Source organism: Lissotriton helveticus, chromosome 4_1 (assembly GCF_964261635.1).
Source record: "Lissotriton helveticus chromosome 4_1, aLisHel1.1, whole genome shotgun sequence".
NCBI lineage: Eukaryota > Metazoa > Chordata > Amphibia > Caudata > Salamandridae > Lissotriton > Lissotriton helveticus.
The window spans coordinates 969,226,907-969,485,897 of NC_136063.1; the positions used below are offsets into that span (position 1 = coordinate 969,226,907).

General features: G+C 38.5%; 90 non-coding genes across 90 annotated transcripts; all 90 read left to right on the top strand.

The window, feature by feature from the left end:
* The first annotated feature begins 11,005 nt into the window (after window positions 1–11,005).
* TRNAI-AAU (transfer RNA isoleucine (anticodon AAU)) lies at window positions 11,006–11,079 on the top strand. The gene has a single exon. It is a non-coding gene; the product is annotated as a tRNA-Ile (tRNA).
* A 24,834-nt stretch (window positions 11,080–35,913) lies between these two features.
* Window positions 35,914–35,987, top strand: TRNAI-AAU (transfer RNA isoleucine (anticodon AAU)). The gene has a single exon. It is a non-coding gene; the product is annotated as a tRNA-Ile (tRNA).
* Window positions 35,988–58,361: 22,374 nt separating this feature from the next.
* TRNAI-AAU (transfer RNA isoleucine (anticodon AAU)) lies at window positions 58,362–58,435 on the top strand. Its single transcript has one exon. It is a non-coding gene; the product is annotated as a tRNA-Ile (tRNA).
* Window positions 58,436–59,015: 580 nt separating this feature from the next.
* On the top strand, window positions 59,016–59,089 carry TRNAI-UAU (transfer RNA isoleucine (anticodon UAU)). The gene has a single exon. It is a non-coding gene; the product is annotated as a tRNA-Ile (tRNA).
* A 1,443-nt stretch (window positions 59,090–60,532) lies between these two features.
* On the top strand, window positions 60,533–60,606 carry TRNAI-AAU (transfer RNA isoleucine (anticodon AAU)). The gene has a single exon. It is a non-coding gene; the product is annotated as a tRNA-Ile (tRNA).
* Window positions 60,607–67,626: 7,020 nt separating this feature from the next.
* TRNAI-AAU (transfer RNA isoleucine (anticodon AAU)) lies at window positions 67,627–67,700 on the top strand. The gene has a single exon. It is a non-coding gene; the product is annotated as a tRNA-Ile (tRNA).
* Window positions 67,701–70,662: 2,962 nt separating this feature from the next.
* On the top strand, window positions 70,663–70,736 carry TRNAI-AAU (transfer RNA isoleucine (anticodon AAU)). The gene has a single exon. It is a non-coding gene; the product is annotated as a tRNA-Ile (tRNA).
* A 1,444-nt stretch (window positions 70,737–72,180) lies between these two features.
* TRNAT-AGU (transfer RNA threonine (anticodon AGU)) lies at window positions 72,181–72,254 on the top strand. The gene has a single exon. It is a non-coding gene; the product is annotated as a tRNA-Thr (tRNA).
* Window positions 72,255–77,787: 5,533 nt separating this feature from the next.
* On the top strand, window positions 77,788–77,861 carry TRNAI-AAU (transfer RNA isoleucine (anticodon AAU)). Its single transcript has one exon. It is a non-coding gene; the product is annotated as a tRNA-Ile (tRNA).
* Window positions 77,862–79,305: 1,444 nt separating this feature from the next.
* Window positions 79,306–79,379, top strand: TRNAI-AAU (transfer RNA isoleucine (anticodon AAU)). The gene has a single exon. It is a non-coding gene; the product is annotated as a tRNA-Ile (tRNA).
* Window positions 79,380–80,169: 790 nt separating this feature from the next.
* TRNAI-AAU (transfer RNA isoleucine (anticodon AAU)) lies at window positions 80,170–80,243 on the top strand. The gene has a single exon. It is a non-coding gene; the product is annotated as a tRNA-Ile (tRNA).
* A 2,097-nt stretch (window positions 80,244–82,340) lies between these two features.
* Window positions 82,341–82,414, top strand: TRNAV-UAC (transfer RNA valine (anticodon UAC)). The gene has a single exon. It is a non-coding gene; the product is annotated as a tRNA-Val (tRNA).
* A 4,989-nt stretch (window positions 82,415–87,403) lies between these two features.
* Window positions 87,404–87,477, top strand: TRNAI-AAU (transfer RNA isoleucine (anticodon AAU)). Its single transcript has one exon. It is a non-coding gene; the product is annotated as a tRNA-Ile (tRNA).
* Window positions 87,478–88,267: 790 nt separating this feature from the next.
* On the top strand, window positions 88,268–88,341 carry TRNAI-GAU (transfer RNA isoleucine (anticodon GAU)). The gene has a single exon. It is a non-coding gene; the product is annotated as a tRNA-Ile (tRNA).
* A 2,098-nt stretch (window positions 88,342–90,439) lies between these two features.
* TRNAV-UAC (transfer RNA valine (anticodon UAC)) lies at window positions 90,440–90,513 on the top strand. Its single transcript has one exon. It is a non-coding gene; the product is annotated as a tRNA-Val (tRNA).
* A 790-nt stretch (window positions 90,514–91,303) lies between these two features.
* Window positions 91,304–91,377, top strand: TRNAI-AAU (transfer RNA isoleucine (anticodon AAU)). The gene has a single exon. It is a non-coding gene; the product is annotated as a tRNA-Ile (tRNA).
* Window positions 91,378–91,957: 580 nt separating this feature from the next.
* Window positions 91,958–92,031, top strand: TRNAI-AAU (transfer RNA isoleucine (anticodon AAU)). The gene has a single exon. It is a non-coding gene; the product is annotated as a tRNA-Ile (tRNA).
* A 1,443-nt stretch (window positions 92,032–93,474) lies between these two features.
* Window positions 93,475–93,548, top strand: TRNAI-AAU (transfer RNA isoleucine (anticodon AAU)). The gene has a single exon. It is a non-coding gene; the product is annotated as a tRNA-Ile (tRNA).
* Window positions 93,549–94,338: 790 nt separating this feature from the next.
* TRNAI-AAU (transfer RNA isoleucine (anticodon AAU)) lies at window positions 94,339–94,412 on the top strand. Its single transcript has one exon. It is a non-coding gene; the product is annotated as a tRNA-Ile (tRNA).
* Window positions 94,413–98,028: 3,616 nt separating this feature from the next.
* On the top strand, window positions 98,029–98,102 carry TRNAV-UAC (transfer RNA valine (anticodon UAC)). The gene has a single exon. It is a non-coding gene; the product is annotated as a tRNA-Val (tRNA).
* Window positions 98,103–98,892: 790 nt separating this feature from the next.
* TRNAI-AAU (transfer RNA isoleucine (anticodon AAU)) lies at window positions 98,893–98,966 on the top strand. The gene has a single exon. It is a non-coding gene; the product is annotated as a tRNA-Ile (tRNA).
* Window positions 98,967–99,546: 580 nt separating this feature from the next.
* On the top strand, window positions 99,547–99,620 carry TRNAI-AAU (transfer RNA isoleucine (anticodon AAU)). The gene has a single exon. It is a non-coding gene; the product is annotated as a tRNA-Ile (tRNA).
* Window positions 99,621–101,064: 1,444 nt separating this feature from the next.
* Window positions 101,065–101,138, top strand: TRNAI-AAU (transfer RNA isoleucine (anticodon AAU)). The gene has a single exon. It is a non-coding gene; the product is annotated as a tRNA-Ile (tRNA).
* A 789-nt stretch (window positions 101,139–101,927) lies between these two features.
* Window positions 101,928–102,001, top strand: TRNAI-AAU (transfer RNA isoleucine (anticodon AAU)). Its single transcript has one exon. It is a non-coding gene; the product is annotated as a tRNA-Ile (tRNA).
* Window positions 102,002–102,581: 580 nt separating this feature from the next.
* On the top strand, window positions 102,582–102,655 carry TRNAI-AAU (transfer RNA isoleucine (anticodon AAU)). The gene has a single exon. It is a non-coding gene; the product is annotated as a tRNA-Ile (tRNA).
* A 1,444-nt stretch (window positions 102,656–104,099) lies between these two features.
* On the top strand, window positions 104,100–104,173 carry TRNAI-AAU (transfer RNA isoleucine (anticodon AAU)). The gene has a single exon. It is a non-coding gene; the product is annotated as a tRNA-Ile (tRNA).
* Window positions 104,174–106,481: 2,308 nt separating this feature from the next.
* TRNAI-AAU (transfer RNA isoleucine (anticodon AAU)) lies at window positions 106,482–106,555 on the top strand. The gene has a single exon. It is a non-coding gene; the product is annotated as a tRNA-Ile (tRNA).
* Window positions 106,556–107,135: 580 nt separating this feature from the next.
* On the top strand, window positions 107,136–107,209 carry TRNAI-AAU (transfer RNA isoleucine (anticodon AAU)). The gene has a single exon. It is a non-coding gene; the product is annotated as a tRNA-Ile (tRNA).
* Window positions 107,210–108,653: 1,444 nt separating this feature from the next.
* On the top strand, window positions 108,654–108,727 carry TRNAI-AAU (transfer RNA isoleucine (anticodon AAU)). The gene has a single exon. It is a non-coding gene; the product is annotated as a tRNA-Ile (tRNA).
* A 1,444-nt stretch (window positions 108,728–110,171) lies between these two features.
* On the top strand, window positions 110,172–110,245 carry TRNAI-AAU (transfer RNA isoleucine (anticodon AAU)). The gene has a single exon. It is a non-coding gene; the product is annotated as a tRNA-Ile (tRNA).
* A 2,962-nt stretch (window positions 110,246–113,207) lies between these two features.
* TRNAI-AAU (transfer RNA isoleucine (anticodon AAU)) lies at window positions 113,208–113,281 on the top strand. Its single transcript has one exon. It is a non-coding gene; the product is annotated as a tRNA-Ile (tRNA).
* Window positions 113,282–114,725: 1,444 nt separating this feature from the next.
* Window positions 114,726–114,799, top strand: TRNAI-AAU (transfer RNA isoleucine (anticodon AAU)). Its single transcript has one exon. It is a non-coding gene; the product is annotated as a tRNA-Ile (tRNA).
* A 1,444-nt stretch (window positions 114,800–116,243) lies between these two features.
* Window positions 116,244–116,317, top strand: TRNAI-AAU (transfer RNA isoleucine (anticodon AAU)). Its single transcript has one exon. It is a non-coding gene; the product is annotated as a tRNA-Ile (tRNA).
* Window positions 116,318–117,107: 790 nt separating this feature from the next.
* TRNAI-AAU (transfer RNA isoleucine (anticodon AAU)) lies at window positions 117,108–117,181 on the top strand. Its single transcript has one exon. It is a non-coding gene; the product is annotated as a tRNA-Ile (tRNA).
* A 2,097-nt stretch (window positions 117,182–119,278) lies between these two features.
* Window positions 119,279–119,352, top strand: TRNAI-AAU (transfer RNA isoleucine (anticodon AAU)). Its single transcript has one exon. It is a non-coding gene; the product is annotated as a tRNA-Ile (tRNA).
* A 2,961-nt stretch (window positions 119,353–122,313) lies between these two features.
* Window positions 122,314–122,387, top strand: TRNAI-AAU (transfer RNA isoleucine (anticodon AAU)). The gene has a single exon. It is a non-coding gene; the product is annotated as a tRNA-Ile (tRNA).
* A 2,308-nt stretch (window positions 122,388–124,695) lies between these two features.
* TRNAI-AAU (transfer RNA isoleucine (anticodon AAU)) lies at window positions 124,696–124,769 on the top strand. Its single transcript has one exon. It is a non-coding gene; the product is annotated as a tRNA-Ile (tRNA).
* Window positions 124,770–125,349: 580 nt separating this feature from the next.
* Window positions 125,350–125,423, top strand: TRNAI-AAU (transfer RNA isoleucine (anticodon AAU)). The gene has a single exon. It is a non-coding gene; the product is annotated as a tRNA-Ile (tRNA).
* Window positions 125,424–126,867: 1,444 nt separating this feature from the next.
* On the top strand, window positions 126,868–126,941 carry TRNAI-AAU (transfer RNA isoleucine (anticodon AAU)). The gene has a single exon. It is a non-coding gene; the product is annotated as a tRNA-Ile (tRNA).
* A 1,444-nt stretch (window positions 126,942–128,385) lies between these two features.
* Window positions 128,386–128,459, top strand: TRNAI-AAU (transfer RNA isoleucine (anticodon AAU)). Its single transcript has one exon. It is a non-coding gene; the product is annotated as a tRNA-Ile (tRNA).
* A 790-nt stretch (window positions 128,460–129,249) lies between these two features.
* Window positions 129,250–129,323, top strand: TRNAI-AAU (transfer RNA isoleucine (anticodon AAU)). The gene has a single exon. It is a non-coding gene; the product is annotated as a tRNA-Ile (tRNA).
* Window positions 129,324–131,420: 2,097 nt separating this feature from the next.
* Window positions 131,421–131,494, top strand: TRNAI-AAU (transfer RNA isoleucine (anticodon AAU)). The gene has a single exon. It is a non-coding gene; the product is annotated as a tRNA-Ile (tRNA).
* Window positions 131,495–132,284: 790 nt separating this feature from the next.
* TRNAI-AAU (transfer RNA isoleucine (anticodon AAU)) lies at window positions 132,285–132,358 on the top strand. The gene has a single exon. It is a non-coding gene; the product is annotated as a tRNA-Ile (tRNA).
* A 580-nt stretch (window positions 132,359–132,938) lies between these two features.
* On the top strand, window positions 132,939–133,012 carry TRNAI-AAU (transfer RNA isoleucine (anticodon AAU)). Its single transcript has one exon. It is a non-coding gene; the product is annotated as a tRNA-Ile (tRNA).
* Window positions 133,013–133,802: 790 nt separating this feature from the next.
* On the top strand, window positions 133,803–133,876 carry TRNAI-AAU (transfer RNA isoleucine (anticodon AAU)). Its single transcript has one exon. It is a non-coding gene; the product is annotated as a tRNA-Ile (tRNA).
* A 1,584-nt stretch (window positions 133,877–135,460) lies between these two features.
* On the top strand, window positions 135,461–135,534 carry TRNAI-AAU (transfer RNA isoleucine (anticodon AAU)). Its single transcript has one exon. It is a non-coding gene; the product is annotated as a tRNA-Ile (tRNA).
* A 580-nt stretch (window positions 135,535–136,114) lies between these two features.
* On the top strand, window positions 136,115–136,188 carry TRNAI-AAU (transfer RNA isoleucine (anticodon AAU)). The gene has a single exon. It is a non-coding gene; the product is annotated as a tRNA-Ile (tRNA).
* A 3,966-nt stretch (window positions 136,189–140,154) lies between these two features.
* TRNAI-AAU (transfer RNA isoleucine (anticodon AAU)) lies at window positions 140,155–140,228 on the top strand. Its single transcript has one exon. It is a non-coding gene; the product is annotated as a tRNA-Ile (tRNA).
* Window positions 140,229–140,808: 580 nt separating this feature from the next.
* On the top strand, window positions 140,809–140,882 carry TRNAI-AAU (transfer RNA isoleucine (anticodon AAU)). The gene has a single exon. It is a non-coding gene; the product is annotated as a tRNA-Ile (tRNA).
* A 1,443-nt stretch (window positions 140,883–142,325) lies between these two features.
* TRNAI-AAU (transfer RNA isoleucine (anticodon AAU)) lies at window positions 142,326–142,399 on the top strand. The gene has a single exon. It is a non-coding gene; the product is annotated as a tRNA-Ile (tRNA).
* Window positions 142,400–143,845: 1,446 nt separating this feature from the next.
* TRNAI-AAU (transfer RNA isoleucine (anticodon AAU)) lies at window positions 143,846–143,919 on the top strand. Its single transcript has one exon. It is a non-coding gene; the product is annotated as a tRNA-Ile (tRNA).
* Window positions 143,920–144,709: 790 nt separating this feature from the next.
* TRNAI-AAU (transfer RNA isoleucine (anticodon AAU)) lies at window positions 144,710–144,783 on the top strand. The gene has a single exon. It is a non-coding gene; the product is annotated as a tRNA-Ile (tRNA).
* Window positions 144,784–153,095: 8,312 nt separating this feature from the next.
* On the top strand, window positions 153,096–153,169 carry TRNAI-AAU (transfer RNA isoleucine (anticodon AAU)). Its single transcript has one exon. It is a non-coding gene; the product is annotated as a tRNA-Ile (tRNA).
* A 1,444-nt stretch (window positions 153,170–154,613) lies between these two features.
* TRNAI-AAU (transfer RNA isoleucine (anticodon AAU)) lies at window positions 154,614–154,687 on the top strand. The gene has a single exon. It is a non-coding gene; the product is annotated as a tRNA-Ile (tRNA).
* A 1,444-nt stretch (window positions 154,688–156,131) lies between these two features.
* TRNAI-AAU (transfer RNA isoleucine (anticodon AAU)) lies at window positions 156,132–156,205 on the top strand. The gene has a single exon. It is a non-coding gene; the product is annotated as a tRNA-Ile (tRNA).
* A 790-nt stretch (window positions 156,206–156,995) lies between these two features.
* On the top strand, window positions 156,996–157,069 carry TRNAI-AAU (transfer RNA isoleucine (anticodon AAU)). The gene has a single exon. It is a non-coding gene; the product is annotated as a tRNA-Ile (tRNA).
* A 578-nt stretch (window positions 157,070–157,647) lies between these two features.
* Window positions 157,648–157,721, top strand: TRNAI-AAU (transfer RNA isoleucine (anticodon AAU)). Its single transcript has one exon. It is a non-coding gene; the product is annotated as a tRNA-Ile (tRNA).
* A 1,445-nt stretch (window positions 157,722–159,166) lies between these two features.
* On the top strand, window positions 159,167–159,240 carry TRNAI-AAU (transfer RNA isoleucine (anticodon AAU)). The gene has a single exon. It is a non-coding gene; the product is annotated as a tRNA-Ile (tRNA).
* A 790-nt stretch (window positions 159,241–160,030) lies between these two features.
* TRNAF-AAA (transfer RNA phenylalanine (anticodon AAA)) lies at window positions 160,031–160,104 on the top strand. The gene has a single exon. It is a non-coding gene; the product is annotated as a tRNA-Phe (tRNA).
* Window positions 160,105–160,684: 580 nt separating this feature from the next.
* TRNAI-AAU (transfer RNA isoleucine (anticodon AAU)) lies at window positions 160,685–160,758 on the top strand. The gene has a single exon. It is a non-coding gene; the product is annotated as a tRNA-Ile (tRNA).
* Window positions 160,759–162,202: 1,444 nt separating this feature from the next.
* TRNAI-AAU (transfer RNA isoleucine (anticodon AAU)) lies at window positions 162,203–162,276 on the top strand. Its single transcript has one exon. It is a non-coding gene; the product is annotated as a tRNA-Ile (tRNA).
* Window positions 162,277–163,066: 790 nt separating this feature from the next.
* TRNAF-AAA (transfer RNA phenylalanine (anticodon AAA)) lies at window positions 163,067–163,140 on the top strand. The gene has a single exon. It is a non-coding gene; the product is annotated as a tRNA-Phe (tRNA).
* Window positions 163,141–163,720: 580 nt separating this feature from the next.
* On the top strand, window positions 163,721–163,794 carry TRNAI-AAU (transfer RNA isoleucine (anticodon AAU)). The gene has a single exon. It is a non-coding gene; the product is annotated as a tRNA-Ile (tRNA).
* Window positions 163,795–165,238: 1,444 nt separating this feature from the next.
* TRNAI-AAU (transfer RNA isoleucine (anticodon AAU)) lies at window positions 165,239–165,312 on the top strand. Its single transcript has one exon. It is a non-coding gene; the product is annotated as a tRNA-Ile (tRNA).
* Window positions 165,313–166,756: 1,444 nt separating this feature from the next.
* TRNAV-AAC (transfer RNA valine (anticodon AAC)) lies at window positions 166,757–166,830 on the top strand. Its single transcript has one exon. It is a non-coding gene; the product is annotated as a tRNA-Val (tRNA).
* A 790-nt stretch (window positions 166,831–167,620) lies between these two features.
* Window positions 167,621–167,694, top strand: TRNAI-AAU (transfer RNA isoleucine (anticodon AAU)). Its single transcript has one exon. It is a non-coding gene; the product is annotated as a tRNA-Ile (tRNA).
* Window positions 167,695–168,272: 578 nt separating this feature from the next.
* On the top strand, window positions 168,273–168,346 carry TRNAI-AAU (transfer RNA isoleucine (anticodon AAU)). Its single transcript has one exon. It is a non-coding gene; the product is annotated as a tRNA-Ile (tRNA).
* Window positions 168,347–169,790: 1,444 nt separating this feature from the next.
* TRNAI-AAU (transfer RNA isoleucine (anticodon AAU)) lies at window positions 169,791–169,864 on the top strand. Its single transcript has one exon. It is a non-coding gene; the product is annotated as a tRNA-Ile (tRNA).
* Window positions 169,865–170,442: 578 nt separating this feature from the next.
* On the top strand, window positions 170,443–170,516 carry TRNAI-AAU (transfer RNA isoleucine (anticodon AAU)). Its single transcript has one exon. It is a non-coding gene; the product is annotated as a tRNA-Ile (tRNA).
* Window positions 170,517–171,960: 1,444 nt separating this feature from the next.
* TRNAI-AAU (transfer RNA isoleucine (anticodon AAU)) lies at window positions 171,961–172,034 on the top strand. The gene has a single exon. It is a non-coding gene; the product is annotated as a tRNA-Ile (tRNA).
* Window positions 172,035–174,339: 2,305 nt separating this feature from the next.
* Window positions 174,340–174,413, top strand: TRNAI-AAU (transfer RNA isoleucine (anticodon AAU)). The gene has a single exon. It is a non-coding gene; the product is annotated as a tRNA-Ile (tRNA).
* Window positions 174,414–175,203: 790 nt separating this feature from the next.
* Window positions 175,204–175,277, top strand: TRNAI-AAU (transfer RNA isoleucine (anticodon AAU)). Its single transcript has one exon. It is a non-coding gene; the product is annotated as a tRNA-Ile (tRNA).
* A 1,891-nt stretch (window positions 175,278–177,168) lies between these two features.
* TRNAI-AAU (transfer RNA isoleucine (anticodon AAU)) lies at window positions 177,169–177,242 on the top strand. Its single transcript has one exon. It is a non-coding gene; the product is annotated as a tRNA-Ile (tRNA).
* Window positions 177,243–178,032: 790 nt separating this feature from the next.
* On the top strand, window positions 178,033–178,106 carry TRNAI-AAU (transfer RNA isoleucine (anticodon AAU)). The gene has a single exon. It is a non-coding gene; the product is annotated as a tRNA-Ile (tRNA).
* Window positions 178,107–178,686: 580 nt separating this feature from the next.
* TRNAI-AAU (transfer RNA isoleucine (anticodon AAU)) lies at window positions 178,687–178,760 on the top strand. The gene has a single exon. It is a non-coding gene; the product is annotated as a tRNA-Ile (tRNA).
* A 1,584-nt stretch (window positions 178,761–180,344) lies between these two features.
* Window positions 180,345–180,418, top strand: TRNAI-AAU (transfer RNA isoleucine (anticodon AAU)). The gene has a single exon. It is a non-coding gene; the product is annotated as a tRNA-Ile (tRNA).
* Window positions 180,419–197,419: 17,001 nt separating this feature from the next.
* On the top strand, window positions 197,420–197,493 carry TRNAI-AAU (transfer RNA isoleucine (anticodon AAU)). The gene has a single exon. It is a non-coding gene; the product is annotated as a tRNA-Ile (tRNA).
* A 1,444-nt stretch (window positions 197,494–198,937) lies between these two features.
* Window positions 198,938–199,011, top strand: TRNAI-AAU (transfer RNA isoleucine (anticodon AAU)). The gene has a single exon. It is a non-coding gene; the product is annotated as a tRNA-Ile (tRNA).
* A 1,444-nt stretch (window positions 199,012–200,455) lies between these two features.
* Window positions 200,456–200,529, top strand: TRNAI-AAU (transfer RNA isoleucine (anticodon AAU)). Its single transcript has one exon. It is a non-coding gene; the product is annotated as a tRNA-Ile (tRNA).
* Window positions 200,530–201,973: 1,444 nt separating this feature from the next.
* On the top strand, window positions 201,974–202,047 carry TRNAI-AAU (transfer RNA isoleucine (anticodon AAU)). The gene has a single exon. It is a non-coding gene; the product is annotated as a tRNA-Ile (tRNA).
* Window positions 202,048–203,491: 1,444 nt separating this feature from the next.
* TRNAI-AAU (transfer RNA isoleucine (anticodon AAU)) lies at window positions 203,492–203,565 on the top strand. The gene has a single exon. It is a non-coding gene; the product is annotated as a tRNA-Ile (tRNA).
* A 790-nt stretch (window positions 203,566–204,355) lies between these two features.
* Window positions 204,356–204,429, top strand: TRNAI-AAU (transfer RNA isoleucine (anticodon AAU)). The gene has a single exon. It is a non-coding gene; the product is annotated as a tRNA-Ile (tRNA).
* Window positions 204,430–205,874: 1,445 nt separating this feature from the next.
* TRNAI-AAU (transfer RNA isoleucine (anticodon AAU)) lies at window positions 205,875–205,948 on the top strand. The gene has a single exon. It is a non-coding gene; the product is annotated as a tRNA-Ile (tRNA).
* Window positions 205,949–221,538: 15,590 nt separating this feature from the next.
* TRNAI-AAU (transfer RNA isoleucine (anticodon AAU)) lies at window positions 221,539–221,612 on the top strand. Its single transcript has one exon. It is a non-coding gene; the product is annotated as a tRNA-Ile (tRNA).
* Window positions 221,613–224,573: 2,961 nt separating this feature from the next.
* On the top strand, window positions 224,574–224,647 carry TRNAI-AAU (transfer RNA isoleucine (anticodon AAU)). The gene has a single exon. It is a non-coding gene; the product is annotated as a tRNA-Ile (tRNA).
* Window positions 224,648–225,437: 790 nt separating this feature from the next.
* TRNAI-AAU (transfer RNA isoleucine (anticodon AAU)) lies at window positions 225,438–225,511 on the top strand. Its single transcript has one exon. It is a non-coding gene; the product is annotated as a tRNA-Ile (tRNA).
* A 7,950-nt stretch (window positions 225,512–233,461) lies between these two features.
* Window positions 233,462–233,535, top strand: TRNAI-AAU (transfer RNA isoleucine (anticodon AAU)). Its single transcript has one exon. It is a non-coding gene; the product is annotated as a tRNA-Ile (tRNA).
* Window positions 233,536–234,979: 1,444 nt separating this feature from the next.
* TRNAI-AAU (transfer RNA isoleucine (anticodon AAU)) lies at window positions 234,980–235,053 on the top strand. The gene has a single exon. It is a non-coding gene; the product is annotated as a tRNA-Ile (tRNA).
* A 1,444-nt stretch (window positions 235,054–236,497) lies between these two features.
* Window positions 236,498–236,571, top strand: TRNAI-AAU (transfer RNA isoleucine (anticodon AAU)). The gene has a single exon. It is a non-coding gene; the product is annotated as a tRNA-Ile (tRNA).
* Window positions 236,572–238,015: 1,444 nt separating this feature from the next.
* TRNAI-AAU (transfer RNA isoleucine (anticodon AAU)) lies at window positions 238,016–238,089 on the top strand. Its single transcript has one exon. It is a non-coding gene; the product is annotated as a tRNA-Ile (tRNA).
* Window positions 238,090–258,991: the final 20,902 nt, after the last annotated feature.

Genomic DNA, 258,991 nt, shown 5'->3' on the forward strand with positions numbered 1-258,991 from the left:
TGTTTTATTTTTGTTCCCATGTGACATCATCTTTCCATAAATTTTTTTAACTTTATTGTTTTTATAATTTTTTGTTTTGAACCTGTCAGTTATTTGATTGTAGGTATAAGTAAAGGTTGGAACATCAAAGTAAAATTTCAAATGAGGACTTTTCAATTTTTTACCTCCGACCCCCCCCACCCACCCCCTTGGAAACCCTCCCTTATTTATTCTGGCTTGGTGTTAAGCCAGATGTACGCCACTCCGCGGCCTCCTTTAACCTTCCATCGCTACCTTCCCCTAAGTAAGCGCAAGAGGTGGGGAAGATGAAAGGTTGTAGCTCTAACAATACAGGTAAGATATGGTATGTATGTATGTATGTATAGGCATTTATATAGCGCACTACTTACCCGTAGGGTCCCAAGGCGCTTCGACCGCTGCGAAACCCTTCCTGGCTTCCCTGAGAGATGGTCCCTTAATGGGTATCTCCAGGGTGAAACCAGGCATCCCCGGCGGTCTGGTGGGGCCGTTAGTGAAGATGAGGCAAGCTAATGCCCAGAGTTGCCGAGTGTGAACGCTGATCAGAGTGGGCACCGAGGCGAGAGAATTATCGAGTCCGCTGACCCTGGTCCAGAAACCTGCCGCGCCGGGAATCGAACCCTGGTCACGGGCCGTCCTCTGCTCTCGGGTCTGCCGCCTCTAACCAGTGAGCCACACTACTTCACCTGTTTGGTTTAGACCAAAATTTGGTCTGTAAATTATTTCAATATCACCTTCTAAAAAGAGATTATATATATATATATATTCACTGAAAAAACCATAGGTTATAGACCATATATAGTTAGGAATTAGCATTTAAAAAACCTTATTTTACTCACACAAAACCATTGAAATTCCATATATAGTTAGTTGCACTAACTATATATTGCGCACCCGCAATCCACTGCTGATGATGTCACATATTACATCATTCATGACATGGTCAGTGACATCACTGATGACATCACTGATGACATCTCAAATGACATCACTGATGACATCACTGATGACAACATCCAGTGACTATGTTTCTGTAAAGTTAAAATATGTCTTACATATTGAAGAATGAGTGGATGTATAAGTGTCTGGACGAAGGATTTAGTAGGTGCATGACTGAATGTATGAGTGAGTGATTAAATGTGTCTCACTGAGTGCATGGGTTAGTGACTAAACTGTCTTAATTTGTGCATCATTATGTCTGTTGTTCTGTAAACTGCTGCATGTGTTGATCAGTAGCTATATGAGTAACTATATGGGTTATTGATTGATTGCCCAAGTATTTGCATGGGAGACTGAGTGTGTGTGTGGCTGGATGGGAGGTGTGTGACTCTGTACAGATCAATGTGTACTTGTATCAATGATTGTATAAGAGAGTAAGTATGTGTTAGTATATGGTTGAAAACGTAAGGTGCTCTATGTTTAACTGTATAGAGTAGAAAATGGAAGTGTGATTGATTCTTTACAGGACTGACTAGGTCTGTGAGTAACTCCATGGATGAGTGGCAGAGTGTGAGTGTCTGTATAGGTGTATGAGTGCATATGATTGTGTTGTAAACATGAGTGATTGTATGTATGAATGATTGTATGGGTGAATGAGTGAATGTGTGTGTAGACGTAGGAATCAGTGAGTACGTATGTAGTAACTAGTATTGGTGTGTCAATGGTTTCAAAAATTATACTCTGTTTTTAACACTGGGTGAAACAGAGGTTATATTAAAATGTGAGGAGATGCATTGTATTGTCACATGAATGATATCATCAGTGATGTGGTCATTGATGTCAAATGAGATGTCATCAGTGATGTCATCAGTGATGTCATTTGAGATGTCATCAGTGATGTCATCAGTGATGTCACTGACCATGTCATGAATGATGTAATATGTGACATCATCAGCAGTGGATTGCGGGTGCGCAATATATAGTTAGTGCAACTAACTATATATGGAATTTCAATGGTTTTGTGTGAGTAAAATAAGGTTTTTTAAATGCTAATTCCTAACTATATATGGTCTATAACCTATGGTTTTTTCAGTGAATTTTCAAGGTTTTGTAAATGCTAATTCCTAACTATATATGGTCTATAACCTATGGTTTTTTCAGTGAATTTCAATGGTTTTTTAATAGCAAATATCATAAGCTGTCGAATGTCAAGTACGTGGTAAGAATTTTTTTTTTCGTGTTTATGCACACTGATCTGCTTTGATTGCTGCCCCCCACCCCTCATTTCTATTAGGAGTACTCTCTCTTTGCAGATAGTGAAGGGTAGTTAATGCAGCCCTTTCCCCCTTTGTAATCCGTCGTGCCTGCTTCTCTCTCCATTTGATTGATTGTTCTCTTTGGTTCATTCTCTATTTACAAACAAGCACAGAGTCGCAATACTCTGTTTAGTCTTTGCAGATAGCGAAAAATCGTGTAAAAAAACAAAAGGAATCGAGCAAAATCAGTAGGCCACTAATGGGATCTCTTTTGACCTCGCTAAAATAGAAACATTAGGAACAACCTGTTGAAAATAGCAATGCGTATGTATATAAGCGGCGTTCATTTGTGTTCACAGTACCCCTTGTTGATTGTTTCAATCGAGCATTGAATTGTTCGAAGTTAATTCTCTTAACGATCTTCTCTACCTGCAAACGAGGAAGAATAGGAATATTCTATCTCCCTTTGCAGATAGTGAAGGGTAGGTAACGCAAGCCTTTAACACGTCGTACCTATTTCATTCCTCATTGATTGATTGATTGTCCGAACATTGACTGTTTGGGAATTAGTTCTTTTTGGAGGTATTCCCTGTTTGCAAATAAACGTAGGAAAATCTTTGCAAGTAGTGAAAGGGTACGTAATGCGGACCGTTCTCCCCCGTTGTAATCTGTCATGCCTATCTACTCCCCACTGATTGATGCACCTTTTTCACCCGGACCATTTACTAGAGATACGTCATCTGGCCCGACCAGAGAGCACCCCTAGTGAAAAGGACATATGCAATAATAACGAAGTGATCACTGTATCCTGTTAACAGAAACTTTACCATGAAACAACCTGGAAAGAAAAAAATAGGAAAACGAAAATCAGTAGGCCACTGATGAACATGAACTTTTATTAAACAACGAACAAAGAAACGATAACATAACGTAATGATAAAACCTATTAATGTCCTAGAAACAAGAAAACGTTAAAATATGCCAGTGGTGAGAGACCAGAAAAACAGTAAGAGAAACCAAATCACCCCTCGCTGTCCCACCGCCTGCCACGCCAAAAAAATCGATAGACTAGGGAAAATGCAAGTCAGTAGAACATCCACCCCCACTCTGGAAACTTCCAAGGTGGGGCAGGGTTCCGGCTACGCCCAGCCGGGAGCAGCCCATATAAGGCAGGTTCTGCTGCCACGCCTCGGCCAGGAGATCCTAACGTAGGGTGTAGCCGGAGGAGAGGCCGAGACCAGCGGGACCCGGCCAGGGGATTGCCTTTACAACGCTGAACAGTTGCAGGGGGGGGGAATGTCTCCTCGACCCTCCCCTCTCTCTCCCAGTCCGGCCGCGGTGGCCCTTGAGAGTTTCAGGTAGTCCCGCCACATGCTCTTCCGGTCCGGCCACCAACGGTCAGGGGGCCGAGGCCGACGGGATCCGGCTGCAGCCGATAAACCAAGAAACCCGTTCATGGGGCCAGAGCCAGGGGCGTCCGGCCGACATCCACCGGAAGCCCGGCCCGAAGACGGACGGGACACTTCTTTCTTTTATAATGGCTGCGACAACACTGGAGGGGGATGTCTTGCACATGCCTCCGACCCCCCCTCGTCCTCATCGCCTGGTCCGGCCATAACAAATCTCAAGCGAGACGCCGTGGGGTGCACTGGGAGGGAGAGACGGTGCGAACAGGCCTCTCCCGCCTCCCCAGGTGGAGGCTTCCCAGCTGCACCCTCAGCGCTCCAGGCGGTGGCATCCTAACAACTCCAGTGCTGCACAGTTTCGGAACGACCTAGATAACGGTTCTTCCACTGTGGCCATGCTGCAACGTCTCGCCCGGCAGGGTGGAGCCCGTCCGCTCATGTGACCCCGCGATCGCCGGTAGCTGCCGAACTCTCAAAATGGCGGTCGACCTGGCAAGAGCGGGCCCAACATAAAGAAATGGCCCGGTCACTGGTTGACTCCACCACCGTAGTCCTCCACGACCTTGAAGATTCTAGAGGAGCCACGGGAGTCTCCGACCCCCGATGGGGAATGACTGCCATGATCGCCCGTGGAGTGACGAAACTGTATCCGCGGGACGTCGGCGCTCCCATGCTGGCGCCAGCCTCACTTTGAATTACTACAATCCTGCAGACCTCACTTCCGGTGAAAGCACAGTGTGACCCGGTAGGAAAAATTATTGCACCCCCTCCCCTTTTTGACTGATAGTTCAAACCACCGATCCTTTCCTTTGCCCTTTTAACGGAACTTTGGACTGCCTCCCCCTCTTTTACATTTTCTAGAGAAAACAAAACATTAACCACTACATTAGCATAGCAGTTGACACCAGAACTGTTTTCAAATTGAAAACCAACAACATCTTCAACAGAATCCTTTTTGTTTCTGCTGTGACCCTGCTACAGCACAGGCATTGTCCCCAGCAGTAATTCTGCAATGCCGGTAAGAATAGCTGTGGTGCCTACTGGACTCACTCACCCCCGCGGCGCCCCACGCCGTTATTTGCTGGGCGGCAACTTGCTAGACATCACTTTCGTGCCATCTAGATTTCAGCGCGTTCTGCTGCCTTGGAACTATTTGCACAACAGACCGCTACTGACAAGAATATTTCATTATTGGTGCTGTCAATTTCAATAAATCTATTGGATAATTAAAAAGAAATTGCCACGGTCTCTTCGTTGTTTAAATGTTTTTACTGTTTTTGTTTTGTTGTATATATTTATATGTTATTAAAGTTTTATATTCCTACTACTTTGTTGGAGTGCTATATATTTTTAATGTGACACATAATTGTAAAAACTTTGATGTACAAAGAGTCATTCCTGGAATCTTCCGCTTCAGGCTCGGTCCTCTCCCCAATCACAATACAGGATGGTTTTCAGATAGTAGGAACGCGTGTGCTGTGACGGATCACATCGGGTGTGGGCCTTGATCTACTATAACTCCTTTGAAGAGGGGTGATTCTTTACAGCTGGGGCCATAAACTACATCTGCAGGGCTAGCTGATAGCCTAGGACCGGCCTGGACATTCGGACACAGAGGAAGAGGAGTGTCAGAGGGTGCGGTAGTGAATAGGGCGAAAGGGAGGTGTCGGGCGGGCACAGAGTGTGATTCTCAGGGAAGAGCAGCGCAGATGGGGGAAGGTTTATTGCCCATGCATAAGACAGAGAGCGGTGGTGACCAGTGCCTGGGGGAGATGCTTACGAGGGTGAGGAGCCATGCTACGAATCGACAGCGTGCAGAGAGTGGGTCTGGTCAAGACATCTAAAATGGCTGCCGTGCACGACAAAAGTGTGGCATTTCAAAAAAGGCAAGATGGCGCAGACAATGTTTTTCAACACTTCCTCATTTCCTTCGAATCGAACGTTAACAGACGTTGGGGCATATTACCAAAGTTAAGCGATATTTATCGCTAACGATGCTTACCAACCAATTTTTTACCACTAAGCATCGTCAGAAATTATCGAAGATAAACCTTACTATTATCAAGGTTTATCGCAAATGCGATAATAAACGGCCGCAATGCATGAATATCGCTAAAAACTCAGCGATATTCATGCATTACCGAGCTAATACTCTTAGCCATGTTATCCACCTCCCATTGGATAACATGGCTAAGAACTGCTCAGGGCAGGTGTTACTTTTTGGAGATATTCGCGCTTAGCGCGAATATCTCCAAAAGTTGGTAATAGGAGATAGATATCTTGCATGTTGTAATGCAAGTTATTGTGGTATATGGAACTCATACCATAATCTCTCAGGAAAGCAGAAACTGATCCTTTTGGGACCGCCTAAAAAGGCCTAGGGGGTGAGGAGTACTCTACTTTGCCCCCTTTTCACGTTCCGAACTATTTTATTTTACTCTCTTCTGTAATTACACAAAATACCAGCGATAAGATGCATCGGAGACACACAGTGAGAGAAAGGAGGCCGGAGATGAAGAAGACATGTCAAATACACATTGGAGATAATATAGTGGCAGAAGGGAAGTAAATATGAGTAAACTTACCATGTAACATAAAAATGTTGCACTCTATACTATAAGTCTCATTTTATACTACAATCACTTCGCTACAACCTCATAAATTAAAAATAAAAATAAATAATGTCTCAAACAATTTTTGATTTCTAAATATAAATTTATTCTTCAGAATTTTCTAAATTTGAAACAACTACTAACATGTCCTCATCAGTAATTTCCTCTTCAATCATCTCATCTGGAATCTCCTCATTAAAAGTCTGCAATGATGATTCTTGTAACTCTATGGTCTCCAAACACTCGATAAATTCGCCATCAAGAGATTGATCAAAAAAATCATTCAAGTCATCTCCTCCTTCTGACAATATTTCATTATTGGTGCTGTCAATTTCAATCAATGTAGTGGAATCATTCAAGTCATCTCCTCGTGACAATATTTCATTATTGGTGCTCTCAATTTCAATCAATGTAGTGGAATCATTCAAGTCATCTCCTCCTTGTGACAATATTTCATTATTGGTGCTGTCCATTTCAATCAATCTAATGGAATCATACAAGCCATCTCCTCCTTGTGACAATATTTCATTATTGGTGCTCTCAATTTCAATCAATGTAGTGGAATCATTCAAGTCATCTCCTTGTGACAATATTTCATTCTTGGTGCTGTCCATTTCAATCAATCTAATGGAATCATACAAGTCATGTCCTCCTTGTGACAATATTTCATTATTGGTGCTCTCAATTTCAATCAATGTAGTGGACAATTCAAAAGAAATTGCCACGGTCTCTTCATTGTGAGCCATTTTATTTTGAAATTGCTTGCTGTAAATTGCAGAAAAAAATAATCACTTTCATTTATCGTTTTTAGTAATACATAATATAAAACTAACTTCATCAAGTATTTAGTATAACAGAAGGACAGCAAATAAATAACAGAAAACATTTTTCAAATTATCTTCAAGTGTACAACATAGTTCCCTTTACAAATTAACAACTCACCTTTTTAAAAGTAGCAGAAGTGTTAGTACTGTGTAAATCAAACACCAGAAATTCACCACCAAAAATTCCTCACAAATGTACCTCAGACAGTAGTATCACAAAATGGCTGTGGTTTCCTCTCATTTGACATATATACATAACCAATTAACTTTCATCACACACAAATACAAAACCAAAGTAACATTTTAATTGGTTCTAAATTTCAACACTTTCAAATGTGTTTTCCCCATGCAATTTTCCATAGGACATTTACATACGTCTACAGCCTGAATGGCTGAACGGAATTACACCAAACTTGGCAAAATGGTACATCAAACCTAAGAGGTCAGGAAGGATCTACTATGCCCCCTTATGGTCATTTCCCCCTTCGCTTTGGCCTCCTCTTGTCTCTCAATCCTACCGAGGGACAAGATGGCGGCCGCTACGGACTGTTTGGAATGTTGACAGACGCCGGAGAACCAATCAGCTTCGCAAAGCTCCGTAACGCGAAAAGTACGCGAAGCGGAGCGCTGTTACAGATATATATCTTTTTTTCAACGTTAATTTCTCAAAATCCACTGGAGCACATATATTGAGACCTAGCAAAGGCACATCGGGCTACCAGTCCCTAATATTTTGCCAAGTTTCGTGCAAATCCATTCAGCCGTTCGATTATTATTATTTTGGTTTTTTTTTGCCCCGCGGGGCCCTTTTAAAACCTCCACATCAAACCTAGGGGGTCAGCGAGGATCTACTATGCCCCCTTATAGTTATTTCCCCCTTTGTTTTGACCTCCTCTTGTCTCTCGATCCTACCGAGAGACAAGATGGCGGCCGCTACGGACTGTTTGGAATGTTGACAGACGCCGGAGAACCAATCAGCTTCGCTTCACAAAGCTCCGTTGCGCGAAAAGTCCGCGAACCAGAGCGCTAACCGGTCCGCTGTTACAGATATATATCTTTTTTTAAACGTTAATTTCTCAAAATCCACTGGAGCACATATATTGAGACCTACAAAAGGCACATCGGGCTACCAGTCCCTACAATTTTGCCAAGTTTCGTGCAAATCCATTCAGCCGTTCGGGCTAAAAGTGAGGCCAACCGCCCTATGGAAAACTCAATGTTAAAAACACGTTTTGGGACCCCCCTTTTTTCTCGGCCCCCACTGGACGAACCCCCCCCAAATTTTCAAGGGCTGCTCAGAAACAAAATGTGCCATTTTCCTGAAAATTTCAGCCGATTCCGTCCACAAACGCCAAAGTTATTAGACATAGAATTTTCAAAAAACCCATAGAGAAAAAATCCTAACTATATATACCTACTGGCGACCGCCAGTAGGTAATATTTTTTTTTTTCTTGAACTTCGGCTTCTAATACCCATTTAATAACCCTATTGTGGATTTGGATGGAAACACATCTAATTCTTTTTTTTTTTTTTTATTTATTTAGTGATTTGTTTGCTTTGGTTTATTTTACTTAAATTCTATTGACCCCGGGAAACATGGCGGCCGTAGGCTAACTCGACTTGCACGTCGGAAAGCAGTCTCCCGAGACCATTCACCGCTACCCTGACGAACGGCTGTAATTGAGCGCAGCTTCCCTTTCATTTACCGGCTGTGGCTTGGATGCCGCTTTCTCTGTTCTAATTTATCGAGAAGCGCTGAAGAACGGTGTTTCCATTAATGTGCCCGCCACACACGCTATCGCTCTCCGCCTTCCTCCCATCTTGGGGGCGGGCAGCCGTGGAGATCAGGCGCGGCCGAGCGGCCGCCGCCCGGAATACACACACAGCAGCAGCGGCAGGAATAGGCGGGTGGAAAAGAGAAGAATATCAGAGAGCAGTGCCACTGATCAGCGTCAGTATCGAGGAGAAGAACAACACAACGACAAAGACAACGATAGCTGCAGCAGAGAGGGGGAGTGACGTGCTGAGTGAGCATAACTTGGTGTCTCATGATTCAAGTAAGGTCTTTAACCTTTTTAAGGGTGTAGAGGCAGAGGAGGATAATGAGGTGTGTAAAACCCCAATATATTCGCAAACAAGAGTAACCAGGAGTAAAACAAAAGACAAGGGGAGTGTGTTAGGCTTGGAGGGGGGCAAACTACTGATCCCAGAAGGCACCTAGGGAGAATTCTAAATGAAGGCACGGGGAAGAAAGAAGCTAGATACAACAAAAGAAAAAAACACCACCCCAAAGCAACCCCAAAGTAAAAATAAGAATAAGAATAAAAAAGTAAAAGCCCCATGTGATATAGCTCCATCTTTGCGAACATATTTTAAGGCATTACCTCAAGTGCTAAGAATCACGCAGGACATGGCTGCTGCTCTGGAAAAAACTAAATCAATGCAGAGCGAGCATGAACAGTCGGAAAATCAACCAGCTGTGTCGGTCCTAGGTTCAAGCCCACCTTTGGTTACCTCATTAGAAGAGGCGGCACTGGAAGTGGTAGAAACACCTACTGTGCCCGATTTGCCTCTAATAGAAACAAATACAGCGACTCCTAGCAATAATCCTGTCCCTGTCCCTGTTCAATTAAAGGAAACCTCAGGAAATCAGGTTTTGAGAGCTGAAGCAGGGATTGCTCAAAACTCAGACTTGGTCTTTGGCAACGCACTTGAGGCAATAGTATCTTCTATTGCAGCAATGAGGGAAGAGATAAGGTAAGATTTTGCGATCTCCAAAATCAATCAAGCTGAGATAAGGGTAACTTGTGAGGAGCTGGGTCGAAAAGTTGATAGCCTTGGTGGAAGAACGGAAATATTGGAAAGCTCAGTAAGCGTTTTGACCACAAACCTGGAGTCAGTAAGATCTAAGGTACGCACTCTCCAAGGTGAGGGTGAAAACATGAGAGAAAGGATTGAAGTCTTGGAAAATTATTCTAGACGTAACAACATCCGATTACTAAAAATTCCAGAGGGGAAAGAAGGAAGTGACCTCAAATCTTTTATAGTCCAACTACTGAAAAGCTCTCTTACATTGGAAGAATCTACTGAAGAGCTTGATAGAGATATCCAGCGAATTCATAGAGATCCGTTGCGTCTGAATCCGGCAAGGACCAAACCAAGAAAAATCTTAACTAATTTTTTGACCTACACTCTCAAAGAAAAAATCTTAAACCTCGCTTTGAAAGCAGGCACAATGAAGAGTCTTGATTTCTCTTTCGAAATACGATCAGATTTATCAAAAACCACGCTGGACAGGCAGTGGGAGCTTGGAAGGCGTATGGACTCTTTTAGATCATTTGGACTAACAGTACAGATGAGATTCCCTGTGTTTCTCAAAGTCATGTATAATAATAAGATGCACATGTAAGGTCTATACAGGATGCTGATGACCTATTAAGCTCCATTAAAGATCACGCTCAAAATCACGTTCAGGCTCATAAATAAATAAGCTAATATAGCCAATACAGCCAACTTTCAGAACAAATAGACACTATTAAAACAGGGAGTGAGGAAAGAAAAATTAAGCTAAAAAGAAATGGTAAAAAATACAAAACTTGATGCTCCTTTAATGTTGAAAATAGATTTATTTTCTTCTGTATCATGTTTACCTCTATATTTCCTTTGCGCAGAAGCTGATAGAATGATTAGATAAATCAATTGAATATAGGTGATGAATATTTATTTATTGCTAAACCACATGGAAAAAACGTTACTGGTTCAAAATTATAACACTAAGTATGGAAATCTCTTTTGTATTGCATTTTTTTTGAAGTCATATTAGTTTCTTCATGTTGATAATATGAAACTTAATTCATATTATCCAGCTGAAATTAAGCTTTCCAAATCTCCCGGTTGAAATATCATTAGCACTGCTTCCTGTGCTGGTCCTCCAGAAAATGTGCAAATTGTCCTGTTAGCTCAGTTGGTTAGAGCGTGGTGCTAATAACGCCAAGGTCACAGGTTCGATCCCTGTACAGGCCACGTTAATTGTTTGAAAAAAGATGAATTTTTCTTGTGTCTCATTTTGGACTGTTTATCTCCTTGGATCAAACGCTGCTTGAAGGATTGGAGGAATACATTTGATATAATTGTAGAATTAATTACTATTCTTAAAGCGCCTGGAATATCTATTAATGGTTCTAAGTTCTAACGCCAAGTAACTAAATCTCCTATTTATTGCAATTTATTGAGATAATTTTTGTTTAGTCTTGTTGATAATATATAATGATACTATGAATGTAAACAGCTGAATATAAGCATTCCAACTATCCTGGATTAACAATCAGTAGGACGTCATCATCTGCTTCATCTTCAATAGTATGCTATATATTTAGTGAGACTATTAGTTTAGTCTGTTAGAGCATGAAGTTAAAAACGCCAAGGACATACTTGCAATCAGTCTCCAATCCAATACTTGATGCTCCTTTAATGTTGAAAATAGATGTATTTTCTACTGTATCATGTTTATCTCTATATTTCCTTTGAGGAGAAGCTGATAAAACGATTAGATGAATCAATTCAATATAGGTGATGACTTTATTTATTGCTTAACCACATGGAAAAAACGTTATTGGTTCTAAGTTATAACACTAAGTATGAAAATCTATTTTGTGTTGTAAGTTTTTTTTAAGGCATATTAGTTTCTTCATGTTGATAATATATAACAATAACTTCAAAGTAAACTGCTGAAATTAAGCTTTCCAAATCTCCTGGGTTAACTATGATTTGCCCTTCTTCATATGCTGGACCTCCAGCTAGGTGTGCAAAATGGCCTGTTAGCTCATATGCTTAGAGTGTGGTGCTAATAACGCCAAGGTCATAAGTTCGATCCCTGTACAGGCCAAGTTTAATTGTTTGAAAAAAGATGAATTTTTCTTGTGTCTCATTTTGGACTGTTTATCTCCTTGGATCAAACGCTGCTTGAAGGATTAGATGGAATCAGTAGCATTTCATCATCTGCTAATTCTTCAATAGTATGCTATATATTTAGTGAGCCTATTAGTTTAGTCTGTTAGAGCATGAAGTTAAAAACGCAAAGGACATACTTTCAATCAGTCTCCAAGCCAATACTAGATGCTCCTTTAATGTTGAAAATAGATGTATTTTCTACTGTATCATGTTTATCTCTATATTTCCTTTGAGGAGAAGCTGATAAAATGATTAGATGAATCAATTGAATATAGGTGATGACTATTTATTATTGCTAAACCACGTGGAAAAAACGTTACTGGTTCAAAATACTAACATTAAGTATGGAAATCTCTTTTGTATTGCAATTTTTTTGAAGTCATATTAGTTTCTTCATGTTGATAATATGAAACTTAATTCATATTAAACAGCTGAAATTAAGCTTTCCAAATCTCCCGGTTGAACTATCATTAGCACTGCTTCCTGTGCTGGTCCTCCAGAAGATGTGCAAATTGGCCTGTTAGCTCAGTTGGTTAGAGCGTGGTGCTAATAACACCATGGTCACAGGTTCAATCCCTATACAGGTCAAGTTTAATTGTTTGAAAAAAGATGAATTTTTCTTGTGTCTCATTTTGGACTGTTTATCTCCTTAGATCAAACGCTGCTTGAAGGATTTGATGAATACATGTGATATAATTATAGAATTAATTACTATTTTTAAAGCGCCTGGAATATCCATTAATGGTTCTAAGTTCTAACGCCAAGTAACTAAATCTCTTATTTATTGCAATTTATTGAGATCATTTTTGTTTAATCTCGTTGATAATATATAAAGATACTATGAATGTAAACAGCAGAATATAAGCTTTCCAACTATCCTGGATTAACAATCAGTAGGACTTCATCATCTGCTAATTCTTCAATAGTATGCTATATATTTATTGAGACTATTAGTTTAGTCTGTTAGAGCATGAAGTTAAAAACGCCAAGGACATACTTTCAATCAGTCTCCAAGCCAATACTTGATGCTCCTTTAATGTTGAAAATAGATGTATTTTCTACTGTATCATGTTTATCTCTATATTTCCTTTGAGGAGAAGCTGATAAAATGATTAGATGAATCAATTCAATATAGGTGATGAATATTTATTTATTGCTTAACCACATGGAAAAAACCGTTAATGGTTCTAAGTTCTAACACTAAGTATGAAGATCTCTTTTGTATTGTAATTTTTTTTAAGTCATATTAGTTTCTTCATGTTGATGATATATAACAATACCTTCATAGTAAACTGCTGAAATTAAGCTTTCCAAATCTCCTGGGTTAACTATCATTTGCCCTTCTTCATATGCTGGACCTCCAGGTAGTGGTGCAAAATGGTCTTTTAGCTCAGATGGTTAGAGCGTGGTGCTAATAACGCCAATGTCACAGGTTTAATCCCTGTACAAGCCAAGTTTAATTGTTTGAAAAAAGGTGAATTATTCTTGTGTCTCATTTTGGACTGTTTATCTCCTTGGATCAAACGCTGCTTGAAGGATTGGATGGAATCAGTAGCATTTCATCATCTGCTTCATCCTCAATAGTATGCTATATATTTAGAGAGCCTATTAGTTTAGTCTGTTAGAGCATGAAGTTAAAAACGCAAAGGACATACTTTCAATCAGTCTCCAAGCCAATACTTGATGCTCCTTTAATGTTGAAAATAGATGCATTTTCTACTGTATCATGTTTATCTCTATATCTCCTTTGAGGAGAAGCTGATAAAATGATTAGTTGAATCAATTCAATATAGGTGATGAATATTTATTTATTGCTTAACCACATGGAAAAAAAGGTTAATGGTTCTAAGTTCTAACACTAAGTATGAAAATCTCTTTTGTATTGTAAGTTTTTTTAAAGTCATATTGGTTTCTTCATGTTGATGATATATAACTATAACTTCATGGTAAACTGCTGAAATTAAGCTTTCCAAATCTCCTGGGTTAACTATCATTTGCCCTTCTTCATATGCTGGACCTCCAGAAAGTTGTGCAAAATGGCCTGTTAGCTCAGATGGTTAGAGTGTGATGCTAATAACGCCAAGGTCACAGGTTCGATCCCTGTACATGCCAAGTTTAATTGTTTGATAAAAGATGAATTTTTCTAGTTTCTCATTTTGGACTGTTTATCTCCTTGGATCACACGCTGCTTGAAGGATTGGATGGAATCAGTAGGATTTCATCATCTGCTAATTCTTCAATAGTATGCTATATATTTAGTGAGCCTATTAGTTTAGTCTGTTAGAGCATGAAGTTAAAAACGCAAAGGACATACTTTCAATCAGTCTCCAAGCCAATACTAGATGCTCCTTTAATGTTGAAAATAGATGTATTTTGTTCTGTATCATGTTTACCTTTATATGTCCTTTGCGCAGAAGCTGATAGAATGATTAGATGAATCAATTGAATATAGGTGATGAATATTTATTTATTGCTAAACCACGTGGAAAATACGTTACTGGCTCAAAATTCTAACACTAAGTATGGAAATCTCTTTTGTATTGCAATTTTTTTGAAGTCATATTAGTTTCTTCATGTTGATAATATGAAACTATAATTCATATTAAACAGCTGAAATTAAGCTTTCCAAATCTCCCGGTTTAATTATCATTAGCACCTCCAGAAGATGTGTAAATTAGCCTTTAAGCTCAGTTGGTTAGAGCGTGGTGCTAATAACGCCAAGGTCACAGGTTCAATCCCTGTACATGCCAAGTTTAATTGTATGAAAAAATATGAATTTTTCTTGTGTCTCATTTTGGACTGTTTATCTCCTTGGATCAAATGCTGCTTGAAGGATTGGATGAATACATTTGATATAATTGTAGAATTAATTACTATTCTTAAAGCGCCTGGAATATCTATTAATGGTTCTAAGTTCTAACGCCAAATAACTAAATGTCTTATTTATTGCAATTTATTGAAATCATTTTTGTTTAGTCTTGTTGATAATATATAAAGATACTATGAATGTAAACAGATGAATATAAGCTTTCCAACTATCCCGGATTAGCAATCAGTAGGACTTCATCATCTGCTTCATCTTCAATAGTATGCTATATATTTAGTGAGACTATTAGTTTAGTCTGTTAGAGCATGAAGTTAAAATGCCAAGGACATACTTTCAATCAGTCTTCAAGCCAATACTTGATGGTCCTTTAATGTTGAAAATAGATTTATTTCTACTGTATCATGTTTATCTCTATATTTCCTTTGAGGAGAAGCTGATAAAATGATTAGATGAATCAATTCAATATAGGTGATGAATATTTATTTATTGCTTAACTACATGGAAAAAACGTTAATGGTTCTACGTTCTAACACTAAGTATGAACATCTATTTTGTAGTGTAATTTTTTTAAGTCATATTAGTTTCTTCATGTTGATAATATATAACAATAACTTCATGGTAAACTGCTGAAATTAAGCTTTCCAAATCTCCTGGGTTAACTATCATTTGCCCTTCTTCATATGCTGGACCTCGAGGTAGTTTTGCAAACTGGCCTGTTAGCACAGATGGTTAGAGCATGGTGCTAATATCGCCAAAGTCACAGGTTCGATCCCTGTACAGGCCAAGTTTAATTGTTAGAAAAAAGATGGATTTTTCTCGTGTCTCATTTTGGACTGTTTATCTCCTTGGATCAAACGCTGCTTGAAGGATTGGATGGAATCAGTAGCATTTCATCATCTGCTAATTCTTCAATATTATGCTATATATTTAGTGAGCCTATTAGTTTAGTCTGTTAGAGCAAGTAGTTAAAAACGCAAAGGACATACTTTCAATCAGTCTCCAAACCAATACTTGATGCTCCTTTAATGTTGAAAATAGATGTATTTTCTTCTGTATCATGTTTACCTCTATATGTCCTTTGCGCAGAAGCTGATAGAATGATTAGATGAATCAATTGAATGTAGGTGATTAATATTTATTTATTGCTAAACCACGTGGAAAATACGTTACTGGTTCAAAATTCTAACACTAGGTATGGACATCTCTTTTGTATTGCAATTTTTTTGAAGTCATATTAGTTTCGTCATGTTCATAATATGAAACTATAATTCATATTAACAGCTGAAATTAAGCTTTCCAAATCTCCCGGTTTAACTATCATTAGCACTGCTTCCTGTGCTGGTCATCTGGAACATGTGCAAAATGGCCTGTTAGCTCAGTTGGTTAGAGCGAGGTGCTAATAAGGCCAAGGTCACATGTTCGATCCCTGTACACGCCAAGTTTAATAGTTTGAAAAAAGATGAATTTTTCTTGTGTCTCATTTTGGACTGTTTATCTCCTTGGATCAAACGCTGCTTGAAGGATTGGATGAATACATTTGATATAATCGTAGAATGAATTACTATTCTTAAAGCGCCTGGAATATCATTTTTGTTTAGTCTTGTTGATAATATATAAAGATACTATGAATGTAAACAGCTGAATATAAGCTTTCCAACTATCCCGGATTAACAATCAGTAGGACTACATCATCTGCTTCATCTTCAATAGTATGCTATATATTTAGTGAGACTATTAGTTTAGTCTGTTAGAGCATGAAGTTAAAAACGCCAAGGACATACTTTCAATCAGTCTCCAAGCCAATACTTGATGCTCCTTTAATGTTGAAAATAGACGTATTTTCTACTGTATCATGTTTATCTCTATATTTCCTTTGAGGAGAAGCTGATAAAATGATTAGATGAATCAATTCAATATAGGTGATGAATATTTATTTATTGCTTAACCACATGGAAAAAACGTTAATGGTTCTAAGTTCTAACACTAAGTATGAAAATCTCTTTTGTATTGCAATTTTTTTTAAGTCATATTAGTTTCTTCATGTTGATAATATATAACAATAACTTCATGGTAAACTGCTGAAATTAAGCTTTCCAAATCTCCTGGGTTAACTCTCACTTGCCCTTCTTCATATGCTGGACCTCCAGGTAGTTGAGCAAAATGGCCTGTTAGCTCAGATGGTTAGAGCGTGGTGCTAATACTGCCAAGGTCACATGTTCGATCCCTGTACAGGCCAAGTTTAATTGTTTGATTAAAGATGAATTTTTCTTGCGTCTCATTTTGGACTGTTTATCTCCTTGGATCAAACGCTGCTTGAAGGATTGGATGGAATCAGTAGCATTTCATCATCTGCTAATTCTTCAATAGTATGCTATATATTTAGTGAGCCTATTAGTTTAGTCTGTTAGAGCATGAAGTTAAAAACGCAAAGGACATACTTTCAATCAGTCTCCAAGCCAATACTAGATGCTCCTTTAATGTTGAAAATATATGTATTTTCTTCTGTATCATGTTTATCTCTATATTTCCTTTGCGCAGAAGCTGATAGAATGATTAGATGAATCAATTGAATATAGGTGATGAATATTTATTTATTGCTAAACCACGTGGAAAAAACGTTACTGGTTCAAAATTGTAACACTAAGTATGGAAATCTCTTTTGTATTGCAATTTTTTTGAAATCATATTAGTTTCTTCATGTTGATAATATGAAACCTAATTCATATTAAACAGCTGAAATTAAGCTTTCCAAATCTCCCGGTTGAACTATCATTAGCACTGCTTCCTGAGCTGGTCCTCCAGAAGGTGTACAAATTGGTCTGTTAACTCAGTTGGTTAGAGCGTGGTGCTAATAACGCCAAGGTCACAGGTTTGATCCCTTTACAGGCCAAATTTAATTGTTTGAAAAAAGAAGAATTTTTCTAGTGGCTCATTTTGGACAGTTTATCTCCTTGGATCACACGCTGCTTGAAGGATTGGATGGAATCAGTAGCATTTCATCATCTGCTAATTATTCAATAGTATGCTATATATTTAGTCAGCCTATTAGTTTAGTCTATTAGAGCATGTAGTTAAAAACGCAAGGACATACTTTCAATCAGTCTCCAAGCCAATACTTGATGCTCCTTTAATGTTGAAAATAGATGTATTTTCTTCCGTATCATGTTTACCTTTAAAAGTCCTTTGCGCAGAAGCTGATAGAATGATTAGATGAATCAATTGAATATAGGTGATGAATATTTATTTATTGCTAAACCACGTGGAAAATACGTTACTGGTTCAAAATTCTAACACTAAGTATGGAAATCTCTTTTGTATTGCAATTTTTTTGAAGTCATATTAGTTTCTTCATGTTGATAATATGAAACTATAATTCATATTAAACAGCTGAAATTAAGCTTTCCAAATCTCCCGGTTTAATTATCATTAGCACTGCTTCCTGTGCTGGTCCTCCAGAAGATGTGTAAATTTGCCTTTAAGCTCGGTTGGTTAGAGCGTGGTGCTAATAACGCCAAGATCACAGGTTCAATCCCTGCACAGGCCAAGTTTAATTGTATGAATAAAGATGAATTTTTCTTGTGTCTCATTTTGGACTGTTTATCTCCTTGGATCAAACGCTTCTTGAAGGATTGGATGAATACATTTGATATAATTGTAGAATTAATTACTATTCTTAAAGCGCCTGGAATGTCTGTTAATGGTTCTAAGTTCTAACGCCAAATAACTAAATCTCTTATTTATTGCAATTTATTGAAATCATTTTTGTTTAGTCTTGTTGATAATATATAAAGATACTATGAATGTAAACAGATGAATATAAGCTTTCCAACTATCCCGGATTAGCAATCAGTAGGACTTCATCATCTGCTTCATCTTCAATAGTATGCTATATATTTAGTGAGACTATTAGTTTAGTCTGTTAGAGCATGAAGTTAAAATGCCAAGGACATACTTTCAATCAGTCTTCAAGCCAATACTTGATGGTCCTTTAATGTTGAAAATAGATTTATTTCTACTGTATCATGTTTATCTCTATATTTCCTTTGAGGAGAAGCTGATAAAATGATTAGATGAATTAATTCAATATAGGTGATGAATATTTATTTATTGCTTAACTACATGGGAAAAACGTTAATGGTTCTACGTTCTAACACTAAGTATGAACATCTATTTTGTATTGTAATTTTTTTTAAGTCATATTAGTTTCTTCATGTTGATAATATATAACAATAACTTCATGGTAAACTGCTGAAATTAAGCTTTCCAAATCTCCTGGGTTAACTATCATTTGCCCTTCTTCATATGCTGGACCACCAGGTACTTGAGCCAAATGGCCTGTTATCTCAGATGGTTAGAGTGTGGTGCTAATAACGCCAAGGTCACAGGTTCGATCCCTGTACAGGCCAAGTTTAATTGTTTGATAAAAGATGAATTTTTCTTGCTTCTCATTTTGGACTGTTTATCTCCTTGGATCAAAGGCTGCTTGAAGGATTGGATGGAATCAGTAGCATTTCATCATCTGCTAATTCTTCAATAGTATGCTATATATTTAGTGAGCCTTTTAGTTTAGTCTGTTAGAGCATGAAGTTAAAAACGCAAAGGACATACTTTCAATCAGTCTCCAAGCCAATACGTGATGCTCCTTTAATGTTGAAAATAGATGTATTTTCTACTGTATCATGTTTACCTCTATATTTCCTTTGCGCAGAAGCTGATAGAATGATTAGATGAATCAATTGAATATAGGTGATGAATATTTATTTATTGCTAAACCACGTGGAAAAAACGTTACTGGTTCAAAATTCCAACACTAAGTATGGAAATCTCTTTTGTATTGCAATTTTTTTGAAGTCATATTAGTTTCTTCATGTTGATAATATGAAACTATAATTCATATTAAACAGCTGATATTAAGCTTTCCAAATCTCCCGGTTTAACTATCATTAGCACTGCTTCCTGTGCTGGTCCTCTGGAACATATGCAAAATGGCCTGTTGGCTCAGTAGGTTAGAGCGAGGTGCTAATAACACCAAGGTCACATGTTTGATCCCTGTACAGACCAAGTTTAATAGTTTGAAAAAAGATGAATTTTTCTTGTGTCTCATTTTGGACTGTTTATCTCCTTGGATCAAACGCTGCTTCAAGGATTGGATGAATACATTTGATATAATTGTAGAATTAATTACTATTCTTAAAGCGCCTGGAATATCTATTAATGGTTCTAAGTTCTAACGCCAAATAACTAAATCTCTTATTTATTGCAATTTATTGAAATCATTTTTGTTTAGTGTTGTTGATAATATATAAAGATACTATGAATGTAAACAGATGAATATAAGCTTTCCAACTATCCCAGATTAGCAATCAGTAGGACTTCATCATCTGCTTCATCTTCAATAGTATGCTATATATTTAGTGAGACTATTAGTTTAGTCTGGTAGAGCATGAAGTTAAAATACCAAGGACATACTTTCAATCAGTATTCAAGCCAATACTTGATGGTCCTTTAATGTTGAAAATAGATTTATTTCTACTGTATCATGTTTATCTCTATATTTCCTTTGAGGAGAAGCTGATAAAATGATTAGATGAATCAATTCAATATAGGTGATGAATATTTATTTATTGCTTAACTACATGGAAAAAACGTTAATGGTTCTACGTTCTAACACTAAGTATGAACATCTATTTTGTATTGTAATTTTTTTTAAGTCATATTAGTTTCTTCATGTTGATAATATATAACAATAACTTCATGGTAAACTGCTGAAATTAAGCTTTCCAAATCTCCTGGGTTAACTATCATTTGCCCTTTTTCATATGCTGGACCTCGAGGTACTTGTGCAAACTGGCCTGTTAGCACAGATGGTTAGTGCATGGTGCTAATATCGCCAAAGTCACAGGTTCGATCCCTGTACAAGCCAAGTTTAATTGTTAGAAAAAAGATGGATTTTTCTCGTGTCTCATTTTGGACTGTATATCTCCTTGGATCAAACGCTGCTTGAAGGATTAGATGGCATCAGTAGCATTTCATCATCTGCTAATTCTTCAATATTATGCTATATATTTAGTGAGCCTATTAGTTTAGTCTGTTAGAGCATGTAGTTAAAAACGCAAAGGACATACTTTCAATCAGTCTCCAAACCAATACTTGATGCTCCTTTAATGTTGAAAATAGATGTATTTTCTTCTGTATCATGTTTACCTCTATATGTCCTTTGCGCAGAAGCTGATAGAATGATTAGATGAATCAATTGAATGTAGGTGATTAATATTTATTTATTGCTAAACCACGTGGAAAATACGTTACTGGTTCAAAATTCTAACACTAGGTATGGACATCTCTTTTGTATTGCAATTTTTTTGAAGTCATATTAGTTTCGTCATGTTGATAATATGAAACTATAATTCATATTAAACAGCTGAAATTAAGCTTTCCAAATCTCCCGGTTTAATTATCATTAGCACTGCTTCCTGTGCTGGTCCTCCAAAAGATGTGCCAATTGGCCAGTTAGCTCAGTTGGTTAGAGCGTGGTGCTAATAACGCTAAGGTCACAGGTTCGATCCCTGTACATGCCAAGTTTAATTGTTTGAAAAAATATGAATTTTTCTTGCGTCTCATTTTGGACTGTTTATCTCCTTGGATCAAACGCTGCTTGAAGGATTGGATGGAATCAGTAGCATTTCATCATCTGCTAATTCTTCAATAGTATGCTATATATTTAGTGAGCCTTTTAGTTTAGTCTGTTAGAGCATGAAGTTAAAAACGCAAAGGACATACTTTCAATCAGTCTCCAAGCCAATACTTAATGCTCCTTTAATGTTGAAAATAGATGTATTTTCTACTGTATCATGTTTCCCTCTATATTTCCTTTGCGCAGAAGCTGATAGAATGATTAGATGAATCAATTGAATATAGGTGATGAATATTTATTTATTGCTAAACCACGTGGAAAAAACGTTACTTGTTCAAAATTCCAACACTAAGTATGGAAATCTCTTTTGTATTGCAATTTTTTTGAAGTCATATTAGTTTCTTCATGTTGATAATATGAAACTTAATTCATATTAATCAGCTGAAATTAAGCTTTCCAAATCTTCCTGTTGAACTATCATTAGCACTGCTTCCTGTGCTGGTCCTCCAAAAGGTGTGCAAATTTGCCTGTTAGCTCAGTTGGTTAGCACGTGGTGCTAATAATGCCAAGGTCACAGGTTCGATCCCTGTACAGGCCTAGTTTAATTGTTTGAAAAAAGATTAATTTTTCTTGCGTCTCATTTTGTACTGTTTATCTCCTTGGATCAAACGCTGCTTGAAGGATTGGATGAATACATTTGATATAATTATAGAATTTATTACTATTCTTAAAGTTCCTGGAATATCTATTAATGGTTCTAAGTTCTAACGCCAAGTAACTAAATCTCTTATTTATTGCAATTTATTGAGATCATTTTTGTTTAGTCTTGATGATAATATATAAAGATGCTATGAATGTAAACAGCTGAATATAAGCTTTCCAACTATCCCGGATTAACAATCAGGAGGACTTCATCATCTGCTTCATCTTCAATAGTATGCTATATATTTAGTGAGACTATTAGTTTAGTCTGTTAGAGCATGAAGTTAAAAACGCCAAGGACATACTTTCAATCAGTCTCCAAGCCAATACTTGATGCTCCTTTAATGTTGAAAATAGATGTATCTTCTACTCTATCATGTTTATCTCTATATTTCCTTTGAGGAGAAGCTGATAAAATGATTAGATGAATCAATTCAATATAGGTGATGAATATTTATTTATTGCTTAACCACATGGAAAAAACATTAATTGTTCTAAGTTCTAACACTAAGTATGAAAATCTCTTTTGTATTGTAATTTTTTTTAAGTCATATTAGTTTCTTCATGTTGATAATATATAACAATAACTTCATGGTAAACTGCTGAAATTAAGCTTTCCAAATCTCCTGGGTTAACTATCATTTGCCCTTCTTCATATGCTGGACCACCAGGTACTTGAGCAAAATGGCCTGTTAGCTCAGATGGTTAGAGCGTGGTGCTAATAACGCCAAGGTCACAGGTTTGATCCCTGTACAGGCCAAGTTTAATTGTTTGAAAAAAGATGAATTTTTCTAGTCTCTCATTTTGGACTGTTTATCTCCTTGGATCACACGCTGCTTGAAGGATTGGATGGAATCAGTAGCATTTCATCATCTGCTAATTCTTCAAAAGTATGCTATATATTTAGGGAACATGGCGGCGGCAGGCTAGCGGCTGCTGAAGAGCTCCCCCGCCACGACACCACAATTCGCCGGGAACTACCAACATAACGATGGATCTCACCGGCTGACTATCGCAGTTTTGAGCGGTGAGGACAGATAATGTCTCAGTCTTCTCTTTACCCCGCGGAAAACTGAGTTTGTTCTCCTTTGTGTCTCCCGGTAAAAAAAACAAAAAAACGCTCCAGGCACTAGGACCTTGGATCCGGATCCGGACCTGAGGGATGCGGCCTCGCGTCTCATGTGACGTTCGGTTGTGCGCTCGGCTGGAGGCAGGAGAGCTGAGCCGTGCTAGAAGCATCAGCAGCCGCTGCAGTCTCTCGAAGGTTGCTGTGTATCCACCGACCAACAGCCTCAAAAGCACACGGATACTCTACAGCCGAGATTATTGGCAGCGCTCAAGAGCAGCACTTATCCTCCGAGTGAAAGGTCCGGTTTGCTGGGGCTGCTACCCCTCTTCGAGCCTAAGGGAACGTGAGGCTGCCGGTAAGGGGGAGTGCCTGCATGGAGGCAGAAGTTGTGAGTGAAGTTGAAAACCGATCTGCCTACACAGACATTAGTGTGGTTAATCCTCTAGATAATACAGAGGGAGGTTTAAAACAGTTAAAGGGGGCAGTGTTTGGTGGAGGAGCAGTGGGCACCAGAAATCGATATCAGTTGAGGTCTAAACAGGACCTTAGGAGGCAGGGGCTTTGGGACTCAGGAGAAACCCTAGTGAGAGAGGGGCCTACACCGGTATCCCCACACAAACATAAGAAGAAGGGGGGGCCAAGAGAGGAGGGGCTGTTAAGTGCAACAAACAGCTTTTAGCTCAGAGACGCACCCCCTCACTCAAAAGCGTCTTTAAGATTATGGAGCAGGCAGTTAACTCAAAGGAAGACCCCTCCGAAAAATCAATTGTGGGAGTAGGAGGAGAAACGTCAGACATCAATATAGAGCCTGCTGTTTCAGATGAGGTGGTGGAGGTAGGCGAAGGGTCTAACGAACTTGATATCGAGCCTCCCCTCCCCATCCTGACAACTTAACCTTTGGAAAATAGGTATGCAGTACTGGAGCCGATTACACATATGGAAGGATTAAAACATACTTTATCCGCTCCCCTAGAGCATGATCCTGTGTCGAGCACTGATCTTTTAAGTAGGCAAGGGCCTCTCCTCCCAAGTACAAAATTAGACGCAGTAAATTTGGCCACTGCTTCATCTCCAGTATCCCCTATGGTTCATACTTTATCTGATAATGGGAGCCCTTGTACCTCTCAAACTCCCCATACAGTCCTACTTAAATCTCTTTCTAATCCTCTTTCCTTTTGTAGTGCAAATAGTATTGCACACGATTCTATCCTAAACACCAGGGGTAGATTTGAAGAAGCTGTCAGTGGAGAAGAGAGGGACCGACTTGGTTTTCTATTCCAATCTCTCAGGGACGACTTGATGGACAAGTTTGCAACTTCCGAGAGCAATCAGAAAGGACTATATGATAGATTTGATAATTTGGAGGCAAAAATGGAGGGACTAGCAGCTCAAACCTGTGTGCTAGAAAGTAAAGTTACCTCGCTCTTGGAAACATCAAAGGAGAATTCCAAAGATATTAATACTCTAAAGGAGCAGAACCGTAAACTCACAATGGACATGGAGAGGTTGGAAATGCAGAGTCGTCGAAATAACTTAAGAATACTTAAGATTCCAGAGGGGGCTGAAGTGGAAGACATTAAGGGATTCATGTGCAGGCTACTACGGGAAGATATATTAAAGGATTGACCAGATATAGATCTGGAAGCTGAAATTCAGCGTGTACACAGAGACCCCTTCAGGCTACATCCGGACCGCAAAGCCCCCCGAAAAATCTTGGTATATTTTCAGACATACACAGTAAAAGAACTAATCCTCAGCAGGTGTCTCGCAAGATCCTCTCTTCACTATCGGGCCAATCCCTATCAAATTAGATCGGACATAGGGGGGAAAACGGCTCAGAGGCAATGGGAGCTGGGTTCCAGGATGCCTGAACTCCGTTCTTTGGGAGCTCAAGTCCAAATGAAATTTCCTGCCCTATTAAAAATAATGTGGAACAATAAGATGCATAACTGTAACTACCCCGAGGAAGTAGATGAACTGCTAGACAAAATGAGAAAATAGCCAAGCAGCATCAACCTTGGCATATAGTTATAAGTTGTGCATAACTAATTGTATGTAATTAGTAAAACAGGGATGAGGGGATTGGTATACCTGGTACCAGGGGGAAATAGGAAAAAAAAAAAAGGGAAAGGGGAAAGGAAAAAACTTTTGAAAAAAAACAAACCTATAAAAATAAAAGGAAAAAAACTGCACACGGGTTGTTGGGGGACATAATAGTTAATGGTTAATACACAGAGCATGGGAAAGATAAAGCTTTAAGCTAGATGTGGTGTCTTAAAGGTGGGGGGGCTCTCTAGGGCGTGGATACGCCGAATAAGAGTGAGGAGGGAGGGTTCCTCGGAGGGAGGGGTGGGAGGGGTTACTGGGGGGAGGGGGTAAAACACTTAAAAATGTCCTCAGATGCAAGAAGTTCTTATTTTGATGGGTTGAAAAATCAATGCAGATCTCAACGAGCTATAATTACTGGTTTTCGCTATGGCAGTTAGTACTACGATATTATCTTGGAATTTAAATGGGATAGGGGATCGAAAGAAACAGCAAAGAGTTTGTGAATTTCTTAAAAAGACAAACGCGCACATTTTTTCCCTACAAGAAACCCATCTTGAAGCGGAAGCATGCGGTCAAGTTTTTTCTAGACTTAGGTGGGTTCAGGAGATCCTGTGCTCTAAAAAGAAAGGTTCCACGAGAGGAGTAGCCATTATTGTGCGGGCAAATAAGGGCATTAGGGTACAAAACTGGGGAACAGATCAATCGGGGCGATGGCTGGTGGCAGTCCTCTCTATTGGCAGTCTTACTTTTTTATGTACTGCATATTACGGTCCCAATGAAGATAATCCCAGGTTTCTTCAAAAAATAGAAGAATATATGATACAATACACAGCTCCAGTCATTTTGGGAGGCGACTTTAATCTTATTTTGGACCCTCTTTTGGACCGTACTTCTAAGGCAAAATATAATTCCCCTAACAAATCCTTGCTGGCTCTGAAAAATATTATAAAAAACTTCAACCTTCGGGAGGCTTGGAGAACTAAGCAAGGAAATCTCAGGGAATACTCTTTTTACAGTAAGAAATATAAACAATACTCTAGAATCGAATTTTTTTTCTTAGACCAAGTTTTCTTGTCAGATATCGTTTCAGTTTCTCATATTCCTGTAGGTTTGTCTGATCATTCGGTTGTGGAACTGAAAATTGATCTTAAGGTCACGCCCCCACTATATAGATGGACTCTGGATAGAACAATCCTTTTAGATGATGAAATTAAAATTAAAATCAAGGGAAATCTGCTGGAGTTTTTTTTATTCAATGCACATACAGCTCCGGAACCAATGGTTTGGGACTCACTTAAGGCCTACTTGAGGGGTGTCCTTGGGTCGTATATGGCTTTAAAGAGAAAGCTTATGAAAGAAAAAGATAGATCTGACCTTGAAATGATTAAAACAAAAGAACAACAACTACAGTTAGCGGTATTGGAAGATAGGGGTAAGATCCCACTACTCGAAAAAGAGCTGATTGAGCTACAGAGTGGCTTCAAGGCACGCGCTGACAAAAAAAATAAGGACAGGTGGGAAGTGAGTAAAATCCGAAACTTCGAGTATGGGGAGAAGTGTGGCTCTCTCCTCGCCTGGAAAGCCAGAACGGAGCGGTGTAGGAACAGTATAAGCACACTAATTCAGCGGGGTTCAGGTCTGCCCCTAACAGAAGACGCTGACATCAGGATAGAGGCCAAAGGGTTTATTGAAGAACTATACCGGGAGCAGAATAGCCTGGGGGAGGATGAGTTAGAACGTTGGTGGGCCATGAGAGAGTTACCCCAGTTGAGCGACTCGGATAAAGAATACTTAGTTACAGAGATTACCGAGGGAGAGGTACGGGCCCAACTAAAAAATATGGCTAGGAACAAGGCTCCGGGTCCAGATGGACTGCCGACCGAATTGTATAAGGATAATGTGGATGAAATCATAGCCCCATTACTGTTATTATTCAATAAAATCTTTATAGAAGGGGAGGACACCCCAGTTTAATGGTCAGAAGCCACCATCACCCTGATAGCAAAGCCTAATAAAAACCCCAATAACATAGAATCATATCAATCAATCAATCAAGGCATTTATAGAGCGCACTACTCACCCGGAGGGTCTCAAGGCGCTTGGGGGGGGGGGGTGCCGCTACTGCTCGAACAGCCAGGTCTTGAGCTTCTTCCTGAAGGAGAGGTGGTCTTGGGTCAGGCGAAGGTCGGTCGGGAGGGTGTTCCAGGTCTTGGCGGCCAGGTAGGAGAAGGACCTTCCTCCTGTTGTTGCTCTTCAGATGCGGGGGACGGCGGCGAGGGCGTGGTTGGTCGATCGGAGGTGGCGTTTGGGAGCGTAGAAGTTGAGGCGGTTGTTGAGGTAGCTCGGGCCATGGTCGTGTAGGGCTTTGTGTGCGTGGGTGAGGAGATGGAAGGTGATTCTCTTGTTGACAGGGAGCCAGTGCAGGTCTCTCAGATGTCCGGAGATGTGGCTGCGTCGGGGGATGTCGAGGATGAGTCTGGCTGAGGCGTTCTGGATCCGCTGGAGTCTCTTCTGGAACTTGGCGGTGGTTCCGGCGTAGAGGGCGTTGCCGTAGTCCAGTCGGCTGGTGACGAGGGCCTGGGTGACCGTCTTCCTGGTCTCGGTGGGGATCCACCGGAAGATCTTCCGTAGCATGCGCAGGATGTTGAAACAGGACGCGGAGACGGCGTTGACTTGTCTGGTCATGGAGAGGGAGGAGTCCAGGATGAAGCCCAGGTTGCGTGCGTGGTCTGTCGGTTTGGGTGCGGTGCCCAGGGCGGGGGCCACCAGGAGTCGTCCCAGGCGGAGGGCGAGGAGCCTAGGATGAGGACTTCCGTCTTGTCTGAGTTCAGTTTCAGGCGGCTGGTCGTCATCCACTCGGCTACGTCTTTCATCCCTTCGTGGAGGTTGGTTCTGGCGGCGGCGGGGTCGTTGGTCAGGGAGAGGATCAGCTGGGTGTCGTCGGCGTAGGAGATGATGTTGAGGTTGTGTTGGCGTGCGATGGCCGCAAGGGGGCTCATGTAGACGTTGAAGAGGGTGGGGCTGAGCGAGGAGCCCTGAGGAACGCCGCAGATGACTTCCGTGGCTGCAGATCTGAACGGTGGCAGGCGTACTCTCTGTGTCCTTCCAGCGAGGAAGGAGATGATCCACTCCAGAGCCTTTTCCTGTATTCCGATGTTGCTGAGGCACTGCACTAGGGTGCGGTGGCAAACAGTGTCGAACGCCGCGGAGAGGTCTAGGAGGATTAGGGCTGCTGTTTCGCCGTTGTCCAGCAGGGCTCGGATGTCATCGGTGGCAGCGATGAGGGCGGTCTCGGTGCTGTGGTTGGCTCGGAAGCCAGACTGTGAGGGGTCGAGGGATCCATTCGTCTCGAGGAAGGCGGCCAGCTGCTTGTTGACGGTCTTCTCGATGACTTTGGCTGGAAACGGGAGGAGCGAGATGGGGCGGTAATTCTTGAGTTCGGTGGGGTCCGCTGTTGGTTTCTTTAGTAGAGCGCTGATTTCGGCGTGCTTCCAGCTCTCAGGGAAGGTGTCGGTGTCGAAGGAGGTGTTGATGATGTCCCGCAGGTGGGGTGCGATGACAGCGTCGGCCTTGTTGAAGACGTGGTGAGGGCAGGGGTCTGTCGGAGATCCGGAGTGGATAGAGTTCATTGTGCAGATGGTGTCTTCTGTGTTGATCTGGGTCCAGGTGCTGAGGGTGGTGGTGGGGGGCGTTGGTGTGGTCGTGGGGAGCGTTGTTTGTGGGCTGAAGCTGTTGTGTATGTCAGCAATATTGTTGTGGAAGTAGGAGGCGAGGGAGTTGCAGAGGTCTTGCGACGGGGTGATGTCGTTGATTCCGGCGTTGGGGTTGGAGAGCTCTTTCACGATGTTGAAGAGTTCCTTGCAGTTGTGTGCGTTGTTGTCCAGCCGGTCCTTGAATGCTGATTTCTTGGTGGCGTGGATCAGTTGATGGTGCTTCCGGGTGGCGAGCTTGAGGGTGGTCATGTTGTCCAGTGTTGGCTCCCTTCTCCAGGCTTTCTCGAGGGCTCGGCAGTTCTTCTTGGAGCTCTTGAGTTAGTCGGTGAACCATGGGGCCTTCTTGCTGCCGGGTCTGCTAGGCGGGGTCCTCAGTGGGACGAGGTCGTCTGCGCAGTTGCTGATCCACTTCGTGAGGTTGTCGGCGGCCTGGCTGGGGTTTGCTGAGCTGGCGGGAGGGTGTTGGCTCAGGGAAGCGGCGAGCTGGTTTGCTGTGATCTTGTTCCAGTTTCTTCGAGCAACCTGTTGCTAGTGGTGGTGGATCGTGGATCTTCTGAAGGTGAAGTGGACGCAGCTGTGGTCCGTCCAGTGGAGTCCGGTGGCGTGGCTGAAGACGATGTCCCTGCTGGAAGAGAAGACAGCGTGGAGTGTGTGTCCGGCGAGATGGGTGGGGGTGGTCACCAGCTGCTTGAGTCCGAGGATGGCGAGGTTGTCAAGCAGGGTGGTGGTGTTGCGGTCGTTGTTGTTCTCCAGGTGGAAGTTGATGTCCCCCAGGAGGATGAAGTCAGCGGAGGGGAGGGCGTGCGGGCTGATGAAGTCGGCGATGTCTTCGCTGAATTGTGTGCGTGGTCCCGGGGGTCGGTAGATGAGGGTGCCTCTGAGGGTGGTTTTGGGGTCCGTGTGGATCTGGAAGTGCAGGTGTTCGGCAGTTGTCAGGGTGTCGTCGGTGTTGGTCGCGATGCGGATGGTGTCTCTGTAGATGATGGCGATGCCTCCTCCAGTCTGGTTGCCACGGTCTCTTCGGGTGATCTTGTAGCCCTCTGGGATGGCGATGGCGATGTCGGGCGCTGAGGAGTCGTTCATCCAGGTTTCCGTGAGGAAGGCGACGTCAGGAGCTGTGGTGTCGAGGAGGTTCCAGAGTTCGATGGCGTGTCTGTGGACGGAGCGGGTGTTGAGTAGGATGCACTTGAGGTGGTTGCTGCTGGTGTTCGGCTTGGCGGGCGCTGGTGCGGGGCAGGTCCGGATGCAGGTGAACTTGCAGGCGTGGCAGCTGAAGGGTCCGTGGGTTCGTCTCGGGGTGGCTCGGTAGCATCCCGGGATTCGGCCGGTGTTGAGTGCGTTGAGGGTGGCGGCGTCGTACGTCCGGCGGGGGCCAGGGGTCTTGGCCCTGGGCGCGGTCCAGGCGCGGACGGGCGCAGACGGGCTTACCTTTGGCGCACCTTCGGCGCTCAGTCGGTGCTCCCTCTGCGCGCGTCCGCTGCGCGGTCGCTCTGGGGCGTCATAAAAAGGGAGCCGGTCGGGAGGGTCTGCGGGAGGGCGGGAGCGGGAGCCAATCGGCTGGCGGGGGGGCGGGGCCGCGGGACGCGGGCGGTGGGAAAATCTGGCGCGGCCTCCGTGGGCCTCGGGTGGCTGGGGTGGCGGGAAAATCTGGCGCGGCCTCGGTGGGCCTCGGGTGGCGGGAGGCTCGTGGGCTCGGCGGCCCTCGGGTGGCTGGGGTGGCGGGAGGCTGGAGTGCTCGGCGGCCCTCGGTGGCTGGGGCTGAGCAGGCAGGCACAGGAGCGTGGGGGTGACCAGGCCAGGAGGCGCAGTGGTCACTCCCTGGCTCTGGTCGGGCTCCCCTTAAAAAGGGAGCCGGTCGGGAGGGTCTGCGGGGGGGTGGGGCCGCGGGCTAGGGCGGCGGGAGAATCTGGCGCGGCCTCGGCGGGCCTCGGGTGGCTGGGGTGGCGGGAAAATCTGGCGCGGCCTCGGCGGGCCTCGGGTGGCGGGAGGCTGGTGGGCTCGGCGGCCCTCGGGTGGCTGGGGTGGCGGGAGGCTGGAGTGCTCGGCGGCCCTCGGTGGCTGGGGCTGAGCAGGCAGGCACAGGAGCATGGGGGTGACCAGGCCAGGAGGCGCATATAGGCCCATCTCACTTCTAAATTCGGATTCAAAAATCTATTCAGGTATTCTTACGTCTAGATTGGCAAAAATAATTAAGTCCATCATCCACTCCGATCAACGGGGGTTTATACCTGGGCGCCCACTAAATGAACTTACTTTTCAAGTTGTAGGAGCAATAGATATGGCAGTGGAGCAAGGACTGCCGCTGACTATTGTGGCGATCGATGCTGCAAAAGCATTTGACCAAGTCAATTGGCTCTTTTCATGGAAAACCATGGTAAACTTTGGATTTCCAGACATATTCATTAGAGGGATTGAGACACTGCATAGGGGCCCTCGAGCCAAGGTATTAGTCAATGGTAGTCTGACTGAATGGTTGGATATCTCGAGGGGAACGAGGCAGGGATGTCCCCTGTCCCCTCTCCTTTTTGATATCTACATTGAGCCGTTTGTCTGCTCCCTGAGATCTGACCCAGTGATTCTGCCTTTTAAAATTGGAGACTTGATTCTTAAGACAGCACTTTATGCCGATGACCTGCTTCTATATACATCAAATCCTGAGCAGGCCATTCCCAGACTATTTGAATTGGCTGAGGATTTTGGCACGGTCTCGGGATACAGGATTAATAAAGAAAAGACTGATATAATGAGTTGAACAACCTGTCCCCGATACCAGAAGCCAAATTAAAAATTAGATACCTGGGTATTCAGCTTACTCATAATTTGGACGATATTACTAAAAGTAGTTGGCAGACGGCGGTCAAGGATATTAGGAAGCTCCTGACTAGATGGAATACCTTACCCCTTAACATCTATGGAAGAGTCAATCTAGTCAAGATGATAATACTGCCAAAAGTTACCTTCCTTTTTAATTCCATCCCCTTGCACTTTAACAAAAGGGATATTTCTAACCTTCAAGGAAGGATTGGCTCGTTTATCTGGGCGACTAAGTCCCCCAGAATTGCCTGGCGGAAATTAAGAAAGGGGCTAAAACTGGGTGGACTGGCTCTGCCCGATATACTTTTTTATTGCTATGCTTTTCAATTTAAGAATTTTAGACTTCTGGCAAACAAACTAAATTCCTCTTCACACGGAAGGCTTTTTCAGGCCATGCTATCAGACCTGCCACAAGGTCGGGAGTTTTTTCTGTACAAATTTGGGGACCAGAAGTTTTTTAAGAAGGTTCGCCTGAAGCTTCTTGGGACAGCACTCAACATCTGGAAGGCAATACGTAGAATTTTGAATTTACCCTACTATCACTCGCAAGCCCCCATTTGGGACTCTCCAGGTACACCAGATTGCCTATTAGATCGGCTGGCTCTTCCTCTGAGAGCTGCAGGATTAACCAAGTGGGGGGATCTGTCTAATGATTCCAAACTGTTAGGTTGGGAATCTCTTTTAAATCTTCCTGGTGGGGCAGTCAATGCTGGACGAAATTCCGATTCTGGGACTTATCAGTAGGGCGACAGGGAGGAAAGGGGAGGTGTCACTTTGGTATAATGCACTGGTGGGGCGAAAGACGAACTAGGAGCTGATACCACCAAGCTTTGGACTAGTATCGTCACCCAGGACTCCGAAGAGATGCTGAAGATCTGGATAGACTCGTTCACAATTTCCCAAAAAACCATAAAACCATCCAATCTCAGGAGGAATCATCTATTCACAGCTTATAGGGCTTACTGGACTCCTGCGAAATTGTCAAGGATCTCGGCAGAAGAATACGTCTGTTTAAGATGCAGGTCACCAGATGCGGATGATAGACATATGTTTGTAGACTGCCCTGAAATTACCAGCTACTGGGATCAGGTTTGTGGGTTCTTAGAAGAGGTTCTATCTATACCAATCACTTATTCCCCTAGATTAATATTCTTTGGTCTCCCTACGGACTATGATGTCAGTAACAGCACCTCACAGTTTATTTTTTATGTCATTGTTATTGCTAGAAGGGAGATATGTAGGGAGTGGAAATCTGTAAGTCCTCCCCGATTCGCAAACTGTCTTAAGAACATTATGGCTGTTAGTCGTTTAGACTTACTGTGTGGAGGAGAGAGTGCTGTAAAAATATGGTCCCAACTAATTGCATGGTCTGAGAGATAACGGACAAGGTACACAAAATGTCCAATGATTATGACAGAGGTTCTGTGGTCCTGTCCTCCCAAAGGTTCCGATACATCACGAAGGGGAGTGGGACAAGGTAACGACCTACCTCTGGGCGATCAATCAATCAATCAATCAGTGACATTTATAGAGCGCGCTACATACCCGTAGGGTCTCAAGGCGCTGGGGGGGGGGGGGGTGCCGCTACTGCTCGAACAGCCAGGTCTTCAGCTTCTTTCTGAAGGAGAGGTGGTCTTGGGTCAGGCGCAGGTCGGACGGGAGGGAGTTCCAGGTCTTGGCGGCCAGGTAGGAGAATGACCTTCCTCCTGTAGTCGCTCTTCGGATGCGGGGGACGGCGGCGAGGGCGTGGTTGGCTGATCGGAGGTGGCGTCTGGGAGCGTAGAAGTTGACTCGGCTGTTGAGGTAGCTCGGGCCTTGGTCGTGCAGGGCTTTGTGTGCGTGGGTGAGGAGGCGGAAGGTGATTCTCTTGTTGACGGGGAGCCAGTGAAGGTCTCTCAGATGTCCGGAGATGTGGCTGGATCGTGGGATGTCGAGGATGAGTCTGGCTGAGGCGTTTTGGATCCTCTGGAGTCTCTTCTGGAGCTTGGCGGTGGTACCGGCGTAGAGGGCGTTACCGTAGTCCAGTCGGCTGGTGACGAGGGCCTGGGTGATGGTCTTCCTGGTCTCTGTGGGGATCCACCAGAAGATCTTCCACCGTCGGCTATACACGGTAGCCAGGGCGGGAATAGTTAGCCCATGTTAAAGGCCAGGAGAAAAACCCATCTAGAGTTGACAATTTCTGGTGGCATTTATGAGGACAAAAAAAAATATATATATATATATGCTATATATTTAGTGAGCCTATTAGTTTAGTCTGTTAGAGCATGAAGTTAAAAACGCAAAGGACATACTTTCAATCAGTCTCCAAGCCAATACTTGATGCTCCTTTAATGTTGAAAATAGATGTATTTTCTTCTGTATCATATTTACCTCTATATTTCCTTTGCGCAGAAGCTGATAGAATGATTAGATGAATCAATTGAATATAGGTGATGAATATTTATTTATTGCTAAACCACGTGGAAAAAACGTTACTGGTTCAAAATTCTAACACTAAGTATGGAAATCTCTTTTGTATTCCAATTTTTTTGAAGTCATATTAGTTTCTTCATGTTGATAATATGAAACCTAATTCATATTAAACAGCTGAAATTAAGCTTTCCAAATCTCCCGGTTGAACTATCATTAGCACTGCTTCCTGAGCTGGTCCTCCAGAAGAAGTACAAATTGGTCTGTTAGATGAATTTTTCTTGTGTCTCATTTTGGACTGTTTATCTCCTTGGATCAAATGCTGCTTGAAGGATTGGATGAATACGTTTGATATGATTATAGAATTAATTACTATTCTTAAGGCGCATGGAATATCTATTAATGGTTCTAAGTTCTAACGCCAGGTAACTAAATCTCTTATTTTTTGCAATTTATTGAGATCATTTTTGTTTAGTCATGTTGATAATATATAAAGATACTATGAATGTAAACAGCTGAATATAAGCTTTCCAACTATCCCGGATTAACAATCAGTAGGACTTCATTATCTGCTTCATCTTCAATAGTATGCTATATATGTAGTGAGACTATTAGTTTAGTCTGTTAGAGCATGAAGTTAAAAACGCCAAAGACATACTTTCAAACTGTCTCCAAGCCAATACTTGATGCTCCTTTAATGTTGAAAATAGATGTATTTTCTACTGTATCATTTTTCCTCTATATTTCCTTTAAGGAGTAGCTGATAAAATGATTATATGAATCAATTCAATAGAGGTGATGAATATTTATTCGTTGCTTAACCACATGGAAAAAACGTTAATTGTTCTAAGTTCTAACACTAAGTATGAAAATCTCTTTTGTATTGTATTTTTTTAAGTCATATTAGTTTCTCCATGTTGATAATATATAACTATAACTTTATGGTAAACTGCTGAAATTAAGCTTTCCAAATCTCCTTGGTTAACTATCATTTGCCCTTCTTCATATGCTGGACCTCCAAGTAGTTGTGCTAAATGGCCTGTTATCTCAGATGGTTAGAGCGTGGTGCTAATAACGCCAAGGTCACAGGTTCGATCCCTGTACAGGCCAGGTTTCATTGTTTGAAAAAAGATGAATTTTTCTAGTGTCTCATTTTGGACTGTTTTTCTCCTTGGATCACATGCTGCTTGAAGGATTGGATGGAATCAGTAGCATTTTATCATCTGCTAATTCTTCAAAAGTATGCTATATATTTAGTGAGCCTATTAGTTTAGTCTGTTATTGCATGAAGTTAAAAACGCAAAGGACACACTTTCAATCAGTCTCCAGGCCAATACTTGATGCTCCTTTAATGTTGAAAATAGATGTATTTTCTTCTGTATCATGTTTACCTCTATATTTCCTTTGCGCAGAAGTTGATAGAATGATTAGATTAATCAATTGAATATAGGTGATGAATATTTATTTATTGCTAAACCACGTGGAAAAAACGTTACTGGTTCATAATTCTAACACTAAGTATGGAAATCTCTTTTGTATTGCAATTTTTTTGAAGTCATATTAGTTTCTTCATGTTCATAATATGAAACTTAATTCATATTAAACAGCTGAATTTAAGCTTTCCAAATCTCCCTGTTGAACTATCATTAGCACTGCTTCCTGAGCTGGTCCTCCAGAAGATGTACAAATTGGCCTGTTAGCTCAGTTGGTTAGAGCGTGGTGCTAATAACGCCAAGGTCACAGGTTCGATCCCTGTACAGGCCAAGTTTAATTGTTTGAATAAAGATGAATTTTTCTTGTGTCTCATTTTGGACTATTTATCTCCTTGGATCAAACGCTGCTTGAAGGATTGGATGAATACGTTTGATATAATTATAGAATTAATTACTATTCTTAAGGCGCATGGAATATCTATTAATGGTTCTAAGTTCTAACGCCAAGTAACTAAATCTCTTATTTATTGCAATTTATTGAGATCATTTTTGCTTAGTCACGTTGATAATATATAAAGATACTATGAATGTAAACAGCTGAACATAAGCTTTTCAACTATCCCGGATTAACAATCAGTAGGACTTCATCATCTGCTTCATCTTCAATAGTATGCTATATATGTAGTGAGACTATTAGTTTAGTCTGTTAGAGCATGAAGTTAAAAACGCCAAAAACATACTTTCAAACAGTCTCCAAGCCAATACTTGATGCTCCTTTAATGTTGAAAATAGATGTATTTTCTACTGTATCATGTTTTCCTCTATATTTCCTTTCAGGAGTAGCTGATAAAATGATTAGATGAATCAATTCAATATAGGTGATGAATATTTATTCATTGCTTAACCACATGGAAAAAACGTTAATGATTCTAAGTTCTAACACTAAGTATGAAAATCTCTTTTGTATTGTGATTTTTTTAAGTCATATTAGTTTCTTCATATTGATAATATATAACTATAACTTCATGGTAAACTGCTGAAATTAAGCTTTCCAAATCTCCTGTGTTAACTATCATTTGCCCTTCTTCATATGCTTTGTAGGAGAGTAGGGTCTGCTATCCTATGGTCACCCCAAATTTTTGCTTTTTGCTTCACTGGTTTATGACTTAATGTGGCTGTGGGCCTGCTAATCAGACCCACAGCCCGCTGTTCTCTCTCTAAATTGTAACCCGTGTACTTTAGGTGCATAACAAAATTGGAACTGGTTCACCTTATTGGCCCCTGTAACAGTGTACCCAGGTACCCAGGGCATAGGTGCTTCTAAGGCCTACCAGGGGCTGCAGCATGTATTGTGCCACCCCTGGCCTGGCCTCCATATTTGACACAACTGGCTGATCACTCAGCTGGGGTAAGTCGGTGTAACCACCCCTTACTTAGGAGTAGTATTCCTATACCTAACCTAAAATGGACACATATGTTCCTATCAGTCACTCCTATGGAAGGCCTCATCAATCCTGGAGGCAGAGTGCTTGGAAATATGTGAGATGGTGCTCTGGCATGAGCTGAGCCTGTCTGCAGCTTTCGGAACCATGTCCTTTAGCTGTTTCATGATATTGCCATACCATATACTCTTAAGTGCATTATGAACCTCGCGGTTAAATGCTATCTTGGGTGTGGCTTTATCAAAACATGTCGAGTAAGGTGTCATACGAATTGGAATACTACACCCTCGCCAGTTCTGGCGACGGGGGTAGCGTTCCACCCTCTAGAGCGACACGACATGTACCTAGCCTGAACCCCGGTTAAAGTTAAACAGAGCCTTAGCATCCCAAAATGGATGCTGCCTCCACAGACACAAGTCTGACCTCCTGCTGCTGGGAGTCCTTCCAGCGAGGGCAGCTTGGACAAAGGGTTTCCTGCCTGGGGAGGTGCTAGCACCACTCCAGACAGGATTTTGTGTATTGGGTAGGACAGGGCTGAATAGAATCAGACATGCCTGGGGCACACAAGGTGTCCCTGTGCATAGGCCAGTTCAAACCGGTGATGGGGCTTTCCAGCCCCAGTCCTGGTGCGAAACTGGACAAAGGAAAGGGGGTGTAACCACCCCCCTTCCTGGTTCCACCCAGAGGAGGGACCTAGTAGGTGATCCGGCCCCCCCAGATTCGAATAAGAGTGGGAGCTGTGTCCTGAGACTTCAGATCATCCTGAATCAACTTGAAATACAGAAGAAGACTGGACTTCGACATTCTGCTGCACAGAAGATGGAAGAGAATCTCCCTTATGGCCAAGGAGTGACCACCCTGTGAACACAGGCACCAACAAGCAACTCAATGTCTGCTTTGCCGCCGCCTCCCGCCGGAGCCCGAGCCCAGAGCCTGACAAGACCCAGACTCTTAGACTTCTCACAGCCCGATCCACAGTCCCTGCAAAGAAGGAACCCGTGGAGGCACCGAGAGACGTGGGACCGGACATCTTGGAAGACCCCCGAAACGCTGACTGCGCAGCATCAGAGGCACCCTCGATGCTGTGCTTTGGGGTTTGAGAAGCCCTAACCTCGAGCAGCCCTTGCACCAAAGATCAGCCCCCCAGCATCTCCACGATATGCGTGGGGCCCTTTTTGCACCGTGCCACTCGACGCGCCATCCCGGCCACTTGCCACGTGGCTAGCGGCCATCTTGGCAACGAAACCTACAACTTTCACTGCGGGTCTGGTTGCACCAGACTTGCCCTTGCTCCTGTAAAACGGAGTACCTGCTCTGACCTTGCTGGTCCGAGTAACCAGCCTTTTTTGATTCCTGCGTGGCTTGCATTAGCCAAGGCCTGTTTGCTTCAATCAAGTTGCCGACACCGCCAACAGCGGGAAGCCTGCGTAGGACAGCTCGTGACCGACTCCTGGACGTCTTCAACCCCTCGTGTCCACGTGGCTGCAGAGAGAAGCTACACCTCGACGCCAGGTTGCACCCGACATCGCCTGGTTCCACTCTGGTTCCACGGTAGTCACTGGCTAGTGACTTTGAACATTGTCCCCTCTGCTTTCAGGTCTTCACCTCTTCAGATCCACCCTTGGATCCACCGGAACTCTTCACATCGAGTCGCCTGCAGCATCTTCAGCTCCAAGCACCATCGACCTGCGTGACGAAACCCGACACTACTTCGACCCTATGCACCCGCTTCCTGTGGGTGAGGTAACTCAGCTCCGCCGGTGTTCCCACACTGGTACACACCTCTAGGGCCTGTGTCTAAAGTTTCAGCTTTCTAGGTCACTCGGAAGGTTCCTTTTTAACTAACTTTGTAACTTTTACGCACCATTGACATTCCATTGGTAAAGCGTACACTTTCCGCACTGCACCCGAGTCCCGCGGGCCTTTCCCGACTTCTTCACTGCTAGTCCCGAACAGCTCCAGCGATTCCCCAGGCCCTAGGCCTCTTCACTTTCCCCATAGTGGTTCTTATACCACTATTTTAGTATATGGTTTAGGTGGCCCCTAGGGCTCATCCATATTGTGCAACTTTTGTGTATTTAAACTGTGTTTTGTTTTAACGCATTTGCTTCTGTGCTCATAAAGAGTAGCAGGGATATTTGTAGTAATAAATCTATATATATTTTCAATATATATCTGTGTGGTGTCCTTTCATTTGGTATTCAAGGGATTGTGTATGGTAAAACAGCTTGCTTCACATGCCTTTACAGAGTTTAGCCTAAGACTGCTTAGTCCATGCTACCCCTAGGATAGCTTGTCTATAAGGTTGACTTTACAACCTGCACCATAAGGGTTGCTTGGCATGGTACAAGGTGATCACTAGAACTAGTGAGCATCATATACCAGGCCAACTTCTCACATTGGTGAGCAGCGGATTAGGATTTGAGCTTGCTGTTGTTTTACCATTACAATCTTTGAAAATATCATTTGAAAGATCATACAGGTACCTGATAGGTACACTAAAACAAGACTAGATATACTTAAGTTCTACTGAACTTAGTTGTTGTAGAGGATAGGGAGTAGCACACCCTCACTACAACTACTAGATAGGTTTTGTAGGAAAACACAAGTGTAGGTAGATTGCAACACATCCACCACACTAGAGCAATGTCTGGAGCAGAGGGATCCACTGGAACCACCTCTGTTGAGAGTGACCTTCCAAGGGCACCATCCAAATTTGCTATCTTTCCATTTAAGGAACTGAGGCAACTGTGTTCCATGAGAGGAATCAAAACAGGTCCTACTCCTACAGCAGGACACCTCAGAGAGCTATTAGACCAGTCTGAAGCTCTAAAGAACTCCAAGCCAGGCACCTCAGGGACTGGTGAGGAAGTTTCTCCTTCTGAAGATGATAACCCTGATGCCCCTGCCCCTGTCATCCAGATAGATGAGGAAGACCATACCCCTGGGAATTCTCAGCCTGAGGAAGAAGAGGGAGAGGTTGAAGAAAGTGAGTCTGATGATGATAGAGATAGCCAGGTGTTAGTCAGCAGGCTTAACCAGGCTAACTTAAGCTTATTTGGGACTGAAGGTGGGTCCAACCCATTCAGACCCCCAAATGGACTTAACCAGGAACATAGGAGGAGGAGGAATCACTCAGGTGAGTCCAATACTTCCCATGTTTCTAAAGGTTCTCATGGTAACTCCAGAAGGGAGTTCACTAGCCCTCAGAGAAGGGAACTTGAGGCCAAAATGAGAGAGGCTGAACTTAGGATCCAGAGACAAGAATTAGAAGTTGCCCTGGCCAAAGAGAAACTTGCTAGAGCAAGGCAGCCTAGAGAGGGTGGATTAGATTCCACTGGTGGCAGCACTATCCATAAGGATAAAGACGGGTCCTATGACAATAGAAACCTGAGTAAGATTGTGCCCCCCTACAAAGTTGGGGATGATATCCACAAGTGGATGACTGCACTTGAGAGAGCTTGCAAAGTACAGCAGGTCCCTCAGGAGCAGTGGGCAGCAATCTTGTGGCTCTCCTTTGAAGGTAGAGGCCGAGACAGACTCCTCACAGTTAGTGATGGGGATTCTAGAAACTACCTGGTCCTGAAGAGTGCTCTGATTGATGGATTAGGCTTAACCACTGAACAGTACAGGTTAATGTTCAGAGACACCCAGAAGACACAGACTCAGGACTGGTCTGAATTTGTTGAATGTGCCACTAAGGCTCTGGAGGGCTGGTTGCTGGGAAGTAAGGTTACAGACTATGAAGGATTGTACAATTTGCTTATGAGAGAACAGATTTTAAATAACTGTCAGAACCAGCAGTTGCATCAACATTTGGTTGACTCAGATCTAACCTCTCCCCAAGAATTGGGAAAGAGGGCAGACAAATGGGTTAGAACCAGAGTTAAGCAAAATAACCAGAACCAGGGTGGTGACCAAAAGAAAACAGACCAGAAGGGTGGGGAGCAGAAAGCTAAAGACCAGAAGTCTTCAACAGGGCCCCAAACTAATACTGAGGGTGGGTCCCAAACTTCCAAGAAGAAGAAGAAAGAAGGTCAAAGAAAACCCTGGTGTAGCTTTTGCAAAAACACCACTCACTGGACAAGTGATTGTAAAAAGGGTGGAGCCACCAACACTGCAGCCCCTAAGGCACCTGCACCCACTAGTACAGCTGGCAGTGTTGGACCACAGACTAAGGGGGTAGTGGGTATCACCTTGGGAACTGATGGAGATTCTGACCTAGTCAGAGTCCCCACACAGGCTGTTCTGATCTGTGATGGGGAGATTGATTTCTCCCCTACTGTCAGTCTCAATAATTTGGGCAAGTACAGACAGACACCTTTAATTAATGAAAAAGTGGCTCAAGCATACAGGGACACATGTGCCAGTGACACTATGGTGACACCTAGCTTGGTGGACCCTGGACATTACCTACCAGGTGATAATTACCTGGTGACCAATGCCAGCAATGTCACTACTACACATAGTGTGGCAATTGTTAACTTTTCCTGGGGAGGGGTAACTGGCCTAAAAAGAGTTGTGGTTAGTGCTGATCTCCCAGTAGAATGTTTGTTGGGCAATGACCTGGAGAGCTCCTTATGGTCAGAAGTTGAGTATAGGACTCATGCAGAGATGTTAGGGATATCATCACATGTCCTTGCTGTGACCAGGTCACAGGCCAAAAAGTGCCTCTCTGAACCTCAGGTCTTGGATCCTGGAACAATGGACCAAGTACCTTCCAAGACAAGGAACAGGAGGGCAAAGGCTGTGCCTTCCCAAATGCCTACAAGTGAGGATCAGCCTTCACAGGAAGATGATTCTGAGACCCCTGAAGGAACTGTCCCTATAGAGCTTGAACCTGATCAGGTTGAGTTTCTGGGGACAGGGGGACCTTCTAGGGCAGACTTGGGGCAGGCTCAGTTATCCTGTCCTTCTCTTGAACCCCTCAGACAGCAGGCTGCTGCTGAGGCTGCTGGGAATGCTCAAGGTACCCATAAGGTTTATTGGGATGATGGGCTCCTTTATTCTGAGGGTAGAGACCCCAAGCCTGGTACAACCAGGAGGTTGGTCATACCTCTGCAATTTAGGGGCTTCCTTCTTACCTTGGCACACGATATTCCCTTAGCAGGACACCTAGGCCAGAACAAAACATGGGACAGACTTGTCTGTCACTTTCACTGGCCTCACATGTCAGAAGATACCAAGGAGTTTTGTCGCTCCTGTGTAACCTGCCAAGCAAGTGGCAAAGCAGGTGGTACCACAAACGCCCCCCTAATACCACTACCTGTGGTGGGGGTGCCCTTTGAGAGAGTGGGGATTGACATTGTTGGACCAATGGATCCTCCTACAGCATCTGGGCACAGATTCATACTGGTGGTGGTGGACCATGCCACCAGGTACCCAGAGGCAATTCCACTTAGGACCACAACAGCTCCTGTTGTGGCCAGGGCCTTACTTGGAGTTTTCTCCAGAGTGGGGTTTCCTAAGGAGGTAGTAGCTGATAGAGGTGCAAACTTCATGTCAGGTTACTTGACAGCTATGTGGAAGGAATGTGGTGTTAACTATAAGTTCACCACTCCCTATCATCCACAATGCAATGGGCTTGTTGAGAGATTCAACAAGACCCTAAAGGGCATGATCAAAGGATTACCTGAGAAGCTCAGGCGAAGATGGGATATCCTTCTGCCCTGCCTTCTGTTTGCTTACAGAGAGGTCCCACAAAAAGGAGTTGGCTTCAGCCCCTTTGAATTGTTGTTTGGACATCCTGTAAGAGGACCCCTATGTCTGGTGAGGGAAGGATGGGAGTTACCTCTCAAAAAGCCCAAGCAAGACATAGTGGACTATGTACTTGGTCTCCGCTCCAGGATGGCTGAGTATATGGAGAAGGCATCCAAAAACCTTGAGGCTAGCCAGGCCTTACAGAAAGCCTGGCATGACCAAAAGGCTGTCCTGACTGAGTACCAGCCTGGACAGAAGGTATGGGTTTTGGAGCCAGTGGCCCCAGCAGCACTCCAAGACAGATGGTCTGGACCCCATACAATCATGGAGAAAAAGGGAGAGGTTACTTACTTGGTGGACCTTGGAACTCCCAGGAGCCCCCACAGGGTGCTCCATGTTAACAGGCTGAAAGCATATGTTGACAGGGCAGACATGGGCTTGCTCATGGCTACAGATGAGGGGCAGGAGGAAGAGAGTGACCCTCTCCCAGACCTGCTGACTCAGAACCCTGAGGATGGCTCAGTTGATGGTGTGGCCTTAGATGGCAGCCTCACTGAACATCAGCAACATGACTGTAGACAGGTTTTGCAGTCATATCGACATATGTTCTCCCTGACACCCAGTCAGACTAACTGGTGTACCCATGTGGTGGACACTGGTGATAGTCTTCCTGTAAAGAACAGAATTTACAGGCAGCCTGACCATGTCAGAGACTGTATCAAGGCTGAGGTACAAAAGATGCTGGAGTTAGGTGTCATTGAGCCTTCAGAGAGCCCCTGGGCTAGCCCAGTGGTTCTGGTCCCCAAACCTCACACCAAAGATGGGAAGAGAGAGATGAAGTTCTGTGTGGACTACAGAGGACTCAATGCTGTCACCAGGACAGATGCACACCCAATTCCAAGAGCAGAAGAGCTCATAGACAAATTGGCTTCTGCCAAGTATTTGAGCACATTTGACTTGACAGCTGGCTACTGGCAAATCAGGTTAGCTGAGGAGTCTAAGGCCAAGACAGCATTTTCTACCCCCAGTGGGCATTACCAGTTTGTGGTGATGCCCTTTGGTTTGAAAAATGCACCTGCCACCTTCCAAAGGTTGGTGAATCAAGTCCTTACTGGGTTGGATGACGTTTGTGCAGCATATCTGGATGATATTGCTGTCTTCAGCTCCACCTGGGAGGATCACCTGGTCCACCTGAAGGAAGTGCTAGAGGCTCTGCAAAAGGCAGGCCTCACTATCAAGGCAACCAAGTGCCAGATAGGGCAGAGTAAGGTTGTGTACTTGGGCCACCTTGTGGGTGGAGGCCAAGTTCAACCACTGGAGAGTAAGATTCAGGACTCCTCCAACTACCCAGACTCAGGTCAGAGCTTTCTTGGGCCTGACTGGGTACTACAGGAAGTTTGTTAAGAACTATGGGTCCATTGTGACTCCTCTTAATGATCTGACATCCAAGAAGATGCCCAAAAAGGTTCAGTGGACAGAATACTGTCAAAAGGCATTTGATGACCTGAAGAAGGCCATGTGCTCTGCACCTATCCTGAAGAGTCCTGACTACTCAAGAGAGTTTATTGTCCAAACAGATGCTTCTGAGTTGGGAGTGGGAGCTGTGCTTTCACAACTTAATGTAGATGGTCAAGACCAGCCCATTGCTTTCATTAGCAGAAGGCTGACCCCCAGAGAGAAAAGTTGGTCAGCCATTGAGAGGGAGGCCTTTGCTGTGGTGTGGGCCCTGAAGAAGTTGAGACCATACTTGTTTGGCACTCACTTCAAGATTCAGACCGACCATAAGCCCCTCTTATGGCTTATGGCTTAATCAGATGAAGGGTGAAAACCCCAAACTGCTCAGGTGGTCCATTTCCCTACAGGGGATGGACTTTACAGTGGAGCACCGCCCAGGGACTGACCATGGTAATGCAGATGGTCTCTCCAGGTACTTCCACTTAGAACATGAAGACACAACTGGTCAAGGTTAGTCTAATGTCCCTGCGTTTGGGGGGGGGGTTGTGTAGGAGAGTAGGGTCTGCTATCCTATGGTCACCCCAAATTTTTGCTTTTTGCTTCACTGGTTTATGACTTAATGTGGCTGTGGGCCTGCTAATCAGACCCACAGCCCGCTGTTCTCTCTCTAAATTGTAACCCATGTACTTTAGGTGCATAACGAAATTGGAACTGGTTCACCTTATTGGCCCCTGTAACAGTGTACCCAGGTACCTAGGGCATAGGTGCTTCCAAGGCCTACCAGGGGCTGCAGCATGTATTGTGCCACCCCTGGCCTGGCCTCCATATTTGACACAACTGGCTGATCACTCAGCTGGGGTAAGTTGGAGTAACCACCCCTTACTTAGGTGTAGTATTCCTAAACCTAACCTAAAATGGACACATATGTTCCTATCAGTCACTCCTATGGAAGGCCTCATCAATCCTGGAGGCAGAGTGCTTGGAAATATGTGAGATGGTGCTCTGGCATGAGCTGAGCCTGTCTGCAGCTTTCAGAACCATGTCCTTTAGCTGTTTCATGATATTGCCATACCATATACTCTTAAGTGCATTATGAACCTCGCGGTTAAATGCTATCTTGGGTGTGGCTTTATCAAAACATGTCGAGTAAGGTGTCATACGAATTGGAATACTACCCCCTCGCCAGTTCTGGCGACGGGGGTAGCATTCCACCCTTCTAGAGGGACACGACATGTACCTAGCCTGAACCCCGGTTAAAGTTAAACAGAGCCTTAGCATCGAAAAAATGGATGCTGCCTCCACAGACACAAGGGTGTAACCTCCCCCCTTCCTGGTTCCACCCAGAGGAGGGACCTAGTAGGTGATCCAGCCCCCCAGATTCGAATAAAAGTGGGAGCTGTGTCCTGAGACTTCAGATCATCCTGAATCAACTTGAAATACAGAAGAAGACTGGACTTCGACATTCTGCTGCACAGAAGACGGAAGAGAATCTCCCTTGTGGCCAAGGAGTGACCACCCTGTGAACACAGGCACCAACCAGCAACTCGACGTCTGCTTTGCCACCGCCTCCTGAGGTTCCGTGAGAATCATTACGACGTTTTGGGCATGCTCGGATATGGACGAGTTTGGTAGCTATGAACCGTAAATGACGAGATTAGTAGGTATGTGCGTTTACGCTACACTACTTAGAAGGGTTCGTCTCCTTTACGGGTTTTTTCATCTGAACCCTCGGGTTCCATTTTAGATACGGCATCCATTTTGTTTCTTGCCCTCACGTAGCCAGCGAAGGAACAATGTCCGTTTCGTGACCCTGGGATTCCCAAACTCTGGCGGAAGATGAATATTCTTTGGTGTCGTCTTTACGACCGGGGGAATGACACGGCAAAGGCAGATGGCTCAGCTTGAGGCTTATTCTGCCGTGTTGGTCTATTGTTTCAGCTTTACATGTGTTAGGTTTGAGTCCTTTGATCCTGCGATCACGCTTCCGATATTGCCCCCACACTCTTCTGTTACTGTTGTCTGTCTTCCTTGCACCTGTTCCTGTCTCTTTCTCTCGCCTGTTTACAACTGGAGTGGAATGCGCCTTATGGCGAGATGATGTGCTTTTACCGTCGGGAACCGGCAATGTTACTGTAAATCATGTTCCGGGCTTCTGAAAACATGAATGCAATCCTTTTGAAGTTTACTGTGGGAACTGAGTTATAACCTTTTGTTTGTTATGTCGTGCAATGACGAAAATGTGTATAAAAGGAGCGATTCCACATATGCAATTTGAAGCAGACTCTCAGAACCTACACTATGTTGTACTTCTTGCGATTTCTGTATCCCTGCAGTAATAAACGCTGATCTTTGACGCCGAAGGAAGTGTCCCGTGTCTCTGTCACTTGTACGCCAGAGCAGGTAACCCACGAAGGTTTTAGGTGTTGTTCCCTGGCACCGCTGGGCCTTAAAGAACCCAGTCCTTCAGTTGGCGCCCAACGTGGGGCGACATCAGCGGTACCGGTCCAAAACCTGACGATCGTGAGGAACTTCGTGTGAAATTTCCGAGGAAAGGTGCACCCTGCTTCATCGATCCTGTTGTCGAAATAAGTGGTCCGAAGACTTTTCCTGCAAAGATCCCCGCCTCCTGACGGTTGCGACGGACCGATGCTCTGACTGTCGACCTGTTTTGGCGCCTGGCGTAGTCCTTTGTACGGCGAGACGACAGACGGGCCTTCCTGGTGGCGCCATTGAGCTCTCAGTTAAGTATTTGTGGGTTGCTCCCAGTATCCTTGGTTGTTGTTGGTGCTTAGTCGTTTTGCATGGTTCCATTGCATTTGTGGTTCTTAGTTGTTATTTCTTAGTTGTTATTTGACAGTTGCAATTGCCAAAAACCGAGGGTTTTGTATTTCACAAAGATTTTGTACTTCGATAACCCTTGAAGTTTGATACTAGGTTAGCGTGCGAGATGCCTGGCCATAGTGGTTTCCTTGGTTTCTTTAAATGTCACAGTATGGACTCCCGGTTGGAGGACTCGTGCCCGATACCTCCAGTTGGAACTCCGATATATGAGCTCTATAGTCGACATGGTGTGGGCCCTATTATATATAATGAATATTGGATTCGTTATACGAAAAAGGACGGTGACCTTAGTTGGCCACCACATGGAAGTTTCGACACTACAATTTTAGATAATCTCGAAGCGAAACTGTTTAAAAAAAAATCTAGGCCGGCTATGTTCGATTCCTTTCGGTTATGGCGCAAAGAGGCCAAGCAGAAAGAAATCAAACAGCTTAAGAAAAATAAGAAAGAAAGTAGTATCATTACGATAATGCAAGATGCAGAACGTCACCACCAAGATAAAGCAGATAAAAAAACGGAAGTCTCAGTTAGACTGCATCACATGTGGGCGGATAAATTTTATCCGGTGTTATCGTCAAATCTTGATAAAAAAGAGGAAGACTCGAAAGAGGATCCTTTGTTAGCGTATTTAATGAAATCACCACCTCCTTATGCACAGGGTGCTACGGCTCCTGTAGTTCCTCCTGTTCCCCCTACCGTTGTTTTGGCGGCTGCTGGTCAGCCTGTTGTTGGTCCTGCTCTTGTTCTTCTACCTGCTCCTCTTCCTATTGCTTCTTTGCCTGTACCTTCTCAGTCTATTGTTCTTGCTACCCCCACTGATCCTACAACCACTTCTAATGTAGTTGCTCCTGTTCTTTTTTCCTCTTCTCCTTCCGCTCGTAATCGTATCCCTAACACTGTTGCTACCCTCTACTCCCCACTTTCCGGATTGTCGCTTCAATCCGATGTCTCTGAAACTCCCCAGAGACGAAGTCAAATCCCTGGTGGAAGAGAGAGAGCGACGCTAGAAACTATGGCGCGTAAATGGATTAGACACCCTGCTAAATACACCTCACGCATAGTTTTCGATACATTTTCTCAGTTTAATGAGCCGACACAGAGATTTGTGTTTGAAGAGATGTGCAACTCCTTAAGGGAAGAGTGGGATAATGATGACTTAGATGATGTACCGCCCAAGATGACGGAACTCCGGAGTCGTTTTTTGAATGGTATGATAGTAGGTGAAGATGTACGATGTGCATTAGAGCGATTATTAGCCTTTAGGTCTACAGTGCCTTCTCGGGTGTCGTTTGATGACGATTCCGATACTCCAAAAGCGAACTCTGGTCAGTATCCTATGAGAGAGGTTCCACCAGTTTGGATGCCAGGGGACGCGAACGCTAATCCTGTGGTTCTGCCGTATTTCCAAAGTGTTTGGATACACCTCCCATGGAAGCGATCAGAAGTCTTACAGGTGAAGCAATCCTTGCCTGATCCACGCAAAAATCCGGCAGGTTATTATAAGGAGTTATCCCAATTGGTGGATGCTTCTATTATGAACCTTGCTGACATTGACATGTTGTTTGGTAATATTGTACCGCAACCGATTTGGGCAAAAATCCGCCAAGAGAATCATTTAGCTGAGTTGGGTGGTGATTGGGCTACGCTATTAGCGGCTGATGGACGACAAATTGGTGGGGCTAAGCCCGAGCAGTTAATTATGGATTTGCCCCAAAGAATCATTACACTCATGAAAATGCTTATGCCAGCGATGAGGGTGAATTGGGACAAATTGTCGGCTTGTAAGCAAAAGAAAGCCGAGAGTGTCTCTGATTTCTTTACTAGATTTGAGGAAGCATTCATTGATCATAGTGGTCAGGACATGAGTACGGAGGGAGGACAGCGGTTATTTGTTGATAAGTTTGTGTTAAATTTGTTGCCTGAATTATGCAACAAATTGAAAAATTCAGAAAGTGCCTGGGCCGTTTCAACCACTGCTCAAATACTAGCGACGGCTCAATACTACGAAAATAGGGAAAAAGAAGAAAGTGATCGCTCAGATAAGAAAACGAAGGAACTTAAAACGAAGGTTTTGTTGCAACAAGCGTATCCTCCGCGTTCGAATCAAAATGATTCGCAACAGCAATATCGGCCACAGGCACAGTCTTCTAGGGCACAGCCACGTTCTGACTCCTCTGACTTTAGATCTATGCTTGGATATTATCAGTGTGCATATTGTAGGGGAGAGGGACATATTAAATTTAATTGTCCCGCTTTACGTGATCGCTATAATCATGTTTTGGCTCGAGGGGGACGTGGTGGTCCCCAACAGGTATCTCGAGGTAGAGGTCGCGGCATCTCTCAGAATCAGAATGAGCGCTCTCCTATTTCGTTGGATGCGAATAATTGTTTTGACCAACGAAACGTGCGGTCCGATAGATCGGCACAATACCATGTGGACGATTATTATATTGAACATGAGATTGAGGCAGGTGATCGTTACTAGGACAGCCATCGACAAAGAGAGGGAGTAGTGTCAGTTCCGGTTGATCAGAGGGGGCCTTATGTCGCAGTTGCTACATCTGGCGTAGTTGAGCCTTTTCTGTTGGACACTGGTGCAGCAAAAAGTTCCATCATGCACTCAAAACTCCCTGGCGCACCTTTGTCTGGCTTAACGAATGTTTCCATTGGATTCTCTGGCGCCCCTGTTAGCAATCCTGTCTCCAGCCCTTTGCCCCTTACGATTGGTCCTTGTGAGCTGGAGGCTCCATTGATTCTATCCACTGGTTGTGGCGAGAATCTTTTGGGTTTGGATTTGTTAAAACGGTTATATGCGACTTTGTACTGCTCTCCTGCGGGAGTGGAGCTTACATTAGGTCAGAAAATATTCTCTCCTATGTACTTGTCGATCGATAAGTTCCCACCGGAACTGAGTTCCTTTCCTGCATCACTATGGGCCACGGGCCCTAATGATGTGGGTCTGTTGGACATTCCACCTTATGTGGTCCAGTTGAAATCAAATGTGCGATTACCACGTATACCCCAGTATCGTATTTCTCTTGATGGTGAGCGACCGCTATTGGCGATCGTTCATGACCTGATCGAAAAAGATGTTATTGAAGAAACTTGGGGAAATGTGTGTAATAGTCCTGTGTTACCCATCCTGAAGCGAACTGATCCGTCTAAACCTCCTGTGTACCATTTTGTAATTGATTTAAGAGAGGTGAATAAGATCGTGGTCCCACAATTTCCTGTGGTGCCAGATATCACGGCCTTGTTGACCTTAATTCCAGCTTCTGCCTCCTGGTTCACGGTGATCGACCTAAAGAATGTTTTCTTTAGTATTCCGATCGCTGAGGAAAGCAGAGATCTATTTGGATTCTCACTAGGTGGTCGCAGTTTTAGATTTAAACGCGCACCACAGGGCTATTGTGAGAGTCCATCGATCTACAGCCAAGCACTTAAAAGTCAACTGGATGCATTTGTATTACCGACGGGTGCAGCTTTGATTCAGTACGTTGATGATTTATTAGTGGCTGCTGATACCGAAGTTATTTGCAGAACCACTACAGTGTCGTTGCAGCATTTATGTGACTTACATCACAAGGTGTCACCTTCTAAGCTGCAATATTGTTGTCAAGAAGTAACCTATTTGGGTCACTTATTGTCAAAAGAAGGGAGAAGGTTGACCCCAGAAAGAATTGCAGCGATTGCGCGAATGACTGTGCCAAAGACTCAGAGAGATGTGCGTGCCTTTCTAGGTATTACGTCATACTGCAGACAATGGATTCCAAATTTTTCATTATTAGCGAAGCCATTGTTAGCTCTCACGTGCAAGGATGTTCCGACTCCTTTGCCTTGGACTGAAGAGTGTCAGCAAAGTTTTTCGGAATTACGTGATGCATTGTGTTCGGCTCCCGTGTTAGGTACTCCCGATTACAGTAAGCCGTTCACACTATACGTTCACGAGAGGGATGGTTGTGCGTTGAGTGTCTTGACGCAACAATTTGGCGACAAACAACGCCCATGTGCGTATTTTTCCTCGACCTTAGATCCAGTAGCTAGAGCATTACCGAGTTGTCTGAAAGCAACAGCGGCAGCTGCGGTGTCCATTCGACAGTCCGCAGGTTTGGTCATGGATAATATGCTTACGGTGATGATTCCGCATGCAGTTGACACTCTTCTGAACCGAACAAAAACTCAACACCTGACAAGCGCAAGGTTGTCTGGCTATGAGCTGACACTTTTGGCAAGTCATATACGAATAAAGCGTTGTAATGTGTTGAACCCAGCAACCTTGTTGCCGATCAACATGGAATCAGATGATGTGGCACCACATGCTTGTTACTTGAGAACTGAAGAAGAAACGAAGGGTCGCATAGACCTCAAAAACACTCCATTGGTAGATCCCGATGGTACTTTGTATGTTGATGGTTCGTGTTTCAAGTTGCCGAATGGTGATACGACGACTGCGTATGCTGTAGTGACGTTGAGTACGGTTGTGGAAACTGCGAGATTGAGTCAGAATTCGGCCCAAGCAGCTGAATTGATCGCGTTGACGAGAGCGTGTGTGTTGTCTAGAGGAAAGCGGGTGAATGTGTTTACCGATAGTCAGTATGCATTTGGCGTAGCGCATAGTTTTGGTCGATTGTGGAGAGAACGAGGGTTCTTTACGTCGCAAGGCACGAAGATACAGCATGGACAGCTGGTGAATGACCTTTTGGATGCACTTACATTGCCTAAACAGGTGGCAATAATCAAATGCAGTGCGCATCGGAAAGTGACAGATGATGTTGGCCGCGGTAATGCGTTTGCGGATGAGATTGCTAAGGAGACAGCTAGAGATCTGACAAATGGAATGTACGTTACGAGTTCAGTAAGATGGCCAGCGGAGACTGGTATGTGTGAAGACACAGTTGAGAGTGTGAAAGAGATACAGAATGAGGCTACTGAGATGGAAAAGACTCAGTGGAAAGAAAGCATGGGGAAATTAGATGAGAATGGATGTTGGGTTGATTTGTCAGAAAGACAGAGATGGCTGTTGCCGGATGCATATGTGCTTGCCGTTGTTACCATGGCTCATGGCATGGCACATTTCAGTGCAAAAGGCATATGTAAGTTATTGTCCCCTGTATGGAAGAATGAGGGAATTACTAAGTGTGCGGAGAGAGTGGTTAAGAATTGCATGGTATGTTTGATGTACAATCCTGGCAAGGGCACCCCTACTCCATCTGGTCATTTTGCCCCTCCTACATGTCCCTTTGAAATTATTCAGTTGGATTTCATTCATATGGAGAGATGCAACAACCTGAAGTATGTCTTGGTTGTAGTTTGTGCGTTCTCTAGATGGATTGAGGCTTACCCCCTTAAGGATAATACTGCCCTATCTACAGCAAAAGTGTTGCTCAAAGAGTATTTCCCTAGGTATGGCATGCCACGGATTGTATGGTCGGATAACGGAAGTGAGTTTGTGGGAAGTGTGATGAAAAGTGTATGCAGTGGCCTTGGTATTCATCAAAAATACCATAGTGTTAATCATCCTCAGTCAGCGGGTTTAGTGGAAGGATACAATGGTACCCTGAAACTGAAACTTGCCAAAATCCAGGCCACGACTGGTTTATCATGGCCAGATGCTTTGCCTCTAGCCCTCTTATCGACCAGAGCTACTGTGCACTCTCGAGTAGGGCTTAGCCCATATGAGATTGTGTTCGGCCGTCCTGCGAACATTTGGGGAGTCCCAAGGCCTAAGGAATTTAACAGACTTGAATATCCAATGTTGATTGACTATCTTCATGATCTGACTGCTAAATTGAGTTTGATTCACCAACAGGTTTACGAGACTCTACAGGCAGAAACAGAGGGTCCTGGTCATCGGCTCCAACCTGGCGACTAGGTCGTTACCCGAAATTTTGGACGAAAACGCAATCTTGAGCCAAGATTCGTGGGGCCCCACCAGGTGTTACTGGCGACGAGGACTGCAGTTCGACTGGAAGGAAGAAAGCACTGGGTGCATGCCACCCACACCAAGAAGGTTCCGCTTCCTTTGCCAGTAGACACATGGATGAAAAAATTAATTGCCTCGACTAAAACAGAGACTCCTTTGCACTATGTACCATTTAGTGATGCCCAGCCTGTAGGGAACGATTTAGTTCAATCAGATATCCCTGTTGAATCATCGAAAACAATACCGTTGTCATCAGCGTTGAAGAGTTCAAGTTCTGAACTGTTACCTGAACAATCGAATACTGTTTTGCCATCGGAACCGTTGTTTGAAGAGCAAACTCAACCTGGACAATATCGGTATTTTCTTCGATCGCGCAATAAAGACTAATGTATTAGTTTATTTTTGAATTCACATTACCCCTTACAATTGCCATGAATGTTATGATTTTGCATATTGTGTGTATACCTTTTTCCTTGCAGCTAGGAGACTTATGTTAATTAAAAGATAAATTGATTAAACCTACCATCTGGGTTGGCCGTAGGGCCGTGCGGGTACCTCCTTCTGTTTAGCAGGTTTCTGACACTAGGTCGATTGCCTTTTGTCGATTTCTGGGAACTCCTGGGAATTGATAATCGCTACTCAGAACGAAGTGCGTCAAGAACGTCACGGACGGTTTTTAGAGGATGGAGTTTTCTAAGCTGTCAGAAAAAGAGAAAATGGTGGTGCAAAGATCCAAATTGCATAAGATATTTCGAACAAAATGTTTTTTGTTTCAGGTGTTTATGTTGTTCCTGACTGTTTCTATGCTATTAGTGGGTGGAGTGTACTTTGGGATTCAATTATTATTGCCTTCCATTTCACCCGTTTCCTTCTCACTTGACCTAAATTCTGCTTCCACTATTTCAACACATTCCTTTCATCTTCTGCCTCAACATGAACAAGTCAGACGTGCAGAATTTAGGAACAATTCCTTTGTTCAACTCCTGCATCAGCATCAGTTGGTGATGAATACTACCAATTGTTGGGTATGTGGGTTAATGCCACATACTATGGATAAGGGTATTCCGTATTTGGTTCTTCCTTACAGCTCCCAGGGGTCAGCTCGAGCATTCCAAACTATGTTCCGTAGTGCACTAGATTCCTACCCCCGTCGAGAGGCTCGCTCCACAGACCTTAGTCCCGGCCAGTACCACAAGCCTTTGGCGATGGCGATTGCCGATTTAGATAAAGATATTTTTGATGCAACAATTATCCCAGAGGAAGAGGTGCGAGCTTACAAGGATCTGAGTGAGGTTGAGTATAGTATGTCAGTAAGTGATAGACAGCTTAAGAGCTCATCTCCGATTTGGATCGTACCTCATCTCGGCCATTTCTGTCTGCAAGGCCTTGGTCGAAATCCAAGAGCTCAGCTTGGGAAGAGTGCTTGTACTGAGACGTATGTCTTACCGATGCTCTCTTCCCCTGTCTTCCTGACTGCCAAGGGTACTTATTTTGTGTGTGACGATCGTGCTTATACGTGGTTGCCTCGTGACTTTTCAGGCACCTGCTATATCGCGAATCTTTTACCACCAACTTTTACAGTTGCCTCAAACTATCACAAGACCAGAGTTGTGAGAGGCGTCGTTAGTAAAGAGGACACTGCCAGTCAAGAGGCAGGAGACTTCTTTAAGGGTTTTCTACCGTTTTGGGGTCCTATGGTTAATAGTAGGAACTTGAGACAGTTGACTCGTGTGGTGGAATTGACTGCTAATATCACTGCAAGTGCCCTTGGTAACCTGACAGCAGAGCTTCAAGCGGATAGACTTATGACGCTACAGAACCGTATGGTTCTAGACGTTGTACTTGCAGATAGAGGTGGTGTGTGCAAGGTAATCCATTCAATCTGCTGCATTTTCATCCCTGATAACGCTCCAACTGTTTATCAAGCCATCTCAAAGTTGCATAAAATCTCAGAGTCCACACACATGGACGAGGGAGATTGGACGCTTCTAGGATGGTTTTGGGGTCTGATATCGACTTGGGGTTGGAAGCTTCTGATGATCATAGGGGTCGTTATAACGTTTCTGTTCACGTGTTGTCTTTGTGTGCAGTGTGGTCCTGCCTTATGTGGCCTTTGTGCTACAACGTGTATGAGAAGGCCATCTGTTACCAAAGAGACATTGATGGATAGGATGATGTTTCAACAACACCTGAATGATCTGATGAATATCGAAATTGATCCTGATTTCGACTAGTGCTTGCCTACCTGAGGGCAAAAGGAGCGTCTGAGGTTCCGTGAGAATCATTACGACGTTTTGGGCATGCTCGGATATGGACGAGTTTGGTATCTATGAACCGTAAATGCCGAGATTAGTAGGTATGTGCGTTTACGCTACACTACTTAGAAGGGTTCGTCTCCTTTACGGGTTTTTTCATCTGAACCCTCGGGTTCCATTTTAGATACGGCATCCATTTTGTTTCTTGCCCTCACGTAGCCAGCAAAGGAACAATGTCCGTTTCGTGACCCTGGGATTCCCAAACTCTGGCGGAAGATGAATATTCTTTGGTGTCGTCTTTACGACCGGGGGAATGACACGGCAAAGGCAGATGGCTCAGCTTGAGGCTTATTCTGCCGTGTTGGTCTATTGTTTCAGCTTTACATGTGTTAGGTTTGAGTCCTTTGATCCTGCGATCACGCTTCCGATATTGCCCCCACACTCTTCTGTTACTGTTGTCTGTCTTCCTTGCACCTGTTCCTGTCTCTTTCTCTCGCCTGTTTACAACTGGAGTGGAATGCGCCTTATGGCGAGATGATGTGCTTTTACCGTCGGGAACCGGCAATGTTACTGTAAATCATGTTCCGGGCTTCTGAAAACATGAATGCAATCCTTTTGAAGTTTACTGTGGGAACTGAGTTATAACCTTTTGTTTGTTATGTCGTGCAATGATGAAAATGTGTATAAAAGGAGCGATTCCACATCTGCAATTTGAAGCAGACTCTCAGAACCTACACTATGTTGTACTTCTTGCGATTTCTGTATCCCTGCAGTAATAAACGCTGATCTTTGATGCCGAAGGAAGTGTCCCGTGTCTCTGTCACTTGTACGCCAGAGCAGGTAACCCACGAAGGTTTTAGGTGTTGTTCCCTGGCACCGCTGGGCCTTAAAGAACCCAGTCCTTCACTCCCGCCGGAGCCCGAGCCCAGAGCCTGACAAGACCAAGACTCCCAGACTTCTCACAGCCCGATCCACAGTCCCTGCAAAGAAGAGACCCGTGGAGGCACAGAGAGACGTGGGACCGGACATCTTGGAAGACCCCCGAAACGCTGACTGCGCAGCATCAGAGGCACCCTCGACGCTGTGCTTTGGGGTTTGAGAAGCCCTAACCTCGTGCAGCCCTTGCACCAAAGATCAGCCCCCCAGCATCTCCACGATCTGCGTGGGGCCCTTTCGCACCGTGCCACTCGACGCGCCATCCCGGCCACTTGCCACGTGGCTAGCGGCCATCTTGGCGACGAAACCTACAACTTTCACTGCGGGTCTGGTTGCTCCAGACTTGCCCTTGCTCCTGTAAAACGGAGTACCTGCTCTGACCTTGCTGGTCCGAGTAACCAGCCTTTTTTGATTCCTGCGTGGCTTGCATTAGCCAAGGCCTGTTTGCTTCAATCAAGTTGCCGACACCGCCAACAGCGAGAAGCCTGCGTAAGACAGCTCGTGACCAACTCCTGGATGTATTTGACCCCTCGTGTCCACGTGGCTGCAGAGAGAAGCTACACCTCGACGCCTGGTTGCACCCGACATCGCCTGGTTCCACTCTGGTTCCACGGTAGTCACTGGCTAGTGACTTTGAACATTGTCCCCTCTGCTATCAGGTCTTCACCTCTTCAGATCCACCCTTGGATCCACCGGAACTCTTCACATCGAGTTGCCTGCAGCATCTTCAGCTCCAAGCACCATCGACCTGCATGACGAAACCCGACACTACTTCGACCCTATGCACCCGCTTCCTGTGGGTGAGGTAACTCAGCTCCGCCGGTGTTCCCACACTGGTACACACCTCTAGGGCCTGTGTCTAAAGTTTCAGCTTTCCAGGTCACTCGGAAGGTTCCTTTTTAACTAACTTTGTAACTTTTACGCACCATTGACATTGCATTGGTAAAGCGTGCACTTTCCGCACTGCACCCGAGTCCCACGGGCCTTTCCCGACTTCTTCACTGCTAGTCCCGAACAGCTCCAGCGATTCCCCAGTCCCTAGGCCTCTTCACTTTCCCCATAGTGGTTCTTATACCACTATTTTAGTATATGGTTTAGGTGGCCCCTAGGGCTCATCCATATTGTGCAACTTTTGTGTATTTAAACTGTGTTTTGTTTTAACGCATTTGCTTCTGTGCTCATAAAGAGTAGCAGGGATATTTGTAGTAATAAATCTATATCTATATATATTTTCAATATATATCTGTGTGGTGTCCTTTCATTTGGTATTCAAGGGATTGTGTATGGTAAAACAGCTTGCTTCACATGCCTTTACAGAGTTTAGCCTAAGACTGCTTAGTCCATGCTACCCCTAGGATAGCTTGTCTATAAGGTTGACTTTACAACCTGCACCATAAGGGTTGCTTGGCATGGTACAAGGTGATCACTAGAACTAGTGAGCATCATATACCAGGCCAACTTCTCACATGCTTGACCTCCAGGTAGTTGTGCAAAATGGTCTGTTAGCTCAGATGGTTAGAGGGTGGTGCTAATAACGCCAAGGTCACAGGTTCGATCCCTGTACAGGCCAAGTTGAATTGTTTGAAAAAAGATCAAGTTTTCTTGTGTCTCATTTTGGACCGTTTATCTCCTTGGATCAAACGCTGCTTGAAGGAATGGATGGAATCAGTAGCATTTCATCATCTGCTAATTCTTCAATAGTATGCTATATATTTAGTGAGCCTATTAGTTTAGTCTGTTAGAGCATGAAGTTAAAAACGCAAAGGACATACTTTCAATCAGTCTCCAAGCCAATACTTGATGCTCCTTTAATGTTGAAAATAGATGTATTTTCTTCTGAATCATGTTTACCTCTATATTTCCTTTGCGCAGAAGCTGATAGAATGATTAGATGAATCAATTCAATATAGGTGATGAATATTTATTTATTGCTAAACCACGTGGAAAAAACATTACTGGTTTAAAATTCTAACACTAAGTATGAAAATCTCTTTTGTATTGTAATTTTTTTGAAGTCATATTAGTTTCTTCATATTGATAATATATAACAATAACTTCATGGTAAACTGCTGAAATTAAGCTTTCCAAATCTCCTGGGTTAACTATCATTTGCCCTTCTTCATATGCTGGACCTCCAGGTAGTTGTGCAAAATGGCCTGTTAGCTCAGATGGTTAGAGCGTGGTGCTAATAACGCCAAGGTCACAGGTTCGATCCCTGTACAGGCCAAGTTTAATTGTTTGAACAAAGAGGAATTTTTCTAGTGTCTCATTTTGGACTGTTTATCTCCTTGAATCACACGCTGCTTGAAGGATTGGATGGAATCAGTAGCATTTCATCATCTGATAATTCTTCAAAAGTATTCTATATATTTAGTGAGCCTATTAGTTTAGTCTGTTAGAGCATGAAGTTAAAAACGCAAAGGACATTATTTCAATCAGTCTCCAAGCCAATACTTGATGCTCCTTTAATCTTGAAAATAGATGTATTTTCTTCTGTATCATGTTTACCTCTATATTTCCTTTGCGCAGAAGCTGATAGAATGATTAGATGAATCAATTGAATATAGGTAATGAATATTTATTTATTGCTAAACCGCGTGGAAAAAACGTCACTGGTTCAAAATTCTAACACTAAGTATGGAAATCTCTTTTGTATTGCAATTTTTTTGAAGTCATATTAGTTTCTTCATGTTGATAATATGAAAGTTAATTCATATTAAACAGCTGAAATTAAGCTTTCCAAATCTCCCGGTTGAACTATCATTATCACTGCTTCCTGTGCTGGTACTCCAGAAGATGTGCAAATTGGCCGGTTAGCCCAGTTGGTTAGAGCGTGGTGCTTATAACGCCAAGGTCACAGGTTCGATCCCTGTACAGGCCAAGTTTAATTCTTTGAAAAAAGATGAATTTTTCTTGTGTCTCATTTTGGACTGTTTATCTCCTTGGATCAAACGCTGCTTGAAGGATTGGATGAATACATTTGATATAATTATAGAATTAATTACTATTTTTAAAGCGCCTGGAATATCTATTAATGGTTCTAAGTTCTAACGCCAAGTAACTAAATCTCTTATTTATTGCAATTTATTGAGATCATTTTTGTTTAGTCTTGTTGATAATATATAAAGATACTATGAATGTAAACAGCTGAATATAAGCTTTCCAACTATCCCGGATTAACAATCAGTAGGACTTCATCATCTGCTTCATCTTCAATAGTATGCTATATATTTAGTGAGACTATTAGTTTAGTCTGTTAGAGCATGAAGTTAAAAACGCCAAGGACATACTTTGAATTAGTCTCCAAGCCAACACTTGATGCTCCTTTAATGTTGAAAATAGATGTATTTTCTACTGTATCATGTTTATCTATATATTTCCGTTGAGGAGAAGCTGATAAAATGATTAGGTGAATCAATTCAATATAGGTGATGAATATTTATTTATTGCTTAACCACATGGAAAAAACGTTAATGGTTCTAAGTTCTAACACTAAGTATGAAAATCTCTTTTGTATTGTAATTTTTTTTAAGTCATATTAGTTTCTTCATGTTGATAATATATAACAATAACTTCATGGTAAACTGCTGAAATTAAGCTTTCCAAATCTCCTGGGTTAACTATCATTTGCCCTTCTTCATATGCTGGACCTCCAGGTAGTTGTGCAAAATGGACTGTTAGCTCAGATGGTTAGAGCGTGGTGCTAATAACGCCAAGGTCACAGGTTCGATCCCTGTACAGGCTAAGTTTAATTGTTTGAAAAAAGATGAATTTTTCTAGTGTCTCATTTTGGACTGTTTATCTCCTTGAATCACACGCTGCTTGAAGGATTGGATGGTTCAGTAGCATTTCATCATCTGATAATTCTTCAAAAGTATTCTATATATTTAGTGAGCCTATTAGTTTAGTCTGTTAGAGCATGAAGTTAAAAACGCAAAGGACATTATTTCAATCAGTCTCCAAGCCAATACTTGATGCTGCTTTAATCTTGAAAATAGATGTATTTTCTTCTGTATCATGTTTACCTCTATATTTCCTTTGCGCAGAAGCTGATAGAATGATTAGATGAATCAATTGAATATAGGTGATGAATATTTATTTATTGCTAAACTGCGTGGAAAAAACTTTACTGGTTCAAAATTCTAACACTAAGTATGGAAATCTCTTTTGTATTGCAATTTTTTTGAAGTCATATTAGTTTCTTCATGTTGATAATATGAAAGTTAATTCATATTAAACAGCTGAAATTAAGCTTTCCAAATCTTCCGGTTGAACTATCATTAGCACTGCTTCCTGTGCTGGTCCTCCAGAAGATGTGAAATTTGGCCTGTTAGCTCAGTTGGTTAGAGCGTGGTGCTAATAACGCCAAGGTCACAGGTTCGATCCCTGTACAGGCCAAGTTTAATTCTTTGAAAAAAGATGAATTTTTCTTGTGTCTCATTTTGGACTGTTTATCTCCTTGGATCAAACGCTGCTTGAAGGATTGGATGAATATATTTGATATAATTATAGAATTAATTACTATTTTTAAAGCGCCTGGAATATCTATTAATGGTTCTAAGTTCTAACGCCAAGTAACTAAATCTCTTATTTATTGCAATTTATTGAGATCATTTTTGTTTAGTCTTGTTGATAATATATAAAGATACTATGAATGTAAACAGCTGAATATAAACTTTCCAACTATCCAGGATTAACAATCAGTAGGACTTCATCATCTGCTTCATCTTCAATAGTATACTATATATTTAGTGAGACTATTAGTTTAGTCTGTTAGAGCATGAAGTTAAAAACGCCAAGGACATACTTTCAATCAGTCTCCAAGCCAATACTTGATGCTCCTTTAATGTTGAAAATAGATGTATTTTCCACTGTATCATGTTTATCTCTATATTTCCTTTGAGGAGAAGCTGATAAAATGATTAGATGAATCAATTCAATATAGGTGATGAATATTTATTTATTGCTTAACCACATGGAAAAAACGTTAATGGTTCTAAGTTCTAACACTAAGTATGAAAATCTCTTTTGTATTGTAATTTTTTTTAAGTCATATTAGTTTCTTCATGTTGATAACATATAACAATAACTTCATGGTAAACTGCTGAAATTAAGCTTTCCAAATCTCCTGGGTTAACTATCATTTGCCCTTCTTCATTTGCTGGACCTCCAGGTAGCTGTGCAAAATGGCCTGTTAGCTCAGATGGAAATTACACCCTCTGAGGCGGAAAGCCGGAGGTTTACTCGTTTTTAAAAAAAATGTTGTTTATGCTTTTGGAACATATTTTAAAACTTTGTACCTCATCTTAAGTCTTTCCTGGGTAAAACCGCTAGACAGGAGGTACACTTTCAGCGGTACTAACACTGTTTGGGGGCATTCTTGGCTCACAGCCGCCATCGCTGCACAGGCGAGGCCACGCCCACCCGACAGGACATGCCCACAACCCCCACCCATAAAACAGCGCTGAATACGAGCGCTGACTCTGGAAATTACACCCTCTGAGGCGGAAAGCCGGAGGTTTACTCGTTTAAAAAAAAAAAATTGTTTATGCTTTTGGAACATATTTTAAAACTTTGTACCTCACCTTAAGTCTTTCCTGGGTAAAACCGCTAGGCAGGAGGTTCACTTTCAGCGGTACTAACGCTGTTTGGGGGCATTCTTGGCTCACGGCCGCCATCGCTGCACAGGCGAGGCCACGCCCACCCGACAGGACACGCCCACAACCCCCGCCCATAAAACAGCGCTGAATACGAGCGCTGACTCTGGAAATTACACCCTCTGAGGCGGAAAGCCGGAGGTTTACTCGTTTTTAAAAAAAAATTTGTTTATGCTTTTGGAACATATTTTAAAACTTTGTACCTCATCTTAAGTCTTTCCTGGGTAAAACCGCTAGACAGGAGGTTCACTTTCAGCGGTACTAACGCTGTTTGGGGGCATTCTTGGCTCACGGCCGCCATCGCTGCACAGGCGAGGCCACGCCCACCCGACAGGACACGCCCATAACCCCTCTCCCTAAATGTGCCTTCCTCGCAAGCGCAGCGGACGAGCGCAGCGGGAGCGCCGTTTGCGCGCCGAAGGCGCGCTTAAGGCAAGCCCGTCTGCGCCCGTCCGCGCCAAGACCGCGACAGGCGCAGGAGACTTTGGACCCGGGTTCCCTACCGTGAGTTACCAGCCTAACTTTCTTTGTAACCTTCGTACCGGTAACAACTGTACCTGTAAAGTTGACATGAATACCATCACGGGGCCTTTCAGCTGCAGGCTATGCAGATGGACTTCTTCCCCGGCCAAGACCACAATCCCTCAAACAAATCTTAGGGAATCCAACCAGCTTTTTAAAGGAGGGCTGATTAACGCACGCTCCATGTGCTGCCACAACCAAGACATAAAGGATCTCGTCCAGGAATTGGACCTTGATTGCCTTTTCATTACGGAAACCTGGCTCACGGAAAACAGCAACCCGGACCTAGCCACTGCCCTTCCACAAGGCTATACTATTTTTAGACAAGATAGACTGAAGGGAAGAGGAGGAGGAGTAGCCCTGTTGCTACGAAACTCCTTCAAGTGCCATACCTTCACCCTCGACTCCCTAAAAGGAGCTGAATCCCTCGGCTTCTCAATTAAACTTAACGAGTCAGCTTCCTTCTCAGGAGGACTCATCTATCGCCCCCCCGAGTACCGCCACTGGGTTCCTTGAAACCCTTAGTGATGCCCTTGGTCAGCTTTTAACCCGATACCCACACGTCACCCTCTTGGGCGACTTTAATCTACACCTCGACTCCACAGAGGACGCTCAGGCACTAAATTTCCACCAAACTTTGGAAATTTTTAAACTTCAACAAAGGGTCAAACAACCCACTCATCTAGCCGGACACACACTAGATGGGCTTTGTACTAATTTTCCTCTTCTAAATGCCCAGACCCCCGTCCCACAAATTTGGACAGACCACAGCCTGATCCCGTTTACCATCAAGACCACGCGCCCTAAATACTCAATTAAATCTAGCCCACTTCCTGACAACCATATCAATTGGAAAACGGTTGAAGAAATTTTTTAACTTAAGCCTACCATTGAGACCCAATCCCCTAGCCTCACGGGTAACGTTGAACAGGACTCCAAACTTTTCCATAATTGGATCCAACAAGAAATCAAATCACGCACCCCTCCCAAACATTCTAAGAAAACAGAGAAAAAAGGCAAAATAAGTGCCCCCTGGTTCACGCCAGAATTAGCTAAAGCACATCTACTCTGCAAGAAAGGGGAACGTAAATGGCGTAAAACGTACGATAGCACGGACAGAAACTCCTATGTCCAACTAAGGAAAAGCTACCACCTCATCATAAAAAGCGCAAAAAAGGATTTCTACATTAAAGCCATCAATGAGTCGAAGCAAAAACAGAAAACTTTGTTCGCAATTGTCAAAACCTTCACTCATCCCAAAGCTTTACAGCCTGAAATTCCCCCTTCCCAAGATCTCTGCGATCAAATAGCAGACTTCTTTGAGGAGAAAATCAACCTCATTCACAAAGATTTTCCCCCATATAAAGTTCCCCAATCCTTCATCCTCTCGGAACAAGCAGGTAATACAGCAGGAAATCTAAAATCATTCTCACCGGTCAGTCTAGCACAAACCCGCGAAGTAATTCTAGCGTGTAAATTAGGGGCCCCCTCCGACTCCTGCCCACCCAGAATTCTTCACCAACTGATCGAAGCTATTAATCCCATCATAAATCAAATAGTAAATACCTCCCTCACCACCGGCACTGTCCCGAGAAAATGGAAACAAGGCACCGTGAAGCCTTTGATGAAAAAACCTAACAAATCCCCCTCAGATCTCACCAATCTCCGCCCAATCTCACTTCTCCCAATTCTGGGAAAAATTACGGAACAGATAGTTCACAAGGAACTCAAAAACTACCTGGAAAAGAATAACATTCTCCACCCCCTTCAATCAGGCTTTCGCCCCCAGCACTCGACGGAAACAGCCTTGATCGAATTAACGGACTCCATAAAACTCCTACAGGACCAAAGAAAGAATGCTGTGCTGATTTTACTTGACTTAACAGCAGCATTCAATACCATCTCTCACGCCATACTTCTAGATAGGCTTAAGGCAATCGGCATCTCCGACCTAGCACTGGACTGGATAACATCCTTTCTAACTGAAAGATCACAATCCATCACACTAGGTCCCTTCAGCTCCACAGAGAAAAAGATTCGATCCGGAGTCCCACAGGGCTCAATCTTAAGCCCTCTGCTTTTTAACGTCTACCTCATCCCCCTCATTTCTCTGATCGAATCATTTGGCATTACTGTTACATCGTACGCCGACGACACCCAACTCGTCGTTCCATTAGATGATAACACAACAAATGCCTAACAAAATCTCAAAAATTGCTTAAAAGATGTCTTTCTGTGGATGGAAACTAACCACCTCAAGTGCAATACAAGCAAAACAGAAATCCTCCCCATGGGGAAAAATGTAAACTTCTGTCCTAATCTCTGGTGGCCAGAGGATTCCACCGCTCCCCCCCAGACCGTCACAACAGCTAAAAACCTTGGAGTCTTATTTGATACTGATCTATCCTTCGATCAGCACGCCAGGCACCTGGCAGGAAGCTGCTTCGGGATTATTAAATCCCTAAAAAAATTCTTTGACCTTCTACCAACGGAGGCAAGAAAGGCGGTAGCGGTCGCACTAATCTTAGCGCGTCTCGACTACTGCAATGGTCTATTAGCAGGTGTGAAGAAAATCACACTTAAAATACTCCAGAGCATCCAACATTCCGCCGCTAGACTGGTGCTTAAACTCCCCAGGAGGGCTTTGGCCTCTACCGCTCTGAGAACCCTCCACTGGCTGCCTCTGCACAAAAGGATCTTTTTTAAAATCCTTATCATCGCTTTCAGGGCATTTCACAGCACTGGCCCCAAAAATCTAATTAAACGCTACCCACTCTACATCCCCCTGAGGACCCTGAGATCCTCCAACAACAACCTGCTAAAAATTGCCAAATTCAACCTAAAAACTAAAGGGGGTAAAACCCTGACCCATCTATCCTCCAGAGCATGGAATTCCATGCCGCACCATCTGCGGTCACAAACTAAAGAAACTCAGTTCAGAAAACAGCTAAAAACATGGATTTTCAGCCTCCCAGATGAGTATGTCATGGCCGCCATCTAATTCCGCCTCACTAACCACATCTGATTTCTCACTTTCCAGCCAGCGCCAGGATGCTCCTTTCAGAGCGATAGTTGCGCTATACAAATATCCAATACAATACAAATACAAATGGTTAGAGCGTGGTGCTAATAACGCCAAGGTCACAGGTTCGATCCCTGTACAGGCCAAGTTTAATTGTTTGAAAAATGATAAATTTTTCTAGTGTCTCATTTTGGACTGTTTATCTCCTTGAATCACACGCTGCTTGAAGGATTGGATGGAATCAGTAGCATTTCATCATCTGCTAATTCTACAAAAGTATTCTATATATTTAGTGAGCCTATTAGTTTAGTCTGTTAGAGCACAAAGTTAAAAACGCAAAGGACATACTTTCAATCAGTCTCCAAGCCAATACTTGATGCTCCTTTAATGTTGAAAATAGATGTATTTTCTTCTGTATCATGTTTACGTCTATATTTCCTTTGCGCAGAAGCTGATAGAATGATTAGATGAATCAATTGAATATAGGTGATGAATATTTCTTTATTGCTCAACCACGTGGAAAAAACGTTAGTGGTTCAAAATTCTAACTCTAAGTATGGAAATCTCTTTTGTATTGCAATTTTTTTGAAGTCATATTAGTTTCTTCATGTTGATAATATGAAACTTAATTCATATTAAACAGCTGAAATTAAGCTTTCCAAATCTCCCGGTTGAACTATCATTAGCACTGCTTCCTGTGCTGGTCCTCCAGAAGATGTGCAAATTGGCCTTTTAGCTCAGTTGGTTAGAGCGTTGTGCTAATAACGCCAAGGTCACAGGTTCGATCCCTGTACAGGCCAAGTTTAATTCTTTGAAAAAAGATTAATTTTTCTTGTGTCTCATTTTGGACTGTTTATCTCCTTGGATCAAACGCTGCTTGAAGGACTGGATGAATACATTTGATATAATTATAGAATTAATTACTATTCTTAAAGCGCCTGGAATATCTATTAATGGTTCTAAGTTCTAACGCCAAGTAACTAAATCTCTTATTTATAGCAATTTATTGAGATCATTTTTGTTTAGTCTTGTTGATAATATATAAAGATACTATGAATGTAAACAGCTGAATATAAGCTTTCCAACTATCCCGGATTAACAATCAGTAGGACTTCATCATCTGCTTCATCTTCAATAGTATGCTATATATTTAGTGACTCTATTAGTTTAGTCTGTTAGAGCATGAAGTTAAAAACGACAAGGACATACTTTCAATCAGTCTCCAAGCCAATACTTGATGCTCCTTTAATGTTGAAAATAGATGTATTTTCTACTGTATCATGTTTATCTCTATATTTCCTTTGAGGAGAAGCTGATAAAATGATTAGATGAATCAATTCAATATAGGTGATGAATATTTATTTATTGCTTAACCACATGGAAAAAACGTTAATGGTTCTAAGTTCTAACACTAAGTATGTAAATCTCTTTTGTATTGTAATTTTTTTAAAGTCATATTAGTTTCTTCATGGTAAACTGCTGAAATTAAGCTTTCCAAATCTCCTGGGTTAACTATCATTTGCCCTTCTTCATATGCTGGACCTCCAGCTAGCTGTGCAAAATGGCCTGTTAGCTCAGATGGTTAGAGCGTGGTGCTAATAACGCCATGGTCACAGGTTTGATCCCTGTACAGGCCAAGTTTAATTGTTTGAACAAAGATGAATTTTTCTTGTGTCTCATTTTGGACTGTTTATCTCCTTGAATCACACGCTGCTTGAAGGATTGGATGGAATCAGTAGCATTTCATCATCTGCTAATTCTTCAAAAGTATTCTATATATTTAGTGAGCCTATTAGTTTAGTCTGTTAGAGCATGAAGTTAAAAACGCAAAGGACATAATTTCAATCAGTCTCCAAGCCAATACTTGATGCTCCTTTAATGTTGAAAATAGATGTATTTTCTTCTGTATCATGTTTACCTCCATATTTCCTTTGCGCAGAAGCTGATAGAATGATTAGATGAATCAATTGAATATAGGTGATGAATATTTATTTATTGCTAAACCACGTGGAAAAAACGTTACTGGTTCAAAATTCTAACACTAAGTATGGAAATCTCTTTTGTATTGCAATTTTTTTGAAGTCATATTAGTTTCTTCATGTTGATAATATGAAAGTTAATTCATATTAAACAGCTGAAATTAAGCTTTCCAAACCTCCCGGTTGAACTATCATTAGCACTGCTTCCTGTGCTGGTCCTCCAGAAGATGTGCAAATTGGCCTGTTAGCTCAGTTGGTTAGAGTGTGGTGCTAATAACGCCAAGGTCACAGGTTCGATCCCTGTACAGGCCAAGTTTCATTCTTTGAAAAAAGATGAATATTTCTTGTGTCTCATTTTGGACTGTTTATCTCCTTGGATCAAACGCTGCTTGAAGGATTGGATGAATACATTTGATATATTTATAGAATTAATTACTATTCTTAAAGCGCCTGGAATATCTATTAATGGTTCTAAGTTCTAACGCCAAGTAACTAAATCTTTTATTTATTGCAATTTATTGAGATCATTTTAGTTTAGTCTTGTTGATAATATATAAAGATACTATGAATGTAAACAGCTGAACATAAGCTTTCCAACTATCCCGGATTAACAATCAGTAGGACTTCATCATCTGCTTCATCTTCAATAGTATGCTATATATTTAGTGACTCTATTAGTTTAGTCTGTTAGAGCATGAAGTTAAAAACGCCAAGGACATACTTTCAATCAGTCTCCAAGCCAATACTTGATGCTCCTTTAATGTTGAAAATAGATGTATTTTCTACTGTATCATGTTTATCTCTATATTTCCTTTGAGGAGAAGCTGATAAAATGATTAGATGAATCAATTCAATATAGGTGATGAATATTTATTTATTGCTTAACCACATGGAAAAAACGTTAATGGTTCTAAGTTCTAACACTAAGTATGAAAATCTCTTTTGTATTGTAATTTTTTTTAAGTCATATTAGTTTCTTCATGTTGATAATATATAACAATAACTTCATGGTAAACTGCTGAAATTAAGCTTTCCAAATCTCCTGGGTTAACTATCATTTGCCCTTCTTCATTTGCTGGACCTCCAGGTAGTTCTGCAAAATGGCCTGTTAGCTCAGATGGTTAGAGCATGGTGCTAATAACGCCAAGGTCACAGGTTCGATCCCTGTATCAGGCCAAGTTCAATTGTTTGAACAAAGATTAATTTTTCTTGTGTCTCATTTTGGACTGTTTATCTCCTTGAATCACACGCTGCTTGAAGGATTGGATGGAATCAGTAGCATTTCATCATCTGCTAATTCTTCAAAAGTATTCTATATATTTAGTGAGCCTATTAGTTTAGTCTGTTAGAGCATGAAGTTAAAAACGCAAAGGACATAATTTCAATCAGTCTCCAAGCCAATACTTGATTCTCCTTTAATGTTGAAAATAGATGTATTTTCTTCTGTATCATGTTTACCTCTATATTCCCTTTGCGCAGGAGCTGATAGAATGATTAGATGAATCAATTGAATATAGGTGATGAATATTTATTTATTGCTAAACCACGTGGAAAAAACTTTACTGGTTCAAAATTCTAACACTAAGTATGGAAATCTCTTTTGTATTGCAATTTTTTTGAAGTCATATTAGTTTCTTCATGTTGATAATATGAAAGTTAATTCATATTAAACAGCTGAAATTAAGCTTTCCAAATCTCCCGGTTGAACTATCATTAGCACTGCTTCCTGTGCTGGTCCTCCAGAAGATTTGCAAATTGGGCTTTTAGCTCAGTTGGTTAGAGCGTGGTGCTAATAATGCCAAGGTCACAGGTTCAATCCCTGTACAGACCAAGTTTAATTCTTTGAAAAAAGATTAATTTTTCTTGTGTCTCATTTTGGACTGTTTATCTCCTTGGATCAAACGCTGCTTGAAGGACTGGATGAATACATTTGATATAATTATAGAATTAATTACTATTCTTAAAGCGCCTTGAATATCTATTAATGGTTCTAAGTTCTAACGCCAAGTAACTAAATCTCTTATTTATAGCAATTTATTGAGATCATTTTTGTTTAGTCTTGTTGATAATATATAAAGATACTATGAATGTAAACAGCTGAATATAAGCTTTCCAACTATCCCGGATTAACAATCAGTAGGACTTCATCATCTGCTTCATCTTCAATAGTATGCTATATATTTAGTGACTCTATTAGTTTAGTCTGTTAGAGCATGAAGTTAAAAACGACAAGGACATACTTTCAATCAGTCTCCAAGCCAATACTTGATGCTCCTTTAATGTTGAAAATAGATGTATTTTCTACTGTATCATGTTTATCTCTATATTTCCTTTGAGGAGAAGCTGATAAAATGATTAGATGAATCAATTCAATATAGGTGATGAATATTTATTTATTGCTTAACCACATGGAAAAAACGTTAATGGTTCTAAGTTCTAACACTAAGTATGAAAATCTCTTTTGTATTTTAATTTATTTTAAGTCATATTAGTTTCTTCATGTTGATAATATATAACAATAACTTCATGGTAAACTGCTGAAATTAAGCTTTCCAAATCTCCTGGGTTAACTATCATTTGCCCTTCTACATTTGCTGGACCTCCAGGTAGCTGTGCAAAATGGCCTGTTAGCTCAGATGGTTAGAGCGTGGTGCTAATAATGCCAAGGTCACAGGTTCGATCCCTGTACAGGCCAAGTTTAATTGTTTGAAAAATGATACATTTTCTAGTGTCTCATTTTGGACTGTTTATCTCCTTGAATCACACGCTGCTTGAAGGATTGGATGGAATCAGTAGCATTTCATCATCTGCTAATTTTTCAAAAGTATTCTATATATTTAGTGAGCCTATTAGTTTAGTCTGTTAGAGCATGATGTTAAAAACGCAAAGGACATAATTTCAATCAGTCTCCAAGCCAATACTTGATGCTCCTTTAATGTTGAAAATAGATGTATTTTCTTCTGTATCATGTTTACCTCCATATTTCCTTTGCGCAGAAGCTGATAGAATGATTAGATGAATCAATTGAATATAGGTGATGAATATTTATTTATTGCTAAACCACGTGGAAAAAACGTTACTGGTTCAAAATTTTAACACTAAGTATGGAAATCTCTTTTGTATTGCAATTTTTTTGAAGTCATATTAGTTTCTTCATGTTGATAATATGAAAGTTAATTCATATTAAACAGCTGAAATTAAGCTTTCCAAACCTCCCGGTTGAACTATCATTAGCACTGCTTCCTGTGCTGGTCCTCCATAAGATGTGCAAATTGGCCTGTTAGCTCAGTTGGTTAGAGTGTGGTGCTAATAACGCCAAGGTCACAGGTTCGATCCCTGTACAGGCCAAGTTTAATTCTTTGAAAAAAGATGAATATTTCTTGTGTCTCATTTTGGACTGTTTATCTCCTTGGATCAAACGCTGCTTGAAGGATTGGATGAATACATTTGATATATTTATAGAATTAATTACTATTCTTAAAGCGCCTGGAATATCTATTAATGGTTCTAAGTTCTAACGCCAAGTAACTAAATCTTTTATTTATTGCAATTTATTGAGATCATTTTAGTTTAGTCTTGTTGATAATATATAAAGATACTATGAATGTAAACAGCTGAACATAAGCTTTCCAACTATCCCGGATTAACAATCAGTAGGACTTCATCATCTGCTTCATCTTCAATAGTATACTATATATTTAGTGAGACTATTAGTTTAGTCTGTTAGAGCATGAAGTTAAAAACGCCAAGGACATACTTTCAATCAGTCTCCAAGCCAATACTTGATGCACCTTTAATGTTGAAAATAGATGTATTTTCTACTGTATCATGTTTATCTCTATATTTCCTTTGAGGAGAAGCTGATAAAATGATTAGATGAATCAATTCAATATAGGTGATGAAAATTTATTTATTCCTTAACCACATGGAAAAAACGTTAATGGTTCTAAGTTCTAACACTAAGTATGAAAATCTCTTTTGTATTGTAATTTTTTTTAAGTCATATTAGTTTCTTCATGTTGATAATATATAACAATAACTTCATGGTAAACTGCTGAAATTAAGCTTTCCAAATCTCCTGGGTTAACTATCATTTGCCCTTCTTCATATGCTGGACCTCCAGGTAGTTGCGCAAAATGGCCTGTTAGCTCAGATGGTTAGCGCATGGTGCTAATAACGCCATGGTCACAGGTTCGATCCCTGTACAGGCCAAGTTTAATTGTTTGAACAAAGATGAATTTTTCTTGTGTCTCATTTTGGACTGTTTATCTCTTTGAATCACACGCTGCTTGAAGGATTGGATGGAATCAGTAGCATTTCATCATCTGCTAATTCTTCAAAAGTATTCTATATATTTAGTGAGCCTATTAGTTTAGTCTGTTAGAGCATGAAGTTAAAAACGCAAAGGACATAATTTCAATCAGTCTCCAAGCCAATACTTGATGCTCCTTTAATGTTGAAAATAGATGTATTTTCTTCTGTATCATGATAACCTCTATATTTCCTTTGCGCAGAAGCTGATAGAATGATTAGATGAATCAATTGAATATAGGTGATGAATATTTATTTATTGCTAAACCACGTGGAAAAAACGTTACTGGTTCAAAATTCTAACACTAAGTATGGAAATCTCTTTTGTATTGCAATTTTTTTGAAGTCATATTAGTTTCTTCATGTTGATAATATGAAAGTTAATTCATATTAAACAGCTGAAATTAAGCTTTCCAAATCTCCCGGTTGAACTATCATTAGCACTGCTTCCTGTGCTGGTCCTCCAGAAGATGTGCAAATTGGCCTGTTATCTCAGTTGGTTAGAGCGTGTTGCTAGTAACGCCAAGGTCACAGGTTCGATCCCTGTACAGGCCTAGTTTAATTCTTTGAAAAAAGATGAATTTTTCTTGTGTCTCATTTTGGACTGTTTATCGACTTGGATCAAACGCTGCTTGAAGGACTGGATGAATACATTTGACATAATTATAGAATTAATTACTATTCTTAAAGCGCCTGGAATATCTATTAATGGTTCTAAGTTCTAACGCCAAGTAACTAAATCTCTTATTTATTACAATTTATTGAGATCATTTTTGTTTAGTCTTGTTGATAATATATAAAGATACTATGAATGTAAACAGCTGAATATAAGCTTTCCAACTATCCCGGATTAACAATCAGTAGGACTTCATCATCTGCTTCATCTTCAATAGTATGCTATATATTTAGTGACTCTATTAGTTTAGTCTGTTAGAGCATGAAGTTAAAAACGCCAAGGACATACTTTCAATCAGTCTCCAAGCCAATACTTGATGCTCCTTTAATGTTGAAAATAGATGTATTTTCCACTGTATCATGTTTATCTCTATATTTCCTTTGAGGAGAAGCTGATAAAATGATTAGATGAATCAATTCAATATAGGTGATGAATATTTATTTATTGCTTAACCACATGGAAAAAACGTTAATGGTTCTAAGTTCTAACACTAAGTATGAAAATCTCTTTTGTATTGTAATTTTTTTTAAGTCATATTAGTTTCTTCATGTTGATAATATATAACAATAACTTCATGGTAAACTGCTGAAATTAAGCTTTCCAAATCTCCTGGGTTAACTATCATTTGCCCTTCTTCATTTGCTGGACCTCCAGGTAGCTGTGCAAAATGGCCTGTTAGCTCAGATGGAAATTACACCCTCTGAGGCGGAAAGCCGGAGGTTTACTCGTTTTTAAAAAAAATGTTGTTTATGCTTTTGGAACATATTTTAAAACTTTGTACCTCATCTTAAGTCTTTCCTGGGTAAAACCGCTAGACAGGAGGTACACTTTCAGCGGTACTAACACTGTTTGGGGGCATTCTTGGCTCACAGCCGCCATCGCTGCACAGGCGAGGCCACGCCCACCCAACAGGACATGCCCACAACCCCCATCCATAAAACAGCGCTGAATACGAGCGCTGACTCTGGAAATTACACCCTCTGAGGCGGAAAGCCGGAGGTTTACTCGTTTTTACAAAAAAAATTGTTTATGCTTTTGGAACATATTTTAAAACTTTGTACCTCATCTTAAGTCTTTCCTGGGTAAAACCGCTAGACAGGAGGTTCACTTTCAGCGGTACTAACGCTGTTTGGTTTGGGGGCATTCTTGGCTCACGGCCGCCATCGCTGCACAGGCGAGGCCACGCCCACCCGACAGGACACGCCCACAACCCCCGCCCATAAAACAGCGCTGAATACGAGCGCTGACTCTGGAAATTACACCCTCTGAGGCGGAAAGCCGGAGGTTTACTCGTTTTAAAAAAAAAATTTGTTTATGCTTTTGGAACATATTTTAAAACTTTGTACCTCATCTTAAGTCTTTCCTGGGTAAAACCGCTAGACAGGAGGTTCACTTTCAGCGGTACTAACGCTGTTTGGGGGCATTCTTGGCTCACGGCCGCCATCGCTGCACAGGCGAGGCCACGCCCACCCGACAGGACACGCCCAAAACCCCTCTCCCTAAATGTGCCTTCCTCGCAAGCGCAGCGGACGAGCGCAGCGGGAGCGCCGTTTGCGCGCCAAAGGCGCGCTTAAGGCAAGCCCGTCTGCGCCCGTCCGCGCCAAGACCGCGACAGGCGCAGGAGACTCTGGACCCGGGTTCCCTACCGTGAGTTACCAGCCTAACTTTCTTTGTAACCTTCGTACCGGTAACAACTGTACCTGTAAAGTTGACATGAATACCATCACAGGGCCTTTCAGCTGCAGGCTATGCAGATGGACTTCTTCCCCGGCCAAGACCACAATCCCTCAAACAAATCTTAGGGACTCCAACCAGCTTTTTAAAGGAGGGCTGATTAACGCACGCTCCATGTGCTGCCACAACCAAGACATAAAGGATCTCGTCCAGGAATTGGACCTTGATTGCCTTTTCATTACGGAAACCTGGCTCACGGAAAACAGCAACCCGGACCTAGCCACTGCCCTTCCACAAGGCTATACTATTTTTAGACATGATAGACTGAAGGGAAGAGGAGGAGGAGTAGCCCTGTTGCTACGAAACTCCTTCAAGTGCCATACCTTCACCCTCGACTCCCTAAAAGGAGCTGAATCCCTCGGCTTCTCAATTAAACTTAACGAGTCAGCTTCCTTCTCAGGAGGACTCATCTATCGCCCCCCCGAGTACCGCCACTGGGTTCCTTAAAACCCTTAGTGATGCCCTTGGTCAGCTTTTAACCCGATACCCACACGTCACCCTCTTGGGCGACTTTAATCTACACCTCGACTCCACAGAGGACGCTCAGGCACTAAATTTCCACCAAACTTTGGACATTTTTAAACTTCAACAAAGGGTCAAACAACCCACTCATCTAGCCGGACACACACTAGATGGGCTTTGTACTAATTTTCCTCTTCTAAATGCCCAGACCCCCGTCCCACAAATTTGGACAGACCACAGCCTGATCCCGTTTACCATCAAGACCACGCGCCCTAAATACTCAATTAAATCTAGCCCACTTCCTGACAACCATATCAATTGGAAAACGGTTGAAGACATTTTTTAACTTAAGCCTACCATTGAGACCCAATCCCCTAGCCTGACGGGTAACGTTGAACAGGACTCCAAACTTTTCCATAATTGGATCCAACAAGAAATCAAATCACGCGCCCCTCCCAAACATTCAAAGAAAACAGAGAAAAAAGGCAAAATAAGTGCCCCCTGGTTCACGCCAGAATTAGCTAAAGCACATCTACTCTGCAAGAAAGGGGAACGTAAATGGCGTAAAACGTACGATAGCACGGACAGAAACTCCTATGTCCAACTAAGGAAAAGCTACCACCTCATCATAAAAAGCGCAAAAAAGGATTTCTACATTAAAGCCATCAATGAGTCGAAGCAAAAACAGAAAACTTTGTTCGCAATTGTCAAAACCTTCACTCATCCCAAAGCTTTACAGCCTGAAATTCCCCCTTCCCAAGATCTCTGCGATCAAATAGCAGACTTCTTTGAGGAGAAAATCAACCTCATTCACAAAGATTTTCCCCCATATAAAGTTCCCCAATCCTTCATCCTCTCGGAACAAGCAGGTAATACAGCAGGAAATCTAAAATCATTCTCACCGGTCAGTCTAGCACAAACCCGCGAAGTAATTCTAGCGTGTAAATCAGGGGCCCCCTCCGACTCCTGCCCACCCAGAATTCTTCACCAACTGATCGAAGCTATTAATCCCATCATAAATCAAATAGTAAATACCTCCCTCACCACCGGCACTGTCCCGAGAAAATGGAAACAAGGCACCGTGAAGCCTTTGATGAAAAAACCTAACAAATCCCCCTCAGATCTCACCAATCTCCGCCCAATCTCACTTCTCCCAATTCTGGGAAAAATTACGGAACAGATAGTTCACAAGGAACTCAAAAACTACCTGGAAAAGAATTACATTCTCCACCCCCTTCAATCAGGCTTTCGCCCCCAGCACTCGACGGAAACAGCCTTGATCGAATTAACGGACTCCATAAAACTCCTACAGGACCAAAGAAAGAATGCTGTGCTGATTTTACTTGACTTAACAGCAGCATTCAATACCATCTCTCACGCCATACTTCTAGATAGGCTTAAGGCAATCGGCATCTCCGACCTAGCACTGGACTGGATAACATCCTTTCTAACTGAAAGATCACAATCCATCACACTAGGTCCCTTCAGCTCCACAGAGAAAAAGATTCGATCCGGAGTCCCACAGGGCTCAATCTTAAGCCCTCTGCTTTTTAACGTCTACCTCATCCCCCTCATTTCTCTGATCGAATCATTTGGCATTACTGTTACATCGTACGCCGACGACACCCAACTCGTCGTTCCATTAGATGATAACACAACAAATGCCGAACAAAATCTCAAAAATTGCTTAAAAGATGTCTTTCTGTGGATGGAAACTAACCACCTCAAGTGCAATACAAGCAAAACAGAAATCCTCCCCATGGGGAAAAATGTAAACTTCTGTCCTAATCTTGGTGGCCAGAGGATTCCACCGCTCCCCCCCAGACCGTCACAACAGCTAAAAACCTTGGAGTCTTATTTGATACTGATCTATCCTTCGATCAGCACGCCAGGCACCTGGCAGGAAGCTGCTTCGGGATTATTAAATCCCTAAAAAAATTCTTTGACCTTCTACCAACGGAGGCAAGAAAGGCGGTAGCGGTCGCACTAATCTTAGCGCGTCTCGACTACTGCAATGGTCTATTAGCAGGTGTGAAGAAAATCACACTTAAAATACTCCAGAGCATCCAACATTCCGCCGCTAGACTGGTGCTTAAACTCCCCAGGAGGGCTTTGGCCTCTACCGCTCTGAGAACCCTCCACTGGCTGCCTCTGCACAAAAGGATCTTTTTTAAAATCCTTATCATCGCTTTCAGGGCATTTCACAGCACTGGCCCCAAAAATCTAATTAACCGCTACCCACTCTACATCCCCCTGAGGACCCTGAGATCCTCCAACAACAACCTGCTAAAAATTGCCAAATTCAACCTAAAAACTAAAGGGGGTAAAACCCTGACCCATCTATCCTCCAGAGCATGGAATTCCATGCCGCACCATCTGCGGTCACAAACTAAAGAAACTCAGTTCAGAAAACAGCTAAAAACATGGATTTTCAGCCTCCCAGATGAGTATGTCATGGCCGCCATCTAATTCCGCCTCACTAACCGCATCTGATTTCTCACTTTCCAGCCAGCGCCAGGATGCTCCTTTCGGAGCGATAGTTGCGCTCTACAAATATCCAATACAATACAAATACAAATGGTTAGAGCGTGGTGCTAATAACGCCAAGGTCACAGGTTCGATCCCTGTACAGGCCAAGTTTAATTGTTTGAAAAATGATTAATTTTTCTAGTGTCTCATTTTGGACTGTTTATCTCCTTGAATCACACGCTGCTTGAAGGATTGGATGGAATCAGTAGCATTTCATCATCTGCTAATTCTTCAAAAGTATTCTATATATTTAGTGAGCCTATTAGTTTAGTCTGTTAGAGCACAAAGTTAAAAACGCAAAGGACATACTTTCAATCGGTCTCCAAGCCAATACTTGATGCTCCTTTAATGTTGAAAATAGATGTATTTTCTTCTGTATCATGTTTACCTCTATATTTCCTTTGCGCAGAAGCTGATAGAATGATTAGATGAATCAATTGAATATAGGTGATGAATATTTCTTTATTGCTCAACCACGTGGAAAAAACGTTACTGGTTCAAAATTCTAACTCTAAGTATGGAAATCTCTTTTGTATTGCAATTTTTTTGAAGTCATATTAGTTTCTTCATGTTGATAATATGAAAGTTAATTCATATTAAACAGCTGAAATTAAGCTTTCCAAACCTCCCGGTTGAACTATCATTAGCACTGCTTCCTGTGCTGGTCCTCCAGAAGATGTGCAAATTGGCCTGTTAGCTCAGTTGGTTAGAGTGTGGTGCTAATAACGCCAAGGTCACAGGTTCGATCCCTGTACAGGCCAAGTTTAATTCTTTGAAAAAAGATGAATATTTCTTGTGTCTCATTTTGGACTGTTTATCTCCTTGGATCAAACGCTGCTTGAAGGATTGGATGAATACATTTGATATATTTATAGAATTAATTACTATTCTTAAAGCGCCTGGAATATCTATTAATGGTTCTAAGTTCCAACGCCAAGTAACTAAATCTTTTATTTATTGCAATTTATTGAGATCATTTTAGTTTAGTCTTGTTGATAATATATAAAGATACTATGAATGTAAACAGCTGAACATAAGCTTTCCAACTATCCCGGATTAACAATCAGTAGGACTTCATCATCTGCTTCATCTTCAATAGTATACTATATATTTAGTGAGACTATTAGTTTAGTCTGTTAGAGCATGAAGTTAAAAACGCCAAGGACATACTTTCAATCAGTCTCCAAGCCAATACTTGATGCACCGTTAATGTTGAAAATAGATGTATTTTCTACTGTATCATGTTTATCTCTATATTTCCTTTGAGGAGAAGCTGATAAAATGATTAGATGAATCAATTCAATATAGGTGATGAATATTTATTTATTGCTTAACCACATGGAAAAAACGTTAATGGTTCTAAGTTCTAACACTAAGTATGTAAATCTCTTTTGTATTGTAATTTTTTTAAAGTCATATTAGTTTCTTCATGTTGATAATATATAACAATAACTTCATGGTAAACTGCTGAAATTAAGCTTTCCAAATCTCCTGGGTTAACTATCATTTGCCCTTCTTCATATGCTGGACCTCCAGCTAGCTGTGCAAAATGGCCTGTTAGCTCAGATGGTTAGAGCGTGGTGCTAATAACGCCATGGTTACAGGTTTGATCCCTGTACAGGCCAAGTTTAATTGTTTGAACAAAGATGAATTTTTCTTGTGTCTCATTTTGGACTGTTTATCTCCTTGAATCACACGCTGCTTGAAGGATTGGATGGAATCAGTAGCATTTCATCATCTGCTAATTCTTCAAAAGTATTCTATATATTTAGTGAGCCTATTAGTTTAGTCTGTTAGAGCATGAAGTTAAAAACGGAAAGGACATAATTTCAATCAATCTCCAAGCCAATACTTGATGCTCCTTTAATGTTGAAAATAGATGTATTTTAATCTGTATCATGTTTACCTCCATATTTCCTTTGCGCAGAAGCTGATAGAATGATTAGATGAATCAATTGAATATAGGTGATGAATATTTATTTATTGCTAAACCACGTGGAAAAAACGTTACTGGTTCAAAATTCTAACACTAAGTATGGAAATCTCTTTTGTATTGCAATTTTTTTGAAGTCATATTAGTTTCTTCATGTTGATAATATGAAAGTTAATTCATATTAAACAGCTGAAATTAAGCTTTCCAAACCTCCCGGTTGAACTATCATTAGCACTGCTTCCTGTGCTGGTCCTCCAGAAGATGTGCAAATTGGCCTGTTAGCTCAGTTGGTTAGAGTGTGGTGCTAATAACGCCAAGGTCACAGGTTCGATCCCTGTACAGGCCAAGTTTAATTCTTTGAAAAAAGATGAATATTTCTTGTGTCTCATTTTGGACTGTTTATCTCCTTGGATCAAACGCTGCTTGAAGGATTGGATGAATACATTTGATATATTTATAGAATTAATTACTATTCTTAAAGCGCCTGGAATATCTATTAATGGTTCTAAGTTCTAACGCCAAGTAACTAAATCTTTTATTTATTGCAATTTATTGAGATCATTTTAGTTTAGTCTTGTTGATAATATATAAAGATACTATGAATGTAAACAGCTGAACATAAGCTTTCCAACTATCCCGGATTAACAATCAGTAGGACTTCATCATCTGCTTCATCTTCAATAGTATGCTATAAATTTAGTGACTCTATTAGTTTAGTCTGTTAGAGCATGAAGTTAAAAACGCCAAGGACATACTTTCAATCAGTCTCCAAGCCAATACTTGATGCTCCTTTAATGTTGAAAATAGATGTATTTTCTACTGTATCATGTTTATCTCTATATTTCCTTTGAGGAGAAGCTGATAAAATGATTAGATGAATCAATTCAATATAGGTGATGAATATTTATTTATTGCTTAACCACATGGAAAAAACGTTAATGGTTCTAAGTTCTAACACTAAGTATGAAAATCTCTTTTGTATTGTAATTTTTTTTAAGTCATATTAGTTTCTTCATGTTGATAATATATAACAATAACTTCATGGTAAACTGCTGAAATTAAGCTTTCCAAATCTCCTGGGTTAACTATCATTTGCCCTTCTTCATTTGCTGCACCTCCAGGGAGTTGTGCAAAATGGCCTGTTAGCTCAGATGGTTAGAGCGTGGTGCTAATAACGCCAAGGTCACAGGTTCGATCCCTGTACAGGCCAAGTTCAATTGTTTGAACAAAGATTAATTTTTCTTGTGTCTCATTTTGGACTGTTTATCTCCTTGAATCACACGCTGCTTGAAGGATTGGATGGAATCAGTAGCATTTCATCATCTGCTAATTCTTCAAAAGTATTCTATATATTTAGTGAGCCTATTAGTTTAGTCTGTTAGAGCATGAAGTTAAAAACGCAAAGGACATAATTTCAATCAGTCTCCAAGCCAATACTTGATTCTCCTTTAATGTTGAAAATAGATGTATTTTCTTCTGTATCATGTTTACCTCTATATTCCCTTTGCGCAGAAGCTGATAGAATGATTAGATGAATCAATTGAATATAGGTGATGAATATTTATTTATTGCTAAACCACGTGGAAAAAACTTTACTGGTTCAAAATTCTAACACTAAGTATGGAAATCTCTTTTGTATTGCAATTTTTTTGAAGTCATATTAGTTTCTTCATGTTGATAATATGAAAGTTAATTCATATTAAACAGCTGAAATTAAGCTTTCCAAATCTCCCGGTTGAACTATCATTAGCACTGCTTCCTGTGCTGGTCCTCCAGAAGATTTGCAAATTGGGCTTTTAGCTCAGTTGGTTAGAGCGTGGTGCTAATAATGCCAAGGTCACAGGTTCGATCCCTGTACAGACCAAGTTTAATTCTTTGAAAAAAGATTAATTTTTCTTGTGTCTCATTTTGGACTGTTTATCTCCTTGGATCAAACGCTGCTTGAAGGACTGGATGAATACATTTGATATAATTATAGAATTAATTACTATTCTTAAAGCGCCTGGAATATCTATTAATGGTTCTAAGTTCTAACGCCAAGTAACTAAATCTCTTATTTATAGCAATTTATTGAGATCATTTTTGTTTAGTCTTGTTGATAATATATAAAGATACTATGAATGTAAACAGCTGAATATAAGCTTTCCAACTATCCCGGATTAACAATCAGTAGGACTTCATCATCTGCTTCATCTTCAATAGTATGCTATATATTTAGTGACTCTATTAGTTTAGTCTGTTAGAGCATGAAGTTAAAAACGACAAGGACATACTTTCAATCAGTCTCCAAGCCAATACTTGATGCTCCTTTAATATTGAAAATAGATGTATTTTCTACTGTATCATGTTTATCTCTATATTTCCTTTGAGGAGAAGCTGATAAAATGATTAGATGAATCAATTCAATATAGGTGATGAATATTTATTTATTGCTTAACCACATGGAAAAAACGTTAATGGTTCTAAGTTCTAACACTAAGTATGTAAATCTCTTTTGTATTGTAATTTTTTTTAAGTCATATTAGTTTCTTCATGTTGATAATATATAACAATAACTTCATGTTAAACTGCTGAAATTAAGCTTTCCAAATCTCCTGAGTTAACTATCATTTGCCCTTCTTCATATGCTGGACCTCCAGCTAGCTGTGCAAAATGGCCTGTTAGCTCAGATGGTTAGAGCGTGGTGCTAATAACACCAAGGTCACAGGTTTGTTCCCTGTACAGGCCAAGTTTAATTGTTTGAACAAAGATGAATTTTTCTTGTGTCTCATTTTGGACTGTTTATCTCCTTGAATCACACGCTGCTTGAAGGATTGGATGGAATCAGTAGCATTTCATCATCTGCTAATTCTTCAAAAGTATTCTATATATTTAGTGAGCCTATTAGTTTAGTCTGTTAGAGCATGAAGTTAAAAACGCAAAGGACATAATTTCAATCAGTCTCCAAGCCAATACTTGATGCTCCTTTAATGTTGAAAATAGATGTATTTTCTTCGGTATCATGTTTACCTCCATATTTCCTTTGCGCAGAAGCTGATAGAATGATTAGATGAATCAATTGAATATAGGTGATGAATATTTATTTATTGCTAAACCACGTGGAAAAAACGTTACTGGTTCAAAATTCTAACACTAAGTATGGACATCTCTTTTGTATTGCAATTTTTTGAAGTCATATTATTTTCTTCATGTTGATAATATGAAAGTTAATTCATATTAAACAGCTGAAATTAAGCTTTCCAAATCTCCCGGTTGAACTATCATTAGCACTGCTTCCTGTGCTGGTCCTCCAGAAGATGTGCAAATTGGCCTTTTAGCTCAGTTGGTTAGAGCGTGGTGCTTACAACGCCAAGGCCACAGGTTCTATCCTTGTACAGGCCAAGTTTAATTCTTTGAAAAAATATTAATTTTTCTTGTGTCTCATTTTGGACTGTTTATCTCCTTGGATCAAACGCTGCTTGAAGGACTGGATGAATACATTTGATATAATTATAGAATTAATTACTATTCTTAAAGCACCTGGAATATCTATTAGTGGTTCTAAGTTCTAATTAGTACCCCGCAGATGGAATTATTAGTTTATAAACTTAATTCCGCATTAAGGGAACAAAGAAAGGGTGCCCTGGTTTATCGCCCCCCAGACCCGAGTGGAAACTTTTCTATCTCCCTCATGGAAGCCCTACTACCTTTTGTAGAGGAAAATCAAAACTTCCTGTTAATAGGAGATTTTAATTTGCATGGAGAGTTGGAAGACTGCCTGGATGTCAGAACTCTTTTAACGGATCTTGAGATCTTAGGTCTAAAAAAAATTAACTATGGGCCCACGCATGAGGCAGGCCATACTTTGGACCTAGTGTTCTCGAATTCACCCCGGACATTATGTGCAGCTTCCACCCAGGTTGAATGGACAGACCATTTTATTCTGGAATTCTATACTGACGCCATGAATACATCAGGCATACAGACTGCGCTTGCCACTAAAAGAAGACCCTGGCACAAACTAACTGCCGAGGCCTTTCGAGAGGTATATAAAGCTAACCTGTCCACTGGTCATTCGGTGGACATAATTACTGAGCTCCAGCGGTTTGAGCAGGCTATTAGTGCAGCCATAAACTCTACCATTCCACTGAAAATATATAAAGCACGCAAGGCAAACAGACAAGAAATCTGGTTTTCTGAAAGCTTGAGACTGCTCAAACAAAAAAACAGGAAGTTAGAAAAAGCATGGAGACGGTCTCGAAGGTTCGAGGATAAGGAACTGCATAAAATTTCCTTAAGGAAATATCATAAAGCTATCAGGGTAGCTCAGAAAAATTATATAGGAACTCAACTAGCAGAGGCTGGGAAAGATCCAGGGCTGTTGTATAAAATCCTATTAACATTTACCAAACCGGCAGCTTGTGAAACAACAGAGAATGCCTCTCAGGCACTATGTGATGAGATCCCACTATTTTTTACGCGGAAAATTGATGCCATCTATGAAAAGATAGTGGCTGCTAAGTTAAACGAGACAGCTGTCATAAATCTCCCTGACAATAATGTATGTTCGAACTCAACCGTAGATAGCCTTAAAAGCTTTCCCCCCATCTCACTAGAAGAGGTTACTACATTAACTACTCAGATCAAGAGTGGTAGCCCCCTTGATATCATTCCAGCTCGTATTATGCCTTTGCTGTCTGACGTCCTGGGCCCAGAAATTCAAAAGTTAATAAACCTATCTCTGAGCACTGGAGAAGTGCCGAGAGACTGGAAACGGGCCTTGGTGAGACCTCTGAGGAAGAACTCTACCATTCCCTGGACGGACTTAGCCAATTTACGGCCAATCTCCCTTCTCCCCTTTATGGGTAAGATTATGGAGAAACACGTTAACCGACATTTGTCTAAATTCATCGAAGAGACTAATGGGTTGGATCCCTCCCAGTCGGGTTTTAGGCCAGGGCATAGCACCGAGACCACCTTGCTGTCAGTCGCAGACGATCTACACAGGTTCCAGGATAAAGGTTACTCTGTTATCCTGGTCCTGTTGGATCTGTCTGCGGCGTTTGATACTGTGTCATACAACATCATGACCGCCAGGCTTGTTAACATCGGCCTGGAAAATAAGGCTCTGGCATGGTTGAGGAGTTTCTTGACGGATCGCACCCAAACAGTCACCTTGGGTGCTTATCGGTCAGAGGAGTTGGGAATCTCAAAGGGGGTGCCACAGGGCTCCTGCTTGAGCCCTACCTTATTTAATATCTACGTGGCCCCCCTCGCTAACATCATGAGATCCCATGGGTTCATCCCTGTGTCATACGCGGATGATACCCAACTCCTCTTCCCTTTTAAAATCCTTACGGATGAGATCAAGAACTCCTTCTCCCAGGGGATGAAGGCAGTGGCCCACTGGATGGCATCTAACCTCCTGCAATGCAATGTTGCAAAAACGGAGGTGATGCTGTTCGGGGAAGCCAAAATCCTTTGGTCCCCGGACGGGTGGCCACAAGACCTTGGCCCAGTCCCTGAGCCTAAACAGGTGGTCAAGGATCTCGGGGTTCGTCTAGACCAGGACCTCTCTTTTAAAAACCATACTGCCCAAGTGGTAGGGTCCTGTTTCCACATAATTGGGATGTTGCGGAAGGTATTTCCACTACTTCCAGACTCAACCAGGAAGACCCTGGTACAAGCCCTGATATTGAGTCAGCTGGACTACTGCAACGGGTTGCTCCTCTCAGCAAATGAGGGGGTTACCTCTAGATTACAGGTTGTTCAAAATACGGCGGCCCGCCTTGTTCTTAATAAACCCCCTCGAACACCCTCTAAACCCCTTCTGACTGCGTTGCATTGGCTCTCTGTGAAACAAAGGGTGAAGTTTAAGGTGTGCTGCATTATGCACAAGTGTCTTTTGAGAAAAGGCCCTCTATATTTGCTTAGCAAATTTTCTCCTTACGTGCCTCCACGGTCCTTGAGATCTAGTGAACAGGCTTTGCTGCAGATACCTAGAGCAAAAAAGGTGAGACAAGGGGACAGAGCGCTTTCCATTGCGGGTCCCATGTTGTGGAATACCCTCCCACTTTCCCTGAGACTCTGCAATGAGCACCCCGCATTTAGGCGACAACTGAAAACGTTCCTATTTTAAATCATGGAGACACAGCGACAGGTTGTTTATTTGCTTCTAGGTTGCCAAAGGCGCGGAGATACTCCTTCGGGAAGTGATCCTAGCGCGTTACAAACTCGCAAATAAATAAATAAATAACGCCAAGTAACTAAATCTCTTATTTATAGCAATTTATTGAGATCATTTTTGTTTAGTCTTGTTGATAATATATAAAGATACTATGAATGTAAACAGCTGAATATAAGCTTTCCAACTATCCCGGATTAACAATCAGTAGGACTTCATCATCTGCTTCATCTTCAATAGTATGCTATATATTTAGTGACTCTATTAGTTTAGTCTGTTAGAGCATGAAGTTAAAAACGCCAAGGACATACTTTCAATCAGTCTCCAAGCCAATACTTGATTCTCCTTTAATGTTGAAAATAGATGTATTTTCTTCTGTATCATGTTTACCTCTATATTCCCTTTGCGCAGAAGCTGATAGAATGATTAGATGAATCAATTGAATATAGGTGATGAATATTTATTTATTGCTAAACCACGTGGAAAAAACGTTACTGGTTCAAAATTCTAACACTAAGTATGGAAATCTCTTTTGTTTTGCAATTTTTTTGAAGTCATATTAGTTTCTTCATGTTGATAATATGAAAGTTAATTCATATTAAACAGCTGAAATTAAGCTTTCCAAATCTCCCGGTTGAACTATCATTAGCACTGCTTCCTGTGCTGGTCCAACAGAAGATTTGCAAATTGGCCTATTAGCTCAGTTGGTTAGAGCGTGGTGCTAATAACGCCAAGGTCACCGGTTCGATCCCTGTACAGGCCAATTTTACTTCTTTGAAAAAAGATGAATATTTCTTGTGTCTCATTTTGGACTGTTTATCTCCTTGGATCAAATGCTGCTTGAAGGATTGGATGAATACATTTGATATATTTATAGAATTAATTACTATTCTTAAAGCGCCTGGAATATCTATTAATGGTTCTAAGTTCTAACGCCAAGTAACTAAATCTTTTATTTATTGCAATTTATTGAGATCATTTTTGTTTAGTCTTGTTGATAATATATAAAGATACTATGAATGTAAACAGCTGAATATAAGCTTTCCAACTATCCCGGATTAACAATCAGTAGGACTTCATCATCTGCTTCATCTTCAATAGTATGCTATATATTTAGTGACTCTATTAGTTTAGTCTGTTAGAGCATGAAGTTAAAAACGCCAAGGACATACTTTCAATCAGTCTCCATACCAATACTTGATGCTCCTTTAATGTTGAAAATAGATGTATTTTCTACTGTATCATGTTTATCTCTATATTTCCTTTGAGGAGAAGCTGATAAAATGATTAGATGAATCAATTCAATATAGGTGATGAATATTTATTTATTGCTTAACCACATGGAAAAAACGTTAATGGTTCTAAGTTCTAACACTAAGTATGAAAATCTCTTTTGTATTGTAATTTTTTTTAAGTCAAATTAGTTTCTTCATGTTGATAATATATAACAATAACTTCATGGTAAACTGCTGAAATTAAGCTTTCCAAATCTCCTGGGTTAACTATCATTTGCCCTTCTTCATTTGCTGGACCTCCAGGTAGTTGTGCAAAATGGCCTGTTAACTCAGATGGTTAGAGCGTGTTGCTAATAACGCCAAGGTCACAGGTTCGATCCCTGTACAGGCCAAGTTCAATTGTTTGAACAAAGATGAATTTTTCTTGTGTCTCATTTTGGACTGTTAATCTTCTTGAATCACACGCTGCTTGAAGGGTTGGATGGAATCAGTAGCATTTCATCATCTGCTAATTCTTCAAAAGTATTCTATATATTTAGTGAGCCTATTAGTTTAGTCTGTTAGAGCATGAAGTTAAAAACGCAAAGGACATAATTTCAATAAGTCTCCAAGCCAATATTTGAAGCTCCTTTAATGTTGAAAATAGATGTATTTTCTTCTGTATCATGTTTACCTCCATATTTCCTTTGCGCAGAAGCTGATAGAATGTTTAGATGAATCAATTGAATATAGGTGATGAATATTTATTTATTGCTAAACCACGTGGAAAAAACGTTACTGGTTCAAAATTCTAACACTAAGTATGGAAATCTCTTTTGTATTGCAATTTTTTTGAAGTCATATTATTTTCTTTATGTTGATAATATGAAAGTTAATTCATATTAAACAGCTGAAATTAAGCTTTCCAAATCTCCCGGTTGAACTATCATTAGCACTGCTTCCTGTGCTGGTCCTCCAGAAGATGTGCGAATTGGCCTGTTAGCTCAGTTGGTTAGAGCGTGGTGCTAATAACGCCAAGGTCACAGGTTCGATCCCTGTACAGGCCAAGTTTAATTCTTTGAAAAAAGATGAATTTTTCTTCTGTCTCATTTTGGACTGTTTATCTCCTTGGATCAAACGCTGCTTGAAAGATTGGATGAATACATTTGATATAATTATAGAATTAATTACTATTCTTAAAGCGCCTGGAATATCTATTAATGGTTCTAAGTTCTAACGCCAAGTAACTAAATCTCTTATTTATTGCAATTTATTGAGATCATTTTTGTTTAGTCTTGTTGATAATATATAAAGATACTATGAATGTAAACAGCTGAATATAAGCTTTCCAACTATCCCTGATTAACAATCAGTAGGACTTCATCATCTGCTTCATCTTCAACAGTATGCTATATATTTAGTGAGACTATTAGTTTAGTCTGTTAGAGCATGAAGTTAAAAACGCCAAGGACATACTTTGAATCAGTCTCCACGCCAATACTTGATGCTCCTTTAATGTTGAAAATAGATGTATTTTCTACTGTATCATGTTTATCTCTATATTTCCTTTGAGGAGAAGCTGATAAAATGATTAGATGAATCAATTCAATATAGGTGATGAATATTTATTTATTGCTTAACCACATGGAAAAAACGTTAATGGTTCTAAGTTCAAACACTAAGTATGTAAATCTCTTTTGTATTGTAATTTTTTTTAAGTCATATTAGTTTCTTCATGTTGATAATATATAACAATAACTTCATGGTAAACTGCTGAAATTAAGCTTTCCAAATCTCCTGGGTTAACTATCATTTGCCCTTCTTCATATACTGGACCTGCAGGTAGTTGTGCAAAATGGCCTGTTAGCTCAGATGGTTAGAGCGTGGTGCTGATAACGCCAAGGTCACAGGTTCGATCCCTGTACAGGCCAAGTTTAATTGTTTGAACAAAGATGAATTTTTCTTGTGTCTCATTTTGGACTGTTTATCTCCTTGAATAACACGCTGCTTGAAGGATTGGATGTAATCAGTAGCATTTCATCATCTGCTAATTCTTCAAAAGTATTCTATATATTTAGTGAGCCTATTAGTTTAGTCTGTTAGAGCATGAAGTTAAAAACGCAAAGGACATAATTTCAATCAGTCTCCAAGCCAATACTTGATTCTCCTTTAATGTTGAAAATAGATGTATTTTCTTCTGTATCATGTTTACCTCTATATTTCCTTTGCGCAGAAGCTGATAGAATGATTAGATGAATCAATTGAATATAGGTGATGAACATTTATTTATTGCTAAACCACGTGGAAAAAACGTTACTGGTTCAAAATTCTAACACTAAGTATGGAAATCTCTTTTGTATTGCAATTTTTTTGAAGTCATATTAGTTTCTTCATGTTGATAATATGAAAGTTAATTCATATTAAACAGCTGAAATTAAGCTTTCCAAATCTCCCGGTTGAACTATCATTAGCACTGCTTCCTGTGCTGGTCCTCCAGAAGATGTGCAAATTGGCCTGTTAGCTCAGTTGGTTAGAGTGTGGTGCTAATAACGCCAAGGTCACCGGTTGGATCCCTGTACAGGCCAATTTTAATTCTTTGAAAAAAGATGAATATTTCTTGTGTCTCATTTTGGACTGTTTATCTCCTTGGATCAAACGCTGCTTGAAGGATTGGATGAATACATTTGATATATTTATAGAATTAATTACTATTCTTAAAGCGCCTGGAATATCTATTAATGGTTCTAAGTTCTAACGCCAAGTAACTAAATCTTTTATTTATTGCAATTTATTGAGATCATTTTTGTTTAGTCTTGTTGATAATATATAAAGATACTATGAATGTAAACAGCTGAATATAAGCTTTCCAACTATCCCGGATTAACAATCAGTAGGACTTCATCATCTGCTTCATCTTCAATAGTATGCTATATATTTAGTGACTCTATTAGTTTAGTCTGTTAGAGCATGAAGTTAAAAACGCCAAGGACATACTTTCAATCAGTCTCCATACCAATACTTGATGCTCCTGTAATGTTGAAAATAGATGTATTTTCTACTGTATCATGTTTATCTCTATATTTCCTTTGAGGAGAAGCTGATAAAATGATTAGATGAATCAATTCAATATAGGTGATGAATATTTATTTATTGCTTAACCACATGGAAAAAACGTTAATGGTTCTAAGTTCTAACACTAAGTATGAAAATCTCTTTTGTATTGTAATTTTTTTTAAGTCAAATTAGTTTCTTCATGTTGATAATATATAACAATAACTTCATGGTAAACTGCTGAAATTAAGCTTTCCAAATCTCCTGGGTTAACTATCATTTGCCCTTCTTCATTTGCTGGACCTCCAGGTAGTTGTGCAAAATGGCCTGTTAACTCAGATGGTTAGAGCGTGTTGCTAATAACGCCAAGGTCACAGGTTCGATCCCTGTACAGGCCAAGTTCAATTGTTTGAACAAAGATGAATTTTTCTTGTGTCTCATTTTGGACTGTTAATCTTCTTGAATCACACGCTGCTTGAAGGGTTGGATGGAATCAGTAGCATTTCATCATCTGCTAATTCTTCAAAAGTATTCTATATATTTAGTGAGCCTATTAGTTTAGTCTGTTAGAGCATGAAGTTAAAAACGCAAAGGACATAATTTCAATAAGTCTCCAAGCCAATATTTGAAGCTCCTTTAATGTTGAAAATAGATGTATTTTCTTCTGTATCATGTTTACCTTCATATTTCCTTTGCGCAGAAGCTGATGAAATGTTTAGATGAATCAATTGAATATAGGTGATGAATATTTATTTATTGCTAAACCACGTGGAAAAAACGTTACTGGTTCAAAATTCTAACACTAAGTATGGAAATCTCTTTTGTATTGCAATTTTTTTGAAGTCATATTATTTTCTTTATGTTGATAATATGAAAGTTAATTCATATTAAACAGCTGAAATTAAGCTTTCCAAATCTCCCGGTTGAACTATCATTAGCACTGCTTCCTGTGCTGGTCCTCCAGACGATGTGCAAATTGGCCTTTTAGCTCAGTTGGTTAGAGCGTGGTGCTTACAACGCCAAGGCCACAGGTTCGATCCTTGTACAGGCCAAGTTTAATTCTTTGAAAGAAGATGAATTTTTCTTGTGTCTCATTTTGGACTGTTTATCTCCTTGGATCAAACGCTGCTTGAAGGACTGGATGAATACATTTGATATAACTATAGAATTAATTACTATTCTTAAAGCGCCTGGAATATCTATTAATGGTTCTAAGTTCTAACGCCAAGTAACTAAATCTCTTATTTATAGCAATTTATTGAGATCATTTTTGTTTAGTCTTGTTGATAATATATAAAGATACTATGAATGTAAACAGCTGAATATAAGCTTTCCAACTATCCCCGATTAACAATCAGTAGGACTTCATCATCTGCTTCATCTTCAATAGTATGCTATATTTTTAGTGACTCTATTAGTTTAGTCTGTTAGAGCATGAAGTTAAAAACGACAAGGACATACTTTCAATCAGTCTCCAAGCCAATACTTGATGCTCCTTTAACGTTGAAAATAGATGTATTTTCTACTGTATCATGTTTATCTCTATATTTCCTTTGAGGAGAAGCTGATAAAATGATTAGATGAATCAATTCAATATAGGTGATGAATATTTATTTATTGCTTAACCACATGGAAAAAACGTTAATGGTTCTAAGTTCTAACACTAAGTATGTAAATCTCTTTTGTATTGTAATTTTTTTTAAGTCATATTAGTTTCTTCATGTTGATAATATATAACAATAACTTCATGGTAAACTGCTGAAATTAAGCTTTCCAAATATCCTGGGTTACCTATCATTTACCCTTCTTCATATGCTGGACCTCCAGGTAGTTGTGCAAAATGGCCTGTTAGCTCAGATGGTTAGAGCGTGGTGCTAATAACGCCAAGATCACAGGTTCGATCCCTGTACAGGCCAAGTTTAATTGTTTGAACAAAGATGAATTTTTCTTGTGTCTCATTTTGGACTGTTTATCTCCTTGAATCACACGCTGCTTGAAGGATTGGATGGAATCAGTAGCATTTTATCATCTGCTAATTCTTCAAAAGTATTCTATATATTTAGTGAGCCTATTAGTTTAGTCTGTTAGAGCATGAAGTTAACAACGCAAAGGACATAATTTCAATCAGTCTCCAAGCCAATACTTGATTCTCCTTTAATGTTGAAAATAGATGTATTTTCTTCTGTATCATGTTTACCTCTATATTCCCTTTGCGCAGAAGCTGATAGAATGATTAGATGAATCAATTGAATATAGGTGATGAATATTTATTTATTGCTAAACCACGTGGAAAAAACGTTACTGGTTCAAAATTCTAACACTAAGTATGGAAATCTCTTTTGTATTGCAATTTTTTTGAAGTCATATTAGTTTCTTCATGTTGATAATATGAAAGTTAATTCATATTAAACAGCTGAAATTAAGCTTTCCAAATCTCCCGGTTGAACTATCATTAGCACTGCTTCCTGTGCTGGTCCTCCAGAAGATGTGCGAATTGGCCTGTTAGCTCAGTTGGTTAGAGCGTGGTGCTAATAACGCCAAGGTCACAGGTTCGATCCCTGTACAGGCCAAGTTTAATTCTTTGAAAAAAGATGAATTTTTCTTGTGTCTCATTTTGGACTGTTTATCTTCTTGGATCAAACGCTGCTTGAAAGATTGGATGAATACATTTGATATAATTATAGAATTAATTACTATTCTTAAAGCGCCTGGAATATCTATTAATGGTTCTAAGTTCTAACGCCAAGTAACTAAATCTCTTATTTATAGCAATTTATTGAGATCATTTTTGTTTAGTCTTGTTGATAATATATAAAGATACTATGAATGTAAACAGCTGAATATAAGCTTTCCAACTATCCCGGATTAACAATCAGTAGGACTTCATCATCTGCTTCATCTTCAACAGTATGCTATATATTTAGTGAGAATATTAGTTTAGTCTGTTAGAGCATGAAGTTAAAAACGCCAAGGACATACTTTGAATCAGTCTCCACGCCAATACTTGATGCTCCTTTAATGTTGAAAATAGATGTATTTTCTACTGTATCATGTTTATCTCTATATTTCCTTTGAGGAGAAGCTGATAAAATGATTAGATGAATCAATTCAATATAGGTGATGAATATTTATTTATTGCTTAACCACATGGAAAAAACGTTAATGGTTCTAAGTTCTAACACTAAGTATGTAAATCTCTTTTGTATTGTAATTTTTTTAAGTCATATTAGTTTCTTCATGTTGATAATATATAACAATAACTTCATGGTAAACTGCTGAAATTAAGCTTTCCAAATCTCCTGGGTTAACTATCATTTGCCCTTCTTCATATGCTGGACCTCCAGGTAGTTGTGCAAAATGGCCTGTTAGCTCAGATGGTTAGAGCGTGGTGCTAATAACGCCATGGTTACAGGTTTGATCCCTGTACAGGCCAAGTTTAATTGTTTGAACAAAGATGAATTTTTCTTGTGTCTCATTTTGGACTGTTTATCTCCTTGAATCACACGCTGCTTGAAGGATTGGATGGAATCAGTAGCATTTCATCATCTGCTAATTCTTCAAAAGTATTCTATATATTTAGTGAGCCTATTAGTTTAGTCTGTTAGAGCATGAAGTTAAAAACGGAAAGGACATAATTTCAATCAATCTCCAAGCCAATACTTGATGCTCCTTTAATGTTGAAAATAGATGTATTTTAATCTGTATCATGTTTACCTCCATATTTCCTTTGCGCAGAAGCTGATAGAATGATTAGATGAATCAATTGAATATAGGTGATGAATATTTATTTATTGCTAAACCACGTGGAAAAAACGTTACTGGTTCAAAATTCTAACACTAAGTATGGAAATCTCTTTTGTATTGCAATTTTTTTGAAGTCATATTAGTTTCTTCATGTTGATAATATGAAAGTTAATTCATATTAAACAGCTGAAATTAAGCTTTCCAAACCTCCCGGTTGAACTATCATTAGCACTGCTTCCTGTGCTGGTCCTCCAGAAGATGTGCAAATTGGCCTGTTAGCTCAGTTGGTTAGAGTGTGGTGCTAATAACGCCAAGGTCACAGGTTCGATCCCTGTACAGGCCAAGTTTAATTCTTTGAAAAAAGATGAATATTTCTTGTGTCTCATTTTGGACTGTTTATCTCCTTGGATCAAACGCTGCTTGAAGGATTGGATGAATACATTTGATATATTTATAGAATTAATTACTATTCTTAAAGCGCCTGGAATATCTATTAATGGTTCTAAGTTCTAACGCCAAGTAACTAAATCTTTTATTTATTGCAATTTATTGAGATCATTTTAGTTTAGTCTTGTTGATAATATATAAAGATACTATGAATGTAAACAGCTGAACATAAGCTTTCCAACTATCCCGGATTAACAATCAGTAGGACTTCATCATCTGCTTCATCTTCAATAGTATGCTATAAATTTAGTGACTCTATTAGTTTAGTCTGTTAGAGCATGAAGTTAAAAACGCCAAGGACATACTTTCAATCAGTCTCCAAGCCAATACTTGATGCTCCTTTAATGTTGAAAATAGATGTATTTTCTACTGTATCATGTTTATCTCTATATTTCCTTTGAGGAGAAGCTGATAAAATGATTAGATGAATCAATTCAATATAGGTGATGAATATTTATTTATTGCTTAACCACATGGAAAAAACGTTAATGGTTCTAAGTTCTAACACTAAGTATGAAAATCTCTTTTGTATTGTAATTTTTTTTAAGTCATATTAGTTTCTTCATGTTGATAATATATAACAATAACTTCATGGTAAACTGCTGAAATTAAGCTTTCCAAATCTCCTGGGTTAACTATCATTTGCCCTTCTTCATTTGCTGCACCTCCAGGGAGTTGTGCAAAATGGCCTGTTAGCTCAGATGGTTAGAGCGTGGTGCTAATAACGCCAAGGTCACAGGTTCGATCCCTGTACAGGCCAAGTTCAATTGTTTGAACAAAGATTAATTTTTCTTGTGTCTCATTTTGGACTGTTTATCTCCTTGAATCACACGCTGCTTGAAGGATTGGATGGAATCAGTAGCATTTCATCATCTGCTAATTCTTCAAAAGTATTCTATATATTTAGTGAGCCTATTAGTTTAGTCTGTTAGAGCATGAAGTTAAAAACGCAAAGGACATAATTTCAATCAGTCTCCAAGCCAATACTTGATTCTCCTTTAATGTTGAAAATAGATGTATTTTCTTCTGTATCATGTTTACCTCTATATTCCCTTTGCGCAGAAGCTGATAGAATGATTAGATGAATCAATTGAATATAGGTGATGAATATTTATTTATTGCTAAACCACGTGGAAAAAACTTTACTGGTTCAAAATTCTAACACTAAGTATGGAAATCTCTTTTGTATTGCAATTTTTTTGAAGTCATATTAGTTTCTTCATGTTGATAATATGAAAGTTAATTCATATTAAACAGCTGAAATTAAGCTTTCCAAATCTCCCGGTTGAACTATCATTAGCACTGCTTCCTGTGCTGGTCCTCCAGAAGATTTGCAAATTGGGCTTTTAGCTCAGTTGGTTAGAGCGTGGTGCTAATAATGCCAAGGTCACAGGTTCGATCCCTGTACAGACCAAGTTTAATTCTTTGAAAAAAGATTAATTTTTCTTGTGTCTCATTTTGGACTGTTTATCTCCTTGGATCAAACGCTGCTTGAAGGACTGGATGAATACATTTGATATAATTATAGAATTAATTACTATTCTTAAAGCGCCTGGAATATCTATTAATGGTTCTAAGTTCTAACGCCAAGTAACTAAATCTCTTATTTATAGCAATTTATTGAGATCATTTTTGTTTAGTCTTGTTGATAATATATAAAGATACTATGAATGTAAACAGCTGAATATAAGCTTTCCAACTATCCCGGATTAACAATCAGTAGGACTTCATCATCTGCTTCATCTTCAATAGTATGCTATATATTTAGTGACTCTATTAGTTTAGTCTGTTAGAGCATGAAGTTAAAAACGACAAGGACATACTTTCAATCAGTCTCCAAGCCAATACTTGATGCTCCTTTAATGTTGAAAATAGATGTATTTTCTACTGTATCATGTTTATCTCTATATTTCCTTTGAGGAGAAGCTGATAAAATGATTAGATGAATCAATTCAATATAGGTGATGAATATTTATTTATTGCTTAACCACATGGAAAAAACGTTAATGGTTCTAAGTTCTAACACTAAGTATGAAAATCTCTTTTGTATTTTAATTTATTTTAAGTCATATTAGTTTCTTCATGTTGATAATATATAACAATAACTTCATGGTAAACTGCTGAAATTAAGCTTTCCAAATCTCCTGGGTTAACTATCATTTGCCCTTCTTCATTTGCTGGACCTCCAGATAGCTGTGCAAAAAGGCCTGTTAGCTCAGATGGTTAGAGCGTGGTGCTAATAATGCCAAGGTCACAGGTTCGATCCCTGTACAGGCCAAGTTTAATTGTTTGAAAAATGATACATTTTTCTAGTGTCTCATTTTGGACTGTTTATCTCCTTGAATCACACGCTGCTTGAAGGATTGGATGGAATCAGTAGCATTTCATCATCTGCTAATTTTTCAAAAGTATTCTATATATTTAGTGAGCCTATTAGTTTAGTCTGTTAGAGCATGAAGTTAAAAACGCAAAGGACATAATTTCAATCAGTCTCCAAGCCAATACTTGATTCTCCTTTAATGTTGAAAATAGATGTATTTTCTTCTGTATCATGTTTACCTCTATATTTCCTTTGCGCAGAAGCTGATAGAATGATTAGATGAATCAATTGAATATAGGTGATGAATATTTATTTATTGCTAAACCACGTGGAAAAAACGTTAGTGGTTCAAAATTCTAACACTAAGTATGGAAATCTCTTTTGTATTGCAATTTTTTTGAAGTCATATTAGTTTCTTCATGTTGATAATATGAAAGTTAATTCATATTAAACAGCTGAAATTAAGCTTTCCAAATCTCCCGGTTGAACTATCATTAGCACTGCTTCCTGTGCTGGTCCTCCAGAAGATGTGCAAATTGGCCTTTTAGCTCAGTTGGTTAGAGCGTGGTGCTAATAACGCCAAGGTCACAGGTTCGATCCCTGTACAGGCCAAGTTTTATTCTTTGAAAAAAGATTAATTTTTCTTGTGTCTCATTTTGGACTGTTTATCTCCTTGGATCAAACGCTGCTTGAAGGACTGGATGAATACATTTGATATAATTATAGAATTAATTACTATTCTTAAAGCGCCTGGAATATCTATTAATGGTTCTAAGTTCTAACGCCAAGTAACTAAATCTTTTATTTATTGCAATTTATTGAGATCATTTTAGTTTAGTCTTGTTGATAATATATAAAGATACTATGAATGTAAACAGCTGAACATAAGCTTTCCAACTATCCCGGATTAACAATCAGTAGGACTTCATCATCTGCTTCATCTTCAATAGTATGCTATAAATTTAGTGACTCTAATAGTTTAGTCTGTTAGAGCATGAAGTTAAAAACGCCAAGGACATACTTTCAATCAGTCTCCAAGCCAATACTTGATGCTCCTTTAATGTTGAAAATAGATGTATTTTCTACTGTATCATGTTTATCTCTATATTTCCTTTGAGGAGAAGCTGATAAAATGATTAGATGAATCAATTCAATATAGGTGATGAATATTTATTTATTGCTTAACCACATGGAAAAAACGTTAATGGTTCTAAGTTCTAACACTAAGTATGAAAATCTCTTTTGTATTGTAATTTTTTTTAAGTCATATTAGTTTCTTCATGTTGATAATATATAACAATAACTTCATGGTAAACTGCTGAAATTAAGCTTTCCAAATCTCCTGGGTTAACTATCATTTGCCCTTCTTCATTTGCTGGACCTCCAGGTAGTTATCCAAAATGGCCTGTTAGCTCAGATGGTTAGAGCGTGGTGCTAATAAAGCCAAGGTCACAGGTTCGATCCCTGTACAGACCAAGTTCAATTGTTTGAACAAAGATGAATTTTTCTTGTGTCTCATTTTGGACTGTTAATCTTCTTGAATCACACGCTGCTTGAAGGGTTGGATGGAATCAGTAGCATTTCATCATCTGCTAATTCTTCAAAAGTATTCTATATATTTAGTGAGCCTATTAGTTTAGTCTGTTAGAGCATGAAGTTAAAAACGCAAAGGACATAATTTCAACCAGTCTCCAAGCCAATATTTGAAGCTCCTTTAATTTTGAAAATAGATGTATTTTCTTCTGTATCATGTTTACCTCCATATTTCCTTTGCGCAGAAGCTGATAGAATGATTAGATGAATCAATTGAATATAGGTGATGAATATTTATTTATTGCTAAGCCACGTGGAAAAAACGTTACTGGTTCAAAATTCTAACACTAAGTATGGAAATCTCTTTTGTATTGCAATTTTTTTGAAGTCATATTATTTTCTTCATGTTGATAATATGAAAGGTAATTCATATTAAACAGCTGAAATTAATCTTTCCAAATCTCCCGGTTGAACTATCATTAGCACTGCTTCCTGTGCTGGTCCTCCAGAATATGTGCAAATTGGCCTTTTAGCTCAGTTGGTTAGAGCGTGGTGTTTACAACGCCAAGGCCACAGGTTCGATCCTTGTACAGGCCAAGTTTAATTCTTTGAAAAAAGATTAATTTTTCTTGTGTCTCATTTTGGACTGTTTATCTCCTTGGATCAAACGCTGCTTGAAGGACTGGATGAATACATTTGATATAATTATGGAATTAATTACTATTCTTAAAGCGCCTGGAATATCTATTAATGGTTCTAAGTTCTAACGCCAAGTAACTAAATCTCTTATTTATAGCAATTTATTGAGATCATTTTTGTTTAGTCTTGTTGATAATATATAAAGATACTATGAATGTAAACAGCTCAATATAAGCTTTCCAACTATCCCGGATTAACAATCAGTAGGACTTCATCATCTGCTTCATCTTCAATAGTATGCTATATATTTAGTGACTCTATTAGTTTAGTCTGTTAGAGCATGAAGTTAAAAACGACAAGGACATACTTTCAATCAGTCTCCAAGCCAATACTTGATGCTCCTTTAACGTTGAAAATAGATGTATTTTCTACTGTATCATGTTTATCTCTATATTTCCTTTGAGGAGAAGCTGATAAAATGATTAGATGAATCAATTCAATATAGGTGATGAATATTTATTTATTGCTTAACCACATGGAAAAAACGTTAATGGTTCTAAGTTCTAACACTAAGTATGTAAATCTCTTTTGTATTTTAATTTTTTTTAAGTCATATTAGTTTCTTCATGTTGATAATATATAACAATAACTTCATGGTAAACTGCTGAAATTAAGCTTTCCAAATCTCCTGGGTTACCTATCATTTGCCCTTCTTCATATGCTGGACCTCCAGGTAGTTGTGCAAAATGGCCTGTTAGCTCAGATGGTTAGAGCGTGGTGCTAATAACGCCAAGGTCACAGGTTCGATCCCTGTACAGGCCAAGTTTAATTGTTTGAACAAAGATGAATTTTTCTTGCGTCTCATTTTGGACTGTTTATCTCCTTGAATCACACGCTGCTTGAAGGATTGGATGGAATCAGTAGCATTTCATCATCTGCTAATTCTTCAAAAGTATTCTATATATTTAGTGAGCCTATTAGTTTAGTCTGTTAGAGCATGAAGTTAAAAACGCAAAGGACATAATTTCAATCAGTCTCCAAGCCAATACTTGATGCTCCTTTAATGTTGAAAATAGATGTATTTTCTTCTGTATCATGTTTACCTCCATATTTCCTTTGCGCAGAAGCTGATAGAATGATTAGATGAATCAATTGAATATAGGTGATGAATATTTATTTATTGCTAAACCACGTGGAAAAAACATTACTGGTTCAAAATTCTAACACTAAGTATGGAAATCTCTTTTGTATTGAAATTTTTTTGAAGTCATATTAGTTTCTTCATGTTGATAATATGAAAGTTAATTCATATTAAACAGCTGAAATTAAGCTTTCCAAATCTCCCGGTTGAACTATCATTAGCACTGCTTCCTGTGCTGGTCCTCCAGAAGATGTGCAAATTGGCCTGTTAGCTCAGTTGGTTAGAGCATGGTGCTAATAACGCCAAGGTCACAGGTTCGATCCCTGTACAGGCCAAGTTTAATTCTTTGAAAAAAGATGAATATTTCTTGTGTCTCATTTTGGACTGTTTATCTCCTTGGATCAAACGCTGCTTGAAGGATTGGATGAATACATTTGATATATTTATAGAATTAATTACTATTCTTAAAGCGCCTGGAATATCTATTAATGGTTCTAAGTTCTAACGCCAAGTAACTAAATCTTTTATTTATTGCAATTTATTGAGATCATTTTTGTTTAGTCTTGTTGATAATATATAAAGATACTATGAATGTAAACAGCTGAATATAAGCTTTCCAACTATCCCGGATTAACAATCAGTAGGACTTTATCATCTGCTTCATCTTCAATAGTATGCTATATATTTAGTGACTCTATTAGTTTAGTCTGTTAGAGCATGAAGTTAAAAACGCCAAGGACATACTTTCAATCAGTCTCCAAGCCAATACTTGATGCTCCTTTAATGTTGAAAATAGATGTATTTTCTACTGTATCATTTTTATCTCTATATTTCCTTTGAGGAGAAGCTGATAAAATGATTAGATGAATCAATTCAATATAGGTGATGAATATTTATTTATTGCTTAACCACATGGAAAAAACGTTAATGGTTCTAAGTTCTAACACTAAGTATGAAAATCTCTTTTGTATTGTAATTTTTTTTAAGTCATATTAGTTTCTTCATGTTGATAATATATAACAATAACTTCATGGTAAACTGCTGAAATTAAGCTTTCCAAATCTCCTGGGTTAACTATCATTTGCCCTTCTTCATTTGCTGGACCTCCAGATAGTTGTCCAAAATGGCCTGTTAGCTCAGATGGTTAGAGCGTGGTGCTAATAACGCCAATGTCACAGGTTTGATCCCTGTACAGGCCAAGTTCAATTGTTTGAACAAAGATGAATTTTTCTTGTGTCTCATTTTGGACTGTTAATCTTCTTGAATCACACGCTGCTTGAAGGATTGGATGGAATCAGTAGCATTTCATCATCTTCTAATTCTTCAAAAGTATTCTATATATTTAGTGAGCCTATTAGTTTAGTCTGTTAGAGCATGAAGTTAAAAACGCAAAGGACATGATTTCAATCAGTCTCCAAGCCAATACTTGATTCTCCTTTAATGTTGAAAATAGATGTATTTTCTTCTGTATCATGTTTACCTCTATATTTCCTTTGCGCAGAAGCTGATAGAATGATTAGATGAATCAATTGAATATAGGTGATGAATGTTTATTTATTGCTAAACCACGTGGAAAAAACGTTAGTGGTTCAAAATTCTAACACTAAGTATGGAAATCTCTTTTGTATTGCAATTTTTTTGAAGTCATATTAGTTTCTTCATGTTGATAATATGAAAGTTAATTCATATTAAACAGCTGAAATTAAGCTTTCCAAATCTCCCGGTTGAACTATCATTAGCACTGCTTCCTGTGCTGGTCCTCCAGCAGATGTGCAAATTGGCCTGTTAGCTCAGTTGGTTAGAGCGTGGTACTAATAACGCCAAGGTCACAGGTTCGATCCCTGTACAGGCCAAGTTTAATTCTTTGAAAAAAGATGAATATTTCTTGTGTCTCATTTTGGACTGTTTATCTCCTTGGATCAAACGCTGCTTGAAGGATTGGATGAATACATTTGATATATTTATAGAATTAATTACTATTCTTAAAGCGCCTGGAATAACTATTAATGGTTCTAAGTTCTAACGCCAAGTAACTAAATCTTTTATTTATTGCAATTTATTGAGATCATTTTTGTTTAGTCTTGTTGATAATATATAAAGATACTATGAATGTAAACAGCTGAATATAAGCTTTCCAACTATCCCGGATTAACAATCAGTAGGACTTCATCATCTGCTTCATCTTCAATAGTATGCTATATATTTAGTGACTCTATTAGTTTAGTCTGTTAGAGCATGAAGTTAAAAACGCCAAGGACATACTTTCAATCAGTCTCCAAGCCAATACTTGATGCTCCTTTAATGTTGAAAATAGATGTATTTTCTACTGTATCATGTTTATCTCTATATTTCCTTTGAGGAGAAGCTGATAAAATGATTAGATGAATCAATTCAATATAGGTGATGAATATTTATTTATTGCTTAACCACATGGAAAAAACGTTAATGGTTCTAAGTTCTAACACTAAGTATGAAAATCTCTTTTGTATTGTAATTTTTTTAAGTCATATTAGTTTCTTCATGTTGATAATATATAACAATAACTTCATGGTAAACTGCTGAAATGAAGCTTTCCAAATCTCCTGGGTTAACTATCATTTGCCCTTCTTCATTTGCTGGACCTCCAGGTAGTTGTGCAAAATGGCCTGTTAGCTCAGATGGTTAGAGCGTGGTGCTAATAACGCCAAGGTCATAGGTTCGATCCCTGTACAGGCCAAGTTTAATTGTTTGAACAAAGATGAATTTTTCTTGTGTCTCATTTTGGACTGTTTATCTCCTTGAATCACACACTGCTTGAAGGATTGGATGGAATCAGTAGCATTTCATCATCTGCTAATTCTTCAAAAGTATTCTATATATTTAGTGAGCCTATTAGTTTAGTCTGTTAGAGCATGAAGTTAAAAACGCAAAGGACATAATTTCAATCAGTCTCCAAGCCAATACTTGATGCTCCTTTAATGTTGAAAATAGATGTATTTTCTTCTGTATCATGTTTACCTCCATATTTCCTTTGCGCAGAAGCTGATAGAATGATTAGATGAATCAATTGAATATAGGTGATGAATATTTATTTATTGCTAAACCACGTGGAAAAAACGTTACTGGTTCAAAATTCTAACACTAAGTATGGAAATCTCTTTTGTATTGCAACTTTTTTGAAGTCATATTAGTTTCTTCATGTTGATAATATGAAAGTTAATTCATATTAAACAGCTGAAATTAAGCTTTCCAAATCTCCCGGTTGAACTATCATTAGCACTGCTTCCTGTGCTGGTCATCCAGAAGATGTGCAAATTGGCCTGTTAGCTCAGTTGGTTAGAGCCTGGTGCTAATAACGCCAAGGTCACAGGTTCGATCCCTGTACAGGCCAAGTTTAATTCTTTGAAAAAAGATGAATTTTTCTTGTGTCTCATTTTGGACTGTTTATCTCCTTGGATCAAACGCTGCTTGAAGGATTGGATGAATACATTTGATATAATTATAGAATTAATTACTATTCTTAAAGCGCCTGGAATATCTATTAATGGTTCTAAGTTCTAACGCCAAGTAACTAAATCTCTTATTTATAGCAATTTATTGAGATCATTTTTGTTTAGTCTTGTTGATAATATGTAAAGATACTATGAATGTAAACAGCTGAATATAAGCTTTCCAACTATCCCGGTTTAACAATCAGTAGGACTTCATTATCTGCTTCATCTTCAATAGTATGCTATATATTTAGTGAGACTATTAGTTTAGTCTGTTAGAGCATGAAGTTAAAAACGCCAAGGACATACTTTCAATCAGTCTCCAAGCCAATACTTGATGCTCCTTTAATGTTGAAAATAGATGTATTTTCTACTGTATCATGTTTATCTCTATATTTCCTTTGAGGAGAAGCTGATAAAATGATTAGATGAATCAATTCAATATAGGTGATGAATATTTATTTATTGCTTAACCACATGGAAAAAACGTTAATGGTTCTAAGTTCTAACACTAAGTATGAAAATCTCTTTTGTATTGTAATTTTTTTTAAGTCATATTAGTTTCTTCATGTTGATAATATATAACAATAACTTCATGGTAAACTGCTGAAATTAAGCTTTCCAAATCTCCTGGGTTAACTATCATTTGCCCTTCTTCATTTGCTGGACCTCCAGATAGTTGTGCAAAATGGCGTGTTAGCTCAGATGGTTAGAGCGTGGTGCTAATAACGCCAACGTCACAGGTTTGATCCCTGTACAGGCCAAGTTCAATTGTTTGAACAAAGATGAATTTTTCTTGTGTCTCATTTTGGACTGTTAATCTTCTTGAATCACACGCTGCTTGAAGGATTGGATGGAATCAGTAGCATTTCATCATCTGCTACTTCTTCAAAAGTATTCTATATATTTAGTGAGCCTATTAGTTTAGTCTGTTAGAGCATGAAGTTAAAAACGCAAAGGACATAATTTCAATCAGTCTCCAAGCCAATACTTGATGCTCCTTTAATGTTGAAAATAGATGTATTTTCTTCTGTATCATGTTTACCTCCATATTTCCTTTGCGCAGAAGCTGATAGAATGATTAGATGAATCAATTGAATATAGGTGATGAATATTTATTTATTGCTAAACCACGTGGAAAAAACATTACTGGTTCAAAATTCTAACACTAAGTATGGAAATCTCTTTTGTATTGCAATTTTTTTGAAGTCATATTAGTTTCTTCATGTTGATAATATGAAAGTTAATTCATATTAAACAGCTGAAATTAAGCTTTCCAAATCTCCCGGTTGAACTATCATTAGCACTGCTTCCTGTGCTGGTCCTCCAGAAGATGTGCAAATTGGCCTGTTAGCTCAGTTGGTTAGAGCGTGGTGCTAATAACGCCAAGGTCACAGGTTCGATCCCTGTACAGGCCAAGTTTAATTCTTTGAAAAAAGATGAATATTTCTTGTGTCTCATTTTGGACTGTTTATCTCCTTGGATCAAACGCTGCTTGAAGGATTGGATGAATACATTTGATATATTTATAGAATTAATTACTATTCTTAAAGCGCCTGGAATAACTATTAATGGTTCTAAGTTCTAACGCCAAGTAACTAAATCTTTTATTTATTGCAATTTATTGAGATCATTTTTGTTTAGTCTTGTTGATAATATATAAAGATACTATGAATGTAAACAGCTGAATATAAGCTTTCCAACTATCCCGGATTAACAATCAGTAGGACATCATCATCTGCTTCATCTTCAGTAGTATGCTATATATTTAGTGACTCTATTAGTTTAGTCTGTTAGAGCATGACGTTAAAAACGCCAAGGACATACTTTCAATCAGTCTCCAAGCCAATACTTGATGCTCCTTTAAATGTTGAAAATAGATGTATTTTCTACTGTATCATGTTTATCTCTATATTTCCTTTGAGGAGAAGCTGATAAAATGATTAGATGAATCAATTCAATATAGGTGATGAATATTTATTTATTGCTTAACCACATAGAAAAAACTTTAATGTTCTAAGTTCTAACACTAAGTATGAAAATCTCTTTTGTATTGTAATTTTTTTTAAGTCATATTAGTTTCTTCATGTTGATAATTTATAACAATAACTTCATGGTAAACTGCTAAAATTAAGCTTTCCAAATCTCCTGGGTTAACTATCATATGCCCTTCTTCATTTGCTGGACCTCCAGGTAGTTGTGCAAAATGGCCTGTTAGCTCAGATGGTTAGAGCGTGGTGCTAATAACACCAAGGTCACGGGTTCGATCCCTGTACAGGCCAAGTTTAATTGTTTGAAAAAAGATTAATTTTTCTAGTGTCTCATTTTGGACTGTTTATCTCCTTGAATCACACGCTGCTTGAAGGATTGGATGGAATCAGTAGCATTTCATCATCTGCTAATTCTTCAAAAATATTCTATATATTTAGTGAGCCTATTAGTTTAGTCTGTTAGAGCATGAAGTTAAAAACGCAAAGGACATAATTTCAATCAGTCTCCAAGCCAATACTTGATTCTCCTTTAATGTTGAAAATAGATGTATTTTCTTCTGTATCATGTTTACCTCTATATTTCCTTTGCGCAGAAGCTGATAGAATGATTAGATGAATCAATTGAATATAGGTGATGAATATTTATTTATTGCTAAACCACGTGGAAAAAACGTTAGTGGTTCAAAATTCTAACACTAAGTATGGAAATCTCTTTTGTATTGCAATTTTTTTGAAGTCATATTAGTTTCTTCATGTTGATAATATGAAAGTTAATTCATATTAAACAGCTGAAATTAAGCTTTCCAAATCTCCCGGTTGAACTATCATTAGCACTGCTTCCTGTGCTGGTCCTCCAGCAGATGTGCAAATTGGCCTGTTAGCTCAGTTGGTTAGAGCGTGGTACTAATAACGCCAAGGTCACAGGTACGATCCCTGTACAGGCCAAGTTTAATTCTTTGAAAAAAGATGAATATTTCTTGTGTCTCATTTTGGACTGTTTATCTCCTTGGATCAAACGCTGCTTGAAGGATTGGATGAATACATTTGATATATTTATAGAATTAATTACTATTCTTAAAGCGCCTGGAATAACTATTAATGGTTCTAAGTTCTAACGCCAAGTAACTAAATCTTTTATTTATTGCAATTTATTGAGATCATTTTTGTTTAGTCTTGTTGATAATATATAAAGATACTATGAATGTAAACAGCTGAATATAAGCTTTCCAACTATCCCGGATTAACAATCAGTAGGACTTCATCATCTGCTTCATCTTCAATAGTATGCTATATATTTAGTGACTCTATTAGTTTAGTCTGTTAGAGCATGAAGTTAAAAACGCCAAGGACATACTTTCAATCAGTCTCCAAGCCAATACTTGATGCTCCTTTAATGTTGAAAATAGATGTATTTTCTACTGTATCATGTTTATCTCTATATTTCCTTTGAGGAGAAGCTGATAAAATGATTAGATGAATCAATTCAATATAGGTGATGAATATTTATTTATTGCTTAACCACATGGAAAAAACGTTAATGGTTCTAAGTTCTAACACTAAGTATGAAAATCTCTTTTGTATTGTAATTTTTTTTAAGTCATATTAGTTTCTTCATGTTGATAATATATAACAATAACTTCATGGTAAACTGCTGAAATGAAGCTTTCCAAATCTCCTGGGTTAACTATCATTTGCCCTTCTTCATTTGCTGGACCTCCAGGTAGTTGTGCAAAATGGCCTGTTAGCTCAGATGGTTAGAGCGTGGTGCTAATAACGCCAAGGTCACAGGTTCGATCCCTGTACAGGCCAAGTTTAATTGTTTGAACAAAGATGAATTTTTCTTGTGTCTCATTTTGGACTGTTTATCTCCTTGAATCACACGCTGCTTGAAGGATTGGATGGAATCAGTAGCATATCATCATCTGCTAATTCTTCAAAAGTATTCTATATATTTAGTGAGCCTATTAGTTTAGTCTGTTAGAGCATGAAGTTAAAAACGCAAAGGACATAATTTCAATCAGTCTCCAAGCCAATACTTGATGCTCCTTTAATGTTGAAAATAGATGTATTTTCTTCTGTATCATGTTTACCTCCATATTTCCTTTGCGCAGAAGCTGATAGAATGATTAGATGAATCAATTGAATATAGGTGATGAATATTTATTTATTGCTAAACCACGTGGAAAAAACGTTACTGGTTCAAAATTCTAACACTAAGTATGGAAATCTCTTTTGTATTGCAATTTTTTTGAAGTCATATTAGTTTCTTCATGTTGATAATATGAAAGTTAATTCATATTAAACAGCTGAAATTAAGCTTTCCAAATCTCCCGGTTGAACTATCATTAGCACTGCTTCCTGTGCTGGTCCTCCAGAAGATGTGCAAATTGGCCTGTTAGCTCAGTTGGTTAGAGCGTGGTGCTAATAACGCCAAGGTCACAGGTTCGATCCCTGTACAGGCCAAGTTTAATTCTTTGAAAAAAGATGAATATTTCTTGTGTCTCATTTTGGACTGTTTATCTCCTTGGATCAAACGCTGCTTGAAGGATTGGATGAATACATTTGATATATTTATAGAATTAATTACTATTCTTAAAGCGCCTGGAATATCTATTAATGGTTCTAAGTTCTAACGCCAAGTAACTAAATCTTTTATTTATTGCAATTTATTGAGATCATTTTTGTTTAGTCTTGTTGATAATATATAAAGATACTATGAATGTAAACAGCTGAATATAAGCTTTCCAACTATCCCGGATTAACAATCAGTAGGACTTCATCATCTGCTTCATCTTCAGTAGTATGCTATATATTTAGTGACTCTATTAGTTTAGTCTGTTAGAGCATGACGTTAAAAACGCCAAGGACATACTTTCAATCAGTCTCCAAGCCAATACTTGATGCTCCTTTAAATGTTGAAAATAGATGTATTTTCTACTGTATCATGTTTATCTCTATATTTCCTTTGAGGAGAAGCTGATAAAATGATTAGATGAATCAATTCAATATAGGTGATGAAAATTTATTTATTGCTTAACCACATGGAAAAAACTTTACTGTTCTAAGTTCTAACACTAAGTATGAAAATCTCTTTTGTATTGTAATTTTTTTTAAGTCATATTAGTTTCTTCATGTTGATAATTTATAACAATAACTTCATGGTAAACTGCTAAAATTAAGCTTTCCAAATCTCCTGGGTTAACTATCATTTGCCCTTCTTCATTTGCTGGACCTCCAGGTAGTTGTGCAAAATGGCCTGTTAGCTCAGATGGTTAGAGCGTGGTGCTAATAACACCAAGGTCACGGGTTCGATCCCTGTACAGGCCAAGTTTAATTGTTTGAAAAAAGATTAATTTTTCTAGTGTCTCATTTTGGACTGTTTATCTCCTTGAATCACACGCTGCTTGAAGGATTGGATGGAATCAGTAGCATTTCATCATCTGCTAATTCTTCAAAAATATTCTATATATTTAGTGAGCCTATTAGTTTAGTCTGTTAGAGCATGTAGTTAAAAACGCAAAGGACATAATTTCAATCAGTCTCCAAGCCAATACTTGATTCTCCTTTAATGTTGAAAATAGATGTATTTTCTTCTGTATCATGTTTACCTCTATATTTCCTTTGCGCAGAAGCTGATAGAATGATTAGATGAATCAATTGAATATAGGTGATGAATATTTATTTATTGCTAAACCACGTGGAAAAAACGTTAGTGGTTCAAAATTCTAACACTAAGTATGGAAATCTCTTTTGTATTGCAATTTTTTTGAAGTCATATTAGTTTCTTCATGTTGATAATATGAAAGTTAATTCATATTAAACAGCTGAAATTAAGCTTTCCAAATCTCCCGGTTGAACTATCATTAGCACTGCTTCCTGTGCTGGTCCTCCAGCAGATGTGCAAATTGGCCTGTTAGCTCAGTTGGTTAGAGCGTGGTACTAATAACGCCAAGGTCACAGGTTCGATCCCTGTACAGGCCAAGTTTAATTCTTTGAAAAAAGATGAATATTTCTTGTGTCTCATTTTGGACTGTTTATCTCCTTGGATCAAACGCTGCTTGAAGGATTGGATGAATACATTTGATATATTTATAGAATTAATTACTATTCTTAAAGCGCCTGGAATAACTATTAATGGTTCTAAGTTCTAACGCCAAGTAACTAAATCTTTTATTTATTGCAATTTATTGAGATCATTTTTGTTTAGTCTTGTTGATAATATATAAAGATACTATGAATGTAAACAGCTGAATATAAGCTTTCCAACTATCCCGGATTAACAATCAGTAGGACATCATCATCTGCTTCATCTTCAGTAGTATGCTATATATTTAGTGACTCTATTAGTTTAGTCTGTTAGAGCATGACGTTAAAAACGCCAAGGACATACTTTCAATCAGTCTCCAAGCCAATACTTGATGCTCCTTTAAATGTTGAAAATAGATGTATTTTCTACTGTATCATGTTTATCTCTATATTTCCTTTGAGGAGAAGCTGATAAAATGATTAGATGAATCAATTCAATATAGGTGATGAATATTTATTTATTGCTTAACCACATAGAAAAAACTTTAATGTTCTAAGTTCTAACACTAAGTATGAAAATCTCTTTTGTATTGTAATTTTTTTTAAGTCATATTAGTTTCTTCATGTTGATAATTTATAACAATAACTTCATGGTAAACTGCTAAAATTAAGCTTTCCAAATCTCCTGGGTTAACTATCATATGCCCTTCTTCATTTGCTGGACCTCCAGGTAGTTGTGCAAAATGGCCTGTTAGCTCAGATGGTTAGAGCGTGGTGCTAATAACACCAAGGTCACGGGTTCGATCCCTGTACAGGCCAAGTTTAATTGTTTGAAAAAAGATTAATTTTTCTAGTGTCTCATTTTGGACTGTTTATCTCCTTGAATCACACGCTGCTTGAAGGATTGGATGGAATCAGTAGCATTTCATCATCTGCTAATTCTTCAAAAATATTCTATATATTTAGTGAGCCTATTAGTTTAGTCTGTTAGAGCATGAAGTTAAAAACGCAAAGGACATAATTTCAATCAGTCTCCAAGCCAATACTTGATTCTCCTTTAATGTTGAAAATAGATGTATTTTCTTCTGTATCATGTTTACCTCTATATTTCCTTTGCGCAGAAGCTGATAGAATGATTAGATGAATCAATTGAATATAGGTGATGAATATTTATTTATTGCTAAACCACGTGGAAAAAACGTTAGTGGTTCAAAATTCTAACACTAAGTATGGAAATCTCTTTTGTATTGAAATTTTTTTGAAGTCATATTAGTTTCTTCATGTTGATAATATGAAAGTTAATTCATATTAAACAGCTGAAATTAAGCTTTCCAAATCTCCCGGTTGAACTATCATTAGCACTGCTTCCTGTGCTGGTCCTCCAGCAGATGTGCAAATTGGCCTGTTAGCTCAGTTGGTTAGAGCATGGTGCTAATAACGCCAAGGTCACAGGTTCGATCCCTGTACAGGCCAAGTTTAATTCTTTGAAAAAAGATGAATATTTCTTGTGTCTCATTTTGGACTGTTTATCTCCTTGGATCAAACGCTGCTTGAAGGATTGGATGAATACATTTGATATATTTATAGAATTAATTACTATTCTTAAAGCGCCTGGAATATCTATTAATGGTTCTAAGTTCTAACGCCAAGTAACTAAATCTTTTATTTATTGCAATTTATTGAGATCATTTTTGTTTAGTCTTGTTGATAATATATAAAGATACTATGAATGTAAACAGCTGAATATAAGCTTTCCAACTATCCCGGATTAACAATCAGTAGGACTTCATCATCTGCTTCATCTTCAATAGTATGCTATATATTTAGTGACTCTATTAGTTTAGTCTGTTAGAGCATGAAGTTAAAAACGCCAAGGACATACTTTCAATCAGTCTCCAAGCCAATACTTGATGCTCCTTTAATGTTGAAAATAGATGTATTTTCTACTGTATCATTTTTATCTCTATATTTCCTTTGAGGAGAAGCTGATAAAATGAGTAGATGAATCAATTCAATATAGGTGATGAATATTTATTTATTGCTTAACCACATGGAAAAAACGTTAATGGTTCTAAGTTCTAACACTAAGTATGAAAATCTCTTTTGTATTGTAATTTTTTTTAAGTCATATTAGTTTCTTCATGTTGATAATATATAACAATAACTTCATGGTAAACTGCTGAAATTAAGCTTTCCAAATCTCCTGGGTTAACTATCATTTGCCCTTCTTCATTTGCTGGACCTCCAGATAGTTGTGCAAAATGGCCTGTTAGCTCAGATGGTTAGAGCGTGGTGCTAATAACGCCAATGTCACAGGTTTGATCCCTGTACAGGCCAAGTTCAATTGTTTGAACAAAGATGAATTTTTCTTGTGTCTCATTTTGGACTGTTAATCTTCTTGAATCACACGCTGCTTGAAGGATTGGATGGAATCAGTAGCATTTCATCATCTTCTAATTCTTCAAAAGTATTCTATATATTTAGTGAGCCTATTAGTTTAGTCTGTTAGAGCATGAAGTTAAAAACGCAAAGGACATGATTTCAATCAGTCTCCAAGCCAATACTTGATTCTCCTTTAATGTTGAAAATAGATGTATTTTCTTCTGTATCATGTTTACCTCTATATTTCCTTTGCGCAGAAGCTGATAGAATGATTAGATGAATCAATTGAATATAGGTGATGAATATTTATTTATTGCTAAACCACGTGGAAAAAACGTTAGTGGTTCAAAATTCTAACACTAAGTATGGAAATCTCTTTTGTATTGCAATTTTTTTGAAGTCATATTAGTTTCTTCATGTTGATAATATGAAAGTTAATTCATATTAAACAGCTGAAATTAAGCTTTCCAAATCTCCCGGTTGAACTATCATTAGCACTGCTTCCTGTGCTGGTCCTCCAGCAGATGTGCAAATTGGCCTGTTAGCTCAGTTGGTTAGAGCGTGTTACTAATAACGCCAAGGTCACAGGTTCGATCCCTGTACAGGCCAAGTTTAATTCTTTGAAAAAAGATGAATATTTCTTGTGTCTCATTTTGGACTGTTTATCTCCTTGGATCAAACGCTGCTTGAAGGATTGGATGAATACATTCGATATATTTATAGAATTAATTACTATTCTTAAAGCGCCTGGAATAACTATTAATGGTTCTAAGTTCTAACGCCAAGTAACTAAATCTTTTATTTATTGCAATTTATTGAGATCATTTTTGTTTAGTCTTGTTGATAATATATAAAGATACTATGAATGTAAACAGCTGAATATAAGCTTTCCAACTATCCCGGATTAACAATCAGTAGGACTTCATCATCTGCTTCATCTTCAATAGTATGCTATATATTTAGTGACTCTATTAGTTTAGTCTGTTAGAGCATGAAGTTAAAAACGCCAAGGACATACTTTCAATCAGTCTCCAAGCCAATACTTGATGCTCCTTTAATGTTGAAAATAGATGTCTTTTCTACTGTATCATGTTTATCTCTATATTTCCTTTGAGGAGAAGCTGATAAAATGATTAGATGAATCAATTCAATATAGGTGATGAATATTTATTTATTGCTTAACCACATGGAAAAAACGTTAATGGTTCTAAGTTCTAACACTAAGTATGAAAATCTCTTTTGTATTGTAATTTTTTTTAAGTCATATTAGTTTCTTCATGTTGATAATATATAACAATAACTTCATGGTAAACTGCTGAAATGAAGCTTTCCAAATCTCCTGGGTTAACTATCATTTGCCCTTCTTCATTTGCTGGACCTCCAGGTAGTTGTGCAAAATGGCCTGTTAGCTCAGATGGTTAGAGCGTGGTGCTAATAACGCCAAGGTCACAGGTTCGATCCCTGTACAGGACAAGTTTAATTGTTTGAACAAAGATGAATTTTTCTTGTGTCTCATTTTGGACTGTTTATCTCCTTGAATCACACGCTGCTTGAAGGATTGGATGGAATCAGTAGCATTTCATCATCTGCTAATTCTTCAAAAGTATTCTATATATTTAGTGAGCCTATTAGTTTAGTCTGTTAGAGCATGAAGTTAAAAACGCAAAGGACATAATTTCAATCAGTCTCCAAGCCAATACTTGATGCTCCTTTAATGTTGAAAATAGATGTATTTTCTTCTGTATCATGTTTACCTCCATATTTCCTTTGCGCAGAAGCTGATAGAATGATTAGATGAATCAATTGAATATAGGTGATGAATATTTATTTATTGCTAAACCACGTGGAAAAAACGTTACTGGTTCAAAATTCTAACACTAAGTATGGAAATCTCTTTTGTATTGCAACTTTTTTGAAGTCATATTAGTTTCTTCATGTTGATAATATGAAAGTTAATTCATATTAAACAGCTGAAATTAAGCTTTCCAAATCTCCCGGTTGAACTATCATTAGCACTGCTTCCTGTGCTGGTCATCCAGAAGATGTGCAAATTGGCCTGTTAGCTCAGTTGGTTAGAGCGTGGTGCTAATAACGCCAAGGTCACAGGTTCGATCCCTGTACAGGCCAAGTTTAATTCTTTGAAAAAAGATGAATTTTTCTTGTGTCTCATTTTGGACTGTTTATCTCCTTGGATCAAACGCTGCTTGAAGGATTGGATGAATACATTTGATATAATTATAGAATTAATTACTATTCTTAAAGCGCCTGGAATATCTATTAATGGTTCTAAGTTCTAACGCCAAGTAACTAAATCTCTTATTTATAGCAATTTATTGAGATCATTTTTGTTTAGTCTTGTTGATAATATATAAAGATACTATGAATGTAAACAGCTGAATATAAGCTTTCCAACTATCCCGGTTTAACAATCAGTAGGACTTCATCATCTGCTTCATCTTCAATAGTATGCTATATATTTAGTGAGACTATTAGTTTAGTCTGTTAGAGCATGAAGTTAAAAACGCCAAGGACATACTTTCAATCAGTCTCCAAGCCAATACTTGATGCTCCTTTAATGTTGAAAATAGATGTATTTTCTACTGTATCATGTTTATCTCTATATTTCCCTTGAGGAGAAGCTGATAAAATGATTAGATGAATCAATTCAATATAGGTAATGAATATTTATTTATTGCTTAACCACATGGAAAAAACGTTAATGGTTCTAAGTTCTAACACTAAGTATGAAAATCTCTTTTGTATTGTAATTTTTTTTAAGTCATATTAGTTTCTTCATGTTGATAATATATAACAATAACTTCATGGTAAACTGCTGAAATTAAGCTTTCCAAATCTCCTGGGTTAACTATCATTTGCCCTTCTTCATTTGCTGGACCTCCAGATAGTTGTGCAAAATGGCCTGTTAGCTCAGATGGTTAGAGCGTGGTGCTAATAACGCCAACGTCACAGGTTTGATCCCTGTACAGGCCAAGTTCAATTGTTTGAACAAAGATGAATTTTTCTTGTGTCTCATTTTGGACTGTTAATCTTCTTGAATCACACGCTGCTTGAAGGATTGGATGGAATCAGTAGCATTTCATCATCTGCTACTTCTTCAAAAGTATTCTATATATTTAGTGAGCCTATTAGTTTAGTCTGTTAGAGCATGAAGTTAAAAACGCAAAGGACATAATTTCAATCAGTCTCCAAGCCAATACTTGATGCTCCTTTAATGTTGAAAATAGATGTATTTTCTTCTGTATCATGTTTACCTCCATATTTCCTTTGCGCAGAAGCTGATAGAATGATTAGATGAATCAATTGAATATAGGTGATGAATATTTATTTATTGCTAAACCACGTGGAAAAAACATTACTGGTTCAAAATTCTAACACTAAGTATGGAAATCTCTTTTGTATTGCAATTTTTTTGAAGTCATATTAGTTTCTTCATGTTGATAATATGAAAGTTAATTCATATTAAACAGCTGAAATTAAGCTTTCCAAATCTCCCGGTTGAACTATCATTAGCACTGCTTCCTGTGCTGGTCCTCCAGAAGATGTGCAAATTGGCCTGTTAGCTCAGTTGGTTAGAGCGTGGTGCTAATAACGCCAAGGTCACAGGTTCGATCCCTGTACAGGCCAAGTTTAATTCTTTGAAAAAAGATGAATATTTCTTGTGTCTCATTTTGGACTGTTTATCTCCTTGGATCAAACGCTGCTTGAAGGATTGGATGAATACATTTGATATATTTATAGAATTAATTACTATTCTTAAAGCGCCTGGAATATCTATTAATGGTTCTAAGTTCTAACGCCAAGTAACTAAATCTTTTATTTATTGCAATTTATTGAGATCATTTTTGTTTAGTCTTGTTGATAATATATAAAGATACTATGAATGTAAACAGCTGAATATAAGCTTTCCAACTATCCCGGATTAACAATCAGTAGGACTTCATCATCTGCTTCATCTTCAGTAGTATGCTATATATTTAGTGACTCTATTAGTTTAGTCTGTTAGAGCATGACGTTAAAAACGCCAAGGACATACTTTCAATCAGTCTCCAAGCCAATACTTGATGCTCCTTTAAATGTTGAAAATAGATGTATTTTCTACTGTATCATGTTTATCTCTATATTTCCTTTGAGGAGAAGCTGATAAAATGATTAGATGAATCAATTCAATATAGGTGATGAAAATTTATTTATTGCTTAACCACATGGAAAAAACTTTACTGTTCTAAGTTCTAACACTAAGTATGAAAATCTCTTTTGTATTGTAATTTTTTTTAAGTCATATTAGTTTCTTCATGTTGATAATTTATAACAATAACTTCATGGTAAACTGCTAAAATTAAGCTTTCCAAATCTCCTGGGTTAACTATCATTTGCCCTTCTTCATTTGCTGGACCTCCAGGTAGTTGTGCAAAATGGCCTGTTAGCTCAGATGGTTAGAGCGTGGTGCTAATAACACCAAGGTCACGGGTTCGATCCCTGTACAGGCCAAGTTTAATTGTTTGAAAAAAGATTAATTTTTCTAGTGTCTCATTTTGGACTGTTTATCTCCTTGAATCACACGCTGCTTGAAGGATTGGATGGAATCAGTAGCATTTCATCATCTGCTAATTCTTCAAAAATATTCTATATATTTAGTGAGCCTATTAGTTTAGTCTGTTAGAGCATGTAGTTAAAAACGCAAAGGACATAATTTCAATCAGTCTCCAAGCCAATACTTGATTCTCCTTTAATGTTGAAAATAGATGTATTTTCTTCTGTATCATGTTTACCTCTATATTTCCTTTGCGCAGAAGCTGATAGAATGATTAGATGAATCAATTGAATATAGGTGATGAATATTTATTTATTGCTAAACCACGTGGAAAAAACGTTAGTGGTTCAAAATTCTAACACTAAGTATGGAAATCTCTTTTGTATTGCAATTTTTTTGAAGTCATATTAGTTTCTTCATGTTGATAATATGAAAGTTAATTCATATTAAACAGCTGAAATTAAGCTTTCCAAATCTCCCGGTTGAACTATCATTAGCACTGCTTCCTGTGCTGGTCCTCCAGCAGATGTGCAAATTGGCCTGTTAGCTCAGTTGGTTAGAGCGTGGTACTAATAACGCCAAGGTCACAGGTTCGATCCCTGTACAGGCCAAGTTTAATTCTTTGAAAAAAGATGAATATTTCTTGTGTCTCATTTTGGACTGTTTATCTCCTTGGATCAAACGCTGCTTGAAGGATTGGATGAATACATTTGATATATTTATAGAATTAATTACTATTCTTAAAGCGCCTGGAATAACTATTAATGGTTCTAAGTTCTAACGCCAAGTAACTAAATCTTTTATTTATTGCAATTTATTGAGATCATTTTTGTTTAGTCTTGTTGATAATATATAAAGATACTATGAATGTAAACAGCTGAATATAAGCTTTCCAACTATCCCGGATTAACAATCAGTAGGACTTCATCATCTGCTTCATCTTCAGTAGTATGCTATATATTTAGTGACTCTATTAGTTTAGTCTGTTAGAGCATGAAGTTAAAAACGCCAAGGACATACTTTCAATCAGTCTCCAAGCCAATACTTGATGCTCCTTTAATGTTGAAAATAGATGTATTTTCTACTGTATCATGTTTATCTCTATATTTCCTTTGAGGAGAAGCTGATAAAATGATTAGATGAATCAATTCAATATAGGTGATGAATATTTATTTATTGCTTAACCACATGGAAAAAACGTTAATGGTTCTAAGTTCTAACACTAAGTATGTAAATCTCTTTTGTATTGTAATATTTTTTAAGTCATATTAGTTTCTTCATGTTGATAATATATAACAATAACTTCATGGTAAACTGCTGAAATTAAGCTTTCCAAATCTCATGGGTTAACTATCATTTGCCCTTCTTCATTTGCTGGACCTCCAGGCAGTTGTGCGAAATGGCCTGTTAGCTCAGATGGTTAGAGCGTGGTGCTAATAACGCCAAGGTCACAGGTTCGATCCCTGTACAGGCCAAGTACAATTGTTTGAACAAAGATGAATTTTTCTTGTGTCTCATTTTGGACTGTTAATCTTCTTGAATCACACGCTGCTTGAAGGGTTGGATGGAATCAGTAGCATTGCATCATCTGCTAATTCTTCAAAAGTATTCTATATATTTAGTGAGCCTATTAGTTTAGTCTGTTAGAGCATGAAGTTAAAAACGCAAAGGACATAATTTCAATCAGTCTCCAAGCCAATACTTGATGCTCCTTTAATGTTGAAAATAGATGTATTTTCTTCTGTATCATGTTTACCTCCATATTTCCTTCGTGCGGAAGCTGATAGAATGATTAGATGAATCAATTGAATATAGGTGATGAATATTTATTTATTGCTAAACCACGTGGAAAAACGTTACTGGTTCAAAATTCTAACACTAAGTATGGAAATCTCTTTTGTATTGCAATTTTTTTGAAGTCATATTAGTTTCTTCATGTTGATAATATGAAAGTTAATTCATATTAAACAGCTGAAATTAAGCTTTCCAAATCTCCCGGTTGAACTATCATTAGCACTGCTTCCTGTGCTGGTCCTCCAGAAGATGTGCAAATTGGCCTGTTAGCTCAGTTGGTTAGAGTGTGGTGCTAATAATGCCAAGGTCACAGGTTCAATCCCTTTACAGGCCAAGTTTAATTCTTTGAAAAAAGATGAATTTTTCTTGTGTCTCATTTTGGACTGTTTATCTCCTTGGATCAAACACTGCTTGAAGGATTGGATGAATACATTTGATATAATTATAGAATTAATTACTATTCTTAAAGCGCCTGGAATATCTATTAATGGTTCTAAGTTCTAACGCCAAGTAACTAAATCTTTTATTTATTGCAATTTATTGAGATCATTTTTGTTTAGTCTTGTTGATAATATATAAAGATACTATGAATGTAAACAGCTGAATATAAGCTTTCCAACTATCCCGGATTAACAATCAGTAGGACTTCATCATCTGCTTCATCTTCAGTAGTATGCTATATATTTAGTGACTCTATTAGTTTAGTCTGTTAGAGCATGACGTTAAAAACGCCAAGGACATACTTTCAATCAGTCTCCAAGCCAATACTTGATGCTCCTTTAAATGTTGAAAATAGATGTATTTTCTACTGTATCATGTTTATCTCTATATTTCCTTTGAGGAGAAGCTGATAAAATGATTAGATGAATCAATTCAATATAGGTGATGAAAATTTATTTATTGCTTAACCACATGGAAAAAACTTTACTGTTCTAAGTTCTAACACTAAGTATGAAAATCTCTTTTGTATTGTAATTTTTTTTAAGTCATATTAGTTTCTTCATGTTGATAATTTATAACAATAACTTCATGGTAAACTGCTAAAATTAAGCTTTCCAAATCTCCTGGGTTAACTATCATTTGCCCTTCTTCATTTGCTGGACCTCCAGGTAGTTGTGCAAAATGGCCAGTTAGCTCAGATGGTTAGAGCGTGGTGCTAATAACACCAAGGTCACGGGTTCGATCCCTGTACAGGCCAAGTTTAATTGTTTGAAAAAAGATGAATTTTTCTAGTGTCTCATTTTGGACTGTTTATCTCCTTGAATCACACGCTGCTTGAAGGATTGGATGGAATCAGTAGCATTTCATCATCTGCTAATTCTTCAAAAATATTCTATGTATTTAGTGAGCCTATTAGTTTAGTCTGTTAGAGCATGTAGTTAAAAACGCAAAGGACATAATTTCAATCAGTCTCCAAGCCAATACTTGATTCTCCTTTAATGTTGAAAATAGATGTATTTTCTTCTGTATCATGTTTACCTCTATATTTCCTTTGCGCAGAAGCTGATAGAATGATTAGATGAATCAATTGAATATAGGTGATGAATATTTATTTATTGCTAAACCACGTGGAAAAAACGTTAGTGGTTCAAAATTCTAACACTAAGTATGGAAATCTCTTTTGTATTGCAATTTTTTTGAAGTCATATTAGTTTCTTCATGTTGATAATATGAAAGTTAATTCATATTAAACAGCTGAAATTAAGCTTTCCAAATCTCCCGGTTGAACTATCATTAGCACTGCTTCCTGTGCTGGTCCTCCAGCAGATGTGCAAATTGGCCTGTTAGCTCAGTTGGTTAGAGCGTGGTACTAATAACGCCAAGGTCACAGGTTCGATCCCTGTACAGGCCAAGTTTAATTCTTTGAAAAAAGATGAATATTTCTTGTGTCTCATTTTGGACTGTTTATCTCCTTGGATCAAACGCTGCTTGAAGGATTGGATGAATACATTTGATATATTTATAGAATTAATTACTATTCTTAAAGCGCCTGGAATAACTATTAATGGTTCTAAGTTCTAACGCCAAGTAACTAAATCTTTTATTTATTGCAATTTATTGAGATCATTTTTGTTTAGTCTTGTTGATAATATATAAAGATACTATGAATGTAAACAGCTGAATATAAGCTTTCCAACTATCCCGGATTAACAATCAGTAGGACTTCATCATCTGCTTCATCTTCAGTAGTATGCTATATATTTAGTGACTCTATTAGTTTAGTCTGTTAGAGCATGAAGTTAAAAACGCCAAGGACATACTTTCAATCAGTCTCCAAGCCAATACTTGATGCTCCTTTAATGTTGAAAATAGATGTATTTTCTACTGTATCATGTTTATCTCTATATTTCCTTTGAGGAGAAGCTGATAAAATGATTAGATGAATCAATTCAATATAGGTGATGAATATTTATTTATTGCTTAACCACATGGAAAAAACGTTAATGGTTCTAAGTTCTAACACTAAGTATGTAAATCTCTTTTGTATTGTAATATTTTTTAAGTCATATTAGTTTCTTCATGTTGATAATATATAACAATAACTTCATGGTAAACTGCTGAAATTAAGCTTTCCAAATCTCCTGGGTTAACTATCATTTGCCCTTCTTCATTTGCTGGACCGCCAGGCAGTTGTGCGAAATGGCCTGTTAGCTCAGATGGTTAGAGCATGGTGCTAATAACACCAAGGTCACAGGTTCGATCCCTGTACAGGCCAAGTTCAATTGTTTGAACAAAGATGAATTTTTCTTGTGTCTCATTTTGGACTGTTAATCTTCTTGAATCACACGCTGCTTGAAGGGTTGGATGGAATCAGTAGCATTGCATCATCTGCTAATTCTTCAAAAGTATTCTATATATTTAGTGAGCCTATTAGTTTAGTCTGTTAGAGCATGAAGTTAAAAACGCAAAGGACATAATTTCAATCAGTCTCCAAGCCAATACTTGATGCTCCTTTAATGTTGAAAATAGATGTATTTTCTTCTGTATCATGTTTACCTCCATATTTCCTTCGCGCGGAAGCTGATAGAATGATTAGATGAATCAATTGAATATAGGTGATGAATATTTATTTATTGCTAAACCACGTGGAAAAACGTTACTGGTTCAAAATTCTAACACTAAGTATGGAAATCTCTTTTGTATTGCAATTTTTTTGAAGTCATATTAGTTTCTTCATGTTGATAATATGAAAGTTAATTCATATTAAACAGCTGAAATTAAGCTTTCCAAATCTCCCGGTTGAACTATCATTAGCACTGCTTCCTGTGCTGGTCCTCCAGAAGATGTGCAAATTGGCCTGTTAGCTCAGTTGGTTAGAGCGTGGTGCTAATAATGCCAAGGTCACAGGTTCAATTCCTTTACAGGCCAAGTTTAATTCTTTGAAAAAAGATGAATTTTTCTTGTGTCTCATTTTGGACTGTTTATCTCCTTGGATCAAACACTGCTTGAAGGATTGGATGAATACATTTGATATAATTATAGAATTAATTACTATTCTTAAAGCGCCTGGAATATCTATTAATGGTTCTAAGTTCTAACGCCAAGTAACTAAATCTCTCATTTATTGCAATTTATTGAGATCATTTTTGTTTAGTCTTGTTGATAATATATAAAGATACTATGAATGTAAACAGCTGAATATAAGCTTTCCAACTATCCCGGATTAACAATCAGTAGGACATCATCATCTGCTTCATCTTCAGTAGTATGCTATATATTTAGTGACTCTATTAGTTTAGTCTGTTAGAGCATGACGTTAAAAACGCCAAGGACATACTTTCAATCAGTCTCCAAGCCAATACTTGATGCTCCTTTAAATGTTGAAAATAGATGTATTTTCTACTGTATCATGTTTATCTCTATATTTCCTTTGAGGAGAAGCTGATAAAATGATTAGATGAATCAATTCAATATAGGTGATGAATATTTATTTATTGCTTAACCACATAGAAAAAACTTTAATGTTCTAAGTTCTAACACTAAGTATGAAAATCTCTTTTGTATTGTAATTTTTTTTAAGTCATATTAGTTTCTTCATGTTGATAATTTATAACAATAACTTCATGGTAAACTGCTAAAATTAAGCTTTCCAAATCTCCTGGGTTAACTATCATATGCCCTTCTTCATTTGCTGGACCTCCAGGTAGTTGTGCAAAATGGCCTGTTAGCTCAGATGGTTAGAGCGTGGTGCTAATAACACCAAGGTCACGGGTTCGATCCCTGTACAGGCAAAGTTTAATTGTTTGAAAAAAGATTAATTTTTCTAGTGTCTCATTTTGGACTGTTTATCTCCTTGAATCACACGCTGCTTGAAGGATTGGATGGAATCAGTAGCATTTCATCATCTGCTAATTCTTCAAAAATATTCTATATATTTAGTGAGCCTATTAGTTTAGTCTGTTAGAGCATGAAGTTAAAAACGCAAAGGACATAATTTCAATCAGTCTCCAAGCCAATACTTGATTCTCCTTTAATGTTGAAAATAGATGTATTTTCTTCTGTATCATGTTTACCTCTATATTTCCTTTGCGCAGAAGCTGATAGAATGATTAGATGAATCAATTGAATATAGGTGATGAATATTTATTTATTGCTAAACCACGTGGAAAAAACGTTAGTGGTTCAAAATTCTAACACTAAGTATGGAAATCTCTTTTGTATTGAAATTTTTTTGAAGTCATATTAGTTTCTTCATGTTGATAATATGAAAGTTAATTCATATTAAACAGCTGAAATTAAGCTTTCCAAATCTCCCGGTTGAACTATCATTAGCACTGCTTCCTGTGCTGGTCCTCCAGAAGATGTGCAAATTGGCCTGTTAGCTCAGTTGGTTAGAGCATGGTGCTAATAACGCCAAGGTCACAGGTTCGATCCCTGTACAGGCCAAGTTTAATTCTTTGAAAAAAGATGAATATTTCTTGTGTCTCATTTTGGACTGTTTATCTCCTTGGATCAAACGCTGCTTGAAGGATTGGTTGAATACATTTGATATATTTATAGAATTAATTACTATTCTTAAAGCGCCTGGAATATCTATTAATGGTTCTAAGTTCTAACGCCAAGTAACTAAATCTTTTATTTATTGCAATTTATTGAGATCATTTTTGTTTAGTCTTGTTGATAATATATAAAGATACTATGAATGTCAACAGCTGAATATAAGCTTTCCAACTATCCCGGATTAACAATCAGTAGGACTTCATCATCTGCTTCATCTTCAATAGTATGCTATATATTTAGTGACTCTATTAGTTTAGTCTGTTAGAGCATGAAGTTAAAAACGCCAAGGACATACTTTCAATCAGTCTCCAAGCCAATACTTGATGCTCCTTTAATGTTGAAAATAGATGTATTTTCTACTGTATCATTTTTATCTCTATATTTCCTTTGAGGAGAAGCTGATAAAATGATTAGATGAATCAATTCAATATAGGTGATGAATATTTATTTATTGCTTAACCACATGGAAAAAACGTTAATGGTTCTAAGTTCTAACACTAAGTATGAAAATCTCTTTTGTATTGTAATTTTTTTTAAGTCATATTAGTTTCTTCATGTTGATAATATATAACAATAACTTCATGGTAAACTGCTGAAATTAAGCTTTCCAAATCTCCTGGGTTAACTATCATTTGCCCTTCTTCATTTGCTGGACCTCCAGATAGTTGTGCAAAATGGCCTGTTAGCTCAGATGGTTGGAGCGTGGTGCTAATAACGCCAATGTCACAGGTTTGATCCCTGTACAGGCCAAGTTCAATTGTTTGAACAAAGATGAATTTTTCTTGTGTCTCATTTTGGACTGTTAATCTTCTTGAATCACACGCTGCTTGAAGGATTGGATGGAATCAGTAGCATTTCATCATCTTCTAATTCTTCAAAAGTATTCTATATATTTAGTGAGCCTATTAGTTTAGTCTGTTAGAGCATGAAGTTAAAAACGCAAAGGACATGATTTCAATCAGTCTCCAAGCCAATACTTGATTCTCCTTTAATGTTGAAAATAGATGTATTTTCTTCTGTATCATGTTTACCTCTATATTTCCTTTGCGCAGAAGCTGATAGAATGATTAGATGAATCAATTGAATATAGGTGATGAATATTTATTTATTGCTAAACCACGTGGAAAAAACGTTAGTGGTTCAAAATTCTAACACTAAGTATGGAAATCTCTTTTGTATTGCAATTTTTTTGAAGTCATATTAGTTTCTTCATGTTGATAATATGAAAGTTAATTCATATTAAACAGCTGAAATTAAGCTTTCCAAATCTCCCGGTTGAACTATCATTAGCACTGCTTCCTGTGCTGGTCCTCCAGCAGATGTGCAAATTGGCCTGTTAGCTCAGTTGGTTAGAGCGTGTTACTAATAACGCCAAGGTCACAGGTTCGATCCCTGTACAGGCCAAGTTTAATTCTTTGAAAAAAGATGAATATTTCTTGTGTCTCATTTTGGACTGTTTATCTCCTTGGATCAAACGCTGCTTGAAGGATTGGATGAATACATTTGATATATTTATAGAATTAATTACTATTCTTAAAGCGCCTGGAATAACTATTAATGGTTCTAAGTTCTAACGCCAAGTAACTAAATCTTTTATTTATTGCAATTTATTGAGATCATTTTTGTTTAGTCTTGTTGATAATATATAAAGATACTATGAATGTAAACAGCTGAATATAAGCTTTCCAACTATCCCGGATTAACAATCAGTAGGACTTCATCATCTGCTTCATCTTCAATAGTATGCTATATATTTAGTGACTCTATTAGTTTAGTCTGTTAGAGCATGAAGTTAAAAACGCCAAGGACATACTTTCAATCAGTCTCCAAGCCAATACTTGATGCTCCTTTAATGTTGAAAATAGATGTCTTTTCTACTGTATCATGTTTATCTCTATATTTCCTTTGAGGAGAAGCTGATAAAATGATTAGATGAATCAATTCAATATAGGTGATGAATATTTATTTATTGCTTAACCACATGGAAAAAACGTTAATGGTTCTAAGTTCTAACACTAAGTATGAAAATCTCTTTTGTATTGTAATTTTTTTTAAGTCATATTAGTTTCTTCATGTTGATAATATATAACAATAACTTCATGGTAAACTGCTGAAATGAAGCTTTCCAAATCTCCTGGGTTAACTATCATTTGCCCTTCTTCATTTGCTGGACCTCCAGGTAGTTGTGCAAAATGGCCTGTTAGCTCAGATGGTTAGAGCGTGGTGCTAATAACGCCAAGGTCACAGGTTCGATCCCTGTACAGGCCAAGTTTAATTGTTTGAACAAAGATGAATTTTTCTTGTGTCTCATTTTGGACTGTTTATCTCCTTGAATCACACGCTGCTTGAAGGATTGGATGGAATCAGTAGCATTTCATCATCTGCTAATTCTTCAAAAGTATTCTATATATTTAGTGAGCCTATTAGTTTAGTCTGTTAGAGCATGAAGTTAAAAACGCAAAGGACATAATTTCAATCAGTCTCCAAGCCAATACTTGATGCTCCTTTAATGTTGAAAATAGATGTATTTTCTTCTGTATCATGTTTACCTCCATATTTCCTTTGCGCAGAAGCTGATAGAATGATTAGATGAATCAATTGAATATAGGTGATGAATATTTATTTATTGCTAAACCACGTGGAAAAAACGTTACTGGTTCAAAATTCTAACACTAAGTATGGAAATCTCTTTTGTATTGCAACTTTTTTGAAGTCATATTAGTTTCTTCATGTTGATAATATGAAAGTTAATTCATATTAAACAGCTGAAATTAAGCTTTCCAAATCTCCCGGTTGAACTATCATTAGCACTGCTTCCTGTGCTGGTCATCCAGAAGATGTGCAAATTGGCCTGTTAGCTCAGTTGGTTAGAGCGTGGTGCTAATAACGCCAAGGTCACAGGTTCGATCCCTGTACAGGCCAAGTTTAATTCTTTGAAAAAAGATGAATTTTTCTTGTGTCTCATTTTGGACTGTTTATCTCCTTGGATCAAACGCTGCTTGAAGGATTGGATGAATACATTTGATATAATTATAGAATTAATTACTATTCTTAAAGCGCCTGGAATATCTATTAATGGTTCTAAGTTCTAACGCCAAGTAACTAAATCTCTTATTTATAGCAATTTATTGAGATCATTTTTGTTTAGTCTTGTTGATAATATATAAAGATACTATGAATGTAAACAGCTGAATATAAGCTTTCCAACTATCCCGGTTTAACAATCAGTAGGACTTCATCATCTGCTTCATCTTCAATAGTATGCTATATATTTAGTGAGACTATTAGTTTAGTCTGTTAGAGCATGAAGTTAAAAACGCCAAGGACATACTTTCAATCAGTCTCCAAGCCAATACTTGATGCTCCTTTAATGTTGAAAATAGATGTATTTTCTACTGTATCATGTTTATCTCTATATTTCCTTTGAGGAGAAGCTGATAAAATGATTAGATGAATCAATTCAATATAGGTGATGAATATTTATTTATTGCTTAACCACATGGAAAAAACGTTAATGGTTCTAAGTTCTAACACTAAGTATGAAAATCTCTTTTGTATTGTAATTTTTTTTAAGTCATATTAGTTTCTTCATGTTGATAATATATAACAATAACTTCATGGTAAACTGCTGAAATTAAGCTTTCCAAATCTCCTGGGTTAACTATCATTTGCCCTTCTTCATTTGCTGGACCTCCAGATAGTTGTGCAAAATGGCCTGTTAGCTCAGATGGTTAGAGCGTGGTGCTAATAACGCCAACGTCACAGGTTTGATCCCTGTACAGGCCAAGTTCAATTGTTTGAACAAAGATGAATTTTTCTTGTGTCTCATTTTGGACTGTTAATCTTCTTGAATCACACGCTGCTTGAAGGATTGGATGGAATCAGTAGCATTTCATCATCTGCTACTTCTTCAAAAGTATTCTATATATTTAGTGAGCCTATTAGTTTAGTCTGTTAGAGCATGAAGTTAAAAACGCAAAGGACATAATTTCAATCAGTCTCCAAGCCAATACTTGATGCTCCTTTAATGTTGAAAATAGATGTATTTTCTTCTGTATCATGTTTACCTCCATATTTCCTTTGCGCAGAAGCTGATAGAATGATTAGATGAATCAATTGAATATAGGTGATGAATATTTATTTATTGCTAAACCACGTGGAAAAAACATTACTGGTTCAAAATTCTAACACTAAGTATGGAAATCTCTTTTGTATTGCAATTTTTTTGAAGTCATATTAGTTTCTTCATGTTGATAATATGAAAGTTAATTCATATTAAACAGCTGAAATTAAGCTTTCCAAATCTCCCGGTTGAACTATCATTAGCACTGCTTCCTGTGCTGGTCCTCCAGAAGATGTGCAAATTGGCCTGTTAGCTCAGTTGGTTAGAGCGTGGTGCTAATAACGCCAAGGTCACAGGTTCGATCCCTGTACAGGCCAAGTTTAATTCTTTAAAAAAAGATGAATATTTCTTGTGTCTCATTTTGGACTGTTTATCTCCTTGGATCAAACGCTGCTTGAAGGATTGGATGAATACATTTGATATATTTATAGAATTAATTACTATTCTTAAAGCGCCTGGAATATCTATTAATGGTTCTAAGTTCTAACGCCAAGTAACTAAATCTTTTATTTATTGCAATTTATTGAGATCATTTTTGTTTAGTCTTGTTGATAATATATAAAGATACTATGAATGTAAACAGCTGAATATAAGCTTTCCAACTATCCCGGATTAACAATCAGTAGGACTTCATCATCTGCTTCATCTTCAGTAGTATGCTATATATTTAGTGACTCTATTAGTTTAGTCTGTTAGAGCATGACGTTAAAAACGCCAAGGACATACTTTCAATCAGTCTCCAAGCCAATACTTGATGCTCCTTTAAATGTTGAAAATAGATGTATTTTCTACTGTATCATGTTTATCTCTATATTTCCTTTGAGGAGAAGCTGATAAAATGATTAGATGAATCAATTCAATATAGGTGATGAAAATTTATTTATTGCTTAACCACATGGAAAAAACTTTACTGTTCTAAGTTCTAACACTAAGTATGAAAATCTCTTTTGTATTGTAATTTTTTTTAAGTCATATTAGTTTCTTCATGTTGATAATTTATAACAATAACTTCATGGTAAACTGCTAAAATTAAGCTTTCCAAATCTCCTGGGTTAACTATCATTTGCCCTTCTTCATTTGCTGGACCTCCAGGTAGTTGTGCAAAATGGCCTGTTAGCTCAGATGGTTAGAGCGTGGTGCTAATAACACCAAGGTCACGGGTTCGATCCCTGTACAGGCCAAGTTTAATTGTTTGAAAAAAGATTAATTTTTCTAGTGTCTCATTTTGGACTGTTTATCTCCTTGAATCACACGCTGCTTGAAGGATTGGATGGAATCAGTAGCATTTCGTCATCTGCTAATTCTTCAAAAATATTCTATATATTTAGTGAGCCTATTAGTTTAGTCTGTTAGAGCATGTAGTTAAAAACGCAAAGGACATAATTTCAATCAGTCTCCAAGCCAATACTTGATTCTCCTTTAATGTTGAAAATAGATGTATTTTCTTCTGTATCATGTTTACCTCTATATTTCCTTTGCGCAGAAGCTGATAGAATGATTAGATGAATCAATTGAATATAGGTGATGAATATTTATTTATTGCTAAACCACGTGGAAAAAACGTTAGTGGTTCAAAATTCTAACACTAAGTATGGAAATCTCTTTTGTATTGCAATTTTTTTGAAGTCATATTAGTTTCTTCATGTTGATAATATGAAAGTTAATTCATATTAAACAGCTGAAATTAAGCTTTCCAAATCTCCCGGTTGAACTATCATTAGCACTGCTTCCTGTGCTGGTCCTCCAGCAGATGTGCAAATTGGCCTGTTAGCTCAGTTGGTTAGAGCGTGGTACTAATAACGCCAAGGTCACAGGTTCGATCCCTGTACAGGCCAAGTTTAATTCTTTGAAAAAAGATGAATATTTCTTGTGTCTCATTTTGGACTGTTTATCTCCTTGGATCAAACGCTGCTTGAAGGATTGGATGAATACATTTGATATATTTATAGAATTAATTACTATTCTTAAAGCGCCTGGAATAACTATTAATGGTTCTAAGTTCTAACGCCAAGTAACTAAATCTTTTATTTATTGCAATTTATTGAGATCATTTTTGTTTAGTCTTGTTGATAATATATAAAGATACTATGAATGTAAACAGCTGCATATAAGCTTTCCAACTATCCCGGATTAACAATCAGTAGGACTTCATCATCTGCTTCATCTTCAGTAGTATGCTATATATTTAGTGACTCTATTAGTTTAGTCTGTTAGAGCATGAAGTTAAAAACGCCAAGGACATACTTTCAATCAGTCTCCAAGCCAATACTTGATGCTCCTTTAATGTTGAAAATAGATGTATTTTCTACTGTATCATGTTTATCTCTATATTTCCTTTGAGGAGAAGCTGATAAAATGATTAGATGAATCAATTCAATATAGGTGATGAATATTTATTTATTGCTTAACCACATGGAAAAAACGTTAATGGTTCTAAGTTCTAACACTAAGTATGTAAATCTCTTTTGTATTGTAATATTTTTTAAGTCATATTAGTTTCTTCATGTTGATAATATATAACAATAACTTCATGGTAAACTGCTGAAATTAAGCTTTCCAAATCTCCTGGGTTAACTATCATTTGCCCTTCTTCATTTGCTGGACCTCCAGGCAGTTGTGCGAAATGGCCTGTTAGCTCAGATGGTTAGAGCGTGGTGCTAATAACGCCAAGGTCACAGGTTCGATCCCTGTACAGGCCAAGTTCAATTGTTTGAACAAAGATGAATTTTTCTTGTGTCTCATTTTGGACTGTTAATCTTCTTGAATCACACGCTGCTTGAAGGGTTGGATGGAATCAGTAGCATTGCATCATCTGCTAATTCTTCAAAAGTATTCTATATATTTAGTGAGCCTATTAGTTTAGTCTGTTAGAGCATGAAGTTAAAAACGCAAAGGACATAATTTCAATCAGTCTCCAAGCCAATACTTGATGCTCCTTTAATGTTGAAAATAGATGTATTTTCTTCTGTATCATGTTTACCTCCATATTTCCTTCGTGCGGAAGCTGATAGAATGATTAGATGAATCAATTGAATATAGGTGATGAATATTTATTTATTGCTAAACCACGTGGAAAAACGTTACTGGTTCAAAATTCTAACACTAAGTATGGAAATCTCTTTTGTATTGCAATTTTTTTGAAGTCATATTAGTTTCTTCATGTTGATAATATGAAAGTTAATTCATATTAAACAGCTGAAATTAAGCTTTCCAAATCTCCCGGTTGAACTATCATTAGCACTGCTTCCTGTGCTGGTCCTCCAGAAGATGTGCAAATTGGCCTGTTAGCTCAGTTGGTTAGAGCGTGGTGCTAATAATGCCAAGGTCACAGGTTCAATCCCTTTACAGGCCAAGTTTAATTCTTTGAAAAAAGATGAATTTTTCTTGTGTCTCATTTTGGACTGTTTATCTCCTTGGATCAAACACTGCTTGAAGGATTGGATGAATACATTTGATATAATTATAGAATTAATTACTATTCTTAAAGCGCCTGGAATATCTATTAATGGTTCTAAGTTCTAACGCCAAGTAACTAAATCTCTCATTTATTGCAATTTATTGAGATCATTTTTGTTTAGTCTTGTTGATAATATATAAAGATACTATGAATGTAAACAGCTGAATATAAGCTTTCCAACTATCCCGGATTAACAATCAGTAGGACATCATCATCTGCTTCATCTTCAGTAGTATGCTATATATTTAGTGACTCTATTAGTTTAGTCTGTTAGAGCATGACGTTAAAAACGCCAAGGACATACTTTCAATCAGTCTCCAAGCCAATACTTGATGCTCCTTTAAATGTTGAAAATAGATGTATTTTCTACTGTATCATGTTTATCTCTATATTTCCTTTGAGGAGAAGCTGATAAAATGATTAGATGAATCAATTCAATATAGGTGATGAATATTTATTTATTGCTTAACCACATAGAAAAAACTTTAATGTTCTAAGTTCTAACACTAAGTATGAAAATCTCTTTTGTATTGTAATTTTTTTTAAGTCATATTAGTTTCTTCATGTTGATAATTTATAACAATAACTTCATGGTAAACTGCTAAAATTAAGCTTTCCAAATCTCCTGGGTTAACTATCATATGCCCTTCTTCATTTGCTGGACCTCCAGGTAGTTGTGCAAAATGGCCTGTTAGCTCAGATGGTTAGAGCGTGGTGCTAATAACACCAAGGTCACGGGTTCGATCCCTGTACAGGCCAAGTTTAATTGTTTGAAAAAAGATTAATTTTTCTAGTGTCTCATTTTGGACTGTTTATCTCCTTGAATCACACGCTGCTTGAAGGATTGGATGGAATCAGTAGCATTTCATCATCTGCTAATTCTTCAAAAATATTCTATATATTTAGTGAGCCTATTAGTTTAGTCTGTTAGAGCATGAAGTTAAAAACGCAAAGGACATAATTTCAATCAGTCTCCAAGCCAATACTTGATTCTCCTTTAATGTTGAAAATAGATGTATTTTCTTCTGTATCATGTTTACCTCTATATTTCCTTTGCGCAGAAGCTGATAGAATGATTAGATGAATCAATTGAATATAGGTGATGAATATTTATTTATTGCTAAACCACGTGGAAAAAACGTTAGTGGTTCAAAATTCTAACACTAAGTATGGAAATCTCTTTTGTATTGCAATTTTTTTGAAGTCATATTAGTTTCTTCATGTTGATAATATGAAAGTTAATTCATATTAAACAGCTGAAATTAAGCTTTCCAAATCTCCCGGTTGAACTATCATTAGCACTGCTTCCTGTGCTGGTCCTCCAGCAGATGTGCAAATTGGCCTGTTAGCTCAGTTGGTTAGAGCGTGGTACTAATAACGCCAAGGTCACAGGTTCGATCCCTGTACAGGCCAAGTTTAATTCTTTGAAAAAAGATGAATATTTCTTGTGTCTCATTTTGGACTGTTTATCTCCTTGGATCAAACGCTGCTTGAAGGATTGGATGAATACATTTGATATATTTATAGAATTAATTACTATTCTTAAAGCGCCTGGAATAACTATTAATGGTTCTAAGTTCTAACGCCAAGTAACTAAATCTTTTATTTATTGCAATTTATTGAGATCATTTTTGTTTAGTCTTGTTGATAATATATAAAGATACTATGAATGTAAACAGCTGAATATAAGCTTTCCAACTATCCCGGATTAACAATCAGTAGGACTTCATCATCTGCTTCATCTTCAATAGTATGCTATATATTTAGTGACTCTATTAGTTTAGTCTGTTAGAGCATGAAGTTAAAAACGCCAAGGACATACTTTCAATCAGTCTCCAAGCCAATACTTGATGCTCCTTTAATGTTGAAAATAGATGTATTTTCTACTGTATCATGTTTATCTCTATATTTCCTTTGAGGAGAAGCTGATAAAATGATTAGATGAATCAATTCAATATAGGTGATGAATATTTATTTATTGCTTAACCACATGGAAAAAACGTTAATGGTTCTAAGTTCTAACACTAAGTATGAAAATCTCTTTTGTATTGTAATTTTTTTTAAGTCATATTAGTTTCTTCATGTTGATAATATATAACAATAACTTCATGGTAAACTGCTGAAATGAAGCTTTCCAAATCTCCTGGGTTAACTATCATTTGCCCTTCTTCATTTGCTGGACCTCCAGGTAGTTGTGCAAAATGGCCTGTTAGCTCAGATGGTTAGAGCGTGGTGCTAATAACGCCAAGGTCACAGGTTCGATCCCTGTACAGGCCAAGTTTAATTGTTTGAACAAAGATGAATTTTTCTTGTGTCTCATTTTGGACTGTTTATCTCCTTGAATCACACGCTGCTTGAAGGATTGGATGGAATCAGTAGCATTTCATCATCTGCTAATTCTTCAAAAGTATTCTATATATTTAGTGAGCCTATTAGTTTAGTCTGTTAGAGCATGAAGTTAAAAACGCAAAGGACATAATTTCAATCAGTCTCCAAGCCAATACTTGATGCTCCTTTAATGTTGAAAATAGATGTATTTTCTTCTGTATCATGTTTACCTCCATATTTCCTTTGCGCAGAAGCTGATAGAATGATTAGATGAATCAATTGAATATAGGTGATGAATATTTATTTATTGCTAAACCACGTGGAAAAAACGTTACTGGTTCAAAATTCTGACACTAAGTATGGAAATCTCTTTTGTATTGCAATTTTTTTGAAGTCATATTAGTTTCTTCATGTTGATAATATGAAAGTTAATTCATATTAAACAGCTGAAATTAAGCTTTCCAAATCTCCCGGTTGAACTATCATTAGCACTGCTTCCTGTGCTGGTCCTCCAGAAGATGTGCAAATTGGCCTGTTAGCTCAGTTGGTTAGAGCGTGGTGCTAATAACGCCAAGGTCACAGGTTCGATCCCTGTACATGCCAAGTTTAATTCTTTGAAAAAAGATGAATATTTCTTGTGTCTCATTTTGGACTGTTTATCTCCTTGGATCAAACGCTGCTTGAAGGATTGGATGAATACATTTGATATATTTATAGAATTAATTACTATTCTTAAAGCGCCTGGAATATCTATTAATGGTTCTAAGTTCTAACGCCAAGTAACTAAATCTTTTATTTATTGCAATTTATTGAGATCATTTTTGTTTAGTCTTGTTGATAATATATAAAGATACTATGAATGTAAACAGCTGAATATAAGCTTTCCAACTATCCCGGATTAACAATCAGTAGGACTTCATCATCTGCTTCATCTTCAGTAGTATGCTATATATTTAGTGACTCTATTAGTTTAGTCTGTTAGAGCATGAAGTTAAAAACGCCAAGGACATACTTTCAATCAGTCTCCAAGCCAATACTTGATGCTCCTTTAATGTTGAAAATAGATGTATTTTCTACTGTATCATGTTTATCTCTATATTTCCTTTGAGGAGAAGCTGATAAAATGATTAGATGAATCAATTCAATATAGGTGATGAATATTTATTTATTGCTTAACCACATGGAAAAAACGTTAATGGTTCTAAGTTCTAACACTAAGTATGTAAATCTCTTTTGTATTGTAATATTTTTTAAGTCATATTAGTTTCTTCATGTTGATAATATATAACAATAACTTCATGGTAAACTGCTGAAATTAAGCTTTCCAAATCTCCTGGGTTAACTATCATTTGCCCTTCTTCATTTGCTGGACCTCCAGGCAGTTGTGCGAAATGGCCTGTTAGCTCAGATGGTTAGAGCGTGGTGCTAATAACGCCAAGGTCACAGGTTCGATCCCTGTACAGGCCAAGTTCAATTGTTTGAACAAAGATGAATTTTTCTTGTGTCTCATTTTGGACTGTTAATCTTCTTGAATCACACGCTGCTTGAAGGGTTGGATGGAATCAGTAGCATTGCATCATCTGCTAATTCTTCAAAAGTATTCTATATATTTAGTGAGCCTATTAGTTTAGTCTGTTAGAGCATGAAGTTAAAAACGCAAAGGACATAATTTCAATCAGTCTCCAAGCCAATACTTGATGCTCCTTTAATGTTGAAAATAGATGTATTTTCTTCTGTATCATGTTTACCTCCATATTTCCTTCGCGCGGAAGCTGATAGAATGATTAGATGAATCAATTGAATATAGGTGATGAATATTTATTTATTGCTAAACCACGTGGAAAAACGTTACTGGTTCAAAATTCTAACACTAAGTATGGAAATCTCTTTTGTATTGCAATTTTTTTGAAGTCATATTAGTTTCTTCATGTTGATAATATGAAAGTTAATTCATATTAAACAGCTGAAATTAAGCTTTCCAAATCTCCCGGTTGAACTATCATTAGCACTGCTTCCTGTGCTGGTCCTCCAGAAGATGTGCAAATTGGCCTGTTAGCTCAGTTGGTTAGAGCGTGGTGCTAATAATGCCAAGGTCACAGGTTCAATCCCTTTACAGGCCAAGTTTAATTCTTTGAAAAAAGATGAATTTTTCTTGTGTCTCATTTTGGACTGTTTATCTCCTTGGATCAAACACTGCTTGAAGGATTGGATGAATACATTTGATATAATTATAGAATTAATTACTATTCTTAAAGCGCCTGGAATATCTATTAATGGTTCTAAGTTCTAACGCCAAGTAACTATATCTCTTATTTATTGCAATTTATTGAGATCATTTTTGTTTAGTCTTGTTGATAATATATAAAGATACTATGAATGTAAACAGCTGAATATAAGCTTTCCAACTATCCCGGATTAACAATCAGTAGGACATCATCATCTGCTTCATCTTCAGTAGTATGCTATATATTTAGTGACTCTATTAGTTTAGTCTGTTAGAGCATGACGTTAAAAACGCCAAGGACATACTTTCAATCAGTCTCCAAGCCAATACTTGATGCTCCTTTAAATGTTGAAAATAGATGTATTTTCTACTGTATCATGTTTATCTCTATATTTCCTTTGAGGAGAAGCTGATAAAATGATTAGATGAATCAATTCAATATAGGTGATGAATATTTATTTATTGCTTAACCACATAGAAAAAACTTTAACCGCTTCCGCGCTACCGCGTTTACCTGCTGTGCGCTGAAATTCGAAAAATGGCTTGATTGTGACAAAGCCAGCTCGTCATGCGCGCAGCGCAGGTAACGCCCATGACGAGCTGGCTTTGTCACCCGCGCTGAAGGGGTTAATGTTCTAAGTTCTAACACTAAGTATGAAAATCTCTTTTGTATTGTAATTTTTTTTAAGTCATATTAGTTTCCTCATGTTGATAATTTATAACAATAACTTCATGGTAAACTGCTAAAATTAAGCTTTCCAAATCTCCTGGGTTAACTATCATTTGCCCTTCTTCATTTGCTGGACCTCCAGGTAGTTGTGCAAAATGGCCTGTTAGCTCAGATGGTTAGAGCGTGGTGCTAATAACGCCAAGGTCACAGGTTCGATCCCTGTACAGGCCAAGTTTAATTGTTTGAACAAAGATGAATTTTTCTTGTGTCTCATTTTGGACTGTTTATCTCCTTGAATCACACGCTGCTTGAAGGATTGGATGGAATCAGTAGCATTTCATCATCTGCTAATTCTTCAAAAGTATTCTATATATTTAGTGAGCCTATTAGTTTAGTCTGTTAGAGCATGAAGTTAAAAACGCAAAGGACATAATTTCAATCAGTCTCCAAGCCAATACTTGATGCTCCTTTAATGTTGAAAATAGATGTATTTTCTTCTGTATCATGTTTACCTCCATATTTCCTTTGCGCAGAAGCTGATAGAATGATTAGATGAATCAATTGAATATAGGTGATGAATATTTATTTATTGCTAAACCACGTGGAAAAAACGTTACTGGTTCAAAATTCTGACACTAAGTATGGAAATCTCTTTTGTATTGCAATTTTTTTGAAGTCATATTAGTTTCTTCATGTTGATAATATGAAAGTTAATTCATATTAAACAGCTGAAATTAAGCTTTCCAAATCTCCCGGTTGAACTATCATTAGCACTGCTTCCTGTGCTGGTCCTCCAGAAGATGTGCAAATTGGCCTGTTAGCTCAGTTGGTTAGAGCGTGGTGCTAATAACGCCAAGGTCACAGGTTCGATCCCTGTACATGCCAAGTTTAATTCTTTGAAAAAAGATGAATATTTCTTGTGTCTCATTTTGGACTGTTTATCTCCTTGGATCAAACGCTGCTTGAAGGATTGGATGAATACATTTGATATATTTATAGAATTAATTACTATTCTTAAAGCGCCTGGAATATCTATTAATGGTTCTAAGTTCTAACGCCAAGTAACTAAATCTTTTATTTATTGCAATTTATTGAGATCATTTTTGTTTAGTCTTGTTGATAATATATAAAGATACTATGAATGTAAACAGCTGAATATAAGCTTTCCAACTATCCCGGATTAACAATCAGTAGGACTTCATCATCTGCTTCATCTTCAGTAGTATGCTATATATTTAGTGACTCTATTAGTTTAGTCTGTTAGAGCATGAAGTTAAAAACGCCAAGGACATACTTTCAATCAGTCTCCAAGCCAATACTTGATGCTCCTTTAATGTTGAAAATAGATGTATTTTCTACTGTATCATGTTTATCTCTATATTTCCTTTGAGGAGAAGCTGATAAAATGATTAGATGAATCAATTCAATATAGGTGATGAATATTTATTTATTGCTTAACCACATGGAAAAAACGTTAATGGTTCTAAGTTCTAACACTAAGTATGTAAATCTCTTTTGTATTGTAATATTTTTTAAGTCATATTAGTTTCTTCATGTTGATAATATATAACAATAACTTCATGGTAAACTGCTGAAATTAAGCTTTCCAAATCTCCTGGGTTAACTATCATTTGCCCTTCTTCATTTGCTGGACCTCCAGGCAGTTGTGCGAAATGGCCTGTTAGCTCAGATGGTTAGAGCGTGGTGCTAATAACACCAAGGTCACAGGTTCGATCCCTGTACAGGCCAAGTTCAATTGTTTGAACAAAGATGAATTTTTCTTGTGTCTCATTTTGGACTGTTAATCTTCTTGAATCACACGCTGCTTGAAGGGTTGGATGGAATCAGTAGCATTGCATCATCTGCTAATTCTTCAAAAGTATTCTATATATTTAGTGAGCCTATTAGTTTAGTCTGTTAGAGCATGAAGTTAAAAACGCAAAGGACATAATTTCAATCAGTCTCCAAGCCAATACTTGATGCTCCTTTAATGTTGAAAATAGATGTATTTTCTTCTGTATCATGTTTACCTCCATATTTCCTTCGCGCGGAAGCTGATAGAATGATTAGATGAATCAATTGAATATAGGTGATGAATATTTATTTATTGCTAAACCACGTGGAAAAACGTTACTGGTTCAAAATTCTAACACTAAGTATGGAAATCTCTTTTGTATTGCAATTTTTTTGAAGTCATATTAGTTTCTTGATGTTGATAATATGAAAGTTAATTCATATTAAACAGCTGAAATTAAGCTTTCCAAATCTCCCGGTTGAACTATCATTAGCACTGCTTCCTGTGCTGGTCCTCCAGAAGATGTGCAAATTGGCCTGTTAGCTCAGTTGGTTAGAGCGTGGTGCTAATAATGCCAAGGTCACAGGTTCAATCCCTTTACAGGCCAAGTTTAATTCTTTGAAAAAAGATGAATTTTTCTTGTGTCTCATTTTGGACTGTTTATCTCCTTGGATCAAACACTGCTTGAAGGATTGGATGAATACATTTGATATAATTATAGAATTAATTACTATTCTTAAAGCGCCTGGAATATCTATTAATGGTTCTAAGTTCTAACGCCAAGTAACTATATCTCTTATTTATTGCAATTTATTGAGATCATTTTTGTTTAGTCTTGTTGATAATATATAAAGATACTATGAATGTAAACAGCTGAATATAAGCTTTCCAACTATCCCGGATTAACAATCAGTAGGACATCATCATCTGCTTCATCTTCAGTAGTATGCTATATATTTAGTGACTCTATTAGTTTAGTCTGTTAGAGCATGACGTTAAAAACGCCAAGGACATACTTTCAATCAGTCTCCAAGCCAATACTTGATGCTCCTTTAAATGTTGAAAATAGATGTATTTTCTACTGTATCATGTTTATCTCTATATTTCCTTTGAGGAGAAGCTGATAAAATGATTAGATGAATCAATTCAATATAGGTGATGAATATTTATTTATTGCTTAACCACATAGAAAAAACTTTAACCGCTTCCGCGCTACCGCGTTTACCTGCTGTGCGCTGAAATTCGAAAAATGGCTTGATTGTGACAAAGCCAGCTCGTCATGCGCGCAGCGCAGGTAACGCCCATGACGAGCTGGCTTTGTCACCCGCGCTGAAGGGGTTAATGTTCTAAGTTCTAACACTAAGTATGAAAATCTCTTTTGTATTGTAATTTTTTTTAAGTCATATTAGTTTCCTCATGTTGATAATTTATAACAATAACTTCATGGTAAACTGCTAAAATTAAGCTTTCCAAATCTCCTGGGTTAACTATCATATGCCCTTCTTCATTTGCTGGACCTCCAGGTAGTTGTGCAAAATGGCCTGTTAGCTCAGATGGTTAGAGCGTGGTGCTAATAACACCAAGGTCACGGGTTCGATCCCTGTACAGGCCAAGTTTAATTGTTTGAAAAAAGATTAATTTTTCTAGTGTCTCATTTTGGACTGTTTATCTCCTTGAATCACACGCTGCTTGAAGGATTGGATGGAATCAGTAGCATTTCATCATCTGCTAATTCTTCAAAAATATTCTATATATTTAGTGAGCCTATTAGTTTAGTCTGTTAGAGCATGAAGTTAAAAACGCAAAGGACATAATTTCAATCAGTCTCCAAGCCAATACTTGATTCTCCTTTAATGTTGAAAATAGATGTATTTTCTTCTGTATCATGTTTACCTCTATATTTCCTTTGCGCAGAAGCTGATAGAATGATTAGATGAATCAATTGAATATAGGTGATGAATATTTATTTATTGCTAAACCACGTGGAAAAAACGTTAGTGGTTCAAAATTCTAACACTAAGTATGGAAATCTCTTTTGTATTGCAATTTTTTTGAAGTCATATTAGTTTCTTCATGTTGATAATATGAAAGTTAATTCATATTAAACAGCTGAAATTAAGCTTTCCAAATCTCCCGGTTGAACTATCATTAGCACTGCTTCCTGTGCTGGTCCTCCAGCAGATGTGCAAATTGGCCTGTTAGCTCTGTTGGTTAGAGCGTGGTACTAATAACGCCAAGGTCACAGGTTCGATCCCTGTACAGGCCAACTTTAATTCTTTGAAAAAAGATGAATATTTCTTGTGTCTCATTTTGGACTGTTTATCTCCTTGGATCAAACGCTGCTTGAAGGATTGGATGAATACATTTGATATATTTATAGAATTAATTACTATTCTTAAAGCGCCTGGAATAACTATTAATGGTTCTAAGTTCTAACGCCAAGTAACTAAATCTTTTATTTATTGCAATTTATTGAGATCATTTTTGTTTAGTCTTGTTGATAATATATAAAGATACTATGAATGTAAACAGCTGAATATAAGCTTTCCAACTATCCCGGATTAACAATCAGTAGGACTTCATCATCTGCTTCATCTTCAATAGTATGCTATATATTTAGTGACTCTATTAGTTTAGTCTGTTAGAGCATGAAGTTAAAAACGCCAAGGACATACTTTCAATCAGTCTCCAAGCCAATACTTGATGCTCCTTTAATGTTGAAAATAGATGTATTTTCTACTGTATCATGTTTATCTCTATATTTCCTTTGAGGAGAAGCTGATAAAATGATTAGATGAATCAATTCAATATAGGTGATGAATATTTATTTATTGCTTAACCACATGGAAAAAACGTTAATGGTTCTAAGTTCTAACACTAAGTATGAAAATCTCTTTTGTATTGTAATTTTTTTTAAGTCATATTAGTTTCTTCATGTTGATAATATATAACAATAACTTCATGGTAAACTGCTGAAATGAAGCTTTCCAAATCTCCTCGGTTAACTATCATTTGCCCTTCTTCATTTGCTGGACCTCCAGGTAGTTGTGCAAAATGGCCTGTTAGCTCAGATGGTTAGAGCGTGGTGCTAATAACGCCAAGGTCACAGGTTCGATCCCTGTACAGGCCAAGTTTAATTGTTTGAACAAAGATGAATTTTTCTTGTGTCTCATTTTGGACTGTTTATCTCCTTGAATCACACGCTGCTTGAAGGATTGGATGGAATCAGTAGCATTTCATCATCTGCTAATTCTTCAAAAGTATTCTATATATTTAGTGAGCCTATTAGTTTAGTCTGTTAGAGCATGAAGTTAAAAACGCAAAGGACATAATTTCAATCAGTCTCCAAGCCAATACTTGATGCTCCTTTAATGTTGAAAATAGATGTATTTTCTTCTGTATCATGTTTACCTCCATATTTCCTTTGCGCAGAAGCTGATAGAATGATTAGATGAATCAATTGAATATAGGTGATGAATATTTATTTATTGCTAAACCACGTGGAAAAAACGTTACTGGTTCAAAATTCTAACACTAAGTATGGAAATCTCTTTTGTATTGCAACTTTTTTGAAGTCATATTAGTTTCTTCATGTTGATAATATGAAAGTTAATTCATATTAAACAGCTGAAATTAAGCTTTCCAAATCTCCCGGTTGAACTATCATTAGCACTGCTTCCTGTGCTGGTCATCCAGAAGATGTGCAAATTGGCCTGTTAGCTCAGTTGGTTAGAGCGTGGTGCTAATAACGCCAAGGTCACAGGTTAGATCCCTGTACAGGCCATTTTTAATTCTTCGAAAAAAGATGAATTTTTCTTGTGTCTCATTTTGGACTGTTTATCTCCTTGGATCAAACGCTGCTTGAAGGATTGGATGAATACATTTGATATAATTATAGAATTAATTACTATTCTTAAAGCGCCTGGAATATCTATTAATGGTTCTAAGTTCTAACGCCAAGTAACTAAATCTCTTATTTATAGCAATTTATTGAGATCATTTTTGTTTAGTCTTGTTGATAATATATAAAGATACTATGAATGTAAACAGCTGAATATAAGCTTTCCAACTATCCCGGTTTAACAATCAGTAGGACTTCATCATCTGCTTCATCTTCAATAGTATGCTATATATTTAGTGAGACTATTAGTTTAGTCTGTTAGAGCATGAAGTTAAAAACGCCAAGGACATACTTTCAATCAGTCTCCAAGCCAATACTTGATGCTCCTTTAATGTTGAAAATAGATGTATTTTCTACTGTATCATGTTTATCTCTATATTTCCTTTGAGGAGAAGCTGATAAAATGATTAGATGAATCAATTCAATATAGGTGATGAATATTTATTTATTGCTTAACCACATGGAAAAAACGTTAATGGTTCTAGGTTCTAACACTAAGTATGAAAATCTCTTTTGTATTGTATTTTTTTTAAGTCATATTAGTTTCTTCATGTTGATAATATATAACAATAACTTCATGGTAAACTGCTGAAATTAAGCTTTCCAAATCTCCTGGGTTAACTATCATTTGCCCTTCTTCATTTGCTGGACCTCCAGATAGTTGTGCAAAATGGCCTGTTAGCTCAGATGGTTAGAGTGTGGTGCTAATAACGCCAACGTCACAGGTTTGATCCCTGTACAGGCCAAGTTCAATTGTTTGAACAAAGATGAATTTTTCTTGTGTCTCATTTTGGACTGTTAATCTTCTTGAATCACACGCTGCTTGAAGGATTGGATGGAATCAGTAGCATTTCATCATCTGCTACTTCTTCAAAAGTATTCTATATATTTAGTGAGCCTATTAGTTTAGTCTGTTAGAGCATGAAGTTAAAAACGCAAAGGACATAATTTCAATCAGTCTCCAAGCCAATACTTGATGCTCCTTTAATGTTGAAAATAGATGTATTTTCTTCTGTATCATGTTTACCTCCATATTTCCTTTGCGCAGAAGCTGATAGAATGATTAGATGAATCAATTGAATATAGGTGATGAATATTTATTTATTGCTAAACCACGTGGAAAAAACATTACTGGTTCAAAATTCTAACACTAAGTATGGAAATCTCTTTTGTATTGCAATTTTTTTGAAGTCATATTAGTTTCTTCATGTTGATAATATGAAAGTTAATTCATATTAAACAGCTGAAATTAAGCTTTCCAAATCTCCCGGTTGAACTATCATTAGCACTGCTTCCTGTGCTGGTCCTCCAGAAGATGTGCAAATTGGCCTGTTAGCTCAGTTGGTTAGAGCGTGGTGCTAATAACGCCAAGGTCACAGGTTCGATCCCTGTACAGGCCAAGTTTAATTCTTTGAAAAAAGATGAATATTTCTTGTGTCTCATTTTGGACTGTTTGTCTCCTTGGATCAAACGCTGCTTGAAGGATTGGATGAATACATTTGATATATTTATAGAATTAATTACTATTCTTAAAGCGCCTGGAATATCTATTAATGGTTCTAAGTTCTAACGCCAAGTAACTAAATCTTTTATTTATTGCAATTTATTGAGATCATTTTTGTTTAGTCTTGTTGATAATATATAAAGATACTATGAATGTAAACAGCTGAATATAAGCTTTCCAACTATCCCGGATTAACAATCAGTAGGACTTCATCATCTGCTTCATCTTCAGTAGTATGCTATATATTTAGTGACTCTATTAGTTTAGTCTGTTAGAGCATGACGTTAAAAACGCCAAGGACATACTTTCAATCAGTCTCCAAGCCAATACTTGATGCTCCTTTAAATGTTGAAAATAGATGTATTTTCTACTGTATCATGTTTATCTCTATATTTCCTTTGAGGAGAAGCTGATAAAATGATTAGATGAATCAATTCAATATAGGTGATGAAAATTTATTTATTGCTTAACCACATGGAAAAAAAACTTTACTGTTCTAAGTTCTAACACTAAGTATGAAAATCTCTTTTGTATTGTAATTTTTTTTAAGTCATATTAGTTTCTTCATGTTGATAATTTATAACAATAACTTCATCGTAAACTGCTAAAATTAAGCTTTCCAAATCTCCTGGGTTAACTATCATTTGCCCTTCTTCATTTGCTGGACCTCCAGGTAGTTGTGCAAAATGGCCTGTTAGCTCAGATGGTTAGAGCGTGGTGCTAATAACACCAAGGTCACGGGTTCGATCCCTGTACAGGCCAAGTTTAATTGTTTGAAAAAAGATTAATTTTTCTAGTGTCTCATTTTGGACTGTTTATCTCCTTGAATCACACGCTGCTTGAAGGATTGGATGGAATCAGTAGCATTTCATCATCTGCTAATTCTTCAAAAATATTCTATATATTTAGTGAGCCTATTAGTTTAGTCTGTTAGAGCATGTAGTTAAAAACGCAAAGGACATAATTTCAATCAGTCTCCAAGCCAATACTTGATTCTCCTTTAATGTTGAAAATAGATGTATTTTCTTCTGTATCATGTTTACCTCTATATTTCCTTTGCGCAGAAGCTGATAGAATGATTAGATGAATCAATTGAATATAGGTGATGAATATTTATTTATTGCTAAACCACGTGGAAAAAACGTTAGTGGTTCAAAATTCTAACACTAAGTATGGAAATCTCTTTTGTATTGCAATTTTTTTGAAGTCATATTAGTTTCTTCATGTTGATAATATGAAAGTTAATTCATATTAAACAGCTGAAATTAAGCTTTCCAAATCTCCCGGTTGAACTATCATTAGCACTGCTTCCTGTGCTGGTCCTCCAGCAGATGTGCAAATTGGCCTGTTAGCTCAGTTGGTTAGAGCGTGGTACTAATAACGCCAAGGTCACAGGTTCGATCCCTGTACAGGCCAAGTTTAATTCTTTGAAAAAAGATGAATATTTCTTGTGTCTCATTTTGGACTGTTTATCTCCTTGGATCAAACGCTGCTTGAAGGATTGAATGAATACATTTGATATATTTATAGAATTAATTACTATTCTTAAAGCGCCTGGAATAACTATTAATGGTTCTAAGTTCTAACGCCAAGTAACTAAATCTTTTATTTATTGCAATTTATTGAGATCATTTTTGTTTAGTCTTGTTGATAATATATAAAGATACTATGAATGTAAACAGCTGAATATAAGCTTTCCAACTATCCCGGATTAACAATCAGTAGGACTTCATCATCTGCTTCATCTTCAGTAGTATGCTATATATTTAGTGACTCTATTAGTTTAGTCTGTTAGAGCATGAAGTTAAAAACGCCAAGGACATACTTTCAATCAGTCTCCAAGCCAATACTTGATGCTCCTTTAATGTTGAAAATAGATGTATTTTCTACTGTATCATGTTTATCTCTATATTTCCTTTGAGGAGAAGCTGATAAAATGATTAGATGAATCAATTCAATATAGGTGATGAATATTTATTTATTGCTTAACCACATGGAAAAAACGTTAATGGTTCTAAGTTCTAACACTAAGTATGTAAATCTATTTTGTATTGTAATATTTTTTAAGTCATATTAGTTTCTTCATGTTGATAATATATAACAATAACTTCATGGTAAACTGCTGAAATTAAGCTTTCCAAATCTCCTGGGTTAACTATCATTTGCCCTTCTTCATTTGCTGGACCTCCAGGCAGTTGTGCGAAATGGCCTGTTAGCTCAGATGGTTAGAGCGTGGTGCTAATAACGCCAAGGTCACAGGTTCGATCCCTGTACAGGCCAAGTTCAATTGTTTGAACAAAGATGAATTTTTCTTGTGTCTCATTTTGGACTGTTAATCTTCTTGAATCACACGCTGCTTGAAGGGTTGGATGGAATCAGTAGCATTGCATCATCTGCTAATTCTTCAAAAGTATTCTATATATTTAGTGAGCCTATTAGTTTAGTCTGTTAGAGCATGAAGTTAAAAACGCAAAGGACATAATTTCAATCAGTCTCCAAGCCAATACTTGATGCTCCTTTAATGTTGAAAATAGATGTATTTTCTTCTGTATCATGTTTACCTCCATATTTCCTTCGCGCGGAAGCTGATAGAATGATTAGATGAATCAATTGAATATAGGTGATGAATATTTATTTATTGCTAAACCACGTGGAAAAAACGTTAGTGGTTCAAAATTCTAACACTAAGTATGGAAATCTCTTTTGTATTGCAATTTTTTTGAAGTCATATTAGTTTCTTCATGTTGATAATATGAAAGTTAATTCATATTAAACAGCTGAAATTAAGCTTTCCAAATCTCCCGGTTGAACTATCATTAGCACTGCTTCCTGTGCTGGTCCTCCAGCAGATGTGCAAATTGGCCTGTTAGCTCAGTTGGTTAGAGCGTGGTACTAATAACGCCAACGTCACAGGTTCGATCCCTGTACAGGCCAAGTTTAATTCTTTGAAAAAAGATGAATATTTCTTGTGTCTCATTTTGGACTGTTTATCTCCTTGGATCAAACGCTGCTTGAAGGATTGGATGAATACATTTGATATATTTATAGAATTAATTACTATTCTTAAAGCGCCTGGAATAACTATTAATGGTTCTAAGTTCTAACGCCAAGTAACTAAATCTTTTATTTATTGCAATTTATTGAGATCATTTTTGTTTAGTCTTGTTGATAATATATAAAGATACTATGAATGTAAACAGCTGAATATAAGCTTTCCAACTATCCCGGATTAACAATCAGTAGGACTTCATCATCTGCTTCATCTTCAGTAGTATGCTATATATTTAGTGACTCTATTAGTTTAGTCTGTTAGAGCATGAAGTTAAAAACGCCAAGGACATACTTTCAATCAGTCTCCAAGCCAATACTTGATGCTCCTTTAATGTTGAAAATAGATGTATTTTCTACTGTATCATGTTTATCTCTATATTTCCTTTGAGGAGAAGCTGATAAAATGATTAGATGAATCAATTCAATATAGGTGATGAATATTTATTTATTGCTTAACTACATGGAAAAAACGTTAATGGTTCTAAGTTCTAACACTAAGTATGTAAATCTCTTTTGTATTGTAATATTTTTTAAGTCATATTAGTTTCTTCATGTTGATAATATATAACAATAACTTCATGGTAAACTGCTGAAATTAAGCTTTCCAAATCTCCTGGGTTAACTATCATTTGCCCTTCTTCATATGCTGGATCTCCAGGTAGTTGTGCAAAAAGGCCTGTTAGCTCAGATGCTTAGAGTGTGGTGCTAATAACGCCAAGGTCACAGGTTCGATCCCTCTACAGGCCAAGTTTAATTGTTTGAACAAAGATGAATTTTTCTTGTGTCTCATTTTGGACTGTTTATCTCCTTGAATCACACTCTGCTTGAAGGATTGGATGGAATCAGTAGCATTTCATCATCTGCTAATTCTTCAAAAGTATTCTATATATTTAGTGAGCCTATTAGTTTAGTCTGTTAGAGCATGAAGTTAAAAACGCAAAGGACATAATTTCAATCAGTCTCCAAGCCAATACTTGATTCTCCTTTAATCTTGAAAATAGATGTATTTTCTTCTGTATCATGTTTACCTCCATATTTTCTTTGCGCAGAAGCTGATAGAATGATTAGATGAATCAATTGAATATAGGTGATGAATATTTATTTATTGCTAAACCACGTGGAAAAAACGTTACTGGTTCAAAATTCTAACACTAAGTATGGAAATCTCTTTTGTATTGCAATTTTTTTGAAGTCATATTAGTTTCTTCATGTTGATAATATGAAAGTTAATTCATTTTAAACAACTGAAATTAAGCTTTCCAAATCTCCCGGTTGAACTATCATTAGCACTGCTTCCTGTGCTGGTCATCAAGAAGATGTGCAAATTGGCCTGTTAGCTCAGTTGGTTAGAGCGTGGTGCTAATAATGCCAAGGTCACAGGTTCGGTCCCTGTACAGGCCAAGTTTAATTCTTTGAAAAAAGATGAATTTTTCTTGTGTCTCATTTTGGACTGTTTATCTCCTTGGATCAAACGCTGCTTGAAGGATTGGATGAATACATTTGATATAATTATAGAATTAATTACTATTCTTAAAGCGCCTGGAATATCTATTAATGGTTTTAAGTTCTAACGCCAAGTAACTAAATCTCTTATTTATAGCAATTTATTGAGATCATTTTTGTTTAGTCTTGTTGATAATATATAAAGATACTATGAATGTAAACAGCTGAATATAAGCTTTCCAACTATCCCGGTTTAACAATCAGTAGGACTTCATCATCTGCTTCATCTTCAATAGTATGCTATATATTTAGTGAGACTATTAGTTTAGTCTGTTAGAGCATGAAGTTAAAAACGCCAAGGACATACTTTCAATCAGTCTCCAAGCCAATACTTGATGTTCCTTTAATGTTGAAAATAGATGTATTTTCTACTGTATCATGTTTATCTCTATATTTCCTTTGAGGAGAAGCTGATAAAATGATTAGATGAATCAATTCAATATAGGTGATGAATATTTATTTATTGCTTAACCACATGGAAAAAACGTTAATGGTTCTAAGTTCTAACACTAAGTATGTAAATCTCTTTTGTATTGTAATTTTTTTAAGTCATATTAGTTTCTTCATGTTGATAATATATAACAATACCTTCATGGTAAACTGCTGAAATGAAGCTTTCCAAATCTCCTGGGTTAACTATCATTTGCCCTTCTTCATATGCTGGACCTCCAGCTAGCTGTGCAAAATGGCCTGTTAGCTCAGATGTTTAGAGCGTGGTGCTAATAACGCCAAGGTCACAGGTTCGATCCCTGTACAGGCCAAGTTTAATTGTTTGAACAAAGATGAATTTTTCTTGTGTCTCATTTTGGACTGTTTATCTCCTTGAATCACACGCTGCTTGAAGGATTGGATGGAATCAGTAGCATTTCATCATCTGCTAATTCTTCAAAAGTATTCTATATATTTAGTGAGCCTATTAGTTTAGTCTGTTAGAGCATGAAGTTAAAAACGCAAAGGACATAATTTCAATCAGTCTCCAAGCCAATACTTGATGCTCCTTTAATGTTGAAAATAGATGTATTTTCTTCTGTATCATGTTTACCTCCATATTTCCTTTGCTCAGAAGCTGATAGAATGATTAGATGAATCAATTGAATATAGGTGATGAATATTTATTTATTGCTAAACCACGTGGAAAAAACATTACTGGTTCAAAATTCTAACACTAAGTGTGGAAATCTCTTTTGTATTGCAATTTTTTTGAAGTCATATTAGTTTCTTCATGTTGATAATATGAAAGTTAATTCATATTAAACAGCTGAAATTAAGCCTTCCAAATCTCCCGGTTGAACTATCATTAGCACTGCTTCCTGTGCTGGTCCTCCTGAAGATGTGCAAATTGGCCTGTTAGCTCAGTTGGTTAGAGCATTGTGCTAATACCGCCACGGTCACAGGTTCGATCCCTGTACAGGCCAAGTTTAATTCGTTGAAAAAAGATGAATATTTCTTGTGTCTCATTTTGGACTGTTTATCTCCTTGGATCAAACGCTGCTTGAAGGATTGGATGAATACATTTGATATATTTATAGAATTAATTACTATTCTTAACCGCATGCGTGCGGGCGGAATTCCGCCCGTACGCTGGGTTTTAGGGATTCGCACTTTACATGACGAGCTGGGCTCGTCATGAGCGTGCGAGGAGGCTACGCCATGACGAGCCCAGCTCGTCATGAGCGTCGAAGGGGTTAAAGCGCCTGGAATATCTATTAATGGTTCTAAGTTCTAACGCCAAGTAACTAAATCTTTTATTTATTGCAATTTATTGAGATCATTTTTGTTTAGTCTTGTTGATAATATATAAAGATACTATGAATGTAAACAGCTGAATATAAGCTTTCCAACTATCCCGGATTAACAATCAGTAGGACTTCATCATCTGCTTCATCTTCAATAGTATGCTATATATTTAGTGACTCTATTAGTTTAGTCTGTTAGAGCATGAAGTTAAAAACGCCAAGGACATACTTTCAATCAGTCTCCAAGCCAATACTTGATGCTCCTTTAATGTTGAAAAAAGATGTATTTTCTACTGTATCATATTTATCTCTATATTTCCTTTGAGGAGAAGCTGATAAAATGATTAGATGAATCAATTCAATATAGGTGATGAATATTTATTTATTGCTTAACCACATGGAAAAAACGTTAATGGTTCTAAGTTCTAACACTAAGTATGAAAATCTCTTTTGTATTGTAATTTTTTTTAAGTCATATTAGTTTCTTCATGTTGATAATATATAACAATAACTTCATGGTAAACTGCTGAAATGAAGCTTTCCAAATCTCCTGGGTTAACTATCATTTGCCCTTCTTCATTTGCTGGACCTCCAGGTAGTTGTGCAAAATGGCCTGTTAGCTCAGATGGTTAGAGCGTGGTGCTAATAACGCTAAGGTCACAGGTTCGATCCCTGTACAGGCCAAGTTTAATTGTTTGAACAAAGATGAATTTTTCTTGTGTCTCATTTTGGACTGTTTATCTCCTTGAATCACACGCTGCTTGAAGGATTGGATGGAGTCAGTAGTATTTCATCATCTGCTAATTCTTCAAAAGTATTCTATATATTTAGTGAGCCTATTAGTTTAGTCTGTTAGAGCATGAAGGTAAAAACGCAAAGGACATAATTTCAATCAGTCTCCAAGCCAATACTTGAAGCTCCTTTAATGTTGAAAATAGATGTATTTTCTTCTGTATCATGTTTACCTCCATATTTCCTTTGCGCAGAAGCTGATAGAATGATTAGATGAATCAATTGAATATAGGTGATGAATATTTATTTATTGCTAAACCACGTGGAAAAAACATAACTGGTTCAAAATTCTAACACTAAGTATGGAAATCTCTTTTGTATTGCAATTTTTTTGAAGTCATATTAGTTTCTTCATGTTGATAATATGAAAGTTAATTCATATTAAACAGCTGAAATTAAGCTTTCCAAATCTCCCGGTTGAACTATCATTAGCACTGCTTCCTGTGCTGGTCCTCCAGAAGATGTGCAAATTGGCCTGTTAGCTCAGTTGGTTAGAGCGTGGTGCTAATAATGCCAAGGTCACTGGTTCGATCCCTGTACAGGCCAAGTTTAATTCTTTGAAAAAAGATGAATTTTTCTTGTGTCTCATTTTGGACTGTTTATCTCCTTGGATCAAACACTGCTTGAAGGATTGGATGAATACATTTGATATAATTATAGAATTAATTACTATTCTTAAAGCCCCTGGAATATCTATTAATGGTTCTAAGTTCTAACGCCAAGTAACTAAATCTCTTATTTATTGCAATTTATTGAGATCATTTTTGTTTAGTCTTGTTGATAATATATAAAGATACTATGAATGTAAACAGCTGAATATAAGCTTTCCAACTATCCCGGATTAACAATCAGTAGGACTTCATCATCTGCTTCATCTTCAGTAGTATGCTATATATTTAGTGACTCTATTAGTTTAGTCTGTTAGAGCATGAAGTTAAAAACGCCAAGGACATACTTTCAATCAGTCTCCAAGCCAATACTTGATGCTCCTTTAATGTTGAAAATAGATGTATTTTCTACTGTATCATTTTTATCTCTATATTTCCTTTGAGGAGAAGCTGATAAAATGATTAGATGAATCAATTCAATATAGGTGATGAATATTTATTTATTGCTTAACCACATGGAAAAAACGTTAATGGTTCTAAGTTCTAACACTAAGTATGAAAATCTCTTTTGTATTGTAATTTTTTTTTAAGTCATATTAGTTTCTTCATGTTGATAATATATAACAATAACTTCATGGTAAACTGCTGAAATTAAGCTTTCCAAATCTCCTGGGTTAACTATCATTTGCCCTTCTTCATTTGCTGGACCTCCAGATAGTTGTGCAAAATGGCCTGTTAGCTCAGATGGTTAGAGCGTGGTGCTAATAACGCCAAGGTCACAGGTTTGATCCCTGTACAGGCCAAGTTCAATTGTTTGAACAAAGATGAATTTTTCTTGTGTCTCATTTTGGACTGTTAATCTTCTTGAATCACACGCTGCTTGAAGGATTGGATGGAATCAGTAGCATTTCATCATCTTCTAATTCTTCAAAAGTATTCTATATATTTAGTGAGCCTATTAGTTTAGTCTGTTAGAGCATGAAGTTAAAAACGCAAAGGACATGATTTCAATCAGTCTCCAAGCCAATATTTGAAGCTCCTTTAATGTTGAAAATAGATGTATTTTCTTCTGTATCATGTTTACCTCCATATTTCCTTTGCGCAGAAGCTGATAGAATGATTAGATGAATCAATTGAATATAGGTTATGAATATTTATTTATTGCTAAACCACGTGGAAAAAACGTAACTGGTTCAAAATTCTAACACTAAGTATGGAAATCTCTTTTGTATTGCAATTTTTTTGAAGTCATATTAGTTTCTTCATGTTGATAATATGAAAGTTAATTCATATTAAACAGCTGAAATTAAGCTTTCCAAATCTCCCGGTTGAACTATCATTAGCACTGCTTCCTGTGCTGGTCCTCCAGAAGATGTGCAGATTGGCCTGTTAGCTCAGTTGGTTAGAGCGTGGTGCTAATAATGCCAAGGTCACTGGTTCGATCCCTGTACAGGCCAAGTTTAATTCTTTGAAAAAAGATGAATTTTTCTTGTGTCTCATTTTGGACTGTTTATCTCCTTGGATCAAACACTGCTTGAAGGATTGGATGAATACATTTGATATAATTATAGAATTAATTACTATTCTTAAAGCGCCTGGAATATCTATTAATGGTTCTAAGTTCTAACGCCAAGTAACTAAATCTCTTATTTATTGCAATTTATTGAGATCATTTTTGTTTAGTCTTGTTGATAATATATAAAGATACTATGAATGTAAACAGCTGAATATAAGCGTTCCAACTATCCCGGATTAACAATCAGTAGGACTTCATCATCTGCTTCATCTTCAGTAGTATGCTATATATTTAGTGACTCTATTAGTTTAGTCTGTTAGAGCATGAAGTTAAAAACGCCAAGGACATACTTTCAATCAGTCTCCAAGCCAATACTTGATGCTCCTTTAAATGTTGAAAATAGATGTATTTTCTACTGTATCATGTTTATCTCTATATTTCCTTTGAGGAGAAGCTGATAAAATGATTAAATGAATCAATTCAATATAGGTGATGAATATTTATTTATTGCTTAACCACATGCAAAAAACGTTAATGGTTCTAAGTTCTAACACTAAGTATGTAAATCTCTTTTGTATTGTAATATTTTTTAAGTCATATTAGTTTCTTCATGTTGATAATATATAACAATAACTTCATGGTAAACTGCTGAAATTAAGCTTTCCAAATCTCCTGGGTTAACTATCATTTGCCCTTCTTCATATGCTGGATCTCCAGGTAGTTGTGCAAAATGGCCTGTTAGCTCAGATGCTTAGAGCGTGGTGCTAATAACGCCAAGGTCACAGGTTCGATCCCAGTATAGGACAAGTTTAATTGTTTGAACAAAGATGAATTTTTCTTGTGTCTCATTTTAGACTGTTTATCTCCTTGAATCACACGCTGCTTGAAGGATTGGATGGAATCAGTAGCATTTCATCATCTGCTAATTCTTCAAAAGTATTCTATATATTTAGTGAGCCTATTAGTTTACTCTGTTAGAGCATGAAGTTAAAAACGCAAAGGACATAATTTCAATCAGTCTCCAAGCCAATACGTGATTCTCCTTTAATCTTGAAAATAGATGTATTTTCTTCTGTATCATGTTTACCTCCATATTTTCTTTGCGCAGAAGCTGATAGAATGATTAGATGAATCAATTGAATATAGGTGATGAATATTTATTTATTGCTAAACCACGTGGAAAAAACGTTACTGGTTCAAAATTCTAACACTAAGTATGGAAATCTCTTTTGTATTGCAATTTTTTTGAAGTCATATTAGTTTCTTCATGTTGATAATATGAAAGTTAATTCATATTAAACAGCTGAAATTAAGCTTTCCAAATCTCCCGGTTAAACTATCATTAGCACTGCTTCCTGTGCTGGTCCTCCAGAAGTTGTGCAAATTGGCCTGTTAGCTCAGTTGGTTAGAGCGTGATGCTAATAACGCCAAGGTCACAGGTTCGATCCCTGTACAGGCCAAGTTTAATTCTTTGAAAAAAGATGAATATTTCTTGTGTCTTATTTTGGACTGTTTATCTCCTTGGATCAAACGCTGCTTGAAGGATTGGATGAATACATTTGATATATTTATAGAATTAATTACTATTCTTAAAGCGCCTGGAATATCTATTAATGGTTCTAAGTACTAACGCCAAGTAACTAAATCTTTTATTTATTGCAATTTATTGAGATCATTTTTGATTAGTCTTGTTGATAATATATAAAGATACTATGAATATAAACAGCTGAATATAAGCTTTCCAACTATCCCGGATTAACAATCAGTAGGACTTCATCATCTGCTTCATCTTCAATAGTATGCTATATATTTAGTGACTCTATTAGTTTAGTCTGTTAGAGCATGAAGTTAAAAACGCCAAGGACATACTTTCAATCAGTCTCCAAGCCAATACTTGATGCTCCTTTAATGTTGAAAATAGATGTATTTTGTACTGTATCATGTTTATCTCTATATTTCCTTTGAGGAGAAGCTGATAAAATGATTAGATAAATCAATTCAATATAGGTGATGAATATTTATTTATTGCTTAACCACATGGAAAAAACGTTAATGGTTCTAAGTTCTAACACTAAGTATGAAAATCTCTTTTGTATTGTAATTTTTTTTAAGTCATATTAGTTTCTTCATGTTGATAATATATAACAATAACTTCATGGTAAACTGCTGAAATTAAGCTTTCCAAATCTCCTGGGTTAACTATCATTTGCCCTTCTTCATTTGCTGGATCTCCAGGTAGTTGTGCAAAATGGCCTGTTAGCTCAGATGCTTAGAGCGTGGTGCTAATAACGCCAAGGTCACAGGTTCGATCCCTGTACAGGCCAAGTTTAATTGTTTGAACAAAGATGAATTTTTCTTGTGTCTCATTTTAGACTGTTTATCTCCTTGAATCACACGCTGCTTGAAGGATTGGGTGGAATCAGTAGCATTTCATCATCTGATAATTCTTCAAAAGTATTCTATATATTTAGTGAGCCTATTAGTTTAGTCTGTTAGAGCATGAAGTTAAAAACGCAAAGGACATAATTTCAATCAGTCTCCAAGCCAATACTTGATTCTCCTTTAATCTTGAAAATAGATGTATTTTCTTCTGTATCATGTTTACCTCCATATTTTCTTTGCGCAGAAGCTGATAGAATGATTAGATGAATCAATTGAATATAGGTGATGAATATTTATTTATTGCTAAACCACGTGGAAAAAACGTTACTGGTTCAAAATTCTAACACTAAGTATGGAAATCTCTTTTGTATTGCAATTTTTTTGAAGTCATATTAGTTTCTTCATGTTGATAATATGAAAGTTAATTCATATTAAACAGCTGAAATTAAGCTTTCCAAATCTCCCGGTTAAACTATCATTAGCACTGCTTCCTGTGCTGGTCCTCCAGAAGTTGTGCAAATTGGCCTGTTAGCTCAGTTGGTTAGAGCGTGATGCTAATAACGCCAAGGTCACAGGTTCGATCCCTGTACAGGCCAAGTTTAATTCTTTGAAAAAAGATGAATATTTCTTGTGTCTTATTTTGGACTGTTTATCTCCTTGGATCAAACGCTGCTTGAAGGATTGGATGAATACATTTGATATATTTATAGAATAAATTACTATTCTTAAAACGCCTGGAATATATATTAATGGTTCTAAGTTCTAACGCCAAGTAACTAAATCTCTTATTTATAGCAATTTATTGAGATCATTTTTGTTTAGTCTTGTTGATAATATATAAAGATACTATGAATGTAAACAGCTGAATATAAGCTTTCCAACTATCCCGGATTAACAATCAGTAGGACTTCATCATCTGCTTCATCTTCAATAGTATGCTATATATTTAGTGACTCTATTAGTTTAGCCTGTTAGAGCATGAAGTTAAAAACGACAAGGACATACTTTCAATCAGTCTCCAAGCCAATACTTGATGCTCCTTTAATGTTGAAAATAGATGTATTTTCTACTGTATCATGTTTATCTCTATATTTCCTTTGAGGAGAAGCTGATAAAATGATTAGATGAATCACGTCAATATAGGTGATGAATATTTATTTATTGCTTAACCACATGGAAAAAAAGTTAATGGTTCTAAGTTCTAAAACTAAGTATGTAAATCTCTTTTGTATTGTAATTTTTTTTAAGTCATATTAGTTTCTTCATGTTGATAATATATAACAATAACTTCATGGTAAACTGCTGAAATTAAGCTTTCCAAATCTCCTGGGTTAACTATCATTTGTCCTTCTTCATATGCTGGACCTCCAGGTAGCTGTGCAAAATGGCCTGTTAGCTCAGATGGTTAGAGCGTGGTGCTAATAACACCAAGGTCACAGGTTCGATCCCTGTACAGGCCAAGTTTAATTGTTTGAACTAAGATGAATTTTTCTTGTGTCTCATTTTGGACTGCTTATCTCCTTGAATCACACACTGCTTGAAGGATTGGATGGAATCAGTAGCATTTCATCATCTGCTAATTCTTCAAAAGTATTCTATATATTTAGTGAGCCTATTAGTTTAGTCTGTTAGAGCATGAAGTTAAAAACGCAAAGGACATAATTTCAATCAGTCTCCAAGCCAATACTTGATGTTCCTTTAATGTTGAAAATAGATGTATTTTCTTCTGTATCATGTTTACCTCCATATTTCCTTTGCGCAGAAGCTGATAGAATGATTAGATGAATCAATTGAATATAGATGATGAATATTTATTTATTGCTAAACCACGTGGAAAAAACGTTAATGGTTCTAAGTTCCATCACTAAGTATGAAAATCTCTTTTGTATTGCAATTTTTTTGAAGTCATATTAGTTTCTTCATGTTGATAATATGAAAGTTAATTCATATTAAACAGCTGAAATTAAGCTTTCCAAATCTCCCGGTTGAACTATCATTAGCACTGCTTCCTGTGCTGGTCCTCCAGAAGATGTGTAAATTGGCCTGTTAGCTCAGTTGGTTAGAGCGTGGTGCTAATAACGCCAAGGTCACAGGTTCGATCCCTGTACAGGCCAAGTTTAATTCTTTGAAAAAAGATGAATATTTCATGTGTCTGATTTTGGACTGTTTATCTCCTTGGATCAAACGCTGCTTGAAGGATTGGATGAATACATTTGATATATTTATAGAATTAATTACTATTCTTAAAGCGCCTGGAATATCTATTAATGGTTCTAAGTTCTAACGCCAAGTAACTAAATCTTTTATTTATTGCAATTTATTGAGATCATTTTTGTTTAGTCTTGTTGATAATATATAAAGATACTATGAATGTAAACAGCTGAATATAAGCTTTCCAACTATGCCGGATTAACAATCAGTAGGACTTCATCATCTGCTTCATCTTCAATAGTATGCTATATATTTAGTGACTCTATTAGTTTAGTCTGTTAGAGCATGAAGTTAAAAACGCCAAGGACATACTTTCAATCAGTCTCCAAGCCAATACTTGATGCTCCTTTAATGTTGAAAATAGATGTATTTTCTACTGTATCATGTTTATCTCTATATTTCCTTTGAGGAGAAGCTGATAAAATGATTAGATGAATCAATTCAATATAGGTGATGAATATTTATTTATTGCTTAACCACATGGAAAAAACGTTAATGGTTCTAAGTTCTAACACTAAGTATGAAAATCTCTTTTGTATTGTAATTTTTTTTAAGTCATATTAGTTTCTTCATGTTGATAATATATAACAATAACTTCATGGTAAACTGCTGAAATTAAGCTTTCCAAATCTCCTGGGTTAACTATCATTTGCCCTTCTTCATTTGCTGGACCTCCAGGTAGTTGTGCAAAATGGCCTGTTAGCTCAGATGGTTAGAGCGTGGTGCTAATAACGCCAAGGTCACAGGTTCGATCCCTGTACAGGCCAAGTTCAATTGTTTGAACAAAGATGAATTTTTCTTGTGTCTCATTTTGGACAGTTAATCTTCTTGAATCACACGCTGCTTGAAGGGTTGGATGGAATCAGTAGCATTTCATCATCTGCTAATTCTTCAAAAGTATTCTATATATTTAGTGAGCCTATTAGTTTAGTCTGTTAGAGCATGAAGTTAAAAACGCAAAGGACATAATTTCAATCAGTCTCCAAGCCAATATTTGAAGCTCCTTTAATGTTGAAAATAGATGTATTTTCTTCTGTATCATGTACCTCCATATTTCCTTTGCGCAGAAGCTGATAGAATGATTAGATGAATCAATTGAATATAGGTGATGAATATTTATTTATTGCTAAACCACGTGGAAAAAACGTTACTGGTTCAAAATTCTAACACTAAGTATGGAAATCTCTTTTGTATTGCAATTTTTTTGAAGTCATATTAGTTTCTTCATGTTGATAATATGAAAGTTAATTCATATTAAACAGCTGAAATTAAGCTTTCCAAATCTCCCGGTTGAACTATCATTAGCACTGCTTCCTGTGCTGGTCCTCCAGAAGATGTGCAAATTGGCCTGTTAGCTCAGTTGGTTAGAGCGTGGTGCTAATAACGCCAAGGTCACAGGTTCGATCCCTGTACAGGCCAAGTTTAATTCTTTGAAAAAAGATAAATTTTTCTTGTGTCTCATTTTGGACTGTTTATCTCCTTGGATCAAACGCTGCTTGAAGGACTGGATGAATACATTTGATATAATTATAGAATTAATTACTATTCTTAAAGCGCCTGGAATATCTATTAATGGTTCTAAGTTCTAACGCCAAGTAACTAAATCTCTTATTTATAGCAATTTATTGAGATCATTTTTGTTTAGTCTTGTTGATAATATATAAAGATACTATGAATGTAAACAGCTGAATATAAGCTTTCCAACTATCCCGGATTAACAATCAGTAGGACTTCATCATCTGCTTCATCTTCAATAGTATGCTATATATTTAGTGACTCTATTAGTTTAGTCTGTTAGAGCATGAAGTTAAAAACGACAAGGACATACTTTCAATCAGTCTCCAAGCCAATACTTGATGCTCCTTTAATGTTGAAAATAGATGTATTTTCTACTGTATCATGTTTATCTCTATATTTCCTTTGAGGAGAAGCTGATAAAATGATTAGATGAATCAATTCAATATAGGTGATGAATATTTATTTATTGCTTAACCACATGGAAAAAACGTTAATGGTTCTAAGTTCTAACACTAAGTATGAAAATCTCTTTTGTATTGTAATTTTTTTTAAGTCATATTAGTTTCTTCATGTTGATAATATATAACAATAACTTCATGGTAAACTGCTGAAATTAAGCTTTCCAAATATCCTGGGTTAACTATCATTTGCCCTTCTTCATTTGCTGGACCTCCAGGTAGTTGTGCAAAATGACCTGTTAGCTCAGATGGTTAGAGCGTGGTGCTAATAACGCCAAGGTCACAGGTTCGATCCCTGTACAGGCCAAGTTCAATTGCTTGAACAAAGATGAATTTTTCTTGTGTCTCATTTTGGACTGTTAATCTTCTTGAATCACACGCTGCTTGAAGGGTTGGATGGAATCAGTAGCATTTCATCATCTGCTAATTCTTCAAAAGTATTCTATATATTTAGTGAGCCTATTAGTTTAGTCTGTTAGAGCATGAAGTTAAAAACGCAAAGGACATAATTTCAATCAGTCTCCAAGCCAATATTTGAAGCTCCTTTAATGTTGAAAATAGATGTATTTTCTTCTGTATCATGTTTACCTCCATATTTCCTTTGCGCAGAAGCTGATAGAATGATTAGATGAATCAATTCAATATAGGTGATGAATATTTATTTATTGCTAAACCACGTGGAAAAAACGTTACTGGTTCAAAATTCTAACAACTAAGTATGGAAATCTCTTTTGTATTGCAATTTTTTTGAAGTCATATTAGTTTCTTCATGTTGATAATATGAAAGTTAATTCATATTAAACAGCTGAAATTAAGCTTTCCAAATCTCCCGGTTGAACTATCATTAGCACTGCTTCCTGTGCTGGTCCTCCAGAAGATGTGCAAATTGGCCTTTTAGCTCAGTTGGTTAGAGCGTGGTGCTAATAACGCCAAGGTCACAGGTTCGATCCCTGTACAGGCCAAGTTTAATTCTTTGAAAAAAGATTAATTTTTCTTGTGTCTTATTTTGTACTGTTTATCTCCTTGGATCAAACGCTGCTTAAGGGACTGGATGAATACATTTGATATAATTATAGAATAAATTACTATTCTTAAAACGCCTGGAATATATATTAATGGTTCTAAGTTCTAACGCCAAGTAACTAAATCTCTTATTTATAGCAATTTATTGAGATCATTTTTGTTTAGTCTTGTTGATAATATATAAAGATACTATGAATGTAAACAGCTGAATATAAGCTTTCCAACTATCCCGGATTAACAATCAGTAGGACTTCATCATCTGCTTCATCTTCAATAGTATGCTATATATTTAGTGACTCTATTAGTTTAGCCTGTTAGAGCATGAAGTTAAAAACGACAAGGACATACTTTCAATCAGTCTCCAAGCCAATACTTGATGCTCCTTTAATGTTGAAAATAGATGTATTTTCTACTGTATCATGTTTATCTCTATATTTCCTTTGAGGAGAAGCTGATAAAATGATTAGATGAATCACGTCAATATAGGTGATGAATATTTATTTATTGCTTAACCACATGGAAAAAAAGTTAATGGTTCTAAGTTCTAAAACTAAGTATGTAAATCTCTTTTGTATTGTAATTTTTTTTAAGTCATATTAGTTTCTTCATGTTGATAATATATAACAATAACTTCATGGTAAACTGCTGAAATTAAGCTTTCCAAATCTCCTGGGTTAACTATCATTTGTCCTTCTTCATATGCTGGACCTCCAGGTAGCTGTGCAAAATGGCCTGTTAGCTCAGATGGTTAGAGCGTGGTGCTAAAAACACCAAGGTCACAGGTTCGATCCCTGTACAGGCCAAGTTTAATTGTTTGAACTAAGATGAATTTTTCTTGTGTCTCATTTTGGACTGCTTATCTCCTTGAATCACACACTGCTTGAAGGATTGGATGGAATCAGTAGCATTTCATCATCTGCTAATTCTTCAAAAGTATTCTATATATTTAGTGAGCCTATTAGTTTAGTCTGTTAGAGCATGAAGTTAAAAACGCAAAGGACATAATTTCAATCAGTCTCCAAGCCAATACTTGATGCTCCTTTAATGTTGAAAATAGATGTATTTTCTTCTGTATCATGTTTACCTCCATATTTCCTTTGCGCAGAAGCTGATAGAATGATTAGATGAATCAATTGAATATAGATGATGAATATTTATTTATTGCTAAACCACGTGGAAAAAACGTTAATGGTTCTAAGTTCCATCACTAAGTATGAAAATCTCTTTTGTATTGCAATTTTTTTGAAGTCATATTAGTTTCTTCATGTTGATAATATGAAAGTTAATTCATATTAAACAGCTGAAATTAAGCTTTCCAAATCTCCCGGTTGAACTATCATTAGCACTGCTTCCTGTGCTGGTCCTCCAGAAGATGTGTAAATTGGCCTGTTAGCTCAGTTGGTTAGAGCGTGGTGCTAATAACGCCAAGGTCACAGGTTCGATCCCTGTACAGGCCAAGTTTAATTCTTTGAAAAAAGATGAATATTTCATGTGTCTGATTTTGGACTGTTTATCTCCTTGGATCAAACGCTGCTTGAAGGATTGGATGAATACATTTGATATATTTATAGAATTAATTACTATTCTTAAAGCGCCTGGAATATGTATTAATGGTTCTAAGTTCTAACGCCAAGTAACTAAATCTTTTATTTATTGCAATTTATTGAGATCATTTTTGTTTAGTCTTGTTGATAATATATAAAGATACTATGAATGTAAACAGCTGAATATAAGCTTTCCAACTATGCCGGATTAACAATCAGTAGGACTTCATCATCTGCTTCATCTTCAATAGTATGCTATATATTTAGTGACTCTATTAGTTTAGTCTGTTAGAGCATGAAGTTAAAAACGCCAAGGACATACTTTCAATCAGTCTCCAAGCCAATACTTGATGCTCCTTTAATGTTGAAAATAGATGTATTTTCTACTGTATCATGTTTATCTCTATATTTCCTTTGAGGAGAAGCTGATAAAATGATTAGATGAATCAATTCAATATAGGTGATGAATATTTATTTATTGCTTAACCACATGGAAAAAACGTTAATGGTTCTAAGTTCTAACACTAAGTATGAAAATCTCTTTTGTATTGTAATTTTTTTTAAGTCATATTAGTTTCTTCATGTTGATAATATATAACAATAACTTCATGGTAAACTGCTGAAATTAAGCTTTCCAAATATCCTGGGTTAACTATCATTTGCCCTTCTTCATTTGCTGGACCTCCAGGTAGTTGTGCAAAATGACCTGTTAGCTCAGATGGTTAGAGCGTGGTGCTAATAACGCCAAGGTCACAGGTTCGATCCCTGTACAGGCCAAGTTCAATTGTTTGAACAAAGATGAATTTTTCTTGTGTCTCATTTTGGACTGTTAATCTTCTTGAATCACACGCTGCTTGAAGGATTGGATGGAATCAGTAGCATTTCATCATCTGCTAATTCTTCAAAAGTATTCTATATATTTAGTGAGCCTATTAGTTTAGTCTGTTAGAGCATGAAGTTAAAAACGCAAAGGACATAATTTCAATCAGTCTCCAAGCCAATATTTGAAGCTCCTTTAATGTTGAAAATAGATGTATTTTCTTCTGTATCATGTTTACCTCCATATTTCCTTTGCGCAGAAGCTGATAGAATGATTAGATGAATCAATTGAATATAGGTGATGAATATTTATTTATTGCTAAACCACGTGGAAAAAACGTTACTGGTTCAAAATTCTAACACTAAGTATGGAAATCTCTTTTGTATTGCAATTTTTTTGAAGTCATATTAGTTTCTTCATGTTGATAATATGAAAGTTAATTCATATTAAACAGCTGAAATTAAGCTTTCCAAATCTCCCGGTTGAACTATCATTAGCACTGCTTCCTGTGCTGGTCCTCCAGAAGATGTGCAAATTGGCCTTTTAGCTCAGTTGGTTAGAGCGTGGTGCTAATAACGCCAAGGTCACAGGTTCGATCCCTGTACAGGCCAAGTTTAATTCTTTGAAAAAAGATTAATTTTTCTTGTGTCTTATTTTGTACTGTTTATCTCCTTGGATCAAACGCTGCTTAAGGGACTGGATGAATACATTTGATATAATTATAGAATAAATTACTATTCTTAAAACGCCTGGAATATATATTAATGGTTCTAAGTTCTAACGCCAAGTAACTAAATCTCTTATTTATAGCAATTTATTGAGATCATTTTTGTTTAGTCTTGTTGATAATATATAAAGATACTATGAATGTAAACAGCTGAATATAAGCTTTCCAACTATCCCGGATTAACAATCAGTAGGACTTCATCATCTGCTTCATCTTCAATAGTATGCTATATATTTAGTGACTCTATTAGTTTAGCCTGTTAGAGCATGAAGTTAAAAACGACAAGGACATACTTTCAATCAGTCTCCAAGCCAATACTTGATGCTCCTTTAATGTTGAAAATAGATGTATTTTCTACTGTATCATGTTTATCTCTATATTTCCTTTGAGGAGAAGCTGATAAAATGATTAGATGAATCACGTCAATATAGGTGATGAATATTTATTTATTGCTTAACCACATGGAAAAAAAGTTAATGGTTCTAAGTTCTAAAACTAAGTATGTAAATCTCTTTTGTATTGTAATTTTTTTTAAGTCATATTAGTTTCTTCATGTTGATAATATATAACAATAACTTCATGGTAAACTGCTGAAATTAAGCTTTCCAAATCTCCTGGGTTAACTATCATTTGTCCTTCTTCATATGCTGGACCTCCAGGTAGCTGTGCAAAATGGCCTGTTAGCTCAGATGGTTAGAGCGTGGTGCTAAAAACACCAAGGTCACAGGTTCGATCCCTGTACAGGCCAAGTTTAATTGTTTGAACTAAGATGAATTTTTCTTGTGTCTCATTTTGGACTGCTTATCTCCTTGAATCACACACTGCTTGAAGGATTGGATGGAATCAGTAGCATTTCATCATCTGCTAATTCTTCAAAAGTATTCTATATATTTAGTGAGCCTATTAGTTTAGTCTGTTAGAGCATGAAGTTAAAAACGCAAAGGACATAATTTCAATCAGTCTCCAAGCCAATACTTGATGCTCCTTTAATGTTGAAAATAGATGTATTTTCTTCTGTATCATGTTTACCTCCATATTTCCTTTGCGCAGAAGCTGATAGAATGATTAGATGAATCAATTGAATATAGATGATGAATATTTATTTATTGCTAAACCACGTGGAAAAAACGTTAATGGTTCTAAGTTCCATCACTAAGTATGAAAATCTCTTTTGTATTGCAATTTTTTTGAAGTCATATTAGTTTCTTCATGTTGATAATATGAAAGTTAATTCATATTAAACAGCTGAAATTAAGCTTTCCAAATCTCCCGGTTGAACTATCATTAGCACTGCTTTCTGTGCTGGTCCTCCAGAAGATGTGTAAATTGGCCTGTTAGCTCAGTTGGTTAGAGCGTGGTGCTAATAACGCCAAGGTCACAGGTTCGATCCCTGTACAGGCCAAGTTTAATTCTTTGAAAAAAGATGAATATTTCATGTGTCTGATTTTGGACTGTTTATCTCCTTGGATCAAACGCTGCTTGAAGGATTGGATGAATACATTTGATATATTTATAGAATTAATTACTATTCTTAAAGCGCCTGGAATATGTATTAATGGTTCTAAGTTCTAACGCCAAGTAACTAAATCTTTTATTTATTGCAATTTATTGAGATCATTTTTGTTTAGTCTTGTTGATAATATATAAAGATACTATGAATGTAAACAGCTGAATATAAGCTTTCCAACTATGCCGGATTAACAATCAGTAGGACTTCATCATCTGCTTCATCTTCAATAGTATGCTATATATTTAGTGACTCTATTAGTTTAGTCTGTTAGAGCATGAAGTTAAAAACGCCAAGGACATACTTTCAATCAGTCTCCAAGCCAATACTTGATGCTCCTTTAATGTTGAAAATAGATGTATTTTCTACTGTATCATGTTTATCTCTATATTTCCTTTGAGGAGAAGCTGATAAAATGATTAGATGAATCAATTCAATATAGGTGATGAATATTTATTTATTGCTTAACCACATGGAAAAAACGTTAATGGTTCTAAGTTCTAACACTAAGTATGAAAATCTCTTTTGTATTGTAATTTTTTTTAAGTCATATTAGTTTCTTCATGTTGATAATATATAACAATAACTTCATGGTAAACTGCTGAAATTAAGCTTTCCAAATATCCTGGGTTAACTATCATTTGCCCTTCTTCATTTGCTGGACCTCCAGGTAGTTGTGCAAAATGACCTGTTAGCTCAGATGGTTAGAGCGTGGTGCTAATAACGCCAAGGTCACAGGTTCGATCCCTGTACAGGCCAAGTTCAATTGTTTGAACAAAGATGAATTTTTCTTGTGTCTCATTTTGGACTGTTAATCTTCTTGAATCACACGCTGCTTGAAGGATTGGATGGAATCAGTAGCATTTCATCATCTGCTAATTCTTCAAAAGTATTCTATATATTTAGTGAGCCTATTAGTTTAGTCTGTTAGAGCATGAAGTTAAAAACGCAAAGGACATAATTTCAATCAGTCTCCAAGCCAATATTTGAAGCTCCTTTAATGTTGAAAATAGATGTATTTTCTTCTGTATCATGTTTACCTCCATATTTCCTTTGCGCAGAAGCTGATAGAATGATTAGATGAATCAATTGAATATAGGTGATGAATATTTATTTATTGCTAAACCACGTGGAAAAAACGTTACTGGTTCAAAATTCTAACACTAAGTATGGAAATCTCTTTTGTATTGCAATTTTTTTGAAGTCATATTAGTTTCTTCATGTTGATAATATGAAAGTTAATTCATATTAAACAGCTGAAATTAAGCTTTCCAAATCTCCCGGTTGAACTATCATTAGCACTGCTTCCTGTGCTGGTCCTCCAGAAGATGTGCAAATTGGCCTTTTAGCTCAGTTGGTTAGAGCGTGGTGCTAATAACGCCAAGGTCACAGGTTCGATCCCTGTACAGGCCAAGTTTAATTCTTTGAAAAAAGATTAATTTTTCTTGTGTCTTATTTTGTACTGTTTATCTCCTTGGATCAAACGCTGCTTAAGGGACTGGATGAATACATTTGATATAATTATAGAATAAATTACTATTCTTAAAACGCCTGGAATATATATTAATGGTTCTAAGTTCTAACGCCAAGTAACTAAATCTCTTATTTATAGCAATTTATTGAGATCATTTTTGTTTAGTCTTGTTGATAATATATAAAGATACTATGAATGTAAACAGCTGAATATAAGCTTTCCAACTATCCCGGATTAACAATCAGTAGGACTTCATCATCTGCTTCATCTTCAATAGTATGCTATATATTTAGTGACTCTATTAGTTTAGCCTGTTAGAGCATGAAGTTAAAAACGACAAGGACATACTTTCAATCAGTCTCCAAGCCAATACTTGATGCTCCTTTAATGTTGAAAATAGATGTATTTTCTACTGTATCATGTTTATCTCTATATTTCCTTTGAGGAGAAGCTGATAAAATGATTAGATGAATCACGTCAATATAGGTGATGAATATTTATTTATTGCTTAACCACATGGAAAAAAAGTTAATGGTTCTAAGTTCTAAAACTAAGTATGTAAATCTCTTTTGTATTGTAATTTTTTTTAAGTCATATTAGTTTCTTCATGTTGATAATATATAACAATAACTTCATGGTAAACTGCTGAAATTAAGCTTTCCAAATCTCCTGGGTTAACTATCATTTGTCCTTCTTCATATGCTGGACCTCCAGGTAGCTGTGCAAAATGGCCTGTTAGCTCAGATGGTTAGAGCGTGGTGCTAATAACACCAAGGTCACAGGTTCGATCCCTGTACAGGCCAAGTTTAATTGTTTGAACTAAGATGAATTTTTCTTGTGTCTCATTTTGGACTGCTTATCTCCTTGAATCACACACTGCTTGAAGGATTGGATGGAATCAGTAGCATTTCATCATCTGCTAATTCTTCAAAAGTATTCTATATATTTAGTGAGCCTATTAGTTTAGTCTGTTAGAGCATGAAGTTAAAAACGCAAAGGACATAATTTCAATCAGTCTCCAAGCCAATACTTGATGCTCCTTTAATGTTGAAAATAGATGTATTTTCTTCTGTATCATGTTTACCTCCATATTTCCTTTGCGCAGAAGCTGATAGAATGATTAGATGAATCAATTGAATATAGATGATGAATATTTATTTATTGCTAAACCACGTGGAAAAAACGTTAATGGTTCTAAGTTCCATCACTAAGTATGAAAATCTCTTTTGTATTGCAATTTTTTTGAAGTCATATTAGTTTCTTCATGTTGATAATATGAAAGTTAATTCATATTAAACAGCTGAAATTAAGCTTTCCAAATCTCCCGGTTGAACTATCATTAGCACTGCTTCCTGTGCTGGTCCTCCAGAAGATGTGTAAATTGGCCTGTTAGCTCAGTTGGTTAGAGCGTGGTGCTAACAACGCCAAGGTCACAGGTTCGATCCCTGTACAGGCCAAGTTTAATTCTTTGAAAAAAGATGAATATTTCATGTGTCTGATTTTGGACTGTTTATCTCCTTGGATCAAACGCTGCTTGAAGGATTGGATGAATACATTTGATATATTTATAGAATTAATTACTATTCTTAAAGCGCCTGGAATATCTATTAATGGTTCTAAGTTCTAACGCCAAGTAACTAAATCTTTTATTTATTGCAATTTATTGAGATCATTTTTGTTTAGTCTTGTTGATAATATATAAAGATACTATGAATGTAAACAGCTGAATATAAGCTTTCCAACTATGCCGGATTAACAATCAGTAGGACTTCATCATCTGCTTCATCTTCAATAGTATGCTATATATTTAGTGACTCTATTAGTTTAGTCTGTTAGAGCATGAAGTTAAAAACGCCAAGGACATACTTTCAATCAGTCTCCAAGCCAATACTTGATGCTCCTTTAATGTTGAAAATAGATGTATTTTCTACTGTATCATGTTTATCTCTATATTTCCTTTGAGGAGAAGCTGATAAAATGATTAGATGAATCAATTCAATATAGGTGATGAATATTTATTTATTGCTTAACCACATGGAAAAAACGTTAATGGTTCTAAGTTCTAACACTAAGTATGAAAATCTCTTTTGTATTGTAATTTTTTTTAAGTCATATTAGTTTCTTCATGTTGATAATATATAACAATAACTTCATGGTAAACTGCTGAAATTAAGCTTTCCAAATCTCCTGGGTTAACTATCATTTGCCCTTCTTCATTTGCTGGACCTCCAGGTAGTTGTGCAAAATGGCCTGTTAGCTCAGATGGTTAGAGCGTGGTGCTAATAACGCCAAGGTCACAGGTTCGATCCCTGTACAGGCCAAGTTCAATTGTTTGAGCAAAGATGAATTTTTCTTGTGTCTCATTTTGGACTGTTAATCTTCTTGAATCACACGCTGCTTGAAGGGTTGGATGGAATCAGTAGCATTTCATCATCTGCTAATTCTTCAAAAGTATTCTATATATTTAGTGAGCCTATTAGTTTAGTCTGTTAGAGCATGAAGTTAAAAACGCAAAGGACATAATTTCAATCAGTCTCCAAGCCAATATTTGAAGCTCCTTTAATGTTGAAAATAGATGTATTTTCTTCTGTATCATGTACCTCCATATTTCCTTTGCGCAGAAGCTGATAGAATGATTAGATGAATCAATTGAATATAGGTGATGAATATTTATTTATTGCTAAACCACGTGGAAAAAACGTTACTGGTTCAAAATTCTAACACTAAGTATGGAAATCTCTTTTGTATTGCAATTTTTTTGAAGTCATATTAGTTTCTTCATGTTGATAATATGAAAGTTAATTCATATTAAACAGCTGAAATTAAGCTTTCCAAATCTCCCGGTTGAACTATCATTAGCACTGCTTCCTGTGCTGGTCCTCCAGAAGATGTGCAAATTGGCCTGGTAGCTCAGTTGGTTAGAGCGTGGTGCTAATAACGCCAAGGTCACAGGTTCGATCCCTGTACAGGCCAAGTTTAATTCTTTGAAAAAAGATAAATTTTTCTTGTGTCTCATTTTGGACTGTTTATCTCCTTGGATCAAACGCTGCTTGAAGGACTGGATGAATACATTTGATATAATTATAGAATTAATTACTATTCTTAAAGCGCCTGGAATATCTATTAATGGTTCTAAGTTCTAACGCCAAGTAACTAAATCTCTTATTTATAGCAATTTATTGAGATCATTTTTGTTTAGTCTTGTTGATAATATATAAAGATACTATGAATGTAAACAGCTGAATATAAGCTTTCCAACTATCCCGGATTAACAATCAGTAGGACTTCATCATCTGCTTCATCTTCAATAGTATGCTATATATTTAGTGACTCTATTAGTTTAGTCTGTTAGAGCATGAAGTTAAAAACGACAAGGACATACTTTCAATCAGTCTCCAAGCCAATACTTGATGCTCCTTTAATGTTGAAAATAGATGTATTTTCTACTGTATCATGTTTATCTCTATATTTCCTTTGAGGAGAAGCTGATAAAATGATTAGATGAATCAATTCAATATAGGTGATGAATATTTATTTATTGCTTAACCACATGGAAAAAACGTTAATGGTTCTAAGTTCTAACACTAAGTATGAAAATCTCTTTTGTATTGTAATTTTTTTTAAGTCATATTAGTTTCTTCATGTTGATAATATATAACAATAACTTCATGGTAAACTGCTGAAATTAAGCTTTCCAAATATCCTGGGTTAACTATCATTTGCCCTTCTTCATTTGCTGGACCTCCAGGTAGTTGTGCAAAATGACCTGTTAGCTCAGATGGTTAGAGCGTGGTCCTAATAACGCCAAGGTCACAGGTTCGATCCCTGTACAGGCCAAGTTCAATTGTTTGAACAAAGATGAATTTTTCTTGTGTCTCATTTTGGACTGTTAATCTTCTTGAATCACACGCTGCTTGAAGGGTTGGATGGAATCAGTAGCATTTCATCATCTGCTAATTCTTCAAAAGTATTCTATATATTTAGTGAGCCTATTAGTTTAGTCTGTTAGAGCATGAAGTTAAAAACGCAAAGGACATAATTTCAATCAGTCTCCAAGCCAATATTTGAAGCTCCTTTAATGTTGAAAATAGATGTATTTTCTTCTGTATCATGTTTACCTCCATATTTCCTTTGCGCAGAAGCTGATAGAATGATTAGATGAATCAATTGAATATAGGTGATGAATATTTATTTATTGCTAAACCACGTGGAAAAAACGTTACTGGTTCAAAATTCTAACACTAAGTATGGAAATCTCTTTTGTATTGCAATTTTTTTGAAGTCATATTAGTTTCTTCATGTTGATAATATGAAAGTTAATTCATATTAAACAGCTGAAATTAAGCTTTCCAAATCTCCCGGTTGAACTATCATTAGCACTGCTTCCTGTGCTGGTCCTCCAGAAGATGTGCAAATTGGCCTGTTAGCTCAGTTGGTTAGAGCGTGGTGCTAATAACGCCAAGGTCACAGGTTCGATCCCTGTACAGGCCAAGTTTAATTCTTTGAAAAAAGATAAATTTTTCTTGTCTCATTTTGGACTGTTAATCTTCTTGAATCACACGCTGCTTGAAGGGTTGGATGGAATCAGTAGCATTTCATCATCTGCTAATTCTTCAAAAGTATTCTATATATTTAGTGAGCCTATTAGTTTAGTCTGTTAGAGCATGAAGTTAAAAACGCAAAGGACATAATTTCAATCAGTCTCCAAGCCAATATTTGAAGCTCCTTTAATGTTGAAAATAGATGTATTTTCTTCTGTATCATGTTTACCTCCATATTTCCTTTGCGCAGAAGCTGATAGAATGATTAGATGAATCAATTGAATATAGGTGATGAATATTTATTTATTGCTAAACCACGTGGAAAAAACGTTACTGGTTCAAAATTCTAACACTAAGTATGGAAATCTCTTTTGTATTGCAATTTTTTTGAAGTCATATTAGTTTCTTCATGTTGATAATATGAAAGTTAATTCATATTAAACAGCTGAAATTAAGCTTTCCAAATCTCCCGGTTGAACTATCATTAGCACTGCTTCCTGTGCTGGTCCTCCAGAAGATGTGCAAATTGGCCTGTTAGCTCAGTTGGTTAGAGCGTGGTGCTAATAACGCCAAGGTCACAGGTTCGATCCCTGTACAGGCCAAGTTTAATTCTTTGAAAAAAGATAAATTTTTCTTGTGTCTCATTTTGGACTGTTTATCTCCTTGGATCAAAGGCTGCTTGAAGGACTGGATGAATACATTTGATATAATTATAGAATTAATTACTATTCTTAAAGCGCCTGGAATATCTATTAATGGTTCTAAGTTCTAACGCCAAGTAACTAAATCTCTTATTTATAGCATTTTATTGAGATCATTTTTGCTTAGTCTTGTTGATAATATATAAAGATACTATGAATGTAAACAGCTGAATATAAGCTTTCCAACTATCCCGGATTAACAATCAGTAGGACTTCATCATCTGCTTCATCTTCAATAGTATGCTATATATTTAGTGACTCTATTAGTTTAGTCTGTTAGAGCATGAAGTTAAAAACGACAAGGACATACTTTCAATCAGTCTCCAAGCCAATACTTGATGCTCCTTTAATGTTGAAAATAGATGTATTTTCTACTGTATCATGTTTATCTCTATATTTCCTTTGAGGAGAAGCTGATAAAATGATTAGATGAATCAATTCAATATAGGTGATGAATATTTATTTATTGCTTAACCACATGGAAAAAATGTTAATGGTTCTAAGTTCTAACACTAAGTATGAAAATCTCTTTTGTATTGTAATTTTTTTTAAGTCATATTAGTTTCTTCATGTTGATAATATATAACAATAACTTCATGGTAAACTGCTGAAATTAAGCTTTCCAAATATCCTGGGTAAACTATCATTTGCCCTTCTTCATTTGCTGGACCTCCAGGTAGTTGTGCAAAATGACCTGTTAGCTCAGATGGTTAGAGCGTGGTGCTAATAATGCCAAGGTCACAGGTTCGATCCCTGTACAGGCCAAGTTCAATTGTTTGAACAAAGATGAATTTTTCTTGTGTCTCATTTTGGACTGTTAATCTTCTTGAATCACACGCTGCTTGAAGGATTGGATGGAATCAGTAGCATTTCATCATCTGCTAATTCTTCAAAAGTATTCTATATATTTAGTGAGCCTATTAGTTTAGTCTGTTAGAGCATGAAGTTAAAAACGCAAAGGACATAATTTCAATCAGTCTCCAAGCCAATACTTGATTCTCCTTTAATGTTGAAAATAGATGTATTTTCTTCTGTATCATGTTTACCTCTATATTTCCTTTGCGCAGAAGCTGATAGAATGATTAGATGAATCAATTGAATATAGGTGATGAATATTTATTTATTGCTAAACCACGTGGAAAAAAAGTTAGTGGTTCAAAATTCTAACACTAAGTATGGAAATCTCTTTTGAATTGCAATTTTTTTGAAGTCATATTAGTTTCTTCATGTTGATAATATGAAAGTTAATTCATATTAAACAGCTGAAATTAAGCTTTCCAAATCTCCCGGTTGAACTATCATTAGCACTGCTTCCTGTGCTGGTCCTCCAGAAGATGTGCAAATTGGCCTGTTAGCTCAGTTGGTTAGAGCGTGGTGCTAATAACGCCAAGGTCACAGGTTCGATCCCTGTACAGGCCAAGTTTAATTCTTTGAAAAAAGATGAATTTTTCTTGTGTCTCATTTTGGACTGTTTATCTCCTTGGATCAAACGCTGCTTGAAGGATTGGATGAATACATTTGATATAATTATAGAATTAATTACTATTCTTAAAGTGCCTCGAATATCTATAAATGGTTCTAAGTTCTAACGCCAAGTAACTAAATCTCCTATTTATTGCAATTTATTGAGATCATTTTTGTTTAGTCTTGTTGATAATATATAAAGATACTATGAATGTAAACAGCTGAATATAAGCTTTCCAACTATCCCGGATTAACAATCAGTAGGACTTCATCATCTGCTTCATCTTCAGTAGTATGCTATATATTTAGTGACTCTATTAGTTTAGTCTGTTAGAGGATGAAGTTAAAAACGCCAAGGACATACTTTCAATCAGTCTCCAAGCCAATACTTGATGCTCCTTTAATGCTGAAAATAGATGTATTTTCTACTGTATCATGTTTATCTCTATATTTCCTTTGAGGAGAAGCTGATAAAATGATTAGATGAATCAATTCAATATAGGTGATGAATATTTATTTATTGCTAAACCACGTGGAAAAAACGTTACTGGTTCAAAATTCTAACACTAAGTATGGAAATCTCTTTTGTATTGCAATTTTTTTGAAGTCATATTAGTTTCTTCATGTTGATAATATGAAAGTTAATTCATATTAAACAGCTGAAATTAAGCTTTCCAAATCTCCCGGTTGAACTATCATTAGCACTGCTTCCTGTGCTGGTCCTCCAGAAGATGTGCAAATTGGCCTGTTAGCTCAGTTGGTTAGAGCGTGGTGCTAATAAAGCCAAGGTCACAGGTTCGATCCCTGTACAGGCCAAGTTTAATTCTTTGAAAAAAGATAAATTTTTCTTGTGTCTCATTTTGGACTGTTTATCTCCTTGGATCAAACGCTGCTTGAAGGACTGGATGAATACATTTGATATAATTATAGAATTAATTACTATTCTTAAAGCGCCTGGAATATCTATTAATGGTTCTAAGTTCTAACGCCAAGTAACTAAATCTCTTATTTATAGCATTTTATTGAGATCATTTTTGCTTAGTCTTGTTGATAATATATAAAGATACTATGAATGTAAACAGCTGAATATAAGCTTTCCAACTATCCCGGATTAACAATCAGTAGGACTTCATCATCTGCTTCATCTTCAATAGTATGCTATATATTTAGTGACTCTATTAGTTTAGTCTGTTAGAGCATGAAGTTAAAAACGACAAGGACATACTTTCAATCAGTCTCCAAGCCAATACTTGATGCTCCTTTAATGTTGAAAATAGATGTATTTTCTACTGTATCATGTTTATCTCTATATTTCCTTTGAGGAGAAGCTGATAAAATGATTAGATGAATCAATTCAATATAGGTGATGAATATTTATTTATTGCTTAACCACATGGAAAAAACGTTAATGGTTCTAAGTTCTAACACTAAGTATGAAAATCTCTTTTGTATTGTAATTTTTTTTAAGTCATATTAGTTTCTTCATGTTGATAATATATAACAATAACTTCATGGTAAACTGCTGAAATTAAGCTTTCCAAATATCCTGGGTTAACTATCATTTGCCCTTCTTCATTTGCTGGACCTCCAGGTAGTTGTGCAAAATGACCTGTTAGCTCAGATGGTTAGAGCGTGGTGCTAATAATGCCAAGGTCACAGGTTCGATCCCTGTACAGGCCAAGTTCAATTGTTTGAACAAAGATGAATTTTTCTTGTGTCTCATTTTGGACTGTTAATCTTCTTGAATCACACGCTGCTTGAAGGATTGGATGGAATCAGTAGCATTTCATCATCTGCTAATTCTTCAAAAGTATTCTATATATTTAGTGAGCCTATTAGTTTAGTCTGTTAGAGCATGAAGTTAAAAACGCAAAGGACATAATTTCAATCAGTCTCCAAGCCAATACTTGATTCTCCTTTAATGTTGAAAATAGATGTATTTTCTTCTGTATCATGTTTACCTCTATATTTCCTTTGCGCAGAAGCTGATAGAATGATTAGATGAATCAATTGAATATAGGTGATGAATATTTATTTATTGCTAAACCACGTGGAAAAAAAGTTAGTGGTTCAAAATTCTAACACTAAGTATGGAAATCTCTTTTGAATTGCAATTTTTTTGAAGTCATATTAGTTTCTTCATGTTGATAATATGAAAGTTAATTCATATTAAACAGCTGAAATTAAGCTTTCCAAATCTCCCGGTTGAACTATCATTAGCACTGCTTCCTGTGCTGGTCCTCCAGAAGATGTGCAAATTGGCCTGTTAGCTCAGTTGGTTAGAGCGTGGTGCTAATAACGCCAAGGTCACAGGTTCGATCCCTGTACAGGCCAAGTTTAATTCTTTGAAAAAAGATGAATTTTTCTTGTGTCTCATTTTGGACTGTTTATCTCCTTGGATCAAACGCTGCTTGAAGGATTGGATGAATACATTTGATATAATTATAGAATTAATTACTATTCTTAAAGTGCCTCGAATATCTATAAATGGTTCTAAGTTCTAACGCCAAGTAACTAAATCTCCTATTTATTGCAATTTATTGAGATCATTTTTGTTTAGTCTTGTTGATAATATATAAAGATACTATGAATGTAAACAGCTGAATATAAGCTTTCCAACTATCCCGGATTAACAATCAGTAGGACTTCATCATCTGCTTCATCTTCAGTAGTATGCTATATATTTAGTGACTCTATTAGTTTAGTCTGTTAGAGGATGAAGTTAAAAACGCCAAGGACATACTTTCAATCAGTCTCCAAGCCAATACTTGATGCTCCTTTAATGCTGAAAATAGATGTATTTTCTACTGTATCATGTTTATCTCTATATTTCCTTTGAGGAGAAGCTGATAAAATGATTAGATGAATCAATTCAATATAGGTGATGAATATTTATTTATTGCTTAACCACATGGAAAAAACGTTAATGGTTCTAAGTTCTAACACTAAGTATGAAAATCTCTTTTGTATTGTAATTTTTTTTAAGTCATATTAGTTTCTTCATGTTGATAATATATAACAATAACTTCATGGTAAACTGCTGAAATTAAGCTTTCCAAACATCCTGGGTTAACTATCATTTGCCCTTCTTCATTTGCTGGACCTCCAGGTAGTTGTGCAAAATGGCCTGTTAGCTCAGATGGTTAGAGCGTGGTGCTAATAACGCCAAGGTCACAGGTTCGATCCCTGTACAGGCCAAGTTTAATTGTTCGAACAAAGATGAATTTTTCTTGTGTCTCATTTTGGACTGTTTATCTCCTTGAATCACACGCTGCTTGAAGGATTGGATGGAATCAGTAGCATTTCATCATCTGCTAATTCTTCAAAAGTATTCTATATATTTAGTGAGCCTATTAGTTTAGTCTGTTAGAGCATGAAGTTAAAAACGCAAAGGACATAATTTCAATCAGTCTCCAAGCCAATACTTGAAGCTCCTTTAATGTTGAAAATAGATGTATTTTCTACTGTATCATGTTTATCTCTATATTTCCTTTGAGGAGAAGCTGATAAAATGATTAGGTGAATCAATTCAATATAGGTGATGAATATTTATTTATTGCTTAACCACATGGAAAAAACGTTAATGGTTCTAAGTTCTAACACTAAGTATGAAAATCTCTTTTGTATTGTAATTTTTTTTAAGTCATATTAGTTTCTTCATGTTGATAATATATGACAATAACTTCATGGTAAACTGCTGAAATTAAGCTTTCCAAATCTCCTGGGTTAACTATCATTTGCCCTTCTTCATTTGCTGGACCTCCAGGTAGCTGTGCAAAATGACCTGTTAGCTCAGATGGTTAGAGCGTGGTGCTAATAACGCCAAGGTCACAGGATCGATCCCTGTACAGGCCAAGTTCAATTGTTTGAACAAAGATGAATTTTTCTTGTGTCTCATTTTGGACTGTTAATCTTCTTGAATCACACGCTGCTTGAAGGATTGGATGGAATCAGTAGCATTTCATCATCTGCTAATTCTTCAAAAGTATTCTATATATTTAGTGAGCCTATTAGTTTAGTCTGTTAGAGCATGAAGTTAAAAACGCAAAGGACATAATTTCAATCAGTCTCCAAGCCAATATTTGAAGCTCCTTTAATGTTGAAAATAGATGTATTTTCTTCTGTATCATGTTTACCTCCATATTTCCTTTGCGCAGAAGCTGATAGAATGATTAGATGAATCAATTGAATATAGGTGATGAATATTTATTTATTGCTAAACCACGTGGAAAAAACGTTACTGGTTCAAAATTCTAACACTAAGTATGGAAATCTCTTTTGTATTGCAATTTTTTTGAAGTCATATTAGTTTCTTCATGTTGATAATATGAAAGTTAATTCATATTAAACAGCTGAAATCAAGCTTTCCAAATCTCCCGGTTGAACTATCATTAGCACTGCTTCCTGTGCTGGTCCTCCAGAAGATGTGCAAATTGGCCTGTTAGCTCAGTTGGTTAGAGCGTGGTGCTAATAACCCTAAGGTCACAGGTTCGATCCCTGTACAGGCCAAGTTTAATTGTTTGAAAAAAGATTAATTTTTCTAGTGTCTCATTTTGGACTGTTTATCTCCTTGAATCACACGCTGCTTCAAGGATTGGATGGAATCAGTAGCATTTCATCATCTGCTAATTCTTCAAAAGTATTCTATATATTTAGTGAGCCTATTAGTTTAGTCTGTTAGAGCATGAAGTTAAAAACGCAAAGGACATAATTTCAATCAGTCTCCAAGCCAATACTTGATTCTCCTTTAATGTTGAAAATAGATGTATTTTCTTCTGTATCATGTTTACCTCTATATTTCCTTTGCGCAGAAGCTGATAGAATGATTAGATGAATCAATTGAATATAGGTGATGAATATTTATTTATTGCTAAACCACGTGGAAAAAAAGTTAGTGGTTCAAAATTCTAACACTAAGTATGTCAATCTCTTTTGAATTGCAATTTTTTTGAAGTCATATTAGTTTCTTCATGTTGATAATATGAAAGTTAATTCATATTAAACAGCTGAAATTAAGCTTTCCAAATCTCCCGGTTGAACTATCATTAGCACTGCTTCCTGTGCTGGTCCTCCAGAAGATGTGCAAATTGGCCTGTTAGCTCAGTTGGTTAGAGCGTGGTGCTAATAACGCCAAGGTCACAGGTTCGATCCCTGTACAGGCCAAGTTTAATTCTTTGAAAAAAGATGAATTTTTCTTGTGTCTCATTTTGGACTGTTTATCTCCTTGGATCAAACGCTGCTTGAAGGACTGGATGAATACATTTGATATAATTATAGAATTAATTACTATTCTGAAAGCGCCTGGAATATCTATTAATGGTTCTAAGTTCTAACGCCAAGTAACTAAATCTCTTATTTATAGCAATTTATTGAGATCATTTTTGTTTAGTCTTGTTGATAATATATAAAGATACTATGAATGTAAACAGCTGAATATAAGCTTTCCAACTATCCCGGATTAACAATCAGTAGGACTTCATCATCTGCTTCATCTTCAATAGTATGCTATATATTTAGTGACTCTATTAGTTTAGTCTGTTAGAGCATGAAGTTAAAAACGACAAGGACATACTTTCAATCAGTCTCCAAGCCAATACTTGATGCTCCTTTAATGTTGAAAATAGATGTATTTTCTACTGTATCATGTTTATCTCTATATTTCCTTTGAGGAGAAGCTGATAAAATGATTAGATGAATCAATTCAATATAGGTGATGAATATTTATTTATTGCTTAACCACATGGAAAAAACGTTAATGGTTCTAAGTTCTAACACTAAGTATGAAAATCTCTTTTGTATTGTAATTTTTTTTAAGTCATATTAGTTTCTTCATGTTGATAATATATAACAATAACTTCATGGTAAACTGCTGAAATTAAGCTTTCCAAACATCCTGGGTTAACTATCATTTGACCTTCTTCATTTGCTGGACCTCCAGGTAGTTGTGCAAAATGGCCTGTTAGCTCAGATGGTTAGAGCGTGGTGCTAATAACGCCAAGGTCACAGGTTCGATCCCTGTACAGGCCAAGTTTAATTGTTTGAACAAAGATGAATTTTTCTTGTGTCTCATTTTGGACTGTTTATCTCCTTGAATCACACGCTGCTTGAAGGATTGGATGGAATCAGTAGCATTTCATCATCTGCTAATTCTTCAAAAGTATTCTATATATTTAGTGAGCCTATTAGTTTAGTCTGTTAGAGCATGAAGTTAAAAACGCAAAGGACATAATTTCAATCAGTCTCCAAGCCAATACTTGATTCTCCTTTAATGTTGAAAATAGATGTATTTTCTTCTGTATCATGTTTACCTCTATATTTCCTTTGCGCAGAAGCTGATAGAATGATTAGATGAATCAATTGAATATAGGTGATGAATATTTATTTATTGCTAAACCACGTGGAAAAAAAGTTAGTGGTTCAAAATTCTAACACTAAGTATGGAAATCTCTTTTGAATTGCAATTTTTTTGAAGTCATATTAGTTTCTTCATGTTGATAATATGAAAGTTAATTCATATTAAACAGCTGAAATTAAGCTTTCCAAATCTCCCGGTTGAACTATCATTAGCACTGCTTCCTGTGCTGGTCCTCCTGAAGATGTGCAAATTGGCCTGTTAGCTCAGTTGGTTAGAGCATTGTGCTAATAACGCCAAGGTCACAGGTTCGATCCCTGTACAGGCCAAGTTTAATTCTTTGAAAAAAGATGAATTTTTCTTGTGTCTCATTTTGGACTGTTTATCTCCTTGGATCAAACGCTGCTTGAAGGATTGGATGAATACATTTGATATATTTATAGAATTAATTACTATTCTTAACCGCATGCGTGCGGGCGGAATTCCGCCCGTACGCTGGGTTTTAGGGATTCGCACTTTACATGACGAGCTGGGCTCGTCATGAGCATGCGAGGAGGCTACGCCATGACGAGCCCAGCTCGTCATGAGCGTCGAAGGGGTTAAAGCGCCTGGAATATCTATTAATGGTTCTAAGTTCTAACGCCAAGTAACTAAATCTTTTATTTATTGCAATTTATTGAGATCATTTTTGTTTAGTCTTGTTGATAATATATAAAGATACTATGAATGTAAACAGCTGAATATAAGCTTTCCAACTATCCCGGATTAACAATCAGTAGGACTTCATCATCTGCTTCATCTTCAATAGTATGCTATATATTTAGTGACTCTATTAGTTTAGTCTGTTAGAGCATGAAGTTAAAAACGCCAAGGACATACTTTCAATCAGTCTCCAAGCCAATACTTGATGCTCCTTTAATGTTGAAAAAAGATGTATTTTCTACTGTATCATATTTATCTCTATATTTCCTTTGAGGAGAAGCTGATAAAATGATTAGATGAATCAATTCAATATAGGTGATGAATATTTATTTATTGCTTAACCACATGGAAAAAACGTTAATGGTTCTAAGTTCTAACACTAAGTATGAAAATCTCTTTTGTATTGTAATTTTTTTAAGTCATATTAGTTTCTTCATGTTGATAATATATAACAATAACTTCATGGTAAACTGCTGAAATGAAGCTTTCCAAATCTCCTGGGTTAACTATCATTTGCCCTTCTTCATTTGCTGGACCTCCAGGTAGTTGTGCAAAATGGCCTGTTAGCTCAGATGGTTAGAGCGTGGTGCTAATAACGCTAAGGTCACAGGTTCGATCCCTGTACAGGCCAAGTTTAATTGTTTGAACAAAGATGAATTTTTCTTGTGTCTCATTTTGGACTGTTTATCTCCTTGAATCACACGCTGCTTGAAGGATTGGATGGAGTCAGTAGTATTTCATCATCTGCTAATTCTTCAAAAGTATTCCACATATTTAGTGAGCCTATTAGTTTAGTCTGTTAGAGCATGAAGTTAAAAACGCAAAGGACATAATTTCAATCAGTCTCCAAGCCAATACTTGAAGCTCCTTTAATGTTGAAAATAGATGTATTTTCTTCTGTATCATGTTTACCTCCATATTTCCTTTGCGCAGAAGCTGATAGAATGATTAGATGAATCAATTGAATATAGTAGATGAATATTTATTTATTGCTAAACCACGTGGAAAAAACGTTACTGGTTCAAAATTCTAACACTAAGTATGGAAATCTCTTTTGTATTGCAATTTTTTTGAAGTCATATTAGTTTCTTCATGTTGATAATATGAAAGTTAATTCATATTAAACAGCTGAAATTAAGCTTTCCAAATCTCCCGGTTGAACTATCATTAGCACTGCTTCCTGTGCTGGTCCTCCAGCAGATGTGTAAATTGGCCTGTTAGCTCAGTTGGTTAGAGCGTGGTGCTAATAACGCCAAGGTCACAGGTTCGATCCCTGTACAGGCCAAGTTTAATTCTTTGAAAAAAGATGAATATTTCTTGTGTCTCATTTTGGACTGTTTATCTCCTTGGATCAAATGCTGCTTGAAGGATTGGATGAATACATTTGATATATTTATAGAATTAATTACTATTCTTAAAGCGCCTTGGATAACTATTAATGGTTCTAAGTTCTAACGCCAAGTAACTAAATCTTTTATTTATTGCAATTTATTGAGATCATTTTTGTTTAGTCTTGTTGATAATATATAAAGATACTATGAATGTAAACAGCTGAATATAAGCTTTCCAACTATCCCGGATTAACAATCAGTAGGACTTCATCATCTGCTTCATCTTCAGTAGTATGCTATATATTTAGTGACTCTATTAGTTTAGTCTGTTAGAGCATGAAGTTAAAAACGCCAAGGACATACTTTCAATCAGTCTCCAAGCCAATACTTGATGCTCCTTTAATGTTGAAAATAGATGTATTTTCTACTGTATCATTTTTATCTCTATATTTCCTTTGAGGAGAATGTGGTAAATAAATTATTTATTTACCACATAATGGTCAAGGTCAGGGATACAGGTGGGGGCTGTATCGCTCCTCGGAGAGGGTTCAGGAGACAGGAGCTGAATCTGAGTCCGGGCCCTTTTGAGGCCTAGAAACGGGGACAATTCAATGAATTAACGTGCACACGTAGGTTTACATAGGCCTGATATTCGTTGCTTTCACGAAGACTGGGAACTGGCATACTAGAGATGGACACAACTATAATTGTGTCTTTAATCGATCAGAGGGGAATACATGCATATCGATCATGCACATATAACATAAGATGGGGAACACGTAGGCACACATAACATGGCAAAATTTACTTTTCCACATTCCCTCCTTGTGCCCTACGTTTCCATCAGGAAACATCAATATTCATGATACCATCTATCATTTCATATAGCATCATTTGCTCGTCTCGAATTGTCTTGGAACGGGATTTAGGACTAGGAATACAAGAGGTAGCACAAATGCCGCAAATCGCAGGGCCACATTGTATACAGAGGCAGCAACTGAATATGTTCATTACTGCAATACCTAGGAATGATAATACTTTCCATCCCCAAGCAGATATGATACTCCAGAGCCAACCGGACCATGTCCAGGCGCCTGGATTCTGGTGTAACTGATGGGCAATTTTATGAAGTCTGGTTATAGCTGAATAAACAGACGGCGCGTTATTAGGAATGAAAATGCAACAACTAGATCCGATGACTCTACATGCTCCTCCTCTATCGGCCAGTATGACGTCAAGAACGAGACGATTTTGGAGCACAACAAATCTCATAGCAGATTGCTCTTCGGTTAAGTTACCTAGAGCAGAAGTAGTCTCATTCACTACTGCTTCAAGGGTTCTGGTTAACCTACGTATTAACTTACTATTCTGGACAGGTCCTATAAAAAAGAAGAAACCTTTATTGAAGTCTTGATACTGTTCTAGAGTAGTTTCAGTTTGATCGACAATTGGGGACTCAATCTCCCTTCTAGGTCTGACGTGTACTAGATGTGTGTTTCTGTGATAATCAGATGGGGCTAGAAAAACTGGTGGCAGTAGGAAGGCAATGTAACAGGTTCCATCCCAATCGAGGGGCAGACGAACATATGCAGTCTGACCACAAACAAAATAAGAATGACGTGAGGCTTTGAAAATAGATTTCCCACTGTCACTATACTCAACAGTAGTAGTACAATCACTATGTCCTACATGTGCGGAACCATTATTTCTGACACATAATTCGCCTTTGACTGGTAGTACTGAAATAGCAGGTAAATCTGGAGTAGTATCAGACTGAACATTCAAGACCATAAAATTCGAAGAATAATTACCTAAATCATATACTTCATTTTCTAGATCTAACCCTGTTCTATGGGGGAGACCTTGCTTGTCTGGAAAACATGTTCTGTTCAGAAGGAACATATCATTTGAAGATGACGTTAACGTGGACCATGCTCCACACGAACCATTATGTGAAAATGGATAAGGAAAAAGTGGCAGAACTCCCTTCGGTGTCTGGAAAGGGGGGAGTCGACCACACACCCAACAATTAGTAGCATTGCTGGTCTGGTGTGAATAGTGTAACATTCTTATAAATGTATTATTGCGCATAGCAAGACGATAGGATAACTCGTGAGGAGGCAGATCACTAAATGTGTGCTCTACTGTAGCATTAGAAAACTTGTTTACATGGGAAACTGGAAAACATAAATGTAATGCATAACTTGTGCAGGTAACCATCAAACTTAGAAACAATATAAAACTGAGGAAAACGATACATCGTATAGAGTTTTGACTAACTCTCTCACTATGGGGGTCTATCTCATACATGTCAGATACCTGTCTAACCGTTTCACCCGAGAGGGACTTAGACAATTAAACTGGCTGACTTATTTTACGAGACCTTAATTTCTTTTTATACTCCTGTTGCGGAGTTTCCTCTAACAGGGGAGGCTTGAGTTCAGAGTCTGTTTTTAGGCAGTCTTTAGTAACGGAACAGTCCTTTGAAAATGTCTTTTCTCGAACTCCATGGAACTTCTTTATATGGGACAGATGGACCCACCCCTTCCTGCCCTCCAACTTCACGGCGGTCCTTGTAGTCAATAAAACAAGTCGAGGCTCCTTCCAACGGGGCTCCAGCGGACTTGAACGATCAAAGTTCCTTACAAGGACAAGGGCGCCTGGAATGACCTCATGCGGTTTCACTTCAGTATTGTCTGGGAATGCAGCGGCAACCTGTGAACGACAAGAGTGTAGGGCAGACATCAAGGAAGCTAGGTAATCTGTCAACATATTACTGGAAACATCTGTAATACTGCGGGGTCTAGGTGTACCCCACATGTTTGGGGGGCGGCCGAATATGACCTCATAAGGGGACAGACCTGATCTGGAATGTGCAACCATCCTCATATAAAATAGGGCAACTGGCAGGGCAACTAGCCAGTCTACACCTTTCTCTTTGCATACTTTCGCAATGCGAATTTTCAGGGTCTGATTATGTCTCTCTACGAGACCGGCTGCTTCAGGATGGCGCACACAATGGAACTTCCACTGGTACCCTAACAAGAGGGAAACATGTTTCATTAACTCAGATGAGAATGGCTGGCCGTTATCAGAATACACGACCCTAGGGAGTCCATAGCGGGGAAAGAATTCACAAACCAGCTGCCTGGCAGTGGTCGCGGCTGTGTAATCTGGAACTGGATATGCTTCTGTCCACCTGGACAAAGCGCATACAACTACGAGAACATACTTGAAACCTCGACATCGCTCCATCTGAATATAATCCATCTGGAGGACTTCAAAAGGGTGGTCAGGGGGTTGGAATCCACCTTGTTCCACCGGGACACTTTTACCTGGATTGAACTGACAACATATCATACAGGTACGGACTTTCTGCTTGGCTGCAGCTCGTAAATGCTTGTTGAACCATAGGTTCTGAATACTGTCTAACATAGCTTTTTCTCCTAAATGTGCTGGACTATGTGCGGTATTAGTAATGACTTGAACCATAGAGTCGGGGAGAAACCATGTGGCTTTTCCCTTCGTCACCCATCCTTGATCTGTCTGGACCCCTCCTTGTTCGGACCATTTCTTGATTTCCTCGGGAGTAGCATGTAACTGTATGTCTATGACATCTTGTGTAGGGTCCTTAACTGTCATACATGTAGTCGGATCTGGAGTGAGTGTCTGTGTCTTGTTAACTGGAATGTCTGGGGTCTGAGCTGTAAGCTTGGCTGTTCGATCTGCTAGATCATTACCTTGGGAAATGATGTCAGTAACCTTCGTATGTGCCTTGCACTTCATGATAGCGATAGCTGTCGGTAAATGTATTGCATCTAACAGAGCTTGAATAAGGAGACCATGCTGAATCTTGGTTCCATGAGAAGTCATGAAACCTCTCTCCTGCCAGAGTACTCCGAAGTCGTGTACAACTCCGAATGCGTAACGTGAATCTGTATATATGTTTACTTTCAGGTCCTTGGCACGTATGCAGGCTTGGGTCAGAGCAACTAGCTCTGCTGCTTGAGCAGACAGGGTGTCAATACGGTGTGTTTCAATAACTTCGGTTTCAGTAGTCACTGCATACGCGGCTACTAGTTCTCCTGTACTAGTTCTCATACATGAACCATCCACATAAAGTGTCAGGTCGGGATTAGGTAATGCAATGTCTGTCAGGTCTTGTCTTGGCTTGGTCATAGTGTTAATAACTTCCACACAGTCATGTGTGGCAGGATTCGAAGTAACTGACGGTAACAGTGTAGCAGGATTTAGAACGTTGCAGCGTCTGATTTCTATGTGTGGCTGAAACAGTGTCAGTTCATAACCTGTTAAACGTGCAATGGTCAAGTGTTGAGTCTGTGTTCGGTTTAAAAGAACTTCCACGGAGTGTGGAACTTGTACTGTCAGGGAGTGTCCTAATACTATGGAATCACTTTGTCTGATTGCTAGAGCTGTGGCTGCAACTGACTTGAGGCACGCAGGCAAAGCCTGGGCTACTGGATCTAATGTGCTCGAGAAATAAGCACAGGGCTTGTACTGTCCTGCTTGATCTTGTGTGAGAACAGATAATGCAGTACCATCACGTTCTGTGACAAAAAGTGTAAAAGACTTACTGTAGTTCGGTGTTGCTAGAACAGGTGCTTGGCATAAAGCTTTCTTTAATTCATTAAAAACAAGTGTATGTTCCTGGGTCCAAGGGAGGACAGTCGATACGGCTGCCTCCTGTGTCGTTAACTGTATCAGTGGCTTGGCTAGAAATGCGTACTGAGGAATCCATTGTCTGCAATAAGAAGTGAGGCCAATAAAAGCTCGTACCTCCTTCTGTGTCTTGGGTTGTGGAAGACTCGCTATTAACTGGATACGGTCTGGTGTCAACTGCCTACCCCACTTGGACAGTAAGTGGCCTAAGTAGATCACTTGCTGTGCACAGAATTGTAATTTGGAAGGGGACACCTTGTGCCCCTGCTCGGCCAGAAAATACAGGACTGTAAGTGACGCACGCTCGCAGTCACGTTCAGAACGGGCTGTAATCAGTAGATCATCGACATACTGGAGCAGGGCAGTGTCAGTTGGCATGTGAATATTGTCTAGTTGTCTCTTAAGTGCTTGACTGTAAATACTAGGACTTTCTGTGAAACCTTGAGGAGCTCATGTGAATTTATAGCTCCTTCCATTTAAACAAAAACCGAAAAGGTACTGGCTGTCTGGATGAATGGGGACACTGAAAAATGCGTTCTTGAGGTCAATAACAGTGAAAAATGTAGCTTCAGAATCAATAGCTGTCAATAGGGATGAAATATCTGGGACTACTGGATACTGGGGTATGATACATTTATTAAGTTCTCGAAGGTCAATCACTAATCGATATACTGGAGGTGCATTTGGATCGGTACGTTTCATGACTGGAATGATAGGAGAATTACATACATTGGAGTCAGTTTCTACAACCACTCCTTGAGCAATGAGCTCGTCAATAATTTTGGATAAGGCTGCTACAGCCTCAGGTGGCAATCTGTACTGTCTGATTCGTGGCAAGACTATACCTTGCTTGAGAGTCACACGATGGGGTGTGATGTGCATAAAACCTACATCAGTTGGACCTTGCGCCCATAAATGCTGTGGAACATTCAGTAATCTTGGATCAAAATCACGTAATACATAGTGACCTTTAAAGTCTCTCAAAAACAATCGGATTCCTTCTGGGGAGCAGCAAATTACTGCACCTAATTCTTTCAGTGTTTTAATGCCCAACAAATTTTCTGGACATGACTTCGTAAGTAACAAGTCAGTAGTTCGGGACAATGGACCAACTTCTAGAGTAACTGGTTTTGAAATCTCGTTAACAATAGGCTTTCCTGAAAATCCAAGGGAAACATTTTTAGAGCCTGAGAGCGGAGCCCCTGGAACCTCGTCATGACTGATAGTAGTCCTACTTGCCCCTGTATCAATCAGAAACTTTCTGTCTTTCCCTAATACTTGACTGTGTACATAGGGACCCTCTTGATCTACAGGTATCTCGATGAGAGGCAAGCCTACCTCCCTCTCTAGGCTGTTTCATGAATACTGTTGATACTCTGGATACTCTGTCTGGGCATACTGGTACATCTGCTGTGTAACATGCTGTGTTGCAGCGATAGGCTGCGGTGCTGGAACTGTCTGTTGTGCATTCTGTGGTGGCTGAGAAGTCTGTGAAACTTGTTCTTGTCTAGGCGGACGTGGTCTTTCTTTAGTCTTACCAGTTGCTATGTTGTGTCTCAGAACTGCACACTCGTTTATAAAATGACCTGGCTGTTTACAATAATTGCAAGTCCCTTTAACGGGAGCTGCAGGATGACTGGCTTGATTCGGACCCCTCTTCTGACTGTCTTGTGGAACAGATTGTGCAACTAATACTTTCATTTTCGTGTCTTTCATACGTCTCCTTTCGTGTTCTTGCTCTTCCCTGATTCTATTCTGGTGATACTGGAGCATTTGGAGCATTTGCGACGGGGTATTAGCTTGCCAACTACTTTCGACTTTCAATACTCGATTTTTAACTTGTGGACTTGAATTCTCGACTAGTTTGGTAACAAAAAGATGAGGGTATGACTCGCTACTCGTCTTCAGACCACTGTTAATAATAAAACATTTTTCAAATCTAGAATAAAAATCACTAGTGTCTTCATCCTGTTTCTGTTTACATGCTGAGATTGCATCCCAATCTTCCTTTTTCGTGGCTAGTAACCTTGGCAAAACTTGTATCAATAACTCGGGCAATTCTTTAACTTTAGCCCCTAGACCGGTACCTGGTACTCGTATATTATCTTCAGCTTCTAGAGCTGTCCAATCAATCTTTTTCTCTCCCACCTCCCATTCTTTTTCCTTGAGTTTCTCATATACCCCTGCGGGCAACAGAACCTTTAACATTTTAATGATATCTGGATACGTGTATTCTCCCATACGGAGCATGTCTTTTAATTCTCGATGGAACCCTGCTGGATCTTTGTCGTGACAGGGAATTAATTTCTTCATCTCTAAGAGTTCCATCTTTGTGATAGGGGTGTAAACAAATACTCGTTGCATTTCACCACCCGCTGTCCTAACTGGGTGTACTTCTCGTAACGGATGCTGTCTACCTATGTAAAATGATTTACTTTCTGGAGGTGAGACATGAACAAAATGCGGATTCAGAAACGTTCTATATTTGTGGCGCTGTTCTAGAATGACACTAATTAAATCGGTACCTAAACCTTTCCATCTATACTGGAGTAACTCGTTCAGAACATCATGTAACGGACCTGGATCAGAATGTTGTCCCTCATACAGTGTAATGAGGTGCTGGATCATATACATACCCACCAGTCGCTGCTCGGCTGGGGGCAGTTTCAGAAACATTTGTGCCACTATTTCGTCTGGAAAAGTGGTAGAATCAGTAGCCCATCGGACTGCTGATCGGGCTAGTTCTTGTTCATGCATGGTACTAAGTTCACTATAACCGATTCGTGATTTCAGAATGTGATCGGTAGCTTGAAATACTTGCTCTAGAGAACCTTGTTCTGGTGCTGGAGGAGGGAAAACTTTCTTGTGTTCTAGGCGTGAATGTCGGTCGGGAAGTCTAGTTTTACCTACATACGCTATTCTGGTGGGATTCTCGTCGTCTACCTCTTCGGTAGGAGAGTCGTCTTCTTTCTCGCTTACTTGTGCTGCTTTGCGTTTCTCGTGTAACTTTATTATTTCCTTACGAATTTTCTTGTACATACTCTCTATACTAGCTAGTGTCTTGTGTCTTCCTTCGGCTATATGATCACTCCACTTTGTCAGGACTTTCATTTCGGTCGGATCTTTATCTGGATAATCTTGTTCCCTTATTAAACAATTAATTAGAAACTTTAAAAGCATGAGCTGGATCTCGACTTTTCTTTGAGACATGGCCTCGCCTATACTTCCTGGATCTACTCCTGTTCGGATGAAACGATATATTCTGTCTAGATATTCTTTCATATTCGGTAGGGTGTCCAAATATTCGGTCACCCGTCTTACACGCAATGAATACAGGACCATATCATCATCGCCTGGAACTGGATCATAACGGCATTCGGTAAGAGCTCGTTTGATATCTGCAACTGACTGATTTTTGGGCGACCGCTGTAACGCTCGGGCATGTAGCTCGAGTAATGTCACACGTCTGTGTTGAGGCGGGGTTCCAGGAGGACTTCCCCCCGAGGCCCCTAAACTAGAATCGTCGACGGGTATTGTACGTGCTGGCAGAGTGACTGATGTAGCGGGTACATGTACTGTAGGCTGGACCGGGGGTACCGTAACAGATGCTGTAACGGGTGCCCCGGTGGCTGGAGGAACAGGAATTACATTATTTACGGGAGCTGGCGGAACAGGATTTGCATATTCTGGGACTGTGTCGTCCAAATAGGACGAGAGAAAAATATCAGCTGCGGTCGGTTTGTGACGTAGCTTAATCGGAACTAATGGCGGCGGAAAATTACATGGTGCTTCCGGGGTTGCTTCCGGCAAGCCCTCGGCAAGAAGAGGATACATACCCTTAATAAGGGCATTTCTCTGTCTGTCTGACTGTTCGGCTTTAACTCGTTCACCTACTTCAATTAATTCCCTTTCTTGGGCTCTTTCTGAGGATTCCCTACTTAATTCTGTTTTTCTGATTTCTTGTTCGGTTCTTTTATGAGATTCTTTGCGCCATAACTCGATGGCATCTTTCTGGGACTGTCTGGCTTTCTTTTTCCATAATGCTTCTTCTACTCGCATGATGCACTCGGCATCCCACGTACCTGACATGGGCCATCTATATTTCTCGTCTAATTCCTTGGTGTACTCCACCCATAAGTCTAGATATAATATGGCACTTATGCCATGCTTATGATACATAAAATGACCTGGACTGTCCCTAGGCGGGACAGGAACTGCTTCTTCGAGCAGACCGTTTCTAGTTTTTAACTGACGTAATTTCGGGAACAGAGGCATAATTTGGGCTGGAGTCTGGACACAATACAATACACGATAAACACAATAATAACTAAGAAAACAAATCACTCATACCACGACATTGAAAACACATGAAATAACATTTATAATAACAGTTCGGACAGAATACATGAATTTTCTCGAGAGCAGAACTTACTGGAACAGAAACTTACTAGAATGACTAGATGCACTGCTAAAACAGTACGAAACGTACCGGTCCCATAAAGAGACACGTCAGGACCCGCGTCCACCTAGGTGAGCACTTCGTGTTGGATCTGTGTACCCAAACCCACGGACCAGAGACAAATTAATTTGACCCTGTCTAGATACTACCCCAGCAACGGTACTCACCGGGCAGCAAGAACGGAAGGCCTCGGACTGGACTGGACTGCTACGACGACGGACGGACAAACTTCGGACTTCAGTTACAGGTGGGCCTCCGGATACCTCGGACCTTGGACTCTCGGCTTGGGCTCTGGTCGGGACTCGCCGCGTTCCTCCACCGCCTCGTCTGGACGCTGGACCGCAACCTCCGTCTCCTCCGTGGGCCTGAGGGATACTTGAAGCAGAAATATCTGCACGTGCACGGTATGGTTCCGTCACGGCTGCAGAGGATCAGGGGGCCTGCGTGGCTTCTCCGGCGCGTGGGGAAAGGGCAAGTCCCTATTCGGGCGCCATTATGTGGTAAATAAATAATTTATTACCGGATCTATTTTTCAGAAATAATCAATAAACAGGTAGCTCAATAAATAAGAGTCAAGATTCGAGGTAGCTGGAGTTTACAGGCTTTAATCAGGCATAAAGGACAGGAACAGGACAGCCTGTACGGGAATAGGATGGCAGCTGCCGGGGGCAGGAATAGGCTAACTTTTAATAACAGTGCACAGTATATATACTTAAACAAATACATTACATTCAATACAGTAGGCGTAGCAGTGGGCGTGGTTTCGTAACAGTCGCGAAAGATAAGAGTAAAATGAAGTAACAAGAAGGCGTGTACAGGGCGTATACATAGACATGTGATGTAAACGTAACAGAATATGTCATAAAAGGGGCGGAAACATGGAGGGGGCTACCTGAGCAGCTGGGACCTCTAACCTAGTGGTGCGCGCAAACGGGCAATGACGTGTTACCAGGGAGAACTGGGGGCTATGACTTCTGCGCTAGAAGAGGAGACTAAAGTCTGGAGTGTCAGAGCGACATGTACCCAGGCATATCTAGTATCTGTTGTTTAGAGTACATGTTGATAGAATCCAAAAGTTATCAGGGTAAAGGCTACTTGATACTAAGACTGGTGCATGCATAATTCTATATGTAGTGCGTGTGCGAGGAATATTCTATGAATATTAATACAGTATTTCTCTTACATGGAGACATAAAGGCTAGACCATGACGGAAACTATTGATGCGATTCAGTAGCTTAGGAATGCAGAGAAGGAGGGTTGGACTGATAACTAGAAACATAACATACTCTTGGCAGACTGAGAGGCAGAGCCAGGCCGAGCCGGGCACTGCGAGGTATGAAAGTAAGCTAAAGGTCAGGGATACAGGTGGGGGCTGTATCGCTCCTCGGAGAGGGTTCAGGAGACAGGAGCTGAATCTGAGTCCGGGCCCTTTTGAGGCCTAGAAACGGGGACAATTCAATGAATTAACGTGCACACTGTGAAATGTGGCAACGTAGGTTTACATAGGCCTGATATTCGTTGCTTTCACGAAGACTGGGAACTGGCATACTAGAGATGGACACAACTATAATTGTGTCTTTAATCGAAAAGAGGGGAATACATGCATATCGATCATGCACATATAACATGAGATGGGGAACACGTAGGCACATATAACATGGCAAAATTTACTTTTCCACAAGAAGCTGATAAAATGATTAGATGAATCAATTCAATATAGGTGATGAATATTTATTTATTGCTTAACCACATGGAAAAAACGTTAATGGTTCTAAGTTCTAACACTAAGTATGAAAATCTCTTTTGTATTGTAATTTTTTTTTAAGTCATATTAGTTTCTTCATGTTGATAATATATAACAATAACTTCATGGTAAACTGCTGAAATTAAGCTTTCCAAATCTCCTGGGTTAACTATCATTTGCCCTTCTTCATTTGCTGGACCTCCAGATAGTTGTGCAAAATGGCCTGTTATCTCAGATGGTTAGAGCGTGGTGCTAATAACGCCAAGGTCACAGGTTTGATCCCTGTACAGGCCAAGTTCAATTGTTTGAACAAAGATGAATTTTTCTTGTGTCTCATTTTGGACTGTTAATCTTCTTGAATCACACGCTGCTTGAAGGATTGGATGGAATCAGTAGCATTTCATCATCTTCTAATTCTTCAAAAGTATTCTATATATTTAGTGAGCCTATTAGTTTAGTCTGTTAGAGCATGAAGTTAAAAACGCAAAGGACATGATTTCAATCAGTCTCCAAGCCAATATTTGAAGCTCCTTTAATGTTGAAAATAGATGTATTTTCTTCTGTATCATGTTTACCTCCATATTTCCTTTGCGCAGAAGCTGATAGAATGATTAGATGAATCAATTGAATATAGGTGATGAATATTTATTTATTGCTAAACCACGTGGGAAAAACGTTAGTGGTTCAAAATTCTAACACTAAGTATGGAAATCTCTTTTGTATTGCAATTTTTTTGAAGTCATATTAGTTTCTTCATGTTGATAATATGAAAGTTAATTCATATTAAACAGCTGAAATTAAGCTTTCCAAATCTCCCGGTTGAACTATCATTAGCACTGCTTCCTGTGCTGGTCCTCCAGAAGATGTGCAAATTGGCCTTTTAGCTCAGTTGGTTAGAGCGTGGTGCTAATAAGGTCACAGGTTCGATCCCTGTACAGGCCAAGTTTAATTCTTTGAAAAAGATTAATTTTTCTTGTGTCTCATTTTGGACTATTTATCTCCTTGGATCAAACGCTGCTTGAAGGACTGGATGAATACATTTGATATAATAATAGAATTAATTACTATTCTTAAAGCGCCTGGAATATCTATTAATGGTTCTAAGTTCTAACGTCAAGTAACTAAATCTCTTATTTATAGCAATTTATTGAGATCATTTTTGTTTAGTCTTGTTGATAATATATAAAGATACTATGAATGTAAACAGCTGAATATAAGCTTTCCAACTATCCCGGATTAACAATCAGTAGGACGTCATCATCTGCTTCATCTTCAATAGTATGCTATATATTTAGTGACTCTATTAGTTTAGTCTGTTAGAGCATGAAATTAAAAACGGCAAGGACATACTTTCAATCAGTCTCCAAGCCAATACTTGATGCTCCTTTAATGTTGAAAATAGTTGTTTTTTCTACTGTATCATGTTTATATCTATATTTCCTTTGAGGAGAAGCTGATAAAATGATTAGATGAATCAATTCAATATAGGTGATGAATATTTATTTATTGCTTAACCACATGGAAAAAACGTTAATGGTTCTAAGTTCTAACACTAAGTATGAAAATCTCTTTTGTATTGTAATTTTTTTTAAGTCATATTAGTTTCTTCATGTTGATAATATATAACAATAACTTCATGGTAAACTGCTGAAATTAAGCTTTCCAACTCTCCTGGGTTAACTATCATTTGCCCTTCTTCATTTGCTGGACCTCCAGGTAGGTGTGCAAAATGACCTGTTAGCTCAGATGGTTAGAGCGTGGTGCTAATAACGCCAAGGTCACAGGTTCGATCCCTGTACAGGCCAAGTTCAATTGTTTGAACAAAGATGAATTTTTCTTGTGTCTCATTTTGGACTGTTAATCTTCTTGAATCACACGCTGCTTGAAGGATTGGATGGAATCAGTAGCATTTCATCATCTGCTAATTCTTCAAAAGTATTCTATATATTTAGTGAGCCTATTAGTTTAGTCTGTTAGAGCATGAAGTTAAAAACGCAAAGGACATAATTTCAATCAGTCTCCAAGCCAATATTTGAAGCTCCTTTAATGTTGAAAATAGATGTATTTTCTTCTGTATCATGTTTACCTCCATATTTCCTTTGCGCAGAAGCTGATAGAATGATTAGATGAATCAATTGAATATAGGCGATGAATATTTATTTATTGCTAAACCACGTGGAAAAAACGTTACTGGTTCAAAATTCTAACACTAAGTATGGAAATCTCTTTTGTATTGCAATTTTTTTGAAGTCATATTAGTTTCTTCATGTTGATAATATGAAAGTTAATTCATATTAAACAGCTGAAATTAAGCTTTCCAAATCTCCCGGTTGAACTATCATTAGCACTGCTTCCTGTGCTGGTCCTTCTGAAGATATGCAAATTGGCCTGTTAACTCAGTTGGTTAGAGCGTGGTGCTAATAACGCCAAGGTCACAGGTTCGATCCTTGTACAGGCCAAGTTTAATTCTTTGAAAAAAGATGAATTTTTCTTGTGTCTCATTTTGGACTGTTTATCTCCTTGGATCAAACGCTGCTTGAAGGATTGGATGAATACATTTGATATAATTATAGAATTAATTACTATTCTTAAAGCGCCTGGAATATCTATTATTGGTTCTAAGTTCTAACGCCCAGTAACTAAATCTCTTATTTATTGCAATTTATTGAGATCATTTTTGTTTAGTCTTGTTGATAATATATAAAGATACTATGAATGTAAACAGCTGAATATAAGCTTTCCAACTATCCCGGATTAACAATCAGTAGGACTTCATCATCTGCTTCATCTTCAGTAGTATGCTATATATTTAGTGAGCCTATTAGTTTAGTCTGTTAGAGCATGAAGTTAAAAACGCAAAGGACATAATTTCAATCAGTCTCCTAGCCAATATTTGAAGCTCCTTTAATGTTGAAAATAGATGTATTTTCTTCTGTATCATGTTTACATCCATATTTCCTTTGCGCAGAAGCTGATAGAATGATTAGATGAATCAGTTGAATATAGGTGATGAATATTTATTTATTGCTAAACCACGTGGAAAAAACGTTACTGGTTCAAAATTCTAACACTAAGTATGGAAATCTCTTTTGTATTGCAATTTTTTTGAAGTCATATTAGTTTCTTCATGTTGATAATATGAAAGTTAATTCATATTAAACAGCTGAAATTAAGCTTTCCAAATCTCCCGGTTGAACTATCATTAGCACTGCTTCCTGTGCTGGTCCTCCAGAAGATGTGCAAATTGGCCTGTTAGCTCACTTGCTTAGAGCGTGGTGCTAATAACGCCAAGGTCACAGGTTCGATCCCTGTACGGGCCAAGTTTAATTCTTTGAAAAAAGATGAATTTTTCTTGTGTCTCATTTTGGACTGTTTATCTCCTTGAATCACACGCTGCTTGAAGGATTGGACGGAATCAGTAGCATTTCATCATCTGCTAATTCTTCAAAAGTATTCTATATATTTAGTGAGCCTATTAGTTTAGTCTGTTAGAGCATGAAGTTAAAAACGCAAAGGACATAATTTCAATCAGTCTCCAAGCCAATACTTGAAGCTCCTTTAATGTTGAAAATAGATGTATTTTCTTCTGTATCATGTTTACCTCCATATTTCCTTTGCGCAGAAGCTGATAGAATGATTAGATGAATCAATTGAATATAGGTGATGAATATTTATTTATTGCTAAACCACGTGGAAAAAACGTTACTGGTTCAAAATTCTAACACTAAGTATGGAAATCTCTTTTGTATTGCAATTTTTTTGAAGTCATATTAGTTTCTTCATGTTGATAATATGAAAGTTAATTCATATTAAACAGCTGAAATTAAGCTTTCCAAATCTCCCGGTTGAACTATCATTAGCACTGCTTCCTGTGCTGGTCCTCCAGAAGATGTGCAAATTGGCCTGTTAGCTCAGTTGGTTAGAGTGTGGTGCTAATAACACCAAGGTCACAGGTTCGATCCCTGTACATGCCAAGTTTAATTCTTTGAAAAAAGATGAATATTTCTTGTGTCTCATTTTGGACTGTGTATCTCCTTGGATCAAACGCTGCTTGAAGGATTGGATGAATACATTTGATATATTTATAGAATTAATTACTATTCTTAAAGCGCCTGGAATATCTATTAATGGTTCTAAGTTCTAACGCCAAGTAACTAAATCTTTTATTTATTGCAATTTATTGAGATCATTTTTGTTTAGTCTTGTTGATAATATATAAAGATACTATGAATGTAGACAGCTGAATATAAGCTTTCCAACTATCCCGGATTAACAATCAGTAGGACTTCATCATCTGCTTCATCTTCAATAGTATGCTATATATTTAGTGACTCTATTAGTTTAGTCTGTTAGAGCATGAAGTTAAAAACGCCAAGGACATACTTTCAATCAGTCTCCAAGCCAATACTTGATGCTCCTTTAATGTTGAAAATAGATGTATTTTCTACTGTATCATGTTTATCTCTATATTTCCTTTGAGGAGAAGCTGATAAAATGATTAGATGAATCAATTCAATATAGGTGATGAATATTTATTTATTGCTTAACCACATGGAAAAAACGTTAATGGTTCTAAGTTCTAACACTAAGTATGAAAATCTCTTTTGTATTGTAATTTTTTTTAAGTCATATTAGTTTCTTCATGTTGATAATATATAACAATAACTTCATGGTAAACTGCTGAAATTAAGCTTTCCAAATCTCCTGGGTTAACTATCATTTGCCCTTCTTGATTTGCTGGACCTCCAGGTATTGTGCAAACTTGCCTGTTAGCTCAGATGGTTAGAGCGTGGTGCTAATAACGCCATGGTCACAGGTTCGATCCCTGTACAGGCCAAGTTTAATTGTTTGAACAAAGATGAATTTTTCTTGTGTCTCATTTTGGACTGTTAATCTTCTTGAATCACACGCTGCTTGAAGGATTGGATGGAATCAGTAGTATTTCATCATCTGCTAATTCTTCAAAAGTATTCCATATATTTAGTGAGCCTATTAGTTTAGTCTGTTAGAGCATGAAGTTAAAAACGCAAAGGACATAATTTCAATCAGTCTCCTAGCCAATATTTGAAGCTCCTTTAATGTTGAAAATAGATGTATTTTCTTCTGTATCATGTTTACATCCATATTTCCTTTGCGCAGAAGCTGATAGAATGATTAGATGAATCAATTGAATATAGGTGATGAATATTTATTTATTGCTAAACCACGTGGAAAAAACGTTACTGGTTCAAAATTCTAACACTAAGTATGGAAATCTCTTTTGTATTGCAATTTTTTTGAAGTCATATTAGTTTCTTCATGTTGATAATATGAAAGTTAATTCATATTAAACAGCTGAAATTAAGCTTTCCAAATCTCCCGGTTGAACTATCATTAGCACTGCTTCCTGTGCTGGTCCTCCAGAAGATGTGCAAATTGGCCTGTTAGCTCACTTGCTTAGAGCGTGGTGCTAATAACGCCAAGGTCACAGGTTCGATCCCTGTACAGGCCAAGTTTAATTCTTTGAAAAAAGATGAATTTTTCTTGTGTCTCATTTTGGACTGTTTATCTCCTTGAATCACACGCTGCTTGAAGGATTGGACGGAATCAGTAGCATTTCATCATCTGCTAATTCTTCAAAAGTATTCTATATATTTAGTGAGCCTATTAGTTTAGTCTGTTAGAGCATGAAGTTAAAAACGCAAAGGACATAATTTCAATCAGTCTCCAAGCCAATACTTGAAGCTCCTTTAATGTTGAAAATAGATGTATTTTCTTCTGTATCATGTTTACCTCCATATTTCCTTTGCGCAGAAGCTGATAGAATGATTAGATGAATCAATTGAATATAGGTGATGAATATTTATTTATTGCTAAACCACGTGGAAAAAACGTTACTGGTTCAAAATTCTAACACTAAGTATGGAAATCTCTTTTGTATTGCAATTTTTTTGAAGTCATATTAGTTTCTTCATGTTGATAATATGAAAGTTAATTCATATTAAACAGCTGAAATTAAGCTTTCCAAATCTCCCGGTTGAACTATCATTAGCACTGCTTCCTGTGCTGGTCCTCCAGAATATGTGCAAATTGGCCTGTTAGCTCAGTTGGTTAGAGTGTGGTGCTAATAACACCAAGGTCACAGGTTCGATCCCTGTACAGGCCAAGTTTAATTCTTTGAAAAAAGATGAATATTTCTTGTGTCTCATTTTGGACTGTGTATCTCCTTGGATCAAACGCTGCTTGAAGGATTGGATGAATACATTTGATATATTTATAGAATTAATTACTATTCTTAAAGCGCCTGGAATATCTATTAATGGTTCTAAGTTCTAACGCCAAGTAACTAAATCTTTTATTTATTGCAATTTATTGAGATCATTTTTGTTTAGTCTTGTTGATAATATATAAAGATACTATGAATGTAGACAGCTGAATATAAGCTTTCCAACTATCCCGGATTAACAATCAGTAGGACTTCATCATCTGCTTCATCTTCAATAGTATGCTATATATTTAGTGACTCTATTAGTTTAGTCTGTTAGAGCATGAAGTTAAAAACGCCAAGGACATACTTTCAATCAGTCTCCAAGCCAATACTTGATGCTCCTTTAATGTTGAAAATAGATGTATTTTCTACTGTATCATGTTTATCTCTATATTTCCTTTGAGGAGAAGCTGATAAAATGATTAGATGAATCAATTCAATATAGGTGATGAATATTTATTTATTGCTTAACCACATGGAAAAAACGTTAATGGTTCTAAGTTCTAACACTAAGTATGAAAATCTCTTTTGTATTGTAATTTTTTTTAAGTCATATTAGTTTCTTCATGTTGATAATATATAACAATAACTTCATGGTAAACTGCTGAAATTAAGCTTTCGAAATCTCCTGGGTGAACTATCATTTGCCCTTCTTCATTTGCTGGACCTCCAGATAGTTGTGCAAAATGGCCTGTTAGCTCAGATGGTTAGAGCGTAGTGCTAATAGCGCCAAGGTCACAGGTTCGATCCCTGTACAGGCCAAGTTCAATTGTTTGAACAACGATGAATTTTTCTTGTGTCTCATTTTGGACTGTTAATCTTCTTGAATCACACGCTGCTTGAAGGATTGGATGGAATCAGTAGCATTTCATCATCTTCTAATTCTTCAAAAGTATTCTATATATTTAGTGAGCCTATTAGTTTAGTCTGTTAGAGCATGAAGTTAAAAACGCAAAGGACATGATTTCAATCAGTTGCCAAGCCAATATTTGAAGCTCCTTTAATGTTGAAAATAGATGTATTTTCTTTTGTATCATGTTTACCTCCATATTTCCTTTGCGCAGAAGCTGATAGAATGATTAGATGAATCAATTGAATATAGGTGATGAATATTTATTTATTGCTAAACCACGTGGAAAAAACGTTACTGGTTCAAAATTCTAACACTAAGTATGGAAATCTCTTTTGTATTGCAATTTTTTTGAAGTCATATTAGTTTCTTCATGTTGATAATATGAAAGTTAATTCATATTAAACAGCTGAAATTAAGCTTTCCAAATCTCCCGGTTGAACTATCATTAGCACTGCTTCCTGTGCTGGTCCTCCAGAAGATGTGCAAATTGGCCTTTTAGCTCAGTTGGTTAGAGCGTGGTGCTAATAACGCCAAGGTCACAGGTTCGATCCCTGTACAGGCCAAGTTTAATTCTTTGAAAAAAGATTAATTTTTCTTGTGTCTTATTTTGTACTGTTTATCTCCTTGGATCAAACGCTGCTTAAGGGACTGGATGAATACATTTGATATAATTATAGAATAAATTACTATTCTTAAAACGCCTGGAATATATATTAATGGTTCTAAGTTCTAACGCCAAGTAACTAAATCTCTTATTTATAGCAATTTATTGAGATCATTTTTGTTTAGTCTTGTTGATAATATATAAAGATACTATGAATGTAAACAGCTGAATATAAGCTTTCCAACTATCCCGGATTAACAATCAGTAGGACTTCATCATCTGCTTCATCTTCAATAGTATGCTATATATTTAGTGACTCTATTAGTTTAGCCTGTTAGAGCATGAAGTTAAAAACGACAAGGACATACTTTCAATCAGTCTCCAAGCCAATACTTGATGCTCCTTTAATGTTGAAAATAGATGTATTTTCTACTGTATCATGTTTATCTCTATATTTCCTTTGAGGAGAAGCTGATAAAATGATTAGATGAATCACGTCAATATAGGTGATGAATATTTATTTATTGCTTAACCACATGGAAAAAAAGTTAATGGTTCTAAGTTCTAAAACTAAGTATGTAAATCTCTTTTGTATTGTAATTTTTTTTAAGTCATATTAGTTTCTTCATGTTGATAATATATAACAATAACTTCATGGTAAACTGCTGAAATTAAGCTTTCCAAATCTCCTGGGTTAACTATCATTTGTCCTTCTTCATATGCTGGACCTCCAGGTAGCTGTGCAAAATGGCCTGTTAGCTCAGATGGTTAGAGCGTGGTGCTAATAACACCAAGGTCACAGGTTCGATCCCTGTACAGGCCAAGTTTAATTGTTTGAACTAAGATGAATTTTTCTTGTGTCTCATTTTGGACTGCTTATCTCCTTGAATCACACACTGCTTGAAGGATTGGATGGAATCAGTAGCATTTCATCATCTGCTAATTCTTCAAAAGTATTCTATATATTTAGTGAGCCTATTAGTTTAGTCTGTTAGAGCATGAAGTTAAAAACGCAAAGGACATAATTTCAATCAGTCTCCAAGCCAATACTTGATGCTCCTTTAATGTTGAAAATAGATGTATTTTCTTCTGTATCATGTTTACCTCCATATTTCCTTTGCGCAGAAGCTGATAGAATGATTAGATGAATCAATTGAATATAGATGATGAATATTTATTTATTGCTAAACCACGTGGAAAAAACGTTAATGGTTCTAAGTTCCAACACTAAGTATGAAAATCTCTTTTGTATTGCAATTTTTTTGAAGTCATATTAGTTTCTTCATGTTGATAATATGAAAGTTAATTCATATTAAACAGCTGAAATTAAGCTTTCCAAATCTCCCGGTTGAACTATCATTAGCACTGCTTCCTGTGCTGGTCCTCCAGAAGATGTGTAAATTGGCCTGTTAGCTCAGTTGGTTAGAGTGTGGTGCTAATAACGCCAAGGTCACAGGTTCGATCCCTGTACAGGCCAAGTTTAATTCTTTGAAAAAAGATGAATATTTCATGTGTCTGATTTTGGACTGTTTATCTCCTTGGATCAAACGCTGCTTGAAGGATTGGATGAATACATTTGATATATTTATAGAATTAATTACTATTCTTAAAGCGCCTGGAATATCTATTAATGGTTCTAAGTTCTAACGCCAAGTAACTAAATCTTTTATTTATTGCAATTTATTGAGATCATTTTTGTTTAGTCTTGTTGATAATATATAAAGATACTATGAATGTAAACAGCTGAATATAAGCTTTCCAACTATGCCGGATTAACAATCAGTAGGACTTCATCATCTGCTTCATCTTCAATAGTATGCTATATATTTAGTGACTCTATTAGTTTAGTCTGTTAGAGCATGAAGTTAAAAACGCCAAGGACATACTTTCAATCAGTCTCCAAGCCAATACTTGATGCTCCTTTAATGTTGAAAATAGATGTATTTTCTACTGTATCATGTTTATCTCTATATTTCCTTTGAGGAGAAGCTGATAAAATGATTAGATGAATCAATTCAATATAGGTGATGAATATTTATTTATTGCTTAACCACATGGAAAAAACGTTAATGGTTCTAAGTTCTAACACTAAGTATGAAAATCTCTTTTGTATTGTAATTTTTTTTAAGTCATATTAGTTTCTTCATGTTGATAATATATAACAAAAACTTCATGGTAAACTGCTGAAATTAAGCTTTCCAAATCTCCTGGGTTAACTATCATTTGCCCTTCTTCATTTGCTGGACCTCCAGATAGTTGTGCAAAATGGCCTGTTAGCTCAGATGGTTAGAGCGTAGTGCTAATAGCGCCAAGGTCACAGGTTCGATCCCTGTACAGGCCAAGTTCAATTGTTTGAACAACGATGAATTTTTCTTGTGTCTCATTTTGGACTGTTAATCTTCTTGAATCACACGCTGCTTGAAGGATTGGATGGAATCAGTAGCATTTCATCATCTTCTAATTCTTCAAAAGTATTCTATATATTTAGTGAGCCTATTAGTTTAGTCTGTTAGAGCATGAAGTTAAAAACGCAAAGGACATGATTTCAATCAGTTGCCAAGCCAATATTTGAAGCTCCTTTAATGTTGAAAATAGATGTATTTTCTTTTGTATCATGTTTACCTCCATATTTCCTTTGCGCAGAAGCTGATAGAATGATTAGATGAATCAATTGAATATAGGTGATGAATATTTATTTATTGCTAAACCACGTGGAAAAAACGTTACTGGTTCAAAATTCTAACACTAAGTATGGAAATCTCTTTTGTATTGCAATTTTTTTGAAGTCATATTAGTTTCTTCATGTTGATAATATGAAAGTTAATTCATATTAAACAGCTGAAATTAAGCTTTCCAAATCTCCCGGTTGAACTATCATTAGCACTGCTTCCTGTGCTGGTCCTCCAGAAGATGTGCAAATTGGCCTTTTAGCTCAGTTGGTTAGAGCGTGGTGCTAATAACGCCAAGGTCACAGGTTCGATCCCTGTACAGGCCAAGTTTAATTCTTTGAAAAAAGATTAATTTTTCTTGTGTCTTATTTTGTACTGTTTATCTCCTTGGATCAAACGCTGCTTAAGGGACTGGATGAATACATTTGATATAATTATAGAATAAATTACTATTCTTAAAATGCCTGGAATATATATTAATGGTTCTAAGTTCTAACGCCAAGTAACTAAATCTCTTATTTATAGCAATTTATTGAGATCATTTTCGTTTAGTCTTGTTGATAATATATAAAGATACTATGAATGTAAACAGCTGAATATAAGCTTTCCAACTATCCCGGATTAACAATCAGTAGGACTTCATCATCTGCTTCATCTTCAATAGTATGCTATATATTTAGTGACTCTATTAGTTTAGCCTGTTAGAGCATGAAGTTAAAAACGACAAGGACATACTTTCAATCAGTCTCCAAGCCAATACTTGATGCTCCTTTAATGTTGAAAATAGATGTATTTTCTACTGTATCATGTTTATCTCTATATTTCCTTTGAGGAGAAGCTGATAAAATGATTAGATGAATCACGTCAATATAGGTGATGAATATTTATTTATTGCTTAACCACATGGAAAAAAAGTTAATGGTTCTAAGTTCTAAAACTAAGTATGTAAATCTCTTTTGTATTGTAATTTTTTTTAAGTCATATTAGTTTCTTCATGTTGATAATATATAACAATAACTTCATGGTAAACTGCTGAAATTAAGCTTTCCAAATCTCCTGGGTTAACTATCATTTGTCCTTCTTCATATGCTGGACCTCCAGGTAGCTGTGCAAAATGGCCTGTTAGCTCAGATGGTTAGAGCGTGGTGCTAATAACACCAAGGTCACAGGTTCGATCCCTGTACAGGCCAAGTTTAATTGTTTGAACTAAGATGAATTTTTCTTGTGTCTCATTTTGGACTGCTTATCTCCTTGAATCACACACTGCTTGAAGGATTGGATGGAATCAGTAGCATTTCATCATCTGCTAATTCTTCAAAAGTATTCTATATATTTAGTGAGCCTATTAGTTTAGTCTGTTAGAGCATGAAGTTAAAAACGCAAAGGACATAATTTCAATCAGTCTCCAAGCCAATACTTGATGCTCCTTTAATGTTGAAAATAGATGTATTTTCTTCTGTATCATGTTTACCTCCATATTTCCTTTGCGCAGAAGCTGATAGAATGATTAGATGAATCAATTGAATATAGATGATGAATATTTATTTATTGCTAAACCACGTGGAAAAAACGTTAATGGTTCTAAGTTCCAACACTAAGTATGAAAATCTCTTTTGTATTGCAATTTTTTTGAAGTCATATTAGTTTCTTCATGTTGATAATATGAAAGTTAATTCATATTAAACAGCTGAAATTAAGCTTTCCAAATCTCCCGGTTGAACTATCATTAGCACTGCTTCCTGTGCTGGTCCTCCAGAAGATGTGTAAATTGGCCTGTTAGCTCAGTTGGTTAGAGCGTGGTGCTAATAACGCCAAGGTCACAGGTTCGATCCCTGTACAGGCCAAGTTTAATTCTTTGAAAAAAGATGAATATTTCATGTGTCTGATTTTGGACTGTTTATCTCCTTGGATCAAACGCTGCTTGAAGGATTGGATGAATACATTTGATATATTTATAGAATTAATTACTATTCTTAAAGCGCCTGGAATATCTATTAATGGTTCTAAGTTCTAATGCCAAGTAACTAAATCTTTTATTTATTGCAATTTATTGAGATCATTTTTGTTTAGTCTTGTTGATAATATATAAAGATACTATGAATGTAAACAGCTGAATATAAGCTTTCCAACTATGCCGGATTAACAATCAGTAGGACTTCATCATCTGCTTCATCTTCAATAGTATGCTATATATTTAGTGACTCTATTAGTTTAGTCTGTTAGAGCATGAAGTTAAAAACGCCAAGGACATACTTTCAATCAGTCTCCAAGCCAATACTTGATGCTCCTTTAATGTTGAAAATAGATGTATTTTCTACTGTATCATGTTTATCTCTATATTTCCTTTGAGGAGAAGCTGATAAAATGATTAGATGAATCAATTCAATATAGGTGATGAATATTTATTTATTGCTTAACCACATGGAAAAAACGTTAATGGTTCTAAGTTCTAACACTAAGTATGAAAATCTCTTTTGTATTGTAATTTTTTTTAAGTCATATTAGTTTCTTCATGTTGATAATATATAACAAAAACTTCATGGTAAACTGCTGAAATTAAGCTTTCCAAATCTCCTGGGTTAACTATCATTTGCCCTTCTTCATTTGCTGGACCTCCAGGTAGTTGTGCAAAATGGCCTGTTAGCTCAGATGGTTAGAGCGTGGTGCTAATAACGCCAAGGTCACAGGTTCGATCCCTGTACAGGCCAAGTTCAATTGTTTGAACAAAGATGAATTTTTCTTGTGTCTCATTTTGGACTGTAAATCTTCTTGAATCACACGCTGCTTGAAGGGTTGGATGGAATCAGTAGCATTTCATCATCTGCTAATTCTTCAAAAGTATTCTATATATTTAGTGAGCCTATTAGTTTAGTCTGTTAGAGCATGAAGTTAAAAACGCAAAGGACATAATTTCAATCAGTCTCCAAGCCAATATTTGAAGCTCCTTTAATGTTGAAAATAGATGTATTTTCTTCTGTATCATGTTTACCTCCATATTTCCTTTGCGCAGAAGCTGATAGAATGATTAGATGAATCAATTGAATATAGGTGATGAATATTTATTTATTGCTAAACCACGTGGAAAAAACGTTACTGGTTCAAAATTCTAACACTAAGTATGGAAATCTCTTTTGTATTGCAATTTTTTTGAAGTCATATTAGTTTCTTCATGTTGATAATATGAAAGTTAATTCATATTAAACAGCTGAAATTAAGCTTTCCAAATCTCCCGGTTGAACTATCATTAGCACTGCTTCCTGTGCTGGTCCTCCAGAAGATGTGCAAATTGGCCTGTTAGCTCAGTTGGTTAGAGCGAGGTGCTAATAACGCCAAGGTCACAGGTTCGATCCCTGTACAGGCCAAGTTTAATTCTTTGAAAAAAGATGAATATTTCTTGTGTCTTATTTTAGACTGTTTATCTCCTTGGATCAAACGCTGCTTGAAGGATTGGATGAATACATTTGATATATTTATAGAATTAATTACTATTCTTAAAGCGCCTGGAATATCTATTAATGGTTCTAAGTACTAACGCCAAGTAACTAAATCTTTTATTTATTGCAATTTATTGAGATCATTTTTGTTTAGTCTTGTTGATAATATATAAAGATGCTATGAATGTAAACAGCTGAATATAAGCTTTCCAACTATCCCGGATTAACAATCAGCAGGACTTCATCATCTGCTTCATCTTCAATAGTATGCTATATATTTAGTGACTCTATTGGTTTAGTCTGTTAGAGCATGAAGTTAAAAACGCCAAGGACATACTTTCAATCAGTCTCCAAGCCAATACTTGATGCTCCTTTAATGTTGAAAATAGATGTCTTTTCTACTGTATCATGTTTATCTCTATATTTCCTTTGAGGAGAAGCTGATAAAATGATTAGATGAATCAATTCAATATAGGTGATGAATATTTATTTATTGCTTAACCACATGGAAAAAACGTTAATGGTTCTAAGTTCTAACACTAAGTATGAAAATCTCTTTTGTATTGTATTTTTTTTTTAAGTCATATTAGTTTCTTCATGTTGATAATATATCACAATAACTTCATGGTAAACTGCTGAAATTAAGCTTTCCAAATCTCCTGGGTTAACTATCATTTGCCCTTCTTCATTTGCTGGACCTCCAGGTAGTTGTGCAAAATGGCCTGTTAGCTCAGATGGTTAGAGCGTGGTGCTAATAACGCCAAGGTCACAGGTTCGATCCCTGTACAGGCCAAGTTTAATTGTTTGAAAAAAGATTAATTTTTCTAGTGTCTCATTTTGGACTGTTTATCTCCTTGAATCACACGCTGCTTGAAGGATTGGATGGAATCAGTAGCATTTCATCATCTGCTAATTCTTCAAAAGTATTCTATATATTTAGTGAGCCTATTAGTTTAGTCTGTTAGAGCATGAAGTTAAAAACGCAAAGGACATAATTTCAATCAGTCTCCAAGCCAATACTTGATTCTCCTTTAATGTTGAAAATAGATGTATTTTCTTCTGTATCATGTTTACCTCTATTTTTCCTTTGCGCAGAAGCTGATAGAATGATTAGATGAATCAATTGAATATAGGTGATGAATATTTATTTATTGCTAAACCACGTGGGAAAAACGTTAGTGGTTCAAAATTCTAACACTAAGTATGGAAATCTCTTTTGTATTGCAATTTTTTTGAAGTCATATTAGTTTCTTCATGTTGATAATATGAAAGTTAATTCATATTAAACAGCTGAAATTAAGCTTTCCAAATCTCCCGGTTGAACTATCATTAGCACTGCTTCCTGTGCTGGTCCTCCAGAAGATGTGCAAATTGGCCTTTTAGCTCAGTTGGTTAGAGCGTGGTGCTAATAAGGTCACAGGTTCGATCCCTGTACAGGCCAAGTTTAATTCTTTGAAAAAGATTAATTTTTCTTGTGTCTCATTTTGGACTATTTATCTCCTTGGATCAAACGCTGCTTGAAGGACTGGATGAATACATTTGATATAATTATAGAATTAATTACTATTCTTAAAGCGCCTGGAATATCTATTAATGGTTCTAAGTTCTAACGTCTAGTAACTAAATCTCTTATTTATAGCAATTTATTGAGATCTTTTTTGTTTAGTCTTGTTGATAATATATAAAGATACTATGAATGTAAACAGCTGAATATAAGCTTTCCAACTATCCCGGATTAACAATCAGTAGGACGTCATCATCTGCTTCATCTTCAATAGTATGCTATATATTTAGTGACTCTATTAGTTTAGTCTGTTAGAGCATGAAATTAAAAACGACAAGGACATACTTTCAATCAGTCTCCAAGCCAATACTTGATGCTCCTTTAATGTTGAAAATAGTTGTTTTTTCTACTGTATCATGTTTATATCTATATTTCCTTTGAGGAGAAGCTGATAAAATGATTAGATGAATCAATTCAATATAGGTGATGAATATTTATTTATTGCTTAACCACATGGAAAAAACGTTAATGGTTCTAAGTTCTAACACTAAGTATGAAAATCTCTTTTGTATTGTAATTTTTTTTAAGTCATATTACTTTCTTCATGTTGATAATATATAACAATAACTTCATGGTAAACTGCTGAAATTAAGCTTTCCAAATCTCCTGGGTTAACTATCATTTGCCCTTCTTCATTTGCTGGACCTCCAGGTAGGTGTGCAAAATGACCTGTTAGCTCAGATGGTTAGAGCGTGGTGCTAATAACGCCAAGGTCACAGGTTCGATCCCTGTACAGGCCAAGTTCAATTGTTTGAACAAAGATGAATTTTTCTTGTGTCTCATTTTGGACTGTTAATCTTCTTGAATCACACGCTGCTTGAAGGATTGGATGGAATCAGTAGCATTTCATCATCTGCTAATTCTTCAAAAGTATTCTATATATTTAGTGAGCCTATTAGTTTAGTCTGTTAGAGCATGAAGTTAAAAACGCAAAGGACATAATTTCAATCAGTCTCCAAGCCAAAATTTGAAGCTCCTTTAATGTTGAAAATAGATGTATTTTCTTCTGTATCATGTTTACCTCCATATTTCCTTTGCGCAGAAGCTGATAGAATGATTAGATGAATTAATTGAATATAGGCGATGAATATTTATTTATTGCTAAACCACGTGGAAAAAACGTTACTGGTTCAAAATTCTAACACTAAGTATGGAAATCTCTTTTGTATTGCAATTTTTTTGAAGTCATATTAGTTTCTTCATGTTGATAATATGAAAGTTAATTCATATTAAACAGCTGAAATTAAGCTTTCCAAATCTCCCGGTTGAACTATCATTAGCACTGCTTCCTGTGCTGGTCCTCCAGAAGGTATGCAAATTGGCCTGTTAACTCAGTTGGTTAGAGCGTGGTGCTAATAACGCCAAGGTCACAGGTTCGATCCCTGTACAGGCCAAGTTTAATTCTTTGAAAAAAGATGAATTTTTCTTGTGTCTCATTTTGGACTGTTTATCTCCTTGGATCAAACGCTGCTTGAAGGATTGGATGAATACATTTGATATAATTATAGAATTAATTACTATTCTTAAAGCGCCTGGAATATCTATTATTGGTTCTAAGTTCTAACGCCCAGTAACTAAATCTCTTATTTATTGCAATTTATTGAGATCACTTTTGTTTAGTCTTGTTGATAATATATAAAGATACTATGAATGTAAACAGCTGAATATAAGCTTTCCAACTATCCCGGATTAACAATCAGTAGGACTTCATCATCTGCTTCATCTTCAGTAGTATGCTATATATTTAGTGACTCTATTAGTTTAGTCTGTTAGAGCATGAAGTTAAAAACGCCAAGGACATACTTTCAATCAGTCTCCAAGCCAATACTTGATGCTCCTTTAATGTTGAAAATAGATGTATTTTCTACTGTATCATGTTTATCTCTATATTTCCTTTGAGGAGAAGCTGATAAAATGATTAGATGAATCAATTCAATATAGGTGATGAATATTTATTTATTGCTTAACCACATGGAAAAAACGTTAATGGTTCTAAGTTCTAACACTAAGTATGAAAATCTCTTTTGTATTGTAATTTTTTTTAAGTCATATTAGTTTCTTCATGTTGATAATATATAACAATAACTTCATGGTAAACTGCTGAAATTAAGCTTTCCAAATCTCCTGGGTTAACTATCATTTGCCCTTCTTGATTTGCTGGACCTCCAGGTATTGTGCAAAATTGCCTGTTAGCTCAGATGGTTAGAGCGTGGTGCTAATAACGCCAAGGTCACAGGTTCGATCCCTGTACAGGCCAAGTTTAATTGTTTGAACAAAGATGAATTTTTCTTGTGTCTCATTTTGGACTGTTAATCTTCTTGAATCACACGCTGCTTGAAGGATTGGATGGAATCAGTAGTATTTCATCATCTGCTAATTCTTCAAAAGTATTCCATATATTTAGTGAGCCTATTAGTTTAGTCTGTTAGAGCATGAAGTTAAAAACGCAAAGGACATAATTTCAATCAGTCTCCTAGCCAATATTTGAAGCTCCTTTAATGTTGAAAATAGATGTATTTTCTTCTGTATCATGTTTACATCCATATTTCCTTTGCGCAGAAGCTGATAGAATGATTAGATGAATCAATTGAATATAGGTGATGAATATTTATTTATTGCTAAACCACGTGGAAAAAACGTTACTGGTTCAAAATTCTAACACTAAGTATGGAAATCTCTTTTGTATTGCAATTTTTTTGAAGTCATATTAGTTTCTTCATGTTGATAATATGAAAGTTAATTCATATTAAACAGCTGAAATTAAGCTTTCCAAATCTCCCGGTTGAACTATCATTAGCACTGCTTCCTGTGCTGGTCCTCCAGAAGATGTGCAAATTGGCCTGTTAGCTCACTTGCTTAGAGCGTGGTGCTAATAACGCCAAGGTCACAGGTTCGATCCCTGTACAGTGTGGTATATAAATAAATAATACCGGATCTATTTTTGGATGAATGAATGAATAACAGATAGCTCAATAAAATAAGAGTCAAGATTCGAGGTAGTAGGAGTTTCTGCAGGTTTATTACAGCATAAGGACAGGATCAGGACAACCTGCATAGGAACAGAGGTGACAGGGCCCAGCAGGACAACTGGGGCCCAGCAGGACAACTGGGGCCCAGCAGCTGCCGGGGCTTGATCTGGGATGAGCGCGCTAACTTTTAATAACAATACATCAACTTATATACATAGCGCAAACACATAGCATTACATTGCAGTAGGCGTAACAGTGGGTGGAGCAGAAGGCGTGACGCGTAGCAGTCGCGAAAGATAACAGTAAAAAGAGGTGTAACTGGGAGTATACATAGACATGTGATGCAAACGTAACAGAATATGTCATGAATGGGTGGAAACATAGGAGGGGGCTACCTAAGGAGCCGGGATCTCTAACCTGGTGGTGCGCGAAAACTGGCAATGACGTGTTACTAGGAGAAGCTGGGGGCTACGAACTCTGTGCTAGGAGCAGAGACTTGAGTCTGGAGGGTCGGAGCGACATGTACCTAAACCCTATCTGGTATCTAATGTTTAGAGAACATGTTGATATAAACTAGGAGTCATGAGGGGAAAAGCTAACTTGACTCTAAGACTGGACCATGCATTATTCTACATGTAGTGCGTGATGAAGAATATTAAATGACCATTAATACAGTATTTCTCTAACGTGGAGCTGAGAAGGCTAGACAATGACGGAAACTATTGATGCAGTTCAGTAGCTCAGGAATGCAGAGAAGGAGGACTGAACTGATAGCTGGAATCATAACATACTCTTGGCAGACTCAGAGGCAGAGCCAAGCTGCACCGGGCACTGCGAGGCAGGAAGTAAGTGAAGGGTCGAGGATACAGGTGGGGGCTGTATCGCTCCTCAGCGAGGCTTTCAGGAGACAGGAGCTGAATCTGATGTCCGGGCCCTTTTGAGGCCTGGAAACGGGGACTTTATACTGGAATAACGTGCACACTAAGAAACGTGGCAACATAACTTTACATAGGCCTGATATTCGTAGTATTCACGAGGACTGGAAACTAGCATACCAGAGGTGGACACAACTGTAATTGCGTCATTAATCGGACATGGGGAATAACATATGCATATTGGTCATGCACACATAACATATGATGGATGAGGCGTAGGGACACAGAACATGGCAAAATTTACTTTTCCACATTCCCTCCTTGTCACTACGTTTCCATCAGGAAACATCAATTTTCATGATACCGTCTATCATTTCATACAGTACCATTTGCTCGTCTCGAATTATCCTGGAACGGGACTTAGAACGGGGCTTGGGACTAGGAATACAAGAGGTAGCACACATGCTGCAAATCGCAGGGCCACATTGTATACAGAGGCAGCAGCTAAATATGATCGCTACTGCAATACCTAAAAAGGACAGGACTTTCCATCCCCAGGCGGAAATTATATTCCAGAACCAACCGGACCATGTCCAGGTGCCTGGATCTTGGTGTAACAGATGGGCAATTTTATGGAGTCTGGTTATAGCTGAATAAACAGACGGCGCGTTATTTGGAATGAAAATGCAGCAACTAGATCCGATGACTCTACAGGCCCCGCCCCTATCGGCCAGTATGACGTCAAGGACGAGACGATTTTGCAAAACGACAAATCTCATAGCAGATTGTTCTTCGGTTAGGTTACCTAGAGCAGAGGCAGTCTCATTTACTACAGCTTCAAGGGTTCTTGTTAACCTACGGATCAGTTTACTATTCTGGACAGGTCCTACAAAGAAGAAGAAACCTTTATTGAAATCTGTATACTGTTCTAGAGTAGTTTCAGTATAATCGACAATTGGGGACTCCCTTCTATGTCTAATGTGTACTAGATGTGTGTTTCTGTGATAGTCAGGCGGGGCTAGGAAAACAGGTGGCAGTAGGAAGGCAATGTAACAGGTTCCCTCCCAATCGAGGGGCAGACGGACATATGCGGTTTGACCACAAATAAAATAAGAATGACGTGAAGCTTTGAAAACAGATTTCCTACTGTCACTATACTGGATAACAGTAGTACATTCACTATGTCCTACATGTACAGAACCATAACTACGGACACATAATTCGCCTTTGACAGGTAGTACTGAAATAGCAGGTAAGTCTGGAGTAGTATCAGACTGAACATTCAGGACCATGAAATTCGACGAATAATTACCTAAATTATAAACTTCATTTTCTAGATCTAAACCTGTTCTGTGGGGGAGACCTTTCTTGTCTGGAAAACATGTACTGTTAAGAAAAGACATATCTGTTGAGGATGACGTTAACGTGGACCATGCTCCACACGAACCATTATGTGAGAATGGATAAGGAAAGAGTGGCAGAACTCCCTTCGGTGTCTAGAAAGGGGGGAGTCGACCACACACCCAACAATTAGTGGCATTGCTGGTCTGGTGTGAATAATGTAACATACGGATGAAAGAATTGTTGCGCATAGCAAGGCGGTAAGAATATTCGTGAGGAGGCAGATCACTAAACGTGTGCTCTACTGTAGCATTAGCAGACATATTTACATGAGGAACTGGAAAATACAGATAGAATGCATAGCTGGTGCAGGAAATCAAAATACTGATGAATAATACGAAACTCAGAAAAACGATACATCGAGTTGAACTTCGACTGACTCTCTCACTATGGGGGTCTATTTTATACATGTCAGAAACAGTCTAACCGTTTCACCTAGGGGAGGACTTATACAATCAAACTGACTGACTTATTTTACTAGACCTGAGCTTTAACTTATACTCCTGCTGCGGAGTTTTCTCTAACAAGGGAGGGGTTGTAATAATGTCTTGTGCGGGACAGTCCTTTAAAACAATGTTTTGGCAGTCTTTATCCTTGGAAATGTTTTTAGAAACGGGTTTCAATCCATTGAAAAGTTTTACATGAGAAAGGTGGATCCATCCTTTTCTGCCTTCCAACTTGACGGCGGTACGGGTGGTCAAGAGGACCTGACGTGGCTCCTTCCAACGTGGTTCCAGCGGACTTGATCTGTCGAAATTCCGGACCATCACTAGGGAGCCTGGAACGATTTCATGTGGTGCCACCTCGGTATTGTCTGGAAATGCGGCGGCAACCTGTGAACGACATGAGTTGAGGGCAGACATCAAGGAAGCTAGGTAATCTGTCAGCATATTACATGAAACATCAGTAATACTTCGGGGTCTAGGAGTACCCCACATGTTTGGGGGGCGGCCGAATACGACCTCATACGGGGACAGACCTGATCTGGAATGTGCGACCATGCGCATATAAAATAAAGCGACTGGCAGAGCTACTAGCCAGTCTACACCTTTTTCCTTACAGACTTTTGCAATGCGGATTTTCAGAGTCTGATTATGTCTCTCGACGAGACCGGCTGCTTCAGGATGGCGTACACAATGGAACTTCCACTGGTACCCTAACAAAAGGGAAACGTGCTTCATGAGTTCAGATGAGAATGGCTGACCGTTATCAGAATATACGACTCTAGGGAGTCCGTATCTAGGGAAAAATTCACGAACCAACTGCTTGGCAGTGGTCGCGGCTGTGTAATCTGGGACTGGATATGCTTCTGTCCACCTGGACAAAGCGCATACAACTACAAGGACATACTTGAAACCTCGACATCGCTCCATCTGAATATAATCCATCTGGAGGACCTCAAAAGGGTGGTCAGGGGGCTGGAAACCACCTTGTTCCACCGGGACACTTTTACCTGGATTAAACTGACAACATATCATACAGGTACGGACTTTCTGCTTGGCTGCAGCTCGTAAATGCTTGTTGAACCAAATGTTCTGGATACTGTCTAACATAGCTTTTTCTCCTAAATGTGCTGGACTATGTGCGGTATTGATAATGACTTGAACCATAGAATCGGGGAGAAACCATGTGGCTCTACCCTTCGTTAACCATCCTTGATCTGTCTGGACCCCTCCTTGTTCAGACCATTTCCTGATTTCATCGGGAGTAGCATGTAACTGGATATCTATGACATCTTGTGTAGGGTCCTTAACTGTCATGCATATAGTCGGATCTGGAGTATGTGTCATGTTAACTGGAATGTCTGGAGTCTGTGCTGTAAGCTTGGCTGTGCGGTCTGCTAGATCATTACCTTGGGAAATAATGTCTGTAACTTTCGTATGTGCTTTGCATTTCATAATAGCAATAGATGTCGGTAAATGTATGGCATCTAACAAGGCTTGAATAAGGAGACCATGCTGAATCTTGGTTCCATGAGAAGTCATGAAACCTCTCTCCTGCCAGAGCACTCCGAAGTCGTGTACAACTCCGAATGTGTAACGTGAATCTGTGTAAACATTAACTTTCAGGTTCTTGGCATGTATACAGGCTTGTGTCAGAGCGACTAGCTCTGCTGCTTGAGCGGACAGGGTATCAATACGGTGTGTTTCAATAACGTCGGTGTCAGTAGTCACTGCATACGCGGCGACTAGTTTTCCTGTACTAGTTCTCATACATGAACCATCCACATAGAGTGTCAGGTCAGGATCTGGTAACGGAATGTCTGTCAGGTCCTGTCTTGGCTTTGTCGTAATGTTAACTACTTCCACACAATCATGTGGGTCTGGATTTGAATTAACTGATGGTAACAGTGTAGCAGGATTCAGGACGTTGCAGCGTCTGATTTCTATGTGTGGCTGGAACAGTGTCAATTCATAACCTGTTAAACGTGCAATTGTCAAGTGCTGTGTTTGTGTTCGGTTTAAAAGAACTTCTACGGAGTGTGGAACTTGTACTGTCAGGGAATGTCCTAAAACTATGGAATCACTTTGTCTGATAGCTAGTGCTGTGGCTGCAACTGACTTGAGGCACGCAGGCAACGCCTGGGCGACTGGATCTAATGTGCTCGAAAAATAAGCACAGGGCTTGTATTGTCCTGCTTGATCTTGTGTGAGAACAGATAATGCTGTACCTTCCCGTTCAGTAACGAAAAGTGTAAAAGGCTTACTGTAGTTCGGTGTGGCTAGAACTGGAGCTTGACATAGGGCTTTCTTTAACTCATTGAAACTAAGTGTATGGTCAGATGTCCAAGGGAGGACAGTCGATACGGCTGCCTCCTGTGTCGTTAACTGTATCAGTGGCTTGGCTAGAAATGCATACTGGGGAATCCATTGTCTACAATAAGAAGTAAGGCCGATAAAGGCACGTACCTCCTTCTGGGTTCTGGGCTGGGGAAGACTCGCTATTAACTGGATACGGTCTGGTGTCAACTGCCTACCCCTCTTGGACAGCAAGTGTCCTAAGTATACCACTTGCTGGACACAGAATTGAAGCTTCGAAGGTGACACCTTGTGCCCCATCTCGGCTAGGAAATACAAGACTGTAAGTGATGCTCGCTCGCAAGCACGTTCAGTACGGGCTGTGATCAGTAGATCATCGACATACTGAAGCAGGGCAGTGTCAGTTGGCATGTGAATGTTGTCTAGTTGTCTCTTGAGTGCTTGACTGTAAATACTAGGACTTTCTGTGAAACCTTGAGGAGCGCGTGTAAACATATAGCTCCTTCCATTTAAACAGAATCCGAAAAGAAACTGGCTGTCTGGATGAATTGGAACACTAAAAAATGCATTCTTGAGGTCTATGACAGTGAAAAACATGGCTTCGGAATCAATGGCTGTTAACAGGGAAGAGATATCTGGGACAACTGGGTACTGAGGAATAATACATTTATTAAGCTCTCGTAAATCAATCACTAATCGATATACTGGGGGTGCATTCGGATCAGTACGTTTCATGACTGGAATGATCGGAGAATTGCATATATTGGAGTCAGTTTCTACAACTACTCCTTGAGCCATGAGTTCGTCAATAATTTTGGATAAGGCTGCTACAGCCTCAGGTGGCAATCTGTACTGTCTGATTCGGGGTAACACTACACCTGGTTTGAGAGTCACACGATGGGGTGTGATTTGCATGTAACCTACATCAGTTGGACCTTGCGCCCATAAATGCTGCGGAACATTAGACAATCTGGAATCAAAATCTCGTAATACATAGTGACCCTTAAAGTCACGTAGGAACAGACGTATTCCCTCTGGGGAACAGCATATGACTGCACCTAATTCTTTCAGTGTCTTAATGCCTAACAGATTTTCTGGACATGACTTAGTAAGTAACAGATCAGTAGTACGGGACAATGGACCTACTTCTAGAGTAACTGGCTTAGATATCTCATTAACTATTGGCTTTCCTGAAAATCCAAGGGAAACATTTCTTGAGCCTGAGAGCGGAGCCCCTGGAACTTCGGCATGACTAATTGTGGTCCTACTTGCCCCTGTATCGATCAAAAACTTTCTGTCTTTCCCTAATACTTGACTGTGAACATAGGGACCTTCTTGATCTACAGGTATCTCGATGAGAGGCAAGCCTACCTCCCTCTCTAGGCTGTTTCATGAATATGGCTGGTACTCTGGATACTCAGACTGTGCATACTGGTACATCTGTGATGTAACGTGCTGTGTTGCAGCAATAGGCTGCGGTGCGGAAACTGTCTGTGGTGCATTCTGTGACTGCGGAGTCTGTGAAACTTGTTCTTGTCTAGGCGGATGTGGTCTTTCTTTAGTCTTACCAGTAGCTATGTTGTGTTTCAGAACTGCACACTCGTTTATAAAATGACCTGGCTGTTTACAATAATTGCAGTTCCCTTTAACGGGAGCTGCAGGATGACTGGCTTGATTCGGACCCCTCTTCTGACTGTCTTGAGGAACAGATTGTGCAACTAGCACTTTCATTTTCGTATCTTTCATACGTTTTCTCTCGTGTTCTTGCTCTTCTCTGATTCTATTCTGGTGATACTGGAGCATCTGGAGCATCTGGGACGGAGTGTTTGCTTGCCAGGTGCTTTCGACTTTCAAAACTCGATTTTTAATTTGTGGGCTTGAATTCTCGACTAATTTAGTAACAAAAAGATGAGGGTATGACTCACTACTTGTCTTGAGACCACTGTTAATACTAAAACATTTTCCAAATCTAGAATAAAAATCACTAATATCTTCATCTTGTTTCTGTTTACAGGCTGAGATTGCATCCCAGTCTTCTTTTCTCGTTGTCAATAATCTGGGTAAAACTTGAATCAATAATTCTGGTAATTCTTTACATCTATCTCCAAGACCGGTACCTGGTACTCGTGCCTTGTCTTCAGCTTCTAGAGCTGCCCAATCGATCTTTTTCTCTCCCACCTCCCATTCTTTTTCCTTTAGCTTTTCATACACCCCTGCGGGTAACAGGACCTTTAACATTTTAATGATGTCTGGGTAAGTGTATTCTCCCATACGGAGCATGTCTTTTAATTCTCTATGGAACCCTGCTGGATCTTTGTCATGACAGGGAATTAATTTCTTCATTTCAAGAAGTTCCATCTTTGAAATCGGAGTGTATACAAACACTCGTTGCATTACGCCACCCGCCCCTTGGACTGGGTGGACTTCTCGTAACGGATTCTGTCTGTCTATGTAAAATGATTTACTTTCTGGGGGTGAGACATGAACAAAATGCGGATTCAGGAACGTTCTGTATTTGTGACGCTGTTCTAGAATGACACTAATTAAATCGGTACCTAGACCTCTCCATTTATACTGGAGTAACTCGTTCAGGATATCGTGTAACGGGCCTGGATCAGAGTGTTGACCCTCATACAGAGTAATGAGGTACTGGATCATATACATACCCACCAGTCGTTGCTCGGCTGGGGGCAGTTTCAGAAACATTTGTGCCACTATTTCGTCTGGAAAAGTGGTAGAATCAGTAATCCATCGGACTGCTGATCGGGCTAGTTCTTGTTCATGCATGGTACTTAATTCACTGTAACCGACTCGTGATTTCAGAATGTGATCGGTAGCTTGAAATACTTGTTCTAGAGAACCTTGTTCTGGTGCTGGATGATGGAAAGTAGACTTGGGTTCTAGACGTAAATGGCGATCTGGAAATCTAGATTTTCCTACATACGCTATTCTGGCGGAATTCTCGTCTTCCTCTTCAGGATCAGAGATACTTTCTTTCTCGCTTACTTGTGCTGCTTTACGTTGTTCGTGTATCTTTATTATTTCTTTACGAATTTTCTTGTACATACTCTCCATGGCACCGACGGTCTTGTGCTTACCCTCGGCTATATTATCACTCCACCTTGTCAGGATTCTCATCTCGGCGGAATCTTTAGACGGGTAATCTTGTTCTCTTATTAGACAATTGATCAGGAACTTTAATATCATGAGCTGAATCTCGACTTTCCTTTGAGACATAATCTCGCCAATACTTTCTGGATCATCCCCTGTACGGATGAAACTATATATTCTGTCTAGATCTTCTTTCATATTCGGCAAGGTGACTAGATACTCGGTCACTCTCCTTACACGTAAGGAATATAAAACCATATTATATTCGCCTGGAACTGGATCATAGACACATTCGTTAAGGGTTTGCCTGATTTCTGTAACAGACTGATGTTTGGGCGTGCGCTGTAACGCTTGAGCATGTAATTCGAGTAATGTTAAACGCTTGTGTGGCGGCGGGGTTTGAGGAAGACCTCCTCCTGCGGCCCCTAAACTAGAATCGTCGACTGACATTCTTCGTCCTGGCAGAGTCGGTAGTTGTAACGTGGGCTGGACTTGTATGGCGGACTGGACCGGGGGAGCTGTTAAGGGCACCCCGGTGTCTGGAGGAGCAGGAAGTGCCTGATTTACAGGGACTGGCGGAGCGCGAACAGGATTTGCATATTCTGGGACTGTGTCGTCCAAGTAGGACGAAATAAAAATATCAGCTGCGGTCGGTTTGTGACGTAGCTTGGTCGGAACTAATGGTGGCGGGAAATTACTAGATGCCTCTGGGGTCGCTTTCGGCACACCTTCGGCAAGAAGAGGATACATACCCTTAATGAGGGCATGCCTCTGTCTGTCTGACTGTTCGGTTTTGACTTGTTCACCTATCTCGATTAATTCTCTTTCTTGGGCTCGTTCTTGGGATTCTCTACTTAACTCTGACTTTCTGACTTCCTTTTCAGTTCTTTTATGAGCTTCTTTACGCCATAACTCGATGGCATCTTTCTGTGACTGTCTGGCTTTCTTTTTCCATAATGCTTCTTCTACTCGCATGATACATTCGGCATCCCATGTACCCGATACGGGCCATCTATACTTTTCTTCTAACTGTTTGGTATACTCTACCCATAAATCTAGATACATTATGGCGCTTATGCCATGTTTCTGATACATAAAATGACCTGGACTGTCCCTGGGCGGGACAGGAACCGCTTCCTCTAACAGACCCTTTCTAGTTTTTAACTGACGTAACTTGGAAAATATAGGCATGACTGAACTGTAATCTGGACACAATACAATACACAATAAAAACACGAAATCACATCGCACTCATACCACAACAGTAAAATACATGAAGAACATTATAAATAACAGTTCGAACAGAATATTACCTGGAATACTGAGAACAGAAATAGAACAGAATTTCTCGAGAACGGAACAGACTAGAGTTACTGGATGCACTGCTGTAACAGTACGGAACATACCGGTCCCATAAAGGGACGCATCAAGACCCGTATCCACCTAGGTGAACACTTCGTTTGTGAGTCTGGGCACCACCAACCCACGGACCAGGAGTCAATTTAGATTGGTCCTGTCTAGATACTACCCCAGCAATGGTACTCACCGGGCAGCACGGAACGGAAGGCCTCGGACTGGACTGGACGACGGACGACGAACTTCGGACTTCAGTTACAGGTGGGCCTCCGGATACCTCGGACCTTGGACTCTCGGCTTGGGCTCTGGTCGGGACTCGCCGCGTTCCTCCACCGTCTCGTTTGGATGCTGGACCGCCTCCTCCGTCTCCTCCGTGGGCCTGAGGGATACTTGGAGCAGAAATATCTGCCAGTGCACGGTATGGTTCCGTCACGACTGCAGAGGGTCAGGGGGTCGGCGTGGCTTCACCGACGCGTGGGGAAAGGGCAAGTCCCTGTTCGGGCGCCATTATGTGGTATATAAATAAATAATACCGGATCTATTTTTGGATGAATGAATGAATAACAGATAGCTCAATAAAATAAGAGTCAAGATTCGAGGTAGTAGGAGTTTCTGCAGGTTTATTACAGCATAAGGACAGGATCAGGACAACCTGCATAGGAACAGAGGTGACAGGGCCCAGCAGGACAACTGGGGCCCAGCAGGACAACTGGGGCCCAGCAGCTGCCGGGGCTTGATCTGGGATGAGCGCGCTAACTTTTAATAACAATACATCAACTTATATACATAGCGCAAACACATAGCATTACATTGCAGTAGGCGTAACAGTGGGTGGAGCAGAAGGCGTGACGCGTAGCAGTCGCGAAAGATAACAGTAAAAAGAGGTGTAACTGGGAGTATACATAGACATGTGATGCAAACGTAACAGAATATGTCATGAATGGGCGGAAACATAGGAGGGGGCTACCTAAGGAGCCGGGACCTCTAACCTGGTGGTGCGCGAAAACTGGCAATGACGTGTTACTAGGAGAAGCTGGGGGCTACGAACTCTGTGCTAGGAGCAGAGACTTGAGTCTGGAGGGTCGGAGCGACATGTACCTAAACCCTATCTGGTATCTAATGTTTAGAGAACATGTTGATATAAACTAGGAGTCATGAGGGGAAAAGCTAACTTGACTCTAAGACTGGACCATGCATTATTCTACATGTAGTGCGTGATGAAGAATATTAAATGACCATTAATACAGTATTTCTCTAACGTGGAGCCGAGAAGGCTAGACAATGACGGAAACTATTGATGCAGTTCAGTAGCTCAGGAATGCAGAGAAGGAGGACTGAACTGATAGCTGGAATCATAACATACTCTTGGCAGACTCAGAGGCAGAGCCAAGCTGCACCGGGCACTGCGAGGCAGGAAGTAAGTGAAGGGTCGAGGATACAGGTGGGGGCTGTATCGCTCCTCAGCGAGGCTTTCAGGAGACAGGAGCTGAATCTGATGTCCGGGCCCTTTTGAGGCCTGGAAACGGGGACTTTATACTGGAATAACGTGCACACTAAGAAACGTGGCAACATAACTTTACATAGGCCTGATATTCGTAGTATTCACGAGGACTGGAAACTAGCATACCAGAGGTGGACACAACTGTAATTGCGTCATTAATCGGACATGGGGAATAACATATGCATATTGGTCATGCACACATAACATATGATGGATGAGGCGTAGGGACACAGAACATGGCAAAATTTACTTTTCCACAACAGGCCAAGTTTAATTCTTTGAAAAAAGATGAATTTTTCTTGTGTCTCATTTTGGACTGTTTATCTCCTTGAATCACACGCTGCTTGAAGGATTGGACGGAATCAGTAGCATTTCATCATCTGCTAATTCTTCAAAAGTATTCTATATATTTAGTGAGCCTATTAGTTTAGTCTGTTAGAGCATGAAGTTAAAAACGCAAAGGACATAATTTCAATCAGTCTCCAAGCCAATACTTGAAGCTCCTTTAATGTTGAAAATAGATGTATTTTCTTCTGTATCATGTTTACCTCCATATTTCCTTTGCGCAGAAGCTGATAGAATGATTAGATGAATCAATTGAATATAGGTGATGAATATTTATTTATTGCTAAACCACGTGGAAAAAACTTTACTGGTTCAAAATTCTAACACTAAGTATGGAAATCTCTTTTGTATTGCAATTTTTTTGAAGTCATATTAGTTTCTTCATGTTGATAATATGAAAGTTAATTCATATTAAACAGCTGAAATTAAGCTTTCCAAATCTCCCGGTTGAACTATCATTAGCACTGCTTCCTGTGCTGGTCCTCCAGAAGTTGTGCAAATTGGCCTGTTAGCTCAGTTGGTTAGAGCGTGATGCTAATAACGCCAAGGTCACAGGTTCAATCCCTGTACAGGCCAAGTTTAATTCTTTGAAAAAAGATGAATATTTCTTGTGTCTTATTTTAGACTGTTTATCTCCTTGGATCAAACGCTGCTTGAAGGATTGGATGAATACATTTGATATATTTATAGAATTAATTACTATTCTTAAAGCGCCTGGAATATCTATTAATGGTTCTAAGTACTAACGCCAAGTAACTAAATCTTTTATTTATTGCAATTTATTGAGATCATTTTTGTTTAGTCTTGTTGATAATATATAAAGATACTATGAATGTAAACAGCTGAATATAAGCTTTCCAACTATCCCGGATTAACAATCAGTAGGACTTCATCATCTGCTTCATCTTCAATAGTATGCTATATATTTAGTGACTCTATTAGTTTAGTCTGTTAGAGCATGAAGTTAAAAACGCCAAGGACATACTTTCAATCAGTCTCCAAGCCAATACTTGATGCTCCTTTAATGTTGAAAATAGATGTATTTTGTACTGTATCATGTTTATCTCTATATTTCCTTTGAGGAGAAGCTGATAAAATGATTAGATGAATCAATTCAATATAGGTGATGAATATTTATTTATTGCTTAACCACATGGAAAAAACGTTAATGGTTCTAAGTTCTAACACTAAGTATGAAAATCTCTTTTGTATTGTAATTTTTTTTAAGTCATATTAGTTTCTTCATGTTGATAATATATACCAATAACTTCATGGTAAACTGCTGAAATTAAGCTTTCCAAATCTCCTGGGTTAACTATCATTTGCCCTTCTTCATTTGCTGGACCTCCAGAAGATGTGCAAATTGGCCTGTTAGCTCACTTGCTTAGAGCGTGGTGCTAATAACGCCAAGGTCACAGGTTCGATCCCTGTACAGGCCAAGTTTAATTCTTTGAAAAAAGATTAATTTTTCTTGTGTCTCATTTTGGACTGTTTATCTCCTTGAATCACACGCTGCTTGAAGGATTGGATGGAATCAGTAGCATTTCATCATCTGCTAATTCTTCAAAAGTATTCTATATATTTAGTGAGCCTATTAGTTTAGTCTGTTAGAGCATGAAGTTAAAAACGCAAAGGACATAATTTCAATCAGTCTCTAAGCCAATACTTGAAGCTCCTTTAATGTTGAAAATAGATGTATTTTCTTCTGTATCATGTTTACCTCCATATTTCCTTTGCGCAGAAGCTGATAGAATGATTAGATGAATCAATTGAATATAGGTGATGAATATTTATTTATTGCTAAACCACGTGGAAAAAACGTTACTGGTTCAAAATTCTAACACTAAGTATGGAAATCTCTTTTGTATTGCAATTTTTTTGAAGTCATATTAGTTGCTTCATGTTGATAATATGAAAGTTAGTTCATATTAAACAGCTGAAATTAAGCTTTCCAAATCTCCCGGTTGAACTATCATTAGCACTGCTTCCTGTGCTGGTCCTCCAGAAGATGTGCAAATTGGCCTGTTAGCTCAGTTGGTTAGAGTGTGGTGCTAATAACACCACGGTCACAGGTTCGATCCCTGTACAGGCCAAGTTTAATTCTTTGAAAAAAGATGAATATTTCTTGTGTCTCATTTTGGACTGTGTATCTCCTTGGATCAAACGCTGCTTGAAGGATTGGATGAATACATTTGATATATTTATAGAATTAATTACTATTCTTATAGCGCCTGGAATATCTATTAATGGTTCTAAGTTCTAACGCCAAGTAACTAAATCTTTTATTTATTGCAATTTATTGAGATCATTTTTGTTTAGTCTTGTTGATAATATATAAAGATACTATGAATGTAAACAGCTGAATATAAGCTTTCCAACTATCCCGGATTAACAATCAGTAGGACTTCATCATCTGCTTCATCTTCAATAGTATGCTATATATTTAGTGACTCTATTAGTTTAGTCTGTTAGAGCATGAAGTTAAAAACGCCAAGGACATACTTTCAATCAGTCTCCAAGCCAATACTTGATGCTCCTTTAATGTTGAAAATAGATGTATTTTGTACTGTATCATGTTTATCTCTATATTTCCTTTGAGGAGAAGCTGATAAAATGATTAGATGAATCAATTCAATATAGGTGATGAATATTTATTTATTGCTTAACCACATGGAAAAAACGTTAATGGTTCTAAGTTCTAACACTAAGTATGAAAATCTCTTTTGTATTGTAATTTTTTTTAAGTCATATTAGTTTCTTCATGTTGATAATATATAACAATAACTTCATGGTAAACTGCTGAAATTAAGCTTTCCAAATCTCCTGGGTTAACTATCATTTGCCCTTCTTCATTTGCTGGACCTCCAGGTAGTTGTGCAAAATGGCCTGTTAGCTCAGATGGTTAGAGCGTGGTGCTAATAACGCCAAGGTCACAGGATCGATCCCTGTACAGGCCAAGTTCAATTGTTTGAACAAATATGAATTTTTCTTGTGTCTCATTTTGGACTGTTAATCTTCTTGAATCACACGCTGCTTGAAGGATTGGATGGAATCAGTAGCATTTCATCATCTGCTAATTCTTCAAAAGTATTCTATATATTTAGTGAGCCTATTAGTTTAGTCTGTTAGAGCATGAAGTTAAAAACGCAAAGGACATAATTTCAATCAGTCTCCAAGCCAATACTTGATTCTCCTTTAATTTTGAAAATAGATGTATTTTCTTTTGTATCATGTTTACCTCCATATTTCCTTTGCGCAGAAGCTGATAGAATGATTAGATGAATCAATTGAATATAGGTGATGAATATTTATTTATTGCTAAACCACGTGGAAAAAACGTTACTGGTTCAAAATTCTAACGCTAAGTATGGACATCTCTTTTGTATTGCAATTTTTTTGAAGTCATATTTGTTTCTTCATGTTGATAATATGAAAGTTAATTCATATTAAACAGCTGAAATTAAGCTTTCCAAATCTCCCGGTTGAACTATCATTAGCACTGCTTCCTGTGCTGGTCCTCCAGGAGATGTGCAAATTGGCCTGTTAGCTCAGTTGGTTAGAGCGTGGTGCTAATAACGCCAAGGTCACAGGTTTGATCCCTGTACAGGCCAAGTTTAATTCTTTGAAAAAAGATGAATTTTTCTTGTGTCTCATTTTGGACTGTTTATCTCCTTGGATCAAACGCTGCTTGAAGGATTGGATGAATACATTTGATATATTTATAGAATTAATTACTATTCTTAAAGCGCCTGGAATATCTATTAATGGTTCTAAGTACTAACGCCAAGTAACTAAATCTTTTATTTATTGCAATTTATTGAGATCATTTTTGTTTAGTCTTGTTGATAATATATAAAGATACTATGAATGTAAACAGCTGAATATAAGCTTTCCAACTATCCCGGATTAACAATCAGTAGGACTTCATCATCTGCTTCATCTTCAATAGTATGCTATATATTTAGTGACTCTATTAGTTTAGTCTGTTAGAGCATGAAGTTAAAAACGCCAAGGACATACTTTCAATCAGTCTCCAAGCCAATACTTGATGCTCCTTTAATGTTGAAAATAGATGTATTTTGTACTGTATCATGTTTATCTCTATATTTCCTTTGAGGAGAAGCTGATAAAATGATTAGATGAATCAATTCAATATAGGTGATGAATATTTATTTATTGCTTAACCACATGGAAAAAACGTTAATGGTTCTAAGTTCTAACACTAAGTATGAAAATCTCTTTTGTATTGTAATTTTTTTTAAGTCATATGAGTTTCTTCATGTTGATAATATATACCAATAACTTCATGGTAAACTGCTGAAATTAAGCTTTCCAAATCTCCTGGGTTAACTATCATTTGCCCTTCTTCATTTGCTGGACCTCCAGGTAGTTGTGCAAAATGGCCTGTTAGCTCAGATGGTTAGAGCGTGGTGCTAATAACGCCAAGGTCACAGGTTCGATCCCTGTACAGGCCAAGTTTAATTGTTTGAAAAAAGATTAATTTTTCTAGTGTCTCATTTTGGACTGTTTATCTCCTTGAATCACACGCTGCTTGAAGGATTGGATGGAATCAGTAGCATTTCATCATCTGCTAATTCTTCAAAAGTATTCTATATATTTAGTGAGCCTATTAGTTTAGTCTGTTAGAGCATGAAGTTAAAAACGCAAAGGACATAATTTCAATCAGTCTCCAAGCCAATACTTGATTCTCCTTTAATGTTGAAAATAGATGTATTTTCTTCTGTATCATGTTTACCTCTATTTTTCCTTTGCGCAGAAGCTGATAGAATGATTAGATGAATCAATTGAATATAGGTGATGAATATTTATTTATTGCTAAACCACGTGGGAAAAACGTTAGTGGTTCAAAATTCTAACACTAAGTATGGAAATCTCTTTTGTATTGCAATTTTTTTGAAGTCATATTAGTTTCTTCATGTTGATAATATGAAAGTTAATTCATATTAAACAGCTGAAATTAAGCTTTCCAAATCTCCCGGTTGAACTATCATTAGCACTGCTTCCTGTGCTGGTCCTCCAGAAGATGTGCAAATTGGCCTTTTAGCTCAGTTGGTTAGAGCGTGGTGCTAATAAGGTCACAGGTTCGATCCCTGTACAGGCCAAGTTTAATTCTTTGAAAAAGATTAATTTTTCTTGTGTCTCATTTTGGACTATTTATCTCCTTGGATCAAACGCTGCTTGAAGGACTGGATGAATACATTTGATATAATTATAGAATTAATTACTATTCTTAAAGCGCCTGGAATATCTATTAATGGTTCTAAGTTCTAACGTCAAGTAACTAAATCTCTTATTTATAGCAATTTATTGAGATCATTTTTGTTTAGTCTTGTTGATAATATATAAAGATACTATGAATGTAAACAGCTGAATATAAGCTTTCCAACTATCCCGGATTAACAATCAGTAGGACGTCATCATCTGCTTCATCTTCAATAGTATGCTATATATTTAGTGACTCTATTAGTTTAGTCTGTTAGAGCATGAAATTAAAAACGACAAGGACATACTTTCAATCAGTCTCCAAGCCAATACTTGATGCTCCTTTAATGTTGAAAATAGTTGTTTTTTCTACTGTATCATGTTTATATCTATATTTCCTTTGAGGAGAAGCTGATAAAATGATTAGATGAATCAATTCAATATAGGTGATGAATATTTATTTATTGCTTAACCACATGGAAAAAACGTTAATGGTTCTAAGTTCTAACACTAAGTATGAAAATCTCTTTTGTATTGTAATTTTTTTTAAGTCATATTACTTTCTTCATGTTGATAATATATAACAATAACTTCATGGTAAACTGCTGAAATTAAGCTTTCCAAATCTCCTGGGTTAACTATCATTTGCCCTTCTTCATTTGCTGGACCTCCAGGTAGGTGTGCAAAATGACCTGTTAGCTCAGATGGTTAGAGCGTGGTGCTAATAACGCCAAGGTCACAGGTTCGATCCCTGTACAGGCCAAGTTCAATTGTTTGAACAAAGATGAATTTTTCTTGTGTCTCATTTTGGACTGTTAATCTTCTTGAATCACACGCTGCTTGAAGGATTGGATGGAATCAGTAGCATTTCATCATCTGCTAATTCTTCAAAAGTATTCTATATATTTAGTGAGCCTATTAGTTTAGTCTGTTAGAGCATGAAGTTAAAAACGCAAAGGACATAATTTCAATCAGTCTCCAAGCCAATATTTGAAGCTCCTTTAATGTTGAAAATAGATGTATTTTCTTCTGTATCATGTTTACCTCCATATTTCCTTTGCGCAGAAGCTGATAGAATGATTAGATGAATCAATTGAATATAGGCGATGAATATTTATTTATTGCTAAACCACGTGGAAAAAACGTTACTGGTTCAAAATTCTAACACTAAGTATGGAAATCTCTTTTGTATTGCAATTTTTTTGAAGTCATATTAGTTTCTTCATGTTGATAATATGAAAGTTAATTCATATTAAACAGCTGAAATTAAGCTTTCCAAATCTCCCGGTTGAACTATCATTAGCACTGCTTCCTGTGCTGGTCCTCCAGAAGGTATGCAAATTGGCCTGTTAACTCAGTTGGTTAGAGCGTGGTGCTAATAACGCCAAGGTCACAGGTTCGATCCCGGTACAGGCCAAGTTTAATTCTTTGAAAATAGATGAATTTTTCTTGTGTCTCATTTTGGACTGTTTATCTCCTTGGATCAAACGCTGCTTGAAGGATTGGATGAATACATTTGATATAATTATAGAATTAATTACTATTCTTAAAGCGCCTGGAATATCTATTATTGGTTCTAAGTTCTAACGCCCAGTAACTAAATCTCTTATTTATTGCAATTTATTGAGATCATTTTTGTTTAGTCTTGTTGATAATATATAAAGATACTATGAATGTAAACAGCTGAATATAAGCTTTCCAACTATCCCGGATTAACAATCAGTAGGACTTCATCATCTGCTTCATCTTCAGTAGTATGCTATATATTTAGTGACTCTATTAGTTTAGTCTGTTAGAGCATGAAGTTAAAAACGCCAAGGACATACTTTCAATCAGTCTCCAAGCCAATACTTGATGCTCCTTTAATGTTGAAAATAGATGTATTTTCTACTGTATCATGTTTATCTCTATATTTCCTTTGAGGAGAAGCTGATAAAATGATTAGATGAATCAATTCAATATAGGTGATGAATATTTATTTATTGCTTAACCACATGGAAAAAACGTTAATGGTTCTAAGTTCTAACACTAAGTATGAAAATCTCTTTTGTATTGTAATTTTTTTTAAGTCATATTAGTTTCTTCATGTTGATAATATATAACAATAAATTCATGGTAAACTGCTGAAATTAAGCTTTCCAAATCTCCTGGGTTAACTATCATTTGCCCTTCTTGATTTGCTGGACCTCCAGGTATTGTGCAAAATTGCCTGTTAGCTCAGATGGTTAGAGCGTGGTGCTAATAACGCCAAGGTCACAGGTTCGATCCCTGTACAGGCCAAGTTTAATTGTTTGAACAAAGATGAATTTTTCTTGTGTCTCATTTTGGACTGTTAATCTTCTTGAATCACACGCTGCTTGAAGGATTGGATGGAATCAGTAGTATTTCATCATCTGCTAATTCTTCAAAAGTATTCCATATATTTAGTGAGCCTATTAGTTTAGTCTGTTAGAGCATGAAGTTAAAAACGCAAAGGACATAATTTCAATCAGTCTCCTAGCCAATATTTGAAGCTCCTTTAATGTTGAAAATAGATGTATTTTCTTCTGTATCATGTTTACATCCATATTTCCTTTGCGCAGAAGCTGATAGAATGATTAGATGAATCAATTGAATATAGGTGATGAATATTTATTTATTGCTAAACCACGTGGAAAAAACGTTACTGGTTCAAAATTCTAACACTAAGTATGGAAATCTCTTTTGTATTGCAATTTTTTTGAAGTCATATTAGTTTCTTCATGTTGATAATATGAAAGTTAATTCATATTAAACAGCTGAAATTAAGCTTTCCAAATCTCCCGGTTGAACTATCATTAGCACTGCTTCCTGTGCTGGTCCTCCAGAAGATGTGCAAATTGGCCTGTTAGCTCACTTGCTTAGAGCGTGGTGCTAATAACGCCAAGGTCACAGGTTCGATCCCTGTACAGGCCAAGTTTAATTCTTTGAAAAAAGATGAATTTTTCTTGTGTCTCATTTTGGACTGTTTATCTCCTTGAATCACACGCTGCTTGAAGGATTGGACGGAATCAGTAGCATTTCATCATCTGCTAATTCTTCAAAAGTATTCTATATATTTAGTGAGCCTATTAGTTTAGTCTGTTAGAGCATGAAGTTAAAAACGCAAAGGACATAATTTCAATCAGTCTCCAAGCCAATACTTGAAGCTCCTTTAATGTTGAAAATAGATGTATTTTCTTCTGTATCATGTTTACCTCCATATTTCCTTTGCGCAGAAGCTGATAGAATGATTAGATGAATCAATTGAATATAGGTGATGAATATTTATTTATTGCTAAACCACGTGGAAAAAACGTTACTGGTTCAAAATTCTAACACTAAGTATGGAAATCTCTTTTGTATTGCAATTTTTTTGAAGTCATATTAGTTTCTTCATGTTGATAATATGAAAGTTAATTCATATTAAACAGCTGAAATTAAGCTTTCCAAATCTCCCGGTTGAACTATCATTAGCACTGCTTCCTGTGCTGGTCCTCCAGAAGATGTGCAAATTGGCCTGTTAGATCAGTTGGTTAGAGTGTGGTGCTAATAACACCAAGGTCACAGGTTCGATCCCTGTACAGGCCAAGTTTAATTCTTTGAAAAAAGATGAATATTTCTTGTGTCTCATTTTGGACTGTGTATCTCCTTGGATCAAACGCTGCTTGAAGGATTGGATGAATACATTTGATATATTTATAGAATTAATTACTATTCTTAAAGCGCCTGGAATATCTATTAATGGTTCTAAGTTCTAACGCCAAGTAACTAAATCTTTTATTTATTGCAATTTATTGAGATCATTTTTGTTTAGTCTTGTTGATAATATATAAAGATACTATGAATGTAAACAGCTGAATATAAGCTTTCCAACTATCCCGGATTAACAATCAGTAGGACTTCATCATCTGCTTCATCTTCAATAGTATGCTATATATTTAGTGACTCTATTAGTTTAGTCTGTTAGAGCATGAAGTTAAAAACGCCAAGGACATACTTTCAATCAGTCTCCAAGCCAATACTTGATGCTCCTTTAATGTTGAAAATAGATGTATTTTCTACTGTATCATGTTTATCTCTATATTTCCTTTGAGGAGAAGCTGATAAAATGATTAGATGAATCAATTCAATATAGGTGATGAATATTTATTTATTGCTTAACCACATGGAAAAAACGTTAATGGTTCTAAGTTCTAACACTAAGTATGAAAATCTCTTTTGTATTGTAATTTTTTTTAAGTCATATTAGTTTCTTCATGTTGATAATATATAACAATAACTTCATGGTAAACTGCTGAAATTAAGCTTTCCAAATCTCCTGGGTTAACTATCATTTGCCCTTCTTCATTTGCTGGACCTCCAGGTAGGTGTGCAAAATGACCTGTTAGCTCAGATGGTTAGAGCGTGGTGCTAATAACGCCAAGGTCACAGGTTCGATCCCTGTACAGGCCAAGTTCAATTGTTTGAACAAAGATGAATTTTTCTTGTGTCTCATTTTGGACTGTTAATCTTCTTGAATCACACGCTGCTTGAAGGATTGGATGGAATCAGTAGCATTTCATCATCTGCTAATTCTTCAAAAGTATTCTATATATTTAGTGAGCCTATTAGTTTAGTCTGTTAGAGCATGAAGTTAAAAACGCAAAGGACATAATTTCAATCAGTCTCCAAGCCAATATTTGAAGCTCCTTTAATGTTGAAAATAGATGTATTTTCTTCTGTATCATGTTTACCTCCATATTTCCTTTGCGCAGAAGCTGATAGAATGATTAGATGAATCAATTGAATATAGGCGATGAATATTTATTTATTGCTAAACCACGTGGAAAAAACGTTACTGGTTCAAAATTCTAACATTAAGTATGGAAATCTCTTTTGTATTGCAATTTTTTTGAAGTCATATTAGTTTCTTCATGTTGATAATATGAAAGTTAATTCATATTAAACAGCTGAAATTAAGCTTTCCAAATCTCCCGGTTGAACTATCATTAGCACTGCTTCCTGTGCTGGTCCTCCAGAAGGTATGCAAATTGGCCTGTTAACTCAGTTGGTTAGAGCGTGGTGCTAATAACGCCAAGGTCACAGGTTTGATCCCTGTACAGGCCAAGTTTAATTCTTTGAAAAAAGATGAATTTTTCTTGTGTCTCATTTTGGACTGTTTATCTCCTTGGATCAAACGCTGCTTGAAGGATTGGATGAATACATTTGATATAATTATAGAATTAATTACTATTCTTAAAGCGCCTGGAATATCTATTATTGGTTCTAAGTTCTAACGCCCAGTAACTAAATCTCTTATTTATTGCAATTTATTGAGATCATTTTTGTTTAGTCTTGTTGATAATATATAAAGATACTATGAATGTAAACAGCTGAATATAAGCTTTCCAACTATCCCGGATTAACAATCAGTAGGACTTCATCATCTGCTTCATCTTCAGTAGTATGCTATATATTTAGTGACTCTATTAGTTTAGTCTGTTAGAGCATGAAGTTAAAAACGTCAAGGACATACTTTCAATCAGTCTCCAAGCCAATACTTGATGCTCCTTTAATGTTGAAAATAGATGTATTTTCTACTGTATCATGTTTATCTCTATATTTCCTTTGAGGAGAAGCTGATAAAATGATTAGATGAATCAATTCAATATAGGTGATGAATATTTATTTATTGCTTAACCACATGGAAAAAACGTTAATGGTTCTAAGTTCTAACACTAAGTATGAAAATCTCTTTTGTATTGTAATTTTTTAAAGTCATATTAGTTTCTTCATGTTGATAATATATAACAATAACTTCATGGTAAACTGCTGAAATTAAGCTTTCCAAATCTCCTGGGTTAACTATCATTTGCCCTTCTTGATTTGCTGGACCTCCAGGTATTGTGCAAAATTGCCTGTTAGCTCAGATGGTTAGAGCGTGGTGCTAATAACGCCAAGGTCACAGGTTCGATCCCTGTACAGGCCAAGTTTAATTGTTTGAACAAAGATGAATTTTTCTTGTGTCTCATTTTGGACTGTTAATCTTCTTGAATCACACGCTGCTTGAAGGATTGGATGGAATCAGTAGTATTTCATCATCTGCTAATTCTTCAAAAGTATTCCATATATTTAGTGAGCCTATTAGTTTAGTCTGTTAGAGCATGAAGTTAAAAACGCAAAGGACATAATTTCAATCAGTCTCCTAGCCAATATTTGAAGCTCCTTTAATGTTGAAAATAGATGTATTTTCTTCTGTATCATGTTTACATCCATATTTCCTTTGCGCAGAAGCTGATAGAATGATTAGATGAATCAATTGAATATAGGTGATGAATATTTATTTATTGCTAAACCACGTGGAAAAAACGTTACTGGTTCAAAATTCTAACACTAAGTATGGAAATCTCTTTTGTATTGCAATTTTTTTGAAGTCATATTAGTTTCTTCATGTTGATAATATGAAAGTTAATTCATATTAAACAGCTGAAATTAAGCTTTCCAAATCTCCCGGTTGAACTATCATTAGCACTGCTTCCTGTGCTGGTCCTCCAGAAGATGTGCAAATTGGCCTGTTAGCTCACTTGCTTAGAGCGTGGTGCTAATAACGCCAAGGTCACAGGTTCGATCCCTGTACAGGCCAAGTTTAATTCTTTGAAAAAAGATGAATTTTTCTTGTGTCTCATTTTGGACTGTTTATCTCCTTGAATCACACGCTGCTTGAAAGATTGGACGGAATCAGTAGCATTTCATCATCTGCTAATTCTTCAAAAGTATTCTATATATTTAGTGAGCCTATTAGTTTAGTCTGTTAGAGCATGAAGTTAAAAACGCAAAGGACATAATTTCAATCAGTCTCCAAGCCAATACTTGAAGCTCCTTTAATGTTGAAAATAGATGTATTTTCTTCTGTATCATGTTTACCTCCATATTTCCTTTGCGCAGAAGCTGATAGAATGATTAGATGAATCAATTGAATATAGGTGATGAATATTTATTTATTGCTAAACCACGTGGAAAAAACGTTACTGGTTCAAAATTCTAACACTAAGTATGGAAATCTCTTTTGTATTGCAATTTTTTTGAAGTCATATTAGTTTCTTCATGTTGATAATATGAAAGTTAATTCATATTAAACAGCTGAAATTAAGCTTTCCAAATCTCCCGGTTGAACTATCATTAGCACTGCTTCCTGTGCTGGTCCTCCAGAAGATGTGCAAATTGGCCTGTTAGCTCAGTTGGTTAGAGTGTGGTGCTAATAACACCAAGGTCACAGGTTCGATCCCTGTACAGGCCAAGTTTAATTCTTTGAAAAAAGATGAATATTTCTTGTGTCTCATTTTGGACTGTGTATCTCCTTGGATCAAACGCTGCTTGAAGGATTGGATGAATACATTTGATATATTTATAGAATTAATTACTATTCTTAAAGCGCCTGGAATATCTATTAATGGTTCTAAGTTCTAACGCCAAGTAACTAAATCTTTTATTTATTGCAATTTATTGAGATCATTTTTGTTTAGTCTTGTTGATAATATATAAAGATACTATGAATGTAAACAGCTGAATATAAGCTTTCCAACTATCCCGGATTAACAATCAGTAGGACTTCATCATCTGCTTCATCTTCAATAGTATGCTATATATTTAGTGACTCTATTAGTTTAGTCTGTTAGAGCATGAAGTTAAAAACGCCAAGGACATACTTTCAATCAGTCTCCAAGCCAATACTTGATGCTCCTTTAATGTTGAAAATAGATGTATTTTCTACTGTATCATGTTTATCTCTATATTTCCTTTGAGGAGAAGCTGATAAAATGATTAGATGAATCAATTCAATATAGGTGATGAATATTTATTTATTGCTTAACCACATGGAAAAAACGTTAATGGTTCTAAGTTCTAACACTAAGTATGAAAATCTCTTTTGTATTGTAATTTTTTTTAAGTCATATTAGTTTCTTCATGTTGATAATATATAACAATAACTTCATGGTAAACTGCTGAAATTAAGCTTTCGAAATCTCCTGGGTTAACTATCGTTTGCCCTTCTTCATTTGCTGGACCTCCAGATAGTTGTGCAAAATGGCCTGTTAGCTCAGATGGTTAGAGCGTAGTGCTAATAGCGCCAAGGTCACAGGTTCGATCCCTGTACAGGCCAAGTTCAATTGTTTGAACAACGATGAATTTTTCTTGTGTCTCATTTTGGACTGTTAATCTTCTTGAATCACACGCTGCTTGAAGGATTGGATGGAATCAGTAGCATTTCATCATCTTCTAATTCTTCAAAAGTATTCTATATATTTAGTGAGCCTATTAGTTTAGTCTGTTAGAGCATGAAGTTAAAAACGCAAAGGACATGATTTCAATCAGTTGCCAAGCCAATATTTGAAGCTCCTTTAATGTTGGAAATAGATGTATTTTCTTTTGTATCATGTTTACCTCCATATTTCCTTTGCGCAGAAGCTGATAGAATGATTAGATGAATCAATTGAATATAGGTGATGAATATTTATTTATTGCTAAACCACGTGGAAAAAACGTTACTGGTTCAAAATTCTAACACTAAGTATGGAAATCTCTTTTGTATTGCAATTTTTTTGAAGTCATATTAGTTTCTTCATGTTGATAATATGAAAGTTAATTCATATTAAACAGCTGAAATTAAGCTTTCCAAATCTCCCGGTTGAACTATCATTAGCACTGCTTCCTGTGCTGGTACTCCAGAAGATGTGCAAATTGGCCTTTTAGCTCAGTTGGTTAGAGCGTGGTGCTAATAACGCCAAGGTCACAGGTTCGATCCCTGTACAGGCCAAGTTTAATTCTTTGAAAAAAGATTAATTTTTCTTGTGTCTTATTGTGTACTGTTTATCTCCTTGGATCAAACGCTGCTTAAGGGACTGGATGAATACATTTGATATAATTATAGAATAAATTACTATTCTTAAAACGCCTGGAATATATATTAATGGTTCTAAGTTCTAACGCCAAGTAACTAAATCTCTTATTTATAGCAATTTATTGAGATCATTTTTGTTTAGTCTTGTTGATAATATATAAAGATACTATGAATGTAAACAGCTGAATATAGGCTTTCCAACTATCCCGGATTAACAATCAGTAGGACTTCATCATCTGCTTCATCTTCAATAGTATGCTATATATTTAGTGACTCTATTAGTTTAGCCTGTTAGAGCATGAAGTTAAAAACGACAAGGACATACTTTCAATCAGTCTCCAAGCCAATACTTGATGCTCCTTTAAAGTTGAAAATAGATGTATTTTCTACTGTATCATGTTTATCTCTATATTTCCTTTGAGGAGAAGCTGATAAAATGATTAGATGAATCACGTCAATATAGGTGATGAATATTTATTTATTGCTTAACCACATGGAAAAAAAGTTAATGGTTCTAAGTTCTAAAACTAAGTATGTAAATCTCTTTTGTATTGTAATTTTTTTTAAGTCATATTAGTTTCTTCATGTTGATAATATATAACAATAACTTCATGGTAAACTGCTGAAATTAAGCTTTCCAAATCTCCTGGGTTAACTATCATTTGTCCTTCTTCATATGCTGGACCTCCATGTAGCTGTGCAAAATGGCCTGTTAGCTCAGATGGTTAGAGCGTGGTGCTAATAACACCAAGGTCACAGGTTCGATCCCTGTGCAGGCCAAGTTTAATTGTTTGAACTAAGATGAATTTTTCTTGTGTCTCATTTTGGACTGCTTATCTCCTTGAATCACACACTGCTTGAAGGATTGGATGGAATCAGTAGCATTTCATCATCTGCTAATTCTTCAAAAGTATTCTATATATTTAGTGAGCCTATTAGTTTAGTCTGTTAGAGCATGAAGTTAAAAACGCAAAGGACATAATTTCAATCAGTCTCCAAGCCAATACTTGATGCTCCTTTAATGTTGAAAATAGATGTATTTTCTTCTGTATCATGTTTACCTCCATATTTCCTTTGCGCAGAAGCTGATAGAATGATTAGATGAATCAATTGAATATAGATGATGAATATTTATTTATTGCTAAACCACGTGGAAAAAACGTTAATGGTTCTAAGTTCCAACACTAAGTATGAAAATCTCTTTTGTATTGCAATTTTTTTGAAGTCATATTAGTTTCTTCATGTTGATAATATGAAAGTTAATTCATATTAAACAGCTGAAATTAAGCTTTCCAAATCTCCCGGTTGAACTATCATTAGCACTGCTTCCTGTGCTGGTCCTCCAGAAGATGTGTAAATTGGCCTGTTAGCTCAGGTGGTTAGAGCGTGGTGCTAATAACGCCAAGGTCACAGGTTCGATCCCTGTACAGGCCAAGTTTAATTCTTTGAAAAAAGATGAATATTTCATGTGTCTGATTTTGGACTGTTTATCTCCTTGGATCAAACGCTGCTTGAAGGATTGGATGAATACATTTGATATATTTATAGAATTAATTACTATTCTTAAAGCGCCTGGAATATCTATTAATGGTTCTAAGTTCTAACGCCAAGTAACTAAATCTTTTATTTATTGCAATTTATTGAGATCATTTTTGTTTAGTCTTGTTGATAATATATAAAGATACTATGAATGTAAACAGCTGAATATAAGCTTTCCAACTATGCCGGATTAACAATCAGTAGGACTTCATCATCTGCTTCATCTTCAATAGTATGCTATATATTTAGTGACTCTATTAGTTTAGTCTGTTAGAGCATGAAGTTAAAAACGCCAAGGACATACTTTCAATCAGTCTCCAAGCCAATACTTGATGCTCCTTTAATGTTGAAAATAGATGTATTTTCTACTGTATCATGTTTATCTCTATATTTCCTTTGAGGAGAAGCTGATAAAATGATTAGATGAATCAATTCAATATAGGTGATGAATATTTATTTATTGCTTAACCACATGGAAAAAACGTTAATGGTTCTAAGTTCTAACACTAAGTATGAAAATCTCTTTTGTATTGTAATTTTTTTTAAGTCATATTAGTTTCTTCATGTTGATAATATATAACAAAAACTTCATGGTAAACTGCTGAAATTAAGCTTTCCAAATCTCCTGGGTTAACTATCATTTGCCCTTCTTCATTTGCTGGACCTCCAGGTAGTTGTGCAAAATGGCCTGTTAGCTCAGACGGTTAGAGCGTGGTGCTAATAACGCCAAGGTCACAGGTTCCATCCCTGTACAGGCCAAGTTCAATTGTTTGAACAAAGATGAATTTTTCTTGTGTCTCATTTTGGACTGTAAATCTTCTTGAATCACACGCTGCTTGAAGGGTTGGATGGAATCAGTAGCATTTCATCATCTGCTAATTCTTCAAAAGTATTCTATATATTTAGTGAGCCTATTAGTTTAGTCTGTTAGAGCATGAAGTTAAAAACGCAAAGGACATAATTTCAATCAGTCTCCAAGCCAATATTTGAAGCTCCTTTAATGTTGAAAATAGATGTATTTTCTTCTGTATCATGTTTACCTCCATATTTCCTTTGCGCAGAAGCTGATAGAATGATTAGATGAATCAATTGAATATAGGTGATGAATATTTATTTATTGCTAAACCACGTGGAAAAAACGTTACTGGTTCAAAATTCTAACACTAAGTATGGAAATCTCTTTTGTATTGCAATTTTTTTGAAGTCATATTAGTTTCTTCATGTTGATAATATGAAAGTTAATTCATATTAAACAGCTGAAATTAAGCTTTCCAAATCTCCCGGTTGAACTATCATTAGCACTGCTTCCTGTGCTGGTCCTCCAGAAGATGTGCAAATTGGCCTGTTAGCTCAGTTGGTTAGAGCGTGGTGCTAATAACGCCAAGGTCACAGGTTCGATCCCTGTACAGGCCAAGTTTAATTCTTTGAAAAAAGATAAATTTTTCTTGTGTCTCATTTTGGACTGTTTATCTCCTTGAATCAAACGCTGCTTGAAGGACTGGATGAATACATTTGATATAATTATAGAATTAATTACTATTCTTAAAGCGCCTGGAATATCTATTAATGATTCTAAGTTCTAACGCCAAGTAACTAAATCTCTTATTTATAGCAATTTATTGAGATCATTTTTGTTTAGTCTTGTTGATAATATATAAAGATACTATGAATGTAAACAGCTGAATATAAGCTTTCCAACTATCCCGGATTAACAATCAGTAGGACTTCATCATCTGCTTCATCTTCAATAGTATGCTATATATTTAGTGACTCTATTAGTTTAGTCTGTTAGAGCATGAAGTTAAAAACGACAAGGACATACTTTCAATCAGTCTCCAAGCCAATACTTGATGCTCCTTTAATGTTGAAAATAGATGTATTTTCTTCTGTGTCATGTTTACCTCTATATTTCCTTTGCGCAGAAGCTGATAGAATGATTAGATGAATCAATTGAATATAGGTGATGAATTTTTATTTATTGCTAAACCACGTGGAAAAAACGTTACTGGTTCAAAATTCTAACACTAAGTATGGAAATCTCTTTTGTATTGCAATTTTTTTGAAGTTATATTAGTTTCTTCATGTTGATAATATGAAAGTTAATTCATATTAAACAGCTGAAATTAAGCTTTCCAAATCTCCCGGTTGAACTATCATTAGCACTGCTTCCTGTGCTGGTCCTCCAGAAGATGTGCAAATTGGCCTGTTAGCTCAGTTGGTTAGAGCGAGGTGCTAATAACGCCAAGGTCACAGGTTCGATCCCTGTACAGGCCAAGTTTAATTCTTTGAAAAAAGATGAATTTTTCTTGTGTCTCATTTTGGACTGTTTATCTCCTTGGATCAAACGCTGCTTGAGGGAAGTTCGGCCATCTGGTCGCCCCCATTGGAAAGCATTGCGGGCGACCAGATGGCCGAGGCGATCCGGGCGACCAGATGGGCGAGGGGAGAGGGGCGACCAGATGGCCGAGGGGAGAGGGGCGACCAGATGGCCGAGGGGATACGGGCGACCAGATGGCCGGGCACGAAAGGGACGCCATCTAGTCGCCCCGTGCCCTGACGAAGGAGGGAGCGGGCGCCCGGGGCATGGCGGGCCGGAGGCCCGGGGCCACAGCCGGGCCACAGCCATGGAGGCTGCCAGGGGCCGGCGGGCCCTCCGACCCGGGGCCCGCTTACACCTTGACAAGCAGTGGAGGCCTGCAAGGGACCGACGGACACCTGTCCTGGGCCCTGGGTGGAGCGGCAGCCCGGGGGACCGGGCCCAGGGCCGGAGCGCCCGACCCGGGGCCCCGACCGGGCCCCTGGACCCAGCCCGAGGCTCCCAGGCCCGGAGGCGCAGGGGAAGCCTCCCCGGGCCCGCCGGACCCCGTCCCCGGCACCCTGCCCCGCGGCAGGACCCAGGACGGAGCCCGGGGTGGGGAGGCCACCCTCCCCATGGCCCTCAGGGGCCCCGGGTGGGGCTCCTGAACCCAGCCAAGCACGGGGAGGCTCCCCGGGCACCACGGAACCCCGTCCCGGGACTTTGGCAGTGCGGCAGGCCGGGGGACAGGGCCCGGGGCCGGAGCACCCCACCCGGGGCCCGGCCGGGCCCCTGGACGCAGCCGGGGCTCCCAAGCCCAGAGGTGCATGGGACGCCTCCCCGGTCCCTCCGGACCCCGTCCCGGGCACCCTGCCACGCAGCAGGACCAAGGACAGAGCCCGGGGTGGGGAGGCCACCCTCCCCCGGGCCCCTAGGGGCCCTGGACAGAGCTCCTGAACCCAGACAAGCAAGGGGAGGCTCCCCGGGCACAACGGAACCCCTTCCTAGGCCCTTGGCAGTGCGGTAGGCTGGGAGACAGGGACCAGGGCCGGAGCACCCGACCCGGGGCCCGGCCGGGCCCCTGGACCCAGCCGGGGCTCCCAAGCCCGGAGGCGCATGGGACACCTCCCCGGAGCCATGGAGCCCGTCCTGGGCATTGAGCCATGCCGTTGGCCTGGAGATGGGTACCCCGGACGCCCGGTGGAGGTCTGTCCGGGACACATGGAGCCCGTCCTGCGGTATTGACCCATGCAGTTGGCCTGGAGAAGGGAGCCCCCGGACGCCCGGGGGAGGACTGCCCGGTACCCGTGGAGCCCTTCCTGGGTACTTTGCAACGCCGTTGGCCTCCTGGAGATGGGTGCCCCGAACGCCCGGGGGCGGGCTGCCCGGAACCCGTGGAGCCCGTCCTGGGCACTCTGGCCTGCCGTTGGCCGGGGGGAGGGATCCCCGGACGCCCGGGGGAGGACTGCCCGGGACCCGTGGAGCCCGTCCTGGGCACTCTGACAAGCTGTTGGCCCGGGGAAGGGAGCCCCGGACGACCGGGACCCATGGAGCCCGTCCTGGGCACTCCGGTATGCCGTTGGCCCGAGGAAGGGAGCCCCGGACGTCCGGGGGAGGACTGCCCGGGACCCGTGGAACTCGTCCTGGGCACTCTGACATGCCGCTGGCCCGGGGAAGGGAGCCCCGGACGCCCGGGGCCCGTGGAACCAGTCCTGGGCACTCTGACAAGCCGTTGGCCCGGGGAAGGGAGCCCCAGACGCCCGGGCCCGTGGAGACCGTCCTGGGCACTCTGACAAGCCGTTGGCCCGGGGAAAGGGAGCCCCGGACGCCCGGGACCCGTGGAGCCCGTCCCGGGCACTCTGCCATGCCGTCGGCCTGGATGGAGCCCCGGACGCCCGGGGGAAGAATGCCTGGGTTGCATGGAGCCCGTCCTGGGCACTTTTCCATGCCATCGGCCCGGATGGAGCCCCGGACGCCCGGGGGACGACTGCCCAAGAGCCATGGAGCCCGACCCGGGCACTCTGCAATGCCGTCAGCCTGGCTGGAGCCCCGGACGCCCGGGGGACGAAGGCCTGGGACGCATGGAGCCCGTCCCGGGCACTCTGCCATGCCGTCGGCCTGGATGGAGCCCCAGACGCCCGGGGGAAGACTGCCCAAGAGCCATGGAGCCCGTCCTGGGCAATTTGACATGCCGTCGTCCTGGAGGTGGGAGCCCCGGACGCCTGGGGGAGGGCTGCCCGGGACCCATGGAGCCCTTCCCGGTTACTCTGCCATCCCGTTGGCCTCCTGGAGATGGGTGCCCCGGACGCCCAAGGGAAGTCTGTCCGGGGCCCATGGAGCCCGTCCTGGTCAGTGTGACATGCCGTCGGCCTGGAGGTGGGAGCCCCAGGCGCCCGGGGGAAGGCTGCCCGGGACCCGTGGAGCCCTTCCCGGGTACTTTGCCATCCCGTTGGCCTCCTGGAGATGGGGGTGCCCCCGGACGCCCGGGGGAGGTCTGTCCGGGGCCCATGGAGCCCATCCTGGGCAGTGTGACATGCCGTCGGCCTGGAGGTGGGAGCCCCGGACGCCCGGGGGAAGGCTGCCCGGGACCCGTGGAGCCCTTCCCAGGTACTTTGCCATCCCGTTGGCCTCCTGGAGATGTGTGCCCCGGACGCCCAGGGGAGGTCTGTCCGGGACACGTGGAGCCCGTCCTGGGCATTGAGCCATGCCGTTGGCCCGGAGAATGGAGCCCCCAGACGCCCGGGGGAGGTGTTGCCCAGGCATATCTCATCTGGTCCCCCGGGCAGAGAACCACCAGCCCTGGAGGGGTGTCCGGGCGTACCCTGTCCCTAGTAATCCGGAGGGAAATTACCCCCCTTTCTTGCAATCCGTGCACGCGAGGTGACAGAGGGGACCCAAGGCGTAAAAGAACCCGACCTCATGGAGCCCTAGCTGGGATCCGGGAGGCGAATGGCACCTCATCGGGACTTCCAGGGAAGCCCGGCCATCTGGTCGCCCCATTGGAAAGCATCGCGGGCGACCAGATGGCCGGGATCGAAAGGACTCCCAGCTCCCCATCCATCCCAAGCCTTCGCGGTAGGGTTCCTGACTGCCTGCCCACGCAAGGCAGGGCTCTTGGACCCCGGCTGGGCCTCAGGCGCAGGTTGGACCACCGGAGCTCTAGGGCCCGGACGACCTGGGGGAGGAATGCCCGGGACCCGTGGAGCCCGTCCTGGGTACTTTGACATGCCGCTGGCCTGGAGGTGGGTGCCCCGGACGCCCGGGGGAAGCTGCCCGGGACCCATGGAGCCCGTCCTGGGTACTTTGACATTCCGTCGGCCTGGAGGTGGGAGCCCCGGACGCCCGGGGGGGAGGTCTGCCCGGGACCCATGGAGCCCGTCCTGGGTACTTTGGCAATGCCGTTGGCCTCATGGAGATGGGTGCCCCGGACGCCCGGGGGAGGTCTACCCGGGACCCATGGAGCCCTTCCTGGGTACTTTGCCAATGGCGTTGGCCTCATGGAGATGGGTGCCCCGGACGCCCGGGGGAGGTCTGCCCGGGACCCATGGAGCCCATCCTGGGTACTTTGCCAATGGCGTTGGCCTCATGGAGATGGGTGCCCCGGACGCCCGGGGGAGGTCTACCCGGGACCCATGGAGCCCTTCCCGGGTACTTTGCCAATGCCGTTGGCCTCATGGAGATGGATGCCCCGGACACCCGGGGGAGGTCTGCCCGGGACCCATGGAGCCCATCCTGGGTACTTTGCCAATGCCGTTGGCCTCATGGAGATGGGTGCCCCGGACGCCCGGGGGAGGTCTGCCCGGGACCCATGGAGCCCATCCTGGGTACTTTGCCAATGCCGTTGGCCTCATGGAGATGGGTGTCCCGGACGCCCGGGGGAGGACTGTCCCGGACTCATGGAGCCCGTCCTGGGCACTTTGACATGTCGTCGGCCTGGAGGTGGGAGCCCCGGACGCCCGGGGGAGGGCTGCCCGGGACCCATGGAGCCCGACCCGGGCACTCTGCCATGCCGTCAGCCTGGATGGAGCCCCGGACGCCCGGGGGGCAAATGCCCTGGATGCATGGAGCCCGTCCTGGGCACTTTTCCGTGCCTTCGGCCTGGAGCCCCCAGACACCCAGGGGAGGACCACCGTGAAAACCATGGAGCCCGACCTGGGCACTCTGCCATACCGTCAGCCTAGATGGAGCCCCGGACGCCCAGGGGACGTATGCCCGGGACGCATGGAGCCCGTCCTGGGCACTTTTCCATGCATTCGGCCTGGAGCCCCCAGACACCCAGGGGAGGACCACCGTGAAAACCATGGAGCCGGACCTGGGCACTCTTCCATACCCTCAGCCTAGATGGAGCCCCGGACGCCCGGGGGATGAATGCCCGGGACGCATGGAGCCTGTCCTGGGCACTTTTCCATGCCGTCAGCCTGGATGGAGTCCCGGACGCCCGGGGGACGACTGCCCAGGAGTAATGGAGTCCGTCCTGGGCAATTTGACATGCAGTTGGCCTGGAGGAAGGAAGCCCCGGGTGGCCTAGGGAGGTGTTGCCCAGGCATAGCCTATCTGGTCCCCATGGCAGAGAACCACCAGCCCTGGAGGGGTGTCCGGGCGTACCCTGCCCCTAGTAATCCGGAGGGAAATTACCCCCCTTTCTTGCAATCTGTGCACGCGAGGTGACAGAGGGGACCCAAGGCGTGAAAGAACCCGACAGTAACGAATGTTGAGATTAGGTACACTACCCTCCAGACTGGGCGCCAGATTCACCACGAAAACAACGTTTTCTATTGCAAGTTCATTTGCGTTTATTCAATGCGTTCAAAATTATCCAAATCCCTTTATTAGTTTATGCGATTGTATATCGTTATCATTGGCAACATAATATCATTCTTATGTCGCAAACATTATTCTTGATGATAATCCACTTTATCATAACACCCAATGCATTTCGGGTCGAAATACATGACCCTTCATCAGGGGTCTGCAAATTGAAATCAAACAGGACCAAATTAGTCACCCTCAATAAAGTCAACATAATACACTGACAAAAAATTAAACGTGAAATAAATGCAATGTACTGTTTCTAAATTAACAGATCTCCCTACGTGAATGCACGTTATCTACATTACGGTAAACAATGATATCTACCACCCCAACATTAAATCTGTTCAAGGTTGAAAAAAAGCTCTCAAGTGCTCACTTCATTTGCCACTACATGCCTCGCTTGAATACGCGTTACACATACACATAAACATTTAAAACGCATTCGCGCCTCACAAGGTTCCAAAATGTTTGCAACATTGTAACACCAGTACTCCTCATAGGGCCGAGCTTCAATCACGTGATCGCGACCGCAGCCAACACGGTTGCGGCTCTCCGGTCACGCGGTATGAGTGCTACGGCTTCACTACATGATGACGCTGCGACTGAATTCAAGAAACGCATTCCCCTGTGTTAGGCATGATATTTAACAAAATGACATGAAACTTTAACTGAACAGATTGTTGGGTTACGCAATGCTAAATGAATAAACATTGTGAAATAAAAATTAAAAATTATGAAATCAAACATTGGAAATTGCACGTTATACATTACCAACATGACTGGGGTACAGTAATTTGCTGAAGCAAATGCTGAAAATCAGTTCATTATAATACCCACGCATGTTCAATGCGATCATTCAAACCCCAAGGCTGGGTAGAGTTAAGTTTCTTGATCCAGTAAAACTCTGCTCTCAGTCTTTGTTTTACAGGATCCATGTCTGGGCACTGTTTGATCGACTCGATTACCATGAATTTCAATTGCGATATTTGGTGGTTCATCTCTTTCCAGTGGCTCGCCACAGATGATTTTAAATTCTGTAGTCTGATGTTGCTCTTATGTTCCGTGATACGGACTTTTACCTTGCGTTCAGTTTGGCCAATGTATATTTTGCCACATGGGCACTTGATCAGATACACACAATTCGATGTGTCACAAGTACTAGAGTGCTGCAATTCGATTGAGTAGCCTTTGGTCGGATGCATTATTATGTTGCCACAGATAACATTATTGCAATGAGTGCAATTGAAGCATTTTGCCATGCCTTTCCACGTTACCTTATCTTTAAGCGGAGTGTTCAACAGTTCTTTTAGATTTTTTGATCTTTGATAAGCAAAAGTAATATGCTCATTATATAATCCTTTGAGGTCTGGTTCCAACTGTATCAAATGCCAATGTTTATTAATGGATCGTTTGATTCTTGCAGAATCTGACGAGTACTTTAATACACACACAGTTTTTTGTTGTACAAGCTGTTTGTCTTTAGGTGCCAATAAGTCGATTCTCTTGATTTTATCTGCTTTCATTATGGCATGTTGTAAGACCTCATCAGGGTAACCTCTCTGTTTGTACTTTAGAGTCTGTATTGTAATGGACTTCTTTAGTTCTTCTTCCGCAGATATGATTCTCTTCAATCGTATGTATTGGGACATTGGCAAATGTTTCTTCAATGGCTCAGGGTGAAAACTTTGGAATGCAAGACATGCATTTCTATCCGTTGGTTTGTGAAAAACTTTGGTGCTGATCTCTTGGTTGCTTATGGTGATTCGCACATCAAGAAATGCAATCGTTTCTTTAGAAATTGTGTGTGTGAATTTAATTCTTTCATTGTGGTTATTTAAAACCCTGATGTTGTTTACCAATGTATCTTCTGATCCGTGCCAAATCAAAAAAATATCATCAATGAATCGCTTAAACAAAATCATGCCTTCCTTTCATTCTTGATTATCCAAAATGTAATCTTTCTCAAATTTCTGCATAAAAATGTTCGCATATGAGGGGGCCCCCCCAAAACCCATTGATGTACCGTTAGATTGATTGTAGAATTTGCCGTTCCACTCGAAATAACTGTGATATAATGTAAACTGCATTATTCCAGTATGTCAGGCGAAGTCTTCCTCAGGGTCTGTCGTGAAGTAATAAGGACCCACCTCTCGATACCTCCAATTCCGAATGTAATAATTACACAGAATCTTGGAGTGATCAAGCGGGGGGGGAAAAGGGAATTGGGAAGGGAACAGCAGGGAAGGAGATCTGAAAAGGAAAAGTTAGTAACACATACTTCTAGCTAAAAGTCTGTCTCTTGACCTTTAACCCCAAACTGGGAATTTTCATGAATACAAGCCACTAAACTTATTACTCTAAGTTTCCAATAGGCTTCTTGCAATTCTAATCATTACACACATTCCTATTCACTAATCTGTTTATTCCTTTTGTTGTGAATAGCGACAGATTCTTCCCTTAAAAGAAATAGTAACATACTTTATTAAATTGACTCCTTTACCAAAGATTGTACAGAACACATAAAATATCACAAAGTTAAGTTTTCATAAACTCTGAAAAAACCACCTTTCGCAGAAATCTTAATACTGAATTGCGCCCAAATCTTCAGTGATTAACCTTGTAATTACGCGACACAGTTAGCATTGCGCACCACGTAAAACATTGAACAACCATTGCCTGCAATGAGAAGCATTACGAGTGCCAAACAGAACATGAAGAGCCAAAGATCTTTTGTGTATTCCAATACTTAATCTATAATTAGATTAATTGCCTCTTCGAAAATCAGGAATTTTACCATAAGGTTATATGCGCAGCTAACACAGAATTCTTCTCCCCTACCTGTAGAGTACGACCTACTCTACTTTCGGTGAAGGTCTCTACGATCCCTCTGGGCTCACGAAATGACTTTTCTCCTCAAGGATCTGCAACACGGAGGAAGCCGGAAGCTGACACGCCCCCTGGATTCCTCACCGAAAGCCTCCGGTGAAGACTTCTTCCCAAAGCCAGGATCTGCAAAGACACCAAAACGGAGCAAAAGAAACCACCTGCTGCCTCCTAGAATTGACTGGAATAGTGAGCGCAGGAGACTGGGCGCGGTCGCGTAAGTGAACGTGACCACGCCGCCACGCATGCGACCAGTCAACGAAAGCTCACGCATGAGGCAGACGCTTTCCAAGTGCCAAACCTCACGCATTAGGCGGAACAGCAATAAACAGCGTTTTAAAGAATGGGAATCTACACAGACAGTCTAACAAGGTTTCAAAGCAGACGTACAAGCAGTTTTAAAGCAGGTCAGCCACCAACGCCCTCCCAAGGACGACTGATGCATTTTGCCACACAGGAACCCCTGTTTGCAGAGTGGGGCGGGCCCTAGACCGCAAGCCACCCTAGCCCTGACAGTATTCCCCCCTCCCAAGAGCGGTCTAGGGCCCGGCTTCAGAGGGTGAAGGAGGTGGAAACGGCGCAACAAGCGAGGGGCATGGATGTTGTCAGCCGGCTCCCAGGAATCATTCTCAGCACCGTACCCCTTCCAGGAGACAAGATACCACAACTTGGAGCCCCGACGTTTAGAATCCAAAATGCTCTGCACCTCATATTCCCAATTGCCATGAACTAACATCGGTGCTGGTCGGGGAGCCAGGTTTTGATTAGCAGGCTTTAGAAGGGAAGTATGAAACACCGGATAAATACGCAGGGACCTGGGCAACAGCAGTTTGAATGTCACAGGATTCACCTGACGTAGGACTGGATAAGGACCAATGAACTTAGGTTGGAACATACTCTTGTGTTTAAAGTTCAAGTTCTTTGTGGACAGCCAAACCTTGTCTCCAGGGGCATACTTAGGACCTGAACGATGTCTTTTATCATACTGTTCCTTATACTTTCTTTTGCTTTGTAATAAGCGATCTTGAACCTGGCGATGAATCGTCTGCATAAGCTGTACAGAGTCTCTAACTGCCGGCACACCACTCACATCATTGGGTAGAGTCAACGGAATGGTGTTAGGTACATAACCGTAAAGAGCCTCAAACGGAGAGGATCCAGTCGACGAATGAGGCGAAGTATTGTATGCAAATTCAGCAATCCAAAGTAAATCTAACCAAGATCTCTTAGAGTCCGTAACATAACATCTCAAGTATTGCTTCAAAGTTTGATTCAGTCTTTCAGTCTGCCCATCAGTTTGAGGATGATAACTGGTGGACATATTGGAAGCAATCTGTAGATTTTTACACCATTGTTGCCAGAACTTGGAAGAGAACTGAGAACCACGGTCTGAAAGTAAGACTGAAGGCAAGCCATGTAAGCGCACCACATGTTGCAAAAATAACTGTGCTAATTGTCCAGCAGAAGGTAATTGTTTACAAGCAATGAAATGTGCTTATTTAGTTAAACTGTCCACAACTACAAGAATCACAGTATGCTGATTGATTGGTGGCAAATCAGTAATGAAATCCAATGAAATATGTTTCCATGGTTCAGTTGGTGTTGGTAGAACCTGCAAAAAACCTTTTGGTTTCGTGTGATCGGATTTAAATCTTGCGCAGACTTCACAATCATTAGCCATTTTAATTACATCTTTTTGCAGCGTTGGCCACCAAAACATTTTTTGTATTTTCTCCACAGTCTTTCTGGGGCCTGGATGTCCAGCCATAGGATGTGAATGTAACCAGTTGAACACAGTTTCTTGTAATTTCAAAGAGGGCAGATATACTTGTTTTCCATGGAAAGGTATTCCTTCTTTGATAGTTTGATCACCTTTGGGGTTCAACCATAGTTTCCACTGAGAAGGAGGGAAACTTTCATGAATATTCTCCAGGAATTGATCTGCTGAGAGTACACTGATTACCTTGCCAGGATCTATTATAGATTGTGGTGTTCCTTCAAAGCGATGCAAAGAAGAGTCTTTTCTGGACAAGGCATCAGCTTTCTTATTGTCTTGACCTGGACGAAAAGTTACTATGAAATCATACTCGGCAAAGAACATCATCCATCTGAGTTGTCGCGGGGTTAACATCCTAGCTGAACTCATGAACTGTAAATTTCTATGATCAGTATAAACTGTCACAGTAAATTTTGCTCCCATTATGTAATGTCTCCATTATTTAAAGGCTTCAAGTATGGCAAGTAGTTCTTTTTCAGCTATAACGTAATTTTGCTCTGCTGGATTTAATTTTCGAGACATGTAAGCAACTGGATGCATTTGACCAGTAGTGTGATGCCTTTGAGAGAGAATGGCTGCAATGGCTACATCAGAAGCATCAGCTTCAACGATAAAAGGTTCTTCTACATTGGGATGCATGAGAACGGGTGCTTCAGTAAAGGCTTTTTTTAACTTCTGGAACGCATTTTCAGCTTCTGAGGTCCGTTCAAATTTCACCTTCTTCCTCAACAAACGTGTGATGGGGGCTACCACAGCAGAGAAGTGATCAATGAAGCGACGATAAAAATTCGCAAAGCCCAAGAAGCATTGTATGTCTCGAACTGATGTTGGAGTAGGCCATTCAGCAACTGCTTTAATCTTTCTATCAGTCATTTTCATTCCAGTTGGTGTAAGGAGAACTCCCAAAAATTCAACTTCTCTAACATGAAAATCACATTTAGATAGTTTACAATACAGGTTGTGAGACTGAAGAGTGCTCAAAACCTTTTTGACATGTCCTTCATGTTCAGCTTCAGAATCGGAATAGATCACAATATCGTCTATATAGACGATAACAAAAAGATCCAAAAATTCTTTTAAGGCATCATTCAAGAAAAACTGGAAAGCTGCTGGGGCATTGCACAGACCAAATGGCATTACCAAGTATTCAAATAATCCGTATCGAGTCTTGAAAGCAGTCTTCCATTCATCTCCTTGTCTAATACGAACCAAATGGTAGGCCCCTCTAAGGTCCAATTTAGTGTAAATTTCGGCCTTTTTAACTTGGTCCAACAGAACAGGGATGAGTGGTAATGGATATTTATTTTTGACAGTGATTTTATTCAATGCCCTATAGTCGATGCAGGTTCTTAATTCCCCATTTGCCTTTGGAATGAAGAACAACGGAGATGCTGCCGGGGACTTGGAAGGGCGGATGAAGCCATTCTCTAAGTATTGATCAAGATACTGTCTTAAATGCTGATTCTCTTTTTCTGACAAGGCATAGATGCGACAATTTGGGACACTGGAACCTGGTACGAGATCAATTTGACAGTCATAGCTACGATGAGGAGGAAGGAGGGCTGCTTTTACTTCACTGAAGACCTCTGCGTATTCCTTGTACATTTTAGGTAAAAGTGTCTCTTTTTCTTCTGCTGTGGCCAATTGACTTAGAGTTGTTTTTGAGGTGTTTAGACAAGAAGAATGGCAGAAATCAGATAGGAAAACCAGTTCTCTCTTCCGCCAATCAATAAATGGATTATGTAAACAAAGCCAAGGCATTCCAAGAATAAAACCATATTGAGGTGCTTGGATAACGTCAAACTGAAGCTCTTCCTTATGTAATTGTTGCTTAGCATCTTCACAGAACATAACGACTTTGGAAGTTTGCATGGTTACTGGACCTCCAGCTAATATTTTTCCATCCACTGCTTGAACAATTTCTGGAGTCTCTTTTTGTTCACAGATGATTCCTAGGCGTTGGGCAGTTTCTAAATCCACAAAATTACCTGTAGCTCCAGAATCAACTAAAACTTCCATTTGACATGTTTCACGAATTAACCTGATTTGCACTGCTAATCTAAAATGTGCTTTGTAGTTAGAGACACATGAGTTCACAGAAGGGAAGGCAATGGTTCCCAAGAGATCTCCCTTCAAACATCTTGGGCAAGCTAGTTTTCCGACTTTTGATCAGTTTTTTCCAAAGCTGCTGACTTACTAGGGTTAGGAAATCTTCCTTTAGGCTTAGTCAAACAGTCCTTCACGTACAGACCGGGAGGAAAATTATTTGTGGGCTCACTATTCTGTCAGGCGAAGTCTTCCTCAGGGTCTGTCGTGAAGTAATAAGGACCCACCTCTCGATACCTCCAATTCCGAATGTAATAATTACACAGAATCTTGGAGTGATCAAGCGGGGGGAAAAGGGAATTGGGAAGGGAACAGCAGGGAAGGAGATCTGAAAAGGAAAAGTTAGTAACACATACTTCTAGCTAAAAGTCTGTCTCTTGACCTTTAACCCCAAACTGGGAATTTTCATGAATACAAGCCACTAAACTTATTACTCTAAGTTTCCAATAGGCTTCTTGCAATTCTAATCATTACACACATTCCTATTCACTAATCTGTTTATTCCTTTTGTTGTGAATAGCGACAGATTCTTCCCTTAAAAGAAATAGTAACATACTTTATTAAATTGACTCCTTTACCAAAGATTGTACAGAACACATAAAATATCACAAAGTTAAGTTTTCATAAACTCTGAAAAAACCACCTTTCGCAGAAATCTTAATACTGAATTGCGCCAAAATCTTCAGTGATTAACCTTGTAATTACGCGACACAGTTAGCATTGCGCACCACGTAAAACATTGAACAACCATTGCCTGCAATGAGAAGCATTACGAGTGCCAAACAGAACATGAAGAGCCAAAGATCTTTTGTGTATTCCAATACTTAATCTATAATTAGATTAATTGCCTCTTCGAAAATCAGGAATTTTACCATAAGGTTATATGCGCAGCTAACACAGAATTCTTCTCCCCTACCTGTAGAGTACGACCTACTCTACTTTCGGTGAAGGTCTCTACGATCCCTCTGGGCTCACGAAATGACTTTTCTCCTCAAGGATCTGCAACACGGAGGAAGCCGGAAGCTGACACGCCCCCTGGATTCCTCACCGAAAGCCTCCGGTGAAGACTTCTTCCCAAAGCCAGGATCTGCAAAGACACCAAAACGGAGCAAAAGAAACCACCTGCTGCCTCCTAGAATTGACTGGAATAGTGAGCGCAGGAGACTGGGCGCCGTCTCGTAAGTGAACGTGACCACGCCGCCACGCATGCGACCAGTCAACGAAAGCTCACGCATGAGGCGGACGCTTTCCAAGTGCCAAACCTCACGCATTAGGCGGAACAGCAATAAACAGCGTTTTAAAGAATGGGAATCTACACAGACAGTCTAACAAGGTTTCAAAGCAGACGTACAAGCAGTTTTAAAGCAGGTCAGCCACCAACGCCCTCCCAAGGACGACTGATGCATTTTGCCACACAGGAACCCCTGTTTGCAGAGTGGGGCGGGCCCTAGACCGCAAGCCACCCTAGCCCTGACACAGTATCAATATCCTTTGGTATTCCTCCAAATCGCTGTGCAATAAACACCATTCTAGTGCTTCAATGCCTTCTCTGTGAGGGATGGAAGTATACAATGACACGACATCAATAGTACATAACCAATAAGTTTCTCCCTGCAATAGTTTTACTTGGTTCAACATGTTCAAAAAGGCTGTCGTGTCCTTGATATACGTCTCACTTCTTTGAACAAGAGGTTGCAAAAACTTGTCCACGAATTTACCTACTGGTTCCGTGATCGATCCGCAGGCCGAGACGATGGGTCTAAAAGGTGGTCTGATAGGGTCCTTGTGAATCTTCGGCAACATATACAGTTGCGGTCTTCTTGGGTGTGTTAAATGGAAGAAAGCGTGTGTTTTCTGGGTTATCCATTTCATTGTGAGCGCATGATCCAAGATTTGATATAAAATCTTTTGATATTCTTGAGTGGGATCCGAGCTTAGAGGAAGGTAAATATCTTGATTTTGAACATGCTCATTGACACTCGAATTATAGAATTCAGTATCCATTACGATGAGGGCACCGCCCTTATCTGCTTTCTGAAAAGTCAAGCTTTTGTCTTGATTCAAGTTTTTCAATGTATTCCATTCTTTGGGGTTCAGATTATTACTCTTAGGTTTGCCAAACGAAATGTTTTGGATGTCTACCATCACAGATCTTTCGAAAGCCTCTATGGACTTGTGTGTAATGGGAGCACAGAATGTACTTGGTGGTTTGAATTCCTGATCCCATGTGGGATTGACTGGCAATTGACTGCTGTCCTTAAAGAAGTATCTTAATTTTAAGTTTCTGAAAAACTTAAAAAGCGCGAGTTCAGTCTCGCCAGCGTTAGATCTGTATGTAGGAGCGAAACTGGTGCCCTTGTTCAATACTGTCAACTGCAATATCTCCTCAAAACAATTGTCGCAAATGCAGTCCATAGAGGCTTTCGAAACACACGCTTTCTTCCATTTAACACACCCAAGAAGACCGCAACTGTATATGTTGCCGAAGATTCACAAGGACCCTATCAGACCACCTTTTAGACCCATCGTCTCGGCCTGCGGATCGATCACGGAACCAGTAGGTAAATTCGTGGACAAGTTTTTGCAACCTCTTGTTCAAAGAAGTGAGACGTATATCAAGGACACGACAGCCTTTTTGAACATGTTGAACCAAGTAAAACTATTGCAGGGAGAAACTTATTGGTTGTGTACTATTGATGTCGTGTCATTGTATACTTCCATCCCTCACAGAGAAGGCATTGAACCACTAGAATGGTGTTTATTGCACAGCGATTTGGAGGAATACCAAAGGATATTGATACTGGAATTAATGCAGTTTGCATTATATCACAGTTATTTCGAGTGGAACGGCCAATTCTACAATCAATCTAACGGTACATCAATGGGTTTTGGGGGGGCCCCCTCATATGCGAACATTTTTATGCAGAAATTTGAGAAAGATTACATTTTGGATAATCAAGAATGGAAGGAAGGCATGATTTTGTTTAAGCGATTCATTGATGATATTTTTTTGATTTGGCACGGATCAGAAGATACATTGGTAAACAACATCAGGGTTTTAAATAACCACAATGAAAGAATTAAATTCACACACACAATTTCTAAAGAAACAATTGCATTTCTTGATGTGCGAATCACCATAAGCAACCAAGAGATCAGCACCAAAGTTTTTCACAAACCAACGGATAGAAATGCATGTCTTGCATTCCAAAGTTTTCACCCTGAGCCATTGAAGAAACATTTGCCAATGTCCCAATACATACGATTGAAGAGAATCATATCTGCGGAAGAAGAACTAAAGAAGTCCATTACAATACAGACTCTAAAGTACAAACAGAGAGGTTACCCTGATGAGGTCTTACAACATGCCATAATGAAAGCAGATAAAATCAAGAGAATCGACTTATTGGCACCTAAAGACAAACAGCTTGTACAACAAAAAACTGTGTGTGTATTAAAGTACTCGTCAGATTCTGCAAGAATCAAACGATCCATTAATAAACATTGGCATTTGATACAGTTGGAACCAGACCTCAAAGGATTATATAATGAGCATATTACTTTTGCTTATCAAAGATCAAAAAATCTAAAAGAACTGTTGAACACTCCGCTTAAAGATAAGGTAACGTGGAAAGGCATGGCAAAATGCTTCAATTGCACTCATTGCAATAATGTTATCTGTGGCAACATATTAATGCATCCGACCAAAGGCTACTCAATCGAATTGCAGCACTCTAGTACTTGTGACACATCGAATTGTGTGTATCTGATCAAGTGCCCATGTGGCAAAATATACATTGGCCAAACTGAACGCAAGGTAAAAGTCCGTATCACGGAACATAAGAGCAACATCAGACTACAGAATTTAAAATCATCTGTGGCGAGCCACTGGAAAGAGATGAACCACCAAATATCGCAATTGAAATTCATGGTAATCGAGTCGATCAAACAGCGCCCAGACATGGATCCTGTAAAACAAAGACTGAGAGCAGAGTTTTACTGGATCAAGAAACTTAACTCTACCCAGCCTTGGGGTTTGAATGATCGCATTGAACATGCGTGGGTATTATAATGGACTGATTTTCAGCATTTGCTTCAGCAAATTACTGTACCCCAGTCATGTTGGTAATGTATAACGTGCAATTTCCAATGTTTGATTTCATAATTTTTAATTTTTATTTCACAATGTTTATTCATTTAGCATTGCGTAACCCAACAATCTGTTCAGTTAAAGTTTCATGTCATTTTGTTAAATATCATGCCTAACACAGGGGAATGCGTTTCTTGAATTCAGTCGCAGCGTCATCATGTAGTGAAGCCGTAGCACTCATACCGCGTGACCGGAGAGCCGCAACCGCGTTGGCTGCGGTCGCGATCACGTGATTGAAGCTCGGCCCTATGAGGAGTACTGGTGTTACAATGTTGCAAACATTTTGGAACCTTGTGAGGCGCGAATGCGTCTTTATTCGCGTAAGTGTTTTAAATGTTTATTATGTGTATGTGTAACGCGTATTCAAGCGAGGCATGTAGTGGCAAATGAAGTGAGCACTTGAGAGCTTTTTTTCAACCTTGAACAGATTTAATGTTGGGGTGGTAGATATCATTGTTTACCGTAATGTAGATAACGTAGATTCACGTAGGGAGATCTGTTAATTTAGAAACAGTACATTGCATTTATTTCACGTTTAATTTTTTGTCAGTGTATTATGTTGACTTTATTGAGGGTGACTAATTTGGTCCTGTTTGATTTCAATTTGCAGACCCCTGACGAAGGGTCATGTATTTCGACCCGAAATGCATTGGGTGTTATGATAAAGTGGATTGTCATCAAGAATAATGTTTGCGACATAAGAATAATATTATGTTGCCAATGATAACGATATACAATCGCATAAACTAATAAAGGGATTTGGATAATTTTGAACGCATTGAATAAACGCAAATGAACTTGCAATAGAAAACGTTGTTTTCGTGGTGAATCTGGCGCCCAGTCTGGAGGGTAGTGTACCTAACCTCAACATTCGTTACTGATTCAGATAGGCACGCGTGTGACTACGTGCGACGATGAGGGCACCAAAACTTATATTTGAGTAACATTAGTGTAATTGAGTGCTCGGGATACCTTTCTTTTTCTTTTTCATTCAGTGAAAGAACCCAACCTCATGTAGCCCTCGCTGGGATCCGGGAGGCGAATGGCACCTCATCGGAACTTCCAGGGAAGTTCGGCCATCTGGTCCCCCCCATAGGAAAGCGTTGCGGGCGACCAGATGGCCGAGGGAATCTGGCCGATCAGATGGCCGGGCATGGAGGTGAAGCCGCCTGGACTCTTCCCCACCCCGTCCCCGTCCCGGGACGAATGCCCAGGACGCATGGAGCCCATCCTGGGCACGTTCTCATTCCATTGGCCTGGGGCGCCCCGACACCCAGGGGAGGACCACCCTGAAAACCATGGAGCCCGACCCGGGCACTCTGCCATGCCGTCAGCCTGGATGGAGCCCCGGACGCCCGGGGGACGAAGACCCGGGACGCATGGACCCCGCCCTGGGCACTTTTCCATGCCGCCGGCCTGGAGCGCCCCGACACCCAGGGGAGGACCACCCTGAAAACCACGGAGCCTGACCCGGGCACTCTGCCATGCCGTCAGCCTGGATGGGGCCCCGGACGCCCAGGGGACGAATGCCCAGGACGCATGGAGCCCATCCTGGGCACTTTCCCATGCCATTGGCCTGGAGCGCCCCGACACCCAGGGGAGGACCACCCTGAAAACCATGGAGCCCAACCCGGGCACTCTGCCATGCCGTCAGCCTGGATGGAGCCCCGGACGCCCGGGGGATGAATGCCCGGGTCGCATGGAGCCCGTCCTGGGCACTTTTCCATGCCATTGGCCTGGAGCGCCCCGACAACCAGGGGAGGACCACCCTGAAAACCATGGAGCCCGACCCGGGCACTCTGCCATGCCGTCAGCCTGGATGGAGCCCCGGACGCCCGGGGGACGAATGCCCAGGACGCATGGAGCCCATCCTGGGCACTTTTTCCATGCCATTGGCCTGGGGCGCCCCAACACCCAGGGGAGGACCACCCTGAAAACCATGGAGCCCGACCCGGGCACTCTGCCATGCCGTCAGCCTGGATGGAGCCCCGGACGCCCGGGGGACGAATGCCCGGGACGCATGGAGCCCGTCCCGGGCACTCTGCCATGCCGTCGGCCTGGATGGAGCCCCGGACGCCCGGGGGACGAAGGCCCGGGACACATGGAGCCCGTCCCAGGCACTCTGCCATGCCGTCGGCCTGGATGGAGCCCCGGACGCCCGGGGGACGACTGCCCAAGAGCCATGGAGCCCGTCCTGGGCAATTTGACAAGCCGTTGGCCTGGAGGAAGGAAGCCCCGGGTGGCCTAGGGAGGTGTTGCCCAGGCATAGCCCATCTGGTCCCCATGGCAGAGAACCACCAGCCCTGGAGGGGTGTCCGGGCGTACCCTGCCCCTAGTAATCCGGAGGGAAATTACCCTCCTTTCTTGTAATCCATGCACTAGAGGTGACAGAGGGGACCCAAGGCGCGAAAGTACCCGACCTCCTGGAGCCCTCGCTGGGATCCGGGAGGCGAATGGCACCTCATCGGATCTTCCAGGGAAGTCCGGCCATCTGGTCGCCCCATAGGAAAGCGATGCGGGCGACCAGATGCCCGAGGGGATCCGGGCGACCAGATGGCCGAGGGAATCTGGGCAATCAGATGGCTGGGCATGGAGGTGAAGCCGCCTGGACTCTCCCCCACCCTGTCCCCATCCCGGGACGAATGCCCGGGATGCATGGAGCCCGTCCTGGGCACTTTTTCCATGCCATCGGCCTGGAGCACCCCGACACCCAGGGGGAGACCACCCTGAAAACCATGGAGCCCGACTCGGGCACTCTGCCATGCCGTCAGCCCGGATGGAGCCCCGGACGCCCGGGGGACGAAGGCCCGGGATGCATGGAGCCCGTCCTGGGCACTTTTTCCATGCCATCGGCCTGGAGCGCCCCGACACCCAGGGGGAGACTACCCTGAAAACCATGGAGCCTGTCCCGGGCACTCTGCCATGCCGGCAGCCTGGATGGAGCCCCGGACGCCCAGGGGGTGGACTGCCTGGGACCCATTGGAGCCCGTCCATGGTCGGACTCCCAATTCCGACAAATTCGTACGGGCTCCCAATCCCGACAAATTCGTACGGACTCCTAACCTTCCGACACGGATCGGAATCAAGCCCATTCTGACCCAGCAGATTTCAGGTTGACTTGCTATATACTTTACGAACGATTTTATTGGGGCCGATTCCGATCCGGTACGTAAAAGCATATCCGACCGAATGTCGGACAACCACGTACGCCCAGGGGATAGGACTGCCCGGGACCCATGGAGCCCGTCCTGGGCACTTTTCCATGCCGTCAGCCTGGGTGGAGCCCCGGACGCCCGGGGGACGAATTCCGGGGACACATGGACCCCGTCCTGGGCACTCTGATCTGCCGCCGGCGCCGGGGATCGAACCGTGATCACCAGATGGGGATATCCCAAAAATCTGGCATGGATACGGCCCGCCAGGACAGGTTTGGACACCCCTGTTGTACGGACTCCCAAGCCCGACAGATTCGTACGGACCTTCTCACCCGGATCGGAATCGAACCCAGCAGATTTCGCGTTGACTGCCTCTATACCAGGGGTGTCCAAACCCGTCCTGGCGGGCCGTATCCATGCCAGATTTTTGGGATATCCCCATCTAGGGATCACGGTTCGATCCCCGGCACCGGCGGCAGATTAGCCCAGCACCATGTGACTCTGGGCAATAGCTTGCTTAATCTTCCCAACGGCCCCTAGCGCCTAGAGACCCTTACGGGCGATTGTGCACTTTACAAATGTGGAATATTAAAATTATTATTTGGGCCGATTCCGATCCGGTTCGTAAAAGCACATCCGCCCGAATCTGTCAGACAACCACTTACGCCCGGGAGAGGACTGCCCGGGACCCGTGGAGCCCGTCCTGGTCACTCTGACCTGCCATCGGCCTGGAGAAGGGAGCGCCGGACGCCCAGGGGGAGGACTGCCCGGGACCCGTGGAGCCCGTCCTGGGCACTCTGACATGCCGCTGACCCGGGGAAGGGAACCCCGGACGCCGGGGAACCGTGGAGCCCGTCCTGGGCACTCTGACAAGCCGTTGGACCGGGGAAGGGAGCCCCGGATGCCCGGGACCCGTGGAGCCCGTCCTGGGAACTCCAGCATGCCGTTGGCCCGGGGAAGGGAGTCCCAGATACCCAGGACCCGTGGAGCCCGTCATGGGCACTCTGACCTGCCGTCGGCCCGGGGAAGGGAGCCCCGGACGCCCGGGGGAGGACTGCCCGGGACCCGTGGAACTCGTCCTGGGCACTCTGACATGCCGCTGACCCGGGGAAGGGAACCCCGGACGCCCGGGAACC